Consider the following 288,358-nt stretch of genomic DNA (forward strand, 5'->3'; position numbering starts at 1 on the left):
CAACAAAATTGGGTTACACTTTATTTTAAAGTGTCCTTGTTCAGTGCTTCCCACAGGTTCGAAATATACTTGCGGTGGTAGCTGGGAGGAAAATCCTCCTATTACCCAAGGCACAAAAATGGTCTACTACATGTGACAAACAAACACTTAATTTCATTGACAAATAATTTGTGTCATAATTTTCATCAACGACATTTTTTCACGGACGAAAACGAGACGATGACTAAATAAAAATGCGTTTTGAATGACAAAAACTATGACTAAAATCCACTCTAATTTTTGTCAACGAATAAAAAAGAAGCGAAAATGACAGAGAGGGACGATTTGGGAAGATATCCAGTCAGGACTGCCGTCCTGTGTGGAAGATGCGCACATTTGAAGTGTAATGTGCTGATCTAACTGCGGGAAACGCGGCGCTGTTGCACACTCTACAGGCTCGAGCAGCAGCACTTCAGACTGCTTCGCAATTAATGAATAGCGCACATTTATGCCAAGCGATTGCTTATAAACTAATGTTGATAAATTATGTCAATGTTTACTACACAATGTTTATATGGTAGTATGTTTTAGATGGTTGTGAGAATGCATATTTTATCATACTCATGAGCAGCCTGCTACAGTGCAGACTGCAGACATTTCAGAATAAGAGTTCCCTTTCAAAAGGGAACTTCTACTCTGCGTTTGCAAATGCTATGGGGAATGTCATGTGACTCGGTGTCTGAAAGCCAACTATCCAATAACTCCAATGCCTATTGGCCGGCTACAGCCTATGTTGTCATATGGCGCGACCCGGAAGTATAAAAGGCGCGCCTGGGGAAGCAGTCATTATCTCATCGTCTTTCGGGACTGTCTGTGTCTTGCCACTGTCGTGTATAGCTACCGGTTACTTGTGAGTACATCTAAAATGTCTGAAGACAAAGAGAAACGTTTTAGGAAGTGTGCGGACCTATGCCCGTGATTTTTGACTCCGGAGGATCCACACACCCTATGCGTACATTGTCTGGGAGAAGAACACGCACGAACAGTGCTTGAGGGGGCTGTGTGTGAGAGTTGTGAGCGTTTTCCCATGAAAACGCTCCGTTCCCGCCTGGCCCTCTTCTCGAGGGAAGAGGCATCAATATCTGCGCCTGGTGGGTCCGGCCCTGCTCGTGCCGAGGCAGAGTGGCGGCTGCACTCATGGGGCTCGCAAGTGGAGCTCGCCGCCAAGTTTGAGAGGGGTGTTACAGTCTCTCAACCTCCGGCGGCGGCTGGCGGGAATGAGCTCCTGGATGACAATGATGTCTTATCACTGACAACATCGGATCCGGGAGCGAGTATTCTTCTGGCTGCTAGCCCCCGTGAGCAGGAGATGGCAGTGGAGGAAGAAGGAGTTGCGACTGCTTCTTTCTCCAAGCCTCCCTGCCCAGCATATGCTGAGTTACTGGAGGTTGTGGAACGCGCTGGCGGCAGGCTGCAGCTGCCGTGGAAGAACGTGAGGAAAGAGCCCTTTCTCGGCAGGTTAGACGAACAGTTTCTTTCTGACCACATCCCCATAACTCCAGTGAGCCTTCGATTCCTTCCAGATCTTCACGTAGAGATCAAGAAGGCATGGAAGAACCCATACTCGGCCAGAATTCATCCACATGAAGGCATCTGTGGCTGAACATGGCAGACATCGGGGAGAAAGAGAAGGGCTCTCTCCTCGATGCCCCGGTTTTGCCAACTGAACTTTTCGGCGGCTCCATTGAGATGGTTGTCGGAAAGTTTAGGGAAGCAAAGGCGTGCTCAGCAGCATACAAAAACTGCATACCGCTCAGGTCCGATCCTGGGCCCAGACAGCCGGGAGGCCCTGGCCCGTCTCGAGCCGAGGCTCAGAGGCAGAGCCAGAAATCTAGTGTCGCTGCTCGAGCGCCTCCTCCACCTCGGAGTAAGTCACAGAAGCGGTGGGATACGAGGAAGAGGAAGATGGACTTAAGGGAGGTGATCGATCAGCGGCGTTGCTGGCTCCCCTCTCTTGGCGAAGGTAATTCTACATCTGCCTTCGCCCCTCTTCCTCGGCCTCCCGGGCATTTTTAATCATTGTGCATGTTCAGGACGACACCTTTGAACAGTCAGACTGACTGCTGGGCCCATGATGAAATTTTTTCTGAAGGCCCGCCTTCTGGCTTGATAGTGAAAGGGTTCTTTGGGCTTCTAGAACCATGAATTTCATCCTTCCCATTTAAACAAGTGAAGGAGGAGTCTTTGGTCTTCAAGCCACGTGAAGGTAAGATAAGGTCTGATTTAATTATTAAATGTTTGACCTTGTTTTGTTCCTGTATAATTTTCCTAAACATGTAACAGTAAAATGTAAACTATTAAGGGGTTTTTGGGCAAAACTGGAGTGTTGAGACTGACTGAGCAGGCCACAAAATGGCTGCCGCTTAGTTTTTTCTATATATACGAGATAACAATAATCAATAACCTCTCGGCTATTTTTCAGTATAGTCTGAGTTGGCACTCATTACTTCAGTTTATGTGTCTATGGCAGCCCTAACCGGCCGCCTGACATTTTAGCCTTGAGCTTTGCTTTATTTCTCTCATCATGAGATTTGGAAGTGGAGATCAGGCTTTGTTATGGTGCCTGTTGTAGTAAATAGGCCTATAGCTTAGCGGCCAGGCTAGAGCTAGGTGATGTGTGATGTATTTACTATCCTTTCAGGATGTGTAGTTCCTAGTTCTGGCTTCCTCCCGAGGGAGTTGTTTAGGATGTATGCCCAATTATCCCTTTGCTTGTGTAGGTGCAATTGTGAGTTTAACTCCCTGAGGTCCGAAAACGTGCCGGCGCATTTTGCAGGATTTTTTTCACATTGCAGCAAAACAGACTTAAAATACTCCATCATTTCTTGTCATAGAGACATACGTAATATATCAATTGAAACTATAGAATGTCTTCTTTTATTTGTGTACACTTAGAGTAAAAACACAATGTTGTGCTTTTTGTAAAATAAAGAAAACTAACATGATGCATGATCTCTCGTCTCCCTCTGAACCAAATCCAATCTGATAGTTCTCAGAAAATGAACTGTAACTTATGAATACTAATGACAAAAAAAATGACACTTATGGTATCTATTCAGCTCCCTTTTTGGTGATCTTGTTAACAGCTATATTGCATATAACTCAGATTGTAGGCCTTATATACTCGGCCTCCTTCTAGTTAACAGTTGTTTGTAAACAATGCTGTTCACCTGATCATAGTTTGCTCACATATTTTTATAGATTTACACTGCCACAGGCCCTGCCACGTGTCTGTTTGAGGTAGTAGGCTTGTAATAGCCTCCCTTAGACCATGTTGGCTTTGTTTGGTTCCCTTTAGTCACATGTTTAGGGTACATTGCCTGTTGGAATGTGTAGCCTAGCAAAGGTCGCAGTTAGCTTCCCATAGCTATTTGGGTTAGAGCTGGTTCCCTGTAGCTTGGTTCCCTTAAATTCACGAGCTGAAGCCACGTGTCATTGAATCGGCAGGCAACTTCAGGCCTCCTTTTTAGTTCACATGTAGGCACAGTTTGTGTTTTTAATCTGTGAACGGGCTGATCGCCACTTGATGCTGGAATGAAGGCCCCTTAACACTCTGAGGTAGGGCTGCACGACAAGCTACGCAATATCGTGTTCATAATCGCAGATGAATCGCTTTCGATTACGAACACTATATTGCGTAGCTTGTCCGCGAACTATGGCTCTGTATATTAAGTGCCACTCCATTTGAAAGCAGGTGATGGACATTTACCGCTAATCACAGAACCGGCTTTACTGACGAGACACGCATGACAAAAGCATGCGATTAATCGTGCAGCCCTACTCTGAGGTATCGCCGGCGATACCACTGCAGTTTTTTTCTTACCGATGTGAAAGAGACTCAAAATACTCTGTCAATGTTGCACATACAATTAAAGAGTTATACACCATTTTAAACGGTTAAATATCTTCTTTTATTTGTGTACACTCAGAGTAAAAACAAAATGTTGTGCTTTTTGCAAAATAAAGAAAACTAACATGATGCATGATCCGTCATCTCCCTCTGAACGAACTCCAATCTGATAGTTCTCAGAAAATGAACTGTAACTTAGTGAATACTAATCACAAAAAAATTAGGCTTATGTCTAAAAAAACGTTGAAATGTCCTTTTCTAGTCGACTTGTTGGCAGGATGCCTGGGAAACCATGCCACCATTGGCCACGCCCCATCGCTGACGGATAGGCCCTAACAGGCCTGTTCACGATGTTTGGCAGCGTTTCATGTATTAACCATCTTGGAAACTTATAATACATGGCCTTTGGGTGGTATGGTTATGGTAGCCACTTGCTGATGCCATGTGTTTACTAAGGCAGGCCTACTTCGGCCTCCGGTGTAATATGTGGAGTTCAGTCATGTACTCCTCTCGCTATGAGAGTAACAAGGTGCTTTTTTACAGAGTTTTCCGAGTGGCTAGCCCCTCAGGTTGATTATAGTAGTGAAACCTTACTAAGGTTTGGTTTAACCTATATCTGCCTCCCTGAGTCTGATTCTACTCTAGTTGAGCTAAGAGTCACCTAGTGCCTAGGGTGGATCTTTTGTGCTCCTAGTAACGGCCACGAGACTTACGCTGTGTGTCTTAGAGGTTGCTAGGCCCTACGGGCCACCTTTTTGAACACACTGGAGTATGTTTGGGTGTATTTCTCTTTGGGAATTATCTGTATACACTTTCGTTGGCCAGAGGCCCAAGTGATAAATCCAACCTCCTTTTTGTCTGGTTGTTTATCGTCCTTGGGACCTAAACACTGCCATGAGCTAATTCCACATGTCTGTTGAGGTTACAGGCCCCTCCAGACCTTCCTCAATATGTGTTGGCTTACGCTGTACACGTCTTGCTTTAAAGAGTAAAAGGTGCTTTTACTGAGTACACTGCTCGTTGGATTGTGTTAGGTGGATTGTCATGCGGGTACTTTGCAGCCTCTTTTGCTGCCATTGAAGTTGTCTGTCTGCCCCAGCAAGACAAGTGTTTAAGGTGGCCCCTCCAGGCCACTTTCTGAATATACTTCTGTTTCACATATAGCTACTATCATGCTGTAGGCCCCTCTTCGGCCTTCATGAGTATGTGCCCATTGCATGGTCTACCTGTTAGGTGAGTTTTGTAATCCCCTTGTTTGGGTTATGTATGTAATGGTGCTTAGCTTCCTAAGCTGATCATGGTGGTAGGCCTTAATCAGGCCTCCTCCTAAGATTCAGCCCTAGGCTGGTTTAGCGCACAGCCTCCTCAGTGCGTTAAGCAAGTGCTGAGTAGATCCTAGGATGAGCGGATTATACTCCCCTCAATATGAGGGTTCATAGCACTCAGCTGAGTTCTGCTCTCCAGGATGCCCGTCTCTACGCGTGGGTTTGAGTTTGTTTCTGCCTCTTTGCAGTCACTCTTACTTACTATCTTCTATGAAGAATGCGTTTTAGAGGCTCTGTATTCAGACAGGACTGGCCAAGACTAAGTTTGTCTCGTGACAGACCAGGTCGGCCTCCCTGGTGGCATTGGGGGTGACTTGTTCCCCTCTAGTGACTAGGTTCCCTTCGGTTCCTTGGCCACATTCCCTTAAAGGGACCACTTTCTCTTTGGAAAAGTTGGTTCCAGATGCCTTAGCAGCTTCTGTAGGCCCTCTGAGGAAGGCCTTCTTGAAGTTCAGCTTGGGCTGTTGGCCAAAGGGAATGCTGTCACTGACAGCCTGGTGTGACCCGAGGGGGAGTTGCCAAGCAGTTTCTAACTGCTCGAGCCTTTGTCTCAGCCATATTTCTGGGCAGGCACTCTCCTCAAGCATGGCGGCGTGGGTATATCGTTCCCCATAGTGTTTGCAAACGCAGAGTAGAAGTTCCCTTTCGAAAGGGAACTTCTCAGGTTACGTATGTAACCATGGTTCCCAGAGAACAGGGAATGAGACTCTGCGTTTCCTTGCCATGCTTCGGGCTTCAGGGAACCATGGTTACATACGTAACCTGAGACATTATGGTGTATTACGGGATGGTTTATAATTACTATTTTTTTCCTGGTCATTATTGTTATTTTGTTTACACAAAAAAACTATTTAATTTAATTTCTATTTAATTCATAGTAAATTACTGTATCTTCTGTCACTGGAAGGAAAGACTAAGAACATTATTTGACTCATTATTTAATATATTTTACAAGTATAAGGATTATTATAGTTAACTAAACCTAAAACCAAAGAAATCTTCATTACTTGAAATAAATGTTAACTGAAAAAAATAAAAAAATAAATAAATAAAAAAATATATATATATATATATATATATATATATATATATATATATATATATATATATATATATATATATAAAGTAAACTTATTTTATTTCATCTAGTTTCTAAGCTTTAGCTTAACCTGAGGTATTAAAATAACAGATATAAAAACTTAGACATTTGAAAGCAAAAACTAAAAGACAAACACAAAAAATTACTCAAACTTTTACGATGAAAGCAGAAAATACTTTTTTTGTACTTTTGGCGAGCAAAGTACAGTTGGGTGAGCATGAACAGTTTGGGGAATATCAGATGTAACCTACCTATATCAGTGAAATGCTTAATGCATTACAATTTAACTAAATTAGATTTTAGTCAACTAAAATCTTATGAAATTTAGTTGACTAAAACTAGACTAAAACTAAAACAATTTCTGATGACTAAAATATGACAAACTAAATGGTCAAAAGACTATGACAAATAATGTGGGATTTTTAACAATATTTTAATTTTAATGAAATTCATTTTAATTATATAGGCTACTATTACATTTAGCAAAATGCAAAATTACAGCATTTAAATTATAGAATTTTCTTTTGCTTTGTCATATAGTGTCTCTCTCAGTGAATGAGACAGATTTTACTAATACTAGTAAAATCTATATATTGAACAATATGTGTCAAAAGTTCTTAGGCTTTTCTTCCTTTGGGCGAGCACCCCAGCAAGATACTACAATAGGTTACTATGGATTAATGGAAATTAATTTAAATACAATTTATTGTGTAACCAAAACACCAATAATGCCCAGAAAAAAAAAAAAAAAAAAAAAAAAAAAAAGCGTGTGACTGTAGCGTATGCAGACGTATCAGGATAATCAATAAACTTGGGAATGTTCAGAACGCTTTTAGCATGCTGGACTGGGTTGTAAAACCATCCCGGCTCCGAACAGTCTGCCATAAGATGAGCCCACTTGACACTTTTGTGGACCTGCGAGGGTAAACAGAAAACTCCAACTTCCTCACTTTGGTGACTTCAAAAGGAGCACCCCCCCCCCAGAGACTGACCAGATCCACATTGACACCCCACACACACAGGGACACACAAAAACACACACACAGACACATACAGAAACACACAATCATACATTTTTGACTGTATATGTAAAATACAACTATGCTGAAATATACCCATCATGTATTTTAGGGCCTATGCATGTTTCCTAGTGTTTAAATGAGTGTATTTGTGCTAGTGTGCATTTTAATGATAGAATTTTGTCTGTAAACCATAACTTCTTTTATATGCATTTCTGATGTATCGAGTTTGATCTCGTTTTAAAGCTCCGGACTCGAGCTATTCACTGAGAGGTGTCACATAGCTGACAAATGCATTTTTCCATGTGTTTAATGATCCTGTGAAGAACGGACTCCATCTCGAAATCCGATCTGATAGTCATTAAGTATGCAAATTCATCCAGGAGACCGAACAAAGAAAGAGCTTGCCCGCCAACTTTGCATCAATGTCATTGGCCATTCCACCTCAAGGAGGTGTGGCGGCCTATCTGTCATAAAAAGGAACACCAGGATTCTCTGGTGTGCTCCCGACGGCCCTGAATCATTCACGTGGGGTTCTCCCGATTGTCTCACTCGTCTCTCCCGGTACGCCTCCGGTGACCACGCGCTGCCATCGCGCTCAGCTTCGGGACCGCCATCTTCCAGCGAAACTCACTCTCAAGTCCTCAGTTCAAACCTTCCCGCGGAACGGAAGAAGCCAACGAACTGCACCAGCGCTAAACTGAAATTCGACACGCACAACCAATGCAAGTATACTGCCGTTTCTCAATCTTAGATGATGAAACTGATTTCCGCGCTGGCCTCAAGGACTATTTTGTAAGTTTGCTACTTGCCTTCTCTCTTTCCTTCTCTACTTACACTCTTGTACATATGCATGTATGTTCTTGTATATATATTTAGACGTATAACCTCTGTATTCATAGTTTGCATATATTAAACACTTAATTAATGCTCGATTGTTCGGTTTGTTCTTTCAACTGAAGACCAAGTCACTTTAACGTTTTTCGATCACTTTATGCTTTGATGCTATAATAGCAAGTTATTTTCATGGCCAGAGAATAACTCCATTCATATTGTATGAGAAGCTACGGTTTGCTGGACGGACTGGTAGTTTCTCTAAATAATTATTAAACCAGAACTAAGCATATATGTAATTGATTATAATTCATTGTAATTAATGCACAATATATGTTTAATTCCCCGTTGGGTCGATATATGAATCATAATTTATTCATAAGGCTTTACGAATTATTATATTCATATTTCATCCATAAATTGATTAATAACCGCTACATCGTTACATGACTTTTAATTATAAACAAGCCCGAAAATTCATAGGGACTCTTATTTGGAAATGTCTATACCAGGTTGATAGTTCAGATGAGAGAGATAAAATATGCATTCCTTCAACTGTCTCTAAAACATATTGTATAAAGGCCATAATTAGACATTGTCATAATTCATCAAGTCAAGTTAATTAGTAATCGCTTGGCATAAATGTGCACTATTCATTGATTGGGAATCACTTTCAAGCAATCTGAAGCACTGTTGCGCAAGCCTGTAAAACGCACAACAGCGCCGCTTTGTGACACATCCACCGCATCTCTGCAGTGCACATGGGAATGTCAACTGGAGTAACGTTAAACAGTTTTCGCGTACACAGAACGAGCAGGTATGAAACACATAGGGTGATGGGAGATTTTCCACTAGTTAATCGATGGCGGATGGTTTCATTATCTCGGGCGGATAAAGTATAAGATGATAAAAATAATAAAAGCAAATATGTGTCTCCAAATATACTTGGGCGGCCGGTAATATACCTGGGCGGCAGAACCAAGTAAAGTCTATGTGTGGGAAGCACTGCCTTGTTACAGTGTAATTATACATTTAAGTACTAAGTAATGTTAATAAACAACATTTACTTACCTAGAGTTATGGTTAGAATTAGGGTTTGATTCAGGATTAGTTGCATATAAGTTAGTTACAAAGACACTGTAAAATGGTGTTACCCAAAATGGTTTCCCTTCTAAATTTGGCTTTTGATTAATGTAATTCTCTAAAATCTGAGACATTTGCCACACATAACCAATCAAGTAGCCTACTACCCAGCAGTGACTGTGCTTTTCCAAAAAGAGTGTGAAAAATTTTATTGTGTGGATTTATGATACATAAAATTCTAGCTCTGAAATGATCTTTAACGAGACAAAAGGTTCAGATATTTTAATTTAAAAATGTTTAAAATATTTTTTTTATATCACTGTCATTTCTACCACATACTGCAATGCTTAGAACAATACATAATTTGGGATGTAGGCTAGTTGAAATGACATTGGCATGAAATGTTTGTGACTTTCAGAAATAATTATGACAAATGTGTATCCAAACATTGTTCGCAGACAAATAAAATAGTGAAAGTGTAAAAAGTGTTTTAATTAAGTTTATTTTATAAAAGTTTACAGGGCCAAAAGTGCCCTTATAGTTGCATAAACCTAGATGGAATAAAACCTTTAAAGGAACAGCACAGCAAGGTTATTATGAATAAGCTAAATCAGCACAAATGCTCTTATCAGATCATTTAAATGTATAGAATAGCCGGCACTGTGCTCTCGCACTTCATGAGGCCAAGCAATGACTCTGTATTCAATACAAATCCTATGCCCCTCGGGGCCTGTAAGATGCTCTCGCTCGCTGCGAGACACACATTGTTAGACTAATGAAAAGATAGGATTTGATTAAAACATTTCAAACATCATTTGGACCCTGATGCGAAGCAAAGACGCACCCCCGTCGTGGGCACTTAACTCCTGTGGTTCAGCAGCCGTGTAGACTCCCTGAGCTCAGTCCACAAATCACACTGATGGGTGTATCACGCTAGGAGGGCTCTCCGTTGCCCCTATAGCTCCGCTGGTCGTTAAAAATTCATTAGACAATGTTTTTGCTCCCTTTTGCAGGATGTTACCCTTGTAACTTACAACTCAACTGTGAGGCAAAGTTATGTTATTAGAATGGTTCATGGGGACACTCATACAGACAATACTGTGCCTCAATGAGACCAGAGTGTGTGTCAGAAAAAAATATCAACAGGATCCCAGAAAGCTGTAAGGTTTACTGATATGAATTATGAAGCATAATAATTAGTTAGACACTAACAAAAACATGGTTGTGAGGAACAGAAATATAGTATGTCATAATTGACTAATAATGTCTAATTTGCACAGCCCATGATTACTAGAAATGTTCTGTTTAAATTGTACTGTACTCGAGTAGTGATCGACCGATATTGATATTTTAGAACCGATAACGATAAATTGTTTATGTGCCCGATAACCGATATGCAGAACCGATATTTATTTACTGTTATACTTCTGTTTTTGACACGATTACAACACTACTCAACTGAACAAACCATTTTATTTATAACAACAACAACTCCCTCCTTGCATAGAAAACAAAACAAATCTTATTTATACACCAATAAATAGAGGGGTCTGAAAGTGCAAAAAATTAATAAAGTGCACTGTTACTAAACTTTTTTTTTTGTTTGTTAATTTTAATTCATGTTAATTTTAATCATCATATTACAAAAATAATTTTACTTATAAAAAGCATCAGCAGTAACACTAGTGTTAACAATAAGCAAAATAAATGTAGAATGTCTAATGTTTTCAAATGGAGAAAAATTAAAGACAGGAGTCATTTTAAACTACAGTTTTAGTAGATTTATAAGCTGTTTAATAGGCTAAAGAGTGAAGAATAATTCACTGGATAATGTTAACTGAATAATATTCTGTGGAATATTGGAACAAACAAAACATGATATTTTATAGCATTTCTCAATTGTACGGTGTACATATTCGGACATTATCACACCTCAGTCATACAACGAAAAGGCGTCATGCCTCCAACTAAAAGGATTCAGTCATCGGACAAAACAGCATCGTGTCTTAGACTGAATGTCAGGTGTCAGGTCTCGTATAATTAGGCATCGGATGAAACAGCCTCAGAACAAAAGGCATCGGGCGAAACAGACTCAGACAAAAAGGCATCAGACTAAAAGGCATCAGATGAAATGGACTCAAGACCCGATACATTCACTGCAAAGTTCTCTGAAACAAAGTTGGAAATAATTTTTTAGAGCAATAGGATACAACATCCCAATGCCGCCCACACTTCTGTGAGCAGAATTTCTATGAGCACAACAAAAATGATATGGATGTATGACCAGCTCTGCATTTCAGCCATCTGGTCTTTTCACATCACGTTTTCCTACTTAGTCCAATACGAATAGATTACTTTATTATGTTCTACTATAAACAAGGTTTTTTTTTTATTATTTTTTTTTTATAACTTTCTATTGGCTTTTATCCCATCATAATGCCATCCATCATTTGTATTTTTCTGTATTTTTGATGGTGTGTGTGCATGTAGACCTGTATGAATTATGTAGAATCTATCTATGGTATTCATTTTATGTAGGCTATTTATGTAATCCCTGCCAATGTTCTTTATGTTATTGTTATTCGAGCATTAAAAATGAATTTAAAAAAAGAGAGCGATAGAAGGGCTGAAAGTAAGCTGAAGGCTACCTGATATTTTATTCTTACAGCTTTAATTAAATATTACACTGGTTAGCTTATATACAGAAAAGAAGATTACTATTTAACACTCTGAGGTCTAAAAACGCGCCGGCGCGTTTTGCAGGTTTTTTTTCACATTGCAGCAAAACAGACTTAAAATACTCTGTCATTTTTTGTCATAGAGACATAAGTAATACATCAATTGAAACTATAGAATATCTCCTTTTATTTGTATACACTCAGAGTAAAAACAAAATGTTGTGCTTTTTGTAAAATAAAGAAAACTAACATGATGCGTGATCTCTCATCTCCCTCTGAACGAAGTCCAATCTGATAGTTCTCAGAAAATGAAGTGTAACTTAGTGAATACTAATCACAAAAAATTCATACTTATGTCTAACAAAACGTTGAAATGTCAGGTTTTAAATCGTGTAAGTCAAATCGAAAACAAACATTCTGTGTTTATGTAATCTGTATGAAAAGAGAGCCATGTCAGAAGTCCGTGATTCAGCTCATTACCCACTAATGCGGCCACACCCACGGAGCCAGCGCTATTCACAGGCAAATTCAGAGACAACACATGCATTCATCATCTCAATCGTGTATTTATTGCCTTGAAAATTGTTTATCTGGATGAAAAAGCCATGGTTAGCGATCTCTGGAAGACATTCAGTAAATTCCTGTTTGTTTTCTTCTATTGATAAGTTTTAAGTGAGTTTTTGTTTCTTTAGCGCCCTCCGGCTGTAGTATGAATTGGTAAACACCATTCATGGAATATCGTCTTCTTCTTAGGTGAATTTGTGGACTAAAATGCACAGAGCGCCCTCCGGCTGCAGTATGAATTGCAAACACCAGCGCTCATAGAGATAACAATGAATATTAAATAAAAAATAACTCCTCTGTATAGAAAATTGACATAAACATATGAGAATCCTATATTTCTCCAAATGTGCATGCTTTTAAACTAAAAGCCTATATTCAGACTCTTTGCATCACAGAAATACATTATATTTTAAAGTATAATATAAAACCATTATTTTATATTGTAATAAAATTTTTCTGTATGTTTCATATACCATGATGAGCTTGAGACATCACAGAAGTTTTTTTTCACAGCCTACCTGACTGAAATGCCTCATCAATATGCAAGTCTTTTCAGGTCATTACTATTCAATTCTTTTGTCTTCACAGGTGAGAATGAGCCATTATTCATGGAGATTCACGCCTCCTCGCATACCGTGTTTCTTGGCAAAAAGTGTCTTACAAAAACTAAATAAGTATATTGTTATAAATGAAAGAGTAGTCAGCATAATTTTTACATAATTTTGAAGCAAAAACTCTAGTCTACAACCTTCAATACCCAAAAGTCTTGTGAACACAGATTTAATATACTTTTATTGGCCTTATATCAGTGACTTAAGTTTTTTGCTTTTTCAGTAACCACGCATAAACGTTATTCCTTCAAAAACACAAACATGTACACACATGTTCCTCACATATTATGGTAGCCTAGTTTGTGCTGAATACAGTGTAATGACACTTGTGTCATTAATATGTTTATGAACAACTGAAAAAAGCACAAATGTCAGGGCATGTCAAAACTTCTCCAGGCCCCAAATCAGCCTCAGACTCCAGAGGGTTAACATTGGTCTACAGAAAAACGGGCTACGGGCTGAATGAAAATGTAAAATCGACTCCCTGACAGTAGGTGGCGCTGGAACAGCAGAAATAAAGCCGTTTCCCTGGTAACCTCTGTACACAAAGCAGTTGTGCTTATAACAACACAGCTCAAAAGATTTTTTACTTCCCTTATGAAAATGAGCCATGGTTTTACTACAAATAAAACCAAAAACATTATTGTAGTTAACTATGGTAACCACAAATTAACCATGGTTTTAACTATAGTTTATGGCATTTGTAGTAAAACTATTGTTATACAAATACAATAAACCCGTCAAAAAAAAAAAAAAAAAAAAAAAAAAAACAGTTACCACACTTTTACTATAATAAAACCATGGTTAATTTTCGTTAGGGTCAAAAAAGACACGATGCTACGCAATATCGCGTTCATTATCGAAGGTGATTCATCTGCGATAATGAACGCGATATTGCGTAGCTTGACAGTGAACTACAGCTCTGTCTATTAAATGCCGCTACATTTGAAAGCAGGTGATGGCGATTTAGCGGTAATCAGGGAACCGGCTTTGCTGACAAAATCCGTGTGACAATCTCATGCGATATATCGCCCAGCCCTATACAGTATATATTTACTAGAGCTGGGTATTGACAATTTTCACGATTCAAATACTATTCATTACATTTCGATTTGATTTCGATTATTTTGGATGTAGTATATCAGTTACAGTACATGGCAAATTTTCTAGGGGAAAAAAAATCTCTAATGCTGTAAACTACAAAGTCAGTTGGTACTACTATAATAATATTGAAGGTAAAATTAACTTGTATACACACACTTAAATTACACTCAATTATGTTTTTTTATAATAAATGAAGTTTAGAATTACATAATCATATTTCTACTCCAATTCGGGGTTTTTTAAATATAAACATTGAAATCGTGACTGTCATAACTGATTTATTCAGACATGCATTAAATATTGAAGAACATTATAATGAATATGTAATGGTGCATAGCTATATTTATCAGAATGCTTCGTTCTAGAGTTTTTATAGCTGACTAATGAGTTTATGGTCATATGGTGAATATGTTTTTCTGAGGTAAATGTGATGTTATGTGACATTGTGTCACAATTCCTGTTAGTTCCTGGACTTCAATTCCCATAATCCTCCCTGCCAGTCACATGCACACATTCCACACCAATTATCAATTGCCACTGAAGCACATTATCTGGACTATTTAAGACTCACTCACACACCACCTCTTTGTGAAGCTGTGTTAACCTGTGTTGCAATTCCGAGCGTTATTATCTTGTCTGCCTGTCTACCTGTTACCGATCCCATCTGTTACCCATTTACTATTCTCTGCTGCCTCTACCTTTGGACTGTTTGTTGTTACCTGGACTGTGACTGATATCTGCCTGCCTCGACTGCTGCCTGTACTGTGACCACGACTCTGCCTGTCCCTTGCTGTTCTTGTTTGCTCTTGTTTGACCCTGCCTGTCTGACCACGCTCTTTTATAATAAAAGCTTGCAATTGGATCCCTGCCTGAGTCCCGCTTCATTACACATTGATTACAAGCTTTTTTTTATTGACGTCTTTTCAAGGTTGAAACACTGATTGAGCTATTAAACAAGACATGATATGGATTTTGGTAAGTTGTACTGTATATTTTAACATACCTTCAGATGTTTAGTCATGTTTCTTTCATGCTGTAACTGGTATTAAAGTGGAGGAGAGGATGTTCACATGAGCTTGTGCTGCCGCTTCTCTTTAACTGAGGCACTAAAGCGATCTGTCACGTCACATTAAACAGCGCCAAAACTGTATTTATTTTTTGAATCTCATAATAAGATGGACGTCATTTGAAATCTGAGACTTTGCTTCATATCAAAAGTAACAAAGCACAAATATTATTACTATTTATTGGATGGGAGGCGCTACATGTTCTGTTTACTCATCAACTGAAAACAGACTAGACTAATCGATTCTTGGGATTTAAGAATCAATATCGGTTCGTAAAAATGAGAGTCGATTAAAATCGAGAAATCGCTATTGTTTACCCAGCCCTAATACAGTTATAATAAAAATGTATTACATTAATAAAAATGTAAATATATGTCTGTTCATACGGACATCTGACTGCTAAGTAGGGTTTGTGTTTTCAGCAAGTGCACCCTTAATTTACTGAGAAAAGAAGGTCAGGGGAAAATCTGTAAATGGAAAATCTCCATAGTGCCTTTTGTGCATTTGCAGTTTTTTTTTTTTTTTTTACACTTGTTACTTTGCAGTTTTTTTTAGAAGGTATTTACCATTTATTCAAGTTTTTTTTATTTAGGATATTACATTTTTTGATCCTTCATTCCATGATCTAAAGAATTAAATGGTTGTTGTCATTTGAAAGTGTGTAGGCCTACTTGCATTTTTATGCTGTTATATTATGATTATATATTCAGTGGCATAAAATGTTTTTTAAATTACCATAATATCAAATATCGCAATTAATTCTGGGACAATATATATCGCCCAGCAAAAAGTAGTTATCATGACAGGCCTACCCAGTAATGAAAATTTAGATGGAAATGTGGGGAAATAATATTACAAAGCAAATAATCTTAAATTGTCCTAACAGGCTTAATTTTCTTTAATGTAAAATATGACTGAGGCATGTTCTTGGAAAACTCCTACCCTTTCTCTCTCTTTGCAATGCAAAGGAGAATGCAAAACCCCTCTAGATTTATTCAAATCTCATCATTTAACACTTTTAATCATGTGGTTTTAAGAGCACATAAATGTGGGCTTAAGGGCACTTTTGATTAAAATCCAGTGTTGGGAGAGAGAGTCTGGTGAGCGTTGATTCAGGTCAGTGTGGGTATGCTTGAGCACTGTCTCGCGTGCATTCAGACCTGATTCAGTCCACTCTCATCATGCCCTGCAGTAATGCAAGCTGACATGATGTAAATGAGTTTTAAAGGTACTCGAACTGGGTGGTCATTGCTCTCGTTTAGCGGTCAGATTGACCAGCTCTCCAGCTGCTGGTGTGTCTGTGAATTAGTACAGCCTAAACCACAACATCAAGACTGTATTACAAATGACCGCCTCTCCTAGGAGAGAATGGGAAAGAGGGAGTTGAAATAGAACAGAGAGAAAGCGAGCAAGAGAGACTTTTGACTTTAGAATGTCCTTTATTTATGCATTACTAAAAAATATTTTTAGTAATTTTACTAAGCTAAAAGCTTAATGCTCCATCACATTTAATAATGTACACCTACACTAAACCCTAAACCTACCCGATAGTGTTAACAAAAGAAATGTGACAAAAACGCAATCATAACAGTGGCATTTTAGCTTGTTTTTGAACTCTTTTCTTTGAGCTCTTTTACCGTGACTCGTCTTTCACGGGATTCTTACCCGAGCTCTTCGCATTGCAGCTACCGAGCAAGCTTGTTACATCAGTAAAACTGAACATCTAGAGTAAGTGATGCAAACTCCAAAATATATTCATTTACAAATCATGCACTATGGTAAAAAGTGTTTTGAGGTCATAACAGAATATTTGGGATCATAAATGAACAAATTGAGACCAAAGTATCCATCCACATCCTCTTCTGAGATCACATAGCTTAGATATTCCAGCAGAAGTCAGTGCAACTCTGATAGCATCAGGGGACAAAAAAAAAAAAAAAAACAGTAGATAAAAGATCATTAAAAAAAAATAGTGTTCTTCAAAAGATCCATACATCAGGAATCTCCCATTCTCTAGAGAAAGTAAAAGTCTGCCATAGTTCTAAACTACCAATATAAGATGGTATAAGGCCTCCATGCAAAGTTCCTTCTAATTTCTTTGCAAATAATTGTTTATCCAGGCCCATTCTTCCAGTCTTATGTAAAAGGGCACATGCAACATCCATCCAAACATGAGAATGATGATAAAGAAGATGCTGAACAGCCATTAAGCGAAAGTTTGCCAGTCTGGCCTTTATATCAATGAGTCCCTGTCCACCATCATGCACTGGCAAATAAAGGATAGCTGGTTTTAGCCAATGCTGTCCTGACCAAAAAAAGTCCACCAGAATTTTCTGTATTTCTCAGATCAAATTGAATGGTGAATCAAGGACCCTAAACTTATTCCCTAAACACTTTTATTCAAGGCAATAATAATAATAATAATAATAATAATAATAATAATAATTTCTCCAAAACCATAACACTTAAGAATATGGAACAAGTATTGGTGATCTACACGATCAAAAGCCTTATCCTGATCTAGAGAAACAATATCAAAATCAATATTGTACACCTCAGTATATTTTAAAATATCACTCATTAAAAACAAAATGATCATAAAGAGATCTCCTAGGTATACAATAAGATTGATTCTCAAATATTGACTTCAACACATTTTAAGTCGATTAACAATACACTTAGAGAGTATCTTATAATCAGTGGTCAGAACAGATACAGTGCTCAGCGTAAATGAGTTCACCCCCTTTGAAAAGTAACATTTTAAACAATATCTCAATGAACACAAAAACAATTTTCAAAATGTTTCAAAATGTTTTTGTGTTCATTGTGTTCACTAATGTTTTATATAACATCTGTGTTTGATGTTTTATATAACATCTGTTTAACTTATAACATGAAAGTAAGGTTAATAAGATAACTTGGAGAACAACATTTTCAGCTTTACTCAAATTAGGGTGATGCAAAAATGAGTTTAAAAAAAAAAAAAAAAAAAAAAAAAAAAGATGCACTGCAGAGGAATAGCATTCATGGGTTCCGTCCACGAAAGAAGCCTCGCCTAAAGCCCAGGCACAAAAAAGCCAGCCTAGAGTTTGCCAGGGTCCGTGTTGACAAAGATGAAGACTACTGGGACTCACTCTGTGCCCTTGAATCACTCTGTGCCCTTGGTCATTGTGCACTTTTCCAACATGACAATGATCCTAAACACACAAGGATACTTTTGGATTTCTGAAGAAGAAGAGTGTGAAAGTGGCTCATTGGCTCCTGATCTGAACTCAATCGAAGAGACAAGTTTAAACATCACTCTCCATCTAGCATCCAGTCTCTAAAAGAGGTCATTCTTGAAGAATGGAAAAAAATAGATGTTGCAAAATGTCACCAACTTGTTCATTCCATGCCTAGAAGACTTGGTGCTGTCATTAAAAATCATGGAAGCCATACAAAGTACTAGATGTAGTAGTTTTTGTTGTGGGGTGTACTCATTTTTGCATCACCCTAATTTGAGTAAAACTGAAAAATGTGTAATCTAAGTTATATTATTAACCTTATTATCATGTTATAAGTTAAACAGATGTTATATTAAACTTAGTCTTGTCAACATTTTGGAAATTGTTTTTGTGTCATTGAGATATTGTTTAAAATGTTACTTTTTAAAGGGGGTGTACTCATTTATGCTGAGCACTATATATGCCTCCATTTTTTAGCATACACAGATCTCCCTCTTTCTTTTTTTTTTTTTTTTTTGTAATTAGAGAGAGAACAGCCTCCTGACAACTTTTAGGGAGCATCTTCATATTAAAATTTCCTTTAACACACTAAAAAAAATCTCATCCAATTTCCTTCCAAAGAAATGTATAAAACTCTGCTGGTAGACATCAATGCCTGGTGCTTTTCCTGTAGCAAGCTGATTAACTGCTTCAGTCACTTCTCCAAAGGAAAAATCGCATTCTAAGCTTTGTGCATCTTGTTTGTCCAATACTGGCAGATCAGTAAAAAGTTCACTTGAATGACAAAGAACAGTCTCTTATTTTGCATATAAATTAGTATAAAATACCACTGCAAGTCTTCTCTTCTCTTGAGGATCTTAAGTATTTGTCCCTTTTGACTTACGGAGGCAATGCATAAAGTTAGGACGAATATGTTTTTTTCTCCAAATTAAAGAAAAAAAGTTGTAGGAGCATCCATGTCTTGCACAGATACAAAACATGATCTAACTAAGGCTGATTTAACACTCTCTTGTAACCTTTCCCTTAATTCTTGTTTTTTAGCATTTAATCGTTCTTGCAAACAAGAAGCATTTTGATTTTGATTCATCAGGCTATTTTGAATTCCACAAATTTCTCGTTCTGTATAAACCATGCTTGAATACATTTTGTGTTTGCAACAAAAATTGCTGACAGAAAAGTTTAATCTGAACTTTCTCCACTTCCCACCACTGAAGCAAATTTTTATAATCACATTTCTGAGCAGCCCAATAGTTCCAAAACATTTAAATTTTCACAAAAATCATCTAATTGGTCTAACTGGTCTCCATCCCTGTAACTAATAAAATCTGTAGTGCAATTCCAATCTTCTCCCACAATTAAAAATCATCTTGATCACAGTCACACGCAAAAAAAAACAAACAAAAAAAAAAAAACATTTTTAAGCTTCTGTAAAAAAAGTAATTGATTACTTCCTACAATAGAAGCATAAATATTAATAAAAAACAAATACTATATTCTTTCTCTCTACTTTTAAAACAAGGAGACATCCTTTTCTACTTCATGTTTAGATAAAATATTGATCTTTATCTTTGATGAGAAAAGTATTGCCACCCCTGCACTTATATTGGCGCCATGGCTTAAAGGTGCCCTCGAATGAAAAATTGAATTTATCTTGGCATAGTTAAATAACAAGAGTTCAGTACATGGAAATTACATACAGTGAGTCTCAAACTCAATTGTTTCCTCCTTCTTATATAAATCTCATTTGTTTAAAAGACCTCCGGAAAACAGGCGAATCTCAACATAACACCGACTGTTACGTAACAGTCGGGGTGTACGCCCCCAATATTTGCATATGCCAGCCCACATTCCCAACATTATCATTATGAAAGGCATTAGACAAGGGCAGAACATCTGGATGTGCATAGCTGAATCAACAAACTAGGTAAGCAAGCAAGAAAAACAGCGAAAAATGGCAGATGGAGCAATAATAACTGACATGATCCATGATATCATGATATTTTTAGTGATATTTGTAAATTGTCTTTCTAAATGTTTCGTTAGCATGTTGCTAATGTACTGTTAAATGTGGTTAAAGTTACCATCGTTTCTTACTGTATTCATGGAGACGAGCACCGTCGCTATTTTCATTATTAAACACTTGCAGTCTGTATAATTCATAAACACAACTTCATTCTTTATAAATCTCTCCAACAGTGTGTAATGTTAGCTTTAGCCACGCAGCATAGCCTCAAACTCATTCAGAATCAATGTAAACAAGATAACAGTATACAATACTCACATAATCCGACACATGCATGCCGCATGCATGACGAACACTTTGTAAAGATCCATTTTGAGGGTTATATTATCTGTGTAAACTTTGTTAAGGCACTGTTTAAGGCAAGCGCGAGCTCTGTGGGCGGAGAGCACGGGATTTAAAGGGCCACAGTATAAATCGACGCGTTTATAATGATGCCCCAAAATAGTAGGGCTGTAACGATATGCGATATGAAACCGAAATGCCTTCATGTGAGAAGGCAGAATCGCGACACACCCCTTCCAACTCCCAGAGTTATCCTTCCTGTCCAGATCCAATGCTACCACATTTTTAAATTACTATAAGTATTAGGGGTGTAACGATTTATCGTAGATGGTGTGTCTCAATCAGCTCTCTAGTTCAGTAAGTGTTTCGGGCACACGTTGAATCTTGCAAGCAGGTTTAAACGTTTCTCATGTCAGTCTCTTGCATGGTCGCGTGAGAAAAGTCGTGGCTTTCTTTCACCGCAGTGCACAGCAACAGCTGTGCTCACAGAAAAGCAAAAGACGCTTGCGATGCTTTGCTTTAAGTTAGGGGCAGTTCACATATTGCGTCTTTTCCGCGTGCAAGTCAGTTATTATTTTCAAATGTAGCCGGGCGGTAGGCGCGCTCATAATGGGATCAACGCGGTCGCGACGCGCATGCAATTCTCAACTTCTCAGAATGCCGCAAGCGCACCGCAGGTCGTGTGACAAGAATCAACCGATCAGCTATGGCCTTTCCGTAACAAAACATCAAAAGCTCAGCCGAACAGCTGATCATAGCTGATCATAGCTGTTCATGGTGGTTTTTATATCTTATCTCCATCAATATATCTCGTAGTAAAACTAATGCAAGGGCTAGAAATCATTTATCCTTTGCAGAAACATCCTGATCCTCTTGGAGAGCTCAGTTCATGGCTGCATAGCGACGACCGACACCACAGGAGCGCAAGCGCTTTGGAAAGAAGGAGAAGCAGTGCGGCCGCGCCTTCCACGCGTTTTTAGACGCGATATGTGAACGGCCCCTATTCATAATTCTAAGTTCATGTTAAATTTAACATTTTTTTTCAGTGACAGACAGCCCTATTCAACTGTTAATTTGAATACAGAAGGTTTTTATTAAAATTGTATATTTATTTATTTTATTGAAATGTGATCTTGTATGTACAACAAGGAAAATTATTGAAATTTGTTCATGTTTTTTTAATAAATCTTGTTTGAATTTCAGTTTCATTTTGTTCAAAATATCGTGATACGTATCGTATCGTGAACTCTGTATCGAGATACGTACCGTATCGTGACCTGAGCGTATCGTTACACCCCTACAAAATAGGCAGTTAAAAAAATTAATAAAAAAAAAATCTATGGGGTATTTTGAGCTGAAACTTCACAGACACATTCAGGGGACACCTTAGACTTATATTACATCTTTTAAAAACATAATCTAGGGCACCTTTAAAATCCCCATGTAGTCAATTATTTTATCACCAAAACGACATATTTTTTAAAAAAAATTCAAGTGAAAAAAATTCCTTCATGCCTTAAAATAACTTGAATGTAATTCTACACCCTTGCCTCATTTAATATACATGGATCAATGCATATGCAAATTAGCCCCGCCTACACTCACTCACACCAGCTCGGAGAGTATACTGTTGCTGTAGTGACGAGCAATTTGTAGTTTGTGTAGTGGATATTTAAGAAAAAAGCTTGCTTCGCTTCACTTCGTATATTCAGTTTAACAGCTGTGCAACTGAACTGCTCATATTTTCTGATGCTTAAATAGTGTTTTAAATTATGAATTGGTAAAACGCCTTTGCAAAACGGTCTGAATCCACTCACATTTGTTTGGACTGCTCTCTCACTGAATCACCTGAAGCGATTTTTCAATAAAACAGACAGTATCGAGAGAACAAGCAGTTGTTTTCCTCTGTGAACATGCGCTAAATAGATGTTTGACAATTTTGTTGCTTTTTGGAGTTTTCGGATGTAAAAAAACATTCAGATGAAATCCTGTAGGCGCCCGTGCCTTCTCCGTACATGAAATAAAGCCACATCCTTGAATGAGCGCGGATTTCCAGCGTATTTACTTGAAGTTATCAGGTAGGCTAATATCTATGGTTTGATCCATTCCAGAGGCGGCCAAAATCAGAATTTATAATGGACTGAATAGCTCTCTCAGAACTTGGCGTGCGATTCCACACTGACTAACATATGCACATGAGTCACGGTCACACGCTCAGAGCAATATTGTTTTACCTATGTTTTATAGTATTAAAATATTTTGAAGGACAAAAACATGAACTTTATTGGCTTTACTTCAAGTCAGCTGTCACTTTACTTTGGCGCAAGCCCCTATGCGCTCGCACACTTGGCACAGCCCTTGCGAAGGTTCTGTCATTAATTAATATGAATTAATATGATTAGCCTTTTGCTTGACTACGTTATCAAACAGCTAATAATGTGTTGCTAATGTTACACACACCGTTCCCATTCTTCATCTCAGACAGAGTCAGACAGCTGCCTTCTAACAATCAGTATCCTTACAAATGCTTTGAACAACTCAGAATGTCAGTGAAGAAAGGCATATAGTTCATCATAACATCGTAATAGACTTTCTATATTGCCAAATCTACACAATTTTTCATATCAACAGAAACTATACCAGGATAACCTGGCTTCTCTTGAGACTTTCCTGCTTCAGAGCAGTCATAGTTAATGATATATTAAAGCCTGCCGGCACGTTGTTGTGATTGGTTACATGGTAGTCTGTGATGTCACAAACACCAACGATTTCAAACCGTGGGTTTTAGTCTTTGGTTTACTGCAGTTTCAAACATAAAATACTCAGCAATGGTGCTGACTTATGAATTTGCACATGGTTTGTCTTAAAGCATATTAAAAACTCTACATAGACACAGGGGTTAAATTGGTAGGTTTACCAGGGCTCGACATACGCTTGTCCGGGACTGCGGGACAAGTGGATTTTTTGATGTGAAAGAGAATTTTACTTGCCTGACCAGATAAGCAGCTTGATTAAAATGACAATAACAACCAAAACGCGAGAATGATTAATTTAGCTTAAGTGGCGATAGTGGTAGGCTAGTGGATAGTAGGCTAATATATGTAATGTATATTGGCGGTGATAGCCAATGTTCCCTCTAAGCTGCGCGCGTGCAGAAGAAATAACTGCCGCGCAGAGAACAGACATGAAAATGATTGTAGTAGTTTAAATGAGAAATAATTGCAGTGCTCTGGACAACCGCTATAGAGTTATTGTCGCTATAGAGTTGGAACCGGTGAATGCGGTTTACAGGTTTCATAGAAAGAGAACGATTGAGCGTGTGTGAGCTGGCTGACCCTGAGCCAAATCAGTTGCGAATACTGTCATGTTTGCGGACTAAATACCTCAATACGAGAGGCAATGCGAAACGAAAATAAATAAAACGTCATGTTTTAATGAAAAGTGGCGGAAGTAACAGATGATGGGCACAGAATGCTAACAAAACTCTGAGACATTTACAATCACACACCCACCACAGGTGTAGCTTGCAAACTCAAAATACATCAGTGATATACCTCAGTTTAAATAGATTTTTGTGTGTGGTGGTGGTGTGGGTTTCAGGGATGTTTAGATAACTATAAACAAGTTAACGTTCACTTTTCTTAAAAATATTTAGCTATCAGTTTAAATGCTTCAGTTTGTTTTCATTAGCCTACAGTATATAACATATTAAAACAAATGGAAGCATTTAAACTGATATAATACTGTATATCAGTTTAAATACTTAAATATTATATTATATTTTATTATATTATAGTGTAAGCCTAATAAAAAATTTATCTCACAAGGGGATTGTTTAGGGCTCCTTGCCACGAAAAATCTTAACCTCCTGGTATATAAAATCTGTGAAATTCATAAGCAATAAACATGTAATTTTGATGGTTTAACACTGTCTGTTGCTAATAATTAACTGTACAAAAACACATTATGGTTGTTCCAAACCATCATTGTAACTGCTCATATTATATTATTATAAAGAATTGAACTGTCCTGCAGGAGGACAGAAATTATTTTTTTAATAGAATTTCTCGGTAAAGACTGGTACAGTTAATACAGCAATGTGAAAAAATCTCAAGTAACCTAAAATGTGCTTAATTTAGTGACTGAACTGCTTGTTTTCAAACATATTATTTGATAAATCACTAAGTTACATCAAGGGTCAAATAAAATAGAAACGGCACATTAAAGTTAAATGTTACAGTAGCATGATAAAACCATTTTTGTGTGTGTGTGTGTGTGTGTGTGTGTGTGTGTGTGTGTGTGTGTGTGTGTGTGTGTGTGTGTGTGTGTGTGTGTGTGTGTGAGAAAAGTTTTGCTCAGCGAGAAAAAAAAATTAGAGGGAACATTGGTGATAGCCTATAATTGCACTGTTGAGGCGCACGTAACCACTGGAGGAGAATTCAAAACAAATGAGCTCTGCTCACACAAAGAAACTCAGTTATGATGTTGAAATAAAAATTCAATATGTGGGTTTTTTATAGCTTGCTATTTACGACATATGATAAAGTTAAGCATCACACGACCGAAAGTGTTGAATTCCTGAATATCACCTTGATTGAAATTGACACTAATTTCATACAACAGTTCAATAAACAAGTAATTAATATTAATCAGTTACATTTTAGGTGCAATATTGCCTGTTTTCTGTTCTATTGTAGCAGCTAAAATAGTTCCAAACAACGCAGAACCAGCGCATCTCACAGCAACGCTCAGCCGTTTCGAATGATTCAGCGTTTTGAACGAATTGGTTGAGTGAAGATTCAATGGCCCAATCATAAACAACTGCTTCATTCTTGATTCAGCCTTTTGAATGAATGAATCGTTTGAATAAATGACTCACTCATTAAGACGGTCACTTGCCGCCATTTACTGGTGGCTTAATTTCATGTTTAAAAGTATAAATTTCCCACCAACATTTCTTATTTGTATATTCAAAAATATTGAAAGATTCTCATAACATTATTGAATGCAGTTGTACTTTTTCAGCGTAAATTATTTAATTTGGTAATTTTAACTTTTTCAGTGTAAATTATTTAATTTGGTAACAGCCCTATAGTGTCTTACTATTTTAATTCATCAAATGTAAGAATTTGAAATAAAAGATTAAACATAAATTTAATTAGATTGGGGGGAAATGCCCTTTATGAAGGTTAATAAAATACCCCCAGGGTAAATAACATAAATATGCATATTTAAATATATCACTGCTGATAAAACACTGATGAGAATGTTACCTGTTTCAGAATAATTTATATTTACAACAGACAAAAAAATCCTATTTTTTTCCAGACAAGCTACTTTTTTACTCTGACAAGTAAATGACAATTTTAGTTGTCCAAGGGACAAACACAAAACAAGGCTTAATGTCGAACTCTGCATTTTGTATTTATATTCTCTCCTTTAATGGTAGCATCACTCTTATATTTGATACTGACACAAAGGAGAAGGCACAGGCCTACAAAAATATTTTATTATCATCATTTGTAGCTTTGCACACTACCAGCATCTATAGAATGATTTTGATCAGCATTTTAGAGTTCATAGCAGAGGACTCTCTTAACTTATTATATTTTAGTTTGTCAATTGATACGATTTTGTAGTCTTCGCATACACATGCACCCCTGAAACCACAGAGCCCCCCCACATAACAAATCCCAATTTAACCCCTGCATAGACATATAAACAACATTAAAAACTTTATTTTCACCACAGAGGGTCTTTAAAATACATTCTCCATCCCATCACAAACCCCAATCTGTTTCATTTATTCTGTCTCTATGTGTTTCTTGTAGAAACATAACATTAATTTCTTTAGATTCAATACATTCCTTCAACAAAGCCAGCTTATTTCTATCTCTAGCCCCATTTATGTTGAAGGACACTACTCTTAAGATATCCATAAAAAGAAGAGATTAAGAGATTAAACAAAACCAGAGATGTAAAAAGAAACTCAAAAATAGATACAGACATCCATGTGGTTCCTATTTTGATTTGCCTCTTTTATTTAGACCTCTAGTCTGAACATTTCTTGAGCTTTGCCTTATTGCCATTAAGTATTTCTTTAACCTAAATCTCTTCTGCTGGTACAGTTTCAGTACTACACTCTCTACGTACGTATCACTGATTCTATAAATTTATTCAAATCAGGAAAAAACTCAGCAAGTTCAACACTTTTTTCCTTTTGTTTCATACCAGGAATATATTAATCTGTTCAACAGTAGCCTATACAAGTTTCCTTCATAGGCCTTATCCATAATGCCCGATTCATCATTCTACCCTCAGTGACTTCAGATATTCCATCTATTGCATCATCACTACTCCCAACATTCCTCTTAATCAAAAACGCTTAACAATCTGGAACATCAGTATTTTGCTGAGCACTTCCAGTACTGACACTTGTTTTTTCATCATCAATAACAACATGAACCGCTTGGCTTACCTCAGAGTTGATCTCTTTCTGAATGCTCATCACATCAGATTCCGCATTGACCGTCTCTGCCTGCAAACTGTCTTCCGTCGCTGTATTATTTTCCACAACTCTCTGTAGGCCTTGATTTTCATCGGCGCGTTGTTTATGCGAACAGGTGAAACTTTTGTGTCCGGTTTGTCAAAACAACGTTAATTGTCCGTGCTTGAATACACCATGTATGACCTCTCTCCATGAGTCACACGGAAAGATACATCAAGCGTTTTGTCACGAGATGTTAAAAACATGTAAACATGTTTTAACGATGCGTTCTTACATCCGTTTTCACCCCACCTGCAATTTTTCCGAATCTAGATAGCTCTTTTAGAGTTACATCATTGCCAATAAATGGAGGTAGCCTACATTTGAGACAGTAACTTTTGTAGCCGGAGCAGATAAGGGTGTTACAGGCACGTGACGTAAGTTTCCATTTTCGATCATCGTCTTCACTAAATTTTCATTTTTTAAGAACACTACAGGCGCCTTATTCATTCTCGAGGCAGAATTATGTTTTCGTGACCAGTTTTTTCAGCAACTGCTAAGAGCACATCTTCAATTGTTGCGCCTAATTCCGGCGGCACACACCTGATACCATTCCGGAGAGAGGCGACGCTGCCCTTTTCGTGGTAGACCTCAGATATTGTGGAGATATCGGATAAACCGAAAAAAAGAAAAGAATTTCAAATAGCTGCACTAAAAAAAAAAATTATTTCTGCACTTTTTTTTTTTTTTTTTTTTTTTTTGAGGTTGTAAATAAAATAAAGATTATTGGAATATACAAGAAAATACCATGTCAGTTTTTCTACTTCAAACTGTCATGTTTAATTTAATGTGTTGCTATTTCCTTGTAACTGTTTGTGAAATTTACTAGCAATTTCTGTTTATGGGTTTTTTTTTTTTTGTTTGTTTGTTTGTTTTTTTTTGGTCTATTAGTTTAAGGGATTAGTTTACCTAAGAAGAAAAAAAAGAAAATTCTGACATCACTAACTCGCCCTTGTGTCGTTTCAAACCTGCATCATTTTCTGTCTTCAATGGGACATAACTTTTCAGTAAACGACTGATCTTTTTCATGGAAGTAGTCTGAAATCAAATAAAAATAAAATCAATCAAAATCACAAAGTTCACTTACTTCATGATTTGTTCATGATTTTATAGTTACTTTATATATATAAAAAAAAAAATGAGATCACAATCACAAAGACTAGTTTCTAACAGATACTTTAAGGGTTAGTTCACCCAAAAATGAAAATAATGTCATTTATTACTCAACCTCATGTTGTTCTACACCTGTAAGACCTTCATTCATCTTCAGAACACAAATTAAGATATTTTGATTAAATCCGATGGCTCAGTAAGGCCTCTATAGACAGCAGTGCCATTGTAACTCTCAAGATCCATAAAGGTACTAAAAACATATTTAAAACAGTTAATTTGAGTTCAGTGGTTCTATGTTAAAGGTGCCCTAGATTCAAAAACTGAATTTACCTTGGCATAGTTAAATAACAAGAGTTCAGTACATGGAAAAGACATACAGTGAGACTCAAACCCCATTGTTTCCTCCTTCTTATATAAATCTCATTTGTTTAAAAGACCTCCGAAGAACAGGCGAATCTCAACATAACACAGACTGTTACGTAACAGTCGGGTTGTACGCCCCAATATTTGCATAATGCCAGCCCATGTTCCCAACATTATGAAAGGGGTTACACAAGGGTAGCCAGTATTAACGTCTGGAGCAGCACAGCTGAATCATCAGACTAGGTAAGCAAGAACAACAGCAAAAAATGGCAGGTGGAGCAATAATAGCTAACATAATCCATGATAGCATGATATTTTTACTGATATTTGTAAATTGTCTTTCTAAATGTTTCGTTAGCATGTTGCTAATGTACTGTTAAATGAGGTTAAAGTTACCATCGTTTCTTACTGTATTCACGGAGACAAGAGCCGTCGCTATTTTCATTTTTTAAACACTTGCAGTCTGTATAATGCATAAACACAACTTCATTCTTTATAAATCTCTCCAACAGTGTAACATTAGCCATTAGCCACGGAGGACAGCCTCAAATTCACTCAGAATAAAACTTTAACATCCAAATAAATACTTTACTCACATAATTCGAAGCATGCATACAGCATGCATGACGAACATCTTGTAAAGATCCATTTGAGGGTTATATTAGCTGTGTGAACTTTGTAAATGCGCTGTAATATAGTCGACAGCTGGTGTGGCAGGGAGCACGCGATTTAAGGGGGCGGCGCCGAGTGTAAATCAGTGCATTGTTAATGATGCCCCAAAATAGGCAGTTAAAAAAATTAATTAAAAAAAATCTATGGGGTATTTTGAGCTGAAACTTCACAGACACATTCAGGAGACACCTTAGACTTATATTACATCTTGTGAAAAAGCATTCTTGGGCACCTTTAATATTATAAAGCGACGAGAATACTTTTTGTGCACCAAAAAAAAAAAAAGACTTTTCAACAATATAGTGATGGGCAATTTCAAAACACTGCTTCGGAGCTTTACGAATCAGTGACTCGGAGCACCAGAGTCACATGATTTCAGCAGTTTAGCCATTTAATAGGAGATCCGAATCACTGATTCGATTTATAAAGCTCCGAAGCAGTGTTTTGAAATCGCCTATCACTATATTGTTGAAAAGTCGTTATTTTGTTTTTTTGGCACACAAAAAATATTCTCATCGCTTTATAATATTAACATAGAACCACTGTACTCACATGAATTGTTTAAAATATGTTTTTAGTAGCTTTCTGGATCTTGAGAGAGGAAATGTCATTACTGGCTATGCAGGCCTCACTGAGCCATCGGATTTAATCAAAATATCTTAATTTGTGTTCCGAAGATGAATGAAGGTCTTACGGGTGTAGAACGACATGAGGGTGAGTAATAAATGACATTATTTTCTTTTTTGGGTGAACTAACCCTTTAATGGTGCTTTTTGAAGCATTTGAGTTCACTGTAATTTAATGGAAAAGAGCAAACATTCAGAATTTCTCCTTTTGTGTTTCATGGAAGAAAGAAAATGACAAGAATTTAGAATTAAATCAAAGTGAGTGAATGTTGATGGATTTTTCATCACAGACTCTGATACTATATATAATCTGATATAATCTTTTCTCAAATAAATCTTGTATATAGATGCTTTGTCTTTGACATGCATCATTTGATGTTGTTTTGTTTTCTAATAATAATCATTGTATATCTCATTACAGCTATTACTAATAATTCATATTTATAAAGCAATATAAAGTAGTAAAGTACCAATTTACTCTTTTGTTAAGCATGTTTTAGATTTCAGCTCAGCTTAGCTAATTTTCAGTATGGCAGTTCTGTATGGAGCCACTATTGTCTTCTACACATTTTGTTGCCAGTATATTCTGCAGTGAATAAAAGCTCCAGGCAGATACATGCCAAAGCCATCTACACCACTTTGTCCCTGCTGTCCTGGCTACATGTAGGCAGCCCGTCCCTACTTGCCAGAGCCGAACACAGCCATGAGCAGATGTGAAACCACAATCAGAGGAGAATTCATTTACTCGGAGCCCTAGATAAGGTCTCCTGGAGGCCTGGAAGCCATTTCCAAAATGTCCTAGCATTTACTGGGTCATTTAATACAGATACAATAAAGTTTCTGCTGTTTTGTCGTCATGAAATCAAAATTTACCCTGTTTACTCATTTAGTACATGTTCCTGACTTGATGTACTTGAATACAACAATGCATGGTATTCCAAGTTTAAAAATGTTTATTGTCAAACTTTTACTGAAATGTAATAACATCAATCTGAATTACTTTCCTTTTAAGCTGACGTCACCCATAGGCTACACAGGCTATCGCTTAATGTTAACCAATAACCAATTAGCCATTTAGCTATTGTGTTATGCTAATTTGTAGGCAATGTTTATTATCGAAAATCTTGCAGAAATTTAAAGCGAGTTGTGCATGCTGGTATGTCAATGCAATAATTAGCTGCAATGGCAGCAAATGAAGGTAGATTTAAAAAAGATAACATCATGGATAACATCAAGATGCTGTTGACCATGCTCCAGACTAAAAGCCCCCTCATGAGTGATTGCCAACTGTGCTTCAGGATGAGAGTAGTCCTTCACAATCCAATACAAATTCTAATTCTCCAATCTGTAACAGATTTTGTTTTTGTTGCTGAATATCCTTTTTGGAAATCTGACACATCGTGGAAATAAAATGGGTTGTTGTGTGTTCTAACAGTGTCTGAGACTATGAGTCTTATCATTGGTCGTTGATCTCACTGACCATTTGTTCTGAACAGTCTCATAGAAGTGCATAATATTTACATGAATGTTAGACATACTCAAGAAAATTAAAACCTGCAGCTGACGCTCAATATCACTCGCGTCACCGGCCTCGCGCTGTTCCCTCATGGCTCTCGTGCTCTACTCCCCCCGGGGGTCAGTCTCGGCAGCTGCAGCACCTGGGGGTAAGGACAGATGAGACGAGAGAAAAGGAGACGGAAGCACAGGGAGTGAAAGCCGAGAGAGGGAAGAGAGGAAAAAGGAAAAGAAAAAAATTGGTCCAGTCCGGTTCCCGGACACACTGCCGCTCGGTCCTCAGCCAGCTGAGAGGCTCTTCCTCACGGTGCCATGCGATGGTGCTGGACGCTCGATGGTCGGCTCGATCCTCCTCCACCCCCTGGCGGCCGGCGATGGCTACTCCGGCTGAGGGCAGCCGGCAGAGAGTCCCCCATTCCCTGCTCCTCCCCTCCAGCCCATGGCGAACGGTGGCGACTCCTCCGCTCCCTCTTGGATGGCAGCCACCCCACCTTGTCCCAGGAGCACGGCAGCGAGCTTTCCGTCCCAACCGATGTATACTCGCTCCAGCACCACCACCTCGGGCAGCCACTTGCGGTCTTCACACTCCCGCACTGCCCGACCTCCTCAGCACCACGATCCCCCTCAGCAATGAGGGCTCTCCGACAGCATGTCCCTCCTTCCTCCCGGGTTTCAGCACCAATGTAACACAGTTCGTATGTACAGGAAGAAGGAGTTGGGAACCGGCGTATGTTCAAACCATAACTTTAATATAAAATAAACAAAGAACAAAACGAAAGTAATGCCGGTAGTTCCTCACGGACGTCTGCCGGCCACACAAACATAATAAAACATAAAGTAAAGTCCAGGCCTGGTCCTCTCTTGTCCTTCACTGTCGTCGCTCCCCTTTTATGCTTCCGGAGCTCCTCCGTGAGAGACTCAAGACCGGTGCAATGTGCAGCTGACGCTCATTATAACTCGTGTCACCGGCCTCGCGCTGTTCCTTCATGGCTCTCCCTGGCCCTGCTCGTCACACTAATGATTCCAAAGACAAACAATTTTGTTTTATGTGGATTAATTTAGCTTAAATCTTGAAAAAAGTTAAATTACCTAAGATTAATAAATGCTGTTGTTTATTGTTAATTCATGTTAACTTTGTTTAACTGTACTGTTGCTGATATAATATTTTGCTAGAAATAATGTTAGGTGGGGTTGACTTTTTCAGAATTTGATTTCTTTTGTCTCCACATGTGGCTTGAGTCTACATCACACAATCTGTGGTATAATATATAATATAAACAATGAGCAACTATATAAACTATATAAACAATGAGCAATAATGACTAGTGTTGTGAAAATTCTAATTTTGAATGACCAAAAACTATATTATACATCGAAAGTTGGCAGTGATAAGAAAACACACTTTGCAATCAGGTGCATTATTTCTTTTCAGTTAATGATGGGATGGGAGCTAGACAGTTATATTGGTGATGGAAATGATGGAAATATTAGTGATGGAAGGCGTGCACTATAGGAAGCAGCTGTGACAGCCATATTACATATTGATCGCTCTTGTGCAGCGCAGTAGGAGTGCTTAATTAGATTTATATTGTAAACAGAGACTCACAATACATAATTTTACTCAGCAGATAATGTTATCAATCAAAGTAAATAATATTTGGTTGTGGGAGTGGCTGGTCTGTCACAGGAGAGATTTAGTTGTGCTGTTAAAAGGCGACTGGCCAAGAGATGTCTATTACTCAGTACAGTTTCCTACAGGATTTTACTTTCACAGTGACCAAGGTATACATGAAAACATGGTCCAGAAAGGTTAACTAGAAATATAATTTAGACCTAATTCATAGGAAGTTAATTAATCAGCATGCTATGACATCACAGTTGACTGAAATCCCTTTTTCAAAGTTGTTCTGATGCTGTTTGCTCCAAATTAGTGAGTCAAATTGATATCTTGTGAGAGACTTTTTTTTTATTTTTATTTTTTTTAATTTTTTTAATTTTGGATATTTTTATTAAAGTAATTGACTCATAAGTATGAGTGAATCAGACTACTATGCTTTTTGTTGCTGCATGCAACCAGCAAGGACAACAGCACAATACAATGATGTGTTGCTTCTGTAAAGCTGTTTTTTTATAGCTGAATCAAATTCCTTTTACAACTGAGCTTTGCAACATCTGCACTTCTTGAACTTAACTGAATCATCATTGAACTAACTTCAACTGAAAAATGACTCTATTTCCATCTGTAGAGATAAATAGCTAAAGTGAACTTATTTCATAATTCCTGTACTTTTTATACTGTTTAATTGGTTTATGTAGTTTAAACTATATTTAATAGTTTAATTGAGTTTATTTCATAACTGATGAACTTTGCAACACTGACACTGTTATTGAACTAAACTGAATCAACAGTGAACTAAACTGAGTTGAATAATGACACCATTGTCTTTTGTAGAGCTGCTTTACAGCTGCAGTTGAATTTGTTTCATAACTGGGCAATTTTGCAACATTAACAATATTATTTTCCTGTTTATTACCGTGAAGCTGCTTTAAAACGATCTTTATAAAGCGTTTAAAGAATAAATATGAATGTATGTATGCATGTGAAATTAAATTTATTGTCTATGCAATGTCTACTTATAAACTCACACCACAGCTGGAATATATGTATATATTTTTTGTTCTGCACTGTAGATTTAGTTGTTCCGCAGCATCACCACTGAAAAGAATGCAACAGTGACAGTCCTGTTGTTTCATTTGTTCTGGATAAAGGGGTTCCCTGCCCCCTATTTTCTACATAGGGATTTAAAAAAATGGCTTTTTAAAGACTTGCAGGCCAACCAGCTCAGATTATTCAACATTAAAAACTTTGATTTGATTAAAAAAAGAGAGATAAAAAAGATTTTCACATTAAAAATTCCACCTATTTGTGTGTGTGTGTGTGTTTTCTGACATATCAGGACATACATTTGTATAATGACATGGGTATGACATAGGTATTACAAGGAGAGGGTGACTTATGAGAACATTACCCCATGTCCCAATTTTTCCAAAAGGCTTATAAATCATACAGAATGAGTTTTTTTGAGAAAGTAAAAATGTGCACAGTTTCCTGTGATGGGTAGGTTTAGGTGTAGGGTGATAGAAAATACGGTTTGTACAGTATACCATTACGCCTATGGAAAGTCCCCACAATTCACAAAAACAAACCTGTGTGTGTGTGTGGGTGGGTGGGGGATTGTTTATAAAGAATGGATATATCTCTTTGTCTTCTTTGTCTTTGTCATTTGGCAAAATCAATGAAAAAAAAAACAACAACAATGTGCTTTAATCTATCTAATCTCACAACATATACTAAAAACACCATTAGAAGTGTGCAGAACACATACAGACAACATAATTAACATATGACCTACTTTGCCTCCCCATGGAGCATGTTGCCTTTTGGTGGTGATGTCTTTATTCTTAAATGTAGCTTTACTCTTAGGAAATGCTTTATTGATTTTTTTTTCTGATGTAAATAAATTCAGTGGTTTGATGTCTAGTATCCTCAAAGCTATAGAGTAAAATGACCAGAATTCAGTAAGCTTATAATTAAATTTTCTTGTTATCTACTGTAGATTATCAGACTAACACAAAGCAGCCCCTGCATTCCTCCAAGATCTCATTTGCATCTCCACAACTCCACAGTCAACATAATTTTTATTAATATCCAGTTTGGCAAGGAGCAGGAGAGTGCAAGGGGCATGTCTGAAGTGAATTGGATTGTGAAGGGGTATGTAGGACATCAGAGGGACAACAGTGAGGGTCAGGGTATTACTTTAAGTGAACATTTTGTTCAACATAAGTTTCACACAGTCATAAAAGAATCATAAATTTTGAAGCTACTGTTTTGTTTTCAAATGCAAGTTTATATGCTTGATTAATCATCCTTAAAAAGTTTAAAAATCATATTCCAGAAAAGCACAGAAGCTTCAATATTCATGCCATTAAATTCATTAAAGTGTTAGTTCACCCAAAAATTCTGTCATTAATTATTGCCCTCATGTGGTTCCAAACCTGTAAGACTTTCGTTCATCTTCGGAAAACAAATGAAGATATTTTTAATGAAATCTGAGAGCTTTCTGTCCCTCCATTGACAGCTACACAACTACCACTTTCAAGCCCCAGAAAGGTAATAAAGACATCATAAAAGTAATCCATGTGACTCCGATGGTGTAACCTCAATTTCATGTGCAAAAGCTCTATACTGATCTTTGTGCTGCTTCTCCTGGAGAATTATATAATTAAAGACCTGTTTTTTGTTACTTAAAGGGATTTTGCAAAAGACTAACATGAAAGTGAAATGAACCAGAGCACACATATACATATGTAATAATTGCCAATAAAACTATTTTTCCAGGAAAACATTTGTAGCTTGGATGAGAAAATGAAGAAATTTCAAAAAAGATTTCCTAATAAAATATCACTTGCATGCCAGCATGTTCACTGTCATGATCATGTCGTGTTTAGTTTCATTGTCATGTTCTGTTTAGTTTTGCACTCTTTGTCATGGTTTCTGTCTGCCTGAGTTTTAATTCATTGTTTGTTACCATAGTTTCTAATTAATTACGCACCTGTTCCTTGTTCTGTTGATTGTCATCTCAGTGTATATAAGCCCTCAGTTTTCTCAGTTCCATTTCAAAGGAACTCGCAATGCATCCCGGCTGACACATTGGGGAATGCCTTCAGTGTGACTGCTTCTGAAGCACGTGTGCAACTAGTCCAATTGTGATTGATGCTGCATCACCTTGTGATGTGTGCCAGCTTAATGTGGAAGCTACAAAGGGAAGACGGCAACACAACAACATCAGCTTTCTGTCTTCAGCAAGCGCTCTGTGTGAAAACTGTCAGTCTTATTTTATGTTGTCTGTCCCATTAAGAATGAATAAGCTGCTTAGATCTGTGTGTCTGTGTGCCCAACGCTACATTACGGGAGGTGGTACACACGATCTGTGTGTGGTTACTTAGGAGTGGAGCATACACATTCTGCTCTTGAGGGGGCTGGCTGTGTTCATTCATAAATTCCCGACGTGTACAGAGTGCACTATCGGAAATTTTAGCTCTGCTCCCGTTGGCTTTCTTCTTGAGGGAAGAAAGTCTTATGCAATACAGAGTTGAGTGGCTCAGATCTCACGTTTGCCGAGGCAATATATATATTTTTATATAATAACAGAGGAAACTTCCCTTTCTTTCTCGTTCCTCCGACTGTGTGCAAAGAATCTATGTGTGTTTGCAACAAATGATTCTTTATTTGTATATTGAAACTATTCTAATATAATATTCAGCCTATCATCCAGACCGTGTTTACTTATTTGGTTGGTCTTTAGCTGCATTTAATTTTGAGGAATTAAATGATAAATACTCATTTTACTTTTAGAAGTTAGATGCCTGTATTAATATACTATATTCAGCCTTTCATTCAGACAGTGTTTACCTGTTTGGTTGATCTTTGGCTGCATTTGATTCTGAGGAATTAAATAGTGTAATAGTCATCCAGCTTTGAGAAGTTAGATGTCTATATTAATGTAATATATTCAGCCTTTCATCCAGACCGTGTTCACTTGTCTGTTTGTTCTTTGGCTGCATTTAATTTCTGGCTTTGACAAGTCTAGATGTCTATATGAAAGGGAAACATTCTGCCAACCCCGCCACCTCTGGTGCTTCGGGGTGCAGTGGTTTCCAGTAAGTGTGGTCCAGTCTCTACCCAACAATGTGGTGGAACTGGGAGGCTCACTCCTTCCTAGGGGGTATTGGAGAAGTATTTTTTTTGGTGCTTCTGGGCGCACTGGTTTCCAGCGAGCTCAGGTCTTAGTGTACGCCTGGGGATGTTGCGGCACTGGGATGCTTGCATCCTCTGAGGAGGTTACTAGAGGAGCCAGTTTGGTTGTTCCCTGCCAGTCATCCACTTCATGGCACTGAGTTGACTCTTTGCAATACACCAGAGGCCTAGAAGAGAAAAATATCTGAGAAATGTTATTCTCTCGAGGAAGGCTTCGGGAAAGAGGTCCTGATGCTCTAAGCCACAAGTTTGCTCCTCCACAGAGCCCTCAGGAAATCGAATTGTTATTCCCGCCACCTTTGGTGCTTCAGGGTGCATCAGTTTCCAATGAAAGCATATCTCAGTGTCCGCCCAAGTTCATTGCAGCCCTGGAGAGTTTGTTTTGTTTCTGTTTGGTTGTTCCCTGCTAGCCATCTGCTTCAGGAGCTCATCTGCTACCGAGCTCATTATTCAGAGTATACCCGAGGTCAGCCTTCGAGAGGCTGGTCCCCCTAGTAGACTACATAGAGGCGTAGAGTCTCCTTCCAAATGTGTCTTAGTGGGTAGTGGGCCCCGATCAGGCTCGGGTGAGGGTACAGGAAGTTTAGTCTTTTTTGGAAAAACTAGGCCATAGAATGTATTCCTCCTTCAGAGAGAAATGCCGGGTTCTACAGCCGGTACTTCATAGTTTCAAAAAAGGATGGGGGGTTGTGTGCCATTATAGATCTGAACCACTTGAACCATTCTCTGAGGAGATTCAACTCATTGTCCACTCTGGTTCTCCCTCACGCATCCAGCTCTACTGGGGCTGGATGCCATGGTACAAATGGGGCCGAGGCTTCATCTGTACGCATTTCCCCCAATCGCTCTGCTCCCGAGAGTTCTAGAGGAGTTCACCAGGACGAGGTTCGTCGTCTTTTGGTAGCCCCATTCTGTCCAGCCCGAGTATGGTTCTTGAACCTGATAGCCCTCCTACACTGTAAAAAATTGCTGTAAATTTACAGCCAATTTCCAACAGTAAAATACCGTAATTTCAATAAACAGTTAAATCCTGTAAATTTACAGCTAATGGTCGGTAAATTAATTACTTGCAGTAAATTTACAGCACTTAACAGTAAAAAGGTTTGTTCCTGAGAAAAACGGCCTAATACTGTAAAAAAACTTCATCAACGAGCCTCATTCAAACTACTGCTGAAGTGCTGCGGTCAGCCAACGGAATCTCTTAAGAAGGAAACTGTTCAAGGTAAGATTATTTCTTTGTTGTACTTTTATTATGTTGCACTCAACATGTAAAATCGCCTTTTTCGTGGCTCTTGAGATATTTTTGGCTGTTGGCGCGAATCGCGTGTTAGGCTACTGAAAGACAGACGACTGTAAAAGAGACCGATAGACAGTTATCAACGGTGAGGCTTTTCAGTAGTTCGTGTTCTCCAAACTCCGATTTTAACGTTAGGTTTTGGAATAACTGACGACGGGCCGCTGAATTATTAGAAAAAACAATGCATGGGCCTATCCGAGATTGTAATGCAGCCACGACTCGAAGCGGCCCGTCGTCAGTAACGTTATTCCTCCTCGGTCACCACACCTCAAACTACTGGAACTACTGCCTTGAACAGCTGTAGTATAAACAGGTAATATTGCAAAAGTGGTTTGATTTTCTTTTATAGGAGCTTTTAAATTGATTTACATGTATTCCTGATTTAGTAAAATCAGAGTTATGTACTTTTGCAAACTTTATGCACACATGTAACACATGCAGTGTTATCTGTGCTTTTATGAAGCACATGCAAATTCACATGCATGTTTCCAGTAGCATGCAGAATACACCCATAGCTTACAGACACACAATCAATCAACCACATAATTATTCACTCTTCTGTGGCTACCTGGAAAACAGACATTCACACAATCTTTTGCACACCCCTGCTTTTGTTAAGATGATATTTTGTCTTTTTTTTTTCTAATGTAATAAACATACACCCTCTTTTATGTAGTTTACAAGTTTCTAATTATGTAAAAAAAAAACATTCAACTAAACAGTTCAGTGTCTGTTCAATTTAAAACTGTATGTAGTGTTAATAATAACTGTCTTTTCCATGTGCAGATGGTCTCCCATGGGAGGTTCCAGTCAGAAGGGACCATCTATCGCAGGCCAGGGGAACAATCTACCATCGCCATTCAGAGAGATGGAAAATGTGGGTGAGCTGGCCCCTGAGTGGATCAGCTCCAGAATACTGGTCTCTCAACCGAGGCTGTCGAGACCATCTTCATCTCTAGAGCTCCCTCCACAAGGAAACTATATACCTTAAAGTGGAGAGTCTTCACTTTTTAGTACAGAGAACATCAGTTGGACTCATTTATCTGTCCACTGGTTTCAGTGCTGGAGATCCTTCAAGACCACTTTCTGCGAGTCCTTCCCCATCCACACTTAAGGTTTACATAGAGGCCATAATTGCCTTCCATGCACCTTTAAGCAAGGGATCTTGGGGTGATGCCATCTGGATTTGTGTCCTTTGTGGCCTCTTTCATCCTCCTCGTGTGTTGGCGGACCAGGAAAAGCTACATTTACTTGCCATTTTAGGGCTTTTGAGATGAATGACTGTGGGACTGCTCAATGGTGGTAGCTATCTTCATTTTTTTCGAGGTGCATGGTATGCCTTCACCTCTGCTAGTGAGAGCTTATTCCACCAGAATTATGGCAATTTCAAAAGCCTTGTTGTCAGGAGTCTTCCTCCAAGACGTTTGTGATACAGCAGGTTGGTCGGCCCTGCACAAATTTATAAGGTGCCCCCTTGCCATACTAACTGTATGCCTTGGAGCAGCTTGATTCCGCCTATTAAAACCTTTATAGGTTGCCAGCTTACCTTTATAACTTCCGCATTACACACTTGTCACAAGGTTATGCAGCACCAATCAAGATTGGACTAGTCGTGCTGAAGGCATTTCCCAAAGTGTCAGTTGGGATGCAGCATCTCGTTCCCCTCTCAGGGAACCATGGTTACATGCGTAACCTGAGACTATATTTATTCATAGTTGTTAGTGGTAGTTGTGTACTTTGAATCTCTCTGTGTTCATTAAAATCTCCTTGTTTCTGTCTGCGTCACATGTCTTCTTTGGACACCCTGACATTGACTGCTATTTGGATTTAACTGCTATTTGGAAGACACATATGATGGGGACATTAAAATATATTGCATAATAGGAATGACTTAGCAAATATAATGTTGTAAATAGCATCAGTCAAATCATCCATACACTCTGAAGACTGATATTACCACAAATTATCTTTGAAATGAATTGTTGACATGAAAATCACCAGATTATTGAAAGAAAAGTTATCGGGTCGATCATCACTGCCAGCAGGAGGAACAAATCCGCTTGTATTTCATAATCAGAGATCTTTAACAGGATGTCTCTGTTGTATTAGCCAGCAAAAGTGCTAGAATGGTAAAAGCATGTTTATGGCTGTCTCAGATGTAATGGCATGTCCATTCATTTTGAAATCTCTCCTACAGTACTGTGGTGGTTCCATGACATACAGTACCAAAGTCATGGTATATGGTAATACCATAATATTTTGATATTACAGTATTTACATGTGCTACCTATTAAGGAATAGGAGTGCCACTGAAAGAAATAACATGAAAGAATCATTGATCAACTTATTAATTAGGAAAATGGTAACACTTTACAATAAGGTTCAATTGATTAACATTAGTTAATGCATTAGGTCTCGTGAACTAACAATGAACAATACCTTTACAGCATTTATTACTTTAAAAATATATTAGGATGTATAGAAATTAACTTAATGTTTCATGTTTTAGAAATTAACATTAGCTGAAAAAGAATATACAATGAATATGGTATATTTATATTATACTTTAAAACTTAAAAAAAAGCCAACATCAATTATTAACCTAGATTAATAAATGCTGTAAGATAAAAGTTGACTTGACTTAAAGATTAATAGATTTAATACAGTTAAATCATATTTGTCAATGTAGTTGAAAATATAACTATAAAATAATAAATCAATTGTTATGAACTTTAAATGTAAATTAAAAAAGCAGTTATAAATAACTACTTACAATTCATTACAAGTCATTTTGAAAATATAAATATGATTACTTGTTTAAAATGCATTTAAATGTCATTTAATTAGTTTAATTAATTTATATATTTTTGATTAATATTTTATTGATAATTGATTAATAGTTATTGATATTTATTAAGTGATACTCTTAGTCTTACATAGCTGCCATGGTATAAATTGAAGAAACATTGTAATACCATGGTACTTTTTGTTATTGCTGTACAGAGCAACATATGCACTGTAAATTATGTGTCACTTTCAGGGGTAAACAAAGTTTTTTTTCCCCTTTACAAGCTAAATATAAAATCAATATAAAATCGAATTAAAGTATTACTGAGTTAATGAAACATTCAAGGGGGAATGAATTGTGTCATCTAATAATGTTACTTATTTGCACACTCTTTCTGCGTTGTTTTAGCAAGGGAATTATGCAAAACATGTAATGCTGCAACGCCTCAAAAATGTATGCTGAATTCAGTTTGCATGCCAATTCCCATCTTGCAGGCCAGTTCTAGGTTGCAGATGACTTCCTCAATCTAGTATACAATTCTTGGCCTCTGCAGAATCACTCCACCACTGCAATCCAGGCACTTAACTCGTCTCTAATAAATGCATAAAGCGTGCTCGCCTACACAACGTTTCTTGATATATGCTTGGTTATAACACTCTTCTCCATAAATGACTGCTTCCATGATCAACAGAAATTTAAACAGACATCCAAAAAAAAAAAATAATTATACTGTAACTTCATGCTATTTATGCTTTAAAAATAATGCGGTCTTTTCTGAATGAGGTGGAATCTAAAAGAAAACTAATTTGCATAGAATAAAGTGTGTTTGTGCTGAAAAGAATGAGTGTGAAATTATTAATATCACATTGCATTTAGCTTCTGGTTAAATTGGATTGCAGGTGCTTAGTGAATAAAAAAAAAAAAATAAAGTAAAATAATGTGCTTAAATAAATAAAGATTATGCGTTTTTTTTTTTTTTTTTTTTTTTTGTGAATTCACCCCTCAGTCTCATTTCCTCCCAAATATAAATCAATTCATCAAATGTGCATGTGTATATAGTTCATTTCAAAAAGAGAAAGAGACAACCAAAAACATCATGATATTAAAATTTTGTTTTAGCAACTTGATATTTTCACTTATTTAATTTATTCTTAAAATAGTTCATAATAAAAAATTATTTAATGTAAATGAATCTAAGACTTTCTGAACTGTCTCTGGAGGTGTCAAGACTTGGAGGTGAGCACTGTGCAAACAAACACAAGCACAAAAATCAATCTCAGAAAAGCCAAATACAAGAGCTTTTCTCTGAACCTTTACGATACAAAAGCTAAAAGTAGTTTCAATGTTTCCTTTTCTGCATTTAATCATTTCTTTCCTTTGTGTTTTGTCCATTTTCTTCCTTTTACTTTAAGTTCGTGTAGTCCTGTTGTTGAGCCTGTAAAAGGAAAATTGCTACTTGAGTTTGAACTTAATAAGATTGGCCTGCGTTATGGAGCAGAGCATTATCCACATTCTACATGTGTTATTTCCACAACGTTATTCATGTTAAATAAGATTCTCTACAAAGGTACAACATATAAAACTGTTAAATATATAACTCGTAGGCCTTTCAAAATACATATAATGACATATCTCACTCCTGGTAATCAGAAATGACAGTTTTTATGTTCTTTTTTTAATATTTTCTGACGATAAGCAATGGGGTACTCTTCCATATAACTTTCTATGCTTAATGCAAACCGTCCAAAATGTTGCTACTGAAAAATGCTAATTAAATTTGTTGATGTGTTTATGTGTACAGTATCTATATCCTTGTTGTCCTTGGAATACAGTGCTTGGTTCAGTTCAAGGAAATGTCTGTAAAGTATTAAAGGTTCTCCTCAGATTGTGACAAATGGGAATGGTCGACCCAGTCGTTTCAATGTTCCATGTCAGTGTTTCCATTTGTAGACCACTGCTGTATAGCAAAGTCTTTCTATATCTATATCTATCTCTCTCTCTCTACATTTAGGTTTATATATATATTTTCTTTGCCAAAACTGTTCCTTTCAAGTCTTTCCCTCAGTCTGCGCTCACATAGTCAATGTTTTTTGTTTGTGTATTATTTTTCCTCTTTGGTCTGTAAAAAATGAGCGCCAAAAATGTACTCCAGCAGAAAGCCGTTTCACAGAACAGTCAGGTTCACAGTCTCGGATTGGGTCGGAACCGCTGGTGGAGTCCCATAAAGCCTGCGTCTGGTTCAGTCTCAGACAGAGTTGGTGCCTCATTGTCCTGTGCTGCGCTCCTAAAGTCCTCAAGGCTCCTATTGTACCACCATCTGTGAGGCGCTTTGTGAACGTACAGTATGTTCTCCGTGGCACAAAGGGGTGCTGCCCATTTACATAGCAGAGACGCAGACAGGTAGGCTGAGGCAGGTGTTAAGCCGATGAGACATAGCAAGTATCTACAGCAGGTGGGCGAAGCTGCAAGAGGCCTCGTCTCGTAGCACTCCAGGAACCCCTCCCACTGTTAGGACACCTAGATCAACCAGAAACACACAGGAAGTCAAGATTACAATTCCAGGAATGTAGGGATGCTATGAAAAGTGGCAAATCCAGACAAATCCAATAGTTTTGAGAACTGCAAAAGTAGGTGCTAGCCGTAGCAGGATTACCTTTAATGCACTGTCATGCTACCATTTGGCAGAGGCTTCTGTTTGTTCTTAAAATTGTTGGTTGCACTTTATTTTACAGTGCCATAGTTACATTGTAATTACTCAAATAAGTACTGAGTACTATTAATTAACTACATGTACTTACTATAGAGTTACAGTTAGGGTTAGGGATTGGTTTAGAGTTAGTTACTTGTAATTATGCATAATTTACTGTTATTACTATAATAAGTACATGTATATGTACTGTAAAATAAAGTGTTACCAAATTGTTTTATTCAGGCACATTTTTTTGTGCTTTTCAGATACTCCACACAAAAAATAAAAATATTATTTACTCATCTTCATCCTGTCTCAGTTGTATATGACTTTCTTTATTCTGTGGAACACAAACAGAGATTTTTAGAAAAAAATGAGTCCATATAATGTAAGTGGATGGAACCCACAAAGTTGATGCTTCATAACCACACAAAACAAGCATGATGGTAATCCATATGACCCCAGTGTATGAACCAATGTCTTCTGAAGCAAGTGTAATAAACCATAGCATCAGACAACTGTCATATGCATGTTAATAAGATCATGCTTGTTGAAAAAACAGTGAAGTGTAATGTAAGCATGTTGTGAAATGAGCTTCATTTATGTCATGCTTCACAATGTGCTGACATAGTGCTTCACGACACTCCCTTGAACGTGCATATGACAGTTGCCCGGAAATTATGCTTTATAGTTTTTTTGTTTTTTCTTACACACACCTATTGTTTTGCTACAAGACATTTATTCATCAACTAGAGTTGTATGGTTCACTGTGTGGTTTTTGAAGCATCAGCTTTGAATGTTTTATCCACTTGGATTATATAGACTCACAATGATTTTTTTTTTTTTTGTGTGTGTGTTTTCACAGAAGAAAGAAAGTCATATACACTTTGGATGGCATGAGATTGAGTAAATGATGAGAGAATTTTCATTTTTGTGTTGAGTATCCCTTTAAAATATAATTATTTTTCAATGCTGATTGAAAAGAAAGAAAGAATGAAAAAAAAATTATTCCAGGTGGTTTTTCTGGTTTCTCAGCCTGACCAAGCTAGTGTTTAGACAGTTTACTGGTCATCTGGTCTCTAGTCCAGTCTGATCAGATAACAAGTGCCCAACAGAGACACTTATACCAGAGAACCAGTTAAACTGAAACCAGGTAACCAGCTGGTGTTTCTACAAAGTTATTTCCAAAAAAGACGGAGGTTAATCTTAAACATTTTAGACAAGTGGCTATAGGCCTCTGGGTGCAAGTTCAATTAATTTTAAGTCAAAGATATTACAATTCTGTTGTAATCAAGCTAATATTTGAAAACTGTTGCTTTCCTCCGCACCTGCCATAGAAAATGCTCGGAAATCTCAGCGCCATCTGCTAAATGGTCTACTGCCAGGCTGAAAAAATGCACCAAATGCTGCCAACATGGGCTGCTGCTTAATTTATAATAATGAACTCTTGACACTTGCATGGGGAGCAGATATTCATGGATTTAGCAGGTGCTGGATGAAACATTCTGAATATGGAAAAACAGGGATGAAATAATCAAGATGAAAATAAACTCGGGAAAGTGATAATATGACCCAAGAGTGTGGAGGCTAAAGCATGCTATCGCTAATACACTGTAGCAATTAAGACAGACGTAAAATCAAACCGCTATAACTCCTGTTTCAAAAACCCATTGTTTTAGCATTTGGCTTACAAGTGAATGACCACAGAAGTTAACAAAGACTAACTAGTAACTATGCTTAGCAAGTCTTTAGAGCAGGGATGGGAAAACTCTGTGCTGGGGGACCACTGTCCTGCAGAGTTTACCTCCAACCCTTATAAAACTCTGGACCCTAAACTAAAGTGTGACCAAACTATTTACCACATATTTCCAAATATGTGATTTTTGGAAATCACATGTCTGAACGTCACATGAAAATTATTTAAATATTCAATGTTTTTACCCAGCCCTTTTTAGAAGCAGTGCTACCTTTATTTACAGCATCTATTGAGGATTCCACTTGGGTGTCCATGTGGTAAACAAGCTCTGAGCTGCACCTGGATCTTAAATGACATTTACCATCTCTGAATTTGCAAACCTCTCCATACTATTCAAGTTTTAGAAAGGTTAAAGTCAGAACACACAAAACTGCTAAATATTATTCAGACAGAAAGTTTAAATGATTGGAAAGTGATAAATATTTGCTGAACCCAGCGGTATCTATCAGAAGTAATAATGTTGGGGTAGTGTGAAGGGTTTGAGCATGCTAAACTCCCTCTGGCAGAATGTGCAGCTTTGCCCCTTGAGGGTAATTCATGCAGACGTTCAAAGCTATATCTGGATTTATCTTAATCATGCTCTTCATGTTGCATTTTCCCAATAAACATCTAGGGAATTGCAGTATCACAGCTCCATATGAAGAAATTAATCACGTAAAATAGCTGAGGGATTGTGTAATACATAGTTTCATTAATAATTATATACAGACTGGTTCCCTATTGAGGAACCTACTGTACATGCCAGTTTTTAAATAGCATGTCTCACAATCTGTTTTCAGAAGCTGCTGCATATGCTGCCTAATGAAACTCTGTAAAAAAATTGGCTGGTTTTACCAACATCATTACCAAACAAGGTTGTTTAATTACTATGTTACAAAAACCGGTGGAAACCAGTTGATAATAGCGCTATTTTGCAAATATATATATTTTTAATGTTCTTATGTTCTACCCACTGTGTGAACCTATAGGAAAGATAAGATCATCACACATATCTCATTGTTTGTTTTTGAAAGTAATTGTATCAAATTCAAATGGTCTTAATAGCAATATTATAATATAATAATATGATAATATAATATTTCACTTCATAAAAGCATCATATATTATTATATTACTATATAATAACATATTGTGTTTTAATAATATTATTAAATGGAAACAAGTTTTCTCTTTCTCAGATATTTCTCCTGAGGAAAAAAAAAACATTAATGCCACATGGTCTCTGCTTTTTGGTTTCAGAAGACACCTCAACAATGTCCAACAAATACTCTAAGTTAAAAGTCTCAAACATTTCTCAACAACATACGGTATCTGAGCCATTCCCACCATATAGCCTAAGTTTCAAATGACAGCAGTTGTTAACATGACACAATGTGTAAACAATTTGTGTATTTTTATTTTTCTAAATACATTTTACAGTTTTTCTCAGTAGGTGCATTTCTCAGATCACAACTGAAATTCTCAAAACTACTTGTTTAACCTCCACATCATCTAGTCACTTGTGCAGATCATAAAAGTATTTTCTCATTCTTTTGAACAATTAGCAAATGCTTTGGTACTTTCATGCAATTAATTATGTACAATTGTCTTGTGTGTTTTTTTTTATTATTATCAATTGCTTATTTCATGTTGGTCAAAATATATTATACGGTTCCCCATTGAATAGTCTTACCCTTCAAAACATCTAGGCATTAGCTCATCGCGTATGTCATTAAATGCAAAATGGTTGAACTAGTTTTCATAATGCATCGAGTATATTTTCTACACATTTCTATTAGACTTTTTTTTTTTTTTTTTTAAATGTATCCTGAGTCGATGAATTGCGGAGGTGAATTTTGAATTTCACTAATGAAATGCATTAGATCAAGCAATGATAAACCAGATCTCTAAAATGGGTGCATCAACACAGTGTTACAAATTCTGACAATGAAAGAACAATAAGGAAACAAACAGCTGGGAAGAAGAAGAAGAAGAAGAGTAAGGATGTATGGTGGAAGGGTACGGAAGCAAAACAGAGGAAGAGGTAGAAGAGGCCTAGATTGTGGTGATGTTTCTGATGAAATAACGGCCACTATTGTGGACCATGTTCTCAGTCATGACCTTTTGGCTGAGGCAGGTTGAAAGGTACAGCCGAATGTTGGGTGAACAACCATGTCCTCTTTTGACGATCTTGTTTGTGCGCAATTACACAAGGACTTGTTATTCTGATAGAACTGATGTGTTCATTGATGTAAAAACTTACTTTTGAGAGATGAACTAAGGATTTTGAGCAAGTTACAGGCTTTTGCAGGTAATCCATTGTGTGGTGCTGTTTGTACGAATTGTCTGGGAAATGCACTTACTGGTTTGAGAATCTTAAGGTTGATTCAAGAAATGTACCAAAGAGACTGAGAAATAAATAAATAAATAAAATAAAATTATATTTTTCTGGTCATGTTAACTCTACATGTCAGGACACATGAGGCGACTAACTCAATTGAAAATAATAGTAATAATAATGATAGTAATCATAATAATAACAAAGATAAACTTTAAATAAACTTTTTGGTTTAAAAATAAGAGATTACCTCAATTCTCTATAAATATGACTTTTTGTGTGGTGAAGGCTCAAAATAAGAGCCACTCAATTGTAGCATGTCTCTTAACAAATTTCAGGCTGGTACTTGGAAAAGACTCTTTTGGCAGCTGGAAATGGGAGGTTGGCAAAGTAACAAAGAAACCTTGTAATGGCTGCCTGGATTGTCTGGGTGAAATAGCCAGCTTGGGCAGAGACAGATACAGAAGAGTGGCACCAGCGCTACAGAAACCAACCATTCAATTAAGTCATTTGACAATTTTTTTATTTCCGTTTTTTTTTTTTTTTGGTGCTCATAAATACTGCACAGTGTTGAAACATGCCCCAGTCATAAATGGTGGTCAATGTTTCTCGCTCTGGGAAGGATTCAAAATGGAGGTTCTTGGTCTCCAGTGCTGACTTGGCTCCCTCAGACAGGAGCTGGCAGTGGGCGCTAATGGTTTTCAGAGGCCGAGCGCTTGCTTGGAGGAGCAGCTGTCATCTCCATGGTGATGTTGTCCAAGCCTAGGCAGGGATGTGTCCTGTGGTGCCACGCTGGCGCAGTGGGATCAATTACGCAGACCCCAACACCCACAGCAGCAATGCCTTGGCATGTGTCATCCGTGACCTCCCCGTGTGTTTTTTAGAACCCTTAGTCTATTCACTTTCCTTTTTCACTTCATAAAAAAAAGGTTGAAAATGTAGACATCTTCAAACACACTTCAATGTTATTGGTTAATGGAATAGTTCATCTAAAAATGAGAAGCTAACAAAAAGTCATTATGTACACTTCCACATTTTGTTCCTTACTTGTATGCTTTTGTTTTTCATGGAACACAAAAGTAGAAATTATGATGATGAAGTTCATGGTAACCAAGTCTGTAAAGCTCCAAAAAGGAAATAAAGAAGTATCATGAAAGTAGTCCAACAACATCATATTCTCCACCAAAGCTCTGAAATCAATTGCCATTGCTTCTTGTGTGTCCTATATGACAGCATACAGGGTTTTGAAAGTCATGATGGTGAGTTAATTGCAGAATTTCATTTTTGGTTGAATTATTCCTTTCACTCCCCGTTACCGACATATCTCACCAAACGGCAACATTTCAAACCAAGGGACGCCCCTACATTTTCAAAGCCAGGCATCACTGATGAGCAAACGTTTTCTCTGTTTGCATGTGAAAGATTACTGATTACTGCAATCAGTAGTTCTCTCTCGTCTCAAACTCCATTGATACTACAGATTCAAGGACCCTTTTCTATGGTTAAATACGACTCAATCAACCTAATAGCTAATACAACAGTTGATGAAGAGCCCTCTCATTCTGATGGTATAATCAGAGAATTAAGGAATAGTGTGGTGTAACCTTACAAAAGAGGAAACATAATGAGTTAAATTAACAAAATCCAGTAGACCACATTTTAGAGGATAAGGCTTTGTTATGCTGGAAATAGATAAAAAACAATTAGAATTTTTTTTTCATTACTTCATTTCAAGATACGTACATATCCACAAGACCAGAAATTCATGCTATTAAGTACAGAAATGCAAACACAACTGTTTAGAAATTGCATTAATAAATTGGGGGGTTCAATGGTGTGTATTTCAGTTTTTCCTCACTATTTTTAGTTTTGTTTAATTTTAGTTTTTGAGTTTTAGTTTACAAGCTGACAGCTAAATTCATCCCCTTTAGAATCTCACCAACCGTCTAGTCAGATGTTGTACAACTAGTCGACCATCCTGACCCATCTTATTCTTCTCACATATTTCCTTTCATTTCAAAGAGCATATGTTGCTCAGATTAAAAAATGACCGGAAATTACTTGCATGCTAATGTGGGATCATTGTCTCTCTGTCCTTTTAAACCCTTCATCATTATATAATACTTCTGTTCACTCGTCACCCTTCTTTGACTATTCAACTGTTCCTCTGACTAAACAGTGTGAGATGTCATCAGGTAAGGTAACGCTTCATCAGTGCTTGTCTAATGACATTGAGCCGCCCGCTGGAGATGACCGTCAATCCACAAGAGACTACTGCTCGTTTAATCTGATGTTGAAACGGAGGTGTTGACAATCATATGAATCACTCAGGAGGGAAAGAAAAGAATGAGCAAATCACAAACATGATAGTGATAATGACTGTTTATTCTAACAGGATGGGACTATAGAGACTCTTGGGTTGATTAGTGATCATTCTCTTATTGAATAGCAGAAACTCATTTTGGCCCAGCATACTGGAAATTATTTGATGAGTCCCTTTGTCTCTTGACAATGGCTGGTCAATTAAAATGATCAATCAATATCAAAAAAACAAAACGCACAACATGACTGCCACACCACAGTTAAAGCATGTGCCACTCGCCAGACAACATCTCTGACATGTTTCGTGATCTAAACATATCTGTCCTTTTACATAGAGGCCTTTCTTTTATTCTGTGTACACATGCAGAGAGGAGTCTTTGGCCACTGAGTCACATCTTTTTTCAGCATTTCACCCAATGAGCACCACATTTTCTGTCAAATTTAACAATAGTTCTCATTTTATGAGAAATGTGCCTCAAGAACCGTGTGTTCTGTTCCATTCTTGCTCTCCATTTTTGAATGCAAGAATGCCTAAGACCTTACCGAAATTCCTTACATTCCCTCCTGTTCCCTGGGGTCAGTGGATGAGTGATGCCTGGCGGTACCCTGACAGCATGGTACAAGGTTACTTTCAAAAACCTCCACACACTGTCTAATATCTACCCATCTGTCACAGGTGTTTTGGTTTTGTTCATGTTTTTGATTTCATGTCTTTTATTTTGTAGTTGATTTATTTTGCTTGTTTGTGTCATGCTTCCCTTGCTCCTCATGTTCTCCTTAAGTCCATGTGTCATATTCTCATTGGGTGTTTATGGTCATGTGGTTTTCAGTCATGCTCTGTCATTGGTTCTTATGTTCCTTGTGTCACTTCCCCATTGGTTGTCTCAGTCATGTGTTCCATCAGTTCTTGTATTTATAGCCATTGTCTTCCCCATGTTCCTTTGTCATGTATTGTAAATGTAATCTGCTGTTGGTGAGTGGTTTTTTTTGTCAAGTCAAGTCAAGTCAAGTCAAGTCAAGTCAAGAGTCTTTGTTCGGATTTTGGATTATCATTAAAACTGCACTTGGGTAGTGATGGGCAGATCGAGGCTTCATGAAACACTTGAATCAAATGTGCCGTTATGATTCGAGGCTTCGAAACAATCTGACACCCGTCTCCACGGTGACCCCTAGTGGTCAGAACAGTGCAAATGCAACAAAACGTCTCGGTTACGTATGTAACCCTCGTTCCCTGAAGGAGGGAACGGAGACGTACGTCAGTAGTGACCGACGAATTGGGATATCGCTTAGAGAGCCCTATCATCTTCGTGTAAACTAAAACAAGCCAATGGAATTGGCGTGCGATATTTGCATAATGCGCACCGCCCCCGACAGGTGTATATAAATAGGAAGCGGATGCAATCGCACTCTGTTTTTCGCTGAGGAGACAACTGGTGTCCGCGCTACAGCGAGGGTACAGAAACTGTGGCGACGGGACGTACGTCTCCGTTCCCTCCTTCAGGGAACGAGGGTTACATACGTAACCGAGACGTTCCCTTTCAGTCGGTCACGTTCGACGTACGTCAGTAGTGACCGACGAATTGGGATCCCAACTAAAGCGCCACAGTTACGAAACCCCTTCCAGTGCCCAGCGCAAGCTCCGCCGCCCATAGCACCGGCTGGCGGTGAAGGGGGCGAGCTTACACCGAGAGAGTCTACTGCTGTCTAACCAATACCCACTAAGTAAACTAGACTACACTGGGGAAGCGAACCCGTAAGGGACGCTGCGGAGACCACTACCTACCCAATGGGGGAGGAGTTTACGTGGGAATACACACATGGACTGGCCCGGGGGGCAGTACGCATATGGGGTCCCTGGGATGGCTCCACCTGGTAGGGGGAGACTCATCTGACAGGTGACAGCAGAGCTGGCTCTGCTAAGGGAAAGACACGGACTCGCCGTAGGGAGTTTTAAACCGTGGAAAATTACACATATGGGACCGCTCACGTAGAGGGGTCACGACATATGGGCCCCAGCCAACAGACAGCGTCAGCGACGGATGTAGGCCTGGCATCAGACACTCCGCAATGTCCGAGCCGAAGGGGGAGGCGGAGGAACTCGACAGGGTTCGCCAAGCGGGGAACTCGACTGGAGTGAAGTATGCACGTATCCGGCCAGTGGCGGGAATGGCATTGCAAGCCGACACTTAGAGCAGGTACAACACGTCTACCGACTAGTGGATGCGAGTACGCGTGAAGATACTGGCTCTACACGTAGGCTATAAAACCTAGCGAACGTGTTAGGTGTCGCCCAGCCCGCAGCTCTACAAATATCTGTCAGCGAGGCGCCATGAGCCAGCGCCCAGGAAGAGGCCACCCCTCTGGTGGAGTGGGCTCTCAACCCGAGCGGGCAAGGCACGCCCTGGGATTCATACGCCAAGGCGATGGCATCCACTATCCAGTGGGCCATCCTCTGCTTGGAGACAGCCTTTCCCTTCTGCTGGCCTCCGTAACAGATGAAGAGCTGATCTGAGGTCCTGAAGCTTCGCGTTCTATCCACGTAAACGCGCAGAGCGCGGACGGGACAGAGCAAAGCTAGGGCTGGGTCTGCCTCCTCCGAGGGCAGCGCTTGCAGGTTCACTACCTGAACTCTGAAGGGAGTGGTAGGAACCTTGGGCACGTATCCAGGCCGGGGTCTCAGGATGACGTGAGAATCACCGGGCCCGAATTCTAGGCACGTTTCGTCGACCGAAAATGCATGCAGATCCCCTACCCTCTTCAGGGAAGCCAATGCAACCAGAAGAACCGTCTTAAGAGACAATAGTTTGAGGTCGACTGATTGCAAAGGCTCAAAGGGATGACCCCGGAGAGCTGTGAGAACCAGGGTCAAATCCCAAGAGGGTACGGAGGAAGGGCGAGGAGGATTGAGTCTCCTGGCCCCCTCAGGAATCTGACGATCAGATCGTGTCTCCCCAGGGACTTACCCTCAACTGCATGGTGATGTGCGGCAATAGCGGCAACATACACCTTGAGGGTGGAGGGAGACAGCCTTCGCTCCAACCCATCTTGCAGAAAGGAAAGCACGGATCCGACCGAACATGATCGGGGGTCCTCTCGGCGAGAGGCGCACCATTCGACGAACAGGTTCCACTTCAACGCATAGAGATTCCTAGTGGAAGGAGCTCTAGCGGAAGTGATGGTGTCTACAACCGCTTGCGGGAGATCACTCAGAACCTCCGCATCCCGTCCAGGGACCACACGTGGAGGTTCCACAGATCGGGACGCGGGTGCCACAGGGTGCCCCGTCTCTGAGTCAGGGGGTCCTTCCTCAGAGGAATCGGCCAGGGAGATGCTGTCGCGAGGAGAATGAGGTCTGAGAACCAGGTCCGAGTGGGCCAGTACGGAGCCACTAACAGAACCTGCTCCCCGTCCTCCCTGACCTTGCACATGAGTTGTGCGAGAAGGCTCACTGGGGGAGACGCATGTTTGCGCAGACCCGGGGGCCAGCTGTGTGCCAGGGCATCCGTGCCGAGGGTGCCGCCGGACAGGGAATAAAACCACTGGCAGAGGGCAGTTTCCGGGGAGGCAAACAGGACTACCTGGGCCTCGCCGAAACGCTGCCAAATCAGCTGGACCGCCTGGGGGTGGAGCCGCCACTCGCCCGCAAGTAGATGCTGCCGTGACAGCTCGTCGGCTGCACGGTTGAGCACACCTGAGACACGAGTGGCCCGAAGGGACCTCAGAACCTTCTGACTCCACAACAAGAGATGGCGGGCGAGTTGCGACATGCGACGGAAGCGTAGACCACCTTGACGGTCGATGTACGCAACGGCCGCAGTGCTGTGTGAGCGGACTAGAACGTGCTTGCCTGACAACAGCTTCTTGAAGCGGGCCAGCGCAAGACGAACCGCTAGCAACTCGAGGCAATTGATATGCCAATGCAGCTGAGGCCCCGTCCAAAGACCTGTCACTGCCTGCCCGTTGTACGTGGCCCCCTATCCCGTGGCAGAGGCATCTGTGGAGACCACAGCGTGCCTGGACACTCGTTCGAGGGGTACTCTGGCCCGCAGGAACGAAGGGTCCGACCACCGGACAAGGGTGCGACGGCAGCTCGGTGTCACGAGGACACAGAGCGTGCCGCACTGCCACGCCCATCTCGGGACCCGGCCGCGGAGCCAGTGTTGAAGCGGTCTCATATGAAGCAATCCGAGCAGCATTACCGCGGCTGCAGATGCCATATGCCCCAGGAGCCTCTGAAAATCTTTCAGTGGAGCCGCTGTCCTGCGCTTGAGCGAGCTCAGGCAGTTCAACACCAACTGGACGCGCGCCTCGGTGAGACGCGCAGTCCGTGCGACCGAGTCTAGCTCGAGACCGAGACAAGAGATCCTCTGCCCGGGGGCGAGTTTGCTCTTGTCCCAGTTGACCTGAAGACCCAACCGGCTGGGAGCTACAACCATGTCGGGTAGGACTTTGTAAAGACGCGGGGAGACAGGGCCAGCCCGAAGGGCAGGACTGACATGCCCGACCCTCGAACGCAGACCGACCTAGGAAGGGTCTGTGTCGAGGCAGAATCGAGGCATGAAAGCACGCGTCCTTCAGGTCCATTGCTGCAAACCAATCCTGGGGACGGTCCAGGATTGGCCGTAGCCCACCGCCCTTTCTCGGTACAATGAAGCAGGGGCTGTAGAACCCCGACTTCATATCGGCTGGAGGGACCGGCTCGATTGTATCCTTCGCCAGGAGGACAGCAATCTCCGCCCGGAGAACAGGTGCATTGTCCAACGACACCTGAGTGAAGTGGACAGCCCTGAAGACCGGGGGACGCCGGGCGAACTGAATCGCATAGCCGAGTCTGATAGTACGAATGAGCCAACTGGACAGGCTGGGGAGCGTGATCCACGCTTCCAGACACTGAGCCAGCGGGACCAAAGGCACCACAGACGCACCGGGGGTGGGGCAGCAAGGCAGAGAGGGACCCGACCCGGACGGCTTGGGGGCGGCCCGGAGTGGGGTCGGACTCTGCGAGGCAGCAGTGTGCATGGGAGACAGCGCACGGGGCACGGTCTGCACCAACACACTGCCACCTGCTGGCGAATGGGGAGGGAGCTGTCAGCGGCGAGGCGGAGCCTGGCACACTGGCAGACACCCCTTGTTGTGACCTGGAGTTTGAGGAAACTGCTCTTTTTGTGAAAAAGTGGGTACCGCTGGACTCCGGAGAGCCAGCGGCGGTGGACAGACAAACACAAATTCCCCCGGCCCTCCTCCGGGGGTGGGAGAGATGGTGGAAAACTCTCCCGAAGAGCAAGATCCTTCCCCTCCAGGTTGCCCGTCTCAGTGCCGTGTCTTGCTCTTGCGTTTACCACCGGGCTTAGCGGAGACGGGCTGGGCACCACGCCCGCGACCGGCACCCTGCTGTCTGGCTGGTGCAGGCTGCTGCTTTGCCGTCTTAGCAGGGGCGGAGGACGATGCAGGCGGGCGCCCTCGGCGACGAGCGGGCTGAGGCTGAGCCACGGGCGGCTGGGTGGAGGCAGCAGCGGACCGCCGTGGCATGACGTGACTGATAGCCTCAGCCTGCTTCTGTGCAGCAGAGAACTGTTGGGCGAAGCTCTCCACCGCGTCGCCGAATAGGCCGACCGGGGACACGGGGGAATTTAGGAACCGCTGCTTGTCGGCATCCCGCATGTCCGCGAGGGTCAGCCAGAGGTGGCGCTGCTGGACTACCAAGGTAGACATCGCGTGACCAACAGCGCGTGCTGTCACCTTCGTTGCCCGGAGGGCAAGGTCAGTGGCAGCGCGCAGCTCCCCCAGCAGCTGTTGGTCAGGACCTTCCTGGGGCATCTCCGACAGCGCCTTTGCTTGGTGAACCTGCAAGAGGGCCATCGCGTGCAGGGCGGAGGCAGCCTGCCCACAGGAACTGTAAGCTTTCTCAGTCAGACCGGCTGAGAACTTACAGGCCCGGGACGGGAGACGTGGCTCACCACGCCAGCCGGTGGCTGTTGGACACAACTGCATCGCAACAGACCGCTCGACTGGCGGGATCCTCGCGTACCCCCTGGCTACCCCGCCGTCCAGGGAGGTGAAGGCGGACGGGGGGCCAGGCCTGGTACGGGCACAATACGGTGTCTGCCAAGACCTGGTCACCTCATCATGCACCTCCGGGAAGAAAGGCATTGGGGCGGGACGCTGGGGCTGCCCAGCGCGACCCCCCCAAGTACCAATCATCCAGCCGAGATGGGCCGGGACAGGGTGGAGGGTTCCACTCGAGCCCGATGCACAAGGCTGCCCGAGAGAGCACAGCCGAGAGTTCGGGATCCGACTCGGCCACCGCTACCGTCCCGGAGGGCGGCAGCGCGTCCGGATCTTCCTCCCCGAATTCTCAAACTCGCCTTCCGACGCAGCGACCGACATCTGATCCTCCGCCGGCGCACCGAAGGTAACGGCTGGACAGTCCGAAGAGGGCCCAGCGGAAACCAACGGGCGAAAGATGGGTTGCGGTGCTGGCGAGGGGCAGGGGCCCGAGGAGCGTTTCCGCTCGGCGGGGGAGCCCTGACCGTTATCCTCAGGCCGCCCTCCCTATACAGCGCCGTACCGTCCTTCCGGTTCCCAGGGCCGGAAAAAACGGTCGTACGCGCATAGGAGAGGGGACTCCCGCTTCCTGAGACTTCAGGAAGGAGGCCTCGACCTCAGCACCGCGAGGTCATGTTCCCGCAATGGGAACATGAACCATCCCAAAAGCTGCCTCAGCGTGCTGAACGCCCAAACACGAGATGAGCGATTGTGCCCATCAGCAGGGACCAGGGAACGACCGCCAGTCGCACAGACGAAATCAGCAGGGTTCGTCTGTAAAGCTTTTAGAAGGGGAAGTCAACTCATGGTGAAGCACCCAGGGAGCGACGCATGTGTGTACACCACTTGACACACCGAGGAACCGGCCCAAATCGCTCACACACACACTCTTTGTGTTGCTGTGAAAACAGCAGTTTTAGAGCTTATAGCTCAGCTCCTCGGACACTCGCGACCTCGCTGAACGTGCCCTCTTCACCAGCACTGAAGCTCGCTGTAACCCTCTTCTTGAGGCAATGTTTTAATTCAAAAAACAAACGAAGAAAGGAGTCTTCAAACAGGACACCAGTGAATGGCTCCGAAGCGAAAGACAGAGTGCGATTGCATCCGCTTCCTATTTATATACACCTGTCGGGGGCGGTGCGCATTATGCAAATATCGCACGCCAATTCCATTGGCTTGTTTTAGTTTACACGAAGATGATAGGGCTCTCTAAGCGATATCCCAATTCGTCGGTCACTACTGACGTACGTCGAACGTGACCGATTGAAAGGGAACTCAGGCCAAACATGCATTAAAAATACCCTTTAACAAATGTATTGCAAAAGTATTATTTAAAGTAAAATCAATTAAATGGAATTAACTCATCATCTAATAAGATTAAATATAGAGTGTATGTATAATATGTGTTCTTTTATCAATTTTCATTGCATGTTTCTCTGTTCCATGGCTCAAGCTAAACAGGCCAATAAGACATTAATAATTACCATTATTAATTTTAATTATGCTAATGTATAATTAAAACATCTACAAATGTATGAAACTGATCGGAGATCAGGTAAAACCATAGGGTAAAGCCCTAGACACTTGTTCAACAGTTCTCATTGAATCTGCATGATTCATGGATTCACTTTATCATTGCCCTCTACCGGTGAACCATTGAAATTTCAAAATGTTTAGAAACAGTAATGACATAATGAAGCCTCGTTTACTAAAATCACGTGGCTTTGGAGCTTCATGAAGCAGTGTTTCGAAATCGGCCATCACTACACTTGGGTTCTCACTATGCTCGCCTCCAGTGGACTCCCTTCCGTTACACCAACATAACTAATACAGCATATTATTATAATGCCCCAATCTGAGATGATTTGTGTCAATAATATCTTAAAAAGTCACTGATTCACAAAAAAAAAAAAAAAAAAAAAATGCATGCATTTTACATATACAGTATTTACAATTCATTTTACAAATCATTTTAAGCCTTTGTCCAAAAATAGCTCCACAATGTCCCGCCACACAACCTGAGCACTTCTCAATATTTGTCAAATGACTTTGATTCATATGATACATAACCTGCATGCCATGTTTTGCTTTACATTATTATTTTTGTTTTAAATTATCAATGTGGATTTTAAGAGCGTTTTTTATAACTTTAGTCCAAAAACTTTGTGAGATGCTTTAAAAATGGTTAAAAAAGAAGACCTTGATTTAATTGAAAATTTTGTTAAATAAAATTTTGGTTAGATCTAATAAAAAAAGCACACTTTTTATTATTTGGAATATAGTAATAATAATGTAGTGAAACCTAATACATTTAGTCAAAGAATACAATCAGAGGGGGAAAAAATATGAATAACATAACAAATCCACACAAATTGAAGACTTTAATAGCAAATGACAGCAGACAGGAGCTGAAGTGTTGTGCACCCACCTTTTCATTTCCACCTATTTCTTCTACGTCTCGTCTACATACCTGCAGTGATCACCCATCTGTTCACATAATTAGCCCAAAGCGTGATCTAATTACCATTGATAAACACATCCCAGAGTTCTTCTCTTCGAGAGCAGTCAGCTTAGAACTGCTCTATATGTCTTATGATAGAGTCTGAAGAGCTCTATAGGGACTTCACCAAGTGAAGCCCTGCTATGATACAGTTAAAGTCAACATGAACCAGCATTTGTTGCCCATTTTACTTCTGACTAGTGTTGGGGATTCATACCAGGAAATCTTTTAAAACTGTTCACTAAAAAAAAGAAAGAAAGAAAGAAACAAAAAAAAAAAGATTTGTTCAGATTCATTCATTTGTCAATGACCCTACCTGCAGGTTACATCACCAATACTTAGGGGCAAGTGAGAGTGTTAAAGGTGAGTCATTGAATAATTCACTCAAATGATTTGAAAAAAAAAAAAAAAAAAAAAGTCATGTGTTCATGACACAAAGTCTGATTATACCTTATTAAATGTTCAAGTCTACTAAGTGTCATGGTCATGTTTAGTTTCATGTTTAGGTCATGGTTTTCATCTAGGTGGTTTCATCTCATGGTTTTTTCTAGGTCATGGTTTATCACTGTCGTTAACTGAGTTCTCGTTCATTTGTTACCATGGTTTCTGATGAGCTGCACACCTGTTCCTTGTTTCTTTGATTGCTTGTCTCAGTGTTTTTAAGCCCTCTGTTTCCTCAGTTCAGTGTTCTGCTTTTAAAGTAGATGTGAATGTTTAGTATTCTCACCCTTTGTGTTTAAAGGGTTAGTTCACCCCAAAATGAAAATTACATCATTAAATACTCACCCTCTTATTGTTCCAAACCCGTAAGACTTTTGCTCATCTTCAAAACACAAATCAAGATCTTTTTGATTACAGAATGCTGTCAGAGTTCCTTCCACAGACTGCCTTTGCAACTACTACTTTGACGCTTCAAAAACTTCATATACAGAAATTAATTACAGATGTAATTACATTCAGGTGTTTTTAAAATATAAGTACAATGTACAGACATGTTTGTACACAATAAGTGCATTGTATCAAATGATTAATTTAAATGTAAGTACATAGTAGTTAAGGCCACTTAATATAAAGTGGGACCGAGATTGAAAAAAAATAATCCATATGAATCGAGTGGTTTAGTCCAAATTTTCTGAAGAGAATCAAACGGTTGTTATGATGAACATATTTAATTTATGCTTTTACTCGCATGTTAACATCAGCGAACATAAGCAGAAGATTCTTTTCAGAAAATATGGACTAAACTGTTCGATCCATATGGATTAGTTTTCTGATCTCTTTATGAAGTTTTTGAAGCATCAAAGTGGTAGTTGCAAAGGCAGTCTATGGAAGGAAATCTGACAGCATTTTTTGTCATCAAAAATATCTCAATTTGTCTTCCGAAGAAGAACAAAAGTCTTATGGGTATGGAACGACACAAGGGTGAGTAATTAATGACAGAATTTATATTTTGGGTGAACTAACCCTTTAAGTCTATTACATCTGTCATTCAGCGTCATGCATCTCTTTATATTAGATTTCACTACAAGCACCCATAACACTAAAGGCTGACTGATACTTGACACGTCGGCAAGTTTGCTTGGGTGCGCGTGACAAATGAAAAAAATCTGGCCGAGCAGGTACTATACGTCTGTACCCAGTTTGCGTGTGTCTAAATTAATTGTTTACATTTACAAAATGAGCCTACTATAGATCACGAAACATGTCAGAGATGTTGTCTGGCGAGTGGCACATGCTTTAACTGTGGTGTGGCAGTCATGTTGTGCATTTTGTTTTTTTGATATTGATTGATCATTTTAATTGACCAGCCATTGTCAAGAGACAAAGGAACTCATCAAATAATTTCCAGTATGCTGGGCCAAAATGAGTTTCTGCTATTCAATAAGAGAATGATCACTAATCAACCCAAGAGTCTCTATAGTCCCATCCTGTTAGAATAAACAGTCATTATCACTATCATGTTTGTGATTTGCTCATTTTAATGAAAATAAAGGTCCATGTTTAATAAAAATGTTCATGAAATTAAATGAATTTTTAGAGAAATTAGAAAATATTTAAAAGATCATTGTTTAATTTAGCTGTATACATGTTCTCATATACATACATTTTGTTCTGTCAGAAGTAATAAAAAAATAAAAAAAAACACAGGACAAAACATATTTTGACAAAGACATTATCAGTTATTAATGTTTCATTGGTTCTCTTTTGTTTTTGCACATGTTCATAATTCAGTCTGGCCAAAAAGTATCAAAAAGTTTCATTATTACCAATAAAAATGGACTCCATGCACAACTATGCACTATGCTTATAAAATATATTTGAATATATGAAAAAAAAAAAGCGTGAATATGTCAATACACCATAAATAAAAGGTTTCTTAGTGCACCATTAAAGTCAGCATGAAATGAAAATTAAATGCATGCTATATATCTTATTGTGAACAATTTATCAGCATAAAAGTTTATTTATTAATTTTTAAAGGTTCTGATCTCATAATATTTAATCAAATTATCATAACTGGACCTTCTGGTGAAAACGACAAGCTTCTCTCTTGTGACATACACAGGATTTCATTTAGCTTAAACCCTGCCTCTGCGAGCTTGCATTCATCTTCCTCCACTTTTGCATGCAACGTTTTAAGTGTCATTGTTTGTCTGGAGCTGGTGAGCTGCTGGTGACTAACAATGAACTCTTGCCTGTATAGGTGTACTGTATTTTCATTTTTTGCTCTTCCTCGTCATTCGTTCATCACTTTCGCTTTATTATCATGAAGCATTATTTTGCTTAATTTCAGCCATGATAAAGAGATATCCACTCTTGCACTGCGTGTTCATACATTTTCGGGGTGAAGCAATGAAGGGAGCGGTGTGTTTGTTTGGGTTGATTTCAACAGTGTGTCTGTGCTTACTGCACCTTTAATTACTATAGCAAATACTTATGTACATGCAGAACACAACTGTAAAATAATGTGCTACTTGATATGAATTTTAGGGCTTTTTTAATGAACAGCCAATATAATATGCAATTAGTTAATAGTGAGAGTTTGACCCTAAAGTGTTACCAATTACTACATATATATATATATATATATATATATATATATATATATATATATATATATATATATATATATATATATATATATATATATATACTGTATATATAATGGCTTTATAATCTTTCATTAAAATATAATATGCACCTCTCAAGCCACTATTCTTTTCTGCTGACTTCCACTCTGGAATGAAAGCTCATTCTTCACATCCTAATCAATTCCCAATGGATAACATCAAGCCTTGCTCTATTTTTTTTTCTCTCTCATTGAACATCCTGTTTCACTCTAAAATACTGTATGGGATATTATGGAATTGAGAGTTGTGAACAAAGTTTCATGTCACTTTAAAGGGTTAGTTCACCAAAAAATGATATTTCTGTCATTCACTGGTATTCGGACGTAAACATGGAAGCGCTGAACCGCATTCACTGCGGCAACTGCATACGAGACTGACAGGGTAGAGAAGAAATTGTTGAATAAAGTCATAATTGTTTTGTTTTTGTGCACAAAAAAGTATCCTCGTCACTTTATAACATTAAGGTTGAACCACTGTAGTCACACTGATTATTTTAAAAATGTCTTTACTTTGAATGATGGTAATTACGTTGCTTTCTATGGGGGATAAAAACAAAAAACTTTGGATTTCATCAAAAATATCTTAATTTGTGATCCGAAGATGAACAAAGTTCTTTCAGGTTTGGAACGACATGAGGGTGAGTAATTAATGACAGAAGTTTCATTTTTGGGTGAATTAACACTTTAAGAACAGTGATTATGAGAACACATCTCACCGTTGTAGTTTTCACTCTGCCGCTGGGCTGTGTACAAGTCCAGCCTGATTTATTTACTAACAGGTCACAGCCTTCATCCTCTAGACAGGGCACCATGTCACACCACTGCTTGGTCTTCACAATACGAGCTGTGGATCAAGACCAGAGAAAAGGTTAAGATGATATGATCAGGAAGCACAAAGCACAAATACAACAATAATATGCACATAACGTATGAATGTCTTTGCATTAGACAACAAAATATGAAACCCAGTGTAATTTATTTGAAATAAAGACAACACAGGTACATATTTCAAGACAACATACTTAACAAAACACTGTTAGGTTGGATCAGTATAATCAATAATATAGTGATCACAAATCAAAATAAATTTCAGTAGCCGCTAGACATCCCTAGAGATATAAATGCCCCCACTTTATGTGCCCTTTCGCCAACTCTGGGAACATATCAATAGTTAATGTCAAGTCAACTGACTTCATATATCCAATAAAAATCGCATTGACAGCAGTTGGTAATCATACAACACCAAATACTATAGTACAATATATGAACCTTTTCAGACTGAATGCATCACTTTTGATTCAATTTTTTGTTATTTAGCAACAAGCAAGTGTCAAAGGATTTAACTTTTCAACCCATCAGAGCTGTCCCTGCCTGCCAATTATAAAAGAGGTTACTGTAACACACTAAAATACTAAAATGTTGTGTATGACATAAAATGATAAATCACCCCATGGAAGCAACTTACTTGCTACAGGAACGTGAGAAAAGAAAAATTGTTTAATCCAAAAGGATGGTCATCAGTTTAAAGAAAGGTTTGTCACAGATTTCTCAAGTAGATGTATTGGAGGTTCATCATGGATGATCATTTTTATATAAAAGTAGGTCACTTTAACATACCAGCATTAGATTTAGCCCCTTTGGAGAGACAGTCACAGTTCCTGTTTCACAGGATAATACAATACAGGGCTGTCTCTTATTTTTATTTATTTATTTAGACATTACAATCATATAGCCATTACTTTAGAAAATTATATTTCAAACTTTTCATGCCCTTCAAAATGTATGTTATGTATGAAAATAGGTTTAAATAACTTTAACTGTATTTGGCTGTGTATAATAATTTAGAACCAAAATTAAGCAAACATACAAAGTTACAGTTTCAGGAAATAACCTAATAAAGAGTATGTTTATGCAAGACAAATATAATTAAAGTTGGATATGAATAGTCATGTCTGATATTTTTTAGATCCTGAAATGATTACAAATTTATTAACAATATATAATAATTTTATATGCTGTAACTTCAAAAATATGATTTTTCTTTTGAGAATTAGCATTTACATGCGGAAATCTTGACCTTCACTCAAAATACCTTGCTTAAACATATGCTCATTTCTTCCTGTGTGTAAAACTAAAAATTCTTTCTTCTTTTTTTCTTTCTGCAGTGTTAAAGATGGAAGATAATTAATTCAGTCAAGATGTTTTCCTTTTGCCCATTTGATTGACAGTACATAATAACATTACATCAAGACAAAATGTAATTGCCTTCCACTACACATATCAACATCAGTTAACTTCATACAAATCAAAATGTCTGATCTATTTTCTGAAAAAAAAAAAATCACATCTGTCAAGGCAGCATAAACTGCTATTTTTCTGCTGTTTTACTTTGTTTATTCTTATATGTCTCTTGCCATCTCTGAGAGCAATATTTAGAGGCAGGAAGAGAATTAGAGTAATCAGAGTGCAGGATAATTACTTGCCGATTTGCATTTTTGCCACTGAAGACTCTTTTGCAAATTTCAGATACCACAAGGAGACAAAAGGGGGCGCAATCAGGCCTAATTGTAGGTTCAATGGAGGAATTCAATGCGACAGTAATCAAGACAGCTGAGCAGCTTAAAACATTTGCTTCGGTGATGCTCAAATCTTGCTATGGATAGCAGAATTATCCTTTTACACATCTGCATTAGCATACATTAAACCAACTAGCAACCACACAGTACATTAGACTAACTAGAAACCAAAACAGTAAACAAAAGCAATTTACATGAGTCATGGCCAACGCACATACAATGATTCAGAAATGCAGCATTAAGCAAAGCATCCAAAAATGTACATTTTGTTATCATTTACTCACCCTCATGCCATTTGAAGCCTGACTTTCTTTTTCTGAATTTTCATAAATCATAAAAGAAGAAACTTTGAATAATGTACAGGTCCTTCTTTTACATACAATTACAATAAATGGAGACTGGAGTTTTTGCAATGTGCTCAAACCTCCATGTCCAGTGTGATGAATGAACTGAAACAATCAGCTCTGGGTTTTAATCTTTTTCCTCGAGGCATTATTTGATTTGATTGGACTATCAAAATTTGAAAGGTACTGTAATCTAGTCTATGGACTGACACACAGAAAATGTCCCAACTACAAGAGAGTTATCATTGGAAAAGATTTTCTGTGAAATCATACCTGTATCTGTGACAGCCCTGGGCTTGTTAAACAGAAAAGAACAATTGAGAGTTGGATGCTATTTTTCAGCCAAATCAGAAGAATTTGAAGTGCTCTTTGCCCTTTTGAGTATTCGGGTTTGCTGACATGGCTGAGATTTTAGGTAACACTTAGTTAGACTTTACACATACTGTACTTATAGAAAAACAGTAAATTATGCATAATTACAAGCAAACTGACCCTAAACCAGACCCTAACCCTAACCCTATAGTAAGTACATATAGTTAACTCATATCACTCAATACATTGTTGACAACGTGATTCTAAAATAAAGTGTATATGGATTTTGGAGGGGGTGGGGTTAAAAAACAGTTGCCAGAATAACTTTGTGATCCCTTTAAAAATATCTAGATTTGTGCACTGATTGCTCATAAAATGCAATTTCTTTCTCCAAACTCCCAACTCACAAATTATGGTTCTCCAAAAGCTAATCAAAGTCAGTTAAGAAGATGAGATTGGAAGTGTGGGCTGCACAGATGCCCTGCCCTTAAGATCAAGGCAGACAATGACAAATCTGCTCTTCTCAAGAAAGACTGGTTAGTGTGAACCATGCCTCAAACCCAAAAGCTTTCACATGACCTTAAAAGCTCATTTCAGAGATGCACAAAGCTGGAAAAGGCTATGAAAGAATTGCTAAAGACCTGTTCATCAATCCACTGTAAAATACCAATCTACAAATTTAATAATTCAGGACTTTTGCTACTCTCCTTAGGAGCAGACATCCTGCAAACATCACTCTTAGAACACAATGGACAATCTTGACTCTACCATGAAAGTCTTTATTGAACAAAAATGGCAGTAGGAAACCACGGCTGCCAAAAATACTGAAGCATGTCTCAATATGGATGTTCAACAACACTCCTGGAAATCTTGTTTGGACAGTTGAGACACAAGTTGAACTTTTTTGGCAAAAAATTCACAAATATTTGTTTAAAGGAAAAACGGCACTGCACAACAACAGCAAAACCTCTTCTCAACTGTGAAGCATGTAAGTAGCATCATGGTTTAGAGCTGCTTTGCTGCCTCAGGGTCTGGGAACATCACACTGAATTCAAACAAGTATCAAGACATTTTACAGGAGAATACTACAGAAGTTATTGGGTGATGCAACAAAACAATGGCCCAAAGCACAGACGTAAATCAACTAAAGAATGGCTAAAAAAGAAGAAAAATGTGTTTTCCTGAATTCTGACCTGAAGCCAATTGAGATGCTGTGGCATGACCCAAAGAGGGCTGTGCTAACAAGACAGCACAGAAATATTGATAAACTGTAACAGATTTGTGGGGAGGGATGGTTAAAAATTCGCTAAAGCAGCTACAGAAAACATTTGTTGGAATTTTCACTGCTAAAGGAGGATCTACAGGTTTCTACAGGTTTTTTCTTACTTTATCCAACCTGCACTGTAAATGATTACTTAATGCATTTAATGAAAATGTGAAAAGTGTACTGTTATGTGTTATGATAGTTATATCAGACTGTGTTTGTCTATAATCATGAGTAAATTGAGTAATACAGAAATTCTGATATTTTCAAAGGGTTCACAAACTACTGCATATGTTGCCGTACTGTGCGCTGGACTTCACCTTTTATTTTAATGTGACAAATTAACTACAACTGATGTTATGTATCATGTATATATCATGTAATACTGCTTATTGAAACTTTATTGCATAATGCCACATACTGCTATTTGAAACTTAATTGTTGCATAAATGCAAATCTTTCACTTACTATTATTTTAAATAGTAGTAATAGTATTTCTGTGCAGTATTTTTTAGCTAGTAGTCCACCTAGTAGAACTAATATAACATTGTATTAAATACAAAATAACTTCTTAGATGAAAACTGAACACCACTTGAAGAAATAAGCTTGCAATGTAACATACGACTACTTAAAATGTATATTGCCACATAATGTGTGCTATTTAAAACAAAAAAAAATGAGCAGGCGGAATATATTACACTCTGTACTCTGTAAGCAGTATAGTAGTTTTCCATTCCGAACATAATCTCTGTTCTTGGATGTCAATGCCTTAATTACAACATTGCTTGGGCGGAAACTCATGCAGAATTGGTAATGGAGAACAGTGTGATCAATTTAATACGGTAATATGCGCTCCTAGGCAGTTTGGTGCCTAGCAATTTGATTGAGATTGCCCGTTAGCACAAATTATTAATCCAACTGAACATAAAAGGAAAGATTGCCTGCTCAAACCCACCCTGACCACACGGCATTTAAGAGAAACCACATTACACGGTGCATGTAATCACAGTGCCCATAATCTGATGTCATACATCACTGACATGCTACTGTTGCCAGTTAATTTGAGCTATTGCAACATTTTAATCAATTTCCTCCAGGGTCACAACTTCCACAATGGGCCGTTCAAACTTCCAGACACTTTCCGTCGGTGTGTAACCACTCTCCAGGTGTGAGTAGAAGGATTCAAGGACAACGTGATGTTATAAAATAAAAACAACCTGGATGTAATCTGCCTCTGGGATGGGGCTAGACGCACAGTTCATCTGGAGGCGATAAGAGAAGGTATAACATCATTACACCCACACTGGGACACTCATCTTGTTGAAATGCTTTATCACACTCACGTCAACAGCCATGGAACCCTGGGTAATAAATCTTATCTAATGCTGTAGAGAAGCAAGGTCTGGCAGGAGAGAGTAGATATACAAGACGGCAAGAGCTCAGCCAGATCTTTGCATTTTAAAATGTGTGGAATCTAGGTATAGCCATCTGATCTAAAACAATAAAAATAAAAATAATTAGTATTAGTCAGTAATCAGTTTGGAATAGCGGCCATCTGAAAGGACTGTTGTTTAGGAATTTGATTCATGGCATGACGCTTCAATACATATGAAAGAACAATCACACGTGGCATTTCTTTAATAGCTCAATTGTTCTGATTAAGCAATGACAGCAATTAAAATAAATGAAGGCATTTACAGACTTCTGTTTAAGAACTGACTTTCTCTAGAGAGAGAGGGAAAAAAGACCTCAGATCACACATGTATCTCCTCTAGAGTTTCAAAGGAGATTGACAATTTCTCAAACTTTGCTCGTTTGGCAGAATAACAAAAATCTTACCGTAACAAGAGCCCACTGAGGCAAGCATAGTGAAAACCCAAGTGCAGTTTTTAAGTGCATTTTTTGTTTTTCAGTACGTTTTTTTTTCTTTTCAAAACTTGTACAAATAGAAAATAAACAAAGACTTGGCTTGACTAGGGTTGAGCATGAACATGGCCTTAAACTCACCAAACAGTACTGATGTTACGGTCTGTGCCGAGGCTTTGAAGCGTGTGTCGAGAAATCCCGGAAGCTTTCAGTGAAGCACGTATCGAAGCTTGTATCGCTTTCGATCAGTGACGTCATTGATGACGTTCGAAGCCTCGCTTCTGCCTGACTGGTTCGACTGGATGCAGTTCGAATCTTGGCGCGACATTTTGACAGATATATAAACCCATGGGATCCCCTCAGAATGTGTGGTTTTAGAATAATAATATCACCCCTCCTGCCTGTTATGACCAAAGAATTTGTTTACACACATTTGATAGCCCCATTCATTTAAAAACCAATACGTTTATTACACAGTTATGTTATACAATCATTATATACAACCAGAAAATACAAATTACATTCAAATAAATATATAAGTCTTTGTGGAAATTGATTTTTTCTTCACCGTTATTTCTAAGCCATAACTGCCGCAAAATAAAGTGTATCACAGATCACATCAGGTCATCTGTAATGTATCTACTTGTTTTACACTCTTTGACCACCAGGTGGTATTGTGAGCAAATGAAGCCTTGAGAAATGAACCCTTTTGTGAACCACTTGGCTGAAAAGCTTCAATGCTTCATGAGGCTTCATCTCGCCATCACTACCAAACAGTGGTACATAAATAAATATAGACAAAAAAAAAAGAGGGCTATTTATACACAGAGACTAATGACTAACAAGGAACAACCAAGAACAATCAGACAATGAACCAATGATAAACAGAGCAGAGTATCACATGACTAAAGCAACCAATGAAAACATGACACATGGACAAGGGAAGCACATGGCAGGATACATAAGGGCAAGAGAAGAGTCTTGTTCGACTTTATGCAGCGCCGCAAAGATAGGCTGCCGCCTGACAAAAGCAATGCATTCTGGTTAGAAAATGTGTCTGACTTTGATCGGTGCCATCAAAGTACTGCAAGAGCAAAAGGAGACCAGCTGCCTAGGTCAGGAGCTGCAGTTGCTCAAAATCAGCTGCAAAAGCCTTGATGACGACACACTTTATTCTCACTGGTCAGATTCTGTGATGACAAGGATGATGTGTTATGTGTTTTTTCATGTATTTAACTTGATATTGAATATCTGATATTCAAAACATGGGAATTTCAATCGCATCCACTTCTTTGTCTACAATCAACACAAAAATTGCGTGGTCTGCCATGAATGATGTTGGTTCTATACACTACAGAAAGCATGAAGCATCCGACCTGACGGCTGTCTCCGTTCTCCTCCCCCACCGCCAGATCTTGAAGGCCGGTGGCAGGCTAGTGTAGTTCATCTCGAACAAGCATTATCACTTGACAGACCAGGAAACGTGACTATGCCAAATTAAAAAATAAATGACATGAAACATGAACAAAACCCCACTCCAAACTTGACACTTACTATGAACTCTAACATCAGGAGAAATATTGGAGAAAATGTTGCAACTTAAATGAAACTGAGAACTCCAAGCTATAAACAAGCAATGTCTGAGCGATAAAATCTTCCTCTGGGAACTTTGCCAGGATATTTATGAATACTGTCACATCATATCCATCAGTACAGAGAGCAAATGCAGTGATAGATTTCTATAGACAATATAGGGCTTTTCAAATGTAATTTATGGTAAATTAATTCATAAAATTGTACTGTAATTATAACTTTTCTTTTAGTAATGACACTTCAGAGCTCTTTTCTAATTCATAACCTAATTTCTGGTTAATAATTAATAGCAGTGCATTAGACCCTGTATCAGTTTTGTAGTTTTATTCAAAGACACAGTGCCTCCATGCTCCAGTGGTCTGGTCCAGTCTTGTGTCCCTCAGCCTTGCTCTGGTGACAGGAATGCGCATGTTCTCCATTTCCCTGGCCAGATGCCCATCCTTTCTGCTTTCATGCATTAAGATTCGCAGCAGCACCGCTGCGCAGTAATGACAGCTCAAAGACCCTTTTAAGCAAATTTAGTGTGTCTTCATTTTTGCACAGGCGTTCCAACATGGCATGCCATTGTCAGTTCACTCTATCCTCTCCTTGTGGGTCATTGCTTTTTATTTCTTTTTCTCTTAATCTCTCTTTTCCTTGTCCAATCCTTGGTGTCAACTTTTTCTGGTTAGAATAGCACAGTTAGCCCCCTGCTAGTATATGTTGTACTACACTATCTGGTGGCAAAGAGCATCTTTCTCCATTTTCCCATGGCTCTAGAGTCATTAGTCATATGGCATTTAGGCTCAAGTGACTAGTTTAAAACAACTTGGCAGACACCCATGAGCCACCATAAGCGAAGAATGTAGATTTTCACAATCCAATCAGTTCCTCGTATATACAACTCATTCCCTACATTTTTCTCATTGAAAATTCTGTTCACTCACACAAAGAAAATGTGTTAGAAATACTGATTCATGTTTATTTTACAGCCCAGTCTCATTAGAAAAATATACCTGTGGGAACATTTTTGCAAAACGAATATACGTAGCGTCATGTATGTTTCTGTAACGAGGAGTCAGAAGCCATGGGATCCATGTGCATCTTTATTGTAGACAATCGTAGTACAACAGGCAAGGGTAAATCACCGGCAACAGCAGTATCACAGGCAAGGCAGAAATGTAACAAAGGGACAGGCACAGGGTCGGGGCAGGCAGCAAACAGAACAGACAATATCCAGATAAACAAGCAGAAGGTCAGATGGGCAGGCAGCAAGACATTGTAACAGTATAAATAATCCAAGGTTGTACATGAAGAAACAACACACACGAAAAAACGCTCAGAAATGTCAGCCATGGCAAAACAAGTCATCGCAGTAAGTGTATGTGAGAGTGTGTGTTTTATAGTCCACCGGATGGGGATCAGGTGAGCTCGTAATCAGCGGCAGGCAGGGTGATGGGAAATGAAGTCCAAAAGAGTTAGTACTCCAGTGATGGAGCCCTCAGGTGGTGATCGAATTCATGACAGTTTCAATGTGAAATATACAGAGCCCCGCACATGACATGCACGAAAAAAAATTAAATTGTGCGTACGATTTACTAATTCGTTCCCTCGATTTACTAATTTGTGCGCACGATTTACTAATTTGTTCCCTCAATTTACTAAATCGTGCGCACGAGTGTATTTACTATGTGCATGATTTATAAATCGAGGGAACGAAATAGTAAATCGTGCGCACGTTTTAGTAAATCGAGGGAACAAAATAGTAAATTGTGCGCACGTTTTAGTAAATTGAGGGAACAAATTAGTAAATCATGCGCACAATTTAGCCTACAATTTTTTTCCTGCATGTCGCTGCAAGCATGTTCAGCTTTTTTCCAAAACGGATGAACGTGAAAATTGTATGTTTTTATTACGTTGGTTTTATACGTATCGCCGCAGTTCTGATTTGAAATGTCCGGTAAGTGGTGCTAAAAGAGTAATGCTCCATTACGTTTTAAAATAGCGGACCACCAACACTACACCTAAACATACCCGATAGTGTAGCAAATGCGACATAAAAAGCATTCGTAATCAGGCCATTTTAGCTTGTTTTTGATCTCTCCTCTTTGAGTTCTTTTACCGTGACTTGTCTTTCATGGAATTCGTACCCAAGGCTTCCTCTTCCTAAGTACAATTCCGTACCAGCTGAGCTACCGAGCAAGCTTGTTATGTCAGAAAAGCGAAACATATTGAGCTGGTTAAGCGATGCAAAGTCCAAAATGTATTTGTTTACAACTCAATCACTTTGGTAAAAAGTGTTTTGAGATCATAACATAATACTATGCAACGAGACGTGAATACAAGTCTTTATTAATCCGTAATCTGACCCTGTAATCATAACTGCGTATGAAAACGATTAAAAGTGCTTGCTGTTTTACTGCCTCTAGTGTTCATTTCTGTTGGAAACTGCAGTGATATGTACGTATTGGTACGTATTTTGCGACTTGCAAAAACATTCCCACAGGTATGTCTTTCCATGAGACCAGGTTGTGATTTTAAGCCTGCCTAGACTGAACTTCACAGTTAGAGAAATCGGTAACACTTTACAATAAGGTCTCATTAGTTGGCATAATGTTAGTTAATGCATTAACTAACATTAATTAACAATGAGCAATACATTTGTTACAGTAATTATTAATATTTGTTAACATTAATTAATAAAAATACAACTGCTCATTGTTAGTTAATGTTAGCTGATGTCCACCAACTAATGTTAACAGATACAACTTTTGATTTTAGTAATTTTTAGTAAGTGTTGAAATGAACACAAACTAAGATTAATGAATGCTTTAGAAGTATATTTCATTGTTAGTTCATGTTAACTACTGGAACTTTATTGTAAAGTGTTACTGAGAAATCTAAGAAAATGCTAAGAAAAATTGTGAGTTGTCAAAAGTCGCCACTACACTGCTAGAGTGTTGAGGTTCCTTTCCATTTATTAAGGTGTTCTGATGGTTGTTTTTGGGTTGTAGGTGTTGTAGGTGGTTGCTTACTGACTCAAGTAAAAAAGGGCCCACCATCAAGTCTCTGATATTCTTTAGTTATGGCTTGGGTCCCTCCACTAGATTTCATCACTCATTTTTATTGTCTGGCAGGTTAACTATACCATCCTTCCTATCCAAAGCTAAATAATATTCTCTATAAAGTGCAAATAAAAACAATAAAATAAAAAAATGTTGAAATCTCAAATGGAGATGCAGCATCTCTTGTCTATTCATATCCACAGTTACTTTTTGTGGGATAAAATGAATTATTGTTTACAGACCTGTGTTCTGTACGGAGGGGACAGTGTATTTATCCTCACTGCTGTTTGGTAAATGCCAGGCTGAACCCTAATTGGCAGGCGCATTTGGCACGATGCTATTTGCCGAGACTGTCTGTCTGTTTGGTTCCGCCGTGGGCCCGTGCGGACCGGTGCATGCAGCCCGGCATCTGCAAACCTCACCCTGAGTGATATCATGGACTCACAGATGCGTGCTGACATTTCCCCCCTGCAGCAGGAGTAGCTCCGAGCCAACGGTGGAAATGTCAACCCCTACATGGGCCACACGGAATAAAATAATTTAAAAGTCTGTCAGTGCAAAGCATTGCAAGGAAAGCGACTGCAGTGTGAAGCCACACTGCGAAAAAGTTATGTCCTTAATTAGTATTTTTGGTTTGTTTTCCAAAAATATCAAGTCAAAGTCTAACTGAAGTCGAGGTATTCTTTTCTAGATAGTCTCAGAGTGAAACAGCTTCTCGGACAAGAACATTTTTGTCAATTGTTTGCTACTGCTGTGATCTCATGTAAGTCTCAGGTTGTCCCGCCCTTGCACCAGTAAACACATCATCAGAGAAGATGTGTGATGTGCACGGATAAATATTCAAATTTTATGGTTATTTCAAAACAAGATATATTTGTTAAAGAAATGTTTGTAAGATATTACGCCTTGTTTTCAGAGAATAAATATTTAACTCTGAAGTTATTTCATGAAGGTTGTATAATGTATCTTTTAGAAACAAACAAACAAAAAATTTAATATACTATTTCTGAAAACAAGTACTTACATAGTTCTTACGTTTTTAATTTCTCTTGTTTAAAGAATGTTTTCTTTTTTAAAAAAGTCATTAAATGGTTTCTTAGTGGTTCTTTTTTTCCTTCAGTGCAGTCTAATGCTTATCTGCCTTAAGATGCTGACTACTTTACAGTTATATCCTGGATCAATTTACATGTAGTAATTCAATAGCAGCACCCTGCGGTAATGTTAGTGGAGCTATATGATCCCTGTTATAGGCTTGGTAGCACCGAAATTGTTTTAAAGCAGTCTGTTATTATTAAAGGAAAGTAATAATGTCTAGTTCGCAGAAGTTCCCTGTGGCATACACATTTTTTGTTATTAAAGTGAAAAAAATTACATATGCACCCATTCATTCACATATAGACTGAAAACATTAATGCACATCCTATTCAAGAGGTTATGAAAAATTGTTTAACTTTAAATGTACTTTTTAACCCTGAAACCATTCATTTTCATCTTCTTTCATCTAAAAAAACAAACAAAAAACAGCATTCAAATCAAGAAATTATTTGAAAAAATGAATAAGGTTTGCACACTATATTATCCATCTGTCTTAAACTTTACGGAAAATGTAAACTTTTATTCATTTCCACACTGAAGTATCAAAATAAACAATATTAGTATATGATTTCACAAATAAATAATGCGACAATAAAACATTTTATGGAGTAAGAGTTTTTTTCTAGTGTACATTTAGACTCTATCCTGTGTTCTCTTTTCTTGCCCCATGGGCAGAGAATTTCTAAATCTACCCCATGACCCCATGTCCATGCACATTTCACAGCTCAATTCACACATTACTGAGGTGTAAACAGCACACATTCACACATTTCCTGTATTGCAGGCTGCAGACCTGAAGTACACATTTCCTTTGATTTATTACTTCCTGATATGTTTGGAATGAAAGATGAATTGTATTAAACTTACCTTCGCAAAAAACATTTAGATCAGTAATTCAACATTATCTATCCATGTTTATTAACACTTATCTGTGACAAACCCATTTTTTAGCAAACTCCCAATTACTGCAGCCAATTCTTAAAGAAAGTAACTAAATTCTTGTTGTCAAAATGATGATAGATGTTTTCCCTCGTAGGAATGTAAACCTCAAAATATGAGCAAACACCAAGCAAGATTTCCCCAACAAAAATATCTTTGTCATATCATAATAAATAAATATCATAAATGTCTTTCATTGTGAATAATGCAGTATTTATAATCTTTTTTGTTCATATTTCTATTAATAAATTACCAATGTAGCTAAAAATGATTGTAATAGTATGTCCACTGAAAAAAATGATACCAACTTAAAAAAACAAAACAAAAAAAACATTTCTTTCAGGACCACTATTGTCAAATATGATTAATAATGCATAGAGTTTGCACTGGCGGTATGGTTCTGTTCTGCACATCCATGCAGCCTAGCATGGATAATAGCAGGGAAAGCAGCAATAACCCCCTTATGTAAACAGAACAGAACCAACATATGCGGATATCATTAATGTCAATAATTGACATGAATTTGACGAATCAAATCCTGTACGTACCATTGTACCATTATATATATATATATGTATATATAATATTTTGATAGTCAATATTGAATTTAGTTCACTAAATTTCAACTTCAAATGACCTTTTTAAAAACATGCATCATATCTTTTATTATTATGTACTACAAAAAAAGAAATAAAAAAAGAATACAACCCACAATTAACTTTTGCAGTCAGTAAAGCTAGCCAGTGTGTGTTCTGCACATTAACAATCTGGTGTCTATTGTTAATAGTAAACTATATAACAACAAAGTTGTTTATTTTAATTGGTTCTATGTGGAATGTTACTTGCTTTTAGTCAAACTCAACAAGACAGTATTAAACAAAAAACAATGATTTTCAATTAGACCAATATAAAAAATGCACTTTAAACAAATGGCATGTCTTTTCACTTTTTTTTTTCCAGTGAAAACAATGCTTTAGGTGTCTTGGAATTTTACTTCTGTTGCTGTTCAACTTAATTTAAAGATACAACATTGCACAAATGTGCTGAGGCACACACATTCTTCTAAAGATCTCTATTAGGCATCAAGCTCTGCCCCTGTCCCACCTGCCCTTGATTTTCTGAAGATGGAGAATGGACCGAACCGGTCTCATAGGCCCCTGTGGTCTTGACCCAGTTAAGATGTTCTGTGACTGATGACCTGGGCTCAGACTCACAGACAAGCTTTATTGAGACAATAAATGAGCGTGGCATGCGACTGCAGGGGAAGGGAGAGCATTATTTATGTATTTAGAGTAATGCTTCGCTAAGCCTCTCTGTCGGATCTCGGTTCGGTGAGATGCCTGCATTTCTGCATCAGGCCACATTCCCACTTCATGAAAATGTGCTGAGCTTCCAGATCAGAATCTACTCCTTAACTCAGACCCTATTCCCCTGGCTTCCTTTTATCTCCCCATTGGGTTTGGAGGACATTTCCCTGCTGAAAAGATTAGAGCCACTTGTCTTGTTTAGCTGGTCTTCTTGCCAGGCCTGGCTGGCCTCTAGTTGGACTACTTGGTCTCCCAGTCTGACCAGTTTAAAAAATGCCCAGAATCACTCTAAAACCATCAAACATAAAATATCTACATATCTTTTAAAACAAAACAAGATAAACTTACTTGAGAAGCAAAATTTTGCACAATTTTTACACAATTTTGTTTATCTGTTTTTTTGTTTTATTCACAATAATTCAAAAATATTTTAATACATTTTGTTAGATTTGTGGCTAGATGTATTTTTTAAGCTATGGATGCTAATGCTAGCTGGAGGCAACCTCAAACACTACAACCAGTAAATTAATACATCACTTGACTTGTCAGGATCATAGCCCATCATCAAAAGTTAATCACCATAATTGGATATGCCCCACACACATAATGACATTTCATAATTATCTGTAATGGCAATGAATCCGGGCACTTAGTGTTAAGCAAGCTAGCTAATGTCAGGCGATAATGAAACGGTTAGGAATTTTAACTAAACTTTAACGGAATCAGTTTGAGTCGTAAAGGTTATTGTAGTTGTGCTGTAAGATTTGTCGAGGCATTAAGTTTCTTTGAGAATTACTTTTTAATGGGCCTTCTAGAAAAGGAAAGATCTCAAGACAAAAACTGACAAAACATTAACATGTAAAAGAAAGGGGGAAAAAAATCCTTGAAAGCTCAGGGTTATTTAGGCTTGATGTTGCTTGAATAAGTAGGTAGTTCAAAGAAAAATTCAAAGTTTAAACATTATAAGCCTTGTGTAGTTTAAAAACTTTTGAACAGTTCGAAGAGATTTGGCTGCTAGAGTGCTGCACAAGATAAGTGGGTTCGTAGAAATACAAATATTTTTAAATTATTTTAAAACAATTACATATCATTGCATAGTACAGTCTGTATCAAATGCTAATAAACACTACTCTCAAAGTGTATGATTACAGTAAAAATATATATGTTTTTATTGAACATTGATGGAGCGGCAGATTCTGTTTGAAAATAAATCATAAAAGTGGTTAATTTTGTTTAAAAATCTTATAAATGTATGAGGTGGTGAGCGGACCTTTTAGCCCACACATGGGGTAAAAGGCACAGTGCTGATACAAATACTTTAGCTAAAATAATATGTTTTTAATAACGTCTAGGTTAATACTTGTTCAAAAGAATCACTTTAGCAAAGTTTGTACTATTTTCTGTTTATTTTGATAAATAAAAGTATTCATTTTTGTTCAATAAATATACTGTCATTAAAATAAGCTTATATCTTAATATAAAAATATATTTTAAAAAATACAGAAACGAAATTACTTTAAAAAGTAAAGATTCTGAAAGCATTGAAGGAGATCCCATAGTATTTATTACAGATTTATAGTAGTAACAATAAATATGATATTTTATTATATGATTAATATAATATTTTTAAATATGATTGTTTCATTATAAATATGGGTATTTTCTCTAAGATGGATACCCAATTTGATATATGATATTTGCCATCTGAATCTAACCATGTCATGTCAACAAATGGAAAAGTCATCAAACTATGTATTATCATGTTAAATATGGTGTCTTTTGCCCTAACATCAGGGGCGCTTTTTACCCCAAATACAATACTTATACATATTCTTCCGTTATTGAAAATCTGTTGCTTGAATGACCTTGAAAATAATTAAGAAGACCTTTGTCTGAAAATATAAACATTTATCAACAACATTTAAAAAAAAACATCAAATATTAGATCAAACTATCTCAGAATCAACTTTGCGTTGCTGCCCGCGATCACGTCAAGGATCAGACAAATTTACACGTGCATCTTGAAAAGCGGATATTTAGGAAAGTGCTACGGCAAGTTTCTGTGTCATCTAGTGGTTTAGAGGAAAATAATACCAAAGGTGCCTTTTGCACCACGCTGCCTTTAGCCCCGTCCCCGTCCCCGTAATAATAAACAAAATCCAATTCTGTGTAGTACACAGTAACCAATATATAGCCAACCATTCTTTCTTCCTTTTTAACCACTCATAATGATTACAATATGCTGGATTCACAAACATCACCACTGTTTGCCTGACACAATTATCCTATTTATACTATTACAGGCCATGGAAAGCTGGAGTTAAACACACAATGTTTGTGTACAAGTGATCATTTGTTAATTAAAAAATCTGTTTGAAAAAATGCACCTTCTTTTTGACACTAATATGGCACATTTTTGTACATAGGGCACAACTGCTTCTCGTTCTGTGGCACTCTCAAAATGTTTGCTCTTTTTTTTTTTTTGGTTGGGCATCTTGACTAGACCAAAACAGCAGCATTGGCTCAACCACTGGTGTGAGTTTGAGGCATGGTTATCTGTTATTGGGTGGACCTGACATCATGAGCTCTGTCATGCACCATCTTGGCATTTGCTCTCTAAATTCTAAACAACTAATCAATAGCTTATTTGTCAATAGAGTCTTAGGGAAAAGTTTTTCAGAGATCTACTTTTTCCAACCAGATGAGACAATCAATTTGCCTTCCACTGAGACCCTGTTTGGAGAGATGGAAGTTAGATGTGTTTTTTTTTTTTCTGTGTTCTGTCTCTCTCTCATTCTGTCGTGCTCTCTCTCTCTCTCTAAGCATTTGTAATGCTCTCTCCATATGCCAGAGCTATCCTTTTCTCTCTGGAGAGGTCTTCTGAAATACTCGGAGGAGAATGGAAGCATTTTCCGGCTCTGTTCCACTCTGATGGCACTTTGTGTTTAAATGGAGAACAGAATGTTCCTGTCAGAGGCCCAACCCTTACCGGGACTGGCAGGTGTATTATACCTCTCGCTACAATGTCCCTGGACAAATTTAAAGGCAACTCAGCCACTTGCACAGCAGTAGCTCCCTAGGTCAACTACCTGCATGTTTATCTTTTTGATTTTCTACGTCGTCCATCCCCAGTCTCCTTACACACATGCACTAAAGCAAACTCAGAGATTCAGGACTGAAGCTGCTTTTTAAATCCACAAGCTTTCAATCTCACAAGTCAAGGTCATGGCGCTCTTCACTCAAAAGCCAAAGCTAAAATAACTGAATTTGCAGTGGTTGACATCTTAGTGACCAGTGTTCAGGTAGCTATTTTATTTCTGTAGCCTGCAAAACTACAAGCTACTCACAATTTAAAGTAGTTTGTAATCAGTTGATGCAGCATCCACATGTAAATTTTGCACTGCTTTATTATGGATTAAATTTGCAATACACACAAGCACCAATGGTGGCACTATAACCCAGTCAACATGTCTGCACTGCAGTGACACAAGCCTTATGGAGAAGCAGTTAGATACACTACAACTGACAAAAAACTGTTTATGGGGGAAATTTCTTTTTAAATATATAACTTATTATAAAAATTATATTAAATAGTATGACTGTTTGGCAAAGTTTTTTATGACTGTTTTTTCTCACTAACTCCACCCACCATTGCTTTTTATCTTTAGTACAAACAGCATTTTACTTATTTACATTCTGTGTGAATAGCATCTATCATTATTTGCACTTATTATAAATAATGCTAATTATACTTGGTGCAAATAAAATCTATCACTGTTTACACTGTACTGTAAATGATGGAAGCTTGTTTCCGCCACTGAATAAAAAATAAAAAAGGTAATTGCGAATTTTTATTTCGCAATTGTGAGAAATAACATAATTGTGAGTTATAAAGTCAGAATTGTAAGATATAATCTCTAAATTACAAGAAAAACGTCAGAATTGTGCAGTTGCGAAGAATACTCACAATTCTGACTTTATTTCTTGCAATTGCAAGTTTATATCCTGCAGTTCTGACTTTATAGCTCACAATTGTAAGAAAAAAGCTAGAATGGTGACAAAAAGTTGCAATTATCTTTTCTTTTTTTCTTCTTTTTTGTTATTCCTTGGCAGAAACAAGCTTTCATAGTAAATAGGTGTCACAGTGTGGTGTACTCAGGAACAGGCCGAAGACCCAAAAGATGAATCCAAACAAAACTTTAATAATAACACTCAAGAATTAGGTAACAGGCATGGAAACACACGTTAACATGACGGTGACCGAACAGAGACTGAAAGCAAGTGTGCATCTTAAATAGCAAACAGAAACAAGACAATTAATCAAACACAGCTGGGACAAATTAACTCATTGAGACAGACAAAGGAGTGGTGGGAAACTGAACAAAGGAACATAGGAATGTGTCAAAATACAAACTGAAAGTCCAAATAAAAACTGAAAACATGACAATAGCATGTACCTAACTAACTAACTAACTAACAAACTAAATAAGCGCACCTGGCACAACAAGTTTGAGCAGCTTCAAACTTGAAATAAACACAAGTAATAAAACAGTAATAAATAATAAACATAACTGCATAAAAAATTATAAACAGAATTTTTAAAATATATTTCGATACAAAAAATGTAATTCTCAGTGACATCTGAGAAAACTAATAAGTGATGACTTAAATAAATTGTTGAATCTTTTTTTTTAACATACTGACTTGCTGAAGCAAATCAAAAGCGCTGTAAATTTGATTTGATTATTGCTTTAACTGACTTGGTACAGCTGTGATTACAATACAATGAGACAAACATTATAACTTTGAGATGCAATATTATACAACATTTTGTCAAGCTACAGTTCTAAATGGCACATTACTGTAAAAACTACACTGTTCCTGAGCTTCCGAGCAATTGTAAAAATTGAAGAATGTTAAGCATCACTACCTTTAGTTAGTTACCTCCAAATGCTGATGCTGACACAAATATTGAGTGGTATTAGTGTATGGCATCTATTGTGCAAAAATAAGTGGTTTATTCAGAACTCCTGACCTTTTTATTGTTACTTGTACAATGTGAAGTGAAAAAGATCATTAGTGTGGAAATCACTACAAATGTCTTCACTAAAGCTACAGTGACAACTGGCTGCGCTCCCCAAAGTCCAATCACCAGACCTACTGTAGCTCAGGGTTGCCTCGGCAACAGAACTGTACTTTCTGCAGAGCTGACATGAGCTCTTCCACTAAAAGTACTGCAAACCAAACACATGCAACACTCACTGTTTCATGCTTCCCATACATTACGGAAGATTAGAAAATAACCCCCAGTGGGCCACAGAGACCGTGTTCACAATGTGTCCATGGAGGTGAGCTCCCTCAGGTCCTGCCTTTGTGCTTCTTCGCTCTGCCTTCTTATACACTCTTTTGTGTAATATTAAATAGTTTTAGTTTTCTCAGCAGTTTGGAATGATATTAAAGGGTTAGTTCACCCAAAAATGAAAATTCTGTCATTGATTACTCACCCTCATGCCGTTCCACACCCGTAAGACCTTCGTTAATCTTCAGAACACAAATTAAGATATTTTAGTTGAAATCCGATGGCTCAGTGAGGCCTCCATAGGGAGCAATGACACTTCCTCTCTCAAGATCCATAAAGGTACTAAAAACATATTTAAATCGGTTCATGTGAGTACAGTGGTTCAATATTAATATTATAAAGCAACGAGAATATTTTGGTGCGGCAAAAAAAACTAAAAAAACCCAACTTATTTAGTGATGGCCGATTTCAAAACAATGCTTCAGGAAGCTTTGGAGCGTTATGAATCAGTGTATCGAATCTGCTGTTCGGAACGCCAAAGTCACATGATTTCAGCCGTTGGCAGTTTGACACGCGATCTGAATCATGATTCAATACACTGATTCATTTGTGCTCCGAATTTTCCTGAAGCAGTGTTTTGAAATCACTGAGCAATCAGATTTAAACTAAAATATCTTCATTTGTGTTCCGAAGATTAACGAAGGTCTTACAGGTGTGGAACGGCATGAGAGTAAGTAATAAATGACAGAATTTTCATTTTTGGGTGAACTAACCCTTTAAGAGGCTGTGCATGTTTTTGCTTTGAAAAAAAGATGAGCAATTTACATTATATTCATAGACTCATTTAATCAAAAGCTCATTTGTGTAATAAACATATTACTAAACAATTTTTTTTTTCAGCAACCATATTTTACATTGGAATATATAAATATATATATGTATGTATGTATGTGTACAGGTGCTGGTCATATAATTAGAATATCATCAAAAAGTTGATTTATTTCACTATTTCCATTCAAAAAGTGAAACTTGTATATTATATTCATTCATTACACACAGACTGATATATTTCAAATGTTTATTTCTTTTAATTTTGATGATTATAACTGACAACTAAGGAAAATCCCAAATTCAGTATCTCAGAAAATTAGAATATTAGTTAAGACCAATACAAAGAAAGGATTTTTAGAAATCTTGGCCAACTGAAAAGTATGAACATGAAAAGTATGAGCATGTACAGCACTCAATACTTAGTTGGGGCTCCTTTTGTCTGAATTACTGCAGCAATGCGGCGTGGCATGGAGTCGATATATATATATATATATATATATATATATATATATATATATATATATATATATATATATATATATATATATATATATATATATATATACACACTATATTGCCATAAGTTTTGGGACGGCTGCCTTTACGTGCACATGAACTTTAATGACATCCCATTCTTAATCTGTAGGGTTTAATATGGAGTTGGCCAACCCTTTGCAGCTATAACAGCTTCAACTCTTCTGAGAAGGCTTTCAGTGTGTTTTAGGAGTGTGTTTATGGGAATTTTTGACCATTCTTCTAGAAGCGCATTTGTGAGGTCAGGCACTGATGTTGGACAAGAAGGCCTGGCTCGCAGTCTCCGCTCTAATTTATCCCAAAGGTGTTCAATCGGGTTTAGGTCAGGACTCTGTCAGGCACTCATGTTGGGATGAGAAAGACTGGCTTGCCGTTTCCGCTCTAATTCATTCCAAAGATGTTCTGACTATCAGTTTGATGTCAGGACTCTCTGCAGGCCAGTCAAGTTCCTCCACACCAAACTCACTCATCCATATCTTTATGGACCTTGTTTTGTGCACTGGTGCGCAGTCATGTTGGAACAGGAAGGGGCCATCCCCAAACTGTTCCCACAAAGTTGAGAGCGTGAAATTGTCCAAAATGTCTTGGTATGCTGAAGCATTAAGTGTTCCTTCCACTGGAACTAAGGGGTCAAGCCCAACCCCTGAAAAACAACCCCACACCATAATCCCCCTCCACCAAACATTACACTTGGCACAATGCAGTCAGGCAAGTACCGTTCCTCTGGCAACCGCCAAACCCAGACTCATCCATCGGATTGCCAGACAGAAAAGCGTTATTTGTCACTCCAGAGAACATGTCTCCACTGCTCTAGAGTCCAGTGGTGGCGTGCTTAACACCACTGCATCCAATGCTTTGCATTGCACTTGGTGATGTAAGGCTTGGATGCAGCTGCTCGGCCATGGAAACCCATTCCATGAAGCTCTCTAAGCACTGTTCTTGAGCTAATCTGAAGGCCACACGAAGTTTGGAGGTCTGTAGCTATTGACTCTGCAGAAAGTTGTCGACTTCTGCGGACTGTGCGCCTCAGCATGCACTGACCCCGCTCTGTGATTTTACATGGGCTACCACTTCATGGCTGAGTTGATGTTGTTCCCAATTGCTTCCACTTTGTTCTGATTCCACTAACAGTTGACCGTGGAATATTTAGTAGTGAGGAAATTTCATGAATGGACTTATTGCACAGGTGGCAACCTATCACGGTACCACGCTTGAATTCACTGAGCTCCTGAGAGTGACCCATTCTTTCACAAATGTTTGTAGAAGCAGTCTGCATGCCTAGGTGCTTGATTTTATACACCTGTGGCCATGGAAGTGATTGGAACACCAAATTCAATAATTTGGAGGGGTGTCCCAATACGTTTGGCAATATATTGTATATAATGCATATTTATATACATTAAATAAATGACCAGTAAAATGGGCCGCCTTGTACAAAAAATTGTGTAAAAAAGTGACTTTCACGGCTGTGACCATGTTGCATATTGTTATTATCCTAAGACCCTGAAAGCAAGCTCATTAATATTAATGATGGTTGTAATTGTTACAGACGACTGGGGATGTACACTGGCTCCAGACAGCTGGAGCCTTCGGCAGCACGTCACACCATGGCACAGGGGTTCTTGATCTCCGGCATAGGGACATCTCAACGTTTATTTTTAGGTACAGGGAATATCTTGGCTGGGTAGAGGCAGAGAGGTATTAAACTAGGGCTAATTACTTGATGTTCGGTCAGCGTGCGGTTTACCACGATGTGACATTGTGGTGTGACAGTGTGTGAGTCTCCGTCACTGAAGCAGAAAAAGCGGTCACTTTCTCTTTCACAAAGATTGCCACTATTAAAAACCTGCTAAGCTTTGACTGACTATGTGTCTATGGAACCTCGTTCTGCGAGTCAAATAAACCTTAGCTATGCTGTGGTTCATTTATTTAGAGAGAAACTTCCTGAGTGGATGTATTCAGGCTAAGTGCTCCATATATGGACTTTAGAGGTGGATTACAAGGGCGTTCATCGTCTCTTCCTCAACCCTGTCCTCCTCCTCAAGTTCACCTCAAACCTGACACTGACGGAGCACACTATTAAGTTAGCACACTAAGCACTGAGTTTGTTATTATAATGGTCCCCACTTTGAGCATCTAACTTAATGTAAAAAATGGGAGTCTGCCTTCAATATTAATCCAAACCTGATTTATACCCTCTGCTTGCAGCAAGAGATGTCATTTGTATTCATTTGTGTCTCCTTTTGGAGCATAGATTTGTTTCTTTTGCTCCTTTCATATGCTTGTCACCTTGTTGTTGATATCACCCAGCAATGATACATGGCAGAATGTGCTTTTAAAAACTGGCCGGTTAATTCAAACAATGTATGTGATTCTCAGGTATAGCAATATTTGTTTCTTTGGTGCATGGATGCATTTTAATAAACACATGATAACTAATTTTATGCCCTGGATGTTTTCTTTGCACTTACATTGCATGTACTTCCTACATTTAGAAAGCCGAGTTAACTGATATTTGTCCCCTTTCTCTAAATATCACTTTCAGATGGCACACCCAAAGTCCATGACCATGTAAAGCATACTTCATGCAAAAATTGTGTAATTCCAGGTCCATTAAGCAGATCAAAAGGGTCAACATTATTAAAGATTATAAAGAAAGAAAATGTCTTGACTTCATTGGTAGTAAACATTTATAGAAATGCTTTACTTCTCCAGTTAAAGCATTCACCATCAATGCTAGAACACTGCTTTTTTTTCTTTTCTTTTTTTAAATAACAGACATGTTATTGTGATATCCTCAGAAAACACATGAGGTTTGAATGACCTCAATTTTTACACAGCAAAGAACAATTAGATTTTTTTTTAAAGCTCTGTGTGTAATGTGTTTAGTAGCAAGCCTCTGCAACTTTTTTTCTTGTCACTTTCAAGCATACTTCTCAGGGCATAATGGTAAGGGCATTACAGTAATGAGCATCTCTGCCCATAACCTTATTTTTCCTTTCCACATCCCTGCCAGTTAAGCCTGCCCAGTGCTGGTGACATATGAGATATGAATTGTTTAATACCACCTTGCCAGTGCATCAAAGGGTAGCATTCTCAGGATAATGGCCTCTTCATCCACCACCCATCCGGCAAACATCCTGTGCAACTGTACTAACCCTCACCAATAATGCATGACTAGTCATAACAGAAGTCACAATGCAACTGCCAACAGCTAACACCCATCTCTTGTGAAAACTAAATGAAAATTTAAAAATAAATTCTTAATTGTATTGAATGTAGTGTACTTCAAATCTTAAAAGTACATTTTTAAATTACTTGCAGATAATATAATATTAAATAAAAGGCCACTTAAATGTACTTAAAGAGAGTACACTTTAATGAATGTTTCTTAACCCACTCAATGCACTTTGTTATAATGTCAATAATGAATAAACCAAACACTATCTATTCACTATAAACAAGCATTAGCAAAGCAAACCACGATATATACAAAAACGAGAACCAACAAACTGAACAGAAAACTCGGGGCTATATACAGTATACCAGGGACAAACAAAGTAAACTAAACAAAACACAGGTGAAAACAATGGGTAACTATGGTAACTAACAAGGGAGGGGACTGAGGGCACATTTACACGACAACACTAAACTTACAACAGAAAAGTTTTTCACGTACAGATGACAACATTGTGAAAATAAACACAAATTCGTCTTTTTGTAGTTTACATGGAGATGTTAGATGTTTATATTAGTGTTTAATGTTCAGTTATGTTGGACGTTTCGATGAGTTTCTGTAACGATTTTGAATTTTGTGGTTACCATTATGCAGAAGAGTGGTGCTTGTGCTTAGGCTGTGGGCACTCAGTCATCAATACTGATGTTGCTACTGATATCAGTCAACTTATGAAACAAAACTGCCTGTTTGAATGTAAGAAAATTAAGTTAATAAAAAAAAATCAGGTTACTAATGTTATAATGTTTAGTTAAACATAATAGAGTATATTAATTTGACCTAAATCAACTAAATTGTGTTGACCCAACTAAACTAATTTATTCTTAATAAACTAAATTAAATTGTCTTCAAACTTTCTTTAATTACATTAAGTAAGGGTAATGAATTCACCAGAAACACAAGAACAAAATGAAAACTAACAAATGACAAACCAGTTTGTTTCTCTACCTGGACTGTTTGCATACTCTAAATTTCAGCTAACTGCATCTATTATAAATTTAAACTAGCAGGCCTATATTTTTTATTTAATTGCAATTTGCATGCAATTAAATGTCCGAAAACATTACATTCAGTTCAAACTTAACTTTATATTATTTCTGTAATAAGTACTCTTTTAAAAAGTATGTTTTAGTGTACTTTTTTTCACAAGGGATCTTGTGGCACCAAATAGATATCCATTCCTCTTTAACGACAGGTGGAATGCAGATATGCAGATGGGAATGCATACTTCGTATATTTTAAAAGACATAATCTAAAATAAATATAATATAATATAAATATAATATAATTTAAAAGACATAATCTAAAAATATAGTCTTTTTTGGCCGAATGGGCTTCAGATGATTGCATCTTACACAAGCATAGCTTTCAAATCCACGCTCAGTAGTAAATAACACATGAGAAGCTAGAGGTACAGAAAATTGCAGATTACATCAAAGGAAAGTGCACAGGTAAAGCACAATCAGACGCTGTCAGCCAGAAGAAAAACACTGTTGCTGCTTTCACAGCACCAAGTGCAATGAGAAGTCCACTTTTGCCATAGCTCCACGAACTCCTGCTCTCTTCAGGACCAGAGTAATTCCAAACAACCCATAGCCTTTTACTGTAAAGGTCCAATTACTCTCCAGTCCAATTAGAGACTCACTCTTCACATGCACAAATAGCAACAGAAGTATGTTAGCAATACCATCAGCCAAGCGTTTAGGTGTACATTGGAGGTAGAACAAGCTGCTGTGGGCCAGTGGACTGTCGTCATCACTTAAGTACATATCAGAAAGGAGGAAAGTGCAGTGGAAGTACTCTAGAACCCTATGAGAAGATGAAGAACTCTGTAATTCAGTACTCAGAATAAATTTTAAAAAAGAGAGACAGATTTGATGCAATAGAGACTCTAAATGGAGTCTCTAGAGGGCAGAACTGCCAGAGTTAATGTAAATAATAAACTAAAGATTTTGAGGCAAACACTGGACACAACGTAAAAAAAAAAAAAAAAAAAAAAAAAGAGAGAGAGAGAGAGATGAAGTGGATTCCTAAGTGGATCTGATGGTGGCTCAGTATTCTTGTGGGCCAAATTGGAACAAGTTGCCATTTTAATCGCAATTGCCATTATCTCAATTGATTTGTTTGGACAAAAGTATTCCAAATTTCAACTTACCTCCATCAAATGGACTATATTTATTATGAAACTTTGTTGTAATATTTGGAGCTTGTCAGTGACTGGTCACTATATTCTTGTTTATGTGGAAAAGCAGCTTTGTCATTCAGCTCCCATTCTGTTCCACAGAAGAATGAATGTCAGGGGTTTTGGAACAATATGAGGGTAGACAAATGATGACAAAATTGAAGATTAAACAGATAAATAATGGATAAATCCTGAAACCATCCTATATTGTTTTATGTCTTTATAGATGTAAACATGGAGGAGTACACAAGCGAATCCAGACTTAAGATCGCCTTGATTCTTTTTCTCAGCGAATAGCAGAAGAACAAACACTTTCCTGCTTTGACTCTCCTCATCTATTTCTCTATTAGATTTATGACACATGCTCCCATTTTGAAAACACTCCATTTTTCAACTTCATCATTCAACAGTCCGTGTCTGACAAACTTCAATATTAATGATGCTTGTTTATATCCAGATCGCTGAGTAAAATCCTCCTTCTCAAAGTTTAATTTCCTCTCCTCTGCACTTTGCACTTACAATTAAATTTTGACCACTGCAAACTGACCCCCCCTATTTAAAAAATAAGTCCCTTAAATGTTATGTAAAAAAAGAAAGAAAAAAAGACCACTGCACTTTGTATGTACTTTGCAAGACTCCCAACATTTCATTTTGACATCCATAGGAAGTTTTATCAACTTTAAAATGAAAGGTCTTAAGAAGTGCGTACATAGCTGTGCTAGTTTTATCACTTAAGAAATATTTTAACTACTCAATGTTGCTTTAATTTTGACCAACCCTAAAACATAGTATTGGCATGCATGCAGAATGAAGGCACTGACAGAACTTAGGCAAGAAACCTTTGAAATCAAAAATTAAGAGTAATTGTATCTTATGAAAACATTTTCAGCACAGTTTCTTATGTAGTTTACACTTAGCATTGTTGAATTGAATGTGGAATAATTTACAATGGACCATTGAATTATTAAAAATGAAGACACACCCTGAGGTAGTAAAGCAACCCAATGCAAAGCAAATCAATTATTCTCTGTGTGCGTGCGTTTTTGTGATTTATGAAATACAAATTAGTATAATGACATGGGTATTACACTGGTATTACAACATAAACATGAAATATGAGGACATTTAATTTAAAATAGCTTTAAAAACATGCTAAACAATGTTTTATTAAAAATGTAAAAATGCAGAATGTTTTCTGTGATGGGTAGGTTTAGGAGTAGGGGTAGTGTAGGGGGATAGAATGTACAGTTTGTACAGTATAAAAACCATTACACCTATGGAATGTCCTCACTTTGATAGCAAAACAAAACTTTTTTGTATGCGTGTGTGTGTGTGTGTGTGAGAGAGAGAGAGACAGAGAGAGAGAAAGAAAGGAAAAGAGAATGAATATGATATAAATTGTCATTTTTGTAATATATATTTGTTCTTATTTTAACTGAAGTAATTAGTTGAGAAGCTAAACAGTAGAAATGTAATTACTTCATAGAAATGCCAGTCGACATCAAATTATTTAAGAACATAGGGCCAGATTTAACAAATTAGCATGAGAGCGTTATCCCAAAAAAGCGCCGATGGGAGTGAAAATTTCTGCAGGTGATTTACTGACAGTACGCAAATGAAACAACACAGATGCAGCCAGATCATTTCCATAATAACCAATGCAATCTACAAAGAGCAGCGCAAACTAGCATCTAATTTAAGACATGCTTTTTTTGGGTGGCGCAAATACCAGTGAATTGATGAGCGCAAAGCTTAGTAAATCACGTGATTCATTTAAAGGTGCCCTTGATTCAAAAATTGAATTTACCTTGGCATAGTTAAATAACAAGAGTTCAGTACATGGAAAAGACATACAGTGAGTCTCAAACTCCATTTTTTCCTCCTTCTTATATAAATCTCATTTGTTTAAAAGACCTCCGAAGAACAGGCGAATCTCAACATAATACCGACTGTTATGTAACAGTCGCGGTGTACGCCCCCAATATTTGCATATGCCAGCCCATGTTCCCAACATTGTGAAAGGCATTAGAAAAGGGCAGGCATTAACGTCTGGAGCAGCACAGCCGAATCATCAGACTAGGTAAGCAATCAATAACAACAGCGAAAAATGGCAGATGGAGCAATAATAACTGACATGATTCATGATAACATGATATTTTTAGTGATATTTGTAAATTGTCTTTCTAAATGTTTCGTTAGCATGTTGCTAATGTACTGTTAAATGTGGTTAAAGTTACCATCGTTTATTACTGTATTCACGGAGACAAGAGCCGTCGCTATTTTCATTTTTAAACACTTGCAGTCTGTATAATTCATAAACACAACTTCATTCTTTATAAATCTCTCCAACAGTGTAGCATTAGCCGTTAGCCACGGAGCACAGCCTCAAATTCATTCAGAATCAATGTAAACATCAAAATAAACACTGTACTTACGCGATTAGACATGCTGCATGATGAACACTTTGTAAAGATCCATTTTGAGGGTTATATTAGCTGTTTGAACTTTTTTTATGTTGTTTAAGGCAAGCGCGAGCTCCGTGGGCGGAGAGCACGAGCATTTAAAGGGCCAGCAGCCCTGAATCGGCTCATTTATAATGATGCCCTAAAATAGGCAGTTAAAAAAATGAATTAAAAAAAAAAAATCTATGAGGTATTTTGAGCTGAAACTTCACAGACACATTCAGGGGACACCTTAGACTTATATTACATCTTTTAAAAAAAAAGTTCTAGGGCACCTTTAAATACTCTCCACCCATAAATTTTGCTTCTGAAAGGGAAACACCTACAAATGGATATGAAATAAGATCAGCCTCAAAAATAACTGTTTCCACGCCCTTTCAGGGCTAATTTTTTTTACTGCATGTCCTTAGTAAATCCAGACAACATTTTTTTTAATACCTAAAGGGGGTTTGTGCTGGGATAAGCTGTAAGTAAATCTGGTCCCATAGTTTCTTATTAGAATCAAGCATTATACAGTTAATCTGATTGTCATCTGACAACTGGAGTTCTAGTCTGGAGATTTTCAACTCAGTGAAGAAAGTACACAAATGCTTTTTGAGGAGTTCTATGCATTGTATTTCATGCCACGTTTTAAATAATCTTGATTTCTCACAACATGTGTGGTTTTTCTGGGTGAGTCGAAGTGAACTGTGGTGCTAATAGAGTCTCAAATGTACACAGCCATGCACAGAAGACCAACGGCCAAGGTCAGGATTTTCTTTAAATAATTAAATTTTGGTTTGTTTTTCACCAAACCCTGTAAATATACAATACATATTGTTCATTAAAAAAAATAAAAAAATCTCTGCCTCTTTTTATCACATAACACACAGTTTCCTAAGAATTATTTCATTGCCTTTTGTTTTTGCTTCAGTCATCAAAGTACAGGTAAGGACTATAAGCACCATGCTGGCGGTACACTAAAACTACAAGTGGAAAAAAAAACAGCAGTTGATGATTAATTACAAGAAAAAAACAAATGACATGGTACTTAATGGAACATCAATAACAATTGATGTAATCAACAGCTTGGTACCCTCCGTACACCTGGTAGCACTTTATCATGAGAATGGCCTGGTTTGCTATAACGCAAAGACGAGGGGTTTAGACTATACCTACTGTGTGGGTAACGGCATTTATTAAAGAAGAAATCATTTGGCCAGTGCGGTCATACATCTGCAAGTACCTTCCTTTTCCACACTCATTTGCTAGGAACTGCACACAACACCATGGCTCCAGCACACCCTGCTAATTTATCTACAACAGGGTGGATTTATTTGCAAAAATCTGCAAAATACATAGACAGCTTTTATTGTGTTTTTGTAAAATATGCAATAAACCTTTAACATTAAACGATGGACAGGACTGGTATAAAGAGATAATAATGTACTTATAATATAGAAAGTAGTCTTGTATTAATTGTACCTAATTGTACTGAGTTCATTTCATTAAAAAATATTCTAATACATAAATGGGTACATTTTCTTGCCCTTGAAATAACTTGTGAGAAATTTGTGGCAATGCCCTGTCTTGATTTCATAGGGTGCAGAACAAAGTTTCTTTCCTCCACATTTCAACCACACCACATCTTTTAAGTGATATTATTTATCATACTTTAGAAAATTCCACACAGGACCATTACAATGTAAAACATTTACATTATTCAACTACTCACCTCAGTCACGTCTTAGTTCATAGCCCTGTTATCCTTTCATACATTCGTATCCATCACTCAACACAATCTGACTGCTGAAACTGCATATATTCATGCTAATAAAAATTACTTTTAACAGAAGTGTAGGTGAATGGTAGTAGGTGGCGGGAGTCTTTTAAAATGAATGCTTCAATGCAAATCTTGTAATTTCTATGCTAATGTCTGTACTGCATGTCTGTTTGGAGAGCTGTTCACTGTTCAGTGCATAATTTCTAAAAAGCCATCCAAAACCACATTACTTACTGATAAGCAATCCTTAAAAAAATAAATTAAAAAAATAATGACACTACAATTAACAACACTACATTAATATTCACTCTCCAGAAGAGCTTGTAGAATTTGGATGCTTAGTGACTAGCGAAGTTTGACAGTTCATTTCCATTTTTACTGTTATAGATTACTGTCAATGTGGTGCTTTCACAATGCAGTGAATTTCATAAATGTCCCAGGGCTCTATGATTTAAAGATTTCAGCATAATAGTCAAAGTTCAGTTTCTCTAACTTTCTGATCAACACACTCAAATGAGCATCAAAATTAATTTGAAAGCTATACAGTAGAAATGTAATTACTTCATAGCCATGCCAGTCAACATCAAATTATTTAAGATCATAAGGCCAGATATAGCAAATTAGAGTGAGAGCGCAATCTCAAAAAATGGGAGTGAAAATATCTGCGGGGATTTACTGACAGTGCACAATTTAAAGAACACAGATGCAGGCAGATCATTTGCATAATAACTAACGCAATCTACAAAGAGCAGTGCAAATTAGCGTCTGGTTTAAGACATGCTTTTTTTGGTGTTAAATAATGGTGCAAATACCAGTAAATTGACAAGTGCAAAGCTTATTAAATTGCATATCATGATTCATTTAAATACTCTCCTCCCATAAATTTTTGCGTCTGAAACTCCTACAAATGCATATGAAATAAGATCAGCCTAAAAAATAACTGTCTCCATGCCTTTTCAGGGCTAATTTTTCACTGTGTGTCCTTAGTAAATCCAGACAGTATTTTTTTTTTAATGCCAAAAGGGGGTTTGTGCTGGCATAAGCTGTTAGTAAATCTGGCTCCTAGTTTCTTAACTGATTAGAATCAAGCGTTCTACAATGTCAATACACTGTCAAGTTCTAGTCTGGATATATTTAACTCAGTGAAGAAAGTACACAAATGCTTTTTGGGCATTTGTATTTCATGTCGCGTTTTTAATAATCTTGATTTCTCACAACGTGTGTGGTTTTTCTGGGTGAGTCGGAGTGAACTGCGGCACTAATAGAGTCTCATGAGCGCACAGCCATGCACAGAAGACCAATGGCCAAGGTCAGGATTTTAATTAAATTTTGGTTTGTTTTTCACCAAACCCTATCGTATACCCCCAGAACATGCGGGCTATATGACATTGCATGGGATCATTCTGTGATACTTTTGAATCTTTTTTTCACAGCTTGATGCTGGTCACAATTCACTGCCATTATATGGACGAGCGCAAGGACAACTTTTTTTTTTTTTTTGATGACTTCATTTTCATTTTAAAGTGAGCTTAACCCTTAAACATTACTTACATTGTCAAGAAAAAAAAAAACATTAACAGTGTAATTATTGTTCTATTTATTAAAACAAAGTATATTTCTCATAAAGATTTCTCACAGTTTTACAGTTATTTCAAAATAACTAGCCTATAAGAACACAGTAACACATTTCATATTTTATTTGTTAACTATTGTTCAACTGTTCTTTTTAGTAGTCAACCTATTTTCATATCATTGGTCATCAAAGCTCAGTAAACACTGCAGGTGTCATTGATGGTCACAGACTCTGAGATGTAATTTCGTCAACTGATTGCTCTCTAAAAAACCTTCAAAGATCAAATCATTTCAAGCTTGAATGTGATCGATGATATCAAGTTGTTTACTTGCTTTTTAATTACTCTTCCCAATAACACCATTATTTATTCATTCATAGCAATTTGCGAATGCAAAACGCGCACGAAAATGAGAGCTGGGATTTATTGCGCAAACAAAGCAATAGCCAATAATAGTGTGATGTAGGCACTGCCTTCTCTCATGTGACTTTTCCCTCAATCATTCTCAATAAATACACACCAGCAAGCCCATGGCACCCTGTTAAAATGCAATGGGCTCAGGTGAGGCAAGAAAGTCTTGTGCTGTAACTTTAACCGCTGGTGTCACTGTTGGACAGTGTCACTTCAGAAAAAATGAGTTCTTTATATATTTCTAATGTTATATATTGTAATATTTGATTTATTTTATTTTTATTTTACTTTTGCATCCTCTGAGGGAACTGCCCTGATTATATATCATTATAGCATTATATTATATTTATAATAATAAAGTCATTGTTAAATATATCTTCATTAACTGTTTCCCTACCCTGGATCTGGAGTATAGCTCCATAACACATTTTGTATGTTTCCTTAATCAAAATACCTGATTCAACTCATCAGCTTGCGATTACAGACTTCAAGAACTGAAATGGGTGCATCAAATAAGAGAGACATCCAAAATGTGAACTGCTGGGGGTACTCTAGGACTAGAAAAAAGCTCAGATGGAATGGAACTTGTGCATTCTTTCTCAGACTGACAGAAACAGATGAAATGCATCCAATCACAACATGTAACTTGTGTTTAACATTAGATGCATTTGAGAGTTTTAAATGTGATGGTTATGAGTTATGAGATTTGATTGAAATTGCCCATACATTAATATTACACTTTCTTTATCACACTCATTTGCTAGAAACTGCATATAAAAATGCATAATTCCAGCACATTTTGCTAATTTCCCTACAACACATTTATTTGCACAAATGTAAAATATACATATATTTGTTATGCTGGGTTGCAAAAAAACAAAAATACAAAAAATTCATTACAAAAATAAATAAATAAATAAATCATTGCAAAACTCAGAGGAACCAAAATACTCAGGAATATCACCCTTGAAACGACAGGAACAGAAAAACCAAGCATACGTAGATGAGAATGAACAATGAATGCATCCAAATGAAGGCTTTAAATACAGAGGGATGATTAATGCAACTCAGAACAGGTGTGTAACTAAATCAGTAATTAAAGGTGCCCTAGAACTTCTTTTTAAAAGATGTAATATAAGTCTAAGGTGTCCCCTGAATGTGTCTGTGAAGTTTCAGCTCAAAATACCCCATAGATTGTTTTTTTATTCATTTTTTAAAAATTTATTTGAAAGTGAACTAATCCTTTAATTAATGTGAACAGTGATGTTGTGCCTTGTATTTCAGAACTGATGTCAAGTCAGGAGTAAGTCGTGTAGTAGAGATACGAAGCAGATCACAGAGATGGCTGTCAGTCAGACTGGCTCTCAGTGGACTCCTGTTCATCAGCGAAAATGTTTGCTCACATATGTATGTGGAGCCAAACAGGCTCATCATCCTTTGTGCATGACGTTTGATCAAGGGGAATCTTGATGTTTCCAAACTCTTGTAAAACTCAGGCAGGGGAAGAAGCTGGTGGTGGCTGCAAAGAGAATCATCACACTGCAGTTTTATGAGTTCTAGCTGCACATTCTCTTGCACTTCTTCTATGTTAACAGAGAAAGGGGTTGAGAACAATTTGATGTCATTATCAATAGCGGAAAAGTCTTGAAAACGCTGATTAAATTCTGTGATTAGGGATGTCAGCACTGTCGAATATTTATCCATTTTTCCAGGGATGTTGGAATCTGAAAAACTCCAGATAATTTCAGACAAACTAGGAAAGTGAACAGCATTGCGGTCACTGATTTGTCTCTCAAAAAGTTTTAGCTTCACAGCAAAGGATTTCAAGTGTGCATATATTTCTGATATCAGCTGTTCCTTGCCCTGCAGGCTTTTATTCAGTGCAATCAGGTGACTGGTCAAATCAACTAAAAAGCAAGGTCTGCCAGCCAGTCAGGGTCATTGAGTTGATCAAGTATCAGATTTTTTTCTTTCAAAAACTGGTCAACTTCAGACGTCAGCGAATAGAACCGCTGTAGAACAGAGCCGCGACTCTCCGCGATAGTACGTCACCGTATTCTGCATCAATATCAGACAAAAATGCCTGGAATTCTCTGTGGTTGAGCGCTCTTGAAAGAATCAAGTTTATAGTTTTCACCACAGTGGTCATCACATCGTCCATCTGGATGGCTTTGGCACAGAGCGCTTCCTGGTGTATGATACAGTGCATTTTTACAGCCTCACCTCCACTTTCGCAACTTCGTTGCATACCATAGCCATTCCTTTCCGCTCGGCGATCATGGATGGTGCTTCATCCGTTGTTTCATCAGACACTCCTTTATAAATTTGCCATCAGTGAAGGGTTTTCCGTGCCGCGCTATTAGGTGAGCTACCTCATAACTAGCTAATGTAGAATTTTCCTGTGCTTTATTAGCACGAAAAAAAAACAAAAAAAAAACGTTGTTGTTCTGACAAGGCAGCTGCCAGTTGTTTCACCTTTTGATCGTGCTCGGCACTAGTGTAAGATTTGAAAGACTGATGTTTTGATTCATAATGTCTTTTAACATTATATTCCTTCATCACCCCGACGGACTCCATGGCAAATTAAGCAGATGCATTTCCCGCTGACCTCAGTGAAGAATTATTAATTTCCCCAACGTGTCTGAAATCTCCAGCATTCCCTTTCGATTTTCGGTTTTCTTTGTTGCGCTATGACTTACCAAAATGTGATCAACAATAATTTGTTGGGGTTTTTTTTTAGCCCGATTACGTCTTACGTACTGCCTTGGCTGCATGTTATAGTGACACCCGATGGTTATTTAGTGAATTTCATCTATTTTTTCGTATAACGGGCCAGATTCGTATTATTTTTATAAATCCCTCGCGGGCCGCCACAGGACTGATAACGGGCCGCAGTTTGGACTCCCCTGCTGTAGAGCATTTGAGCTCATTAAACTCTATTTCTGTCCTTGCTTATGTATATACTGTTTTTATATGTTTGTTTGTTTGTTTTTTACTTAGGGGAAGGACTGTTGAATGAGAAGTCATCCTATCAGTTCTCTAGAGTGACAGTGACCCAAAACCATGTTATATTCTGCTTTCCCATCATCCCCTTCACCTACAGGCACTACAACCTGCAAGTGTGTAAGCAACAATTTCCTTTTACAGCCTTATCAATTCAACAACAAACCCTTATGAAATATAAGAGGTCAGACATGCATCAGTGTTGTACTTTCCATTTTATATTATTCTATTACTATTTAATTGTTAGCATGTTGTATGCAGCAGCAGCATCATCTTTGCAAGTTAGAGATACTGTGTTGTCTCCATTTCAAGGTCTTTAATGTTACTGTTAATAAGCAGTAATTTTATCTTTTTTTTTTTTTAATTATCTTTGCAGATGAAATCAGGCTGAGCTTTTACAAAGATGAAATTAAGCTTATTCAATAAACCTGCTAGCTTTTCAAGCATCACTTCGCCTCCTGTCTCTTGCAATTCTGCGACCTCTGCATTTTGGCTATTAGAGGGACAACATGACAAAGTTTTAATATCTGAAAAAACACCTGCTATTTCCTGATTGAAAGAGATACCTACCAATGAATAAACTGGATCTAAAAATTGGAGAAAACCACTGCTTAATTTGAACCGGGTCCTGCTGGAACCTGTTCTGGAAAATGGTGGGTTTATGCAAATCTATTTGAAGAGCTCTTTTCCAAAACACTATAAATCCATTTGAATAGTTTTCATGAAAATGACATTTTTTTTTTTACCTAGACCTATATTATTATAAATTCAAAGTTTTTTTTTTTGTTTCAAAACGCTACAAATCCATCCTTTTTTTAGCCTTTTTATATAAAAACATCTAGAATCTCAGTGTTGAAAGGGTGACTATATGTTTTAAACAGTTTACTGAACTGTTTGATTGCCTAATACAATGTCACACACTTGCACACACACACACACACACAAGGCGAGGTGAGCCTTTTATAAAGCAGCCGTGAGTTGAGCGCCTCTTCTTAGCCTTTTTATATAAAATCATCTAGAATCTCAGTATTGATCAGGTAACTATATGTTTTAAACAGTTTACTGAACAGGTTGATCGTCTGATATGATGTCACACACTTGCGCATACACACACACACATACGAAGCGAGGCGAGCCAAAGCACTGAGGCATCTCGGGAGCCGAGACGAATGGGCGCTCCGGACTCTGGCCCCCAGGTGTAGGTCTCACTGGCTCATCCAGGCCATCAAAAGTGTTAATAGAGTTTAAAGCACTCATTTTGAAAACTCCCTCGCTTCAAAGAACCGCCATGTTAGATTGCATCGAACGCTCGCTGAATTCTGATTGTTTGAGAGGACATATCGCATTTAGGCTAAAAACAGGTTCGGCGCTTATAGCGGTTTGGAAAGAAACTGCATCTTGCGGTACATTTTAAACAAGGAAATATAGCGATTTGGCATGAAACATTGATGGAGCAGAGAATAGGTTCAGTACACAGCAAAATGGCATGACGAACTCATTTTTTAAAAAATTTGCCGTTTATCGCGTTTTGGAAAAGAGCTCTTCATTTGGAGGTTATGTTTTGGTATTGGCCCTCAACAAATATATATTTTTGACCATTGAGCTTTCTTAAGTTCAAAATCACTTTCATTGGTTGGTGCTTACTGTTTATTGTTTTGCGGGCAGTGAGGAGCATAAAATTTGGTGAGCGTGTAGGCCTACCTACAAATTATTCTTTTAAAAATAAGTTAATATCGCCAAAATCTCAAAAAGTGAAGCATATTTTTATCTATTTTCATGAGTAAAGCTGATGGTGTTTCTGATTAAAAGAGATCCCGAGAAGATGCTAATACCTGCTAATACTAATCAGGATAGTGGGCAGCATGTGTTTGATCAGAAATCTATGTAATGGAAGAGGCAACGACATTATCGGTGTGAGAGAATATAACTGATCAACTGAATAATATTTGGTCTCAATATATAAACGTGACAGAATAATACACAAAACTGTAGTTAGGGCCGTGCAGAAACTTGTGAACGATGCTCTTATAGGTGTGCCATCACTGTGTAGTAAAGTCGTTGTATGTTCCGGGAAAATTGAAAATGTATTCAGTGTTGGCCACAGCTCCTTTTAACTGCTGTTTTTGATCTGGCAGTTATTCATTTACAAATTTAGCACAGGAGATAACTATATTAACTGTATAATATGTTAGAAAGTAGTATTACCTCAGAGAGATCTCATTAGTACTTGTAAGTATTTGTATGCTGTTCTACTTTTTCGATAAGCACAATATTAATGTAGCTTTGGGCAATTTCTGAAAAGTGAACCCTTGAGGTACAGTATGTACTTTGGAGGTACAGATATTTAGGAATCTGTCTTTTACGTTCAAAGATGTTGAATTGGACTTTAATTTATAATTTTTAATGGGGAATAAAGTTTACAACAATGTTTTTTGCTATGCTTTGTGCTTGCTGCTGTTCAGTAAGCTTTGTGTTATTTGCAGCATGTGACACCTTTTTCAACAGCAAGACAATCCCAGAATGCAGTTCTGTTCACCTTCATTCATCTAGAGTCTCTGGTTAATTGTGTCATCTGCTTTCTAATTGCATCTAATGCTTTCAGTGTTTCAGATTTTATGTGCTCAGTCTAATGAAAGCAACTATATGGGAATCATGTATAATGTAGAGCTAGCGTTCATTGGAGTTATTGTAATTCAGAATTACTTAATGTCTCCATTCCAACAAACCACAGCCAAACAACTCTCATTCCCAGGATCCTCCACACTATCACAATTCTTGTCACAACTTTTATCTGCACAAATATTTGACACTTCTTTGACCAGAGTTGAATGAGTGATGTTTGATGGAAATATTTCATTCTGCTCAGGGTGGCAAAAGCGTTTTTCTTTTTCCTTTTCTCCCCATATTTATACAGGTCAATATTTCCAGAATGACACATTGTTCCACATGACGACGAAGCAGAAGGCGTGAAATTACTGATAACAGTGTCCACATTAATGCAACATGAAAGTCAACAACGGTGACAATGTCCTCTGACTATATAACCACTGAATCGATTACAAAAAATTGACATGTAATTTGACATGTTATTTTTTTCGGACTGCTCACAATGCAGCACAAAACAAGGAACACAAGGAATCTCTGTAAGAAATATATTAATATTTTTAGGAGAGAAGGCTAGTAAAATCAATTAAATATAGAGACATATACAGGGCTTGACATTAACACCCGCCTACCCGCCAAATGCGGGATAGATTTCAGCTGTGGCGGGTAAGACAGCCACTCCCACTAGCCACTTTGGCGGGTTGAATATAATTTCAGCCTACAGCCAAATGAAAGGTAGCAAAGCTCTTCGTATCACAAAATTACAATTCAATCACAATTCTCTATCGATTAACATACAGTGAAGGCGGATAGGCGGAATTGCGCTGAATTGACGCAACAGAAGCGCTCTCTCGCGTGCGCACTCTCTCTGTCGCGTGCACTCAGTTTTCCTTGCGCCTGAATAGTCAAATATCCGCACACAGAGATGTCAAAATGCCCATCGTGTGGAGTATCTTGCGTGGATATAGTCGGTTATGACTTAAGTGGACGTAAACAGGTGGGTAAAAAACTGAATATGTGTCAGTATATTACGTACATGCATTCAGCAGCCCCCAAATAAATACCTGTCTGTCATTAATGTTATTTAACATCTTTTGTGATTAAATGTATACATGTTAAATAAACCTATGTATCTGAAAAAAGATTTTTTAAATTACTATTTGTAATTTGCTTTGTTCTTTTTATATAGCCAAACAAAAATAACTGTACATACCAGCTGATATACAATGTAGTCTTGATTTTGGTGGTCAATCTTTATTTGAAAGTTTAAAAGGGTTTTAAATCTTGTAAATCAAGTAAAATGACTCAAAATCAAGTAATTTAAGAATGCCAAAGTCAACTTTAATCATATAAAATGTAATTTTCCCAACAGCAAAATTGTGGCCAGTGAAAATGTTGAGTGGCTAGTAACTTTGGAAAACCACTAGCCACAGTGGCTGGTGAGCAAAAAAGTTAATGTCAAGCCCTGGACATATATATATATATATATATATATATATATATATATATATATATATATATATATACATATACATAACTGTTCCCTTGATTTTCGTCCTCAATTCTGAAACTCCCATTGTTGTTTTCAGCTGAATGTGTCTTAATCTGAGGAACATTTGATTTATTTTTTAAGATGAAAATACTATATTTCAAAACCAGGAATGGAAACATCTCAGGTTACAAATGTAACAATTGTTCCTTGAGAAGGGAACAAGATGCTGTAGCTTCCAAGATGGAAGCTACAAAGGTAAGCTGGCACACAACAGTATCAGCTTCTGATAGGCTGAAGCAAGTAACTCTCAGGCATTCAGGAGGTGTGGCAATGGGATGCAGCGTCTCATTTCCTTCTCAGAGAACAATGGTTACATTCGTAAACTGAGATATTCCCTTTTGAGGGAACTCACACTGCATTGAATGATGACACTTTGGGCAATGAAATGCCCACTGTGCCACAATGAATAATGCCTGCCCTGGTTTGAAACCTGTCTGGGCAAAGCTCAGGGTGAGAGTATTTGAGAACTCAGCGTGGAAGCAAGGTTCAGACTATAAAACCTCATGAACGTGTGTGGGGAGCCCCAACTCGCATCATAACAGAACTATTGAAAGAAAATCCCTGACAATAGAGCTTTTGAGGATACAACACTTCTTGTAGAGTGTACTCTGATTAGCAGAGGAGAATGCATACTGCGTGCCTCATATGCTGTAGAGATTGCCTCGACAATCCACTTGCTGATGGTCTGCTTTGATGCTAGGGACCCCTTCTTGCAAGACCCAAAGTACCCTAACAGCTGATCAGACTTCCTCCATGGGGAAGATCTATGCACCTATGCACCTAGCTTCTCTAGATCCGCCGACACTTGCGGTGGAGGATGAAGGACAATAGACTGTGCCACATTAGTCAGCACCATGGGCACATAACCTGGTCTAGGGTGCAAACTCCAAACAGGAAGATGGACAGGGCATGTAAGTCCCACAATCTCTTTATGTAATTGACGTAACAACAAAAAAGACACCTTTAAAGTAAGGAATTTCTCCAACACAGACTTCGAAGGGTGCCAGGGATAACACTTCCAGAACGACAGCCAGGTCCCATGTTGGAACCCTGGCATGAGCCACGGACCACATCCTCAGCATACCATGAAGGAAACAAATAACCAAGTGGTCCCTCGCTGAACAGTTCATGGAAGGCAGCTATGGCTGCCACGTAAAACTTAATTGTGTGCGGGGAAAGACCCCGAGAGAAATGGTCTTGAAGGACCTCCAGCACTGAAGCAACTGGGTCCAACTGACACTCTCTGTACCATGAAGTGAATACTCTCCACTTTAAAGTGTATAGTTTCCTGGCCGCACCCCAGCCTGTAAGGGATTCATGTCATGATTATCTGATGACATGGCGTTTCCAGCATGGGGCCTTGGGATAAGAACCAAGGTTTCTTTCATATAGTCAGGGAAAAAAGGCATCTGCATGTAACCCTAGTCATACGGAACAAGTTTCCCCTCAGGGAAAACCCCTTGATCCTGAGCCACCACTGCAGGGGTCTCATGTATACCAGGACAAAAGGAATTACATTGGATGCTGCTGCCATGAGCCCCAGTAATCTTTGAAAATGTTTTAAAGTGATGGCTTGGCCTAGCTTGATCCTGGTTATTGTCATCAGGATAGACTCAATATACGAGCTGGAGACACGTGTGCCCACATCGTAGCTGAATCCCAAACTACCTTGAGAAATGTAGTTTGTAGATAGCACACTCTTCTTGGCATTGAGCCTCAGCCCCAAGCACCTTATGTGAGCAAGAACGACATCTTTATGTCAAATACTTTATGTCAAATGACTGGACCAAGAGCAGCAAAGGATGAACCTCTTGAATGCTGCTCAGTGAAGTTTCACCTTTTGAAACCTCTCAACAATCAAGCGTACAGCATTGCCATAGAGGCCAGAAGGCAACAGCGGTTTAACCATGGTATGCTTTTGGGATCGACCATTCCTCCTTGATGCCCAAGAGGTTAAACCATAAATTCCCCACTGTTGCCACCAGTGCTGCCATGGAGTGGCCGATACAAGTCGGTGGCCCGACGAAACTCTTTAATATCATTGGGCCCAACCCTCTCGCCCTCATCAAGGTCCCTAAGCAAGTCTGCCTGATACATCTGCATGATGACCATAGTCTGCAAGGACACACCAGCACAATTTGCCACCATATATATATTGCCCACTAAACTGGAAATTGTTCTGAATGGCTTAGTGGGCAGTATCGGGACTTTCAGGAATGACAAAGTGTCGGGGGGAGAGATAAGATGCTAGCGTCTCTTCCACCCGGGGCATCATCCCATAGCCATTTTCTTTCGAGCCCATGATGTTAGCATACACATTAGCTGATGGGCTTGATAAACAAGATGAGAATGGCTTCTTCCACAATTTTGATAGCTCAGCATGGAGATCATAGAAGAATGGTAAGCCCAGACGCTGAGGTTGTGCTTGGGTCAGCAGAAAGCGCTCATCCAGTTTCCTTTTACGCTTTACTTCTTGTTATTTTTTGGGTCATTTGATGTTTAGTTTGGCCACTTCCCAAGATACAACATCAAACAGGTCCTCATATGCAGGGGAGGAGGGTTGCGAATCTTCAATCTCCCCCGCCTCAATGCTGAGAACTTCCAGTTCCTCAGAACTGGAGAGCTCAAGCATCGGGCTCTCGCTCGAGATGGAAGAAGACGCAGAGCAGGCTTCCATATCCCAAACGCAAGAGCTGGAACCTACAGATAAGACAGAGACCCCCATTTGCAAACCCCATGACTTGAGATGCCGAGCCGCCTGAGGTCCCGAACCGCAAGGAACACAAGCCTGGTCCACCTCCTCAAGCAAAGCAAGTCGGGAGCGGAGCATCCTGAGTGACAGATGCTCACAGTGATTACAGGCAGCCCAAGCATGCTCCGCATGTGCCCCAACCTATGATATATCTGGGGCAGGGAGGCACATAATGTTTGAAAGACATCTCACTCGCCATTATTTTCTTTCTTTATTTCACTTTTGTCAGGACAAACAGCACCAAATATGACAATGTCAAATGACAATTTCACACACACAGAGCACTGAAGAACAGAAGCTGACTCTGTTGTGTGCCAGCTTACCTTTGTAGCTTCTGCGGTGTGCCGTCACACACTACGATGCAATGGCAATCAGGATTGGACTAGTTTCACATGTGCTTCAGAGGCTGTCATGCTGGAGGCGTTCCCTAAGGTGTCTTAACTCGACACAGTGCAAGTTCCCTCGAAAGGGAACAGATCTGGTTCTGGGATCAGCGCAAATATTTTTGTGTGGAGACTGAATTCACCCTACACAATAGATGGTGCTGATCTACATACACACAAACACACACACTTACACATCTGTGGAGGTCAGCCTCACATTCTATATGAATAAACCTTAAGAAATGGTCCTCAATTTCCAACCCAAGGAGTAAAGCATTTTGGATCTGTGCTCTGTGGATTATCCTGTGGGTGGACTGACCTCTACAGACTGAAGGACACAGCATGTCTCATCACATATGACAATTGTGCTGAGACCTTGAGGTCTCCAGCAGATTAAACTGATTGAAATTTCATTTGTCTCTTTTCTATCTCTCTCTTTTCTCATCTCTCACTCTCTCTTTTCTCTTCCCCTCTGGTGAACTGTGTCCCGATTTTGTGCACTTATATCTGGAACAATATTGAACTTGTAAGGCACATTTGCTCCTCTACAGCTGCTTTGAAACAATATATATATTGTGTAAAGCACTACAACATTAAAACACACTTGACTTGGATGCTAGAATGTAACTATAGGGTCTTCTGGGTTGTATTCTATGCAATTTTCTGTTTGTTTTATCGAAAATCATATGTCTGATCGCTTTGAAAAAGTGATAGCATGTCTTCTCAACAAGCCACGGAGTACATATTAGGACTTCGGACATAAAGAAATCAGACGAAACAGCCTCAGACATAAAGACATAAGAAGAAATGGTAACAGATGAAATCTCAGAAATATGTCATTCATAACGAGCTTCATTTAAAAGGATGCTTTTACATAGTTTACATGTAAAAAGGTGCCACAAAATATACTGCTATAATCCAGGGCCTTTACCACCATATATAGTGAGGTGGAGAAATTATTAAATGTAGTACTGCCGTAATAAAGTGCAATTTAAAGTGTTTCACTAGTTTGCACTTACATGTAATCAGATAAGGTATGGAATATGCGTATTTGTTGTGCTGTCCGGGGAGAGGGATCAGAGCTCAGAATTTTTTGAAGCTGGGATAGAAATAATTGAGAGTGAGGAGTTGGGGTGGAGGAGGGATGCTGGAAAACTGTTGTGGTACAGAGGTGAGTCAGCTATATATATATATATATATATATATATGTGTGTATGTATGTATGCCTCCTCTTGCGCTGATTAGTTAGATTATCTGAACATGCTCCTCCCGAACTTTGTTAATAGAACATCATTAACTGTGGATCATTTATCATTGCTTTGGCACAAAATGCATTCATTTCAATTTACCCGGATTATTTTCTCACTTACACAAAAACACCACCAAAACTCCAATTTACATGTCTACATACTCTTTTCAAATAATGAATAAGAGAGCACATTTGCTACATTTCTACAGTAATGCCATATTGAAATATATTCAGAATCTAAAAAAAAAACTTTCAAAACAAATAGATGTAGCTGAACACCTATACAAGTGTTAGCCTTTCAATTTCATTACCATCTAAAAGGAGAAAACTTAGTCCATGTTGACATCACAGTAAAAAATTATACTGCAGTGATATATAAACAGTAGAGAGTGTCATTCTTGTTTTGTAAAGAAACTTTACAAAAGCAGACACTGTATAATGCTACATGTTTTTAGGTCATTGTTTTATAAGTGACAAAGTATGTTTGGTTGACAAACTTTGCTAGTGTTATGCAAGAATGACTTGATTTGAGACAAGTATGAAGTGTTTTGGCAGTTTAAGTGCATTTTGAATGTGAAATTAACTGCTGTGCCAAGCTAAAAGTTGGTTAGGAGAACTGTGTGAAGAGTGACTAAGTATTGAGAAATGTGTCCTAGCGATTGTAAAAAACTGTATTTAAAATATGATTTATATTTTGCATACCATGGCATAATACATTTAGGTAAGTTTTCTGAGTCTTAATACAGTTCTACATACATAAGCACATTGTGTATTCATTAAAAAGTTAATGATTACTGTAAGTTAACAATTAAGCAGCCTTCCCCAGTCTGTGGAAGAACCTAGAAGCAACACTTTCATCTATAACAGTACTGTTCTCACAGGATGCATTATCTCCCAAATGAACGATACACAGCTACAGTAGCTCTCCATTCCAGCAGAATACCGATATAAAATGCAAACAAATGAGCCTCAATTTCTGACATACATCCACAGATATTATAAAGTAGCATTTTTTCTTGGTTCAGTAAAAGTTACATGTGCAGTGCTTCTTGTGTCAACAGCATATGATGTTTTCCTTTATTAATTTAATTTTTGAATGCCTCTTCTTTTTCTTATATTACCGTAAATAATAATATCACAAAAAAGCACTCTCCCACCTCCAAAACACATCTATCCTTTGGTAATAATAATATACAGTGCTTCATGTGCCGCCTTTGCCAGTATTCTTTAAATTATAGTTAATTACAATTTTTTTTTTTTTTTAAGACACATTTTAGGCACTTTGGGTAATTATAGCAGTGTACCATATTTTCTTGTAAACTCAGTAAAAGCATAATTTTAAATGAAACTTCCTCCATCCATTCATTTTCCAAACCGTTTTTCCTATGTAGGGTCACAGGGATGCTGGAGCTTATCCCAGCATTTCAGGCTGCAGGCACGGAAACACCCTGGATGGATAATGAATGACACATTTCTTAAAGCTGCACTCCACAACTTTTTATGGTTAAAAATGATAGTAGTACGTAACAAGCCAGTGTTCAAAAATATCTCCTTATCTTAGCCCTATTCACAACGGTAAGCTTGAAATAATGATTTCTAATTCGGGTGGTACTCGTGTGTTTCCGCAAGAAATTCGAGCATGCAGCCATTCGTCTTTGTGTCATTACCTCACGTCTGTTTACTTAAAGAACAAGTCCCAGCTAGTAGGCTAAATCACATTTGAGGATGGCAGATCTTTTATAGCCTTTTCTCACAGTAGCTGCATGCAATAATAAAACTTATAATTTTGAAAGTACAGTATCCGCATCAGTGTGGTGACTGACAGAAAACATTAGATTCATCCGTGCTGAGAAATGCACAAATAGGTTTCAAACAGAGATAGCGACAAAAAGGCAAAACTTATGGACTGCAGCTTTAAGTTTTGTCTGATGCAGTTTCATCCTATCTGTTTATGTCTAAGGCAGTTTTATCCAATGCCTTTATAATATCTGAGGCTGTTTCATCTGCATTGGGATGGCTTTGCATTTATGCAAAGAAACTTTTGTCTTTTACAAGAAAGTTATTAGAAACATTTATTAAACAATCATCTGATATTATATTGTATATGATTATACCAAGGGTCTTCAACCCCTAGGGGGTCTGAAGCGGTACTGCAGGGGGTCCGTCAATTAACGTTTGATCACCATTTTTTTGTTAAAAAAATTAAAGCATGAGTAAAAAAAAAATTCCAAAGTCTAATTCCAATTATCTGCATTTTGAGTTTGCACTCTCGAGAACGTGAAATGGTCCGATTTACAGCATATTTTTGCAGCGGTGAGAAATAGTAGCCAATCACAGACAAGTTTGTTGACGTCTTGAACGCAATATTGGCCAATCAGGAGTGTTTAAGTCATAATGCACTCACCGGAAGCGGAACTTGGTAAGATTTGCGAAGCTCCCCCTACAGGTTCCTTCAGTGAATCACACTGTCGTAAATACTCCAAGCGCAGCTCTGGACTACAACGCTCACCAGCGCAGTAGTTTTGCAAATACAGTACAAGAAATCTCGATGGAGGTGGGTAATTTTCGAAATTGTCTTATAAAGTCATAATATATACATTGTTTTTGAATAACCGTAAAGCATTTTGTCACTCTCGCGTGATCGTGAACATGAGGCGAGATTGTGTCGGGTCGGCGAAGCTCAACTTGCAAGTGCTGTTTTTTGGCAAAGACATGCCAGAGGGGGTTAGTGCACGCCTCAAACACACCACTACAAGTCAATTAACCATCGTAAGGACTTAGAAAACTATTTATGAAGGTAAAAAAAGTTACTTAGTTCTGCTTTAAAATGCTGGAGTTTGCTGAGTTCTGCTCACTGAATCCTCTCATTAACAAACAAAGACACGATGTAAGTAAGATATTCATTGTGCAGTGTAGAGAACTTTATTGATTTTAAGGTAACGTTGTGAGATGGCAAACTGAAATGAGTGACTAGTAACTGTAAAGCCCCGGGTATACTTCACTTTCCGCATCTCGCGCGCAGTCGCGTCCGCGTGTCAATCAAAGTATATTAAGGGGGGAGCGGTCTTTGGCGCTTTCTGTGCTATATAGCTATAGTCCATTGAATAAAAGTATTATTTTTCATGCAACTTGAAGAGGACAGATGGCCAGTTAGACACTACAAAGTTTCAGAAGTGACATGTACATATAAATGCGTGATTCACTATCAAAATTGCACAGGCCTAGTTCAAACTAGCACAGGACAAAAATATGGCATGTCAAAATTGATGTGCGCAATTTAAATGCAGACTATTACTAAAAAAATATTCGTATCAATACAATATTTAAATTCCATTCCAGTTATTTGTTAAGGTAATGACTTGTAAATAATCTTAAATGTCCCACTGTACATTATTCTTATTATGGTGGAGTGGTGCTTACACATTACATCTGCACTTTACTAGAGAAACTGCACTAATTTCAGATACTCAGTGATCTGATTTTTAATTGTCCATCTAACAGAAAAATTAAAAAGTTAAAAAATGTAAAATTGTCCATCTGATTGTACAGCCTCGTTTACACTGCACGTGTGTGCGGCACGTTACGGCTCCGGCAAGGTTTTGTTCCGTCCTGAGCGGTGTCAACTCACACCAGAAGCGTTTCAGAAGCAAAGCGGCTGGATTCGCGAGACCACGAGATTTGCCTGTCCAACGTTGTTTTCGTTGCTTTTTTTCATGTTTTTAATGGCTAAATGATTATATTTTGCCTGGTTTAATTGTGTTTATTGCTATGCCATATTTTATTTTGCTGTAGCCCTACAGATTAAGTTAATACACTTAAAATTCCAGTTATGGACAACAAAAACAAAGAAATTTCAAGTTTTTCAACTTCGAATCTTTTGTCTTCAGTTTCTGGCCTCCTAGTAATGTGAAATATGAGCGAGAGTTTACTCAGGGTGATTATTTTGACTTTATTTTTGGATTTGAGCTGCGCGTATTGGACGCGGTGTCCGTCAAAAATAGGCGAGGCGCCTATCTTTAGCGAAGTGGCACGTCGAGCCGCTTCTGGGACACTTCTCAAACGCACCGCGGCGCGGCTGGTGTAAACACGAGCATTGACTAGAGTGGCCGCGTATCAGCTCCGGTAGCCGCGTCGCAGCCGTAACGCGCCGCACACGAGTACAGTGTAAATGAGGCTTAAGATTAAAATGTATGACTCTGCAAATCCATTAAAATAATTTACAACAATTACAAACAGCTAATGAATTGTGATTTTTATTGCAACGTTTGTTGCATTTTTATTGCAACGTGTTAATTTGATGCATAGGCTAAATGTCAATTTATGAAAGTGATATAGTGATGCCTGTGCAACAACAATAATGTGTATAGTTCTGATCTAACTTATTCTAATCATTATATGGTTAGTTTCTACTAATATCAGTGCTTAATATGTAGCTCTGTTTGACACATTTTATATCGGGAGTCCTCACTCCATGTCTCTGTCGCCTAAGGGGTCCGTGCCCTAAAAAGACCCCTGGATTATACTAAATAAGAGAATATCTGACAGCAATTATAGTCTACTATACACACCAATTTCCACACCAACTATTAGAGGTTTCATAAAAAAAAGACTGTTAAGGGTAGTTAAATGTTTTGATTGATAGTCCCCCAAATATGATCTTACCGTCCACGCAGGCCGGCCTGGCTCTCGTTGTCCCAGCAATCTGTCCTTTCTTACATGCACAGCGGGCCGTCTGTCTGGCAATCGTCCTGCGTGGCTGACTGCTGTCTCTGTCTAGAGTAACAATCTCACAGGTGCCTGCAGCCAGTTGACCTGCAAGACATAACCAAAGAGAGTAGAGGAGTTCAGAGGGGAACGCTGTGAAAAATTACCATAGAAGTCAGGTTTCTGGCTTATTCAGTTTGCTTTTTTATAGTTAGAATGGAGCTCGCAGTTATGCTTTGTTTAGGTATCAACTTTTATCTTAAAATGATCTTAAAATTCCTAAATAAAAAAATGAGTAGACATGCAGTAACAGTAATGTAATGTGGACAGCATAGCTTGAATAATTTGAATTTTATGAGAAATGTTTGATTTCATATTAAAATGTTAAAACAAGAAATTGTTGAGATTTCTTCAGTAACTCTAAAGAAGACAGTTCTCATTTTCTCAGTAAAAAGAGGAGACAACAATCTTGTTGTCTACGAAAAAATTGTTCATTTTTATTGACTTTCCTTTTCTCTGTCAGTGTGCTCTGGAGATGAAAATACAAGTACAGCACTTGTGTCATGAAGTTGGCGATTGGCTGGCTATATCAGGATATAGCATGGCATCTCTGACATTTTTGCTTAATTTAAGCAATTTCAACCAAGCCTGAACACTTTAAAAATGTAAACGCTTCATCAAAAACATTTATACATTTATTGCCTATAATTCAAGTAAAATAATCGAAATCAACACAACTTCAAGGAATTTAAAAGCTTCAGTTAGGGCCCTTTGTCACCTTCGCCCCTCTATGCAGCCCTCAGATTAACCTGTATGTGAAGCTGGTCTACAGGGAATCTGCTTCCTGCTCCAGACCTGAGCATTCTGATTGGCAGTGAGTCAGAACTGTGATTTAAACTGACCCAGAGTCAGCGTGCTGAGGTACAGCAGGGTTAATTAACTTAACGCACAGGTCACATTCAGGCTAATGGAGAATCTTAAGATACACAGCCGTACTAACGCACCAAATGTGTGTGTGTGGGCAAAGGTTAAACAACATCAAGCTTAACAAGATGTTTGTGTTTTCATGGAATTTATATAACCTTTAGCCTTAAGATTGCAAAGTGTGTAAGTTGGATTATGAAAAAATCCATTTGTTAATGTGTTTGCTGTCTAGATGAGACTTGTTAAGCTCTGCAGGTGATGAGAAAAACAACGTCCTGATATTTCACAATTTGGCTGCTGCTCTGTTCATAAAGCCCATACATTCTGATAGGTGGGTTTCACAACTTCTTTAAAAATAATTTCCCCCATGTTTTTCCTTTCAGATTGCTTTAAAATTAAAATAAACAGAGCCAATTAGAAGTCTGAAACTTGAACTTTGAACAAACATCAATGTTATTTATTTATTTCCTCGGTTAATTGCAGACCCTTCTGTGAGCAAGTGAGCTGTGTGAAACACAAATTTGCAATTGGGTACATTTCCTTCCTTCCCCTGATTTCCATTTCCCTCAAACCATTAAAAAAAGAAATCGAAACACTTTATAACAAAAATCTCTAGAATAAACGTGACCTATGATGAAAAATAAATAATAATAATAATAATAATAATAATAATAATAAAATATTTAAATGTTCTCTCCTTTCTAGATATCCTTTCTCTCCTTATATGATAAAAGCCATTTCTTTATTTCACTTTGCATCAAGTCTCTTTTCATTTATATTCCTCCCCTCCTCCATGCTTCTGGATGATGTGGGATAATGATATGTCATATGTGCGTAGCAGCGGGAAATCCATCTTTCTCTTTAACACTCATTTCTGCAGAGATTGCATTTGTCTGCTAGATCTGAAAATCCCCAACAGGAACTGCAAAAAACCTTCTTCTTACATTGCTATAAGCATAGTAAGACACTAAGAGATGAGATGAAGCCCTTTTGAAAATCTCCTTTTTGTCAGCAGTTCCTTTATCAGCATTCTTGCATTGAATAACACTCTTCTGCTTTTTGTCCTAGTTTAGACTGTTATCCTGTGCTCCACTGAATTAATATATTACTTGAACATTATCATATTTTTAGAGCCGCTCTAATATGTATCTTTAAAGGGCTCAGATTTTTATCGATTTTTTGTGAAAGAGCTTACAATGGAAACCTACTGCAGCTTTCATTCGCTGCAACTCCTATCATTGAAATGTAGTTATGATACTTCTTAGATATCCATTGTCTTTAGTTATCATATGCAAGGATCAACCAAGCAATAACTGTGGATAGATGCAATTATTAATGTGAAGGACCTTTTACTGGTGCGCTTGTCAGGTTTAGAAGGTATTCTTCCTGATTAATGCCAATGCTACACACCTTCACAGATCTAAGATACTTATTAGGTGTTCAGAACCATGGCTCGCCCAATTACAGGATAGATACTATTATTTCTAAGGACCAGGGGTCTCATTTATAAAATGTTGCATAGAAACCATCCTACATTCGGTCATTTCTCAAATACGTGTGATCCAGAGAACGAACGTATGCACAAAAAATGCAAATGATCTTGAAATTGTGAGCAGCTGAATGGTTTCAGATCTCCGTCTTGTAATTGCCCACTAATTAATGTCATTAACATATAAAAGAGCACCAGTCAATGTCCAAATCCTTTACTTAAAAATCAGGAGTGGCAAGAATTGCTTGCAGTACTCTGACTCTCTGGCACAATGAAAAGACTGTTTTTTATAATTATGAACGTTGCCATGGATTTTAGCGTGTATCAAATTTGTGCGTACGCACTTGAGTTCCTCCTAACAGGGTTTTCAGTTTTTTTTTCATCTGCTAACAAGCATCGTCCAATACAGGGGTGTCAGTAGCATTTTTATGAATGAGGCCCTAGAAGCAATAATAATAAGAATAAGATGTGGTCAAGTCTGTCAAACATTTTGAAGCTCCTCACTCTGCAGCACTCATTGCTCTGCATGTCCTTCTGAAGGAATGAGCCTGATGTCCCTTCAAGACTCCTCAGAAGCAGAGAGAAGGTAGAAATGAAAAACTAAATTATGACTGTTTTTGGTAAAAAAAAAAAAAAAAAATACTATTCAGTAAATCTCTGGGAAATATAGCGTATAAAGAGTTTCCTTGAACTATGACTCTGAGATCAGCATGAATATTTGTGTGGAGACCAAATTACAATAGATGAATACAATAGATGGTGCTGATCTACACACACAAGTCTGGTTCACTATCCTTGTAGGGATTCTCCTTAGACATTATGGTTTTTATACTGTAGAAACTGTATATTCTATCCCCTAAACACTAACCCTACCCCTAAACCAGGGGTGTCAAACTTAGTTCCTGGATGGCCAGAGCCCTGCAGAGTTTAGCTTCAACCATAATTAAATGCACTTGATTTAGCTAATCGAGTCCTTCAGGCCTATTTGAAAACTACAGGTATGTGTGTTTGGAGCAGAGTTGGAACTAAACTCTGCAGGACTGCGGCCCTCCAGGAACTGAGTTTGACACTCCTGCCCTAAACCTACCCATTACAGAAAACTTTTGGCATTTTTACATTTTCATTAATCCATTTCCCCCATGGGGACTGCTGGCTGGTCCCACAATGTAGGTGATTTCAGGTTTTACTATCTTTTTGGGGACCATTTCCTATCAAGGCTTGCCGTTTTTTCATTTGCTAACAAGCATCGGCCAATACAGGAGCGTCAGTAGCGTGGGAAAGGTGGGACTGAGTACAGGGGGCCCATAGCAATCCCCCCAATGCTAAAAACTGAACAAGGAGCCCAGAAAACCTAGTGACGACACTGGCCAGAAGCTAATTTTTCAAAACTCTTAATGCATTCTGCATTTCCAACATGAATCTTGACCAAACAGTAAATATTACCTCCAAAACTCGCTCAAACCGCCAAAACAAGACATTAAACGATTTGCCTCAAAAAAAGCTTGTTCAACAATAACACTGGCAACGATTCTCACTTAGCATACAGTCACCCATAACACACTGACCTAAACACTCTAAAAACAGAGAGCATTACATAATGATGAACTTTTGTCTTTGAAGTTTAAATGTTTTTTTTTCTTTCTTTTTTTTAGCATATCATCAGTATGTCATTAAAAAATGTGAATAACACCTTTTCACTTTATTGACTTATTGCAACCAACTTTACCTCAGTGTTGTTGAGGGCAGGGTTTTATTTTAGTGCACCTCCTTTCCATCCCTCGCTTATAGCAGACTGAGGGTGTACTCACACTAGGCACTCTGAACCGTTCCTATGGCGAGTTTGACCCCCAAAGCCCGGTTCGTTTCGACAGGTGTGATCGCTCCGTTCGGTGGCCGGGCACGGTTCATTTAGCCTGGCCCTGGCCCACTTGGAAGAGGTGGGCCAGAGCGCAGTTCGGTAGGGCTCGAGCACGGTTCGCATGCAGTGTGAGCACTACTCGTGCCAGAGCACGGAACAGCTACTACTCTTGTGTGCACTACTGTCATCATTATGACGCAATTGCGCTCAGCTCAGTTCAAGGCAAACGTGCCTAGTGTGAGTACACCCTAACAGTTGGAGGGGAGTGTTCAACCTAAGCCGTCAAACTGAGAAGGAACGCCGTTCCAGAGCGGAAGATTACCACCACAAACACTTTTTTTTCACTATGTATTAACTTGCATGGATTAATTGTTCACCACAAGACTAGTTATGTGAACTAACAAAGTAAAAAGAATCAATTTTGATTTCATGACCACTTTAATATTATTTAATTTTACTGTGAATGTTCTGCAAAGATTGTTTATATATTTCAGTATAATTAATGTAGAAATGCTCAACATTTGCAACTTTTCTATTTTGACATTTGAAAAATGGGCTGCAAATAGTGGACTATGAATGACAAAAGAGTTGTGGTCATTAAGATTTTTCTCAATTGACTTGACACATTTGTCCAAACTCTTCTTACTGCTCTCACAACAATTTCTGTAACACAGCCAACTAAACACAATCTTACATTAACCAAACAGTTCAACTTTACTGCATAATGAAGCAAATGTTCTTGAATGTCATTAGAGTATTTTGTCCCTGGTAAGGCATTTATTAAAAGTAAATGCTATCATTAAAACTATTGATTTTATAACATTCAGCTACAGACCCACAAATACACTAATGAAAATACGTTTAATCGCAAAGCTCTTCAGTGAGGAGTTTTGTATAAAAAGTTTTTTTCTCCCTACCCATAAAATATTACAAACACAAACATGCATTGAATGTTTACTGTTGTACAGTACTGCAATCAGTGAAATATATTCATAAAGCCTCTAATTTACATCTGACCAGAGAATTTCATCAAAGAATATAGAAAAAAAAAATCAATAAAAAGTGCTGCAAATGTTTTCCCCTGATATATAAAATTTGCAAGAAATGAAAGAAAACTTACAATCTGTTTAGACAGTTACAAAGTGTTCAGATCACCGTGTTAATTGTTCTCTGAGCACTGATCTGAGCTTTAAGAAATGTGTCAAATTGATTGAGAAAAACTGTAAATGCATTTTGTGTGAAAGCAATGAAAAATTATTCACAGTTTGGTGCATACAGACTTCGGTTTCACTGGCATTGTGACTTCAGTTTTGACATTGCATGTTAGCAATCAATCAATTCAATTCAATCAAAAAAAAAAAAAAAAAAAAAAAAGTCATACATACTATAGTTAGTCAAACATAGCATTTCTCTCACTTTTCTTTAAGCTTCATCTTTTTCCCTAGGCTTATTAGAATCAATTTCTTGTGCATTATCATTAGATAAATGTTCAACAGCTGAAGAGAAACTGTAATTAATTTGGTGTTTTTGCAAAGCCTGAAGGCTCTCGTAGTTAGTGACGGTACAGGTGTCAGTGTCAATGCATTTATGTAGTTCCTTCAGTCCTTGTGATACTAAAACATCTAAAAGCTCATGTTAATGGCAGACATTTGCTAAATCTGAGCTCTATTTATAACTTGAGTGCTTTAGTGTTTAAAAAAAAAAGTGAAATGTTGAATTGCTGGAAGTCAATTACGAGGATGCCTCTATAACTGCTGAGTCACTTAGGGGAAAAAAAATGTTATTCATCCATTTACTAAAAAAGGGAGCAGAGAGAAATGGATGAATTTGACATTTTAAAATCTCCCGGCTGGTAGGCATGTCTTTAAATTTCTACTGGGCCAAATCTAGGTATCAGCAGGGGAGGACTGGGCCCACCCAAATGTCTGTTTTGCACAAGCCAAATAGAACTTGCAACTGAAGTCAAGCCAGTATTATATTCACTTGTAACCATTGTGACAATGACTAAACTAAATATGACCAAGTCCATCAAATCGGACAGAAGCTTTTGTATCTGAGTGAAGAGTAGAGAATTTAAGTGACGCTCAGACCGCAAAACTGACAGGAGCAGCTCTGGTGGAAGACAGTGACTGGATCTAAAACCTTCATACCATACACATCTTCATATCTGTTTCTGTAAGTTACCAGAATCACACATGAAAACCCGGAAGACATGCTAGACATCCAAATGTGCAATTCAGAGTGGCTCTCTCACACTGTATTTTGTGACAAAAAACTAGTTGTCCAGTACAGTTCCATTCACACAGCAGAGATTCACTGAAAATAAGGTTGTTAGTCCCAGACTAACTATTAAATATTAAATATGATTAAATATTAAAAAGCTACACTAAACATGCATTTGGTCCGTATCATGATCAATCAACACTTTTTTGTTTTTTTATGGTATAAAATAAAAAACAGAAATATATATATATAATACACTCTAAAAAATGCTGGGTTAAAAACAACCCAAGTTGGGTTGAAAATTAGCGATTGGGTTGTTTTAACCCAGCGGTTGGGTTAAATGTTTGCCCAACCTGCTGGGTAGTTTTATTTAAACCAACTATTGTTTAAAAATTGCTATATGGCTAGCTTAAAATGAACCCAAAATAGTTGGGAAATTAAAAACCAGATGCAATTAGAGGCAACAATAATAGACAAAAGGCAAATGTTTATTAATAAGCTTTAATATTTTATTAATATAAATGTAATAGTTTAATAGTTTATTAATACAAATTTATTAATAAGCAATTTAATAAATGTTTATTGTTTAATAATTATTCACTGAACATTAATAAATGTTCATTTCCAACATACTTTGGGTTAATTTTAATTAAGCAATACAGTAATTTTTAAACAATAGTTGAGTTAAATAAAACTACCCAGCAGGTTGGGCAAACATTTAACCCTACCGCTGGGTTAAAACAACCCAATTGCTGGGTTTGTCCATTTTCAACCCAACTTGGGTTGTTTTTAACCCAGCATTTTTTAGAGTGTACCAACTGTCCAACCAGGATATCTGCCAGCCCTTCTTTCTTTAGCTAGGAAGAACCGGGCCAGAAGTGTCAGTACTTTTCTTCTAAAAAATACAAAAATTAAACTAGAATTTTACATTTTCGGTGTAAGGTAGAGAAAAAAAGGGCATTTGAAAACACTGCATTTGTAGTGGGAATGCTATAATGTCCTGAATAGGAGTGAATAAAAGCTCACTGCCAAATAAATAACCTGTAGCCTAATTGTTATGAGATGTGTAATGAGGAAGCACACCAAAACAAGGGATTCAAAGGGGATTCAAACTTGGTGTGTTGCATCCAAATACACATTAGTTACAATCAACATCATATTTTATGTTCTGAATTTTTAATGTTAATCAAAAATATTAATTTTTAATGTTAATGTTTTTTTTCTTCATCAAATGGCACTCTAAATGTGAGCAATAGTGTTGCTTGCCTTAGCTTTACAAATCACAGATCTCAGCACAGCCCTTTACAGCTGATGTTTCTAGAGACTTCTGTTCAATATGGATTTTTTTTTTCAAGATTCATTGGTTCAGAGGTCAGCTATATGACCTTCCCAACTCATCTGCCGAGTCAACACAACAGAATAACCAGAAAAGAATTCATTTCTATTTCTACTACACACTTCCTTTCAGTTTATAGTTTCGATCTGCACTGGTAAACAAATGTTTTTTCTTCCAAGTAAATGTTGTTGATGGCCTCTTATAACCTTGGTATTAAACAGAAACTGTTGTCCACAAGGAAAAGCTAGTATTGAGTATATATACAGGTTTCTGATCTGTTCTTCTCATGATTTCCCATTGTGTCTCTTGAAATCAAAGCTTATTATAGAGTCTTTAGTCATAGCATAAGTACATCACTAAAATGACAACATCTTAAACAACAATATTAATTGATTACAACACCTGTTGATTACGAAATCATCTCCAACTGCTTAGTTACACATTCATTTCCAACCTAATTATAATATCACCTCCAACAACACATACTGATTTGATTATGACATCACCTGTAATATCACTTACTTTGATTATGCCATCAATTTTAGAATGTAGTGTTGCACTTTATTTTGATGGTCTATTTTAGACATTTTACTAACTAGTAACTTGTCAACATGTCAACTAACTCTCATTAGAGTATTAGTAGACTGTAGTAGACTCTTAGTAGACTTGCAAAGTTACTTATAGTCAGTAGGAAGTCTGTTGGTGGAGCATGAAAATAAAGTGTTAGCAGATATTAGGCAGACAATCTACTAATACTCAAATGAGAGTTAGCTGACAAGTTGTGAAGTTACTTAGTTAGTAGAATGTCTAAATGGAGCATCAAAATAAAGTTAACACTGGTGCTTGAGTTCCAATTTCCCCTGTGTTTTAGTGACTGCGATCGTTTGGAACCTTCATGTGAACTAAAATCAATGTAAAGCCACTCAATTAAGCAAGCTGTGATTCCAAATAGCCTTCACAAACTCTACGTGTGACTCTTGGATGGTCTTGTCTTACTTCTAGCCAGCAGGGTAGTTTTAAACGATGCCCTTAACAAGCGTAATCAGTGGTGAACCCCAGCACAGCGTCCCAACACAGCACATCGCCTCATTTCAGCAACATCCGACTGCTGCCAATCCGTTTGTCGGCTTCAGTTTCACTGTTGGGGCTCATGCTGTAGGAAATGTCGCATCTGCTGCAGAAAGCAGGCAGAATATCAATAACAAATGCCACTCAAAAACAGTGTGTTTGGTATGTGAAATAAGTATTGTCTGCATTATTGATCAGTGATTCATTATTACTCATGCCTATGTCTGTACTATGTCTGAAACCTAGGAGATGATTACTAATACCAATATTATGACAATAAATAAATAATAAATAAAACAAACAAACATATAGAACTAAAAAATCCTATAGGCTATTAGATCCAACCCTGGACGCCGGATCCTGTCAAAAGATATCTGGTTTGTCTTGTGTCCAAAACTTGTAAAACCCATCAAGAGCAAGTCTTGTTTCTTGTATCAAGTTTATTGAATAATCTTAGTTAATAATAAGATTAAGATTAAGATCATAAGATTAAACAACAATAGAAAGGAAATAAGTATTCATGAATAAATGATTAAATTTTAAATGAAATTATTTAAATCTAATGATTATACAATTATATAATATATATTAAATAATATTTGAAAAAGCAAAGCAAATAAAACAACAGACGTATGGTTGCTCTCTTAAAGGTGCCATCAAATGAAAAATTAAATTTACCTTGGCATAGTTGAATAACAAGAGTTCAGTACATGGATTTGACATACAGTGAGTCTCAAAACACCATTGTTTTCCTCCTTCTTATGTAAATCTTATTTGTTTAAAAGACCTCAGAGGAACAGGCGAATCTCAACATAACACCACATATGCATATGCATATGCCAGCCCATGTTCAAGGCATTACACAAGGGCAGGACGTCTGGATGTGCACAGCTGAATCATCAGACTAGGTAAGAAAGCAAGGACAATAGCAAAAAATGGCAGCAATAATAACTGACATGATCCATGATATCATGATATTTTTAGTGATATTTGTAAATTGTCTTTCTAAATGTTTTGTTAGCATGTTGCTAATGTACTGTTAAATGTGGTTAAAGTTACCTTTGTTTATTACTGTATTCACGGAGACAAGAGCCATCGCTATTTTCATTTTTAAACACTTGCAGTCTGTATAATTCATAAACACAACTTCATTCTTTATAAATCTCTCCAACAGTGTAGCATTAGCCGTTAGCCACGGAGCATAGCCTCAAACTCATTCAGAATCAAATGTAAACATCCAAATAAATCAATACTCACATGATCCAATGCATGCATGCAGTATGCATGACGAACATTTGGTAAAGATCCATTTGAACGTTATATTAGCTGTGTGAACTTTGTAAATGCACTGTATTATAGTCGAGAGCTTGGGGGGCAGAGAGCGCGAGGATTTAAAGGGGCCGCACACGCTTAATCGGAGCATATTCAATGATGCTTCAAAATAGGCACTTAAAAAAAATAATTAAAAAAATCTATGGGGTATTTTGAGCTGAAACTTCACAGACACATTCAGGGGACACCTTAGACTTATATTACATCTTGTAAAAACTGGTTCTAGGGCACCTTTAAAGTAAAATGCACAGGTTGCTATTGAGAATCCTTAGATCATTCATTAGCAGCAGCATAGCACTTCCTTAGAATTTAGTTCAATGGAAAAATTCAAATACAAATGATTTTATGAACCATTTACTCAGAAATTTGGTCTTATTGTGTTTCATTAACAAGGCTCATCAATTTGGTGTGCTTTTACTGCACTGCAAACTTGTTACAACTCACAGTTATGATACTGGATGAGTTGTGTGCTTTGTGAGCAAGTGTATCATTCGCCTTTTAATTTAGATGTATTGCAGACCAACTTCAATCAAATCATAATCCCTGTCCTTGTGACGCATTTTCTTATATGATCATCTTCCCTGTTTAACAATTCCTGTTATTGAATTGAAAATGATCTAACTTTAGGTATTCACTTCTTTAATCACAAAAAAAGATTTATAAATGATATTGAATAATGATTTAATTCAATACTTATCTTGTTTATATGTGAAGGATTTTTTTTTACTGAAGAATATTGACCTTAAATAAATAATAAACTGACATAAATTGATCAAATCGTATAGAATGTTTTTATGGTGCTCTTTGTGGTGCTTTTATGCTCAAAGAACCATTACACGACCCGGTCTCAACCCTCAGGGACTTGTGGGGGGTTTGCATGAGTTTGTGTGGGATCAGAGGGGCTATAATCTGTGAGCAGGTTCGGGGTCCATGAGGCCATTCATTGTGCTTCATCAGCATGCAGTGAGGAGGACATTTCGCCTTCAGAGCGTGAATGCCGCCTTGAGATGGTCTGTCTTTAATCTCAGCTGGCGGGGTCTGATGCAGGATAAAGACACCATACATCCTCTCATCCGCCACTTCCTCTAGGTCCTCTCTAGACTTCCCTCTCACTACTTCTTCATTCTCATCGTTCAAATCCCTCGTGATCCTAATGTGACTGGTCTGTTTGACTAAGGAGTGTGTGAGAATTTTGGAGGGGTTTAGGTGAGAAACACTGTGCTAAAATGCTGTATAGTATATAGCAAGACAAAAGACAATGAAAGGGTCAATGATGCTTTTTTTAGGTTTTAAGACTACAGAATCTGGCAGTTCATTTTCATTGGCTGAAAAGGCCTGCGGCCTCGTGCCTACGGACGAATCACAGCCGTGCTGATATACAGCCATATCGCACGGCTACTCGTGTGATATTGCTTATATATATATATATATATATATATATATATACACACACACACATATATACATAGCCGACCCATGTTCCTCGACAGTTTTTCTGCATCCCTCTGCCACTCCGTCTCCTCACACTCATCTGGTTACTATCCTAACCAGAGATACAGGGGAGTATGGAGCCCTCTCCTTGGACAGCACGCCAAATATGCAAGTGTGAACTCAGTACGTAAGAACGAGCCTATGATTGAGTCTGGAAATAAAGCAAGCTGAGAAAAATTAGAATTAGTCCTGAGATGTCTTGTTCATAAGTTATAGCAAAAAATCTAGTATTTTGACCACCTGCCTTACATCATTAAACAATGTGTTGGTTGAACTGTTTGTGACAATATGGTTTCGGGAACAGTCGAGACTGTAAAACATTTTCAGCTGGTTAAACTTAGAAATGAAAGTTCATCTGCTGCCTTAAAAATGTGAGTTAACTCAACTAAACATAGGTTAACTAAACTTGAAGATAACCTTTGTTTCACAAATAGTCAAGACAATGCATTACTTTAAGTTTAAAATTTAACTTAAAGTAATGAGTTGTCTTGACTATTTTTGAGTTGAAACTAAGGTTATCTTCAAGTTGAGTTAACTCGCATTTTGATTTCTCTTTGATTTGATTTTACATTTTGATTTTTCACAGTTGATTTCTTCAGTGATGCATCACTGTGTCCCAATTCAGGGGATGTGTCCTCCGGAGGTTGCATTTGAAGACTTCATATGGCATTGAGTCGGTCTCGTTTAAGAAAAGTAACAATTAGATTGCAAAGTAATAAAGAAATTACAGTATTTTAGACCTCATGTGGAATAACAGTCACTTTTATTAAAGGTGCTCTAAGTGATCCTGTGTGGAGTAACTTCCTGTTGACGTTCGAAGTGTTGTCAAACAAAACAGAGGCTAGCTAGACCCTCCCTCCTCCTCCTCCTCCCCCTCCCCTCCGTGCTTCCTGAAACAGCCATGAACGCACATTTAAAATCATTCTTGTCGGTTATTGGCTGGAGCATGTTTATTATGATTCGTGGTCCAGGCTGCACCAGTTTGTTTTTATTGCCGTTTTCAGAGCTTGTGGCGACTACAGAGACCGCCTTTTTTTACAGTGTGTTCAGGGGACAGGCAGCTAGCGAATAGTGAGGAGATGTTTGCTGTATGTGACAAAAAATGTTTTGGCCTAAAAACGCATGAGATCACTTAGAGCACCTTTAAGGAAACGTTTCTTAAATGAGACCGACTCGATGACGTATGCAGTCTTCAAATGCGACCTCCGGAGGATGCAGCCCCTTAATTGGGACGCAGCTTGGTTGCAGCGAGTTACGTCGTTGTACGGGAAACGTACCTGAGATCAGCAGTAGGGGGCAGCGTTATCTCAAATGTTTTGTCCAATTGCACACATCAGAAAAATCTGAACTGTCATAGCAACTTTCATAACAACTTATGAAATCAATACTCATGGAATCTGACAGAAATTAAATATTTGTTTGTCATATAGTGCAAACTGCAATCCAGTACCATCATGAGAAAAAAAATCACAAATATACTCAAAGTGACAAAATTTGTGAAAAGAAAAAAGGATGAAAAAAATGCTGGGATCTCCTAATTTATTATAGGGCCACATACTGATTTATAATTAATCCTCATGTTAATAAGTGACTTGTAATTCAATAATTACAGGTGCAGTCCCCCATAAGTAGCCTGAGGTTAAGTGTCTTGCCCAAAGGCACAAAACAGTGATATTCCATGGATTAGTCCTTCTGGGTTTTGTAGTGGTTGTCCAAGTCTTTTAATTACTATGCTACAGTAGTTAAAATCCTTCACTTAAACATACACGTATGTGGGAGAAACAGTGCTTGGAGAAGGAGGAAAACACACACACACACAAACACACAGGTTTGTTTTTGTGAATTGTGGGGTCATTCCATAGGCATAATGGTTTTTATACTGTACAAACCGTATTTTCTATTGCCCTACACCAACCCTACACCTAAACCTACCCATCACAGAAAACTGTGCACATTTTTACTTTCTCACAAAAACTCATTCTGTATGATTTATAAGCCTTTTGAAAAATGGGGACATGGGGTAATGTCCTCATAAGTCACCCTCTCCTTGTAATACTATGTCATACCCATGTCATTATACAAATTTGTGTCCTGATATGTCACAAAAATGCTCACACACACACACACGGGCTACATTTATCTGACTTATATGGAGGAAAGCTCCATAAAGGTAAAAATAAAGGTAAAATAAAAGGTTTTATTTGTAAGCTCTGTATTTGGCACAAATCTAACATAGCAACAAACGGATAGATCTAAGAACAGAAAAATCCTGGAGGAAAATATGCTGGAATTCACAAGAGCACTGGGACTTGGAAGTCAACTGAATGACAATATATCTTCAACAGTGACCTGAAATATACCGCAAAACCCTCAATACAGTGGCTTATAAAACCAACAAAGTACATTTCCTGGAGTGGTCGAGTTACAGTCCAGACCTTAATTCAATTGAACATCTACAGAATGACTTAAAACGGCCATCCAAAAAAAATGGTTCCCATCCAACTTGATGCAGCTTGAGTGTTTTTGCCAGAAAGAATAGCTAAAGGTTTCAGATTTACATGAACATTTATACATTTGGCAGATACTAACAAATGTAACTCTTATCAAAGCTAATCCTGCCATGCATTAACTGTCCATGAAGGGATACTTATGATTAAAATAATTTCAAATCCAGTACAAAAGAAAATCTTCTTTTTTTGTGTGTGTGTTTCATGCAGAAAGAAAATAATAGGTTTGAGATGACATGAGGGTGTGTAAATGAATTTTAATTTCAGGGTGAACTTTTCCATTAATAAAAAGTGTGTGTCATATTTTATACAGTCACCATATTTCCTTAACTGACCCCAGTTCCTTTTGCCTACAGCAATCAGTTTCTCAAAGCAGCCCTCATCAACGATGCTGACTGAAATAACAATGAACCACACACTGAGCTGAAGACACAAGTCATCTCATACTGTCTGATTGTTCTTTAGCACTTCAACAATATCTGCAAACTCTTCCCATCTGTGCTGTCCCATTTTTTCCCCCCAGTCTGTTTATTCAGAGCTCAAACAAACAAAAATGGCCTCCCAGTAGTTATTCAAAACAGTGAGAAGGAAGCTATTTCAAAATTCTCTTTTATGGTGTAATTATGACATAAGCCAGCAACCGAAGACCTAATTCTCATATTTCAGCAGCTGCTGATTTTGAAAAGAAGATTAGCTTTATGTACATATATACACTTGTGAAAAAGAAGTGCACTTTAGCATACTTTTAAAACGGTTACTTATTACAGAAATAATATGCTTTAAAAGAATATACTTAAAGGTGCCGAAGAACATGTTTTTAAAAGATGTAATATAAGTCTAAGGTGTCCCCTGAATGTGTCTGTGAAGTTTCAGCTCAAAATATCCCATAGTTTTTATAAATTTTTTTAACTGCCTATTTTGGGGCATCATTATAAATGCGGCGATTCAGGGTGTGCGGCCCCTTTAATTCTCGTGCTCCACGCCCCAAGAGCTACATAAAAAAAAGTTCACACAGCTAATATAACCCTCAAAATGGATCTTTACAAAGTGTTCGTCATGCAACATGTCTAATCGCGTAAGTATAATATTTATTTGGATGTTTACATTTGATTCTGAATGAGTTTGAGGCTATCCTCCGTGGCTAACGGCTAATGCTACACTGTTGGAGAGATTTATAAAGAATGAAGTTGTGTTTATGAATTATACAGACTGCAAGTGTTTAAAAAATGAAAATAACGACAGTCTTGTCTCTGTGAAAACAGTAAGAAACAATGGTAACTTTAACCACATTTAACAGTACATTAGCAACATGCTAACGAAACATTTAGAAAGAATTTACAAATATCATTAAAAATATCATGATATCATGGATCATGTCAGTTATTATTGCTCCATCTGCTATTTTTCGCGATTGTCCTTGCTTGCTTACCTAGTCTGATGATTCAGCTGCGCACATCCAGACGTTAATACTGGCTGCCCTTGTGGAATGCCTCGATCATGGGCTGACATATGCAAATATTGGGGGCGTACACCCCGACTGTTACGTAACAGTCGGTGTTATGTTGAGATTCGCCTGTTCTTTGGAGGTCTTTTAAACAAATGAGATTTATATAAGAAGGAGGAAACAATGGAGTTTGAGACTCAATGTATGTCATTTCCATGTACTGAACTCTTGTTATTTAACTATGCCGAGGTCAATTCAATTTTTGAATCTAGGGCACCTTTAAGTGCAAACTGAATGCAATATTTAATTGCATGTTATTTAAATATATATATATATATATAATATATATATATTATATGCAATAAGTTAAACTTAAGAGTGCTTTTTTGATCCACTTTATGTTAAGTACATCATTATATGTAATTTCATAATTCTAATGACTTGGAAATATGGTTAAGTGGTACTGTCGAATGTAGGGACAAGCAGTAATGGTCAAATAATATGCATTCATATATTTTCTGTTGAAATGTGTATGTCAATTTGATAATGATGAAGCTTCAGTTTAGTACATTTAAAATATATATATATATATATATATATATATATATATATATATATATACTTTAAAGGCAGTAATACTAATACTGTGAAAATAGCAGTATTTTCTTTGCACTAAGTTTAAATAGTTACAGGGGTTGGACAAAATAATGTGAACATGTGAACTTTTATTTATCTTTCTGTTGTTTATATTCTTTAGTTTGTATATCAGTGCCGCATAAGTGGTATTGTTTTGGACAAGCCCTGTGTAAAATAGGCCCTTGTCACAGACCTCCAAAAAGGGCAAATCAAAACCTGGACAGTTGGAGCATCAAGATGAACTGACTTGAATATTATGGAACTACTTGGGCAGTTTTGGAGAGAAGAGTGAGAAGCAGATTCCCTCCTTCAACATCTTTGAAGTAACTGGCAGATGTTCTGATAGACAACATTCATCTGGACTATTCAAAACTTGTATTAATCTATTCTAATAAGGCTGGAAGCTGTATTAAAAGTTATCAAGAAATAAAACACATGAGACAGGAATAGCGAACTTCACCCATCTTCTTTCACTTCCATTCTCAACACACTTACAGTACGTCATTACACAACATTTTAAAATAGTAGTTAATAATACAATTCCCTAATGAACACAACATATTGCCCATTTCCTAAGGTGTTCACATTATTTTGACCAAACCCAGTAGATGCTATTATACTTAGTGCAAATACTAGCATATCCTATTTGCACCAGGTCAGTTGCATGAAAATTGCTAACACACCCACCTTACTCTCCACACCACTGTTCTTGTTGTCAGATGGGTTTCTTCTGTAATTTTGTCTGGCTCAACCAGACATTGGTAGGTGGAGTTAATGTAATGTAATGTAATGTAATGTTACGGAACGAACACGGCGCCAGTTTCGATTTTTATCCGTAAGTAGAATAGGGAAGGCGTAGGACATACAAGAGGACATACAATATTTTTGAAGAATACGGAAAGCGGAAGCACTTGCAAAGGCGATCATTTGTGTTTATAAAGCATATACATTTGTGGTTTTTTTTTTTTTTTTTCAAAAATGACCTTATTCCTCATCTGGTATCATTTAAAGCCCTTTGAAGCTGCACTGAAACTGTAATTTTGACCGTTTGGAGGCCATTGAAGTCCACTATAAGGAGAATGATCCTGGAATGTTTTCATCAAAAACCTTAATTTCTTTTCGACTGAAGAAAGAAAGACATGAACATCTTGAATGACATGGGGGTGAGTAAATTATCAGGAAAATTTTATTTGAAAGTGGACTAATCCTTTAAGTATAAGTATAGCAGTAGTAAACTTTAAGTGCATTTGGGTATTAATTTTTTTATACTTTAAATATACCTTTGACGGTTCTCTTTCCATTTTAAAAACCTTCTATTCTAGCTTCATGCATCTTTTTTTTATCAACACTTGAATGTGCAATTTAAGTGCAATTTAAAGTATATTTATGAGAAGTATATAAAGTATATTTCTGAGAAGTACATAAAAAGTATACTTTCTTATTTTTAGTTTAAAAGAAGTATACTAATAGTACATTTGAATAAACTTCTTTTTCGTAAGGGATGTCACCTCAAACAATTATATACAAAACAGTGGCAATAGGAAACCCACAAATATTCAGCCAATACTGCATGGATAAGTATACTAAATAGAAGCTATTATTATACATTTTTAAGTAGATTTGCATAAAAGCGCCTGCTGAATGAATAAATGTAAAAGCATACAACCATATTATTGAAAGACAGCTCATTCTTTAGTGACTGTATTTTTTGAGAAAAGTGAGACAGCTGTGGGGTGGAGTCATATAATTCATATCTATATTACTTTGGCATGTGATTGTATTTCATAATTATGCTTATGCACAGGTTCAGACAGCCATTTGCTCATGAATATTTAGCCCTCATCATGAATATGCATTGAGATGGTGAAGTGGCTCTGTTGATGTAGATTTATGGTTGTGCATGGGACATAATTAAAAGGTAGAATGCAAGCTGCCAGAACCATGAAAACAAGTTACACACAATGTTCCAGACCTCAGGTGGAGTGGGTTGTCTACTTTGAAACAAGTTCCTCAAAAGCATGCTAGCAAATGATGGATTATGGTGATTAACTGTGTCAGTTAATCTATTTATGTCTGAAATGAGTAATTGAACTAGACATGTACTCTTATATAATACCCCTATGAATGAAAACAACAGCATTTTAACATCTGACCCAGACTAATGCTGATAAAGCATACCATGGTATTTGTACTCCAAGGTACATGGAGTATTAATATTCTGCTGCAAAAATACCATGGACAAGGTACATGTCAAAAACTCATGCTACTGTAATGCAATGTGGGACTTGCTCCATAGTTATAATTTAACAAATTCCTGTTAAAAAACACTGTTAATGCTGTTAAAAACACAAGAACGCAGGTCAGTGGGATGAAAAAAAAAGCACAATGTCTAGAGACACGTTTTTTAAAAGTTGAAGAAATTTTAACTTGAGTGCCTTGCTTTTAGAATAGCATGTCATCCATGAGATGCTTCAAAAGACACAAGACATGAAGCAAAGGTTTAAGACATCCATCTAGTGTGTGTTTACATTGAAAAACAATGGAAAAGTAGCGCAGTGAAATGCAAAAATGTGTTCTGTGTGAAATGCCCTTTGGCTGCATCTGAAATCACATACTCTCTGAGTAGGCACTTCTTTTGAATAAGTAATGATTTTGTGACTGTTAAAAAAAGTACATTCTTTATAGTATGAATGCAATCCGGATGTACTACATTTGTCATGTTGTCATTGTCATGAGACCAGCGTCAGTTGCATCATTTCACTGCCATTCACAACTCCTCTGCCTCATGGCATAGTAAAGCTGGATCAGAATTTCGCTGGAAGCAGTAAGTCATCCGAGTACATTTTTTACCAACTGTTTTATGAATACTGTGATTCCTGACATACTCTTTTCCAGCCTACTATATTGTAGGAAATTATGAATTTTCGGATACAGTCTAAGAACGAATTGTGCCTGCTAATTGTGCCATTTTTGTTTGTTTGATTACAACCACGTAATTAATTAACAGCTGCAGTGCAGAATTTTTTTGTTTTCAAACTACGCTGCGTCTTCAATTTTAATTAAATGTCAATTTTTAGTTTTCAGTTCGTGTCACAGGTTGTGTAGCTAGATCACACACAAACATGAAGATGAAGATAAAGAGGAAGTCTTTTATAAATCCACACTGATAATCCACATAAAGAGAGCAGCGTAACACATCCATACACTGACCAGACCCAACAACAATAAACAGAACCAGGGAAACTTAATTATACATGCAAACAAGGATAATTAATTACACACACCTGAACTGAATGACGAACCAAATAAGTGACCATGACAACAAACAAGGCAAGGAGAAAAGAAGCAAATGAAAAGTCCAAACTGAATGAAACTGTGACATTACACTCCCTCCCGGAAAGGTGCGACCTTGTGCCGGCAGATCAAAGGAGGAGGTGGCTCAGGTGGAGGATGAGAAGCCCGGGAGAGGGATAGAATAGAAAGTCCAGGGTATTGCAGGTGTTGTGATCCAATGAATGGCCTTGAACAGGGATGGGCAGGTGATGACGCAGGACATAGCCAGGACTGCACTCCACGGTGGTGTTCGCTGGAGGGAGGAGCCATGAAGGATGGAGTCCAGATGGTACCCTGGGGATGACCAGAAGTAATGACAACGTAGGGGGTAGAGCCCAGTGAGCAGCCGATCTAGTGAAGGAACACCGAAGACCTTGGGGGCCATGACGGAGTGCAGCGACGACCACCTGAAATGGAAGAATGGATCTGAGGGAGCCCAACGAGGCTGAATGACCAGTGATCCTTGCTGGAGTCAAGAGAGGAAGGTGCAGGAGCCAGGATGAGGGGTCAAGGTGGACTAGAGTATTCTGAGGCCGAAAGCTGAGCCACAGAATCCCCATGCCCAGAAGAAGGTAGCTTACAGCATGCACAAGGTATAGCCTCAGTATAGAGGATAAACTGAGGGACTGATGGGGGACGGTGATGACAGGGTGGCAGGAGTGGCTGAGGACTGAGGAGGAGAATGAAAAAAAGCACAGAAACAAACGAAAACCAATGCGTCCATAATAGCAGTCTGGAGAGGTGGTGGGAGAGGGAGGCTGGGTGGGATCAGTGGGTCAGATGAAGATAAAATATATTCAGGCAGGTTTAAAGGGTTAATTACTTCTCCAAACAAACAGTCATAAATTGAGACAGCCAAACACTCACTCTCAGTGGCTGGTGGGCGGTCAGCACTCACTTCCATTCCCTCGTACTCCACGAGGGCTCCCACAGCTATGGATGGGGCAGCTGGCTCACACACCTGGTCAGACACGGCTAGCTCAGGCTCCGGGGTGATATCCTGCTCGATCGCTCCTCTTGGTGTGCACTCAAACATCGCAGCAGAGATGGGCTCTTGGTCTGCGGTGGGCTCTTGTTGTTGCCCTTTGCAGTGGGTTGTCTCTGGCTGGGCACTGGGCTAGGAGTGGCGCTGGTGTCATCATCATCTGATTAGCTGTTTCAACGGTCAGAGATGATCCACAGGATACCAGCATCCACTCCATGTAAGTGAAGCTCAATTGAGGTCCCTGCCCAGAAAATGGCTCCTTGGTGGTGGTGTTCAGTTCAGCATGAGCATAAGCAGTTGTCCGGATAGTTGGTAAGATGGGCTAAAAACAGGAAATCCTCCACATGTTCCATGAGGGAGTGATTTCCCTGCTCAAGGCACAGTATCAGAATGGAAGGATTGTCCATGGTGGGAAAAAAGGAAAAAAAAAGGGAAAAATGCACAGACAAAACACGAGAAATACTAAATATAACGCATGGCGTAATTACTTCTGGGTCGGATCTTCTGTCAAGGGTTGTGTAGCTAGATCACATACGAACACGAAGATGAAGGTAAATAGAAAGTCTTTAATAAATCCACACTGATAATCCACATAAAGAGAGAAGTGTAACACATCCATACACTGACGAGACCCAACAACAATGAATAGAACCAAGGGATCTTAAATACACATGCAAACAAGGATAATTCATAACACACACCTGAACTGAATGACGAACCAAATGAGTGACAATGACAACAAACAAGGCAGGGAGAAAAGGTGCAAATGAAAACAAAGTCCAAAATGAACTGTGACAGTTAGTGAGCTTGCTGTGTTGCTATTACATGGGGGTGACTTAGGTATAGTGTCTTTTGACTTGGGCCAGCAAGGAACCACTTAGAAAACACCCAGAACTCCATAGCTTCCATATAGAAATGCACTCAGAACACCTCATTCTAGAGGTCTGCAAGTCCATTCGGGCCAGTCTTTTTCTTTTTTTTTTTTACAGATTGGGCTTGGGTTGGACTCGGGCTCATTTAGCTTCTCTCCTTTCATTGTGCCCATATATACGCGCAGAGTGCACATAGGCTACTGTATGAGATAGCTGAGTATCTTTTAAGCAATCCAACGTGCAAACTACAGCAAGTAAAACTGAAAGTAAGTCGCAGAAGCTCAAAACACAATCATCTTCATTAAAAGTAATGAGACTTATCTTACCAGTGCTTATGCCGCGCTCTCTCCTATTGCGGTCTTTGATCTTGAAATTAGCTGATGACAAACAAAATGCAGCTCATATGTTGCTACACGCCATAAAGTGAGTATCATATGCACGCCAAAACGCATTTTGGCGTATATATTCCACGAGATTACACACACGAACTATTGATATGCATTCTCATGTGATCGAGTTGGAGCACCAGTGCCGTTGCGAGCAGCAGAGCAGCCTGCCTCAGCTTGTCAAAAATGCCTTTTTACTGAGGTGGTGATAATATGATAAATGTTTAAACTAACATTGTGATATGCTTAAAGTGTTTCATATCTATGGATTTTATTGTAGGCAAGTCAGGTGTTGATTTGAGAGGCTAAATTGATCAAACGTGAAAAAAAATTCTCCAAATTTTTTTCTAATTTTTTGCCATTAAAAAACAAAACAGAACTATTTTAATGGCAGCCTAGTGTGTCATGGGGAGGATAAAAACAACAACAACAACAACAAAAAACATGGGCTTGAGTTGGACTCGGGAATTCTGATAAGCTGTCGGACATGGGCCTGGCTAGGGCCTGAGCGTCTCAGGCCAGGGCCAGGCTAGGGCCTAAATTTGAGGCCCGTGCAGGGCTCGACCTCTGTCCACTGGCAACCACTCACAACAGCATTGTGCTAGTGACTTTTGCACAGGCAAGCAAAAAAAAAAATCAAGTTTGTTAGTAAAATAACCAAAGCATAAAATGGCTTTAAAATACAATGATCATTATTATGATTATTATGATGCAAAGCTCTTTACTCTTGTACAATGATCATTGATCTTATATTCACAACCTGCAAATAATAAAGTTGGATTTTTACAAGAAAGCCATTATGTAAATATAATCAAATAGAAAAATAAAAACATAAGATCAATAGTTCAATCCCATGAAGCTTAAAGCACATTACTTGTGATTTCAATGCAACTCTTTTGTACTCCAAGGTTATACAAGGCCTGTCATACTCCTCAAAAACGCATACCGCCTGACATTGTTTTTCTCCTTCAGTTGAGTACAACACTAGCACTTTAACTTTCTCTACTTCACTTTTGAGGCATTGTGGAGTTTGACGGCTTACGAGTTGCTGTGTCACCCCCCATCTATTCTCTCACCAAAATAGGCTTTCAAAACACTACATCAACACTTTATCACCTGTTTTCTTAAGTATGTGAAGACAAGAGTGACTGAAACGAACATTTAGAGACCGATTTTGTCTGTGCTGATACTGCAGGTGAGAAGAAAACAGATATAAAAATATATAGTGTGAAGTAAGTTAGTTCTCAAAACTGTTCTCAGCCACAGCTGAGTGTTCATTCACTTATGGGCTCTTTTGGGCCAGGGGACATGGGGAAATGTAGGTTCTCTTAAAATGACTTTTATCCATGAGTGGCCAGGAGTGGTTATACATCAAAATGAGAATTGTCATAATCAAATGACATTTCTCAAATCTCACTTTGTACTTTGTCTGATTTCTGTGGAAAGTATATTCTTAATAATGTTAAAAGAAAATGTATGCATGTATGTATGTATCAACTGAGCATTGTGTTGAATTTGTTCTAGGTGATGAGACATGATGTTATGGTGCCTTGTAAGTCCTTAGGACGTACCTGTATGCAAAAACAACTGTCTGTCACTGTGATGCGGCAAGGCAGCTGTCTTAGCTTTCAGGGACAGCTTGATTCAAGCATGCTCTTTATGGACGCTGCTGTCCCTTTGGTAAACTAGTACACTGTTAACACTTCATAAGGTTATGCTTTCTTTGCAATAATGAGTTAACATTAGTTTTTGAAGCATTTTTAATCTAAGTTAATGTTAATAAATAAATAATAAACTTGTTTATTTATAATACATTAACAAATGTTAATTTATTCAACCTAAAATGTTAAAACTGTATGTAGAAATTAATATTACCCTGGATTAATAAATGCTGCAACACAATATGAAGTTTAAATGACTCAATCAGCTAGATCAATTGGTGCCATATATAATATAATGCAGATGTTATTATAAGACAAACAGCGGGAACATGTCTGTATTTATAAAGTAATCGATGAAGAAGGTCAGACTATCAATCGTTCTCATCTATCTCTCTCTTCCTGTCTATATGGCATTTTTTTTTTTTTTTTTTGGCATTTTAACACTTTCTCTCCATGTTTCCCCTGACTCTATCACCACATTCTAATTGGATGCAAATATGCAAATTCCAATTGCAATACTCAAAAAAAATCCAAAAGAAAGTCAGTAACACAATGAGTTGCATGCATAAGTATAATAAACGGTTAGAGTTTTGTTAAATAAATACACATCTATGACCAATAGCTAGAGAAAACACCACCAATAATTATTAGTCCTTTATTTTCTTATTACTTTGGCCCATCATTATATATATTAGGGCTGTCGATTTAAAGGTGCCCTAGAATCAAAAATTGAATTTACCTCGGCATAGTTGAATAACAAGAGTTCAGTACATGGAAATGACATATAGTGAGTTTCAATCTCCATTGCTTCCTCCTTCTTGACAAATATAACAATATAAATCTCATTTGTTTAAAAGACCTCCGGAAAACAGGAAAATCTCAACATAACACCGACTGTTACATAGCAGTCGGGATCATTAATATGTATGACCCCAATATTTGCATATTCCAGCCCATGTTCAAGGCATTAGACAAGGGCAGCCAGTATAAACGTCTGGAGCAGCACAGCCGAATCATCAGACTAGGTAAGCAAGCAAGAACAATAGCGAAAAATGGCAGATGGAGCGATAATAACTGACATGATCCATGATTACATGATATTTTTAGTGATATTTGTAAATTGTCTTTCTAAATGTTTCGTTAGCATGTTGCTAATGTACTGTTAAATGCAGTTAAAATTTACCATAGTTTATTACTGTATTCGCGGTGACAAGAGCCGTCGCTATTTTTATTTTTAAACAATTTCAGTCTGTATAATTCATAAACACAACTTCATTCTTTGTAAGTCTCTCCAACAGTGTAGCCTCAAACTCATTCAGAATCAAATGTAAACATCCAAATAAATACTATACTCACAGGACACGATGCATGCATGCAGTATGAATGACGAACATCTTGTAAAGATCCATTTGAGGGTTATATTAGCTGTGTTCACTTTGTTTATGCACTGTATAACTGCACTTATAGTCGAGAGCTCGGGAGGGCAGAGAGCGAGAGATTTAAAGGGGCCACGCAGCCTGAATCGGCGCATAGTTAATGATGCCCCAAAATAGGCAGTTAAAAAAATGTATTTAAAAAAAATCTATGGGGTATTTTGAGCTGAAACTTCACAGACACAATCAGGGGACACCTTAGACTTATATTACATCTTTTGAAAAGACATTCTACGGCACCTTTAATGCATTAAATTGCTGTTTTTGTCCTGAATAGCGCGAGTGCAAATGTGATATTGATTTTATACAACAGTTCAATAAATGAAAAGTTAATACTGTGTTATACTTTAGACACATTATTGTCTGCTATATTAATATGAAAATATTACCTAAAAAGCCCAAGCAAACCTGTTGTGCGTCTCCAAGCAATATACAGCGGTGTTTAATTTCAAATAAATCCGTGTTTTGAGGGATTCACTTGGGTGAACCGATGATTTAATGGCCCATTCATAAAGAGAGCCATCCCTGCATCCCAGCATGCACACTATCCACCTATCTGCCCTAAATAGTATTGAATATTACTAATGTCACATAATATTTAGGATGGATAGTATGCACATTGAGACGCAGACACTTACTTCATTCCTGAATGAATCAACTGTTTGAATGAATGAATGAATGAATGAATGAATGAACGAATGAATGAATGAATGACTTAATGACTTATTTATACATTTACCGCCACCTACTGGCAGTTTTAGTTTCTTATTTAGAGTATCATTTCATTAAATCATTTCATTATTTTTCCATATAACTAAAAACCCAAAAGAGGTATAGTTGACCCAAAAATTAAAAGTCTGTCATCATTTAATCACCCTCATGGCTGTTGAAGCCTAAAAGTTTTTTTTTTTTTTTTCTAAATCTACTTTTTGTAATGTCTAATTGATGCTTTTCTCATTTAACACAATAATGACTTTAAATTATCTTTTGGGGACCATTTTTAGATTTTTAAGATTTTAGATTTTAGATTTTTTTTCAAGATTTTTAATGTTTTTAAAAGAAGTTTCGTCTGCTCACCAAGGGTGCATTTACTTAATTAAAAATACAGTAAAAACATTAATATTGTGAAATATTATTACAATTTAAAATGACTGTTTTCTATTTGAAAATATTTTAAAATGTAATTTATTCTTGTGTTGGCAAAGCTGAATTTTCAGCATCGTTAATCCAGTCTTCAGTGTCACATGCTCCTTCAGAAATCATTCTAATATGTCAATTTGCTGCTCAAGAAACATTTATTGTTTACAATTGTACAAAATATTTGTGTACAATATTTTTTTTCAGGATTCTTTGATGAATAGAAAGTTCAAAAGAACAGTGTTTATGTGAAATCTAATCTTTTGTAACATTATAAATGTCTTTACTGTCACTTTTGATTGATTTAATGCATCCTTGCTGAATAAAAGTATTAATTTCTTTAATTTCTTTTCAAAAAAATAAAATTAAAATTCTTACTGACCCCAAACTTTTGAACGGTAGTGTAAAATGTTACAAAAGCTTTGTATTTTAGATAAATGCTGTTCTTTTGAACTTTCTATTAATCAAAGAATCCTGAAAAAAAAGTACACAACTGTTTTCAACATTGATAATAATAACAAATATTTCTTGAGGAACTAATCATCATATTAGAATGATTTCTGAAGGATCATGTGACACTGAAGACTGGAGTAACGATGCTGAAAATTCAGCTTTGCCAACACGAGAATAAATTACTTTGTAAAATATATTCAAATAGAACATTTTATTTTAAATTGTAATAATTTTGCACAATATTACTGTTTTTACTGTATTTTTAATTAAATAAATTAAGCCTTGGTGAGCAGACAAAACTTCTTTTAAAAACATTAAAAATTTTACCGATCCCAAACTTTTGAGCGGTAGTGTATATAGCTCTGCCCTATATATATATAGGACATTCCACTAAAGACACTTTGTCAGGTTTTGCAGTACTCAAATTCACACTGTTCTGCTACACCCAGATCATGTCTGCTCCATAATTAACAGTCTCTCCATTGTGCCGTGCTCCCAGAAGCTTGTCTGTTTGACTAGCATTGCCCCTTAGTAAACAGGAAGACAGTTAATTATTTCGAAACTCGCATCCACAAATAACTGGATACTGGTCCCCCGCTGTTAGTAATGACACTGTGCGGTCAGTAATTAAAGACTGTTTTCACATGAAACTACCCAACATTCCCTCTGAGAGCGACGGAGAAACCTGTGAGAAAACCTCAACTTGTTTTTTTCATTTTCCTTTGTCTAAATCTTTTATCTCTGTCACTGTACCCCCCTCTCTCTCTCTTTCTGTTGCCCTTTTCACACAGGGTAGAGCACGACCCATGCTCTCCTTCAATTACCTTTTCATGGGTTACTGTCTCCATGGCAACTTCCCAAAAAGAAACAGCAAGCAATATTCGTCTTTAAAAAAAGACGAAAGGCACTTTTAATGTCCCAGGGGTTGATTAAAACCTAAAAAACCATACATTAATATTTATTATGTGAAAACTATTTATATACATATTTACAGAACAATTTTGCCTCAATCAAGTGCAAAAAAAGAAAAGAAAAAGAAAACAATGAAAATTCAAGGTTAATGTGTGAGAAATATTTTCAATTGTGTTTTTATGATACATAAAATGATAGTTATTACATTTGCCTTTAAAAAAGAAAAGGTTGCCATTTTATTGTAAACGTATTCCACCACCATGATTTCCACCACAGAATATATCAAGCAGAAATAACACATAATTTGAGATGTGGTGGAAATGATATTTGTTGATTCAGAAAAAAAGACAGGATTCTCCAATGATGCATGTGTATCCACTGAAGGAAGGGAGTTCATTTTCTATAAAATGCAACCGCTGAAGAAATATCCAAATGTTCTTTTCACGCTACTAGCACCAGAGCTCCATTGCACACAAACTTAGTGTCCATTTTTGCATCAGTTTGTCTGTTCAGCCAGCAGTTATAGTACTGATGAGAGAGTGAAGCTTCTCAGTGTATTCAAGCCATGTGTATCCAATGATGCCAATTATTTCATTACCGTCTGGACAGCTCGTCACCAGCCGCAGCCCTCACAGTTTTACACGCTGCAGCACACAGTGATAGGCTTTTGTTTCATCAATTAGTCTCCACAATTAATGTGCCCACTACAAGCTTGTGCTTTTTCCATCTTACAAAGAACATGTCCGGGTCGTATTTCACCCCTAAATCAAGTAAAAGTTTATTTATTTTAATTTTTTTTATATAGTGGCACATTTTCCCCCTAGATTTTCATTATCACAATGCAAAAAAACTCATATCCCCGCCTGCTGTGAAAACTCATATATCCAAAAGTCTTCATAACTACATTAAACTTCAAACATATTCTGGTTGATTGTGATCGTGTCATGCTTGCGCAAGTGTTTCACGTTCACTGTACATAGACGAATAACTTGTCACTTTACGACATGCAATGTAATGCAAAGCAAAAAAAATAAATAAAAAATAAAAATGCAAACATTGTCATTATTATCCCTATGTTTCTAGATAATGAGATTCTCATTATCCCCTATAATTATTCCAATAATGAGATTCTCATTCATGTATCATGTTACTGTCCGGACGCATAATTTAAATCTATAATTTAAACAAATGCAGCCATTATACTTCATTGTTTAAATAATACATCATTGTTTTTACATTACAGTAATGAGATTTTTGAAATACGATGATGAGGGTTTGGGGGGAATATTCATTCTCATGAAAATGTCACAATGTCCTTTTTTATTTTTTTGATTTGGAATGCAATCTGGAGTGAAACTCAACATCATAAGATTCATCAATCCATTGTCCTAGTATTGGTTCAGAAAAGAAAGATTCTTATCTATAGTAATAGTAATTGTATTACTCACCCCAACATTTATTATTATCATTATTATTATTAAATAGTATCAGTAACTCATGCCTTTACTAATGCAATCTTTAAATATGGGGCGATAGAGTATCTCAGTATCTCACCTAGCTTGACAGACCCCTGTGTCATAGTTTGTACAAATGTGCATGTGTTTGAGTGAAATAAATGTGTGTGTCAGCATAGTGCAGATGAATTTCTGGAATTTTCCTCTGGGCATCACTGCAGTATCTATCCCTCTGTGAATGTAAGATGTGGAAACTAACACTGATACATTGGAATGCTGAGATACAGGTGTGTGTCTGCTGTGGGTGTGTGTGGTGTAATGTATGTTTAAATCAAAGTTTTCTGACAGGACCTCCATGTATCTCTCCTCCCCAGCGCCCATTCTAATGCAAACATGAGCGATTCAGCAGGGTAACTCTAGCATTTTCTCACATCTCATTGGTTGTAATATTATCCTTGGGCTTATGAAGCCACCAAAGGTATAATTTATTGTCTGTTCAGCAGGCAAAATTTTTGCAAGCCTGGCAAATTCATTTGCTGAATAAATATCCTCTTTCTCTTTTCGCCTGTGATACAACATATTTCTGTGATTCATATCCCAATTGTGATAGTGTGCGAAAAAGAATTTAATTATCATTAAAAATATATGTACTGTGAATAAGTGGACTAAGGGACTGAATAAAATTTAAATATAATGTTATTTTAGGAACTTTCTAATGTGCGTCCATGCAAAATAAATGAACATTTAATATTTTACAAAAAAAAAAAAAAAAAAAAATCTGAAACAGCCATTAAAAGTCAAAATCCTGGCCAGCTACATTTTTCATTTCTTTCCAAGAACATTACAAGTTCATATGCTATTTTCAGAATCACACATCACCTTTCTACAATACTGTTTCTGCATCGACTTTATGTTTATTTATTATGTATATATATATATATATATATATATATATATATATATATATATATATATATATATAACATCCATGTTGATCCTGGAACAACATTACAATCAATGCATACTGCACAGAAGTATCCCACAATGCAACATGCTTCACAAAAAAGAAGGGAAAAAAAATCAAGTTTTATTAGCTTCCTCATGAATCTTTATATGATCATACTACCATAAAAACTGGATAAAAGCAAGTTAACTGGACGCAACTCAGTGAATTAACAAGTCAATGCTTGCAGATTACATGTAAAGGACCTATCAGCCTGTGCCCTCTAGAGTTTCATGACTGAACTAGACATATATATATATATTATTTTTTAAGTATACACTCTGTGCTTTATGCATTACACTAATATTCCATTCCAAACCATAAAATCTAAAATTAGCTAACATTGTAATAGCACTCCACCATTGTTTGACAGCTGTCCACTTTAAATAAGTGACCACTGACCTTTGAAAAATATTCTCAGATCTGTCGTAAATCCTATCTTACTTATATTATATCTGGAAAGAGTACCGTCAAAGGCATATTTAAAATATAAAAAACTTAATACCCAAATGCACTTAAAGTTTACTACTGCTATACTTAAAGGATTAGTTCACTTTCAAATAAAATTTTCCTGATAATTTACTCACCCCCATGTCATCCAAGATATCAATGTCCTTCTTTCTTCAGTCGAGCTTCAAAGTTTCAGTTTCAGTGCAGAGTTTACAGTTTCAGTGTTTACAGCTTCAGAGTTTACAGCTTCAAAGTTTACAGTTTCAGTGCAGCTTCTAAGGGCTTTAAACGATTCCATACAAGGAATAAGGGTCTTATCTAGTGAAACGATCTGTCATTTTCGAAAAAAAAAAATTAAATGTATATGCTTTATATAAACAAATGATCGCCTTCCAAGTGCTTCCACCAAAACCGCACTTTCGTATTCCAAAAAGTTTACGCTGTAGTACGCTATTCTACTTACAGAAAAAATGGAACTGGCGCTGAGTTTGTTCCATAAGTAGAATAGGGAAGGCGTAGGACATACAGCGTAAGCTTTTTGAAGAATACAGAAGTGCGGTTTTGGCGGAAGCACTTGAAAGGTGATCATTTGTTTATGTAATCCTGGAATGTTTTCATCTTTCTGAAGAAAGAAGGACATGGACATCTCGGATGACATGGGGGGTGAATAAATGATCAGGAAAATTTTATTTGAAAGTGAACTAATCCTTTAAGCATTCATGGATTTGTCTTCCATTGACAGTCATAATCAGTAACATAAAATTATATGTAACTGATTATAAAGGGAGTTATGAAGTGTTCCTATAAACGAAAGCTGTTTGCGAGAAAGTTTAATTGGCCTCGTGCCATTGGAAAATCTGTCTCTTCCCTCAGATCCAGCAATTCCAGTGAGGAAGTTTACTGCTATCAATTCACTGAATGCTTGCCAGCGGCAAGCTAGTTTTATGGAGGCTTCACCCACTTATTTTCTGAATGACATTTAGGTATGGGATAGTTTTATGTTTATCATCTCTTGATGAGCTTGACATATATTGAAGGATGAATTTGCAATAAAAAAGGCATTTACCTGTAAGATATAGTATTCTTTGTGGTAGCCTGTGTCTTGGCACTACTAAAGTAGCTTCAAAATTACTTAGCTATATATTATGCATGACAGAACTCTTAATTAAAGCTCAAATGTGTCCTTTTTACAACATGTTCTCCATCCAATACGACCATATAGGTCGTTTGTCACTTCCCTGAAATACGACCCATAGGAGCGTTTGCTAAAGTTGCGCCCCTATCGACAACAGGACTCTTTCATTTTAATGCATTGTTCCCTTTTATCTGCGTCATATTTCAGGTTTCGTGTAGCTCAATTGGCAGAGCATTGCAATAACAATATGCAATCATGTAATCGTGGGTTCGATCCCAGGGAACGCATGTACTCATAAAGTGTATATGCACTATAAATCACTAAGGTTAGGTTTAGGGATGGGGTGGGTGTAGTCGTTAATAAAAAAAAATGAGTTTTGCTAAATGGAAATAGGAGAAATGGTGTAAAAAGTCCACACATTGCATTTAAATGAACACACATTTTGATTGGTAACGACGGTCATGCGTCATTTCATGACGACAGACGTAACACGACACTGTCATTATTTTTATGCCAGCTAGAGGGCGCATGACTTTAAAGCGTAAATATAGGTCGTAATAAGGTGCTTTTTTTGGAGGACAATCTCCCTTTTTAGCATAACATAATGTGCAGAGACACTGCTTGACATAATAACCACCAGGTTGGCCCTGTCCATCCATCGGGGTAGGCTCCGCCCCTGTCTTAATTTTCAGGCAGAATCAGCCAATGCTGCATCCCTAGGATTTGCACTAGGGACGGGGCCTAAATGTTCACCTGCCTACTGAGTATTTATGGTAGGACTGTGCTTCATTGTCTACAAGTAAGACAGACTAAGAGTGAGGACCAAGATTCTCTAGTGAGCAAATTACAAGGAACATGATCTCATTTAAGTTTGCTTTTATTTGTTAGAAGGATACTGATTAGAGTCTCATTCGAGTGTTTGATCATGCAATGAAGGTTTACAGCCGTCCTCTATCATTAAAATTTGTAGGGACAACAGCATCCAAGACCATCATTACTTGCAATGAAATATAAGGGTAAATGAATACATTGTCCAGAGAAAGCCTTATTGCTTTTCCTGTTTTTTATTCATGGCTCACAAAAAATATTTTGCCATGGTGTTGTTAGTTGCATGCAATTTATTCAAGGATGCAAGGCTAAAGGAATGTGACATTCTGCATTATAAGGTATTCATTAAACCGCAATGCCTTTAATTCCATTTTCAATTGAAAATAAGAATACCAATCATGGTGCGATGGAAGACAAAGTGGATGTTGTTTTGGTACGAGTCGGCGATAGTAATAACTCCATGATTGCTTTTCGACACACAACGACAATGACTAAGACAGTCGACGTTACAATGAATAATGCCTCTATTATTATACTGAGAGGAAGAGAAAAACTGAGAAAAAAAAAAGCTTTATGGCACTTACTGTATATATGGCAACATTTGAGGAAACATCAGGAAGACATCTGACATTTTTTGTGAATAGTGCACACTTTGGCTTCCCTTTTTTCCCTGCTTTTTTAAGCATTAGAGGCACAAATTCTGTATTTCCATTGAGAAAACTAAACTATATAAACTGTTATAAAATTAACATAGCATGAATAAAAATGTGATATTTTCAATGTATGTCAATTAGCACATATATCAACATCTGAAACTTATCCATGCATTAATCAATGAATCAGCAGGAAGTGTCTCATCAGGTACTGCTTGCACAAACAACTTTATGTGTAACAAATATGTTTACTCGGCAGTTGGGGCATGAACTTATAGATTTTTGATTCTCAAGGGAAGTAATGGCTTCAACAAGCAAACCGGATAGACTAAAATGCACAATGAACCTCTTTGTACTCAAACCTTGTACCTTCTTGCTGTAAGGCAACAGTTCTACCCACTGAGCCACAGTGCCACCCAACTTGCTGTTATCCATCCACCCAATTTCCAAAACGTTTGTCCTAGGGACACAAGAAACTGTTGTTTGTAAGATATAGGTTGTGTAGAAGTATAGGTGTATTCAGTAATGTGTATCCACTAGCACAGGGCTGTCCAACCCTGCTCTTGAGGGTCAATGCCCTAGAAATTATAACCGTGATTAGCTGGTTTAATAAGGATTGGAGCAAAACCCTGTAAGAAAGTGGTGTCACTACATTAGTACAATTAGTATTTTCTGGTTCAGATTGGTAACGTCTTTATTTTGTTTCTGATTTGAATTCATGGCAGGTTGTAATAACAACTACAAACTGGGAAGTAGCAGTTTCCCAGGTGAACTTGAAGGCAATATAAGACACAAGTCGCCATGAAGCAGTCCCAGTTCCAGAACAACATTACTGAGTTTCTGAAATTACACAAAGTGCTCAAGGTAGGTAAAGTGCAGACATAATATGTAGGCAAATAGTATGTAGGCAACAACATGAAGGTAGATTTTTCCATATGAATTGAGTATTGTTGAGCATGTAAGGAAAATTGCAAATACTTCTAGTAGGAAGCATCAAACTTATACAGTATACTTCAAATCTAATATGGATGTAATTAAAAATTACAATATAAACTGTTTTTTAAATTATTTCGTGAATTGTAACTTTTAATGAAATGATGTTAGAAAAATATATAATATTTTCAATAAATTAAAGATTTGTCTGTGCATGCACATCAAGCATTGTATTGAAGAAGTTGTTCAGCTTCTTATCTAGAGTCAGCTTTTCACATACCAATAAGGTTTACATTTAACTATGGAAAACTGGCCAGCCTTATGCCAATGTCGGGAAGCAGTACCAGTAGTGGACTGAGTGATATAATTCCACCACAAATTCTCCATGAGCGAGAGGAGGTTATAAATCAAAAGCTAAGCGTATATTTGATGCATGAAAGGAGAATACTCATAATTCATGTAAATTAATAGACTGATTTGCAAGATCAGGCTCAATTACTAGTGTTGATTAGGGATTTTGTGCATGTGTTGCTGGGATACAGTTCTGCTCTGAAAATCTGCTCTGTAAATAATTGCTATTACAGTTTCAACTGAGGGCACTCTTACTTTGTTTGAGGGTGCTTAGTCTTGCGTGGCCAAACCTTTTCTTAGCTCCAGAAGGTCTGGGGTCTATAGCCACTGCATTTGGTCAAGGACTGCCCACTTAGTCAGGAAGATGAGGTCTGACTGACATGCAAAGTGACCAGTCACAGTTTTGTTCAACACCATGTTTAGGATGTCACTACAATAACCAACCCAGTCTCATTAGAAAAACATACCTGTGGGAACGTTTTCGCGAGTCGCAAAATACGTACCAATACATACATATCACTGCAGTTTCGATATGAAATGTCCACTGAGTGGCGCTTTTTTTTTTTTGCCAGAACAGATAAATGTGAATATGGTACGTTTTTATGACGATGGTTTTTATACGAATCACCGCAGTTCTGATTTGAAATTTGCACTCCATTGCGTTTTAAAATAACGTACCATCAACACTACACCTAAACCTACCCGACAGTGTTAACAAAAGCAAATGTGACATTAAAAAGCATCCGTAATTGTACCGTTTTAGCTTGTTTAGATCTCTCTTTGAGCTCTTTTACCATGACTCGCCTTTCACGGGATTCGTAACCTCGTCTTAAGTACAACTCCATATCAGCAAGCTTGTTATGTCAGAAAAGCGAAGCATGGAGCTGGTTAAGTGATGCAAAGTCCAAAATATATTTGTTTACAAATCGCGCACTCTGGTAAAAAAGCGTCTTTATTAATCCATAATCTGACCCTGTAATCGTAACTGTGTATGAAAACGATTAAGATCGCTTGCTGTTTTACTGCCTCTAGCGTTCATTTCTGTTGGAAACTGCAGTGATATGTATGCATTGGTATGTATTTTGGCGACTTGCGAAAACGTTCCAACAGGTACGTCTTTCCTATGAGACCAGCTTGACAATAACAGACCGGCATGCTATTATGGACTATTGAAACTTTCACGCAGGCTCTTCATGCTTGAAATGTAACTCATGTGAGTCTTATATTAAAATCTTTCGCTTATTTTTGGAACTTTGGAGTGCTGACTTTTTTTTCTGCTTTTTACAGATATTCCCTTCTCATTAAAGTACTTCACCTGCTCTTCCATTATAGATGTGAGAGGACATGGGACTCACTTGGGAAATTAAAGGGTTGGCCAAACTCAGAAAATAATACTTCTCCCATATCCTGTTGGTAAACATGTGAACACATCTCTTTTAAATTCAGCCAAGTGGCTGAAACAAAACGTTTGATATCTTTAAGTTTCTATGCCGTGAACTTCACAAACTTTTAAATCCAGTGTTTAGTTGCTCCTCTTTGTTTTGCTTTGTTTCCTGGTGGACCATTACATAGGCTTTTCGGAAAACCTGTAGAAGTCAGCCAATCAGATTTCAACACGATCAGACTTTTGCAACACATTCTCACTCTCAACTGGTCACATATGGACGCTTGGTCAGGACCCCTTGGCATCACTTTTATGCTCACAGGGTACCCCTTTAGCGTCAATTTTCTACATGCAGGGTACTCCATTGCTTTCAATGAGAAACATTTAGCATCAACACAATATGTTACACTATTTAGACACTTTTGAGCATGTATCCCAGCCCTTACCCTAAACCAACCATTTGTAGATTATACAATATAAAACACAGGATATAACAGGCAGATACAACTACAGTCACAATTTATTCAAAAACTACAAATATTCCAAGGAAAAATGATTGATTTGTGTGAGGAACAGGTCTAAAAGCAATCACCATCTTTATCTCCAAATCTCAGATCCTGTGCACACATTCAAAAATTGCCACCAGAAGAAGCGTAATGTCATCTTTGTGAAATGGCATTGGCTCTCGTGTGTCTCGTGACTGATTGCGTCATGCTAAAGTACGAGTGTATCTTTTGAATGAGAAACGACTGTGTGCATTCACGGATCGGGATAATTTCCAGCCATTAAAACATTGAGATCCACTTTGTTTTTCACATAAAGATATTGTATGGCTTCAGAAGACCTGGCAACACAAGATGTTTTTAAAACTTTTAAACATTTTTTGGGGGTCAGTTTGTGCAATAAATACCTGTGACTGTAATTTTATTTGCCTGTTATGTGTTTTATATTGTTGAGAAGTGGTTAGGTTTAGGTTAAGGGTGGGGTTAGGTGCTCCAAAATATGAAAGTATAAATATTTATAAATATTACTAAAAATCATTTCTACTTTTAAAAATTCATACAAAGAATTAAATGCGTCTTGATCTGACGATTAAGGCAAACAACTGAAAGCAATGAAGTACTTTGCACATTGAAAAATGACACTGAAGTAGTACCCTCTGCATTAAAAAGTGACACCAAGGGTTCCTGACCAAGGGTCCATATGTGATGAGTTAGGAGAACATGTTGGCTTTTGCCTTTGCAAAAGTGTTTTGTGTGCCATATGCAACAATCATTGAATTGAGTGAGGGCAGTCCGCAGGCATGACGTCTGAGGTTGAGACTAGAGGGTGCTTAGCACACTCAAGCACCCCTGTACAACCAGCCCTGCCGTGAAGTATAGGAGGTTATGCTGCCTATCGGTCCTCCTGGAAACTCCTATGAACAAGTTCAGGAGTCGTAATTACAATGTAATGCGTGTTCAAGTGATTTTGGTCAAGTGATGGAAGTTCTGGCACAAATGTAGTTTTATCGCATGCTTATTAATGTAGCAAAGTTTATTTCTAGTTTTCATCAACAGTACACAAAATGTACAAACTAAACTGTACAAACTACTGTAAACTGTAATTAATTAGTAGCGTTTAAGTGCACTAACTTCTTAACTATCATTCTAACATTGAAGATAGCACTTGCCGGCAAGCCTACTAATGCAGATTATGGAATGAAGTGCTTGAAAAGCACTTGTGAGAGCTGATTTTTTTAAGGTTACATTTTCATTATTTATGGCCAGACATTGGCCATTGAATCAACCAGGTTGTACCCTTAGTAAATTTGTAAAATCTTTCTTGTTTGGCACATTTCTATGGCACCACTTCTGAGCTATGTTCTGGCAGTCCTTGAGAAAGAGATCATGTCTCTCAGCTTGTTTTGGGGTTTGACAAAAGGGGGGATTTTCACACCACAATGATGATGACTCTATTCATAAGTTCTCACTTCAGGGTAATTCCAGCATGTTAAGTGTTGAGTAGTACTGAAGTGCCACTTCAGACTGACGTGCCACTCCAGGGCAAAATTGCCAAATCTTTCCACACTATCAGTTTAAGCACCTTCGGAAAAGGCAGCTAGATGAATAAGCCTGCCATCTGCCAGCCAGGAAACCGACACTTGCTAATTACACTACTGTTCACCAGTATGTTCACTACAATTATGCAATCAGTGCATCATCACAGCAAACAAACAGCACAGGGGATTCCAGATCACCAAATACTCCTAAACTGTTGCTTTTGGGGATCCTGGTGCTAGGCTTGGTTTGATGATCAGAATGTTATCCAGAATTTCAGTTTTGGATTTGAAATATTTAACTGTTAAATTTCTGAATTTACACACACACACACACACACACACACACACACACACACACACACACACACACACATATATATAGATATATATACCATGAATGAAGTGAAGCTCATGAGGATGTATTTTAAAAGATGGCTCAAAAGTATTGGAAGGCATTGGTATCTTTGTAGCTGAAATTTGTAATTAAATACATTGCAAGCAAACAACCATTTAGCAAAAATGTTGGTTGCACTTGTTTTTACATTACATGCACTTACGTGTACTTAAAGTGTACTTATCCTAAGAAAGTACTGGGTAATAAGGTTAAGGTTAGGTTTAGGGGTAGGTTCAGGGTTAGTACATAGTTATCACCCAGTTATTGTATTTACTATAATAAGTGCATAGTATGTACATGGGGAACCGGACTGTAAAATAAAGCGCAATTGACCCTTCGCCGGGAGTTTGATTGACAAGCGATCTAACCAATCATAACGCCGAATCCGCCATTTTGTCCGACAAAGCAGTCAGGAGTTAGAAGATAAACCTCGGTGGACTTGTACTTGAAAGATGGTGTGTACCGACGTCTTTCCGTGTTTGAAGCAACATTCCTTCTCATGTACATTCATGCTTATTTGATGCTATAAATTAACTAGTAAGAAGAGATGATCAGTTCACGAGCTGCTTGAGCTGAGGCACTACAGCGATCTGTCACGACACATTAAAGAGCCACAGAACAAATTTCTTAAACAATTACACAGTTTGAAAGCTGGGACTTAATATCATAAGTAACCTCTGTCTTGTCTGTCGACGTGTTGTCAGTGTCCTCTTTGCTCCGCTACGTATTTTTCACTCTGTGTGGTGTGACAGCGCACAGACAACAGTAACTAAGGGGGGGCGGGTCTTTGCGAAGGGTCAATTATATGCTGAAACAAATGTTTAGTCAGTATAACTTAGAAAATATATGTGGTAACATGTACAATTTTTTTTTCCTTTTTAAATGAAATAAATGATATAAGATTGCTGATTATAACTGAATTCAACCAACCTGAAAAAAAAAACAATGTTTTGCTGAAGTAGATATAACCTGATTTCTCCAGCTACGTAAAATTACTTACGTTTAATCTTTTTTTGTTTTATGAAGAACATCCTTTTCCACCTTGATATAAATACACTCAAAAAGTAATTCAAAATAAGGGTAATTTAACTGAAGACATTTTTACATACAACTTAATTGTGTTTATTCAAAATAAATCAGTTTAGTCGGGTCAACATTGCTGTTCATCATTATGCACAATGTATATAATGAACCACTAAGAAAAGACTGGCGTCAGTACTGACATTAGCTTAGAACACTGAGTGCCTAAGAACAAGCGGTACTCTTCAGCACAATGGTAACCGCAAAATTCAGTAATAGAAACTCCTTTAAATGTCCAACATAATTGAACATTAAACATTAACATGAACTACCAACATCTTTCCCTTTACTCAAAAACACATAATATAACACTTAAAGGTGCAATATGTAATATTTTTGCAGTAAAATATCCCCAAACCACTAGGCCAGTGTTATATATTTTGTTCACTTGAGTACTTACAATATCCCAAATGTTTCCAACTATTTGTAAATTGTGAGAAAATTGCATTTTTCTCCATCATACAATATGTTTTAAAATTAATTGCATACCATTTATCAACACAAGCCATGCAGCATTTAATATGATATTCTAAAATTGATCTAGCTTACTGCACTGAGCAAGAAGTGTCTCACAGCAGCCGCCGAGTGAACGCACAGAGTAATGTTATAACATTTTCAACACACTCAAATGTATCTAATATGATAAACAGAGCTGAGTTACCTCATACTCATGACTGGAAAAGCGGAAGCAGTGCCGGCCACTGTGGCATAATAAAAGTCCCGCTGCTCGTGAGGTGTGTGTCGCGCAATCGTTCCAGCGGCCTCGTTCAGCTCCCACAACACTCGGCCCTGCTCTGCTTAATACTACAGTAACGTTAATAATCGCATCCATGAACATGATTTCTATTCTGATTTTTTCACCGGCTGTGATGTGAAAACCACATGTCCCAAGATTCTGTGTTCAAACTTGCCGTCATCAAACTACGTCTTTGTTTTGAATAGGCCTCTAACGACCTCTAGCAGACAGAAATCTTACATATTGCACCTTTAATCCCTAAATTTACTCCCCTAATGCAGTCTCTTGCAAAGCATGCTGGGAACTACAGATCCACTGCATTTCCCAAAAGCATTGTAAGCCTAAGACCTTGGACACACTAGATGATTTTCAAATCTTAACCGATTTTAAAACTGTGGGAGACCACAAACATAAGAGCAGTGTTGCCAATTGCTTTCAGTTGAAAGTAGCTAAAACTGGTCGCTAAATGTTGCTAGATGACGTCATAATGGTGAGTCCACTGATCTATATTAATATAAATATAGATAATGGGCAAGTCACAGAATCTAGATAATGTTTTTCCAAGAAGTTGGTAGATTTGTCGCTAGGCTTTTGAAAAAAGTCTCAAAAGGGGTGCTAAAAGTCGCTAAATCTAGCGACAAAATCGCTAAATTGGCAGCACTGCATTAAATCAATAAGCCCCAAGAAGCAGTGGTTTACAGTGAATTTATAACAGCTAAGGGGAGTTGTTAGGCACGATGCAGATTGGAGTCATAATCGCAAGTGCGTTCCGGTTCCCCCCGCGGTAGTAATCGCGCTCGTGTTCCAGTACCCCCGCAGTAGTAATTGCAAGTGGGATAAATCGTGGAGGCTCACCAAGCCCGCAGGACCCCACGCAATTGCGTGCTTTGCATGGTGGGTAAACACGCTGCTGATTTTATATTGAAACTTGTGTGAACATGGAACAAGACTCAAATGGCAAATGCTTTGACTAGCACTGCCAGTGTCAGCAGGGCATGGGAAAACCCATTAACTCTTAAAAGGACAAGATCGCAGCAGACATTCAAACTGATTTTTTTATTATGAACATAGGATGGACCTGAAGGAAAATGCTAAATCTGAATGCAGGTAATACACTCGGTCACTTGATATCTCTCTCACAATACTCTTCTACATAATAAGCTTCAATGAACAATACCAATTGAGCACAAACATTTGTTTTATGTTGCTAAGAGTGGTTGCTAAGGGTGTTGTGAAGTGCTACACAGAACCGGGTGAAGCGGTCATAGCAGTGTTTTATTGTGAATAAAACACAGCTATTGACTAATCTGGAACTAATTGTTTTATAAATAATAAACAACAGTTACTTTTAGTGAGATAAACAATACATGGAATTGCAGCAACACACAGAAACAGTGGTGCAGTAACACTGATTTAATGAGGTCACGGGTGTATGTTTATAGAGTAATTTACAATGGCTTTGAACGTGGCTCAACCAATCAGAATCAAGGGCTGGAACTATCCGATTTTTAGCATAATAATCCTCCAAAGGCACACACTAAAATTCATCCAGACCGTGAGACCACACACCTGTCTATTGTAGTAACAACGATATCAAACATGACTTGAGAAGAAAAAAACAAATGGAGAATGACTGACGCCGTCAGCTGGTTCTCCTGGCGTGAGTTTTGTTTTATGTGAAGAAAAACAAAGGTAGAAAAAAAGAATATGGGTGATCTTACTCCACTTTCGTGGCATGTTTGTGGCTACCAAGTTTCAGTAGCACTGTCAATAGCGATTTTCACTTTGATGCAAGCATAATGTGTATAATAACACCAAATCACAATTTTTCATTGAAACAAATTCGCCGGTCAGCAAGGAGCAGGTGCGCATGTGTTGAATGTGTCCATCCTGAACTTTATTGGAAAAGGGTTTGTTCACCCAAAAATGAAAATTCTGACATTAATTACTCACCCTCATGTCATTCCACACCAGTAAGACCTTCATTTGTCTTCAGAACACAAATTAAGATATTTTTCATAAAATCCGATGGCTCAGTGAAGCCTGCATTGCCAGCAGGACAATTAACACTTTCAATGGCCCAAAAAACTACTAAAGACATATTTAAAACAGTTCGTGTGACTACAGTGGTTCAACCTTAATGTTATGAAGTGATGAGAATACTTTTTGTGCACCTAAAAAAACAAATAACAACTTTTTTCAACAATATCTACTAGTGATGGACGATTTCAAAACCATCATGAAGCTTTGAAGCTTTACAAATCTTTTGTTTCGAATCAGTGGTTCGGAGCGCGTATCAAACTGCCAAAGTTACGTGATTTCAGTAAACGAGGCTTTGTTGTGTGATAAGTGTTTTGAAATTTCAATGGTTCACCACTGGGGGGGGCGTGATTTTGGCAGTTTGATACGTGCTCCAAACCACTGATTCGAAACAAAAGATTTGTAAAGCTTCGAAGTTTCATGAAGCAGTGTTTTGAAATCGCTCATCACTAGATATTGTTAAATAAAGTCGTTATTTAGTGGGGGTTTTTTGGCGCACAAAAAGTATTATCGTCACTTTATAACATTAAGGTTGAACCACTGTAGTCACATGAAATGTATTAAATACATCTTACCTTTCTGGGCATGAAAGTGTTAATTGTCTTGCTGGCAATGCAGGCCTCACTTAGCCATTGGATTTTATGAAAAATATCTTAATTTGTGTTCCGAAGATGAATGAAGGTCTTACAGGTGTGGAACGACATGAGGGTGAGTAATTAATGACAGAATTTTCATTTTTGGGTGAACTAACCCTTTAAAACAGCATTCCCTTATTTTATGTTACATAAACCTGCTTGAAGTTACAACAATTAGAATTTATAGGTAGAATCAGACAGAAATACTTCCTTAAAGCAACAACTGCACATGTTCACTTTTTACAGTGTATAAAGGATTTATTTAAAGCAGCTCATTTTGAATAACTTGCAAAAGAAACAGTCATCCTAGAGCTAAGGGCTATGGACAATGGTTTACAGTTCCTTATGGGAGTTGAATCAGCAACATTCAGATCATCCTGTTTGGTTTTATGCCATAATGACAGGCTGACTGTGCATTATCCTACTTATTACCCAGCTACTTACTAAATAAATAAATATGTGGACATGAAATATTGATTTGAGTTGAAATTATGTTATAATTATATTCTTATATTATTACATATGTTATATAAATATTTTATAAATTATGTTGTAACTTTACCTGTATTATCTCAAAGCTTTAACAAAGAAACAAAAAAAATGTGTAATAGTCTAATAGTCTTACAAAACAAGGTGAAAACTCTAACAATACAACATAAATTCGATTCAAGAGAGAGGTCTGCAGTGTCAGACCAGAGAAATAAAAGTATATCATTTCAGTAACCCTCGATAAGTGGCCTCAAATACAATTTTTCCATGCATGAACATTATAGGTAACATCTGACTACTGAATGTTGTGATTGACCAAACAGAATCAAGTATTGCAGAGAGTACCATTATGATTACAAAAATAGTAATGTATAAAATTCATAATAGTGACTATAGAAAGTATAGTTGATTAACTAAATGTCTGAGTGAGATACCAATCCGAGAAGAGTTGTATATTATCATACTTCATATTTCACATAAGACATACCAAAAATTCCTGTCCACCACTGTGAAACACAATACAACATTGATACTAATGCTGCTGATGCTTTTTAAAGGGTTTTCTCTACAAATAAAAAAAAAGAAACGGAAGAAAAAGTAGTGCCTTTGAAGACCACTTCAACTTCATTTCAAAAGACTGTCCAATAAATGACTCCCTGAGTTCATCTGCATTATTTCTGTGGTCAGTGGAGTTTATTCAGTCCTCTTAGTATAAATTACCTCGCCTTCTGTTCTGAGCAACGACCTTGCAGCCAAAGCAAATGCACTCTTCACCTCTGTGCCTCATTTACTTCTACAGAGCTTTCAATAAGCACATCCTTTTGATTCCCCAGCTCAAAATATGCCATTGCAATGAATTGACAAGAATGCTCAAATGTAAAATACTAATCAGACACATACTGTCATATTATATATGTTAAAACATAATGCACAGGGCCCAGTCATGGGTCATGATTTCTGTACCACACGTATTTTTGTCTGTTGATTAAAGGGAAATGAACCAGATATGAAGATCTGAATGCTTGTCTTGAGTGGTAATTTTGGTTCACCCATTAATTAAGTAATGTTGTTCTAAATCTTAATTGATTGATTGATTAATTGGTTGATTGGTTGATTGATTGATTGATTGATTGATTGATTGATTGATTGATTGATTGATTGATTTGATTGATTGATTGATTGATTGCGGAACATAAAAGGAGACATTTTGAATAACTTTTATGAAGCTCCATAATATATAACAGTGGTTCTCAAACTTTTTTCCCAGTGGGCCGCACAATGGTCCAAGTGCAAGTCTCACGGTCCGCATATAATTTACATATGACGTCACCAATGCAAACCAATCAGATTTAATGTTATGGTATTAGCAGATAATACTATTATTATACTTAGATGTTGCACACAATAAATAACAAATAAAAACTAACTTACTGACATTAGCTTTACAATAATAATCAGTAATGCTCAATGAACACACAAACTGTATATACAATCACTTTAAGTTGCTATTTAATTCTGTATGACTTTATGACTCTCTTCAACATCATCGCAATAGTCACCAAACAATCATATAAACGCCTTAATAAGCAAATATTACTCAGCTCTTTGTACAAACAACAATGAGTACACTGTAGGCTAATTACAATCTCTGACGATATCAACACTTTCTGTCATGTCGCAATCCCTCGCGCAGCATCGGATCCGCTAGCGCGCGGCCGAGTTGGGCTCATCCAGCCGCGGGTGCGCTGATGCGGTTATTTTTACTGATTTAAAATACATCAATCAAACACATCGAATTTACAGTTCATTCTTTTGAAATTGTAGGTTTTGCTTATCAAGTAGGCTACTTTACTACAGAGCAAACAGGAAGGCTGCCCATCTCGCTCATTAACAGAAAACTGATTCTTCCATTCTTCTTACCTTTACTGCTGATGCTGCGACTCTTCTTGTTTGCTTGTGTTCCTTCATTTTATCTTCCACATTTAGTTTTTCTCCTTTAATAACAAATTTGACCATTTTGAGGCTTAAATTTACAAAATTAATGGCTACTGTTTGAACTCTTCCTAAGCGCGCACTTGTGTTTGTTTCGTTAACTGAGTGATTGCGTCATTAGCCTACATTGGCTGATGTCTGAAAATAATAAATGCTCACCAAAATTATTTTATATGACAAATAAAGAATTATAGCTCATTTATATTTTTTTAATTCACTTTAATTTAAATTTTAAAACAAAAATAAATTGTATGCTAATTTTTTTTTTTTATTATTATTATTATTGTGGTCGGCATATCGCGGGCCGCATTTACATTTGTGACGGGCCGCAGGTTGAGAACCACTGCTCCACACCCATTCAAACGCTTACTGCACGTGAAGTGTCGCGTCGCGCAACTCGCGCCCAATTACATCAAAAGTAGCCTATGCTCACTGGATGTCATGGCAACTGAATCACGGAGGAAAACTTTAAATATCTCGCCTTCGCTTTAATTTCGGACCATCTCCAAAAAGACATGAAACACTAAACAAATGATTTTGACATGCGTTTATCAAAGTAGGAAATCCAGACTTTTAATCCCTTACACACAATTACTGCTGTTGAAATACGAAATGGAGGCGGGTCCGGAATGAATCCCCTCCGGGTCCGGATCCGGACCGGAGTCCGGACTTTGAGAAGTGCTGATATATAATAACCACAGTTATACCAATCACTTCTGTTAAGCTCTAAAACTCAAATGCTAAATTCTAAACTTTTTGAGGAACACACCTAAATTTAAATCATTATTTACTTTTTTAATTTCATCTTGTGTGGTAAAATAATAGTTTACACACAAACAGAAATTCATTATTCACTCTCTCATGTTGTTCTAAGTTTTTATAATGCAATAATAACCTAAATTTAAATCATTATTCAATGATAATCTCTCCATGCAAACTCTAAAATCTTAAAAAAATAAATAAAATAACGTCAGTTTTGACATCATTTTCGCCAATTTGCCATTGGTTCCTGCATGCATCAGTCTGGAATGCAACAGAACTAAGAACACTCAAGTCCTTATTTCACAAAAGAGCAGCAATACCAAAAAATGGCAGTTTGTTTTCTTCAGATATGCCACTATCTCAGTGCATGTGTGTTTTCATGCACAATCGTACACCGTACAATGCAAGGTCATAACACACTGTTCTTGCATTGGGTTGAGCGCATAAGCGGTTTCAGCAAAATTTGACCAGCACGTAGATTACCCTTAATTTACTAAGTATATAATCATAACATTATGACAGCTTATTTGGTGTGTCTGTTCCTGCTTTGATGTCAAAACCAAAAAATAATGTGTTTCAAAATCTCATGTAAAGTTTTTATAATTCTTTTTTTTATTATTATTATTATTGATTAATTTTGTTTGTTTGTTTGTTTGTTTGTAAAGTAATTTCTTTGTCTCTATTATTATTATTATTATTATTATTAGAATGGTTAACTTTTGCTTCACCTGAATGTGTTTTTCCTCTCAGATTGATCTTTATATTTACATCAGGAATACAGGGGCAGGTTGAAAACACGCTCCAATCCCCACAGCTAAGCAGAGAAACCAGCTGACCTTCTGTCTCATCTATAAACAAACTGCTCTTGTCTTCCCTTAAGGCACATGCAGAAGCAAGGATAGATGTCTCTTGAAAAGGACATCCTATATCTATTGTGTCAGTGTGGAAAAAGGTGAAGCAGCAGTATCTAGCTGACTTGTCTATATGGCTCCCATTTCTCACCTTTCAGCATTCATGTTGACACGTTACCCCTTCAAATGCATGCAGTACAAAGCAGTCCATTACTGCTTTTATTTTAAAGTGGTCTGCTTTGAATCAGATTATTGCCATTAAAATTTCGGTAACACTTTACAATAAGGTTTACAATAATTTTAGTTAATAAATTAACAATAATGTGTTAACAATAGTTAATGTATTAACTAACATGAACTAACCATGAGCAATACATTTGTTACTGTATTTGTTAATCTTTGTTAACTTTAGTTAATATAAATACAGTTGTTCATTGTTTGTTCGTGTTAGTTCACAGTGCTTTAAAGGTCCCGTTTTTCGTGGTTTTTTGAAGCTTTGATTGTGTTTATAGTGTGCAATATAACATGTGTTCATGTTTCGCGTGTAAAAAAACACAGTATTTTTCACATAATTTACTTATCTGTATACCGCTGTTTCCACTGTCATAAAAACGGGCTGATTCCTTGTTCTATGAAGTCCCTCCTTCAGAAATACGTAACAAGTTCTGATTGTGCCAGCGGTTCCTGTGTTGTGATTCGACAGCAGCTGAGCGCTCCTTGCCCGGAAAGGTCACGCCTCTTTACCATAACGTGGAGATGCACGCGCTCAGTGTTATTGTAAACATGTCTTTAATTTTACCCTATCAATTTGAGCCGGAATCAGACCCGGTGAAAATAACAGCGTTTCGACGACATGGCGACAAACACACTCTACAAACGCAACTCTTGTGTATTCCTGTGGGCGGAGGTTAGTCAAAAAACTGTTTTAGTGACGTCATTAAAGAAGGAAGTAGAGGGATGTAGTCCAAACTGCCCGTTCGATGTAGACGACTTCTGTTAAATAAAATATCTCGCTTGAACTTTGAGCTTTAAAATTTTACAGATTTTATTTATACTCTAACAACAACATTACACACTAACTAAAGTTTGAAACATGGGATCACGAAGAACGGGACCTTTAAAGGATTAGTTACTTTTGAAAGGTCATCTAAGATGTTCATTCTTCAGTCGAAAAGAAATTAAGGTTTTTGAGGGAAACATTCCAGGATTTTTCTCCATATAGTGGACTTCAACGGGGACCAACGGGTTGAAGGTCCAACTGCAGTTTCAGTGCAGCTTCAAAGGGCTAGAGAAACTATCTAGAGAAACGATCTGTCATTTTCTAAAAAAAAATAAACATTTATATACTTTTTAACCACAAATGCTTGTCTTGCACTAGCTCTGCGATCCGCACGCATGACATAATCAGGTTACAAAAGTCATGCGTCACATAAGCGGAAGTACCGATCCAGTGCCTACAATATTGGATGATTTTGAAGTTGGAGGATAAAATTAGATCAAGTTTTTCACCCTATACTTCTGGCTATGTCACGCATGACCACATCACATTTGCGTGAGGCGCATCGCAGAGCAGTGCAAGATGAGCATTTGTGGTTAAAAAGTATATAAACTTTTATTTTTTGATAGAAAACGATTAATCGTTTCGCTAGATAAGACCCTTATTTCTCATCTGGGATCACGTACAGCCCTTTGAAGCTGCGCTGAAACTGCCTTCAACCCGGTGAACCCCACTGAAGTCCAGTATATGGAGAAAAATCCTGGAATGTTTTCCTCAAAAACCTTAATTTCTTTTCGGCTGAAGAAAGAAAGTCATCTTGGATGACATGGGGGTGAGTAAATTATCAGGAAATTTTCATTCAAAAGTGAACTAATCCTTTAACTAATGTTAACAAATACAACTATTGATTTTTAGTAATGTATTAGTAAATGCTGAATTTAACATTAACAAAGATTAATAAATGCTGTATGAAAGAAGTGTAGTTCATTATTAGTTCATGTTAACTAATGTAGTAAACCAATGAGCCTTTATTGTAAAGTGTTACCAAAAATTCAAATAATGCAAGAAAATACTTCAGTTTAACACTTTACTTTAAACCTCTATAGTGTAAGTACTCTTAAATGATTATGATGCCTTCGTAATGCCTTGTATTACATATTATAATCAGTTCTGGTGAGTAATTGTAACCGCAGTTATACTTTAATATTTTATAAAATGTATGATTTTATTTACTTTATAATGTATTTATAATATTATTTACATATTCATACATATTCAAAAGCACACTATAAAAAGGGAAAATGTGCAGCTGTTACATTAATAAGCTATCTCAGTCTGTTTGAATGTTAAAAATTACTTTTGTTGGTGCAATTCTAATATAAACCAGTCAATTAAATCATGTTACATAATATTTTTGATGTGAATTGAAATGTTACTGTGTGGAATATAATTTTAGATTCCTTGAGAACTTTTTTTTTTTTATTTACTCTGTAGTTATCTTATAGGTACCTTTACATTGTTTAAAATGCAATACAACATATATGGTTAACTCCCAATTTCATGTGCTATTGTGTGTTTAAATGTACTACACGCTTTAGAGGTAACCACAAATACATAATGCATTATAACTTTGGTTATAATTATTTATGACGTATAATGCATTACTTTGGTTATAATTATTAATGACGTATAATGCATTACTTTGTGGCATTATGAATACTTTATAATGAACTTTTAAAAAAAGTTGAATTTAGATGCGTAGAAGATAAATCTCAGATAACCAGTGGGAGACAATAATTACTTTTTGACCTCAGCTTTACCCTTAAGATAGACTGTAGTGCCATCTATTGAAAAACATTACTATAAATCACTTAACTCATAAAAACCAGCACTATCTGATGCGATCCTTATCACATTTTACCTCTTTTGAAGATGAGTTCATAAAAAATCCATCAATCAAATAAAGCAAGGTCAGTTTTGCATTAATATTATCTGGAAAATAATAGCCTGTATGGGTCCAAAACAAAACATTTTTTTTTTTTTTTTTTTTTTTCCTCAGTAAACGCACCCTCTATATTCACATGCGCACCGAAACAACAATAAATACAGAAATTAAATCTGCAATATTCCTCTATGAAATCATCAGGCAACAGACTAAAGTGACCCCACAGGTGCGGTTTACGAGTATAGGTAAATAAAACATTCGGCATATTATTAATTAACACACATTTACCGTCTCGTAGGAATCGAGAGTGGATGAGAATGATGAGAAAACAGCAGATCGCCGCTCCCGCTAGAGCCCACGCAACTCTCAGCATCAGCATCCTGACTGCCTTCAGCATCCACACCACATCTCCATTCTATTCCCATGCAACAACCAACACCTTTTCTTGCGCTTTTCTTTCACAGATTCAGAAGAAAAGAATCCGTTCTTTTTCAAGAGATGGCAACTTTAGGAAAATAATATGTTTGATATTTTGGAGTTTTCACCGCCCATTGCAAAAAATGTAGAATTTTCCAGTTTGTCTGTGGCTGTTGCGTGGATCTAAGTCGAGTGATGCGCGACCATCCTCTCCAACATCTCTGTTTTACGCACTTGGAGAACTGCGCTAGAACTGTCACTCTTCTCTGTGTTGGTCCTTGCTGTGCATCAGGAGAAATAAGTCAGTCGTAATTCCCGCATTAATTCGAGTGATCATTTAAACATGTCCCAAACGCGACGCATGTGCACGGTGGTGATATGTCGAGTCTGTATCTCCTCTTCCTTCTGTGCAGTTACCAGGGTTTGATTCTTCTCTTAACGAGCGCACTTTCTCTCCCTCTGACGCATACATCGCCTCCTCACACTCGCGTTTGAGAAGCGCTCGCCGGTGGATGCGTCACAGCGCATGTTCCTGTAGTCTGACGTCAGAGTTTAAGTCTTAAGTTCAATCATTGTGATTGTGTCCTTTGTGTAAAGTATGCTTTCTGCGCCGCAGGATTTAAAGACATCATGAAATCAAACTTGTAGTTTCGTGGCTTATAGAGTCTTTTGAGGGCATCGGTATCGGTTAGTGGTCACATTCTCAAGAAAATGCGCCGTTCCTGTACTGCGTGTCCCCATGACTTAGCCTACTATTAACATTTAACAGGATACACCTTTATCGCATTATTGCATTATGCATTATGAATATGAACTAAAATGTGCTTTTAACATACTATCTCTGTATTAAAAAAATTAGTTACCACTTGTAGTACACTATTGGGTTCAAGTGTACTACAAGTGGTAACTAAATACATTTTTTAATACAGAGATAGTATGTTAAAAGCACATTTTAGTTCATATTCATGTTCTTTAGATTATCTTAAGAAGTACTAAAGAAGAATTTTTAGTAGGCTATATTAAGAACAAAATTAGTGTGTGAAAATAGAGCACTAAGTGTACTTTCTCCTGGGCATATATTTGGCTCTGTTTATTGTGTAATGCAAATTATATTTTAAGACAATAACGTTTTAAATTATTATTTTTTTTAAAAAAAAAAAATATGTTATAAATTTTCCCCATTCCCCCGTTTTAAATCATTGTTATGATAAATATTTATTATATTTATTTTTCATTTTTACTATCATTTTCAATCATATTATATATAGTATCATATTATATATATATATATATTGTAAAAAGGAATTGTTGGTTTAAATTAAAAAATGTAAGTTACCTGGTTGCCTTAAAATGTTGAGTTGATTTAAATGAAAAAAAAAAAAAATAGTGTTTATACAATGAAGGCAATTGGTTTAATCAACAGAAACTCTAAATATTAATTATTGACCACATTAATTATTGAAATAAATTTGACAAAAGAAAAAATGTTGTGATAACAAATCATGAAATATTTTTTTACAGTGTGTAATGTATATATAAAACACTCACAGCAAGAAAGTTCCTCATTCGATTTCTAGCTGACCTGGGAGGCCTTTCTAAGTGCCGTTTGAATGTTCTCCCCATGTTGGTGGGGGTTTCCTCCAGCCTACTTTGGTTTCACCGACAGCCCAGACATGCCGGTTATGTGAATTAGAGACTTTTAAAATTGCCCATAAATGTGTAAATGTGTGTCTGTCTGTTTCTGTTATCCCTGTGATAGACTGGCCACCTGTTACTTGCTACATTTCCCAAATAATCACTATTAAGCACTACATAAAAAACATTCATAAATTCATAACAAGAGCCTTGGACCACTCACAAGTCCATTGCTTGCAGTCTAAACAGATCTTTCCCCTTGCTTTCACAATTTCTCAAAGACAAAGGAGCACTTAATGATATTAATGCATTTTGATTTCTGCAGATGTAAAAAAAAAATCTGTATCTGTACATGCATGAATTTACTCAACAATAAGATAAAATGTAGGCCTAACTAATTGCAGTACATTCGTATTTTACTGCAATTACAGCAATAATAATTTCACATAAATATGTGACAACAGTTTCCAAAAGTAAATAAATAAATCTGCAAGTTTGGTTCTGACAGCATGATGCAACAATGCATTTAAACAATGAACATCTACATCCAAGCTTTGGAAACAGGTCACAATCCCAATTCGCACACTATCCATCCTAAATAGAACTTAAAACTAGAATTAGTGTTTTCCAAATATTGGAACTCAGCATGTAACTTTATGATGATCTCAAGGCTGTGATTTACAACATTAATGGGAATCCTAAACTAGAAATATACAGTGAGAAGGAAGACTCTAGGAAGTTGGTAGAGTTGCATTATGTGTCTTTTCACAACAGTGATGCATCAGAATCTCAGTGTTGTCAATACTGCTGTCTGAGCAGCTAATTTGAAGCCAATTATCAGCATTTGCCAGTGTTTACAATGGGGGCGTCCATTTTTAATTTCTCTGCAGTGCCTGTAACACACTCTCCCATTGTGATCCATCAATCAGCTGGATGGCAATTAAAGGAGATCTGTCCATGAGTGACTGCATGAAGCAAGCAGAACAGGTGCATCACCTTAAGGATGATGATGACATACACATTGCCAATGAACAGTCCTTGGTCGCTTTACTCAAAGAGCACCTGTCACTTATATTGACACGCTTCTGCTGTTTCAGCACAAGCGTGCCTTTGGGAGTGGTCAAAGGGTCCGAGATGGCCACAAAGATGAGAGCTGAATTTAAGAGGTTGTTTGTTCACAAAGCTGGCACTTTTAAAAATCTCTTTCTGGCATGGTGCACTGTGTGCTGGATGCACATTTTTGCTCTGGAGAACTGCCCTTAGAAAGTTTTATTGATTTTTCACCCATTAAAATTATGATTCACATTTGTTAGTGAGGAAACTTCTGCAACATAGATTTCATAGCATTTAGAGTCTATAAGAGTAAATATAATTTATTTCTACAATATGTTATACACTGTAAAAAAAAAAATTTAGTTTTTACAAAATAATTTTGACAGCTGTGGTTGCCAGAATAATTCTGTAAAAAACTGTAAACAAATTTACAGAACAAACTGTAAATTTTACAGTATAAAACTGGAATTTATAAAAAAGAAATTCAACAATGCACACTACTACTAAAATCTGTTTTGTACCTTTAACATATACTGACAACCACCATAATAATGCAGGTGGTACAGTGGCATGAAAAAGTATGTGAACCCCTTGCAGAATCTGTGAAAATGAGAATTATTTTAATAAAATAAGAGGGATAATAAAAAATGAATGTTATTTTTTGTTTAGTACTGTCCTGAGTAAGATATTTTACATAAAAGATGTTTGCATTTAGTTCACAAGACAAAACAATAGCTGAATTTATTAAAATAACCCCATTCATAAGTATGTGAATTTTGTTTTGTGATGGTTGTTCATGAGTCTCTTGTTTGTCCTGAGCAGTTAAACTGAGCTCTGTTCTTCAGAAAAATCCTCCAGCTCCTGCAGATTCATCAGTTTTCAAGCATTTTTGCATATTTGAACCCTTTCCAGCAGTGACTGTAGGATTTTGAGATTCATCTTTTCACACTGAGGACAACTGAGGGACTCAAACTCAACTATTAAAAAAGGTTCAAACATTCACTGATGCTCCAGAAGGAAACACGATGCATTAAGAGTTGGGGGTGAAAACTTTTGAACAGGATGAAGATCTCACAATTTTTCTTATTTTGTTTAAAATATCATTGTTTTTCATTTAGTACTGCTCTTCGGAACCAACAGAAGATACTTGCATGTTTCTCGGCAGAAAAATTAAGTACAATTTACCTTGATATTTGAATTCAAAAGTTTTCACCCCTCAGCTCTTACTGCATCATGTTTCTTTTTCTTTTTTATTATCCCTCTTATTTTATTAAAATAATTCTCATTTTCACAGATTCTGCAAGGGGTTCACATACTTTTTCATGCCACTGTAAAAGAGAAAGCCACATGAAGAATCAGGGTTCATCACAAGTAGCTTTTCCACAAGCTAAAGTATATACTAATATAAAGAAGGTGCACAGAGGCATTCACGCAAATGCAAAACACCATCATCGTAACACACAACACTTACATAATGCAATAAACATTCATTAAACAACAGAAAATGTAACACTCCACAAAAACATGGATATATGTGTCTAATAATAGAGCACATTTATCTAGGGTAATGTTAGAGCGAGCGGCCATGTAAAGTTGCTACTACTTACATGTTTCAAAAGATAAGACATATTTCAGGTCAATGGATTTGGATTTTCTGCCTGACATATTATAATTACCACATAGACCCACCATTATCGATGTGTACTTCACAGACACAGACATTGTTTTTCTTTTCTTTTCTTTTTTCAGCAACTAACCAACTAATACAATTTCTTGTCAACTAAGTCTCTTCTAGTCGACTAAAGTTCAGTCAACTATTAGGCCTAATAAAATGTATTTCCGATTTCACTCTCACACAGTGTTGCTTGTAGGCTATTGAAGCTGAAGTATAGCATGCTTACTGCATGACATGGTCATTTTTGGTCATACAGAAATGAGTAATACATCATTGTAAACTGTAAAGTGTCTACTTTGTGTTAACTCACAATAATAAGAAAACATTGTGCCTTTGTAAAATAAAGAAACAGGATGCAGGATTTGGAGGGCAGTATATATATATATATACTGCCCTCCAAAAGTTTGGAAACACCCCTGGCAAAATGTGGTTTTGGACGATATCAGCATAAATCATTTTTTTGGTGCAAATACATTAAAGTAATTTGACATTATCATTGAAGACCAGCAATAATAATTTTCATTTTGATTACATAATAATGGCAATACATACATGTCAAAGTCAGACACGCCCCTTTGCCAGCTGTGATGCCTGGTTACTGGTTTAAACTTGGCCCAGGTTTGTAAAAGATTTTGGGTCAGCACACCTTAATAGCTTCAACAATTGACTGCCAATTAAGTTTAGAACACAATGAACCAATTAGAACCCAGTTTAGGTCAGATAGCTGCTAATGGTTGATATTTTGAGGAATCAAAAATTTACGTTTTTTCTATGTATAAACTGTTTATGTAGTAAAATATATTTGCGTAGTTTGTGTTGTCCCTTATCAGTGCAAAATTATAAGAAATTAAAAAGGATTCATGCCAATATTGTCCAAAACCCCACTTTTCTAGGGTGTTTCCAAACTTTTGGAGGGCAGTGTATATATTAAACACTCATTATGGTTTAGTATTCTCCTCAGTATATATTTAAGTAGTTAAAATGAATATAAACGTGCGATTAGTCAAATAATGGCATGAACGACTAATAGTTGACTAGAAAAATCTTTAGTTGGGGGCAGCCCTAAATTTTATTATTTATTTATTTTTGTACTACTCCAGTTCTACTCGCACCGCTCCGAGCGGGATTCGAACCACCGTTCCAGGCAATAGAGGCAGGCGTGCTAACATAGATGCTAAAGACTGCATAACGTCAGTCACTGGTGTGCCTCTTGAGTCCAGAAGAATGAGGTTTACCTGCACAGCTCTTAGTATCTTGCCTCCGTTACACTTACCCCCCTAAACCTCACTTCTATCCGGGTCATGGCACCAATGTAATTGGTCCTACTCGCACCGCTCTGAGCGGGATTCAAACCAGCACCACTGGCATGCATGGGAGTCAGGCACGCTAACAAGGATGCAAGCCTCTAACACCAGTTGCGCCTCTTGACCCCAGGGGTGAACGCGATTTCACCAAGTACAACATGTTCCTGGATCAACGTCTTTGTTGATCCTGGAACAACATTACAACCAACCAATCAGATTTGAGGGACAAGTTAACAGTTTATGTCAAATTTAGGCTTACAACAAGGGTTAGGTGTTTTTACATCAGTGTTATTCATCTATCATTTCCCTCTAATTTTAGGGATAAGTTATGGGTTAGGGTATAGGGTTAAGACTAAATTTTCAGACAGAAATGTTGTTCATATTTAGTATTTACTGAATATTTTAGTAAAATCAAAGTAAATAAAAAAGAAAGGTAGGGGCCAGTTCTATTAGTTCTATTAGGCCAGGGTATTTACAGCTGATGTATTTCATCCACGGTGAACACTTCTTTAAAATCTAAAAAATAAATTATAAGTATATCATGCACGTAAATAAAAATGTCTTGTTTCAAACAATATATCATACTCGAAATGTGACAACAACTGCAAAAACAATTTACTTTTCGTTAAACAAGAAAAATGTTCCACAATAAACCTTTTTTTCTTGGTATCTTCTCTAACTGCTGATTCAGATTTGTTTGGCCGATGTTCCCCCATGCTGTTTTTATTTTGGAGCACACATTTTTCATTTTGTTCTTGACACATTTGAAATGATCTCAGCAATGATGACATACTGTAAGAGTGATGCTGAAGTCTTGAAAAAGGCTTATGTGATCAGCTAAGCTGAAAAATTACAGAGTCTAGGAGATGATTATCAGTCAATCCTGATCAATGACCAACCAATCAGAGTAACCTAACAACTATTTTTTTAACAATCGAGTGTGCTTGTGACATATACAAGGGAAGGTAATCACTGTGAGCCAGCAGACCCCCAAGAAAACAGAATAGTCTATAAACCACTCAATTCCCAAACTAAGCTCAACCATGGAAACAGGGGAACAGCACTGATTTGAAAGAAAACAGCTTGCTGCTTTACAAGCAGTTTTGTGGATGTTTTCTTATAAGCCAGAAACACAAACATGTTCAGTCAGTATCATATTATTCTTCCTGAATAATAGTACCACTCCCTGCAGATTTATTTCCATACATTTATCAAGCTCAGTTATGTTTTCAACTCAGTTTTTAGCTTTTTAATCAGATTTAAGCAGCTCCGGTTCTAATGGGGTATATAGATGCCATACCAGTGCTTTTTACTCTATGATAATAAAAATTAAGCATATATCTGCTTTTATATATCCTAAATACACACTGTAAATTGAATTGAATTGTTGGTTTAACTTAAAAAAGTAAGTTACCTGGTTGCCTTAAAATTTTGAGTTTGATGAAATTAAAAATTTGCTCCGGTTCTAATGGGGTATATAGATGCCATACCAGTGCTTTTTACACTATGATAATAAAAAATAAGCATATATCTGCTTTTATATATCCTAAATACACACTGTAAATTGAATTGAATTGTTGGTTTAACTTAAAAAAGTAAGTTACCTGGTTGCCTTAAAATTTTGAGTTTGATGAAATAAAAAATTTGCATTAATACAATGAAGGCAATTGGTTTAATCAGCAGAAATTCTAAATATTATGTTATCTGAACCACATTAATTATTGAAGTTGATTTGACAAAAGAAAAAATGTTGTGATAACAAATCATGACATTTTTTTTTTGCACAAATACCACTATTCTAAATAAGAAAACAACATAATGCATTTTAAAATATTAATCAAGATCAAACTTTAATAGCCAAGGACTCAATACTGTACATGTAATTGGCTGCTTCTTAATTACAAGGAAAAAGGGAAAAGGCAGCAATGAAAAAAAAAAAAAAAAAAAGATTTCTTCTTAATTTTCACTGAAATACTTAAAGTGTGCTGAACTGTTTAGCAGGTTAAGAGTTGTGCGAGGCACATAACTCCCAACAGAACAAACCCCCCAAGTACTTTACCGCACACCTCTCTGGTCGCATCCATCATTTCCATTTCACTGGCGAGACAAAGATCTCACCTGTTCTCATCCCATTTGTCACCAGTTTTCATGCTGTCATACATGAGTGAATCAGTGTTTGTGTTCCACGCTTCTGCACACTGCCTGATGAATATTCATTAGCCTCTTAAACGCTCAGTCTGTCGACAGCTCATTAACTGCTCAAATAACTTCTGTGTAAAGACCGAATTGCCTGGCTTAAAAATAGACAAAGAAGACTGACGTTGTTCAATCAGCACTGATGAAAAACAATCTCTTCAAATCTGCATCAAACATGAAGATGATTTACTGTAAATCACAAATCCAAAACACTCAGGTTGTAGAAAACATATGTTAAGTATCAGAGAAAATATTATTGAATTATTTTAATAAGTGTCATTTGACTACTTCTTGTAAATGAACTGAAATTCAGTTCTGCTACAATGTTATAAAAACTCTTTTTTTTTTAAATGTCTACTGAGATTATTTCAAATTGCTTTGTGCTTTCAGCAATAAAAAGTTAGTTAGAGAAGGGCTGTTTATCTTTTAAATTAGAGAGAAAAGCAAAGCATGACAGATGGCCGTGAACAAAAAACTTTAAATGCTTGTTTTCTGCAATAGTTATCTGAGAAAAGAAATAATAAGATATTTTGTGGAGAGAAAGAACTTTTGAAAATATGTTAGTGCCTAATAGACCAACACAGACAAAATGAGATCTAAAAAATTCATTATAAGACATAATGATTAAAAAAAAAAGGAGTTGTCATTTGTCAGTTCCTGCTCATCTGTAAATCAGTTCAAATTATCTCAGTATCTAAATTTATTATCCAAGGTTAGCAGTTAGCAGCTGCAGAAATTAGCTTTTTTTTCCTTTTCTTTTCTTTTCTTTGTGTGGCCTTGTTGTTGCATCATTCTTCAACTTTGAAGCTGTTAATTTAATGCATCTCATAATGTAAGTGTAAATACTCATAGATTTCTACAATCTGGGAATTAGCCCATAACTTAACTTACTGCTTGTCCTTATTTCACCCAAACCAAAGCAACATTCATTAGCAATGCAGTGAGCTCTGTGTGTCTAATTAAAGAAAAAAAAAAAAATGCTGCTTGATCTGTTCTCTCACTAGCAGAGTCCCAGAATATTTATTGGTTTTAATATTTTAACCCACAGTATGGATTCAGATTACAATTAATTGCTAATAGCACACCTGTAAATGTGTCATATGTTTCAAAATTTTCATTTCAAAGTTTAATTGCCCATTATAAATTCACTGTAAAAAATGACCGTGATTTTAACAGTAAAAGACTGTAAAAATGCTGCGGTGAAAAACTGTTGATTGGTTTACAGAAAGTTTCCGTACTATATACGGTGAATAACTGTAATAGATCTAATGGTACATTTAATGTAATTTTACGGTAAAATACCGTTAAATTCACAGTTTTTGGAAGTGAAAAATAACAATTCATTGTAAAATTTACAGTGAAAAACCGTATATTGACATTCCCACAATTCCCTGCGTGATACTTCACATTTGATATATTTTCGTTGAAATAACTCTGTTTCTTTTAGTTTTTCTCATTTTTTTCTAATCAGTTATGTACATTAGGGTTTTATGTTACATCTAATGTTGTTAAATTAATGTTTATTGCATTTTTAAAATTTCATGCATGTTACCATGATGGTGTTTAGTGTGTGTGTGAATGACACTGTGTGCACCTTCTATATATTAGTATTGTCCTCCTCAGCTTGTGATGAACTTTGATTCATCATGTGACTCTTATCACCACTGTGTTTGGTGACTGTCAGTGTATTATAAAGGTACAAAACAGATATTAGTACTTCATTAGGTTAGTAAATTAACATTATATCAGTTAATGAAATACATTATTTTACCGTAAATTTAACAGATTTAAAATGTAAAATTCACATGTAACTCCGTAAGTATGTTTACGGTTTGATGTCATTTTTACAGTATTGTTCTGGTAACCACAGCTGCCGGTATTTTTCCGTAGAAACAAGGGGATTTTTTTTTACAGTGTTGACTTTTAGACACACACACACACACACACACACACACACACACACACACACACACACACACACACACACACACGTTTGTTTTTGTGAATTGCGGGGACATTCCATAGGTGTAATGGTTTTTATACTGTATTTTCTATTGCCCTACACCTAAACCTACCCATCACAGGAAACTGTGCACATTTTTACTTTCTCAAAAAAAACTCATTCTGTATGATTTATAAGCCTTTTGAAAAATGGGGACATGGGGTAATGTCCTCATAAGTCACCCTCTCCTCGTAATACTTATGTCATACCCATGTCATTATACAAATTTGTGTCCTGATATGTCACAAAAACGCTCTCTCTCTCTCTCTCTCTCTCTCACACACACACACACACACACACACATCTAATTAATATATGTGCAATTAATTATACAACAGTTAGTTCCATTCGTGGTTCAAAAGACACATATAGTATAACAAGACCTGAAATGTTCACTGTACTCCACTTGTGAGCACTGGAGAGCTGAAGTGGAGTGGAGCTGTGCAATTTTGCCAGCATTTTGCCTAAAAAGTCTATATCCCTTAATATGGAAACCGCATGTGTGTGTGTGTGTGTGAAATGTGTTTTTGATTTTTTGGTTGTGTGAAATGTGTGTTAAAAGTCACTCTTACATACAAAGTTGCTCCAAATTTTGGGGTTTGATTTAATTATTATTTTTTTGTATGCTTGTAAATTATCCCACGAGTGTTTAAAGGGCATGTTGTTTGAATAGTTGTTGCATCTATGTCCCATATCTCTCAGGTTGTGTTATCATGCATTCATAGGCCAATCCAGGACTCTCAGAACTGAATTTCAGTGCATGTCAACAACCCTGGACAAAAACACTGAGGCAGGCAAAGAAGAGGAAATCTATACTCTATACTGTTAACACTGCACATAATAAAGGGACAGAGCAATGAGGGTGCATTTATCGAGGACAAAGAGCTACAATATCATCATGCAAACTAAATTAGAATATCTGAAAACGAAAATGCATTGATATGCATGATAACATGCCCTTATCTCCTCTGCAGATGGTAGAGATTGTTTACCTCAAGAGGATAAAGATGAAACTGAAAACATAAAAATAAATGTTTAATTAATGGTGGCGTGAGATGAATCCAAAGAGCATAATGCCAGGAGGGAGATGTGCATTACAATTCATCTCATTGTCAGTTTCTTGACTGACAATCTGCCAGTATATGATTTAAAATCTGTCATCTTTGTTCATGGGCCCTCAGTTCCACCTACAGGGTTTTTTGAGACAGTTATCTGCACTATAAAGGTCTTGTGAATAATCACTCCAGAGCTGCAGAAAGTTGAAGTCATGTCCATTTCAAGGTCACACTTTTGAAAGCCTGCCAAATACAAATCACACACAGCTAAAGCATCTGCTATACTGTAATTAAATATTTACAATTTACATGTTAACTTGCAAAAAAATATATAATTATCAAAATAATAGTCAATTCAATTTTAAATGTAAAGCACTTTTTTTCAATATCCATTTTTTACTGTAATAATATAATATAATATAATATAATATAATATAATATAATATAATATAATATAATATAATATAATATAATATAATATAATATCCATTAACCATCAATGAAGACAATGTGGCCTAATGGTTAGAGACTTGAAGCAAGGGACCTAACCCTTGGGCACCGCAGCAGAAATGCTCCGGATGAGTCCACGGTCTGCAGTGTATGTGTTCACTACTCATGCATCCTCATGAGTGTGCACTAACTTGGATGGGTTAAATGCAGAGGACAAATTCCAAGTATGGGTTACCATACTTGGCCTTCATGTCACTTTCACTTTCATCTACCAGCAGGGGCTAACTGGACCATGACAACAAGCTATTGTTGATTTTGAATTTCAGAATGGATTTAAAAGGTGACAATTTCGGTAAGCAGTGCTGAGATTAAAAACACTCTTAAAGGATTAGTTCACTTTCAAATAAAATTTTCCTGATAATTTACTCACCCCCATGTCATCCAAGATGTTCATGTCTTTCTTTCATCAGTCGAAAAGAAATTAAGGTTTTTGATGAAAACATTCCAGGATTATTCGCCTTATAATGGACTTCAATGGCCTCCGACATACGGAACGAACGCGGCGCCAGTTTCGTTTTTTTTTTTCCGTAAGTAGAATAGGGAAGGCATAGGACATACAGCGGGAGTTTTGTTGAAGAATGCAGAAAGTGGAAGCACGTACAAGGTGATCATTTGTGTTTATAAAGCATATACTGTAATCGACCAATCGTTTAGCTAGATAAGACCCTTATTCGTTGTCTGGTTTTGTTTAAAGCCCTTTGAAGCTGCACTAAAACTGTCATTTTGACCTTCAACCATTTGGAAGCCAATGAAGTCCACTATAAGGAGAATAATCCTGGAATGTTTTCATCAAAAACCTTAATTTTGTTTTTGACTGAAAAAAGAAAGAAATGAACATGTTGGATGACATGGTGAGTAAATTATCAGGAAAAATTTTATTTGAAAGTGAACTAATCCTTTAAGGCCCTGATACACTTACTGCAAAGTTCTTTCTCCTTCTTCACTTAGGGATAAAAGAAATTCAAATTTCGATGAGTGGTATACTGTTAGCGAACATCCCAACGTGACCCACACTGATGAGAGAGAATATGTAAATTATGTGCTGCGCACTTTCCTCTCAATAACAAAATAAACAAACAAAAATGACAGCGGTGAGGAAATGGCAGTTAAAGGTGGGGTATGTATTTTTTCAACAACACTGTTGGACATTGTTGATATTTGAAGTCAACCCAAAACTCCGCCTCCAAAACTCACCCTTCAGTCCTAACCACCCTGCTCCAAATCAGTCTCGAACCCAGCCTGATCGCTGCTGGCAGGCGAGGCGAGTGCACTGATGCTAAACACCTGCATTCTCTAGCACTGCATTCTGCACAGTGGTTTACCTGTACAACTCTCACTATCTGGCCACTGTTACACACGCAATGCGAGTGGATGTCTGTTTATCACAGCTGACGCACAACAAAATAATGCTTCACAGAAAATAAAGAGCAGATGATGAACGAGTGACAAGGAAGCACAAAAAATTAACGTACAGTACACAAGAGTAAGTACAAACAATTGTTCGTTGTTAGTCGCCAACAGCACAGCAGCTCCAGAAAATCAATGACACTCAAACCCAGTGTTACAAATGTGTGAAGCGGAATCAAAGCAGTCTCCGTGTCTGTTTTCAGGCCTTCCCGCTTAGCTCTCTCCAGCACCGGAAAGCTTTTCTAATATTAACGCTGGTCCTAAAGCGCTTGCCCAGTCGTAAACCTTCATTCCAGTGATATTCTTTTTAGCTGTTTTGTATTGTCTCATCATCTCTCTTTCTGTTTTTTTTTCTTTTCTCAAATCTCCCACTTGTTTGTTCTCTCTCCTCGACCGTCATACGCCCCCTAATGCTGATTGGATAGACGTTTGTTTTTGGTGTCGGCCCGAGTAACTTCCAAACAATGTTGTTGAAAAAATACATATCCCACCTTTAAGAAAGCATCTGTGGATATGTTTGCACCAGCTCTGCAATTCAATGCTCCAGTCAACACACTTCATGTTTATTTATATGACACTTTATACAATAGTTACTTTGAAGCAGCAGCATTACAGTATTAAGCATGAAAAACAAGTGACAATGTCACTTTGGATTAGAATTACAACTTTATGTTCTACTATAAAGCACTGGAGAGTGTGTTCATGTTTTAACTCATGGATGTTTAACCTCGACAGACTGAACAGAAGGAATGAACCAGAGAAGATTTTCACATCAAAGAAGGCGGAGCCTCAGTGCACACCTACCTATTACGTAATCACCACAAACCAATGGTAGTTTGAAGGTTTTAAAGGGTTAGTTCACCCTAAAATTAAATTTCTGTCATTAATTACTCGCCCTCATGTCGTTCCAAACCTGTAAGACCTTCGTTCATCTTCGGAACACAAATTAAAATATTTTTGATGAAATCCAAGTGGCCTTGAATGATGGTAATTGTGTTGCTTTCTATGGGGATAAAAAATCTCTTGGATTTCATCAAAAGGTCTTATGGGTTTGGAACGACAAGAGGGTGAGTACTTAATGACAGAAATTTCTTTTTGAACTAACTCTTTAAACAGCTGGAACAAATTTTTCAAGAAAGTTCAATTTGACAAGCTGTCCTCAAACTCCTGAAATGAACTCCACATGAACTTCATTATGACTTGATTATGTTTGAAATTACATCACACCAATTTGTTCTTTGATTTCCCTTGAAGTATATTGGGGCCTTTATTGGTAGCTGAACTACCTGAAACAATGGCCTCTCTTTTGTTAACACTTTTGGGATAGGCTTAGGGTAGGGTTTGGCAATAGAGCATTAGCGCACACTAGCCCTAACTCCCCAGACATTTCCAAACTGCCACAATATATACACCAACCAATGTAACAAAGCATTGCCAAATTTATGCCATCTGTTTTGGATAAAACTGAATGTGCTTTTAACGTCACTCACAAGATATTTCACTTTGAAAGAGTCAGGAAACCCGCAAGAAGCTACATTGGATTATGATACAGGAATAAAAGGTCAGGGCGGCACGGTGCTCCGATTTCTCGTCTTGAGACACTGTAAGTGAGCTATTTGTATGTTGATATGTCTGTACATTAATTTGACTATGTCTATAAATAAACACTTAAAGGAACACTCCACTTTTTTTCCGTTTTCAAATCCATTCTGTCTGGCAGTAGCACTTTTAGCATAGCTTAGCATAGTTCATTGAATCTGATTAGACCGTTAGCATCTCGATCAAAAATGACCAAAGAGTTTCAATATTTTTCCTATTTAAAACTTGACTCTTCTGTAGTTACATTGTGTACTAAGACCGACGGGAAATGAAAAATTGCGATTTTCTAGGCCGATATGGCTAGGAACTATACTCTCATTCCGGCGTAATAATCAAGGAATTTTGCTGCCGTACCATGGGTGCAGCAGGCGCAATGATATTACGTAGCGTCTCTCACAAATGTCTCCATGGTTGCAAGGCACGCTCCCTGTGCAAACAGGGGGTCACAGGCGCTGCATAATATCCTTGATTATTATGCAGGAATGAGAGTATAGTTCCTAGCCATATCAGCCTAGAAAAGTGCAACTTTTCATTTTACATCAGTCTTAGTACACGATGTAACTACAGAAGAGTCAAGTTTGGTCATTTTTGAGCGAGATGCTAATGGTCTAATCAGATTCAATAAACTATGCTAAACCAAGCTAAAAGTGGTACTGCCAGACCAGGAGATCGGCTGAATGGATTTGAAAATGGTAAAACTCAATTGTTTAACTCTAGGGGAGATGGAAAATGAGCCTATTTTCAAAAAAAGTGGAGTGTTCCTTTAAGGGACAAGGGTGTGCAAAGTTGTGAATGACTGCCATTCCATTTTGTGGAAATCTACATAACTTTCAGAGAACGGTACAGATTCTAAATTGGACTGAAATTACCTAGGAATGTGTGCTAAAGTGTAAAATTAAATCTTCAAGCTACAAGACTAAAAAGGGAAAATTAGGTAAAACTGCCCTTGAACATTTGCAGAATGTTGGTAGGATGATAATGGAGTCAAACCAAAGAAGAAAAGAATACTGGCTGCTTTATTGCAAAGAAGTGTACGGCATGCTGTTTATATGCGGTGGATAACATGCTGTTGATTTTGTAATTTCGGTATGACATTAGTCAGGCCACGGGCTGTCAGCGACTCCATCCCCTGAGCCGACTGATTGACAGGCACGCTGAATTCATACCCGCATTGCTCAGTTTCAATTACTCAATAAACATGTGGCCCTCAGTTTAAGTTGTCAGGCCCTCGCTGGAGTGCCTCTGATAAGACATCCTCTCGTAGACGTGAGGCCCAATGGGCCCCGGTGAACAAAATTCATTCACACACACAAATACATTCCAAGAGGGAATTTTGCATATATGCGGCCCACAGCTGAGCTTGTTTGCGGATCCTAATTCGTGGACAAGGGAAAATAATGAGACCAAACTGCCATTACTCATGGCCAAATGCATCAGGACATTTGCTGTATTTTTCTTTAAAGTGTGCAGGAGACAATGTATCAGATCTTATTTGTTGCTTTGGAGAATCTGAAGCTCTCCAAGTGCCTCTGGCAAATAGATTACCACTGGATTTACAACACAAGTTTACAGTTTGAAGCTTACCCATTTTAAGAATAGGAAATGGTCCAAAATTGTCCTTCAATTGCAACCGTTTTCTTGCAGCAGCAGTGAAAGTCTAAACACATATGTCATATTTACTCATCGATGCCTGGAATGCTTTTTTCTGATAATCATTTCTTAGTGGGTCAAGGACATGATGGGTGTTCCTGTTGTCTGGGAAACACTGCACAGGCAAAGTGTGTACTCTATCTGCAGTCTACACCTTCCTAATATTGTGAAGTGCATTTTATGCCTGGCAATGGGACGCCCAGCATGGTATAAAATAATGATCTCTAGCTACATTTTCCCAGGGCGAAATAGTAGATGATTCATGATCTTAGTAAAACCAACTGAGAATCAAATCAGGACAAGTGCACACGTTTTCATAGAATGGATGTTCTATGTTGTAAGAACTGATTGAGTGACTAGCTTTTTTTTTTTTTGCACTAAATTTGCAGTATTGTTATGCATTTTAGAGAAGTTTTATTTTCAAGACATATTTGATAGGAGTGCTGCATATAGCTGTGTCTTACTGGAAGTCTATGAGAGTTATTTACATTGGGGGAAAAAAAGACTGTTCACTTTCAATCACTGCCTTTTTATTCCGAGTTGAAGACCAACTTCTTTATACGATGACTTGCAAACTTCTCACTTGCTGGGAAACAAACAGCTAATTGAAATAGTAATACATGACTGATCATGTTTATAATTTCAAAACCCTGCTGTACACAGAGTGCTTGGGGATGCATACAATTAAATTAAATTGTGGTCTGTTTAAATGCATTTAGTTTAACATGAATAATCTTGTTTGATGGGCATTACCATTTATAAATATTGTAAAAATGCATTTGGCTAATTATTTTTTTGTAATATTACAATTTGTGGCAATTTAAGGGGCATCTTTTAGATGCAACAATGCATTGAGTATGGAGTCAAATTAATGCCTTAAAGTTTTGCACAAAAATAAAGTTTTGCAAAACACAAAAAAGAATTGAGCAATAAAAAAATGTTTTGCAAACAAAAATAAAGAATTGCAAAGGAAAAATAAAGTATTGAGCAGAAAAAAATAAGTTTTGCAAACAAAAATAATAAATTGCAAAATAAAATAAAGTAGTGCAAAAATAAAATATAATCAATTACAAAAATCAATGACAGCTGTAATCCTATTTTATCTTTGCCACATATTTTTCATGCTCAAACCTACTAAATCATTTGCAACACTCATTTTATTCTGCGTTTCAGTCAAGCGTGCGCTCACGATACTGGTTTTCTTTTGCGCTGCACTTTTCTGTGCGGATCTCTTTATGGCACTGGTTTGACGTGGGGGTGGAGTCAAGAAATGGGGGCACGCCCCCGCGAAATGCATTGGAGGGGAACGTAATCAGCGACAGGTGAAATAATTCTTTGACATGGTTAAAAATAATGAATGGTTTGTTTTTGTTGGTTTGTTTAGCATATGTTGTCGCCAATTACGACCCCCTCCAATGCATTTCTTATAGTAATATGACCCGTTGTGCTCTGTCTCACTGCCTGTATCCACTTTTGTGTCCTTAAACATTCGTTTTTTGGGGTCGACAGCTTATAAAAACTTATTTCTGGGTTTTTTAGCTTGTTAGCTGTACACCTTGTCACACAGCAGCTTTTAGGCATTGTTCTGTTTTTTGTAATGAGTCAGAAAAGACAAGGAGGCAGCCTCATGCATTACAAAGTCAATGGAGACGGTTGGATTGATTTTTCCCCCGGTTGGATTGTTTTTCCCCCGGTGGGCATGGTTTTCAGATTATAATAAATGCGCTCTGTCTCTATGCTTGATCTGTTCTGTTGCGATCTGCGTCTCCTGTCGATGACGTGTTTCGCGGGGGCGTGCCCCCGTTTCTTGACTCCACCCACACGTCAAACCAGTGCCATAAAGAGAACCGCACAGAACAGTGCAGCGCAAACGAAAGCCGGTATCGTGAGCGCACGCTTGACTGAAACGCAGAATAAAATGAGCGTTGCAAATGATTTAGTAGGTTTGAGCATGAAAAATATGTGGCAAAGATAAAATAGGATTACAGCTGTCATTGATTTTTGTAATTGATTATATTTTAATTTTTGCACTACGTTATTTTATTTTGCAATTTATTAATTTTGCTTGCAAAACTTATTTTTTTCTGCTCAATACTTTATTTTTCCTTTGCAATTCTTTATTTTTGTTTGCAAAACATTTTTTTATTGCTCAATTATTTTTTTTGTTTTGCAAAACTTTATTTTTGTGCAAAACTTTAAGGCATTAATTTGACTCCATAATTGAGTGTCTACATTTTGTCATTAGCTATGTTTACATGGACACCTTTTGTTTCATTCAGAATGAAATCATTACGATTGATGAATCCAAATTGTTTACATGTACGTATTTTGAAGTGATCGATTTGCGCGTTTACTTGTTTTCACAAGCCTCAAATCGGAATGACATGCGCACATTGCATGGATATACAGAGTTTCCCACTGTTTGCACATACTCACCATACTATTATTCTTTTCTTTGTTTTAAAAAGCAGACTTAATATAGCATAGACATTTTTAAAAAGAACTTGAAGACTTTTTTATTTCATCAAGCTTTTGGAGTTTGATTAGGCCAACTGTGAGTAATTGATTGCATGTTTTTCTTGGTTCTTTTTATGCTTGTATTAATTTTATAAATTATCCACTATTTATGGACAGCACTTTGGCCCATTTTTATGGTTTTGTAAGTGCTTTACAAATAAAAATTGAGTTGAGTTGAGTTGAGTTGAGTAATATTTATCTATTTCGGGTCCTAATTAGGAGAAAGTGAGCAAATTAAGCTTTGTGCCATGCTGCTTATATTTATCAAAAAAAGGAAAATTCTATAATTTATTTCTCACCCTCGTGTCGTTCCACAACCATAAGACCTTTGTTCATCTTCGGGACACAAATTAAGACCTTTTTGATAAAGTCTGAGAGGTTTCTGTCTCTCCATAGAGATCCAATGCAACTACCACTCCAAAGGTAATAAAAAGACATAATTAAAGTACTCCATGTGACTCCAGTGATTTAACTTCAATTTTATGAAGCAACGCAAGTGCTTTGTTTGCACAAAAAAACAATTTACCACTTTACTTACAAAAATAAAGTGGTAAATTATGTTTTTTTTTTTTTTTTTGCACTAACAAAGCACTCATGTTCGCTTCAAATTGAGTTTAAGCCACTGGAGTCACATGGAGTACTTTAAATGATGTCTTTTTCCTACCATTCTGGACCTTGAAGTGGTAGTTGCATTAGATCTCTATGGAGAGACAGAAACCTCTTAGACTTCATCAAAAAGATCTTAATTTGTGTTCTGAAGATGAACGAAGGTCTTACAGATGTGGAACGACATGACGTGAGTAGCCTAATAAACGACAGAATTTTCATTTTTGGGTGTACTAACACTGTACTTTACTACACCATTTTTATTTTGAGAAATTTTTACTTTTTCTTTACTACATTCTAAAGCATAATATTGTACTTTTTACTCCACTACATTTCATAAAAACATGTCCTATTTGTTATTTTGAACTGAAACAATCATCACGTGCTCAGAGCATCAATAGCACAGTGTCCGATTCTTTTGAATGAACCTGTTAAACCGGTTTGCAAATCGCACCGAATGATTCATTTGTGATCCTACTGATCCGATTGCAGCCGATCCATTCAGAGCGAGTCCCTTAACTGAATTTACTAGTCTGACTCAAAATGAGCCAAGAACCGGGATATCCTCGAAATGTATCCTAGATTTGATATATAGTATCCATCATTATCTGTATAGAATGTACCAAAAGGGATTGACTGTCTGCTTTGTTTGGATTCCTGCTCATGTAGGGGTAGTAGGAAATGAAAATGTGGATATTGGCAAAACAAGCGCTCAAAGTAAAGTCAGTTGACATGCAAATCCCATTAAGTAAAGCTGAAGGTAAATCATTCAAGAACAAATGCAAAAAATAAAAATAAATGGCAAGAATACTGGGAATTAAATGAAACTGGAAGACATCTCTATAATATACAGAAAAATGTTGGTTTGGGAAAAAAGCTGGCCAGGAGCTGAAAGACAGAGAAAGTCATTTCCCGTCTAAGAATAGGGCATAATTATTCACTTCAAAAAATAGGTAAACACCCAAATGGACAATGTACAAGATGTAATGGTGCAGAGACAGTCCAACATGTGCTGATTGAATGTAGGGGATACGTGGTGGAGAGGAAGAAATTAGCAGAAGATGTAGATAAAGCTAAGCGCAAGTTCACAGTAGAGAACCTCCTTGGGGATAAAGCATCGGAAATATCCCAACATTAAATATCTGAAAGAGACAGGACTTTTTTTTCTTTCAAATTTAACAATCTGCCAATCATCTGATCCACACTCCAGTCTAGTAGGTGGTGGTAATGCACCTAAAACGTTGGTTGCCAATCAAATCAAAAGAAGAAGAAATCGAAGAGATTATTATTATATAGATTATTATTGATTATTGTAAATGAAACTCATCTTTATGTCACAACTGTGAGTTTTTTGTGAATTAAATCTGCTGTTAAAGGGTGAGCTTTAATGCTTGAATGCAGGCATGTCCATATCACCATCTCAACGGTGTAGTTTCTAAGTTAAAAAACACAACATAACATTAAAATAACGCAAATTATTGCACTTGCATTCTTCCCCGTAGTGGTTTCAAATGATATAAAACTAGTATGTTTGCATACGTTTGCATGTGACGTATGCTTTTATTGATTGTCAACACATATTACATGTATCAGCATCCACTAATTTTCCTTACTGACTTGTGCTGGCTACTTAATTATTCATATGTTAGATCCAGCAATTCCCCCTCCCCTAGGTATTTTGAGCAGTAGAATTAGATAAAATATATAATATAAAATTTATTTAAAAGTAGGCTATATAAAATTACAAAACAAACATTCATTGATAAGTACTTTTAATACTTAAGTACATTAAAAATCAAGTACTTCTGTACTTTTACTCAAGTAAAATAAAGAGTACTTAAAACTTGAGTAATATTTTATTAGGGTATCAATACTTTTACTCAAGTACTTGAGTTTTGTATTTCGTCCTCCACTAGACTTTATTATGACTTTGCTATTAGTCCAATTACAAACTGATTATTGCTAACGCAACTATTGATGAGTGACATCTGTGCTTCCCACCCTTAAAAAGCAGTGTGCTGTGTGTGATAGTTTATTGCTTACATCCCAAAGAAAATTCACATGTAAAAATTTCTGTTTTTAAACATAGTAAACATGATAAACGTTGGTTAGAGTGAAAGAAGCACTCTCGCTGCCAGATCTACATGAGGTCTTTAAAGCTACAGCGCAACTGGAGGATAAAAATGGGTGGAGGAGATTGAAAGGGAATCGATGAGAGGTAACTCCTGCAATATCGTTTCTACAGCGGCATTGGAGAGCTAAGTTGATGAAACAAATCAAGAGGCTTGGCGAATGACTTTGATGAAACATCCGTGACAGTTCGAAGCATGGGCTTGAAGGATTCGATAAGTCTTGCCCCTCTCCTCCTGGTTGGACTCAAAAGAGCGTGTAATCAATCATCCCGATCTAATTTTGGAGCCACACACAGGGGGTTAGCCGAGACCCATCCTTTAAAGAAGGGGACAGAGTTGATGGGACACATCAAGGCTGCGTCCTGGCCAGACAGACCAGATGTGTTTACTCAGCTCTGCCCGCCCCCTTTTCCGGCTGTGATCATGCTGCACACTGGGAAATCCTGCTTGGGCCATTATCAACACAAGGCCAGGTGCATCCTGGGAGATTCAAGCCAAGCCTTTATCACAGCCAGGGAGGTGGCAACCAAAGCTGGAGGATCAGAGGTGCCCTGGTGAAGGGACCTAGGCAGAGGCATCTGTAGGGACGCTGCAGTCTGCCACATCAAAGGTCTGTGGAGCCAAAGGTGCTGGGCTGGAAATATCAAATCTTGTCAAGAGAAAAACTCTAATGTCCCAAGTCCATTCCTGCATGGCTTGTGGTCAGAGCGCAGACATTTGCTGATCATGTAGCATGACTATAATGATATTGTTGTCAGTGGTAAAAGGTTTTCATTAGTGTCCTTTCTAGCAGGAACCTAGCAGTAATGGAACCAATAAACAAAGCAAAGTCAAAAACAGGGATAGGTCATATGAAGCCCTAATGATCTCCATCAAAGGAAAAAAAGAAAGAAAGAATTGAAATGACAGAAACAACAACATATTATTTTACATTATGATTTTTTGTCATTGTGACATTACTTTTATAAGTACATTTAATACAGTAGAAAAAAACAATTGGAAAAAATGAAAAAAAAAAGAAAAAAAAAATTACAAGTGTTTTCAGACTTTGGGACCACATTTTATTTTCTTTAAATTGTAAAATATTTACAGTATATCATGTGATATTTATACTACCTTTAATTTATGCTAATTTAATAATAAAATGACTAATATCACTAATGATACTAACATCAGCTGTATTTTTACTATATATATATATATATATATATATATATATATATTATATAATTACAAAATCTTATAATCTTTTCATTTTTGGTGTGAAATATGACCTGGAAATGTTTTTGACAAATTTTAAGACTCACTTGTCTAAGGAATATCTATCAAACCCACTCAAAGAAAATGCAGAAGAGCAACAGTTTCTGGAACAATCAACAGTGTAAAGTGCAACATGAAGTCGGAGGAACTGCACAAAAAAGTACTTTATCGCCTGAAGGATCAAATGTGCACATTCTCTCCTCTGACTCAACCAAACCTGTCTCGTTTTCATCAATATGCAAAGCACACAAGTCTGTTCTCAAGGCAAGCCATAAAATAGAGGCACAAGTGACACCGCCAGAGTAGGAAACCATCTCAGTGGAGACAGAAGTCTGCCGCTGGGTCTGTAAATGAAAGGGAAGATAATAATTGGGCCTTGGCGGCCATTTTCCTTTCTACTGCACTCAGTATTCCAGTCTTATGACAGCAGGTGATTTCTGTGATGGCAATTATCGTGACCGTTTAAGCTACTGAACTAAGCATATTAGACCTGGGCTTGTTTGCTACATTCAAATGCGGAAGGTTTGTGGAGGCTGATAAATCATTATGAAAAGATTGAAACGGTGAGGAGTGGATTGTATGTGGTGCCAAACAGAGCCGGCTGCCTGACACTGCCACTTTCTTAATAGAATCCCTTTGTTAATGCCATTGACTAAAGGCTTCTGCAGTAGAAATTAGGCCATGCTGTGGATTCTCACACTGTTAAAATTAAAGCAGTGGCTGTGATCAGTATCTTGCTTTTAGTTATTTCATTTTTTTTTATTTTAAGAGGAAGATGGTGCTTAATATTGAGAGGAAATTAACCTTTAGTTTTGGATAATCCAATGAATTAAATACTCTTCAAATGACAAGCATTTCATTTTATTTGATTAGTATTATTATTATTTGCAACTTAATAAACACACAAAAAAAAAAAAAAAAAAAAAAAGATTATTCACAATATTCACAAGTGATAAGTCTAAAAATATGTACAAAAGCAAAAGAATCATAGCATTAAAACTGAGCGCAACAGTCGGGTTCCGGAAGCAAAAACTCCATTCATTTTCTCCTCAGGGAAATTGATTTTTACTTCTCTGAGCTATGAGGTTGTTAATTGACACTGCTTCTGTTGAAGCCGTTAGCCCGCATTATTACAACTTAGTTTTAAAATAATCATGTTTAACAGCGAATTCGTTTTTGTCCAATTTTTGCTCCAAATCAAAGTTTGGAATAGGGCTATGCAATGCATCGCACAGTACAAAAAACAACATTGAAATCACGCTTAAACGCGATTCTTAGTGCAATTATGAAATAGCAAAGGCTGTGATTATTTTTTATGCGCAGCTTATCAATAAAGTAAGGCAGAAGTGTGTTTATTAGTCATGTTTAATCAATCAAAGCGTTTCAATCTTCTGTTTATTCAGCTATATGATGCCCAGAGGGATTTCCTGGAATGACGCATGTTATCTACTTCTGCGGCAGGGCGTATTTGGAGTTTCTGCGCAAGAGCACCCTCTGGCTTTCAGATAGAGAAGCATTTACTACTGATCACAAGAGCCGTACAGCTCTGACAAGCTGCGCAAGAAAATAATTGCAGCCTTTGCCAAATCGTGTGCAATAAAATTGGCGATAAATCGCGATATATCATGCAGCCCTAGTTTGTAATGTTATGATTCACCTTGTAGCTGAAAAAACAAAACAAAACAAAAAAAAACACTTTCAGACGCTGCAGAAAAAGTGGACGTTCACTGTTGCACTCTAATATACACTGCCCTCCAAAAGTTTGGAACCACCCCTGGCAAAGTGTGGTTTTGGACGATATCAGCATAAATCCTTATCATTTTTTTTGTGCAAATACATAATACAGTAATTTGACATTATCATTGAAGACCAGCAATAATAATTTTCATTTTGATTACATAATAATGGCAATATATACATGTCAAAGTCAGACATGCCCCTTTGCCAGCTGTGATGCCTGGTTACTGGTTTAAACTTGGCCCAGGTTTGTAAAAGATTTTTGGGTCAGCACACCTTAATAGCTTCAACAATTGATTGCCATTTAAGTTTAGAATACAATGAACCAATTAGAACCCAGTTTAGGTCAGATAGCTGCTAATGGTGGATATTTTGATGAATTGAAAATTTAAGTTTTTTCTATGTATAAAATTATTAGAGTGCAACCTTTTTCTGCAGCGAAGCTGAATTCGACCTATTTAAACACAGTTGCGACCACTCAACAGTTGAACACTATATTCATGTGGCAACCATACCTAAATCATTTTGCTAAATAATACGTTTTTTGTTTTGTTTTGCTTTTTTTAAGCTTTGGGTCTCATTATCCTCTATATTTACGCACTCGCATGTGTTTCTATGCTGCTGTCATTTGTAAATAACATACAGCAACCCTAACCAACATTAGTCATGCAGCTATATCTACAGCAATATAAATGGCATAGAAAAATCTTTATCATCTAACTCCACTATTACATGTGTATGGAATACCATCTTACCACCCAGCCCTGATCCACCATGACCCATTTCTATGAATAATGACTTTCCAAGCTTTCCCTTCTATCACCCCACCCCCTATCTTCCATTGGTCTTCCATTGGGCTCACTTATACAGTAAGTTGTCTCAGCACATTAGTCTGGAATACCACACATTTTCTGATTCAGGACTGTTCCCTTTATGTTGGGAGGCCAAGAAATGGCACTGCATTATACATTCTAGAATAAAATCCTGACATATCTGCATTAAAAGACTCATATTGATTTAAATATAAATCCCATGCTACCAAAGTGCATTCACACAGCCTGAAGTTTGCAGTCTTTGTTCTGCCTAAATTGGGTCTGAGGCTGCCAGTGAAGATCAGGCAGCCAGGTAATCCCAGAATGCAAATTGCCTGGAAAAACCTATCTATTGCATCCTTGAATGGAAGTTTTCGAAAGGGTCAGGTCTCCTGCGCTCTCAAGTTTACTGTGAGTTTAATGGGATTAGAAAAGCATGCAAACTCTCACCATCTTTACTCATTTGAGATTACATAAGAAGTAAGGGGGGTGGGGGTGCAGTTTTTGTATTTGTTCAAGCACTGCCAGATTTCTGCTACATGCCAAAGGAGCAGTTTTGTTACATTATTCAGAGGCTGCAAGACTTCACTTTGGCATGCCTCAAAATTTAACTCAATTATGCCAGGCTAAGAGAGAGTGGGACACAATAGACTAGCGGCACTGTGTGCTTCTATGACTGCAGGCTGAAATGAAGTGACTAGCAGAGATACTGGCAGTACAAATCCACAACAGATTGAATGCACGCAGGCCTTTGCCTCTTCTGTCAAACACAGGCTTGAGTTTATTCAAAATTGAAAAGAGAAATAAATAAGTAAACAAACAAATACCCTAAAATACAATATATAGAGGCACAGATGGACAAATAAAATTTTCAGTTTCTGAGGCTGGTGCATTCTTAAACTGTTATCACAATGCCTAACCAGTGTGGCTGTATTACTGAAACTTCCCATCTTAGCTTTTGACTTAAAGGGTTAGTTCACCCAAATTTTTGAATAAGGTTGTTATTTTTGTTTTGTTTTTGTGCACAAAAAAATGTTCTCGTCACTTCATCACATTAAGGTTGAACCACTGTAGTCACTTTGACTATTTTAACCATGATTTAAACTACCTTTCTGGACATCAAAAGGTGCAATGACATTGCTGCCTATGTGTGGATCAGATACCCTCGGATTTCATCAAAAATAACACTTAATTTGTGTTCAGAAGATGAACAAAGGTCTTACAGGTGTGGAACGACATGAGTAATTAATGACAGAAATTTCATTTTTGTATTATTCATGCCAGGCCTTTAATTTGTAAAGAAACACTACCCACCTATAGACTGAACATGTAATAAACATGCGCATGACGTCACTGTTTTCACAAATTCACATTTTCGTAGTTTAAACAGAGACGGTAATGGTATTATTTTCAAAAACTTGAACTTTGAAACCTGTTTTCAAAAGTTGTGTCTGTTTCCAGGCCCCCAAAATGCCACGGATGTGTGAATGAATGACCAAAAGTTTTTAGTTAAAAACTGTGTTCTGTAAATGGCCCCTTGATTTCATATATCAGTTTCAGTTTAATGACACAGATGAGTGACTTATCATTGTGCAAAACAATCTAAGACTTAGAATTAGTATGGTAATCAGTGAGTGGTATAAATTAAATTTTGGTCTATCCCTCATACAAAGCTACTGTAAGGCTTAAGAAGACAAAGCTACTTTTATGGATTACTTTTAGTGGTAAAAGTATGGATTACTTTTCCCCCGGTAACACTTTATTTTAGGGTCTTTTAAGAAGTTGCTTATTAGCAACATATTACTAGAATATTGGCTGTTTATTAGTACTTATTAAGCACATATTAATGCATTAGGGCTCGTTCACACAGAACGTGGTTTTGCGTCTAAAATGTGAGAAGCAATGCTCAGGAATGGTTTTAAAAAAAGCGCAGCACAGAACGTGAGGGTCTTGAGACACGCTTTTGAGAAGTGTTGCAACAATGGCAATAGAGTGCCCCAGGGATGACGCGTTTTTGTAGGCAAAACCCGGAAGCGAGTTAGCATTTTAGGACTTCCGGTTCCAACGCCATAAAGTCTATGGGTTTTTTGAATGGGTTTTTGCTAAATCGCCTGAAATAAGGTCTGTGGTAAACAAAGCCTCTAAATACTTTCACGTTTTGATCTATGACATAAAACACACCAGTTATAACCCACTTGTGATTTTTTAAACTTTTACTGCGTCTTCAAATCGGCGGTTGCTAACAAATTGCTAAAAGGGACTACTTCCTTTGGCGGGGACTTTAGACGTCATCATTAAAAACGGGACATTTGGACAGCATTTCTCATGAAAAAGTGGATAAGTATTCATACACAGCGCAGATCATAATCAGCGAGCATGTTTTTAAATAGAGTTGTTTTCTAAATAAAGTTTGAGGACGCTTGGTGGTGACGACGTTGATCCGCGACCATGGTGTGCTGTAGTCCGTTTATAGCCTACTGTTAGCCTTTTATATCTGACGACTTTATTTAGGCTTCAAAATCTATAAATGTTGTGTTAACTTGTAAAGATTATCTTGATAGACAAAACGTGTAAGTGTCATAACCCTTTGTTAAACACAGAGCTTATTTTCTGCGATTTTCCAAAAGTCTATGGGAAAAATGAATAGGCTTTCAGTCGAGGGAACCCGCGCGCCGCTAACTTCCGGGTTGGCCTACAAAAACGCGTCATCCCTGGGGCACTCTATAACAAACAAATAAAACAGTTGCCATGCCAACTTGCTACTGTAAACAGAAGCTAGCAATGTTTGCCCCGCCTCCGAGTTCTTATGATTGGTCCACTGTTTTGGAACTGACATTGATGATCAGCGCTGCGTGTAAAAGTTGAGATTCTTTTAACTTGACACGTGTCTTAAAAACGCGGTGCTCATGTGCGAGGTGCTGCAAAAGATGTGAGATGCGAGTGTAAAGGTCATGCACGTCCTGTCTGTTTTACATAGAAAAACAATGGAAAAGTAGTGCACTGGAATAGAAAATCGCATTCTGTGTGAACGGCCCCTTAATCCTACCCAGTACCTAAACTTAACAACTACCTTCACTAACTATTAAAGGTGCCATAGAACATCTTTTCAAAATATGTAATATAAGTCTAAGGTGTCCCCTGAATGTGTCTGTGAAGTTTCAGCTCAAAATACCCCATAGATTTTTTTTAATTAAATTTTTTATCTGCGAATTTTGGGGCATCATTAACTATGCGCCGATTCAGGCTGTGCGGCCTCCTTTAAATCTCTCGCTCCCTGCCCTCCCGAGCTCTCGACTATAAGTGCAGTTATACAGTGCATAAACAAAGTTCACACAGCTAATATCAACCCTCAAATGGATCTTTACAAGATGTTCGTCATGCTTGCTGCATGCATGGATCGGATCATGTGAGTATGGTATTTATTTGGATGTTTACATTTGATTCTGAATGAGTTTGATAGTATGCTCCGTGGCTAAAGCTAACATTACACACTGTTGGAGAGATTTATAAAGAATGAAGTTGTGTTTATGAATTATACAGACTGCAATTGTTTAAAAATGAAAATAGCGATGGCTCTTGTCTCCATGAATACAGTAATAAACTATGGTAACTTTAACCACATTTAACAGTACATTAGCAACATGCTAACGAAACATTTAGAAAGACAATTTACAAATATCACTAAAAATATCATGTTATCATGGATCATGTTAGTTATTATTGCTCCATCTGCCATTTTTTGCTCTTGTTCTTGCTTTGCTTTCCTAGTCTGATGATTCAGCTGTGCACAGATCCAGACATTAATACTGGCTGCCCTTGTCTAATGCCTTGAAAACGGGCTGGCATATGCAAATATTGGGTCATACATATTAATGATCCCGACAGTTACGTAACAGTCGGTGTTATGTTGAGATTCGCCTGTTGTTTCGGAGGTCTTTTAAACAAATAAGATTTATATAAGAAGGAGGAAGCAATGGAGTTTGAAACTCAATGTATGTCTTTTCCATGTACTGAACTCTTGTTATTCAACTATGCCAAGATAAATTCAATTTTTGATTCTAGGGCACCTTTAATAAGCAGTAAATTAGGAGTTTATTGAGGGAAAAGTCGTAGTTAATAGTGAATATGTGTTCCTCATACTAAAGTGTTACATTTCTCCCCATAACATTTGTTTTTATTGGAAAGTGCAGCCTGGATCTTCTGCCTTGTGAATGTTTTCTTATTTGCTGAGGTGAAAAAGTCATACAGGTTTGGAATAACATGAGTAAATTATGACAAACATTTTCATGTGTTGGATGAACAATTTCTTCAGACCTTAAGAAAATAAACATAGCTTTTTAACTGTCAAGCCACTTACTAAATTTGTTCCATTTTTGAGTAAAACGCAAAAGGACGTATTTTCCCAAGGTGACGCAATTACAATTCCCATTTGTCCGTTTAGACAGATTGACAGATCTGCAAAACTTAGACTTATACTGACTGAAATATAATTGCCTTGCTTGGCGTGCGTGTGAGCAGTAGAGCAGAAAATGGAAGCTAAATTTTGGCCCACCACACCCCCTGTCCTCCACCCCCTTTACAAAACAGAAGGGTATGTAGAACAGGCAAAGTGGAAAAGCTTCATCTCAGCTCTTTGCTTTTAAAAATAACAGCCATTTTGGTTAAAAGGGCTGAGCAGAGAGCCAGTGATGTATAACCGAGACCTTGCATTTAATTAAGCTGGCCTCTTCCACTTTTCTGCAAGCATGCATAATCATTTCATACACCGTGATATCATCTGCCTAATGCGCTATTTTACCATACAGTTAAACCTGGGCGATAAATCTCGTGCAGCTTTCTTTTAATAGATGCAGGCTGAATAATGTGTGCATTAGATTACCGGCCCAGCGTTGTGTGTGAGAGGAAATGCTTTACAATGATTAGGGCCACCTCTCCCAGCGGACACCATCTTCATGCCCCCGCTGAGCTCCTGGCCAATTGTTTATTTCATTTCTTCTGCATCAGATAATGCATTCGATTCACAACACACATGAATATCTGCATGTAAAATGCACCCTGGTACCTTCTGGTTTAAGTCTGAATAAGGTTTTCTAATAACGCATGACACTGCATGACGAACGATATTGTCTTGTAGGTCAAGAGTGGACAACACTCTTATCTCTGCTTCCTTCAAGCATAGCTGCCTTTTTATGTATTTATTTATTTTTAGCATTCGCACTCCTGCAAAGGGCTTTGTTTGCAAATGTGCGGTTGGCATGCTTCATCTTATTATGGTAATCACAAACAAAGACAAAGTCATTCAGAGACAGTTATCAACCCCTGAAATTCTTTGTCATTTTCTTTCCACACTCATTATTTTTCTAGATTCTTGCCGACATGACTTAACAAATCACGCTGGGCCACGATCACATCGCTCTACCGTTCTGCTCATAAGATTTCAAGAACAATACCGATGGGTTTGTTAATTGCCACTTTGACATCTGTCTTCTGTGTGGGAGGGATTAGCAAGTAATAACAGCCATATTCTGATGTCTGCCTGACTTGTGACAATTATGATAGACATCAAAACAGCCCCATTAATATTAATGAATGCTAGGTCAAACTGAACAATGTAGTTGATGGTTTAACATGTCCATAGACTTTAGTCAACAACAAGAAGTTAAAATTTATATGAATATATTTATCTTAAATCCTTTACTTTTTTGCCTTTACTAATTCATTTTAAATGGTCCTATACAATATTTAAAAATAAATAAATAAATAAATACTGTATTCTATATCTATATCAATTTATGTGTTCATACAATTGCTCATAAAAGCTACATGCTTAATAAATATGGGTCAATTATGTTTTTTTTGTTTTTTTTTTGTCCAAAGTCCTTAATAATAACAAAAAAACAAACAAAGATATGACATCCAAAGTATGTAATGTAGTACAACTAAATCTCTTTTGTTAAGGTTTTAATTATATTTTGCTACATATAAAGGTATTTTAAAGATTTTCAAGTGTCAAAAGGTCATTCGGTTTAACCGTCCAAAGGCCAATACCGCCTTATTGGCCTTTGGATGGTTAAACCGAATGACCTTTTGACAGATTTTATTCTGATATGATTTTATAACATCATATATCAACACAGTGCAAAATGGTATTAAAATTATATGTAGAAGTCGTTGCTTTGTTATGAGAAAGAATGTCCGGAAAAATGAATTTCACTGATGTCATTCGGAGTAACCAATATAAAGGGACCATTTTGGATCAAGTCATAAGGTCAATATCATGTGACAGGATGTGACATCATTCAGATTCAGACACCGGCAAAGGACCACATGGCTATGAAGCAAAGTAACTAACTCCCTCTTAACTATTTGAACAATTCATATTTTCACTTTCTCATATGCATGTCCAGAAACATCAGGTCATTCGGTACAACCGCTATAAACCATGGAAAATGTTGTAATATTTTAAAAACTTGTACTAAATATAACATGTTTGGTTGTCCTTTTGCTAGCTAGCTAGCAAGCTAACTAGCTAGATATCAGCCTGTTAGCATTGTTTGAAAATAACGTCAATTCTGTATAACCAAAAGTGTCTTTCGGTAAAACTGACATTTTGGTTAAACCGAATGACTATTTTGGTGACAAATTTTGTCCATCTGGTAAAAAAATGACAAAAGCAGTTTTAAAAAAACTATATAATCTCATTGTTAACACTTAATAAAACTTCAAAATGAATTATAGCTCCATTATGTTTTTGTTTTTTTTTACACTTTTAAAAACCTTATTCGTCAATGACCCGTATGCAAGAATTAACAAAAAGCTTTAAAATTGGACCATGTCACAACACAAATTAACTTCTGAAAAGTATGGTCAAAAAATAGCGTTTTTGGAGATATTTTTGTACTTTTTTATTGGATATCTTTTTGTATTATTTGTTGGATTATCATGTGGATATCATTTCCCTTTATTCATAAACTATCTCTCTTAAACATGTTATGATATACGGTAATATAACCCACATACTCTTTCACTACTGAAGGAATTTGTGTGAGTTCTTATATGGAACAAAGCGGTGTGTGGTATCCAGATGGAATTTTATAACATACACTCTAAAAAATGCTGGGTTAAAAACAACCCAAGTTGGGTTGAAAATGAAAAAACCCAGTGATTGGGTTGTTTTAACACAGAAGTTGGGTTAAATGTTTGACCCAACTTGCTGGGTAGTTTTATTTAACTCAACTATTGTTTAAAAATTACTGTATTGCTTGCTTAAAATGAACCCGAAATTAACATTTATTACTATGTTTAATAAATGAACATTTATTAATGAATAATAATTAAACAATAAACATTTATTAAGTTGCTTATTAATAAATGTTCACCTTTTGGTTATTATTGTTGCCTCTAGTAATTATGTGTCTGATTTTTAATTTCCAACATTCACAACATTGGGTTCATTTTAAGCCAGCCATACAATAATTTTTAAACAACAAGTTGAGTTAAATAAAACTACCCAGCAAGTTGGGCAAACAGTTAACTCAACTGCTGGGTTAAAACAACCCAAGCGCTGGGTTTGTCCATTTTTAACCCAACTTGGGTTGTTTTTAACCCAGCATTTTTTAGAGTGTAATATGTCCAAAACAAGCTAATTTACTTACAATACACAAGTTCCCAGTTCCTTAATAGTAGAGCTGTTCAAAGTATACAAATCTATTACGGTTTGTTGTAATATGATTTTTTGTTGTTGTTGTTGTAATTGTCTCTAATTATTATTTGAGAACAATTTAAATTAGAATATATATTTATATATACAGTATATATATATATATATATATATATATATATATATATATATATACCCAAATAGTGCTACAATGTTAAGTTACTGAGCTGAAATTTTCAAAGGCTGAAGAGAATTTAAATAAGCAGTCACGTGTAAAGCATGGCCCCCCCAGTCCCGTGCTAGAGCTCTATGAAATCCAACCAGTGTCTGACTACTGACATTGACAAATTAAGTAATTAAATTTATGCAATCTTTGTGCTCGGTTAGCCTTTGAATGCTGCCAGTGAATGCACAAACTCTGGAGCAGGCTAGTTGAGATATTAGATTGCTTCAGAACTGACAAATAATGGTCACACCATATGCATATTTAAATAAATATAACAGTAGATGTCAATGTGCACTTGGGTGTCAAGCAATTGGAATCAATTCTATAAAGGATAATACGCACACTGTTTATAGTGGCAAGAAGATTATTTTCATAAACCATAACCAAGAGTTATATAAAAAGTGTATGAGATAAATCAATATGAGGTAGTTTATTGCAATGTAAAATTCAGCTTGTCTTGCAGACATGAATTATAGCTTAAATTGTATAAATTGTTGAGACTGAGGGTTTTCACTTGTTGAAAGGATATTTATGAATATTTAAATATACACTTTTTACAACCATTTGAAGTTTTGAGACTTTTGAAAGTTGTAGCACAATGGTGAGGCAGAGTCTTGAAACAGAATGTATTATAGAACGCATTAATTTTCCTGCCAGTGTCGTATAACGTGTTTTAACAAGATCACAGTTGTTATAATGTAATGAATATCGCAACCCCCAAGTGCCCCTCGTATAATTCACATGCACGTCAGTGATACAATAGAATCTTTTACGCGTCAGCGCTCGGAGGAGGGTGGAAAGAGACAATCTTAGCCTCGGGAAACTAGAAATGAGGCTTAACAAAGTCATGTTTCGTGAGCATGAATGTATGCTGGAATTACACAGCTTCAGTTGAACAAATATCTCTAGGGTTCATTTCCACTGCTGCCAGGGGTTGCCAGCCCTCGTATAAAACAGAGTCATCCCATATTTAAGAAAACAGAATTGGATTCTGTATTAAATCTAGCTTGTCCATATTTTCATGTCTTACACACTGAGAAAGCTTCAGTATTTGCATTTAAATTAGATTCGCAAAATGTAAAAATAAAAAATTACACATTATAATGGAAAAAGCATCAGATGGAAACTGAAATCTAGACACTTAACACTGACTGTTGCTACAATAAATGGATACTACTCTGGTCAAGTAAGAAAAAGACAAGGGCAGCTACTACTATTCAATACTACTATTTTGTTTCCCAAAAGCATTGTTAGCCAACTATGGTCACAAGTTCCGTCGTTACCAACACAGTTAAACGATTTGGCATCCCAGGTGAAATTATTTTTTTTTTTTTTCATATTTCCACGCACTAATTTTGTACTTAAAGGATCACCCAAAAATGAAAATTACCCCATGATTTACCCCATGCATCCATCCATTAAAAAAATATGTTATCCATTAATCTATATGACTCCAGTGGTTTAAGGCCTTCTGAAGCGAAGCAATGCATTTTTGTACGAAAAATATCCATATTTAAAACTTTATCCCCCGGTTTCACAGACAAGGCTTAAGCTAGTCCTAGACTAAAATGAGGATTTGAGCTATTTTAACTGAAAGCAACTTGTACTGACATATCTTAAAATATGTCAGTACCATTGTTTTGTCTCAAGATGCACACCAGTAATGTTTTTTTTTTTTTCTTGTGAACGTTTATAAAAAGGATTTAAATGCCTTCATTTGAACTAAGGCCTAATCCTGGCTTAGACTAAGCCCTGTCTGTGAAACCGGAGCCAATATATTCAAATAACTTTGTCTGGCTATCACCAGACCAAGCTCAATTTAAAACTGAACATTGGTCTGGGGAGTCTGTATGTATTTTCTACTGCACAAGAGGCATGATCAACGAGCATTATTCACGCAATTGGATAGTCCTTCAACCAATCAGATCAACGTTCCGGGTGATGTACTTTGCAGAGCGTCGCTTCTCTATCGTCATCGTGTTATACCCGCCAATAGCAAGCAAGGTGGATAAAGCCAGTCTGTGATTGGTTCCTGCAAAAGTGTAACAGAAGCAGTAGAAATGAATGTACGGGTTTCCAGACTGAGCTGCCAGGCGAAATCAAATCGCCGGCAGATCAGGCTGGGTTTATCCAGTCTACAAATAACTAGGACGACTGTATGCAGAATGCACAAGTCAACTTGCGCCAAATGAGTAATCATCGATGCGATGTATGACACAGGATGTAGGAGTACTGTAAGCTTAGACTCCTCTCGTGGTTCAAACAAATAGGGGTGTGCAACAAATTTAAGCTTCACTTATTTCAAAATCCTCTGAAATTTCTCTTTAAAAATGATCATTTTAGACTCATAATCCATGACCGGTGATTTGTTTTGCTCCGCATTCATCATTACGTTGTGCGTCAGGTCAAATGATACTCTTCCACCGCAAATTGAATTAAATTGAATTTATAAAGTTTTAAATACAGATATTTTTCTCACAAAAACACATCACTTTGCTTCAGAAGGCCTTTATTAACCCACTGGAGTCGTAAGGATTCCTTTTTTTATGGATGGATGCATTATTTTTTAATTAAAAAAGCCCCCCCCCCCCCACCACCATTCACAACCATTATAAACCTTTGAGGATTGAGGATATTTTTAAATATATCTCTGATTGTGTTTGTCTGAAAGAAAATAGTCATACACACCTAGGATGGCTTAAGGGTGAGTAAATAATGGGATAATTTTCATTTTTAGGTGAACTATCCCTTTAATATACTAAAAATTCTTCTTTAGTACTTCTTAAGATAATATTAAGAACATCTAAGTGTACTCAGCTGTGCTCAGCTGTACTATCTTTTTATTAAAAAAACTTACTTACTTATTTACCACTTGTATTACACTTGAATCTGTGTATGAAAAGAAAGATGAAAGATGGATTCAAGTGTATTACAAGTGGTAACTATATATATATATTTTTTTTTAAATACAGAGGTAGTATGTTAAAAACACATTTTAGTTTATATTCATGGTGTCTCAAAATAGCACAGTTGAGTACACTTAGATGTTCTTAAGATTATCTTAAGAAGTACTAAAGAAGAAAGAATTTTTAGTATATTAAGTACAAAATTAGCATGTGAAAATAGAGCACTTTAAGTATATTATGGAAGTGTACTTTTTTTTTTTTACCTGGGATTTCTCAAAACCAGTTCCAACGAACATTCGCAAACTTATGTGGTTGGAACTACAGCTCTCAAGCTGTGGTTAGAAGCATAGTTTCTTGTTAAATGACATGTGGATTTAAATAGATTAAGCTCTTGGGCACATTAGCAAGCTAAAATTCAGTACATTCTACATCTTTCATCCCATTTAAAAACAAGCACATTTTAATCTATATATTTTAGCTTGTCAACAATCAGCAGTGTTTTTGAGGAATCTACATAAATGCATGAGGGAACCCCCAGAGTATGATGTAGAGCAGCGATAGGCAACCTTATGAAATGCTGAAGGATAGTCAATGAAGCGCGCACCTCCGTCATGCAAATGGTTTGTCGGATCTTACACTAGTGCAAGATAAAAATCTCACACTTTATTAGTATTTAAAGAAGGAAGGAATGATTACATCAAAATATACTGTGCATCTGTATGCAAGTTTGAGAGACTTTATTTAAATTAAATACATGCACCTCTTTAGCTATTGTCATGTGCCAGTGATTATCCCTCTGCATGCCATAGGTTGCCGATCCCTGGCAATGAATCAAACATCAAACAGGCAAAACGGTATACACCAAATAATGCATGTTAACGTGATTTAAAATTAGCTACTTTCTGTTGTTTATGTAAATAAACTCTAACAATTTTAAATAAATGTATTGCAATCTCATATCGATTGTGATGTCATTAATGACATTGTTGAACTAACTGGTTCAAATGGCATAGGTGCGACCTGTTACTGACTAGCTAGTTAGTTTCTATAACAATGCATCATACTCTGGTAGTTAAGCAGTTACGTTGTTGTACAGGAAACGCTCCTCAGGCCTCTGGTGTGAAAATTTGATGCAAAAATAATTTAATTTTGATTGCATCATCAGTGCATTGTGCAAATTGTAACAAATTGTGACTTTATGGCACTTACAAATAGAGTGTTTTGCTAAACAACTAACAGAGGAAATATCTGGAACCAGCTGTCTTGTCTCTGTTCTCTTGAATTTGGTGTTGTTTGATGAACACCATCATGAATACAAAACTGTGAAAAGCTGCTTGAAAACATTTAAATGCTGTTGACTTCCTTTCTTCTTTGTAGTAAGAGTATTACAGCTTACAAGCTTAGGGGCTGAGTTAGGGATGGACTTTCATCGTGCGAATTGTGTGAATTCATATAAAAATGGCACCTTGTTAAATACCTAAGCTTTTTTAGAAGATCGGGTTGGAAAGGAAAAGTTGAGCAGCGCTTTGTGTACCAGGGTAACTGGGGTATTTTTGCTTTTCTATAAGTGCCACCGACTATTAAAGAGGGAATTGTTCTTTTCATTCAGCTAAATCTGGCATTCAGACCTTTGACTGACCGCATAAGGTCTGGACTGTTTAGCCGCTATAATTGGCAAAGGACCACCCACTTAGTCAAGAAAAAAGATACACACACTAGGCTACCTGGAAAACCTGTAGAAGTCAGCCAATCAGATTTATACTTTTGCATTCACAAAAGTGTTTCCAGTTTGGTGTGCCTTATGCATCAGACATTCAGCAAATGGAGTGTGGGCAGTCTGTAGGCGTGACGTCTGAGACTGAGACTATATTCAGCTTGTCTGCTGTTTTTTATGCATTGGTCTGAACAGACAAATCGCATGGAACATTCATGCCAGCATATAATCAGTCCACTTCCAGTCAGTTTCAATGCACATTTTCACTGGATTGGTTGCTAATTCAATTAAAACGACAACAATCCAAAGAACTATTGTATTTTTGTAGAGTCACAATTCTCTGTGTGTGATACTTTAGTTGACATTAAAATTCCCTTCTTTTTTCTTTTTTTTTTTTTTTTTTTTTTTTTTTTTTTTTTTTTTACCACAGATAGAGATAGCAATATGCCAGTGAGAAAAAGTTTGCAGCTCTGGCAGCTGGTCTAACAATGAGCTCTTCAAATAGCATCTGCACGCTCTATCGCAGGGATGGGCAACTCCAGTCCTGGAGGGCCAGTGTCCTGCAGAGTTTAGCTCTATCCCTGATAAAAACTTACTTGCCTATAGCTTTCTACTAATCCTAAAGACCTTGATTAGCTGGTTCAGATGTGTTTGATTAAGGTTGGAGCTAAACTCTGCTGGGCAGTGGCCCTCCAGGACTGAAGTTCCCCATCCCTGCTCTATCGTCAATACATCTGACACATCTCTGCCCATGATCTGATCGGGTCTATGTCTATGTTGGTGATTGTAGTCTGAAGTGGTCTGGCTGATGGCATCACAGTCTAGTGTGGTGTGTGAGCGTTACACACACTTTCATCACTCTCCTTGGGACGCTGACCATGTGCCTGATCTGTACCAAGATATGCAGATCTGTTACAAAAAGGGCTTGACATTAACTTTTTTGCTCACCAGCCACTGTGGCTAGTGGTTTTTCAAAGTAACTAGCCACTTAGCATTTTCACTGGCCACAATTTTGACGGATACCATGGGAAAAAACTGCCATATAGATTTTTTTCCTCATAATTTGGCAGCAGATATATTAGGCTGCTGTCACTTTAAGACCTGATGCACGGATCCATTACAATGTTACACATGTGTTTATGTGAATACTCATCAAGACCAGCGTTTTGTATGTTTTTGACTGTTAAAGCACTACACCGCATTCCAAATTATTATGCAAGTGACATACTGTATCAGTAAGATTTCAGTACAATGAACATTCAGATTTCAGTTTTTCTAAGAAAATGTTTCTTTGTTTATTTATCTATATCTTTTTAGATAACTGGTATCAATCTCAGACAAAATAATTTGCCAGGTCTATGGAAACCATACTTAGAGGTTGTTCCACATTATTAAGCAAGTCACAGTTCTCATGCAGTATGGGGAGCATGAAATGGTGCAATGTTGTGCAAAAGGCATGAAAACAACTAATATTGTGTAAAAACTGAATGGAGATTATTGAATTATCATAAGATTTGTGAGTGATTTAGAGTGCAGCATAACTCGGTTAGATAAAGGCTTATTAAAAAAAGTTCCTGTCAAAAAAATTAATTGTATTAAAAGGGCAGCAATAAAAAAAAAGCCAGTGTTGAGCAGCAAATGGGTATTTGAAGCTGCTGGTGTCTCTGGAGTCTCAAGAACCTCTCCATGCAGGCTGGCAGTTGTGCGTAAAGATGCATTTCAGCCACTCCAAACCAAAGCTCACAAAGAGAAACATTTGTTTTCATGCCTTTTGCACAACATTCGGACCATTTCATGCTTTTCATCTTCAGAAAGATCTTTCTTCCTCTCCATATTGCATGAGAACTGTGACTTGCTTAATAATGTGGAACAACCTTCTAAGTAGGGTTTCCATAGACCTGGCAAATTATTTTGTCTGACATTGATACCAGTTATCTAAAAAGACATGGATAAATATACAAAGAAACATTTTCTTAGAAAAACTAAAATCTGAATGTTTATTGTACTGAAATCTGACTGATATGTCACTTGCATAATAATTTGGAACGCGGTGTATAAGCAGTGGAAAAGAACTCAATTTTCCACTGAGGGCTTTATGCGTGTGCACTTTGGGTGTGAGCACAAAATCTGCGTAATCAGTAAAATTATGCCATTCTGAAATTCAAGCCATATATCACCAACAATATTCATCTGGCAGCAAATGAAACTAGTGAGTGAGGGGAGATGAGAGAGCGAACAAGCGCAGCTGTTATTGTGTATCTATTCTGTGGAAAATGAGTATTGGAAGCATTTCAGATATTTCAGTGTTGATATGTACCATATCAGAAAATCTGTTTTTGACAACATTGCTCTTAGTTTATTATTTCAGATGCCTTTTTAAAAGACTACAATTGAAAAAAATATATATATTAGCCAATAAATAAAATTCAACCTGCCAAAATGGCTAGTAGGAGTAACTAATACACACCACTGCTGAAATCCACCTGCATTTGGTGGGTTGGCAAGTGTTAATGTCAAGCCTTGGTTACAAAACATAGTAAGCTTTATACTTAGGCTGTATTTTAAGCCATTGTATGCTTACTCCTGTTGTAAAAGCTGTTAAAAAAAAAAGTCATATAATTGTAGCTGTAAATTATCAATTAAAAAGAAGTCAAATCTAATTTAAAATATTGTGCCAAATAATTGCATGTACCATGTGTTTAAAGTATCATGTTATTAGCTTAGAAACATGTTACTGTCAAACTCTATTGGAAACAACTGTGAGTATCAGACCCTGTCACATATGCAGCTGCAGTTCTCCCAGTCCTTCTCTAAGTCTACACTTTTCCCACATCGACTGCTAGACTGGTTATTAGACTGCTGTGAAGTCTTCAGTGAAAGCGTTGAAAAAAGGATTCATCAAGGGTGCATGGAAGCCACAATGGAGGCACTCTTGGGTGCACTACTGAAGCCTGAAATGACAAATTGGACACCATATGATTCTCGTGGACTTCACGGATATGCACAAATGAAGCCACAAGACCACAAATTCATAACAAGTTTGTCATTTGAGACAGGGCCTCAGTGGATTCATTTTTATTCATTTTTAACACAAGATAAAACAGCTAATTAGTACCATATTATGACTACAGTACAAATGGCCTAGGAAGGCTGACATATTATGATGATCCAATTAAAGTCGAGCAATGAACAATATATTAATAAATATACTAATACATTTATTAGCAATATATTAAAAAAAAATGTGTTATAAATGGTTAGTTCATAAACTGAATCTTATTGCAAATTGTTATTAATATTGGGTAATGCTTTATTTTACAGTGTCCTTACATCTTTCATGTACTTAATAGTAATTACAGTAAATTATGCACAATTATGAGCAGCTAACCCTAAACCAATACTGGTAGCACTTTGTTTTAGGGCCTGTTTACACCTGGTCACTTCATGCATTTTCTCTGATCGGATAGCTATCTGATTTATAAAAACAATTGCATTTACACCTTGGCCACATAAATGTGGTCTCCGAAAAACGTTTATAAATCCGATCTTCAATTCCCAGGCTATATGCAGATTTCATGGAGTTCAAGTCACCAAAAGCAACAAATATGAGCTGCATTTTATTGATCATCAGCTAATTTAAAAACCAAAGACCGCAATAGGAGAGAGCACGGCAACAGCACTGGTAAGATCATTTAGTCTCATTACTTTTAATGAAGATGATTGTGTTTTGAGCGCCTCCTTTTGATTTGCGGCAGTTTGCGCGCTGTCTTGCTAAACAGATACTCAGCTACTCTAATGCGGCAATGTGTGCTGCCAGTAGCACTGTCATATCTGGCTATAACATGTTATTTAGCCTATAACGTGCTCTCACACGTTTATTTTTAAGTATTTTTGGGAGGAGTTAAATTTACATATGTGGTTTCAACAACCAGATGCATTTAGACCTGTTCAGTTTTGACTGGAATGCGTCCTCAGACCACCTCCTGAAGTGGTTTGAGCGATCGGATTTAAATCCGTCTCAAATGGGCATTTAGACCTGGTCTTTTCACGAAATCGGATAGCTATCCGATCAGAGAAAACGCATGAAGTGACCAGGTGTAAACAAGCCCTTACATTCCTGTTCCCAATGCACATACTATGTACTTATGTTAGTAATTACAATAACTAGGTAATAACTAGGTACTAACCCTGAACCTACCCTTAAACCTAACCTTAACCCATGTAGTTACCATATATTACCAAGTACTTTCTAAGGTAAGTACACTGTACATGTAAGTGCACATACTGTAAAATAAAGTGCAACCCCAATACCCAACCCTATAGTAAGTGCATGTTACACTCTAAAAAATGCTCGGTTAAAAACAACCCAAGTTGGGTTGAAAATGGACAAACCCAGCAATTGGGTTGTTTTAACCCAGCGGTAGGGTTAAATGTTTGCCCAACCTGCTGGGTAGATTTATTTAACTCAAATATTGTTTAAATTAAAATTAACCCAAAGTATGTTGGAAATGAACATTTATTAATGTTCAATGAATAATTATTAAACAATAAACATTTATTAAATTGCTTATTAATAAATTTATATTAATAAAATATTAAAGCTTATTAATAAACATTCACCTTTTGTCTATTATTGTTGCCGCTAATTGCATCTGGTTTTTAATTTCCCAACTATTTTGGGTTCATTTTAAGCTAGCCATATAGCAATTTTTAAACAAGAGTTGGTTTAAATAAAACTACCCAGCAGGTTGGGCAAACATTTAACCCAACCGCTGGGTTAAAACAACCCAATCGCTGGGTTTGTCCATTTTCAACCCAACTTGGGTTGTTTTTAACCCAGCATTTTTTAGAGTGTATTAATTAATATAACTCAGTACTTATTTGTGTAATTACACTGTAACAACAACACTTTAAAATAAAGTGTAGCCTAATATTGTTAACATTGTTATACATATTAATGTTATGGTCACACTTTAGTTTAGGGTCCAATTCTCACTATTAACTATGACTTTTACCTCAATAACTCCTAATTACTGCTTATTAATAGTTAGTAAGGTAGTTGTTAAGTTTAAGTATTGGGTAGTGTGAAGGGATGCAGAATATGGTCATGCAGAATAAGGCATTAATATGTGCTTTATAAGTAATAATAAACAGCCAATATCATAGTAATGTGCATGCTAATAAGCAACTAGTTAATAGTGAGAATTGGATCCTAAACTAAACTGTTACCAATATGATTGCTAGACCATAATCATTACAATATGTCATTTTTTGTTTTGTTTTGTTGTTTTTTTTTTTTTAATTGGTGGGACAATGTATAGTCAGGCAGCATCTGTGTGTGTTTGTGTACATAAAGAAACAAAGTCTTTGGAGTATGAAAGTAGACACATTACTTAAGTCAGTGCCTGCTAGATGGGCTGTTGAACAGATGCAGTTGGTTCTCAGACAGTATATTGTACATCAGCCTGTTGTTTTTTGTGAAGTTAATGTGATATGGGATTTTAAAAAGAGTAACATGAAAGTAACAAACCCTAGCTGAAACTCTGATGAAGATGGGCTTTGAATGTGTAATCATGTTGTTTGTAGTATGTAAACAGATGTTGCCAATTAGTAATCACTGAATACATCAAGTAATGATCAATGAACACAATTCTCCACTGAGACGAAATCCACACAAACTTTGGATTCATCAGATTAATTCATCAGATTAAATTTAAAAATGAGAATAATAGAAAAAGATTATTGTTAAAAAAATGGTTTGAGCTCATTTTTTTGTAATAACGCTGCTATACAAGCACTATACAAATAAAATTTACTTGATCTGTTAACGACTGTGGTAATAACAATGATTGAGAACAGATTGTTCAGGGGAAATATGACGTAAACATCAATATTTCATGGATTTAAAGGATTAGTTCACTTTAAAATGAAAATTACCCCAAGCTTTACTCACCCTCAAGCTATCCTAGGTGTATATTACTTTTTTCTTTTTGATGAACACAATCAGAGTTATATTTATAAATATGCTGATGCATTCAAGCTTTATAATGGCAAGTGAATGGGACCAACGAGTATGAAGCTCAAAAAAATTGCATCCATCCATCATAAACGTACTCCACATGGCTCCGGGGGGTTAATAAAGGCCTCTTCACAGTTCAAAAGCGCTTACACTACGTTCTTACGCCTTCTGTATCCAACTTACGAAAATAACGTAACTGACCTGATGTACTGACTTTTTCGTAAGTTGAATATGGAAGATGGTCTGTTGAATATGGAAGTGCTGTTTCATAGACATTTTAACCAAGTGTGACAGATTGGATTCATTTAGTAATCACTATTTCATAACAAAGGTATGATGTTTTGATTTTTGCGTGTTGTCATTTGCACTCCCAACACAAATCACAATATTGCTGATGCTGGAGCATCTATATCGTAGAACAGACAGCATAGATTGACAATAAACCCTTAGAACTTTATATAGTAACTCTATACCATGGTAAACAAAGTGGCGTCAAGCCCGAAGTCGGGACAGTGTGCCTCAAGAGGTTAAACATTAGTGTCTTTTATCATTGTCTAGTATCATCATCATCATATCTTTCTGCCAAATAGTCCTTCATTAGCATAAACTGTAGGCCATTTATGGTTGGCAAGAAATGCCACAACTTTGCACAATAATGTGGAATTGTAATATGAGGTCACAGGTGTCTGTATATTATTAGACAAGTATGCAATATTAATGCCATCTGTCATTTGTGTTAAATCTCCCAGTGCTGTGAAGTACATGTGCTTGCATTTGATTTTAAAAGATTTTCTTTTACTGAACATCAGAAATGTTGAAATACTAGCTACGATGTTACTACTCCCATTTATATACAGTTGCACTCTGTGATCCATCAAACCAGGAAAGCTTTTGAATCATGTTTCAGAGATGTCTTGTCAGGCTCAACCATGCATCACAGTCTGGCACCCTGTTAAGGTTTTGGCAAAAGACACATCTGCATGATTGAATGCAGCCGACTTCCACACAATTACCTCTTCTCTAACATGCATTTGAGCGACCCGCTCTTTTCTTCAGACAAGTAACTACCTCTATGACTTCATGAAAAATGCAGCTGTCTTCTGACTGTGTAAAGGCCTGTTCACACCAAGAACGATAACTATATTAGCGTTCACAGCAGCACACAACATCGTTCTGTTTATTCTAAGCACACACTGCAGTTCATGTTGTCTGTTGCTTTAAATGCTCAAGCTCGTTAAAGCAGGATGGATTCTGATTGGCTGTCAGTGTTTTTATTGTTCATCAGCTGGGAAAAATATCGCTCTGTAAGTGATTCCAGTGAATGTTCCTCTCTGCCGTTATTGTTATACTTGTGGTGTGGACTCAGTTATTCTTTTATATTTGCAACGATTTTTAGAACTATATCTTTATTGTTATCTTTATAGTTATCGTCCTTGGTATGAACTGACCTTCTAGTAGACCTTCTGTTTGTGTGCCTCAGGACATCAAGCTAAACATTATATGAGCAGTTTTATTTATTTATTTATTTTGTTAGTAATTATAAATAAACAACAAAAAACAGTTAATTATAAAAAATTAATTAAATCAATTTAAATTAAATACAAAATAATGAAACAACATTAAAGGGTTAGTTCACCCAAAAATGAAAATAATGTCATTTATTACTCGCCTCATGCCGTTCCACACCCGTAAGACCTTTGTTAATCTTCGGAACACAAACTAAGATATTTTTGTTGAAATCCGAAGCCTCAGTGTGGCCTGCATAGCCAGCAATGACACTTCCTCTCTCAAGTACCATAAATGTACTAAAAACATATTTAAATCAGTTCATGTGAGTACAGTGGTTCAATATTAATATTATAAAGCGACAAGAATACTTTTTGTGCACCAAAAAAAGCTAAAACAAAATAACGACTTATATAGTGATGGCCGATTTCAAAACACTGCTTCATGAAGCTTCGGAGCGTTATGAATCTTTTGTGTCGAATCAGCGGTTCGGAGCGCCAAAATCGCGTGATTTCAGCAGTTTTGCGGTTTGTCACGTGATCCGAATCATGATTCGACACAAAAGATTCATAACGCTCCGAAGCTTAATGAAGCAGTGTTTTGAAATCGGCCATCACTATATAAGTCGTTATTTTGTTTTTTTTGGCGCACCAAAAATATTCTCGTCGCTTTGTAATATTAATATTGAACCACTGTACTCACATGAGCTGATTTAAATATGTTTTTAGTACATTTATGGATCTTGAGAGAGGAAATGTCATTGCTGGCTATGCAGGCCTCGCTGAGCCATTGGATTTCAACAAAAATATTCTGAAGATGAATGAAGGGTGTGGAACGACATGAGGTTGAGTAATTAATGACATTATTTTCATTTTTGCGTGAACTAACCCTTTAATAAGAAAAACTGGGTTGAATTTATTATAAATATGAATATTTAGTCAAAGTTAAGTTATTAGGGATCTAATTCTTAACCAAACTTACAAAAAAAAATCTTGGTACAAGACAAAATGGTAATAGCGGTTGTGTTACTAATTGAAACACGGTTGACTCAATATCTCAATATCTAATAATAATTTTACTGTAATTGAAATTAAAATGATGACATTGTACAATTAAAATTTTTGGATACAGTCAGGAAGTTCAACAGGATGCCTCTAAAGCTTCAAAAAAGCAATGGGACACCAGAGAATACTACGCTATTTGTGGAAATTTCCATTACCGTTCCATGTTATTCCCATGTCTGCTTATACCGGAGCGGCATATTTTTATCCATCTTTTTTAGTCTGCTTCTCTCTCTTCCTTCATTTTTATCTTTCGTTCACTTCTCAACAGTGTTTCCACCCCAGACATTTTCTGTCACAGCCCGTGAGCGACCACACGTTGATGGAGCCCTCCAGGAATTCAAAACGCCAGGGTGGCATTTTCTTTCAAGCGATTGGTTTCCTCAGTAATAAAGAAGTGGAGTCATTTTAACAGCCTGCCGCAAGTATGTTAGTAGTCTTTCTCCACCCTTCAAGCAGTGTGTGTGTGTGTGTGTGTGTGTGTTTGAGGTTACAACTGATCATTAAAATTCACACCCTCATCGTTACATCAACCAAGAATGGAGCCAGATTGTTAGCAGCGTGCACATCCCCTTAAATGAAGAAGACCCTTGTGTGAAATGTCAAAAGTTATGTTTTATGCATGCTACTGTGCCTATTAAAACTAATACCAATTTTCAATTAATTTATGGTCTATCACGCACATTTAAACAGTAATTAGTGATCAAATTTATGAGAGCCTGGAGGAGACATCTGCCGATCGGGTTCACATTAATAAACACTAAGCATATTTTTTAGATTTCTCATGACTCAACACTGAGCAAAAAATATTCGAACACAAGGGCAGTTAGTCAGACTATACTAAACTGCTCTTTTCTTGATAAATAATCTCAATTTAATGCCATTTTTCTCACATTAGAAAGCAAATCAAGTCACTTTAAGACTCCAAAACTGATGAACTAATGAAAACTGAATTCTCCAAAAATTACAAAGCACAAATTTTCATTTGCTTCAAAACAAGAACATGCAATGCGCAAGTGCAGTCCTAAGCACAAATTTCAGGTTTCTATGGGAACTGGCAGCTGCAGTGACGCAATGACTTTATCAATCAGCGATTGGCTCTTTTACTTAGAAGGCGGGACGTATTCCGCCATATTGTGCGTTGCAGTTTCTCCCATTCATAAATATTAGGAGTGAACCGTCTTTCTCTATCTATAGTCTTTGGTCCACAACACAAGTATAACAATATCGGCAGAAGGAACATTCACTGGAATCACTTACAGAGTGATTTTTTCCCAGCTGATGAATGATAAAAACATTGACACCCAATCAGAATCCATCCTGCTTTAACGAGCTTGAGCATTTAAAGTGTGCACACATTTAAACAGCAGTTAGTGATCAAATTTATGAGAGCCTGGAGGAGATATCTGCCGATCGGGATCACATTAATAAACGCTAAGCATTTTTTTTTTTTTTTTTGTAATATGTATTTTTTTTTTTTTAGATATCTCATGAATTAACACTAAGCAAAAAATGGCAGTTCTAAACTAAACTAAACTGCTTTTTTCTTGACACATCAGCTCAATTTAATGGCATTTATCTCACATTAGAAAGCAAATCAAGTCACTTTCAGACCAGTCTCCAAAAATTACAAAGCACAAATTTTCGTGCAGTTAATGTGATGAACGCATTGCACTAAAATTACTGTTCAATTGTATGGGGACTCCCTTTAAAAAATCATGGCTCATAAATGTAAAGTTACCATTTGTTTGCAGATGCCATTTTGATATTTTTGTATGCAATGCAAAGGCCATTTGTTGAAGAGCTAAGAATTCAAAATAACGGCCTACATCTACTTATATATATATATATATATATAGATAGATAGATAGATAGATAGATGGATAATTAAACATTTAATTGCAATTGTAGAGAAAGTAATGTTAAGTACCATAAATTGGAAGTTGACACTGATACTGACATTGAAACATTCCAGTGCTGTTATCCAATCAAATTAGCTGACCGGAACTGTTGTATAATATCTCTTTACACAGTACATGTAAAAACAAATCCATTCATTTTATAAATAATGGAAACCATATTGAGTAGTATGATAGAGCTCTAGTGTGATATACAGTAGCTCCAGTCTTTCAACAATGTGTTACACACATTTCAACATAGCAAAGATTTTTTTCCTGTACAAAAGCGACAAATACGGTCAAAGCTCAGAGCTGATAAAATATTCATCCATAAAGATGCCTCCGTTTTCATAAGAGTTTCATGATGTGCTCGCTAGGCCAGACAGAAAACTCGACAAGTTCCACAAGCCCACATCTTTACCCTTTGATGCGGACAGTGGTTAAATTGCTTGTGCAGTGGAAAGGGCCTTTGGCTTGCTTTAAAATAGACAAGGATTATTGGACTATGCTTATTGTACCATATAAATACACTTTTGTTCTCTCTCTCTTTGGTTATTTTTGCGGTCTTTAATTACCAAAAACGGCTTCAGTTTATGCCCTTAAATGGGGTTGGTATTGACCACACACTCAGAAAAGTGTGCATGTGTGCATTTGCGTATATTTGAGCAATGTGTCAGACTACATGGGCTGTTTTCGAGGGGGATGTGTGAATGTGCTGCAGTGCATTGTGGGATGCTTTCAGTGGGTGGGGCTATGGCAATGCGGGTCGGGCCTGTAGCAGGTATGATTCATCAGGGCACATAATTGACCCTGTGGGATGTGTGATGGAGGAGGAGACCATAGTATGCTCATCTCTTTTTTTTTTTTCTCATGTGTGTGTGTGTGTTTACCGTTTCCGTTTTAGCTTGCTTTCTATTAGTATTTTTGCCTCTCTCTCTATCTCTCTCTGTCTGTTTACAGTAACATAGCCAGTGAATTTCAGCGCACACACACGTGCATGCGCACACACACTCTCTCATAGAGCACCATATGCTCTCTGCACCATCTGACTTTAATGATGGTCAGGCTGTCTGAACATTTGCAGAAGTATAAATCATTAAAACACACTACATCCTACATAATTATCACCATATATAGTACCGGTCAAAAGTTTAGACACATTAATATCTTTAATGTTTTTGAAAGAAGTCTCTTATGCTCATCAAGCCTGCATTTATTTGATCAAAAATACAAAAAACAGTAATATTGTGAAATTTTATTACAATTTAAAATGGTTTTCTATTTCAATATACTTTAAAATATAATTTATTTCTGTGATGCAAAGCTGATATTCCAGTCTTCAGTGTCACAATCCTTCAGAAATGATTCTAATATTCTGATTTTTATAGTTATTATCAAGGTTTTTTTTTTTTTTTACCTGTGATACTTTTTTCAGGATACTTTGATGAATAAAAAGTTTTAAAAAATAACATAATTTATTCAAAATAGAAATCTTTTCTAACAATATAAGTCTTTTAAAAATCACTTTTTATCAATTTAACACATCCATGCTGAATAAAAGTATTAATTACTTTCAAAAAAATGAAGAAAAGAAAGGAAAATAAATACTGACCACAAACTTTTAAACGGTAGAGTATATAGTTACAAAAGATTTCTATTTTAAATCAATGCTGTTCTTTTTTTAACTTTTCATTTATCAAAGAATCCTGACAAAAGTATCACAGGTTATTAAAAATATATATATATTAAGCAGCACAGCTGTTTTCAGCATTGATAATAAATCAGCATATTAGAATGATTTCTGAAGGATCATGTGACACTGAAGACTGGAGTAATGATGCTGAAAATTCAGCTTTGCATCACAGAAATAAATTATATTTTAAAGTATATTAAAATAGAAAACCATTATTTTAAATTGTAATAATATTTCAGAATATTACTGTTTTTCTGTATTTTTGATCAAATAAAGAATTGATGAGCATAAGAGACTTCTTTCAAAAACATTAAAAATAGTAATGTGTCCAATGTTACAACAATGTTTCAATATATTACTAATTACATTTTTATATGTACAGAAAAATGAATGAAGTTTGCCCATGCAGAACTCATTGCTGATGCTGGGTTGCTATGCGGTTGCTAGAGTGTTTTGGGAGGTTTCTAGGGTTCTGCAAGGTGGCTGCTTACTAGACCAAGTCATAAGAGCCGACCCACCACAAAATCTTGATCTCTAGTTATGGCTCAGGTCCCTACTTCAGTATAAGCATATAAGATGTATCATTCACAAGGTGAAAATCATAAGTCTGACTGCATGCTTAGTAAATTAATAGCACACCTCTTCTCAACAACTCGCAACAATTTGTATCATTCATCTTCACGGTATAAATAGTACGGAAAGAGTTACGCGCTGAAGGTTAATACTTAATACTCTGTTTTAGCAATATTAGTATGCTAGTAAGTAGTATTTGCACTAGCAAGTACCACTGGTTAATAAATAAAGTATTTAATAACATTAAATACTTGTTAATGTAAAGGTATTAAATATATAATTCTGTGTATCCACAAGTTTGAAAAATGCATCAGTGGATCTAACAAAGAATGTCGAGTAGCATCCAGAGGAGGGAGCCAGCGGACAGAACAAAGCCCTCCCCACGTCATTCATTAAACAGTCATTACAAACAGTCCTTGTCATCATATCATGTCGCTTGATAGTCATTTGTACAGCGGCAGTACAGCACGACTACAATTCTGCTGTTTCCTATCTCTGCTGCTCTCTGAAACAAACACAATCTCCTGTACAACGTTGACATTTGTAGCGGATACTTTGATTTTGTTGGGAGATGCTAATATAAAGAGGCAGTGACTGCATGACTCACTAGTGGGAATGCAGACCTAATTTCTGTTGTGTTTGTGCATGCATCACACAAGACTATCTTTACATAAACAAATCAACCATCAGAAGTTGGTTTGTGTTCCTGCGTTTATGTTTTCAATCTCCTCTGCGAGTAATACCAGCTCGAGCTGCGAGGTGCCAGTCTGGGGTCTTGACAGCAACTCAGACATAGATGTCGTGCGGTGGGCAGCCCATCTAGATGAAGATTAATATCACAGACAACAAGCAGGTCGGGGCAGAGCTGCAGGAGCTGATTTGCTCAGAGAGATACAGAGAAACAGACACCTAAATAAAAAAGAATCGACTGCTAACCACAACAAACATCCAGAACATTGATTGTAGCCGAGCAGAGAATAAATCATGCCATCGCAGGAGATCAATTGAGTGAATGCAGAAACATCTATGCACATATTTGCATTCATATTTCAATATTTCACTCGAAGAGGAACTGCAGGTAAAGTGGGACAGGTTAAACATCCACTCAGATATACTGACACCCAGCCAGGCCTGGGACAGAAAAAAAATATTAACTGATTCAGATGTGTGATTGTATATTTGTGCATTTAATTAATTTTACCTGTGTGTGTTCTAATGCAGTCGTGTGGACTGTCTTAACCCTTGTGCGATCTTCATTTGGGAAGTACACTCAGGGTCTTTGGGGTCTTCAGAGACCCCGGGCAACAAAATGTAATTTTGTAACAAAATAATTGTGTTTTTTTAAAACAAATGTCATTTTACTCTGTTTATTAATGTTTTTACTCCACATTTGTGCAGTTTTTGGAGGATTTATCATATATTTTTTAAAATGTATGTAAATAAATTAAAAATATATTTTTTATATAGGTTTTCATACAAAAACATCTTTTGGAAAATGTAGTTTTAATAGTAAAAAAAAATCACTTTTACCAGTAAATGGCTGCAGAGCTCCACTATTTGCTATGTGCTATTTGACTAACTAAAATACATCTTTTCACAAGTATTTTTCAGTTGGATTCATATCTAAATATTATGAAATCACAATTATAACAATAAAAGCTACTTTTTTTGTCAAAGTATAGTATTTTTTGTAATGAAAACGTTTTTCAATATTTTACATTATGATGAGACCCCACTTAGAAAATGGACAAAACTCATCCTCAAAATCAACATTATTGAAAAAAAATTTCAGTACAAAAAAAAGCTAAACTTTGACAAAAAGTAATTTTTATATTGTGATTTCATAATATATATATATATATATATATATATATATATATATATATATATATATATATATATATATATATCCAACTGAAAAATACTTGTGAAAAGATGTCTTTCAGTTAGTCAAATAGCACATAGAAAATAGTGGAGCTCTGCAGTCATCTACTGGTAAAAGTGATATTTTTTTTACTTTTAAAACTGCATTTTCCAAAAGATGGACAAAAATCTTACACTAAACCATGTCAAATTATCCATGTTTCCCCATGAATGAAAGTTACTACTCAAAACCTACTCAAAAAAATATTTATTTATTTATATAAATTTAAAAGATCCTCCAAAAACTGCACAAATATGAAATAAAAACATTAATAAACAGAGTAAAATTACATTTGTTTTTAAAAAACAATTATTTTGTTACAAAATTACATTTTGTTGCCTGGGGTCTCTGGAGACCCCAAAGACCCTGAGTATGACTTTTTTTTCTACACTAGCATAAAAACAAGATATCGCTCCATTTTTTTTAATTATTTGTAGATCTAGAAAGTGTTTACAACTGTACAAAGTTTCATGTCATTTGGACAAAGAGAACATTTTTTTTTTATTTTAGCAAATGTCATTTGGGGTCTAAAAAGACCCCAAATACCCTATAAAGGTTAAGAGAGTCAGTGAAAGTTTTATTCAAACTATTATCACCATCTCAGCTAAAGTAATGAATCAGCTGAGCTTTTAATTGGATATATAAGGTTAGTGGTTTCTTGTAAATGTCAGTGAGGTCAGTTACATTTGTGATAATCTTATACAATCTACTAGCTTATAATTGTTTTACACAACTTTCCTTCCCTTTAAGTTTCAGGTTGAAATTATTGAAATATTTTCGTGTATAAACACCATTGCTATAGCTGATTTCTCTCTGAGGTTTCAAGATATCAGTCGTGTTTAAGTATTAAAGAGAGGGATTGTATGAGTTGCATTTGCCTATCTGTGTGTTTGAGTAATGCAGTTTTGACTGCTTGTGCTTTAATTTTCTTGTATCTTTGAATTAGGTGTATATACTGTCCAATCCTATCATAAGATCCAGGAGATATCTTTCTAGATGATGATACACATCTTCCCTGCCCTTGAAACGCAAGTTAAAAATATATATGTGTATTTATGGTCATGTCTAAGACATGCTTTGACATTTCCGAGAGCCTGGAGAATCCATGACTTTGTTTGTACGTGTGTATTTGTGAGTGAAACGACAGGCACTACACATTATCCTTAAGGTCACATCAATGAAGTGTTACACATCCTTACACACGTAGAAGACGCATCGCACACACCGCAAACTCACCGCAGTACACGATCAGAAGCGCCGTCAACAGCAACACAGCCCAGAAAGTTGTCGACATCCTCGGCCAGTTAATCGCATCCTTACGCTTAATCGATCTGACCGCAGGAGCCATGGAAACGCGTGTCGTGAAATCGGTGATAAATTCAGCGTTACAAACCCTCCCGTCCTCTGAGGAAACGTCTCTCTCCACGAGTGATTCTTAAAAAAGACATTTTGAAAACGGACCGCTCATTTCCAAAGCCCTTCAGCAGTCTTTAAGTCCAGTATAAATCGAAAATAAAGTCTCTAGTTGACGCGTGATCGATTCAGTATCGGTATCCTGGGAAACGGATAATCCAAAACAGGCGCGTGAATTCAGGTTTTGACATAAATATTAAACTGTCGACGGCACGTCGAATGTCCGTGTAGAAAAAACGAAAAGGTAAAGATTAAATCATTTATGTCGCAACGCCGTGAAAACTAGCGAAAGAACTGCTCAGTTGGTCTGCGAGGACGTGTTTTGATTCCTCTCAGACTCCCAGAGAAAAGATCCCATCGCAAACCGCCAAATATTCGCTAAGAGGGAATCGAAGTCTCGATCAAAAGACGATGAGGAACATAAAGAGCTGTGAGCAGATGAAATGGAAAGATCTAGAGAGCTCTGAAGCTGCGCAGACCGATACATGAACTGAAACTTCGTGCCGCCTCAACTTTTACTTGCACTGCATGCGAGCGACGACGCCAAAAAACTAGCACTCTCCAGTTATAATTAAGGAACCTGTTTAAGCGTGCAGTGCAGACATATTCCTTCATTACATCTTGACGCGACTTTGAAGCGTCTCGTCGAGTTGAAGTGTAGACGTATAGGTGCTGGTATACTTATTATTTTACCCTTTTCTTTTCTTTATCCTTTATTTCTTATATCCTTCAGTCTCATATGCTGCATTTATTATGTGAACGTGTGTGTGTGTGTGTGTGTGTTACAACATTTTCAAAAATGTCTTAAGAAACAGCAAAGCTTAGAGCAGAAACTCAGAGCAGAGGACATGTCAAAGCGTTTCAGCACCACGTGATGTGGACAGCTCCTACTGTCATTAGAAAGTGACTAATTAGGAATCCAAGTCACTTGCAATGCTGTTATAATGAAAATGTTACAAGATGAAGCTGTGTTTACCTCATCTAACATCTTTTCCTAATTGTTATGACACCAACCTTATATTTCCTTCTGGGGATTTATAAATTACCATCTTATCCAATGCTATCTTATTCTATATCGGGTGGATTCAGTCATATCAAATGCTATATTTGACTTAAAACCTGTTAATTTGGATATTATGACATGAAGCACATTTTTGAGCATTATAGAGTGCTTAGTTACAGTCAAAGTGAAAATAACAAGCTTGCAATGCATTGACAGTATCTTAAATTACATATAAATTAATTATTACATTGACAATATCTTAAATTACAGATAAATTAATATACACTATAAAAGTAGTAACGTTAAAGAGGTATTTCATGCTGATTTAACACATACAAATTAGTTTTGTTAATATAACTTAAAATAATTTCGGCTGAAATAGGTTGGGAACTATTGTCCTAGAATAGGATAGGATGGCACTTTATTAATCCTTTTTGGGAAACTGAAGAAAACATTAAATTGGGGTCTTTTAATGGCGTCACACCAATTAAAATATTTTACAGGTGTCAGATAAGGCAGACATATTCTTAATATGACCATGTTCTAATAAGAATTACAATAGTGGGAGCTGTCCACTTTGTGTGGTGCTGAAACTCTCTAAAAGCTTTAAACTTTTTCTAGTTCCTCTAGAACCATTAAAACCCGATAAGTTCAGAATACTCAAAATTTTTGAAGACACCTGATTACCTCAAAAAAATTAAGTAAAGCGACTCAAATCTTTTAAGTAAAGAATAATTATAAATAACAATTAAGTCAAACTGATATTTATTTTAATTATAATTAATGTTTAAGTCCACTACTGTTTAGCATACATAATGTCTCTCATTTTTCAATTATTTTGATTCAGTGGTTGTAAAACCAAGTTCAGAATACTCAAAACATTTAAGTAAACAACTCAAAGATTATTTAGTAGAACCTAAGAAATGTATTTTGTACTACACAAACTTGCTAATTACAATTTAATTGAAATTTATGGATAAACTAGCACCAAATCTTTATGGTTAAGTGTTAGTTAGCAACAGCACTACATGCTTACAGCATGTGCTAATGTAACCATCAAAGAAACTATCACTATTTAATTGCATGAACTGTTAATCGTCATGCAATATATATAGCCTTGAAGTTATGCAGCCCATTCTCAACCTAACCACAGGCACTATTCTTCACCACGATGGTAACCCTACAAAACTTCAACATAAGAAACACCTTTAAATACCAAAATAACAGAATATTAAACAATCTTGTGCAAAAACACACAAAATAACACTCAATTTTAAATTTATTTTCCTTAGTGTGACGCGAAGCATGCTGTAAACTTGAAATCTGCTGCATCTCAGTTTAATGTTGAATGGATTCTTCTGATAACATCGGTTAGAGCAACGACATGATGTGGATGACTTAAAAATAAAAATTTAAGTATAAGGGTTTACTCAAAAAAAAAAAAAAAATACATAAATAAATAAATAAACTCCTTGTTCAGAAAATTTAATTGTTTTAAGTTGCATCAATGATTTAACAGATTTTAATTGTAGCATACTCAGTCTTTTAAGTTATTAGTACTGTTTGGGTTTACAGTGCATCATAGTGTTCTATTACAGTATGAACATTCCACAGAATGATGAAATGAACAAACTTTATACAATTTACATATATTGGGAAAATCTGATCCTCACTGGTGCAGCTGTTCAAAGAATTTTAGAGGGAAGTAAGATATCCATTTCGAAATGAGTATTAATTCTATACATACAGCATTGGTGTCTCTAGGACCCTAAACATAACATAAAGTCAATATCCACATATTATGAAGGTTAAATGAAACAATTGCTTTTATTTATATTTATTACTTTCTTTATATTTATATTTATATATTTAGCTCATAAATAATGGTAAGAATACCCACTGAAACTCTCTCAAAGAGATGCACTGCATAAGAATAATTTCCTAGTGGAAGCATGAGCCGAATTTACAATTATATTGTCGTAGATCCATTGTGTATTTCCCATTAGGCAATGGCACACTATGCAGGTGCTTTGAGGTGTTTCACCCTTCCCCTGTCTTTTCAAAGTGTGAGTTTCCATTCCACTATGTCCCTTTCAGAAGTCTGCACTGCTCTGGCTCTCTGTGGTTGTGCAGTGCACTACTTAGCAGGAACGCCTCTTTATGTAGTCGCTTGTGATCGACTGAGCGTTGACCTTTCACATCACTCTTCTTTTGATCTTTCCACACTCTGCTTCCCCTGTATCAGAATAGAGATTTGTCTTTGAACTCCAGCATGGAGCCTTTCCTCCTATGTCTTTTCTCTTTTATTTGCTGTAATTTTCCAAATCACAAAAACACAAAGCCAGATTACTGTGAGCAAAGATGAGACCGCTGTAAGGAATGTTGGATATCTTATTACCAGTGTACTTCTTCTTTCATAGTTCACCACAAAAATAGGAATTCTTTTATTATTTATTCACATTCATATTATTCCAAACCTACATGATTTTCTTTGTTACCCAGCACATAAAATGAGATGTGTAGCAAAAAAAAAAAAAAAAAAAAAAATACCACTGAATGAAAGTAAAAAATTATAAAGGCTCCACAGAGACAGTCATACTTTTATGACTAATATCTCTTTTTGTGTTATGGAGAAGAAAAAAATCATACAGGTTCACAATGGATGAATTTTAAGTGAAGTTCCTAAACGTAATTTAGGGAGGAGCGAGCCCATCTGATCTTCCAATCAACAGCCAGAGTATATAAGCAGCTGCTTATCTCTCTTCAGTCTCAGCTGTTTCAGCATCCCTCCACCTCCCCAAACTCCACCTTCATTTCAGGTACCTATGTAAATATATCCTATATTTATTCACTGGGGGGTGTATCAGAGCTTGAGTTGAAGATGCTTCATCGAGCCCCTCCTCAGTGGACAGCAAGCCAAATTAGCTAACCTAATACCCTAAAGATTATATGGGCAAACGAACTCGTTAATTTCCAGATAAACCCTTTCATCAAAATGTAAGAACCTTCTCTGCCTCTTAAAAATAACTTTCCTTTTCATTTGGCAGCATGGGTGGGGGAAATAATCAAATATAATTCAAACACTTCCTTATAGTCTCATAATTCTGCCAACTTAAACTAATGTAACACAATAGATGACAAGGAGGTGTGTTTTTGGCTCGGTACACATCCCTAAACTAACTCGACTATGTGCCACTGGCTTGTATTTTCACACTCTGAAGAAGAAGGAATTTCATAGATGTCACAGTTGAGTTCAAAGAATTTCACTCCTGAATGGTTGCCAAGCTTGGGGATAAAATGGTGTTGACTGGCATTTTTTCCATGTCAAAATGCTTTGTTTAAGAAAGAATGTTGTTTATGTAATATCATACTGGGGGAAAAAAAAGAGAAAAACTCACTTAATCTCCTAAAGTAATTAGTGGCTTCTGTTTTTGTCACATTTCGCTTACTTTTAAACCCTTCTATTTTATTCTTGATATATATCATTAAGCTGACTTTTTTTTTGCTTTATAGAAATAGAATAGGAGTAGATGCTTTCATGAAGTGTAAAATAAGGGTTAATCCCTCTACATGAAGAGGTAATCCTAACCTAACAGTTTTGACCTGGAAGATTGACCCCCAATTACCCTAGTCTGATCATGTCAGGTCCAAGAGGAATCAACAGTCGGTCCACGTTTTATTTGCTCTCATTTACAGAATAAGAAAACATCCAGACTGCCATTTGCTTTACATTGTTTGATAGTGGTTGTGGTAGTTTCCCTGTGAAGCAATTTCTTCTCCGAAACATGTGACTTGTTCCAAGGGTTTTGGAAATATGAGATCTCTGGCTGTGGTCTGAAATAGCATTGTTATTTCCAGATCTAATGGAAGCACGTTATCAACATGAGAGCGTGTTCTCTGAGATTTGCGCTGAAATGATTCTTGAGTACCTAAGAGAAATAGGCTGTGGTAGTGTGCCGTCTTGCAACGACACAGAATCTAACAAACATGATTTAGGGTACTTGTTTCTTAGTGCATTAGCACCTCTTCAGCCTACATTAACAGAAAAAGAGTGGGAAAATAATAATAATTGGTACTACAATTGAAACAATACACTGGACTAACAAGCAAGTTGATCATTAGTTTTGTGGATTCACTATTAGCATCCATTTATTATTGAATTCTGCCTGCAGCCTTTATATGACTCGGAAATGCAATGATTATTGACTTGTTTACTTGGGTGGAATTCAGACAGTAATTTCAGCAACAGCTCCATTCCGAAAGCCTAAATTATTGCTAGAAACATCCTGCCAAAAGCAAAACAAAATGAGATTTGTCATAACCAGCAAAGGTTTGGATGTTGCAAGCAAGCCAGTGTGTGCAAGGGTGCAATCAAGCATCACTTTCTGATAGCAATCAAAAATCAACACAATTCTTTCTCATATTGTGTTTCATTTCACAAGCTGCTAGGTATACGTGCGTGCAAATGTCTTCAGTAGCATTTGTTTCAGATGTTTGCATTGATTGTACAGCGGCCAGAAAATGAACAGGCTTCTCCGAAATCATTTCTGCGAACACTGTTGTTAATATTGCATTATTCACTCCACATGAAAAGCGGATTATTATCGTATAATGAAGTCTGTGTCAACAATGACGTGACGGAGTGGCTTCCTTCGCAAAAATGTTTTCTTTAGGAATTAAGAAGGAAAAAAAAACTTTTAATGGGATCCAGACAATAACAATTATCTGCAGGCAAATTCGCTTTCTTCTGAATATGGCCCCATTAATTGCATTTACGTACTTTCAAATGAAGTATGTCGAATGCTTTTAGTCAACGATTCCCAAACCAATTTGCATGGTAATGAATATATTTCATTGGGATCTGAAATGGTCCCTGGATGTGTTTCTGCTCTGGCTAGGAAATTACGAGCAGGACATTCATGGGTTTGCAGTGATTACAACCTCCTTCATGTATAAGTGGAGATGTGTAAAACGTTAATTGTATTGCCCTACAAGCAGACTCAAAGTATAACCCCAGCTGCAAGAGATTTAACAATCTCATTGTTATACTTAGGCATTTGTATAAGACTATACATGTACATATTTGTGTATTTTGATAGATTCTGAAATCTACAGTTTGAATTTATTGACAGCTGTAGAAATCTATGTTTACTCATTACTATATCATTTACTCATTTTACTCATTCTTATTCTTATAAGTATACCTTTATATTGTCTCACATACTAAGTTTTGTTAGTTCTTAGTTTCTGTTTTCATTGACTTTCAGTTTGTTTTCATCAGTCACATGTTTCTTTGTCTAAGTTTCCCACTAGTCATCAGTTGTCATGGACACTCATCAAATCATCACACCTGTTCGTTATCATCTCATTATCACTTTGTATTTAAGTTGCTATGTTTCACGCTTCAGTGTTGGTCGATGTTTGCATGTTGTGTGTGTTTCACACATGCACTGTTAAACCTTCTGCCTGTTCCTGTTTATACTTAAAATGACTTTGTATTGGATCTTGTGTACCTTCGTTAGGGCTGGACGATTATGACCTAAAATCAAAACCTCGATTAACTGAACATTTTTCCTCGATTTCGATTAATGAGCGATTATTTTGTTTGTTTGTTTTTGTTTTTTGCCCTCATAGTTCACTTACAAGGTTTGTACTGTAAATTTGCTTGACTATTAAAGGTGGGATATTTTTCCTTTTGAAAGAATGATCTGACATAACAGCTCACTTTCAGCAGTTATTTTATCTATGGTTCGTAACATTTCTTACAGATTTCTGCTCGTTGTAAATCAGATAAAGATAAACTATTTCTTTTATCTTTATCTGATTTACAACAAACAGAAATCTGTAGCACAGTACCAGTACGTAATGAGAGTGATGCGTTTGTGAATTAGTCAGACCATCTCTCTATTAATTTTGAAGCTGTGTGTTGTAAATAGTTACTTCAAAAGTAGAAGAATATATGCTATAATAACTTTTTAGATTCTAAGCTACTTTAGTGATAAATCACAGGATAGCGCAGACACCGAGTTTCTGTGTTCCTCTCTGCTCGTGATCGTCACGTTTTGTACAGCTACTGTTTTTATGAGCGTTCATGTGTTACAGTGCAGCTGCGCGAGCATGGTAGCTCGATATAATAATACACATCCGATCGTCTAATTGCTTGAATGTCCAAACTGGCAAACTGAAAAACACATACAACTGACAAAGTTTAGCGAAGTCGCAAGGCTCACCGCTCGCACGTGACGCTGCGTTCACCTGCGTGTTGACTGGATGGGAAAATTACGTCGGTTATAGATTCTGAATTTCGGTTTCGAATACTTTTCGATTAATCATCCAGCCCTAATCTTCATCTTCATCTTCTTCATGTTGTGACAGATCGACCGACCAAATGAATTATGCAGCATGATTTTCTGTTATTGCTCGTGAGAGCCTGGACTGAATAATTCTGCCTTCTTGCTGGTGAAGCCCCTTTGACAACGAAACCCTGAAGTCACTGTTCTGGATCGGGGGGGAATTAACACTGCCCCATAGACCTCCCAGACACCTTTGGACTGAACTGGAGGGATGCTGCCATCTGGTGTCTGGAGAGTGTTTACCCCCAGCCTAGAACGCTGCCGGACCCAGAGCCCATTCCACAACCATCGACCATGGAAGAAATGTGAGCCCCCTGCAGACGGAGAGCTACCACCCACCAAAACACATCAGCCATTGCCCGAAGATAAGAGGTCAGTGCAGACCCTTGCCTCGGAAGAGGAGCCACCCAGTGAGTCTGACCACGACATCAGTGTCTGAGGGTGTGTTGGAAATTGAGACTGAGGACGGGCTGATGGACTTCAGCGTGGAGGTATTGTCTCCCACCCTATTTCAGATTTTTCATCACTGTACTTAGACAGCACCATAGACTGTTTGAACTTTTTATCTGTTAGTTTTGAACCTTCATCGCTGTTTTAAGACAGCACAAACACCTGCATGGACAATCTGTCTAGCCTTCATCTGCGTCCGTCTCTGCCCCCTTCAGCCAGTCCTCCAAGCCCGCCTCTGCTGGAGGTTGTCAGCCCTTCGCTATGTCCTACAATGCCAATCAGTCACATTGAGCCTCAGGTCCTACAACCACCATCAGCGCCTGAGCAGATAGATCCAGTGGCTCCACCTCCAGCCTCAGATCATCTTGCTCTGTCTCGGCCCATCGACCTGTTGGCTCTACCTTGGCTCCTCCCATCTTTGGCTTCACTAGACACCCTCAGCCTTATGGCTCCACCGGGTTCCCTCTTCCCCCGGCTCCCCCTTAGTCAGTCATCACTCTGCCTTCATCATGGAATTGCGAACCTTCCACTATGCTCCGTTCCTCCACCCCAGCGGCTGCAGTGGGGTCCTCTTTCCCTTCGGGTTCTCCTCGGTCCTCCATCAGTCCTCGGGCAGTCTGGCTCCACCTCAGACGATCGTCGCCGCTGCATCGCCCAGGCCTCCTGTGCCAGTGATGTTGCTTTTCTCCATCAGCTCTCCAGTCTGCACCCTGGGATCCATCGGATATGCCTCCGTCGCTGGTCCCCCAGTTGATGTCAGTCTCCATGCCACCTTGGCTCCTCTGGCTCCTCATTGGATGTCCACTGTCATCGCCCCCGGGGTCTCGTCATCTGGATGGCCATCATTCCTCTGTCACCGCCCATCATCCCTTTGCCATCTCCTGTCGCAATCCATGCACCATCTCCACACCCTCCTCCTTAAGCCTCCTCCTTCTCCTCACCAAGCCACGAGGTCACGCCTTCACACGCACTCAGTTTTGTTTGTTCTTAGTTTCTGTTTTCATCACTCACATGTGTTTCTTTGTCTTAGTTTCCCACCAGTCATCAGTTGTTATGGACACTCATCAAATCATCACACCTGTTCGTTATCATCTCATTATCACTGTGTATTTAAGTTGCTATGTTTCACGCTTCTGTGTTGGTTGATGTTTGCATGTTGTGTGTGTTTACCCCAGTTTCACACATGCACTGTTAAACCTTTTGCCTGTTCCTGTTTATACTTAAAATGACTTTGTATTGGATCTTGTGTACCTTCGTTAGGGCTGGACGATTATGACCTAAAATCAAAACCTCGATTAACTGAACATTTTTCCTCGATTTCGATTAATGAGCGATTATTTTTTTTGTTTGTTTGTTTTTGTTTTTTGCCCTCATAGTTCACTTACAAGGTTTGTACTGTAAATTTGCTTGACTATTAAAGGTGGGATATTTTTCCTTTCGAAAGAGTGATCTGACATAACAGCTCACTTTCAGCAGTTATTTTTTCTATGGTTCGTAACATTTCTTACAGATTTCTGTCATCAGTTGTCATGGACACTCATCAAATCATCACACCTGTTTGTTATCATCTCATTATCACTGTGTATTTAAGTTGCTTTGTTTCACCCTTCATTGTCAGTCAATGTTTGCGTGTTGTGTGTGTTTACCCTGATTCACACATGCACTGTTAAACCTTCTGTCTGTTCCTGTGTTTATAGTATTTAAATCACTTCATATTGGATCCCGTGTACCTTTGTCTTCATTTTCTTTGTCTTGTGACATATATAAGTATTTTTCACCAAATTAATTTCACCATAATCCATCTATTTATTGTACATCATTCAAAAACGCTGTGGCATATTGTGTCATGTTACATACAGTATGATTAAATATGATTCTTCATCATCAGTATTTCCCTGAACACTTCCAGGTTGATATAAGACTTCTGCAAAATTTAAACCCAAAGTTGCAGTTCAGTTGCTTTGTTGCCCAATCCAGTGCTCAATCCAAGTCTGAGCAATTGTTTTTGATTTTGATTTGTTTAAATTGGGAATGAACAAAACAAACACTTTTCCCATTTTTTTGTGGGTCCCTCAAAAGTATTGATTCTACTGTATACCACCAACCACCACTGCTGAGTTGACGTTGACGAAGAGAATGTGATACATTACTTCAGCCGCCTGCCACCTTCTGTTCAGAAATTAGCTGGTCAGAAGGGCCATGTTCTTGGACCGCCACAAAAGTCTAATGTCATGACTCCTGCCTGAGACCCCAGTCCATCAAAGCAAAAATCTTCTAGATGACCTTAATTTCACCAGTGATCTATGACTATGGAGTGGTTGTCTAATGACATCTGGGGCAAAGGACTTCCTCCCAACTGTTATTAGAATGCTCATGGCCTCCTCTTGAATTGATTTTGGGAAGGCTGGTGCATAAATTACCAAAATATCATTGCAAACCTTGGATGACTAGGGTCTTCTTTTCTGTGACACCTTCAGGTATGGTGAGTGATTTGCTGAAGCTGTATTTGTAGTACAACTTTTTCAGGTTCAGTACACATTACGCTGTGGCATGTGGTTTATTACTTAAAAAATAATTCTGTCTTGTCCCCCAAATTGTAAAAACAAGCAAAAATATTGTATAGAGTGGTTAACCAAGAACTTAAGTATTGGGCCAAGACACTGCAGTGAAATAAACTTTAAAATACACAATAGCTATGTTTACATGCACCCAAATAATTAGTTTATAATTGGAATTGATGGTTCAATTGAACTGAAAAAAAAAAAAAAAAAAAAAAAAAAAACACCTCAATCTATCTGACTGAGCACATACTGAATGAAATTTGGTTGAAAGGAGTGATTGGATTTAAAAGGGGTGATGTAGAAATAAAATAATCTGACCAACAGTGGAAAAAAATATATATATATATGATGTTATAATTGTTACTTGTATAATGATGTTGTACAAGTAATACTTGTATAATGACTTGTATAATGTACTTGTATAATGTACTTTTACTTGTATAATGATGTAATTACTATATAACTACGTACTTATAAATATATTATTATATTATACACAAGACTAATGTGATAACGTTGCCTACTAACCTGGGCCGTATGTATAAAACTTCTCAGAAATGCTCTTATGAATAAGTTTTGACTTAAGTGTAAAAAAAATTCTTTGTAAAGAGTAGGATTTTTCTAAGAGTAGGAGACTTTTATAAAGAAGCCTAAGTCTAAGACTGATTCTTAAGTGCTGACTTAAGTATTGTGAACTAAGGACTACAATGATGTCAACTCAAAATGGCCGTCCTCAACCTCTGAATCAGCCAATAGCGATTCTGCAAGGGTGAAGTCACAGCAGCACAACACCAATAATTTAATATTATATATAAAAAAATATATTGAAAAAGACACTGAAATGTTTTAATATTTAAACTTATTTTTAAAAATAGCTTTGCATTGTGCAAAATTATCACAAATTAGTTAGTGATGGTGTGGAATCTTTTTTTCAATTGATTTATGTCTCCTTATTTACAATTGGAGTGATTGAACATGAGTTCCATCAACAGCTCCAACAACTCCAGAGAAGCCCACTATCAACATAAAAGTGGCTTGCTTTTGCTGCATGGTTTAATGGTCAGATGGAAAGTCAATGAACTGCCATAGAGTAGTGGCCAAATGTGATGTTCAGCCTAGGAAAATTGAAATCTTCAACCTTAATTCAAATATTTTTAAAAATGTGTTAAAAGATGTAATCTTGTCACGTAGCTTTGCTTGGAGTCAATTGTTTCATGTGTGATAATGAAATGAAATTTCAAATTATTTTTAATTATTATTGGCCAAGATGTCATACAAAAAGAAATTATGAACACATGCAAAAATCAAGAGGACCAATGAATTATTAAAAACTGATTATGTTGTAGTCAGTGTGTGCTTTTTCCTGTGAGCTTTTTTGTTTTTCTGAAATCTGTAGCTTTCTTTTTTCTTTTTTCAAACGCAAGAGTTGCGTTTGTAGAGTGTGTTTGTCGCCATGTCGTCGAAACGCTGTTATTTGTCATCCCGCAGTCCAATCACCTTTAGTTTGGTTTAGTGTTTTATTCAATGGTCCCTACATATTTATGTTTAACATCGGTTCCCGAAAATATATAATCCACATGTAAAACTATGTGCAGCACATGTTTACAATAACACTGAGCGCGTGCATCTCCACGTTATGGTAAGAGGCGTGACCTTTCCGGGCAAGGAGCGCTAAGCTGCTGTCGAATCACAACACAGGAACCGCTGGCACAATCAGAACTCGTTACGTATTTCTGAAGGAGGGACATCATAGAGCAAGGAAGTCATCAGCCCGTTTTTATGACAGTGGAAACAGCGGTACACAGATAAGTAAATTATGTGAAAAATACTGTGTTATATGTTTACACGCGAAACATGAACACGTTATATTGCACACTATAAACACAATCAAAGCTTCAAAAAACCACGAAAAACGGGACCTTTAAGAGTCTACATTTAATGCACTGCTGCATTTTTACAGTTACCAAAACATGTAATCACTATTTCATTTCTACAGTCAGAGCATTGATTTGTAGAGTTGGAGAAGTTGTTACATTTAAAGTTATAAAAAGTTTATTCAAAGTCATTACATGTATTAAAATGCATTAAACGTATTAATTATTAAGTAATATTTATTAAATTTATTTAAAGTTATTAAATGTTTTAAAGGAATTGTCAATCAAGTTTATATCGTTTTATCAACTCCATGTCGTTATATAACTCCAATACATCATATCTTCATTGGAAAGCATATATCTCCTCTTCTTTGCTGCCATCTTGTTACTCCTAATTAGGTTAGGAGACCACTCCAGCTCTCCTAAATAATTTAGGAGCTAAGACGTAGTCTTGACACTTACTGTAGGAACCTTCATGAATCACACTTATTCTTAAGTCTAGGAATAAGAGTAAAATTACGTCATTCTTAGAATTTTGACACACTTAAGGACTAAAATTTTGACTCTGAGCAGCTTTATACATACGGGCCCAGGTCTATGCAAAGTTATAAAATAATGTAAAACTGTTGACTTGACAGTGTAAATATGATAATTATTGAATGATACCCACACAAGGATACAAGAAAGGTATGTGATGTTTACTGTTGTACATACGGTGTGCAAACTCTATTCCATTGGTGATGCAAAATCATTCGTTCCACCTAGAAAAGTAATCCCATGTCAAGGACTATTTAGACAACTTTATGGCTCCAATTACACGTTTCATGGAGGATTTAACAAACTCTTCAACAAAAATGTGGCAAATATCTTCCTTGTAAGTGCATTACTATAAACATATTTTTTGTTTGTTTTCAAAAACTGAGATGTGAGATTAAATATTTTTCAGTAATAAACAACATCGCACAGATGCTGCCAGTAGAGTTTAAAGTAATAATTAACCCAAAAAAGTGTCTAGGTCTGCAAATCAATCAATCAATCAATCAATCAATCAATCAATCGAAATTTAAGTAATAACAAAACAAGCAACATAAAACTAGTCCATAAGTCATTGAGCTATATGTCTTCTGGTGCTATAAAACCTGTATATATTTGCATAATGAACAGACTCTGATCAATTAAAATCATTATTCCACTGAAAACCTTCTCTTAAAACTCTGAAATGGATTACAAAAATTGTGTTGACTAAGAAAAATTTAATTTTAATTTGAAAGCATTGACATTTCTATAAATGACAGTGTTTCACCTGTGGGTTTTATTTCACGTGTTGAGCTTAGATAATGTTTAAATGCCATCATACAAAAAAAAAAAAAAGCAAATTACTTAAGTTTTGATAAATGTCTCTTTTGATTCTGTCTCTTCTCCTCATTAAATTAAAGAGGGCATTTCAATAATTTACTGAAAAGTGTTTGTTCCGCTATCCACTAAGTAAACGCATTTGTTTTAAAAAAAAAATGGTGCAGTTTGAAATTATGAAATACTGTAGTTTGTGGAAGACTTCCTTTGATTGCCATCAAGCAACATGCAAAATATGACTGAGCAAACACCTCCAGATTTGAACCTGCCACTGGAGAAATGAAGATGAATGAATGATGAATGATGACGAGGAGGAGAAAGAGAGAGTGGGAGTTGCTCATTTAGCACATTCCCACTGTAAACTTAATTGTCAAAAAGTTATTTATTAAAAAACTTTTGCAATCACCTTTTCTTATGAAATCAGTATTTTTACTAAGAATTACTTATATCGCTACTGGAGCTAGGCCTAAATGTAACTAGAATATTGAAGTTATACCTCATCATCTGTCATGTAAATTCAGACCTCATCATGTGCTTTTGCTTTAAAGACATGAGAATGCATTAATACTATTTACAAAATACCAAGTTGCCCTTAATAAACTATTAAAGACCCCAGAAAATATCAATTTAAGTTGCATGTAATGGGCTTTGAAATGCTCAGAGGACTCTCGTTAATTTAGAAAGTCTTTTACATGCTATTTAGATAACAATGATTTTGGGAAACGTGCCATAGAGATTAAGTATTACTTATATCCGACTAATGTTCTGCTTGCTTCGGAAAAGCCAACACAGATCAGTTTCAATCAGCTCTGTTCCTTTATGGAATTCACACAGAGCAGAATTAATCAGTTATCATGTCAAATTAGAGAAATGTGTTAACAGCTTTACAAAAAAGAACTGCGATTAAAAAAGAAAATTAATTAAACACAAGCGTTAACGTTCATTTTGACAGCCCTGATTTTTTTTAGGTGTTTATAAAGTTTAATACAAAATCATTACTTATTCCAACTACTGTTGTACAGTATCAGTACAGTTTTTTTTCTTGTTTTTTTTTTTCTGCTATCCAAAATGTTTCTGGCTCTACGCTGCCCTGCCTGTTAGTGATCCAGCCATTGAAGCTTATACAGTCTTGTCAGCAGTACAAAGTAAAATCTATCATTCCTGTGAAACTCCAGAGCTCTTCTTCACTCACTTTTCTTCTCTCTCATCCCTCACTAACACCCATCCCTGCCTCTCCCTTCCATCACTGTCAATCAGAGAGACAGTGGAGTGTGCCGCTCTTCTAACACCCATAGACAGACAGACAGAAATTTATACTGGACAGGACTTTATGCCTCTCTGTTGGAAATATTTGTCAGCTGTAAACAGTAACGGACAACACAGTAATGAGATGTTGTATCCAGAGCTGATTTCTTTGATTTGTACTGATATAAAAAATGGCTAAATAGCGAAGTCAAAATTTACAAACATTCCTCTTGTTTCTTTAGAATGCATAGCTCTTCATTCAATATTTAGTGATTGCATGACAGATAAGGACATTCTGTCCTTTATGTTCAGCAGCTTTATTAAGTGTTCATTACATCTTGCCCTCCTGCTGACTCAATTAATTGCTGAAATAAATTCTTTCAAACTATGTATTATGTACACTTAATATGTTAATCCAACCACTCAAATATTAGCATGAGGAAATTTTTTAAGACAAAACACCCTTGGAGTTTTGGAACATATTAAAATGTTCAACTTTTGGGGGACTTTTTTTGTTAATTAGTTGAGCTTGCAAAGGAAAGCATCATTCGTAAGTACTGTTAGCTATTGTAAGCATCACCAATACTATTGCTTGTACTTAGGATTCGTTTTGAATAAAACACCTTAGTATCGGCATAGCAACCCTGTAAAAAAGTTATTTACTTTGACATTTGTTAAACGAATTTAAACGTTTTTAAACATTATTACACCGTGTCTACACCAGACCCGACCAAAGACTATAGAATAACACAAGACACGTCACTCGTATTGTTTTGAATGGGAGAAAGTGCAACGCGCAATATGGCGGAATAAGTCCCGCCTTCTAAATAAGAGCCTATCCGGTTGTTAAGTCTGACGTCACGCGGCAGCGCTTCCGGGTCCAAACGCTCTATCTCATACCACAAGAAAACAACAAATGGTGCTAATATACACACACGATGTGGTGTAATAGTACAGAAAATATATAATTATAACCTTTATCTCCATACCAAAATCCCAGATGGCCAGACAATGATTCATCTTTTATAAATCGTTAAAATATTAATGTCTGTGACGCTGTGAGCACGGAGACTGTTGTGTAGACTGTAAGTATTTAAAATGTTTAACTTTTTAAAATGATTGATGTTTAATATGAATAAATAGCGCTCATAAACGGCCGTCGATGGCAATCTCAAGTTGGACCCGGAAACGGCGTTCCTTACGTCATGACTTAACAAGCGGATAGGTTGTTTGCACATGACGTCACAGCAGCAGCGTGAATGAGTCTGGAGGGCAGGGACTGGTTTTTCTATATAGGAATCCTATCAGAAACTCAAAATTCTTTTTTTTTTTTGCGTCATTTATGGTTGCTCAAATCGATAAAATCGAGAACCCAGAAGTTGTTTATATCGTTTACATAACTTATACCGTTTTTTTTAATAACTTATATCGTTTTTTAACTTTAAAAGTTGTCGCCTATAATAGCGTTTTGCGTCTGCTGATACTGAAATGAATATGGATAGCCTACCTGCTTACCTTATTTGTTTTTGACTTGGTTAAATATCCACATTTTTTATGGCATCGTTTGCAGGGAAGAGAAGCTATTTTATCCCATTGAATGATAATTTTGGTGTTTTCACTTCAGTTTTGTAGTATTCCATTCACAATGTTGATCTGGTTACCATGAGAACAGTGTCACGCGCTGCTGCTTCAGACATCATATGGTAGAAAATGTCCAAATAAATAAATGTTTAACAAGCTGACAGAAGTCGATTCAACAACAAAGACAAAACTTTCAAAAACACTCAGCTATATGATTATTTTATTGAGTGATAGGGAGTGGGTTCAATCAGTTGACATTATTAGATTTTGATATACGGCGTCTTCCCGTTACCTCCTCAACTTTCCCTTAGTGTGTTTTTACCATAGGTTTTTACATGTATAAAAGGCAACAATTGTATTACACCGTCCAGTTTTTTATTTGAACGATGATGTGAGCTCCTGTTGTAATTCTCGATTCAGCATAAATGACCTACAATTGCGACATTTTTCACAATCGCGGCAGAAAATCAAAAATACTGCCCTTAAATTCACTAGCAGAAAGGCAGCGCGATATAAACAAACCCAACACTAGAACTGAACGCGGTGTGAACGGCAGCTTCACATTCTCTATATCTACCTCCTCGATGGCAGGAAAGTCTTTCAATTCAGTGGAAAAGTCGCTCATCTTCATAACATAAAGATCACGTCCAGCATATGTTCTAATTTTCTGTTTAGGACTATACCTTTCTAAACCAGCACAGAAAGGACTTTTCTCCATCTCTTCCATTCTAATTTTCACTGCTTGCCCTCCACCGGTATTTCGCGCGTCACCAGAACCACGTGATTGCAAACAACCTATTGCCGATTGGAAAAGTCCCCGCGTCACTGCAGCGGCCGTTAGAAGCTCCGGTTCCTATAGATACCAGTGCCCAAGGAAGTCGACCGGAAGTTGAAGTCGGCCGCGTGCCGCCATCTTGTAGCAGAACTTCACTTGCGTTAGCCATCCCATTGACTCCCATTCATTTTGGCGTCACTTTGACAGCAAATAACTTTACATCTGAGGCGTTTAAAGACTCAATTTGTCCATTATTTATTTCTAAAGATACACAACAATGTATAAAGGGCTCCATTACCTTCTATGTTACATTATGGCCCCGTAGAAGCAGTTTTTGTAAAAATAGGCTAACGATTGCGTCATAACCACTCGACTCTCTGTCGCACAGTAGAGAAATTACCGTACAGACAGGAGGAGAAGCTCGCAGGCAATAGTATGCATTAACTTAATATGGCGTACTGGCGTTACATTTTAAAATAATATACAAAATAATTAATCAGAATAATTACTCCTGCTCACTCACGCCAAAGAACTCCCCGCTCAAGCTCGCCGTCTCTGCAAGATTAACGATGGCAGTTTGCACGCACAGCTACTAGAAGATTTACATCTGTCAGACAGGTTGCTGACGTCATCAAGCTTAGTTTGAGTCTGCGCATCAGAAACGGAAGTGCTAAAAATCGCTAAAAATGGGCTTCACTTGTCTCAATTGAGTTCCAATGGGGTCGCTGTGTCCATTTCTTTTACTGTCTATGATAGATACAGTCAGACGCTTGCCTCCGAAATGAGGCACAAGAGACGCACTTTTGGGACTGCACATTAGCTTGAACTAGCCTAAAAAATACCTGTTTTTTTTTTTTTTTTTTTTTGTCATGATTCGAGTGTTTAGAAAAACATTTATGAGACAGTTGTTGTCAGATTTCATTGGCGATTTCACAGACGTTTCAAAGATGGCCGCCGAGTGAAATGACTTGTCTTAAAGGGATAGTTCACCCAAAAATGAAAATTTGATGTTTATCTGCTTACCCCAGCGCATCCAAGATGTAGGTGACTTTGTTTCTTCAGTAGAACACAAATGATGATTTTTAACTCCAACCGCTGCCGTCTGTCAGTGGTATAATGCAAGTCAGCAGGAACTTGGACTATAAGAGTAAATAAAACACGACAGACAAATCCAAATGAAACCCTGCGGCTCGTGACGACACATTGATGTCCTAAGACACGAAACGATCAGTTTGTGCGAGAAACCGAACAGTATTTATATCATTTTTTACCTCTAATACACCACTATGTCCAACTGCATTCATCACTCGATTCGTTTGGTCTGATCGCGCTCTGACAGCGGCAGTGATGTCTCGCGCATATACTTCAATGAGTGCTAGACATCACTGCCGCTGTCAGAGCGCGATCAGACCAGTGTCTTAGGACATCAATGTGTCGTCACGAGCCGCAGGGTTTCATTTGGATTTGTCTGTCGTGTTTTATTTACTCTTATAGTACAAGTTCCCGCTGACTTGCATTATACCAATGACAGACGGCAGCGGTTGGAGTTAAAAATCATAATTTGTGTTCTACTAAAGAAACAAAGTCACCTACATCTTGGATGCGCTGGGGGTAAGCAGATAAACATCAAATTTTCATTTTTGGGGGAACTATCCCTTTAAAGGGACTTTGGACACGACCATTATCACGTCGCACCACACCCGGGTGTGCCTCATACGTCCTGAAAAGTGAAGCTGCGGGCTCTTTGATCACCCCCTGGAGGCTGGATGCAGTACAGGTCATAAACTCCGCCCTCTCAATGCAGACGAATGAGACTTAAGTTAAAACATAAAAATAAATTATGCTTCAAATAAAATTTTCTCGAAAGATGGTTTTGGTCATTTAAGGTAGTTGTTATCACACTGATTTATATTCAATTGTTCGTTTTTGTAATAAGTTTGATTTTAGCTAGCAATTTGGTGCTATAGAAACGGGGCGTGTCGTCGTGATTCACAGTTGATTGACAGCTTCTCTGAGGACTGTTGGGGTTTCGAGGGGAGATTCAAGATATATAACTAACTATTCATTTTCAATTTCTGTGTTATTTCACACCGACAAAATGAGCTGTTCAGCAGTAAACTGTACTAACTGACCTACAGGAAAAGCAGGTGATCGTTATCTGGCAGTTACTAATTATTTTTATGGGTATAAAACAATAATTAGCAGGATAAAACTAATGATAGTCTACTCTAATTAATTATAGAGCACTGTCTACAGCAATTGATCTCCTGTAACGTTAGTTTAACCCTTTATTTAAAATGGCAGGACCGTTTCTGACATTTTAGAGTTGTTTCTAGTGGCATATTATATTGAGTTTATCTACTGAATTTGCTGTTTAAAAAATATTATTGCTCTAGAAACAGAATAGCCTATTATTTTATAGGTAGAATTTTAAATTATGTATAATTTATATAGCCTATTTAAAATACATCAATGATGACGCAGTTGTCTGGGCGGAAGTTTGATAACCGCGACTCCACCTCCGGGCTCCACTGACGATTCTTACCTGCGCATGCCCAGGCTCCAAACTTTTTTTTTTTTTAATGTTTTTGCGTAACGTGTCAGCTTCGTTTTGGCTTCAGTTCAATACAATGGAAGGAAGCGGCGTCACGTCGTCCATCTTTTTTTACAGTCTATGACCACACCCAAACAGCTAAAAGCTGTCTACACTGAATGTGACAAACTGACCGTTGCAAAACACTTGGACTACGTCAGAAATAGAACAGGGAATCTGTTTACTGTTTGGAATTGATCTTGTGTCGTGTCACATCATACCGTGCCACATCCAGTGTAGACAATATCACTGATTATAATGGGTTCCATTGTCTTTTGACGCATTGAGTCATGCTGCTCATGTCCGGTGTAGACACAGTGTTACTACTACTGCTCTTTTTTCAGAATGTTCAGTGAACATTCAAAAGTAACATCCCCATAATATTTGTAAAAAATAAAATTAAATTAAACATCCCCTTAACACTGTGTCTACACCATGTGCGACAGCTTGAAGCTGTCTACACGCATCAATCATAGACTGTAAAAAAAATATGGACGTAGTGTCCGTGATGTCACCCGTAGATTTATGAAGAGCTTTTTTGAAGCGAAAATCAGGCAGCTGCCGTCTTAGCAGTGCGTCACCGCACATCATTCCTGGAATAACTGAAAATGGGCAAAGAAGCGGGACAAAAAAAAAGTACTTTTTGTCCACAAAAGCGTTAAATCCATGAAATATTGATATATGTCCATTGTTTGCATTTCTCATTTCTTCTGAATGATCTGCTCTCCATCATCGTTCTTCAAGAAATTATGTAACCTGAGCAGCGTTTATGTTGTAAAGCTTCATGTGATCGAATACATTAGACTCTCACAAACAAATGAGCCCGTGTCCAAAGTATAATTTTTCAAAATGCTGCAGTTTTAGTTATAACATCCAAGCAGTGCTGTCGGAGTTTTATATCCTCCTGCCATTGTCATTGTAGTAAATCTCACAAATAAAACTTTTTGCCAATGCCACGACCCAACAATGTGTGTTCTGTTTATCTTCCATATGCGTGCATATGTACACAGATGCACATCTGTCTCGAGTCTCAACCATTAACGCAGCAAGCCATATTATTTTATAATTTTATAAAATAATCCCAAAAAAAGCACAAACACAGCAAAGGTACCAAGTTCAGTGGCTGGAATTAGCTGAGGTAAAGTGACGGCTCGCAGATAGCAGTGTAATCCACCTGTCACTCAAGTGGCCACGCCCTTAATTATGCAGACCTTTAAGGCTTAATATAATTTAAACGGATGAGTTATAAAAAAAAAATTCGCCCCCCTCAGAGTTGTCATGAAGGGGCAAAATTAGCAGTATAGACCAAAACCACTATTTGTCCCAGCTGTAAACATGTTTTTTCTGCTGTAAAGTTGGACATTTTAACATGGGGGTCAATGAGATTCTACTCTCTTTTGGAGCCTGTACCTACTGGCCAGTCGATGAATTGCAGTTTAAGTTACTTCCGTATTGGTTTCAAGAGAAACTGGGGGAGGTTGCCGTTTGGCATCAAGGCAAAAGTTTTGAATCCATTTTTCCTGTTGTCAGACATAGCACAATCGCGTGGAGTATGTCAAAAATAGGAGCGTCAGTTTACTATCGGTGTCGGATTGTGCCACTCGCATCCAGTATAGACATGGTATAATGTTTTCTCTAACATTTGCATAACCAACAAAAAATGTTTTTAAAACATTAAAAAAACTAAATGTTTTGAACGTTCATAAAGCATTAAGAAATAACATTTTCATAAACATTCTTAGAACATATTTTGTTAGCTGGGTGGTGGCAGGTTTTACTCAGTCAAGCACCATTAAAGATCTTGCTTACTTAAATAAAGTTGCGTTATTTCTTTTGGTCTCTGACTGCATTTATTCAGAAGGGAATTTGTCAACACAAACTGGAGTCATTAAAGCAAAGATGAGTGAGGCAATGGGCCAGAAATGGTGTCTCTATGTTCAGAAAAACAGGTCAACCTGTTTAGAGTTTCTGGTAGAGATGATGTGAGCCTGTCCCGCCACATACTCTTGGTGGGTCTCCAGAGTGATTTGGGGCATTCAAGGCTTTCCTCTGTCTCTTCAGAGCATTCTTAGCTGCCAATCAGGTGCTCAATCCGCATCTGTGCCACATCAAATCAGGAGAGCAGGCAGAAGTGTCGCAGCCAAGCACCCGCCAATGACATCTGCGAAAGACATCTGCTCCCATCCACCAAAGGCCTGCTAATCCCACCATTTATTTGTATATCATCTAGCTTGTGATATCCCTTCTGGCGGAGAAGAGCAAGGAAGAAAGACAGAAGGAGAGAGCTTGAAAGGTCGGCTGTCAGGAAAATTAAGAGAGGCTGGATTTTGTTTTATATATTATATATTTTAAATATTAACCCTCTGGAGTCTGAGGCTGATTTGGGGCTTGGAGAAGTTTTGACATGCCCTGACATTTGTGCTTTTTTCATTTGTTCATAAACATATAAATGACAAAAGTGTCATTACACTGTATTCAACACAAACTAGGCTACAATAATATGTGAGGAACATGTATGTACATGTTTGTATTTTTGAAGGAATAATGTTTATGCGTGGTTATTGAAAAAACAAAAAACTTAAATCACTGAAATAAGGCCAAAAAAAGTATATTAAATCTGTGTTCATAAGACTTCTGGGTATTGGAGGTTGTAGACTAGAGTTTTTGCTTCAGAATTATGTAAAAATTATGCTGCCTACTCCTTCATATAAAACAATAGAGAGATTTAAATTTTCGAAGACACTTTTGGTCAAGAAACACAGTATGCATGGGGGCGTGAATCCTCATGTATTATGGGTGATTCTCACCTGAGAAGACAAAAGAATTGAATAATAATGACCTGAAATGACTTGCATATTAATGAGGCCTTTCAGTCAGGTAGGCTGTGAAAAAACCCTCTGTGATCATGCTGATAACAGGATTAACGGTGCTGTAGGTGATCTGGAAAATGCTAACATTAGCCTGCTAGCATTAAAAGCATACGATATCACCCCCTTCCTGCAAACCTGTCCAAAGCCACGCCTCCTCCAAAACACATGAACGCACACACACACAGCTGCTCTTGAATCTCCTGATCAAAACACAGGTGAAGTAAAAGCAGAAACAAGCGAGAGCAATAAAATTAGTGCACCGTGCACATTTCGCGACAGTTTCAAAGTAAAATGTCCAGTGAGTGGCATTAAAAGCGTGTTTAGTTTTTTCCGGATCGTGAATATGGCAACGTTTTATTACGTAGGAGTTTGTACGCATCACCGCAGTTCTGAATGGAAATGTCTGGTGAGTGGTGCTGAAAGCTTAAAGGATTAGTTCACTTTCAAATAAAATTTTCCTGATAATTTACTCACCCCCATGTTATCCAAGATGTCCATGTCTTTCTTTCTTCAGTCGAAAGGAAATTAAGGTTTTTGATGAAAACATTCCAGGATTATTCTCCTTCAAGTGGACTTCAATGGTCTCCAAACGGTTGAAGGTCAAAATTACAGTTTCAGTGCAGCTTCAAAGGGCTTTAAATGATACCAGACGAGGAATAAGGGTCTTATCTAGCGAAACGATTGTTAATTTTAAAAAAAAAATGTAAATGTATATGCTTTATATAAACAAATGATCGCCTTCCAAGTTGCCAAAACCGCACTTTCGTATTCTTCAAAAAGCTTACGCTGTATGTCCTAGGCCTTCCCTATTCTACTTACAGAACGAACACAGCACCAGTTCCATTTTTTCCGTTTTTTCTGTTTATATAAAGAATATTGCGTTTTTGTGTCATATTTACTTTTGTTATCACTATCGGGTAGGTTTAGGTTTTAGTGTAGGTGTACGTTATTAAACGTGATGGAGCATTAAAGGATTAGTTCACTTTCAAATAAAATTTTACTGATAATTTACTCACCCCCATGTCATCCAAGATGTCCATCTTGGATGATAAATTATCAGGAAAAATGACTCATCTTTCACTGGATTCATACCTGAGCTCTTCATATAGCAAGTACAATTCTGTACCAGTGAGCTACCAAGCCAGCTTGATATGTCAGTAAAACTGAACCTCTGGAGCTGGGTAAGTGATGCAAACTTCAAAATATATTTGTTTACAAATCATGCACTATGGTAAAAAGTGTTTTGAGGTCATAACAAGTCTTTATTAATCCATAATCTGGCCCTGTAATCATAATTGTGTGTGAAAACGATTAAAAGTGCTTGCCTGTTTTACTGCCTCTAGTGTTCATTTCTGTTAGGAACTGCAGTGATATGTACGTATTGGTAGGTATTTTGCATTTTGAAAAAATGTTGACACAGGTATGTTTTTCCAGTGAGCCTGTATTGAATAAAATAGTGCAATCAGCAACATTAAGCAGCATATAAATCTATATTTGCTATAGGACTATAGCTATATGAGCTATAGGACTATACAAGCTTTGGGGGTGTTGATGGACTCAATCTACTCCATCTATGTTTTGATCATGGTTCTGATCATTGTTCTGAATCTGATCTGTAGTCTTTGACAAAAATGCGATTTTCTTAGCATTTTGCTTAATTTTTTTTTTTTTATAAAACTCACCCACATTCAAATGTTGATAAAAATTAATGCATGAAGCTAGAATAAAACTGTTTTTAAAAAAACATAGGGTCTGTTCTTTCTTTTGATATATTGCTTTTCAGATATTCATACAACAAAATTTTCTGAGGGCCATGAAACTTTTGTGAAAATGATCAAAAATGCTGGCGCTGACTGGCAACTTTTTTCAAAAATGCTGGCAGGGAAAGATTTAATTGCAAGTCTATAACCCCTCACATAGCCAGTCGTTTGACTTTTGGCATAAAGTCTTGTCCTTATTGCAGCTTATCCTGCTACAAACTGCCCACGTAATAAGGAAGTGACAGTCTGACATGTAAAGCCACAAACAATTTGTGTGTAGCAAAGTTCCAAAACTTAGTGAGCAAAGACAGCATGTGCTAGAAATAACAGGAATAAATTACATTTTAAAATATAATAAAATATTATAAAGCACTATAACAAAAAAGGTGACTTGACCTTGGTGAGCATAAGAGACTTTCCAAACTACCATAAATGGTAGTGTATCATTATAGTAGACATCAAGTATGTTTTGGTTGGCTTATCATGTGATGCAGCAGTTTCTTGTTCAGTGCAGACAAATTGCTTGTCACAGATTTTTTTTTTTTGCATGTGGTTAGGACAAGGTGTTATGAGGTTTTGTTTCAGTTAAGACACTGCCTCAAAAGGCTGCTGCCTATGCCAGCAGTAGACAGCTCACTGGGTTTTGGAACAGAGCTATGATGACCTGTCTCTCTCTCTCCGCTTTAAGGATGGGTGCGCCATGCCTGGTGACTGTGTTTGATGGATGGGGCCATTATTGTCCTTTCTACAGTGAGCTGTAATACCACGTCTTAAGTGCATGGCCTGCCTGGACGTCTCACTGTGAACGTGTGCATCTGTATACATACAGCAAATGGCAGTGATTCTGATCTCTCTTTAGACCACCATATTATACCACAATGATTCAGGGGGTTAGAGGAAGGTTGGGCTTATATAGACTTGATCCCTTTTGACAAATGCACACTTCTGTAAATCCTAAGAAATGCTGCCAAGAACTTACAGGCTATCTATATCCATAATGCTTTCCACTTTATGCAATTGCCAACGGTGTCTCTAGGGCTTTGTCCGTATTCTCTTGGCCAAATGTTTTATTTAATGGTGCACGGTCAAGGGCATCTGGGATATATTTACTGTATGTATTTGTTATTTCATGCATTCATTTGGATGCAATCATATTCCCAACATATTATTCTCTTGGTCAAGTGGTAAAGCTTTGCACTATCAAGGTGAAGGTCAAGGGTTTGGATCTCAAGCACACATCTTTCTAAAAAAAAAAAGTATGCTTTGAGTGCATTGTAAATCACTTAAAGAACCTTCCGAGCAAAAACATGTAAATATATTCAGATGTAGCCTGTTTCTACATGTGCAGTGGGTCTCATTCGTGAAAAAGGAACAGAATGAATTTCTGAATAAATCTCTTTGTAAAACCAAGTAAATTCGTAGTTATTCATTTTTAAGTAAACTTTAAGTAAAATCAATTAAAAAGTAAATTGTTTCATGGCATTTTACACAATGATTTTGCTACTTATCGAAATTAGTTTTGATAAAACTATCCATAAATATCCATATTTAACAAGTTATGAAGTAAAATATCTAGCTTCCACCTAGACCTGCCTTCCCTATTCAAGTTACGAAGAAACCGGCGTCGCGTCAGTTACACTATTTCCGTTAGTTGTATAGGGAAGGGATAGGACGTAGCGTAAGCTTTTTGGACTGCAAGAGTTTTACACTTTCTTTGTACGTTAAATATGGAAGGTGGTCTGGCGGAGGCTAGATAATTTTACTTCATAACTTGTTATATATAGATATATTTTTTTACACAAACACATCACTTCACTTCAGAAAGCCCATTTATTTAACCCCCCGGAGCCATGTGTGTTGTACACTTTTATGATGGATGTATGTGGATGGAAGCACTTTCTTCAGCTCGTACTCGTGACCCCTGTTCAGTGCCATTATAAAGCTCGGATGCATCAGGATATTTATTAATATAACTCCGATTGTGTTCATCAGAAAGAAGAAAGTTCATATACATCTAGGATGGCTTGAGGGTGAGTAAAGCTTGGGCTAATTTTCATTTGAAAGTGAACTAATCCTTTAAACACTAACATAAACTAACAACATCTTTCCTTTTACTGAAAAACACATAAAATAATGCTTTAATCCCTAAATCTACTCTCCTAATGCAGTCCTTTGCAAAGCATGCTTCCATGCCAAGTTAGGTTATGTCAACATTAATTTGTGCGTTTCACTCAGCAATGTTAAGTTGACTGAACAAACACTTATTAAGTAAAGCTGATAATACTCATTTTTAGTAGAAACAACAGATAAATTAAGTTCATGTAGTTACATGAGTTTTTTTAAGTAATATGAATAAGGATGCTTTAAGTGAAACTAACAATAGTGGAAGTTCTTTTTTTGAGTGATGTCTGTTGGGGGACCATCAAAATAAAGTGTTTGCAGATATTAAAGGGATAGTTCACCCAAAAATGAAAATTTGATGTTTATCTGCTTACCCCCAGCGCTTCCAAGATATAGGTGATTTTGTTTCTTCAGTAGAACACAAATGATGATTTTTAACTCCAACCGTTGCCGTCTGTCAGTCAAATAATGCTAGTGGATGGGAACTTCTACTATAAGAGTAAATAAAACTTGCATAGACAAATCCAAATTAAACAATCGGTTTGTGCGAGAAACCGAACAGTATTTATATCACTTTTTACCTCTAATACACCACTATGTCCAACTGCGTTCAGCACTCGCTTAGTGAGGTCTGATCACGCTCTGACAACGGCAGTGATATCTTGCGCATATACTTCAATGAGTGCTAGACATCACCGCTGTTGTCAGAGTGCGATCAGACCTCACTAAGCGAGTGCTGAACACAGTTGGACATAGTGGTGTATTGGAGGTAAAAAATGATATAAATACTGTTCGGTTTCTCGCACAAACCGATCGTTTCATGTCTTAGGACATCAATGTGTCGTCACGAGCCGCAGGGTTTAATTTGGACTTGTCTATGCAAGTTTTATTTAATCTTATAGTAGAAGTTTCCATCCACTAGCATTATTTGACTGACAGACGGCAACTGTTGGAGTTAAAAATCATCATTTGTGTTCTACTGAAGAAACAAAGTCACCTACATCTTGGATGCGCTGGGGTTAATTTTAATCAAATTTTCATTTTTGAATGAACTATCCCTTTAAAGGTGCTTTATGTAAGAATGACAGCTAGTGGTTGAAATTGGTACTGCAGTCCAAATTCAAAATATTGTTTGCCCCGACCCCTCCTCCTCAGACTTGATGCTGTCGCGGGTTGCCAGTTTGAAGACACGCAACAGGAGCGAGCTCAATTGACATTGGAAGCCGAGGAGACTTCCACACTGTAAGATAATTAGTTGATTTATTGATTTATGATGAGTTGATATTGCGTTTTAATATGCTTTCATTCATAGAGATTTTTAAATGGATGCTGAGGCTTTTTAGGTCATGTAGAATCTGCGATCTCTGACCCAGTTTGTTTGCTGGACATCCATGGCTGCAATTCGCTGCATGTGTTTTCCACCGAATGGCAACCTGGGGTGGCAAAATACTATTGGGTAAATTGGCAATGTGCCGTCTTGCACAGACCAAAACAAAAACAGAAATTCCGACACGTAACACAAATTCCAAAGTGAAATAATTGGCGTTAGCAATGGTTTTCAGAGAAACAAGTATGTGAACTCAGCATGTTTAATAAATATCTGCAAACATATTATGGTATTTTTATGCTTTAGTACAGTCAAAAACTTACATAGAGCACCTTTAAGCGGACAGTCTACTAATACTCTAATGAGAGTTAGTTGACATGTAGTTGCAAAATTACTTATAGTTAGTAGAATGTCTAAAAGTGGACCATCAAAATAAAGTGTTACCACAAATAAATAAATAAATAAAGAGATAAAGGTTTTTATGTAAAATTTGTTTGTAAAATAAGATAAGATGTACAAAAAAAATAAAAAAAATGCTCCTTGTTGAGGATTTGGTGAGGCGAGAGAAAAGAAAGAAAATAGAACGCGTAGTTGCAAGCATGTGATTGCGTTCTGCCTAATAAATGAAATTAGAGTAACTTTAATAAACGAGGATGAGGCAATAAGGAAACCCGCTGAGAAATTAGCCTTTCATCTACCGAGCAGAATGAAGATCCTTGGCTGAGCGTAGCCCTCAGCCACAATTTAACTGGAGAAATGGCTTGAAATTCAGTACGACTGTAAAGTGCCCCTGAAAATGTGAAGCTAGTCCTCTTTTAGACTTCTCATACAACTGCACTGTGTCAGATATGATTCTACACAATATTCCCTCTTACACACACAGCTTACACAGCGTTAATAGAGCTCTAGTTCAGCGCTGACAGTCTGAGCTTTATGTAATGTAAGTCAGTGTGATATTCCCCAGAAGAGTGTTAAATCCCAGACACATTCATTATGTCTAATAGTGTCAGAGTTAGCATTCTGGTTGGTGTTTCAAACAACTGCATCACACCAATGGCATGAAAATATGATTAGATCTAAAATTCTAAACCTTTTAAGAATCTGAAATCAGATTGTGAACATACTTATTGAAGCTTATATTTACCAAGAAACAATACCCATTTAGAAATAAACCATCTAACAGACATCTGAACAAGCACAATTCATTTAATCCACAATTTGCCAACTTGATCTCAGGAGAAAACACAACAATTTTATGAGGTGTCGATTTTGTATCAACTATATTTAACAAGCTTCATGTATATCTATATTTCAGTCAGTTTATTAAATGTATGGAACCACCTCAGAACTCCACAAGGAAATCACAAGAGTGTGTCGACCATCTGACAAGTGCTTTACTGCACAAGCTTTTATTCTTCATCTCTAGCAGTGGGAGAGATGATGCTGACATCTCACCAGGGATGCAGCTCTCCTATGAGACTTCCTGTCTTTAGAAGACCCACTTCCTTTGACTCACTGACACGTTGTCAAGCGTTTGATACTCTGAATAGCATTTATTTCTTGCATTAAGTGTTCTTAGCCTTTTTGTGGACTCCCTACTAACTGATCAGGATTATCAATGTCCAGGTAACGTACAGCATCACTGCCATTCATACACCTGGAAATATTGAACCACACAAATGTTCCATTACTTATGTTTGACGGGAAATAACAAAAGCCAAGACAATTTTGTGAAAAAGAGGCAGACTGTAGCTATTTATATTTGGTGCAGCCTTATCTACCGCTATTTACAATCAATATAGCACCAACTTTTTTCAAATGAATACAAACCCGATTCCAAAAAAGTTGGGACACTGTACAAATTGTGAATAAAAACAGAATGCAATGATGTGGAAGTTTCAAATTTCAATATTTTATTCAGAATACAACATAGATGACATATCAAATGTTTAAACTGAGAAAATGTATCATTTTAAGGGAAAAATAAGTTGATTTTAAATTTCATGGCATCAACACACCTCAAAAAAGTTGGGACAAGGCCATGTTTACCACTGTGTGGCATCCCCTCTTCTTTTTATAACAGTCTGCAAATGTCTGGGGACTGAGGAGACAAGTTGCTCAAGTTTAGGAATAGGAATGTTATCCCATTCTTGTCTAATACAGGCTTCTAGTTGCTCAACTGTCTTAGGTCTTCTTTGTCGCATCTTCCTCTTTATGATGCGCCAAATGTTTTCTATGGGTGAAAGATATGGACTGCAGGCTGGCCATTTCAGTACCCGGATCCTTCTTCTACGCAGCCATGATGGACAACATCAACATCAATTACAACACATGTTGTAATTGATGCAGTATGTGGTCTGGCATTGTCATGTTGGAAAATGCAAGGTCTTCCCTGAAAGAGACGCAACAATAAAATAAAATAAGTCTGGATGAAATTATGGAAATTAGTTAACATTACTCTTAATTGAGATATAATAAGAAAGTATATGTTGTTCTAGAACTTGGATATACCTTTCAGCATTGATGGTGCCTTTCCAGATGTGTAAGCTGCCCATGCCACACGATTTGTCTGACCACAGAACAGTTTTCCACTTTGCCACAGTCCATTTTAAATGAGCCTTGGCCCAGAGAAAACGCCTGCGCTTCTGGATCATGTTTAGATATGGCTTCTTTTTTCTGACCTATAGAGTTTTAGCCGGCAACGGCGAATGGCACGGTGGATTGTGTTCACCGATAATGTTTTCTGGGAGTATTCTTGAGTTGTGATTTTCATTACAGTAGCATTCCTGTATGTGATGCAGTGCCGTCTAAGGGCCCGAAGATCACAGGCATCCAGTATGGTTTTCCGGCCTTGACCCTTACACGCACAGAGATTTTTCTTTCCTATGGGTTGTTCCAGATTCTCTGAATCTTTGGATGATATTATGCACTGTAGATGATGATAACTTCAAACTCTTTGCAATTTTTCTCTGAGAAACTCCTTTCTGATATTGCTCCACTATTTTTCGCCGCAGCATTGGGGGAATTGGTGATCCTCTACCCATCTTGACTTCTGAGAGACACTGCCACTCTGAGAGGCTCTTTTTATACCCAATCATGTTGCCAATTGACCTAATAAGTTGCAAATTGGTCCTCCAGCTGTTACTTATATGTACATTTAACTTTTCTGGCCTCTTATTGCTACCTGTCCCAACTTTATTGGAATGTGTAGCTCTCATGAAATCCAAAATGAGCCAATATTTGGCACGACATTTCAAATGTCTCACTTTCAACATTTGATATGTTACCAATATTCTATTGTGAATAAAATATACTGTTATGAGATTTGTAAATTATTGCATTCCTTTTTTATTCACAATTTGTACAGTGTCCCAACATTTTTGGAATCGGGTTTGTAAATAGCCACCTGTTGTGATTTTTCTTGGTGCTCTGTGGCGTGACTGACACATCACTGTAGCGCTTCAGTTCACACAGAGCGCACGTGAACCGAACATCTCTTCCGCTTTACAGCACGAAATAAACATGAATAAATATCTAAAGGTATGTTGAAAGATACAGTACAACTTACAATCAATATCATGTCACATTAATCAATCAATCAGTGTTTCAACGCGGAAAGGCGTCAATAAAACAGCTTGAAAAAATGTCACATTTACTGTCATATTTACCTCAGAAAAGCCGTTCAATGTCCAAAAACTTATTTGTCAGCTACAAAAATTAACTTAGAGAGGAGCATTTTGATATCCACTGTGATTAGGCTATTGCACATTTATTGTACTTAACATGTTCTTCAATATTGAATGTATAACTGTGGTTCCCTGTATAGTTTACAGCAAGATATTTTTTATTTGAGGAAATTTGCCATGTACTGCACCTGATCGCAAGCTTCTGAATCAAAATGAAATCCAATTGTGAAATTTGTGTCAATGCCCAGCCCTAGTGTCAATAAAGTATTTATTTATTTTATTTGAAGCAAATGTTGTTTTTTCCACTTATTTTCTTGTCAAAGTGCAGCAGAATGCTTAGTTTACATGTTAAAATCATAAATATTTTCTCCTGCGGAGGATGCTCCCAGACCCCCCTACTACTATTTTCCTTTTTCATCACTTTGGAGTTTGCAGGTATGAGTTAAACTGCCCAGTGTTCTTCAGAAAAATCCTCCAGGTCCTGCAAATTATTCAGTTTTTCCAGCATCGTTTGCATATTTGAACCTTCTACTGCAGTGACTATGATCCATCTTTTCACACTGAGGACAACTGAGGGTGTCAAACACAACTATTAAAAAAGGTTTGAACTATTACTGATATATGGAATTATGGGTAACCTTGATAAATTCTACAGAATATGGCAACCATTTCTGGATCATCTTAACCAGTTAAATGCTAGCTCTGATCAGTAATGTAGGGCATAATATGCTGTCTGCTCTGCCTTCTACTGAATGCTTGTTTGTTTGTGCTTTACCACTGGAACTGCATATATGCCCTGGTTCTTAGTCTTTTTATTTATTTATTTATTTTAATTCTTTTTTTTTTCTTTTTTCTTTTTTTAAATATTATTATTAGGTTGATGATATTAATAATTATTAATAATCATTTATATTTTTATTTTTATTGTCAATATTATCACTCATCACTTCGTATATATTTTCTAAATGTAAAAAAAAAAAAAAAAAGTACTATTACTGATAGTCCAGAAGGAAACACGATGCATTAAGAACTGGGGGGTGAAAACTTTTGAACAGGATGAAGATTTCTTTTTTTTTCTTTTTTCCTTTTTTTCAGAAGCTACAGAAGATACTTACATGTTTCCTGGAAGATAAATTAAGTACAATTTACCTTGATCTTCAAATTCAAAACATTTTGGCAGCGGCTATTTACACTAAGTGAAAATAGCATATTTTCTTAGCGATATATTCTATTTACACCATGTAAAAATATCAGTTCTTTGCAATAAGAGTAAAGATGCTATCTATAGTACTTTATATTGGCAAATACTATTTGCAACTCAGTATTTTTGTACATTAACAGGATGCAATAATTTCATAGAGTATAAATGATTATATTTATTAAAATTATTATTAAACACTCGTTCGCAGTTTATTTCCACTTCTAGAACATTATTTTCAGTTTTATTTGAAAATAAATGCAAGCTTGGCAAAAGGTGGATTCGAACCCATGTCAATCTCGTTAAAAGGTCTACATGCCTTACTCGCTACTGCTGCACCACTGAAGAAGATAACCTTCTTTTCTTTTTTAAAACTGAGTGGCCCAACCAGACATTGGTGGGCGGAGCTAGTGTAAATAGCGTTTGCCAACAACAAGGAACACTATTTGCAGGATCATCCAGGTAACAACACACAGTATTAAGAATCAAGCGTATGTACACTTTTGAACGGGGTCATTTTTATAAATTCAGCTTTTCTTTTCTTTTTCTTTTTTTTTCTGTCTTTTGGACTATATGTAAACATGTATTTTATGTAAAATATCGTATTCAGGTCAGTACAAATAAAAAATAACATGCATTTTGTACGATCCCTCTTATGATCCCTCCTATCTTTTGCTAACATAATTAACATTTTGCAGATTCTGCGCGGTTCGAGTTCGTTCAGGCCATGTGCTTTTCTATCCAGCATGAGTTTTTTTTTTTTGTGTGTGTACGGAGTGTGGTGTTCAGATCCCTGCAATTCAGTCTAGTTTCTAATTTCGGTCCTGTGTCAGTGTTCGGACATTCATGCTCTGTGTGTTCATCTTCTGTTGTGAGTGCACGTGGTGAGCATTCGTTGATTCTTGTGTGCTCTGGTTTTGTTGTGTGAGAGTACGGTTCCGAGTTTGCTCTTCTGTCCGCATGTGTTGTGTTCTGTATAGCACCCGGTTTGTGTTTACAGTATATCGGCCAAGTGCTTTCCTGTTGTCATGTTTGGTTTTATTGTTAATAAAAGCCCATCTGTATTTCTGAGTCCTTGCCTCAACCCTTTACCTGAAACCTGACCATGTTGTTTCACTGTTTTGATTTCCTGATGCCTTGATACAGTCTTCACCCAAGACGACAATATTTAGCTCATTCATTTTAACAAGCGGAAGCCAAAAACGCACTACACACACATCGTCACAGGCGAGGGGACGTGAATTCGTATCCCTGCGGATTCCTATCGCAATTGGTTTACAGCATTGGTTCCGGCCCACTGCTGTCTGTATCCATTAAGATAATAAAATGCCCTGCAGTGAGCGCTTGGGGAGGAGGTGAACTGTCAAGATAGGGTAAGGCCATAATATGTTTGCAATATTTTCACAACTGGAGCTGGAATACATTGAATGTGTAACAAGAAGGAGAGAGAAATTGACTGTACTATATTCAATTATTATTTGGCTGGTGCTTTCTCCACAAATGCGTGGTGAAGCGTTCATGCAAGCACTGCCTCAACGGGAGAGAACTGGTAGCAGTTAGGTCACCAGATGGCACACACTTAGTTCCACATGTAAAACAGAAGAGTTTTTAAGAATCCAAGAGGTGTTGGAGTGTTTTGCAGAGCCTTCTGAAAAAATTGTGGCCCATGCCAAATTAATAGAAAAGACCCATGTTGAGATTGCTTCAGAGATTCATATAGAAAACTAAGGAATAATTGATGGTAGATGGATAAATTAGAAAAAAATTAAAGCACACCCACTATGCCATTTTTTCTTCTTGACAGATTTCAATAATTTAGTGGTCTTGTGTCAATTATTGCATTTATTAACAGCTGACAATTAACTTTTCACCACATCTGCCAACGGCAGAGTCTTGAAATACATGAAAAACTGCCACACCAACCATGACTCTGAATAATAATTTAGTAAATAAATAAATAAATAATATGGGCACACTATTTTGCACTATTTGACAAAATTAGGCTACAACTATTGAAATTCACACACAATATGAAATTATACCCTCCCTGGCCAGAAAAAAAAGTCACTGTTTGGATTTTAATAGGCAAATACTTAAGAATCTATTAATGGATCACTATTACTGTTATTATTATGTTTCTAGCACATTTTATGTTTGGCAACGGTTCTTTTAACCCTTAAAGATGGAGTGTGTTTTAATTTCTTAAACAACCATGTAGGAAGACACGCTTTAATCATGGCCATATTCCAGGATGACAATGTCAAGATTCACCAGGGTTAAAATTGTGAAAGAATGGTTCAGAGAACACAAAGAATAATTTTCACACATGAATTGACACCCTCACAGTCCTGACCTTAATTTCATTGAAAGTCTTTGGGATGTGTTGGAGGAGACTTTACAGAGTGCTTGCATTGTCTATACAAGATCTTGTGAGATTATGAGAACAAATTCGTTAAATTATGAGGAAAAAAACTCGTTAAATTTCGAGAAAAAGTCGAGATAAAATGTTGAGAATAAACTCATTAAATTATGAGAAAAAAGTCGTTAAATTACGAGAAAAAAGTCGTTAAATTACTAGAAAAAAGTTGTTAAATTATGAGAACAAATTTGTAATTTAACGAATTTGTTCTCGTAATTTAACGACTTTTTTCTCATAATTTAATGAGTTTATTCTCAACATTTTATCTCGACTTTTTTCTCGAAATTTAACAAATTTAATCTCGAGATGGTTTTATTTTTTTATTATTGCTTGGCCCTATTCCTCTTCCGTATTATTGCATGTTTGCAACATGCATCCATTTGTCAAGCATTTCAATATTAGGGTATGTTTACGCAACAACGATATTGTTAAAATGGAGAAGTTTTTCCTTTGAGTTTTCTGTGTACAGACAACACCATTGTCAAAACGATCCCCATTTATACGAATCCTTGAAAATGGCTAAAAATGCTGTATTCTGCTAGCAGGCCATTAGATGGCGATGAAACACTATAGACTGAACATGTAATGCGCATGTGCATGACGTCATCATTTTCACAGATTTGCGTTTTTGTTGTTTACATGGAGACCATTTTAAAAAACTTGCATTGAAACCTGTTTTCAAAAGTCTGAGTTTTCAGGCCATGGCGACGGTCGGCCGTCAGGCAGTTTTTGTTCACGTTCAAGTTTTCTCAGTGTGTTCTGTACTGTCAGCTGAAGTTGGTCCTCGTTGGATTTTTTTTGGCCGATTCGACATGCTGAATCGGCGTTGGAGCCCGTCGGGCCATCTGATCATTCTGATTGGCTGTTCAGCTACTGCCACCTGCTGGTACGGAAAGGAATTTCATATTACGCAGGCGCAGAACGGATGTGCTACTTGGCCGTCGGCTGTCGAGCATCGGTTTGGTGTGTCAGGGCAACTTTGGACCCAGACGCTGCCGACGTGAGCCAACCCCGCAGTTGGCTTAGTGTGTTCCTGCCTTTAGTCAACTGGCCAGTAATTTATTTACTCACCAAAAACAATTTTGACTTGCATTCAGTGGCACTTAATGATTTGGTCCCTTTGTCTCCAGACATTTTCTTCTCTAAAACGCTTTCATGTGTAGAGCAGCATTTACTAGTTTGAAACTTTGCAAAAATTCTGAAAAGTAACAAAGTGATTCTGCACTGTATTGTATCATGCAGTTACAGGAAATTAATCATTGTCAGCCATTCAGAATGGAGAATTCAACAGCGCCATGATATAAAGCTGGCATGACAGTATATACGGTTCTTGGGAGAATTTGAAATATGGTTTGCTGTTTGCGGGGCTGTCAGTGGATTGGACTGTTTTACATTATTTACCTGTCAGAGGGTCGAAGAAACATGGAGTAATGAAAATACAACACAGAATGTGATGCGTTCCAATCAACTGAAGAAAACAAAGAACTTATTATTGAGGGGTGTTGCTAAACTCTGTTTTGAGATGCTTGCAATTGATGTGCCTTCACAGATGTGCATATATTGGCTATGGCATTAAATAAGCCTCATTCAATCATAATTTAGTAAGTAAACACTTTCTAATCTTAGATGTTTCTAGTATTTTGTTTTAAACTCAAGTTTTACATCATGTAAAGTTATGTTTTTCAATAATGCCAGGTAATCAGTCAGTTTCCAAATAAAAAGAGGAGTATATTAAGGTTATTTCATATACAGCATAGACAGTATGTACCTTACCGTAATATAAAATGACTCATACTCTGACAACATTTTTGTTACACCGCCCTCCCCTAATGTGCTAAAAAAAAGAGATTACAGAGTCAAAAGCTACTTTTCTCAGACGAGAAAATACACACATACATATCAGTTCACATTTATAGAGCAGGAACTAGCTGCGTTCTTTGAGAATTAAGTCATCATTGTGTATAATGAACTGTTCCCAGCGCTCAGGGTAAGCTGATTATGCTGGTTTTACTCACCTTGTGTCAGTTATCCCTCTATGACGATAGACCAAAAGAAACATACACTGAGGAAAAGATCCAATTACAACCCATGCTGAAAGTCCTAGCTCTGCAGGCGGAGTGGAAAGGCCACAGGAAGACTCCAGAATGCACACCAATGCGCTTGTGAGGTCAGGGGGTGGCAAGAGTCAAAGGCAAGCCTGAAACGGTGCTTCTTTAGAGGATGAAAAGAGCCACAGTGTCTGGCTGTACATTTTTAATCTTGTTAGCACCTGTATGCGATGACCTTTATTGTGACAGATGCTTTTAAGCTCAAGTCTTTTTGTGCTTTCACTGTGCTAAGAGCGGAGCAACTTGAAAAGATCCAGGGCACAAGGTGCAGATGCTAAATTTAACACCCTAAGATTGTCTCTCCTTCAAGGTGGAGGGATGTTGACAGATGAACTGTTTTTTCTTCTTTTCTAAAATGGAAGATCTTCTGAACTTTCCCAACAATGCACAACAGTGCTTATACAACACATAAAACATGGTGCTGTTTAAAAACGGTAGTTACGCAGACGCATAATCTTTCTTTTGACGTCGCCAACTACTTGTTTGGCATGCGTAATACAGATCCATATGAACAGGGATAGTTTTAATAACATCATATAAAGAAAAAAAACTTTTCCGTTTTTAGTACATTGTTGTCATGTAAACAAGCCCTTAGTAAAAACAAAATTAACAAATCTACTTCACAGGTAAAATCAAATGAATAGCTAATTACAACACTGAAATAAAAATGTGAAGCTTGTACAAATACTAGAAATTGTGAAATAATTGGGAAACAGTACACATTTCATTTATCTATTATAACTTTTGTGTTGTTTTGGTTGTTTGGCCATTTCCTTATAAAGGTCCAGATATTTCTCAAGTTTTCCATCAGATGTCTGATGTTCTTTTTTTTAATATGATGTCATTACGTTGCTTTCTTGCCACCAGCCAATTGGTGCATTGCTGATCATAGTTGCGAGCATCGATAGATCTGCCCTTTCCAAAGAACTATAGACTGTAAATAAAGAAGGATGATGCACCTTCACTCTCTTCCATTGTAGTAAGTGAAGCCGCCAGTGTGCCAATATGGTGCTGACATCTTGAGTCTCGAGTCTGCTCAGTAGTAGCGCGAAGCGGAGCCACGATATCAAGGTCCCGCCCACACTCAAGCAGAATCGGTTAATAAAGCAGAACAACTTATTATGTCATTGTGAAATAAACAGTTCTGGAAATGTAGAAGTTAAAGGGGCTCTCTGTAGGAATGACACCCAGTGTTCAAAATAGGTACTGCAGTCCAAATTCAAAATATTGTTTGGCCCGCCCCCTCGTTCAAAGACGCGGGTTGCCAGCTTTTACAGCATATGGTTGCCACTGCCAGCAACAATAGGGAGCGTAATTGACAATGAAAGCTGAGGAGACTTAAACACTGTAAGTTGATGAGTTGATTTATCTGTTTTGATATGCTGTTGTTCATAGAGATATTTATATGGATTCAGAGGCTTTTTAGTAGAGATGCACCGATTTTCTTGGCCGATTCGATTTCTGATTTTTTGTTAGTGTGATCGGCCGATACATATTTTTGCCGATTCCGATTTTCTTTCTAAGAACTATAAATGACAACATATACAAACAAAAATCTACTTTTCTTCAATGCAGAGTTTTATTTTCATTAAAAAAAAACAAGTAGAATATCTGGCTGTAGCATTGTTTTTCTGAGAAACAAATAGGTGAACTTAGAATATTTCCTAAATATCTGCAAACATATTAGGGTATTTTTATGCTTTATTAAAGTAAAAATCTTACATAGAGCCCCTTTAAAGTTAAAGCTCCAATCTCCTTCTGAAGATCCAGAAAAAAGTCTCTTGGTCCTTCAGCGACTACTTCGCTCAGAGAAGCTGTTAATCTCAGCTGCCAATCATAACGTCAAACCCGCATTTTTAATTGCACCAAATAACTAACTAAAAACAAACTTATTTAAAGTACGAACTGTAACATCATTGTAATAAAAACTGCCTAAAATGACAGAAACCATCTATGGAAAAAAATATTTTGACGTGAAATTTAGTTTGTCTCACGTTCCATTATATTACATAGAGAGAGTGGGGTTTATGACCTATACTGCATCCAGCCACCTGGGGGCGATCAAGATGCTTTGTCTTCAGTAGGACTCATGTGGTGCTCTTGCAATGAACACAAGAACGTGCAGTAATCTCAGACAACTTAATTCAGATATTTTAATCAAATTCGTTTGAAGAACCAAATTAGCCAGAAATCAGTTATCACGATTAGAAGATCTGGCATCTGTCAAATCATCGCCGATGTATTAAGCGAGGTATGAAGAATGAACCTCAGGACACCAGGTGGGAAAGTTCGAAGACATAAGACCTCCATGTAAGCTGTGTCCCAACTCAGGGGCTGCAGCCTTCGAAGTGCATGAAAGGGGTGGGGCTTTGGAGTGGAGGAAGGTCTAACTGAGGTTCAGGGTTGGCAGGTCTGCACAACAAAACCAACAAAAGTTGCATAATCACGGCTACTTTTACACTGTTGCCATGATTACGCCACTTTTGGTATGGTTTTGTTGCACAGACCTGGCAACCCTGAACCTCAGTTAGACCTTCCTCCACTCCAAAGCCCGATCCCTTTCATGCACTTCGAAGGCTGCAGCCCCTGAGTTGGGACACCGCTATAGTCTTCTAGAGGGTGGCCATCTTGTGAGAAGGAGAGGAACAGGTCAGCTGGATGGACGGGTGAATACACTGTTGGATTCATGATGTTGTGGTCTAGTCTTCTGTCAGGGAACACCAAACTCTGAGACAGAGATTGGATTAAACCTAGACAGAGTATTTATTGACAGTGATGAGTAAAACAGAAAACAGGTGAGTAATGGCATAATCAGAATGATGAGCAGATGAATATGAACTAAAGGAGTCTCTTTTCCTTTACCACTGTGACAGCGGAGCAATGATGACTGGAGCGTAATAGTAGAGAAGAGCACACACCTCTTCACAGGATTACGGTGAGACAGATACGTTTAATATTCCAAAGAGTAGCTTACAGGAGATTGCTAGAATATCAAAGGAAGATCACTGGAGAATCACTAGGAGATCCAATGGGTAAGTCATCTGTTATCCATAGTTGAGACCAGACGAAGAGTAACTGTGAGGTGTGTGCACTTATCCTGGTGCAGATTGAGTGCTGATGGGAAACAGGTATGGGTGATGGCTGAGTGAGTGCAGGTGATGAACAGGAGGGATGCTGGGAAATTTAGTCTTTGACTAGATGACTGGACTGAAGATGGGCAGATGGAGAGAATATGTGACAGCAACTTCCTAAGTGACTGATTTGGAATTCATCTCATATGAAGTGCACAGAAGGCTTGGCACACAATTGATTTAAAAAAAAAAAAAACAGAGGAACAACACAATAACATCACACATGAGATAGTATCTCAATTGTTTGAGATATCAAGACAAGCAATGAGACGTGTGCTGAACAGATATTCGAAGAGTCTCTTTTCCCCCCAAAGGTCTTCCCAGATGTTTTTCCCTCTGAAAAGTCAGAGATCTCAGTACGTCCTCAAACATTTCTCATCAAATTCTTCAAAGAACAAATGATCTGAACTGTATGTTACCAACTGGCTCATTAATGTTTTTCTTTACTATCATAGTTAAAGGAAAATCATAGTTCACCCAAAAATGAAAATAATGTCATTTATTACTCACCCTCATGTCGTTCTACACCCATAAGACCTTCATTCAACTTCAGACCACAAATTAAGATATTTTGATTGAATCCGATGGCTCAGTGAGGTCTGCATTCACAGCAATGACACTTCCTCTTTCAAGATCCATCTTAATATTATAAAGCGACAAGAATAATTTTTGTGTGCCAAAAAAACAAAATAACGACTTTTCAACAATATAGTGATGGGCCGATTTCAAAACACTGCTTCTGAGCTTTACGAATCAAATCAGTGCCTCGGATTTCCTATCAAACAGCTAAACTGCTGAAATCATGTGACTTTGGCGCTCCGAGTCACTGATTCGATTCGCAAAGCTCAGAAGCAGTGTTTTGAAATCGGCCCATCACTATATTGTTGAAAAGTCGTTATTTTGTTTTTTTGGCGTACAAAAAATTAATGACAGAATTTTCATTGTTGGGTGAACTAACCCTTTAGTTTTAAGACAAACAACTGAGACAATGTTGGCCGTCAAAAACAAAATGAAGAATATTCCTTTAAATCTTTTATGAATAATCTGAGAAAAAAAAGATAGACAACACAAAGTATGTTTACATGCACAATTATAATCAATCTCTGCGTCCACATATACGTGACACAATGCATAATTGAATAGTTGAAGGATTAATCACCCATTCCACATCATTTTTTTTTCTTTTGGAGCAGGTGCAAAACAGCAGGCCCAACTGTAGTCTAAGTTATGTGCAAACATGCTAGATGAAGCTGAGCTTCAATCATATTACATTGGGCAGACATTTGCATTCAAGTCATACAATTTATCATGCATTTCCTGGGTATCAAACCTCTAATCCTAACATTGTTAGCACCATGCTCTACCATTTAAGCTACAATAACACACATTACAATAGACATGATCTATGTCTGTTTTAATGTGCATGTAGCACACTAACTGATGGATAAAGCCTCACATATATACCATGCTTGACAGTTAGCACCTACTTATATTAACTTACCTGATGACTGGTTGCCATAGTGGTGCTACCGTTCACACACAAACTCCCAAGTGTGCTGTGGAGAGCAATTTTTAGATCTCAGGGGAACTCTTGGCCACTTCCATGAACACTGATATATCCCTAGAGTGGAGCTATACTATATCACATCAGACTTGTATTGAATTTGTGACTGCTTACAAATGTACTCGCTCACAGTAGATTAAACACTGAACATCAATAATGTGAGCCCATATGAAATATCATGTAGCACTTCTCTGACATCTTGTAGAACTTCGATACTGTATTTTGTTTGGAGCTGATGTTACTTGTAACATCATAGATAAACGTGAAAGTTTTGAAATGAAGTTGTCCAAGATTGTTAATAGTACTGTAGGAAATTGCATTGTTACTCAGCCAGCATATCAAAATGAAGGTTTTGTGGAACATATGAAGTTTTCAGGAAGATTTTTATTCTCTGAACATCTGAAACACAAGTCAGAAACATGCCTCATTGGAAGCATGTATTTTCAACTCTGGAAACTTGCAAAAAAAAATATCAGAAAATTATTATCAATGCAGTAATGTATTATTCATGATGGTAGATTTCTCCAAAAAGTGAATATGTGAAGAAGCCAAGATCCTGGGAAGTATAAAGAGATTTTTTTCTCCTTTTAATATCAGGTTTCATCTCATTTCCATGCTTCTATTGTTTATATATATACACTTTCTACCGCTCCTAGTGCCCGTATGTGATGGAAACACCACAAAATTGTGCAAGCAGTTGTTGCCATGTTTTTCTTCATGTCATGACAATAACGTTAATTGGCCAAGATGTTTTGATTTGAATATATTTGCACTTCTTAATGTTTTGTTTACATAGTGCTGTCCAATATAACAATGATCAGTCGTCTAGCCATCACAATTTGGCTCTTGTCAAACTTGTTCAAATCCTTGCCAATTTTTCCTGCTTCTAACACATCAACTTTAAGAACAAAATGTTCACTTGCTGCCTAATATATCCCACCCTCTAACAGGTGCCGTGATGAAGAGATAATCAGTGTTGTTCACTTCACCTGTCAGTGGTCATAATGTTATGCCTGATCAGTGTATATATAATATTCATTGTTCATGTGCCCTTATAATGAAAATAATTTCCCCTTCACCTTGTAACGATTTCTTTTCTCTGATGACCTCTCCCCTCCATCAACCTGTCACTCACATGACATTGCAGCAATATCAAACAACAACAATCCAATGACCCAATCAATTCCCGATGGACAAAAAAAAACAAAAAAAAACTCCTGCCCTACATCTTTTCCTGTTTGAGAAGTCATTTCACTCTGATATATGTCACAATGGGGGGAAAAGACAATTGCGACTTCCATTTCATGCTTTCTTTAAACTCAACAAACTTACTCATTAAACCTCAGGCAGTATCTGTTTTGAACAGAAGGGCTTATTGGGTTGGGTTGAGGGTATTCTTTATCTGTTTGTTTTTCTGTTCCTCTCCCTTTTTGTTTTCAACATGAAAATTGTGTGTATGTGTCTCATTGTCTTTGTTCATGGTTATTTGGGCTGGCTTGATGTTTTCTCTCTCCCATCAGCCCCTCCGCACATAATTAAAAGCCAGAAGCGTCTTCATTTCCTGTGCCATCAACAGCCACTAACCAGTAGCTCTACAGTCAGCAGAAAGCATTAGTGTGTGCACAGATGAAAACAAAGATGACCATCTAAAGATATTTGCCTTAAACTCTTGCAAGATGACAGTACTTTGAGTTCCCGAGTCCAGTTTTTTCAATGTTTCTGAAATTGTTGAAATGAGTTACTGTCTAATATATTCCTGTTCCCATGTTGCTGTATTTAATCAGCACTGATCTGCATCATAATGTCCTCAAACTACATGACTTCACAGTTCAGTTCATTTATTCAAGAGGAATAAATGATGGGAAGAATCAAGCCACAGCAGAGGAAACATCTCTGGATGACACATTTTAAAAATACTATCCATTTATATAATTATGATATATTATAATTATAAGCATTATAATCATTAAACTATATAACATTTAAATTTATACATTCAGCAGATGCTTTAATTCAAATCAACTTACAAATGAGGAACATATAAGTACTAATTAAATACTAATTAAAACAGTACATAATTTCTACTGTATAAACTTAGTATATTTATATATATATATATATATTAAAATATATTAAAAAATCTAAAATGTAAAAATAATTTACATTAAAAATAAGAGGGTAGAACTTCAGTTTACAGTCCTGTTACATGTACATACTATGTACTTATTATAGTAATTATAATAATAACTACCCCTAAACCTAACCTTAACCCATGTAGTTACCTTATATCACCCAGTACTTTCTTTGGTAAGTACACTGTAAGTACACGTAAGTGCATGTACTGTAAAATAAAGTGCAACCAATAAGAATGTAGATTTAATTTAGGACCTAAAACTAGGTGTCTTTAATCTTTTATTACATACTAAATGTTTACTGAGAAGACACTCAAAATGTTGTATTATGAATACAGTGAATATAATTCACTGTGTTATACCTAACAAAGACCCTAAGCAGTGACTAGCCAATCCTGTTTTAGCAGCATAAATAAACTTCAGAGCACAAGAAAAATGATAGACAGAAGAAAGGTGACCATTCCTTCTCTATTAAACTCCAGCTGACAAAGTAATGCAAAGACTGTAAATCTGAGGCAACAAAAGAACCATCTCTCCCTTATTTAATCAGAGTCTGTGAAACAATAAAGAGCTTTGAATCAATGCAAACGTGCTGGTATTAGAGAGTTTGTTTTTTGGATGTGTATGATTGATGATTGCAGTTTACAGGGGATGTTGATTAATAGGCTGATTAGAATGGACTGATGCCAAAAGCTCCTCTCTGAAGGTAATGAATCTCATGTTGAGTTTCTCAAAAATAGTCTGCTCTTTGATAAACACTTGCTGCTGTTGGTATTCTCATCTGCTGCCATAAAAGCATGTTCAGCCTCCAGAGTGATAACCAATATTAAGTGCATTAGAAAAATGGGAATGATTGCACTGATTGACTGATAGACAATGATTGACTGCTGCACATTTTTGGATCATGGATGTTTCTGTCAAAGAGTGATTTTGTATTCTGATAAAATCAGGTTTTGACTTTTGATTCCACTTCATAACTGATGACTTATAACACACTAGAGAAGTCTCTGACTGAGCATTTGTCAGAATCGTGGGTGTGGAGAAAGCTGGGTTAGTTTGAAATCAATCAGTAATGCAGTGAAAATGATTTCTCGAAGCATAAATGGACTTGCATGTCTGAAATTCTCATTGATCACCTGATGCCTAAAATGTGAGTATGTTGCTGCTAAAAAGTTTTTAAAAAATTTCTCAACTTTTGGTTACAAGAACCTTTTTGCACCATCCCTGATTTGCAGCGTTCTCTGACAAAACAAAAAGTTGTCAAACCAAGTCAAGTTACCTTTATTTATCTAGTGCTTTATACAATATAGATCATTTCAAAGCAGCTTTACGTGATAACAGGTAAATAAAATGATGCATTTTGGCTGTTGTTTGGCTGAAGTCAGTTCAGTGTTGATTCAGTTCATCAAAAATCTATCTATAAAGCAATTCTGCAAAAAATAATGTCATCGTCCAGCTCAGTTCAGTTCTCATACAACAGGGTCAGTACAGTCAGATCAATAATGTTGTTGAATATTAAATGTCCCCAACTAAGCAAGCCAGAGGCGACAGTGGCAAAGAACCCAAACTCCATCAGGTGACAGAATGGAGAAAAAAACCTTGGGAGAAGCAAGGCTCAGTTCTCCTCTGGCCAACAACGAACACCGTGTCATTATGATTTAGGATTCATCATGCCGGTATGGAACTGAAGCTGGGAATAGGATCTGTGCAGCGGACCTGTCTGGATCTTGTGGTCTCTGCTGAGGATCTGTGCTGATGGCTGTCATGTTGACGAGGCCTTCACAGGGGATTGTCTAGTAGACGGGGTCTCTTCTGACATTCAGGGCTGCGTTGTGTTTGTGAATTTTGTGCAGGTCCACCATCTGATCTGGATATGGACCGAATCCGGCTGACTATGGTAACCTCAGGAAAAGGATGAGACCGACAAGACTAATATTAGCATAGATGCCATTCTTCTTATGTAACAAGTATATCAGATAGGGATGTCCAGATCCGATCACATGAACGGAAATCGGGCCCGATCACGTGATTTCAGACTCGATCGGAATCGGACGTTACCTCCCGATCAGGACTCGGATATATATGTATTAGGGGTGCAACGGTTCTCAGTAAAAAATCAAACCGTACGGTTCTCCACTTACGGTTCGGTACGCACTTGCACCGCGGTCCATCTCGAATGACGACGCATCTATTGGTTAATATGGTTTGTTTAAAATAGCAACGTGGAAAACAGACAGACAGAGTTCAAATAATGTATGTTTCAGTCGATGGATGCGCAAAACGTTACAACAACGATAATCAGAAAGCGTGGACAAAACAGTCACTCTTTGTAAACTGTTAACTGCGAGTGCCGTCTGCTCTAATGTCCAGTCATTTACGCCGTCATCACCCGGGTGTTGATACAGGTGAGACCTGAACAGCACACGTTGCTGTCTGTGTTTAAACTAACTCATTTAAGCCTTGCTGATTTAAACCTTCAAGACGCGAAAGAGAACTCGCACGCGCTGTGAGAAGATTTGTGTGCGCTCATCCGAAGCGCGCACACGCTTATTTCAGTCAGCGCGCAAATACTGAGTTCTCTTTCAAGTCTTGCACTTCAGCGGACAAATTCATACAAAAAATATGTCAACATGCCCGTCTTAGCGAGTATCCTAGCAAACATAGTCGGTTATGTCTTAAGTGAACGTAACGTTATATTAGTCAAGAAAGACAGCGCATGTGTAACAGTATATGTACTGGATCGTGCATGTCTTATAGGGAAAAAAACTATTCCTGCTGCCTGTTTTTAATGTTAAATCAAACAACAAATAACAAAGAAATCACTCACTGCTCTTGACTGAATAGTTTTTGTAACTTCAATAATGATTAATCTTTATTTATTTTATACAGTAAAGGTAAAACTACTTGTACTTGAAAACTACTGTTAGATACCTGAAAAACCTGAAAAGCACTGTTCCTGGATCCTGGATCTGTTTTTTCGCTCTTCTTTATTCTTTTTCATGTATTATAGAAGTATCGGATCGGGACTCGGTATCGGTAGATACTCAAAATCAAATGACTCAGACTCGAGGGCAAAAAAACGTGATCGGGACATCCCTAATATCAGATGTTAAAGGACGGTTCAAGCTGACCTAATTTATGCACTCTAACAATCATTTAACTGATTTGAATGATAGAAATTGATCATGTGTTGTGTTGAAATTGATGTGTGATTTTGATATTCTAGGTATTAACTGGCCAGAATTTTGAGATCGCAATAGACGTGAAGGACTATAATGCGTTAAGAGCTCGCTCTAGTACTAGGGAGCTAAACCATTAAGTGCTTTGTAAGTAATTAGCAAGATTTTACAATGTATGCGATGTTATTTTACAATGTATGCGGGCTAATATTGTCATACTTCCTGGTTCTACTAAGAACTCTAGATGCTGAGTTTTGGACCAGAGTTTGGAGTTTGTAAGTGTTTATTAAGCATTTTATTAAACGTTAATAAAGCGTTAAACTGAAATTCCAAACATACACCAGTGAAAAAAAAAAAAAAAAAAAAAAAAAAAAAAAAAATATATATATATATATATATATATATATATATATACCAAAATATATTTAAAATACATTTCATACTAAGTATATGTCAGGGTTGGTGGCTGTAATAAAGGGCACAATGAAGGAGATATCTTCTGGAGACTTTTTAATAAAGTAATTCAGACAATAAACAGGAGAATGATCCTGGAGAAACATACCACATAACACTTGACAAACAAAGCTAGACAAAGAACAGACAGAAACTGAGGGCTTATATACAAAGGGAACAGAGGAGCTAATGAGGCTAAATAATAAGACACACCTGAACTGAGGACACTAATCAAATCAGTAACCTAGGATACAAACAAGTGGAGAACGGAGGAGAACTGAACTAATTAACATACTCAAAGAATAACATAAACTCAAACATGAACAGGGAGGAGAAACAGATCAAAAGACAAACTCAAAACGCAAATCCATTAACATATTTACTGACAGATCACTTGAGACTTAAAATTGAAAATTTATATCGCACTTTTCAGAAATTCAAAATAAAACAAAGATTATTGTAATATGTTTTCAAACATTCAAAATTTCATGTTCAATTTAATGTATTACTTTCAATTTCTTTGTAATTATTTGTGAAATTTACTAGCAATTTTTAAGAGAAAATTCCATTTTTTTTTCAGTGTATCAGCTCATACCATGAAGTACACAAGACAACTTGCTGACCGATAACATACAAGATAAAGAACCTATCAGCTTGCACCATATAGTTTCATGACTGAAGTTATTTGTGGTCAGCATGTTGGTGATTTTGCTGAACACAGTCTAGCACCCAGAGCAGGTGTTCACCTAGAGTAGGTGCAGTGCAATTCGTTTATGTAATACATCTGTCTGGAATGTCAGCTTTGGGCTCTTCCTTGTCTGTTTCAGAAAACAATGACATCCAGACTCACTATGAAGAGCTGAGCACAATTAATTTGTTGCTGAAATTATATTTTGTGATATTTCTTTCAGGTCTACCCTACGGCAACAGCTGAGAAACTTGACAAAAAGTGTGGGGGTGTTCAACAAGCTATAATGAACTGATGTGTTTCCCTTTCTTTTATCACACACACCACATACAGACAAACTACACAGATAATACACTTAAATATTTTAAGTTTAATATTTTAAGTTTAATATTTGTTGTACACAAGAGCTTTCGGTAATAGTAAGATTACCAAGTAAAAAGTTGAAAACTGAAGAAATGTTTTTTTTCCCTAGCGGTGAATTTATATGTTGGTTTGAAACAACTTCTTCAATATGTCTTGAATTGTAATGTTTTGTGAAATAAATATTAATAACTACTTTCAATTAAATCATATTTTGTGCGTGTGTGGGTGTGAGCACAAAAATTGCAGGATTCAGTAAAATGATAAAAGTTGTTGCTGTCTGACTGCATTTATTGTTCATTTACATAGCTACATTTTTGGCTACATTCATAGCTATATGTAAGGGGTAATGTACATCCAGCTGGTTGTTTTTGCAGAATAATCCTCAACAGGGTTCTTGCATCAGCCTGAAGGGGTTTAGGTAATTGTCATGGATTGGCATGGAGACAAGAAGGTTAGATCCAAATGCAGCTTTAATTGAGAAATCCACAAACATAATCCAGGCAGGCGAGGGTCAAAGTACACAGAGCAGTCCACATAAAGCAAAGAAAACAAAAACAAAAGCCAGTGACAATAAACGAAACCTCGATAACAAAAGCAGAAACAAACCAGGTATAAATAGACAGAACTAATGATCAAACACAAAACAGCTGGGTGCAATGAATGGGATAATGAGTCCGGGAAGTGGGTTATGGGAAATGCAGTTCAAGAGTGTGGTGAGAAACAGTCCGGGTTGGAGTGCCCTCTAGTGGCAATTTTGGGCACTCCAACTGGTGCTCATGACAGTAATCCTTTATTTTACAGTGCCATAGTTACATGTTACTACATGTACTTACTATAGTAATAACAGTAAATTATGCATAATTACAAGTAACTAACCCTAAACCAAACCCTAACCCTAACTGTAACTTTAGAGTAAGTACAAGTAGTTAATTAATAGTACTTATTTGAGTAATTACAATGTAACTACGGTACTGTAAAATAAAGTGTAACCGGGGTTTATTCTATGATAACAACCTGCTGGATGTACATTATTCCGATTATTACACGGCTACTTGCCACATAAGTAATAAATAATTAGACATGAAATATTGATCTGAGTCAAAATATATTGTTAGCTCTTAAACGCAAAGCTTCCGCGGAGAGAGCAGTTGTTAGCAAGCGGCAAGTTCAAACTAGTCAGACATTTAAGAGATATGATACAGTCATACAACATATTACATGGCATTTCACCACCTAAAAAAATTATAGAGTTAATTTTGATCTGGGATGAAATTGATTTAAAATCATAAAATCGTACCTGTTTGTTATCTTATAATCCATTACAGTGAACAAAACAATAGTCACAAAATGGCAGCAGATATGTTTATATGAAAAGAGAGTGACTCCGCGATACTGGATGACATAATTAACTGTACACAAAATATTGATTTGACTGTGTTTTAATATTTTATTAGCTCACCAAACGCAAAACTTCCAGGAGGAAAAAAAATATTCCTAGCAAGCATATAGAGCTGCAGACTTCAGTTACCCATATGAGCCTGTGTTATCTGTTTTTAGCAGTTGTTATCGGGGAATAACATACCGCTGGATGGTGCGATTGACCAACCAGAATAAAGTATTCCACAGATATTGTTTGGCACATTTAACAATATGACAACTAGACCGATGTGTCACAAGGACTACTTTTATGATACTTTTAAAGTGTTTTTTTGTCATTTTGGAACTTCACAACCCTAGTCCTCATTGACTTAAAAGAGTGGTTGACCACAATTCACATTTTATGTTAAACAAAAGAAGGAAAGTCATATGTGTTTAACATAACATGGGGTTGAGTATACAGTATAATGACAAAATTTTGCACTATTGCACATCATTAATGACACTTGTTTGAACTACACAACTTTCACTTAATATAATTAGCAATTATGACAGTGATTTTAAATGTAAAAGAAATTTAATGTGAGTTAGAATTGCAGCAGTATTTTAAGTGTCGAACCCTTCAGATAATTTAGTGCTTTTCTTGATTTCTGCAGAACAACTTTCCATTCATTACCACAATTAACATCTATTCAACGAATGTGTAAAAAGCTCTTGAAGAATCATAATGAAGAAGCACTGGTGCTATGTAACTCAGAACTTCAGTCAGCAATAGGATTTAGAAGAGAATTTCACAGTGACTGAGTTACACAGAATCACATGAATTATAAAATAACTACAGCAAATGCATCTTATGACCGTTTTATCTAGATTCTGACAGACTAACCTGAAAGTAGTCAAAGCAGGAGGAATAGAGCACTGCCATATTCTGTATTCACTTTGCCTTCAAACTCTTTATGGATCTGATCTTGATACATGATATTTTATCAGAGCTACACATTCCAAAAAAGTTGGGACAGGTAGCAATAAGAGGCCGGAAAAGTTAAATGTACATATAAGGAACAGCTGGAAGACCAATTGGCAACATGATTGGGTATAAAAAGAGCCTCTCAGAGTGGCAGTGTCTCTCAGAAGTCAAGATGGGCAGAGGATCACCAATTCCCCCAATGCTGCGGTGAAAAATAGTGGAGCAATATCAGAAAGGAGTTTCTCAGAGAAAAATTGCAAAGAGTTTGAAGTTATCATCATCTACAGTGCATAATATCATCCAAAGATTCAGAGAATCTGGAACAATCTCTGTGCGTAAGGGTCAAGGCCGGAAAACCATACTGGATGCCCGTGATCTTCGGGCCCTTAGATGGCACTGCATCACATACAGGAATGCTACTGTAATGGAAATCACAACATGGGCTCAGGAATACTTCCAGAAAACGTCGGTGAACACAATCCACCGTGCCATTCGCCGTTGCCGGCTAAAACTCTATAGGTCAAAAAAGAAGCCATCTCTAAACATGATCCAGAACTGCAGGCGGTTTCTCTGGGCCAAGGCTCATTTAAAATGGACTGTGGCAAAGTGGAAAACTGTTCTGTGGTCGGACTAATCAAAATTTGAAGTTCTTTTTGGAAAACTGGAACGCCATGTCATCCGGACTAAAGAGGACAAGGACAACCCAAGTTGTTATCAGCGCTCAGTTCAGAAGCCTGCATCTCTGATGGTATGGGGTTGCATGAGTGCGTGTGGCATGGGCAGCTTACACATCTGGAAAGGCACCATCAATGCTGAAAGGTATATCCAAGTTCTAGAACAACATATGCTCCCATCCAGACGTCGTCTCTTTCAGGGAAGACCTTGCATTTTCCAACATGACAATGCCAGACCACATACTGCATCAATTACAACATCATGGTTGCGTAGAAGAAGGATCCGGGTGCTGAAATGACCAGACTGCAGTTCAGATCATTCACCCATAGAAAACATTTGGCGTATCATAAAGAGGAAGATGTGACAAAGAAGACCTAAGACAGTTGAGCAACTAGAAGCCTGTATTAGACAAGAATGGGACAACATTCCTATTCCTAAACTTGAGCAACTTGTCTCCTCAGTCCCCAGACGTTTGAAGACTGTTATAAAAAGAAGGGATGCCACACATTGGTAAACATGGCCTTGTCCCAACTTTTTTGAGATGTGTTGATGCCATGAAATTTAAAATCAACTTATTTTTCCCTTAAAATGATACATTTTCTCAGTTTAAACATTTGATATGTCATCTATGTTGTATTCTGAATAAAATATTGAAATTTGAAACTTCCACATCATTGCATTCTGTTTTTATTCACAATTTGTACAGTGTCCCAACTTTTTTGGACTCGGGTTTGTATAATGATGTGTTATGCATAATTTTATACTTTTACACACCGTTTAAAAAAGTGACAAAAAGACATTTCAATATTGTTTGAAAATGATTGATATAAACAAAAAATTACAAAAAAAAACTAAATATTAAATTTTTTGCAAACTGACTGTCAAGTCAAGTCAAGTCAAATTTATTTATATAGCGCTTTTTACAATTTGTAATTGTTTCAAAGCAGCTTTACATATTAGGAGCACAGAAAAAAGAGAAATGGTTAAAAATAAGCTGTACAAGCAAGCGTGGTAATATGTAACATATACAAGATGGTGCTACATTAAGCCAATGTCGGCTGACTCCCAGGGGTGGAAAAAAACCCCTAGGAGAAAAACCCAGCGTGCTAGCACTGGGAAAAAAGTCCTGTCTATCTATCCATCCATCCATCCATCCATCCATCCATCCAAATACTCTACAACCTGTGATATGATCAAGATAACTATCAAGTGTTATGTCCACTCAAGCTGTTATTTTGTCCAATTTTGCAAAAAAAAAAAAAAAAAAAAAATGTAAGTATGATTCGACTTAGTATACTGTACATACAATGTTTGCTATGAAATTAAATGTAGCAGACGAAAAACACTACCATTTATCTCCACCATTGTTATTTCCATTTTTCTTAAAGGATTGTAATCTGTGATATACTTGAAGATTCATTAGCTCATGGTGTTCAGAAAACGGACAAAAACAATCAAATTCTATACACTGTATATACAGTACACTGACATTGTTACTAGCCTGATTAAATAAACAAGCGAGATAGTGAAAAGAGTTTTAAGTGAATATATTTCCTACAGTCCACAGAGCCGAAAGTGCCCATACTTGAAAAAACACCCACCTACGAATATTAATGAGATCACGTTGGCTCTTGAAATGTGTGGGCTCGTTTGCCATTATGTCACTTTCAGAGACTGGTGTCAGGTCGTAAAAGTAGCTTTTTTTTTTTTAGAAACTTCAGTGCATTTACAAGCATTTTTTGATATTAGCTGGGGAGGATAGTGTGACATTGTACAAAAGGGAATAGTCTTCATCTTCCTCTCGCTATGCGTTCAGTGAAACAGTGCTGGATTGGCAGAGGGAGTGAGAAATGAAAGAGTATGAAAGAGAAGTCGAGAAAGAGCTGTCTCCCTCAACACGCTGTTGCCGCTGTGAGGATCAGAGGAGACAAAGTGACATGGGAATGAATCCGCAGCAGACGAGACGGTTCCCTGAGGTCTTGTCAACAGCAGGATTGGACCCTCACTCCGCCTGCCGTTTCATGAAGCTTCTGAGGGAAAAAGAGGTAAATCGAGTGAGGGATGCCTTTCCAGTTCTGTCTGATTCCAAATAGGGCCCTTGACTCAACTGTGGCCCTGTACAGGGGCCACACGCAGTCTCATCCTGTCATCGTTAATTGGCTGTCATACCTTTTTCCCAATGGCCCAATTGCTACCACATTTTTTTGCCTTGAATATACTGTACATGTTTTTTTCCCTTGTCTGTTTTATTTTGGTCCTTTTTTCATTATATCAGATGACACACATTTTTACGTTGTTTGAGTAGAACTTGTCAGGATGAGCTATTTGGTGTCAACTTTCGTGGGGAAATCAAACCCACTTGCCACTTGAAAGACAAGGTGAGGGCATGACAGACAGGAACATGCCACAAAAATTACAGGGAGAATTTGAAGGAATTGTTCTATTCTTTTCCAATTTATTTTCTCTTTCGCCTTATTTCTATAATGAAAGGCAAACCTCCACTGACTGCATGGATCTCTGTGGCTAAAATCTTTTTCTGTGATACTGTCAAGAAGAAACAATTATTACATTTGTGTATTGTATAATGTGTAAATATTACATTTCAGTGTTATTACATTTTTACCCAGATGTGGCAACTTTAATATCCTTACATAATGAGTCTATCTGTTGAAATACAAACCCAAAGCTAAGAGAGAGAGTGGAGTAATATTAAGATAAGAATTGCATAACCACTGATGACAGACAGGTTGGCCACAAGACACATGAAAAAAACAGACAGCATTTTTTTTTTCTTTCTTTTTTTTTTATGTGTCTCATTGTCACTTGAGATGTGTCAAGTTTGAATATTTAGAACTTCAAATGAGATTCAAATGCTGTGGTTGTGGGAATAACATTTGCAGTGAATAACAATTTAAAATAGCTTAACTCACTCAAAAAATAAAAATTCATTATTTACTCACGATCATGTCGTTCCAAATCTGAATTCTGTTATTGTTTCTATGGATCACAGAATGATATTTTCAGTATCTTTATCCTGCTGTTTTACAATTTATAGTAACATTGACAGACCAAGCATCTGTTCAGTTCCCAGAAAGGATTAAAACCACCATAAATGTTGTCTATATGATGCATTTGTTATATTTCAAGTATTCCGAGGAAATTTAGTTTGTCATTCACTGAAAATATGTAATTATTCCCTTGAGCTTTAGAAGACATACAAAACAAGTAGCGTGGACTCATTTTATGGGGCTCATTTTATGGTGCTTTTTGTGGTGCCTGACAGCCACTGGCAATCAAATGCTTTAATGCAAAATAACATTATAAACATGGTTCAAAAGGCTTTTCTTTTAGAGTTTGGAACAAGAGTAAGTGAGTGTGAGATTTTGGGTGAAAAATTCAAGTAAAACACATCTGGAAGTGGGCTCCCCCAAAGTCCACGGCATAGTTCAAACACTGTGTGTATATATACATATATATATATATATATATATAGGTTGGGGATAGGAAGCACTATATAGGATATGCAAGCACTATATAGGATAAATCACTATACAGGATTTAACCCTATTATACATTATCGACACAAATTGATTGGTGAAACAACAAAAAGCCACCCACAAATAGGCTATAAACAAAGCTGTCTTTGAGTTCACATGAACAACGGTTAAAGTTACTCATCAGTTACTCGACCTGTGTCAAAATTCCTCCATTAAATTAAGTCTAGTACATTGAGAGTCACGCAGAGCTATACAATAACCCAGCCACAACATAATTGCGAATAACATGCCTCACTTTAACACAGGTCTGGGGTCAGCTTCCTTTGCTGTTCAAGTTAACATGTACTAAACATGAGTGGAATTTGCACCGCAGCACCCCACACAACTTGATGCTCATGACAAGAATAGCATGTATAGTTATCTTTATTGAAGTGAATTAGGTTTAAATCGCCGTCATGCATGAATGTGTTATATTTTTGCAATTTTACACATAATAATCCATGATGATCACACTACACAAAACTGAAATTGCATGTCAAAAATAACACATTGTCAATATTTTTGAGACCCCCCAAAATTTCACAAATCACGTTTTCAGGGGAGCCCATGTCTTATCAAGGGGAGCTGTAGTTCACACCCTGTGCACCCTGTATATATATATATATATATATATATATATATAATTATAGCGTCTTGTAGTCAATCTTCACAACATGCAGACCCCAATGCGCAACTTTCCTTTTGTTCATTTGAACACTAAATCGTGATTTAGTATTAAGTTTGAACTCCTTTGTTAACAAAGGTGCTTTATAAAGAGAAACTGATGGTTCTTCCAGCTCGTTAAATGACTCTTTTCATAGCTCCATTCCCCTGTTATGCTATGGTTCAAATTCATTTTCACTCTCATTTCCTATATATGTGTGGTTTGTATGTCTGTATGTTTAGTCTAGCTATGTGTTCTTGATTTAGTTAAATAAAACTTATGTGCACATTCTTTGCGAGTTGATTCAGATCCGCTTATAAACCAGTGTCAATGATAATGATTACGGTCACAGCTACATGCTAAGAAAATGGCCACAGAAAATATCCTTTCTGAAGAGTTGATGAATACTGGGTGTTCGCTGACCGAACAGATTAATTAATACAGCACTGCCATATTCTACAACAAGTTCATTTGATTAACTGATTCAAATATTTATAATTAATTATAACGAGTTATGCTTATTCATATTTCCCTTTTGAGCTAAATTATTACTATATCTAAACCTATTTTTTCATATGTGATTCTTGGATTTATTTTCTGTAATATTTGATATGCTGGAAATGTGGAGAACACACACACCATATTTTCATATATAATTCATATTTTGCATTGTGAAGTTGGCTATAGTGCGGTAACCCCAGCTTTCTTTCCGCAGGGGCCCACATGTGATCTCGCAGTGGCATACGGCTCTGATCAAACTAGTTAGAAAACATCTGCACACTCTCACCCATAAGGCACAACATACTAATTGCAATTTCAGGCCGTATGTTCATTTTCCTAATACCACTAATCAATAGTTGTTTTTCTTAAAGCAACAGATGTTGCTGGTAATCTTTAAGCTGTTCTGTTTGGGTTGATGCAGTGAGAGTAATATCACAAGAAACGAGGAAAAAAAATCCACTTGCAAGCAAATTCCAGGACCTTTTTTCTCATTTATTATCTAGAGAGATAGATCTGTGTGTCATATGTAACCTTCGTATAAATTGTTAAAAAACATGATATATTAGCTCTTATTGAAAGAGAATGATTTTTTCTCATTCCATTAGAAAATTATATATACAACAGTAATTCACCAAAAGATGATTCTGAGGTGTATTTAAAAAGATGATCCATTCATAGTGAACTGGATGCTAGAACAACACAGAATGTGATGCTGTCAGTGGGCACGGTTTATTATTAGTGATTTCCCCCCCTGAGTATTTTCTAGTTGATAAAAGGTGATAATTGCACACATAAAATTATTCAATAATTAAAATGATAATTTTACATTAATACAAAACTCAAACTTTCTAATTTGAATCAGGCAGTGCGTACTGGGTAATGGACTTATAAATGTCTTTTGTTTTTTGTGACTAGCAACTGAAATATCATAAAATGTAGTGCTATAAAGAAATGGCATAAACAGTCAAATGTGTGCTAGTAAATTCTGTAAATGTGCATGTATCTTCTCTAGCTTTTGTTAAATGCCGCTGTGGGTTATTCTGACAACAGCAACAGAAGCCTAGCAGATATGTCAAGTCAAACTGGGAAAAGCCCACAACTCAGATGAGAGATTCTTGATGTGGCGCCGCTTATCATTGGGGTTTTGCAAGACCGCTGACTGCATCATGACACACAGCATAATCCAATACTTTCAGACTTTGTCATTTCAATTGCCCTTCTCTGATAACAGCATCCATGCGTGGGCATCTCTCCCAAGCTCTCAGTGTATGACATTAATGCAGTGAGATGTGTCATACCTGCATGTTCAAGAAATATTGTGGGTGCATTACATCCTAAGCTCTAACGCAAGTTCACAACATAAACATTAAAATAGTGTATAATAACACTTAAAGACACTCTGTGGTGAAAAGCATATAGTTCATTATAACATTGTAATATACATCATACACCCACCATATTGCTAAATCTACAGTATTTTTCATATCAACAGAAAAATATACCTGGGTAACCTGGCTTCTCTTGAGACTCCGCTGCTGGTTCACTGTTAATGATATGCTAAAGCCCGTCGGCATGTTGACGTGATTGGTTATAAGGTAATTTGTGATGTCAGAAACACCAACGATTTCAAACCACGGGTTTAGGACTGTCTTTTTTTCACTGAAATTTTAAGGAGAAAATACTCAGCAGTGGTGTTGACATCTGAATTTGCACATGGTTTGTCTTAAAGGGTTAGTTCACCCAAAAATGAAAATAATGTCATTTATTACTCACCCTCATGCCGTTCCACACCCGTAAGACCTTCGTTAATCTTCGGAACACAAATTAAGATATTTTAGTTGAAATCCGATGGCTCTGTGAGGCCTCCATAGGGAGCAATGACACTTCCTCTCTCAAGATCCATAAAGGTACTAAAAACATATTTAAATCAGTTCATGTGACTACAGTGGTTCAATATTAATATTATAAAGCGCGAGAATATTTTTGGTGCGGCAAAAAAAACAAAATAACGACTTATAAAGTGATGGCTGATTTCAAAACAATGCTTCAGGAAGATTCGGAGCACAAAAAATCAGTGTGTCGAATCTGCTGTTCGGAGCGCCAAAGTCACGTGATTTCAGCCGTTGGCAGTTTGACACGCGATCTGAATCATGATTCAACACACTGATTCATTTGTGCTCCGAATCTTCCTGAAGCAATGTTTTGAAATCGGCCATCACTAAATAAGTTGTTATTTTGTTTTTTTGGCGCACCAAAAATATTCTCGTCGCTTTATAATATTAATATTGAACCACTGTACTCACATGAACTGATTTAAATATGTTTTTAGTACCTTTATGGATCTTGAGAGAGGAAGTGTCCATTGCTCCCTATGGAGGCCTCACGGAGCCATCGGATTTCAACTAAAATATCTTAATTTGTGTTCCGAAGATTAACGAAGGTCTTACGGGTGTGAAACGGCATGAGGGTGAGTAATAAATGACAGAATTTTCATTTTTGGATGAACTAACCCTTTAAAGCATATTAAAAACACCACATAGACATATAAACAACATAAAAAACTTGACTTTCTCCACTGACGTAAATATTTGTAAGGATACTGATTGTTAGAAGGCAGCTATCTGACTCTGACATGGCAAACAGGAACATGGTTTGTGTAACATTAGCAACACATTATTAGCTGTTTGATAACATAGTCAAGCAAAAGGCTATTAATAACCTGTTATTTGTCCGATGTTATAAAGAGCGATAACATTGTGATGCCTTTACCTCAGTAAGTTAAGCGAGTTCATTGCTGAGCTGCGTGAACGAGTGGAGGCGGGGCTAATTTGCATATTCATTGATCCACGGATATAAATGAGGCAAGGGTGTACAATTTCGATTCAAGCTATTTTAAGACAAATAAATATGTCATTTTTTGTGATCAAAGATGAGTTTTAAAGGATAAAATTATTGACTTACAGGGGGACTTTAAATGTTGTAACAATTACAAAGTTTTATCATACTAGTCTTTGTATATGTTGTTACAACTGTGGTTGCAGACAAGCATGATGATGAAGATGAAGGGAATATTCCAGAATCTATATAGTCTTTATTTACAAAATCAAACAATTGGATATCACAGGAGAATTGCTAACCATACATAAACACAAACAAGAACCGACAAGGAGTAACTCTAGCACATGATTATATATACACAATCAAGCCAGATAAGGAACAGGTGAACATAATGAACTAATCAATGAGCAACCATAGCAACTAATTAACAACAGGAACAAAGGCAACAGGAACTAAAGACAGAAGGAAGCACAGGAACTAAAGAAAATACAAACGTAACATAACATAACATAACATAACATAACATAACATAACATAACATAACATAACATAACATAACATAACACGTCTTGGGTTCTTGCCAATTCTTATGTTGACATTTTCAAAAGATATATTTATGAAATCTCTAGTTTTGAGTGTGAAACACGATTCATCAAGTGAAACAGAAATAAAAGTGCACAAGAGGGATTGAGAGATTGCTTTCTCAGATCGGCTAAGTTGCCTGAAAATCAATATAAGAGGAGAAAGCGATCAGTGCATGTTGGCAAACAGGCTGATGGCTTGCCAAAGCGGGAGGAATTTACTTGTAAGACTCATTGGCAGGATTAACTATATAAACATGCTCTTACAGTTTGTTTGTTAGAAACTCAGCAGAAATTAATGCAGCACAGTTGACTACTGCAGCCTGTATTATGGCATAATTTTCAATTAACTTTCTACTTAAATGGATAGTTCACCCAAAAATGAAGTCTGTCATCATTTACTCACCCTCAAGCTGTTCCAAACCTGTATACATTTCTTTGTTCTGCTGTACACAAAGGAAAATATTTGGAAGAATGTTTGTAACCAAGCAGATCTTGCACCCCATTGACTACCGTAGTAGGAAAAAAATACTATGGTAGTCAATGGGGGGAGATCTGCTTGGAATTTTCATTTTTGGGTGAACTATCCCTTTAAACTGTTTAGGGATGTACAATATAAACAAAATCTTCAACACCACAGTTTATACATGTTTTTACTCATAGCAGTGATACACGTCACCAAATAGTAAATAGGCTTGGCGCTAGACCAAATTGTTATTGATTAAACAAAACCTGTTTTATTGATCAGAGGTGCTCTGAATGATATTTTTATGTTTGTATGTTTAATTGAAAAATCAACATAATTTCTCAAAGAAATATAATAGACAATAAGACATTTTTTGACACAGTAAGTGTATACGAATAGCAATTGAGATATTTCGGTCCATGTTGAGATATCAGATTTTTTTCATTTCAGTACCTTGGCGATTCTGAGTGCAGTTTGCGACCTGCGTTTCCTCACTCAAAGCAAACCATTTACCTCATTAACCTGTCTGAATAATGAATATAAATGATGAATAATGGATTATTTTTCACTTGTGTCTTCAGATATGATTTGTGTGTGAGTGTGTGTGTGTGTATTGTGCAATGTTTTGAATGTTTCAGAGAGGATAATCAACTGGTGCAGTGTAATAACTATAAGGATCGAAATATACTCCATACAAACTGCAAGTGCTTATACTAAAGTCAAGTGTACATCTTTTTCACAAGGAAATTATTTGGATTGGAGGCAAACAAATAATGGCATTATTTTTTTTTGATGACATTTAAAATATATTTTATATTTTTTAGCAACTTTAAATGGGAAATATGTTTCATATCTCTTCAGTACACACAGTCTCACCCCCTGTTACTCGAGCAAACATCTGTCTGGGTTGGTGTTTTCCGAGGTGTGCAGTGACTATACTGAGCATTCGGCGCTCGTGACGGGATGACATTGGGCCACCATTTGGCTGCGGGTGGATATCACGGCACAGATTGGGGGTTGTGTTGTACGCTGACGTTGGGGTTCTTTTGATCAACCGTGAGGGAAACAGGATGTGACAGGGTGAGGGGGAATGGGAGGCGAGGAATAGGGCCAACAGATCGTCCCTTCTGACAGCGGCTGGCCTTGCCGGAGCAGATGGAGAGAGAGAGAGAGGCACACAGGTGTGACATTGATCCGATGGGACTGGTCCTGCCGGTTTTGATCTGCGAAAGGAAGATGAGCATGTTTGAACTACTGATGAAAGCACCAAGCTGTCCGAGGCTGCTGGGTCACTATCAGAAAAAAAGTGAATTCTTGGTCCCGTTATACATTAATGTACGTTCTTGTGTTACTCTTCCTGTAATCTCAACCTCAGACAGCCCACTGTCCATTTGCTGATGCTTATACAGTAGACACACAAAACACGACATCACTTTCTCCATCTGGCAAGCCCTAATCTGATTGGCTGACTGTACACAACCTCTGGTAGTAAGGGCACACATGTTAATGCCACTGTGGTAATGTTGATAATGTAATGCATATTTGTGATATAAATTATTTCCAGACATTTTTAACAGCATTAAAACAAGCTTGTGTCCAAAAAAAAATAAAAAAATAAAAAAATAAAAAAATTCTTTGGCTAGACATGATTCACTCATGGACAGTGGTTCCACGTGATTGAAACAAGTAAAACCAAATAGAATCAACCATGTACAACTAAAGCCGCGCACACACTTAACGATTGTAAGGCCGATTATGAATGTAAATTGATACTTATGACTGATCATGCTCAAACGCGTCCAGTCAGAGCCAGTTGCGTTCAGTCTGCGATTATAGTCGGTGTTCAAATTCCATGTGTAAGGATTTAAATCAGCTTCAGTCGCAGGAAACAATCGCTTGTATGTTGAGCACAGTCTTAGAATGTTTTAGCTAGTCATTAAATGGTGTTCATTTAACTTGAATGAATGGTTTTAGTATAACTTAAATAAATCGTTTTCATTTAAATTGCCTTATTCAAATAATCAATTAATGCTTCTTGTTTAGTCCTGTGATTTACATAACAAACTAAACATAACGACATAAACATAACTAAACATGTTCTGTGTTGGCACCGTAATTTCACTGCACTCAATCAATCAATCAATCAATCAATCAATCAATCAATCAATCAATCAATATTTTTTGATGCTGTTCACTTTATTTAAACTGTTCATTTTGATTTAACACCATTCTATCAGGTTTCTGGTTCAAATGTGATTGCTTCATGTTGAAACGGTTACTCTTTGACTTAACTTGATGTTTTCATTTTCAAAATAACGTTTCAATCAAGTAATCCAATCAAACAAGACTTCCACTTCCCATAATGCTTTGCAGATGGCTGAATTAGGAGAGCAAATGTTGAAATAAAGTGTTATTTTATGCTTTCCCTAGTGAAAAAAAGTATACTAAGTATACTTGCAGCAAGACTAATTATTAGTATATTTCAAGTGTGTTAATGATTAGTTCATTTAAAGTGTGCTATTTTGAAACAACTAATTTTGTACTAAGTATATTTAAGTTGAAATTAAGTAGTATTAAAATACAACTTTATGTATATTTAGTATACTTATGTGTGCTAAATTGGAACAACTTCAAGTATACTTAGTACACTTTAAGTATATGTCTGTGTAGGGACTAATTACATGCTTGATTAGTGATATTAAAGTGTACTTAATTTGTGTTATAAGTATACTTTATTTGTGTTAAAAGTATATTTTTGTTATGTTGTATTATAAGTATACTTTATTTCTGTTATAAGTACACTTTGTGTTATAAGTACACTTTATTTGTGATTTAAGTACATTACAAAATAATTACGAGTGTCTTCAGAAAACACAAGCAATATACACTGAATATATTATTTTACAGGTAATAGTATATACTGTATGCTCAGTACCTTTGGCTTATTCCAAATATTAAACATTACACACTTTGCAGTCAATAACAATACACTTTGTTATTACTTATACTTTGTATAATATAGTCAACATTTGAAGCGGATCAAAACCTTTAATCAAAGTTGTCCTAACTTTTTTGATCCACTTCAAATGTTGACTACTGTACTTTGAATTACATAATCTCACACAATACAGCTGTGCTACTATTTAAATACAGTTTAACACATTTTCCCAAAGTTGAATGCATTTGTTTTCAAGGCTATTAAAATAAATAAAATGTAACAACATCACTAATGAAGAGACATATTTCATTGACAAATCCAATAGTTTTTATTTAAACTTAGATTCAGCAAAACTTACCATGTTTTTCATTAAAGAAAAAAAAAATATTGGACCATGGTGACCCTCTATACACAAATACAAATTACACATTATATTCCATTTTCTGATGAGCTTCTCATTGTGTCTGATGGCACAATGATGACCGCAGAGACTCGTGAAGAACAGCATCTGTTGACAATACCAAAGATATAAGACAGCATGTTCAACTCTTTATTCACGTTTACAATAGTCTGTCTAAATCCTGCATTGAACCAATACTATTTCTGAGCAGTAAATGAGGATTAGCAGCAGGGAACTGTATCAGAATGGCATGTCGATATTGTTTTCGGTACATAGTCAAGCATAAAACACTTTATGAATTAATATCGTACAGAATACGGGCCGATTTGACCAATCATATGAATGTTTTGGTGCTGCACACAAACATGTGCTATAAACCACCACACAAAAACTCAAAAAGGAGATGTCAAGCCGAAATATCGCTTTGTTAAAGAAAAGAAAATAAAGTTTGTTAACTGGTAGACTACAACTCACCTCCCAATAGCAGCACTTTTCTCCGGTTCTTTCAGGATTGCGCAGGCCATTAGATTAGCCGGTTGTCGTCGCCATCACGGTCAGGCTGCGATGTCACTTGATTGAACTGGTCAGAATCCCCAAGATTGAGCGATGTATTGCGCTTTCAGTGTTTTATTAAATAAATTATACATTGCGACATTATACTTCACCTGAGTGACTGAGCGAGGGGATTGGCTGAAGGCAGTGAGCAACAAAATCTGATTGGTCACAGACAAAGTTGAAGAGACATTTGAATTCCGATAAGTTTAACCACTCGACATATTTTTTCGCATTACTTGTGCTGCTGGTGTGTTGTTTAATATAGATTTGTGTGTACGATTGTAAAATGATTCTGCCAGTGTATATTTAATAAACATTTACACATATTTGGAAATTGTAGGCTATAGGCTACACTGCATATACTAAATGGGCTTTTAATGCATTCATACTAAAATAAATAGCACAAGTAATATAATGAATTCCAAGGATGAAGAAGTAAACTAAAAAAATATACTCAAATGTAACATTAGATACACTACAACTTCAGGATATTAAATAATGTATTTTTTAAATAGCCTATACTTTCAGTGCATTGCTACAATGATCATTTTCAGCACACTGTTAAAATATACCTCAAATATATTTTTATAAAGTGCAAATAAATACACTTTTAAAAAATAAACAACTTACACTTCAAGTATATTTTTCTATATTTTTAGAAAATATACTAAAGTACAATTATTTTAAAGTGTGTTAAAAGTTGCATTGTGAAAATATGATACTAATATACTTTTTATATATTTAATGATAGTACATTTTTGTTAGTATATTTGCAGTGTACTATAGAAAAAGGAAATATATTTAAAATACAATAAAGTATACTTTTTTCACTAGGGTTTTATTTTAGTAAGATGAGAAATTGGAGAGTGTTGTTATTGTTTAATGTATTATGTTGGTATTTAAAAGTTTTTGTTATGTTTGTGGTTTTGGGGGTTACCATTGTGGTGAAGTGTTGAGCTTTAGTTATGGACCTTCTAACAAGAATTCAAATTGCTTTAATAATAAAGCAACCAGTGGTAGTGCTCTGGATACTTTTAAAGAGTACTTATTATGGAAATAATATACTTCAAAAGAATATACTTACATGTTTTTAGCCACTTAAGTAGGACATCTTTGTATGTAATTTTGTATTTACTTGTTGTTTTTAAATATGTACTGCCAAACTATCAAGCATTTACAGTAAAGTAAAATATATAATGTACTTTCTATTGAAACTTTTTGACATGTATTTAAATACATTAGCAATTAGACATTTGTTATGATGAACTTGCAGTTTAGTATGTTTAAAATATATTAATTTTAAATATAATATTGAATAAAATGCTATACAGTTAAAATTATACTCAGTACTTTAGCTTTAGTAAGTAAACATGAAAATAAATATACTTCTTTAAAGCACATCAAAAGATGATTAAAACAATGATTTAAAATATACTTTAAATGAAAGCTTTTAATTTGACTTGATTGCAAAGTGCACTGTTTGAAACTGTACCTAAGTTTGTTAAAAAGTGAGTGTCATGAATGTGTAGCCTACTGTCTAAAGTACACCTAAGTGGCCTTTTATTTCATTAATATTATATTATCTGCAAGTACAGATTTTATTATTTGAAATACACTACAAGTGCACTATACAAATTCAATTAAGTGCAATTCTTTTTCACAAGGGGTATGACTTTCTTTCTGATGTGGAACACAAAAGGTGAATTCTCAAAGAATATCCTTGCTGCTATTGTCAATATAATGAAAGTGACCAGGGTTTTTTGAGCTCTAAAATTACAAGCAATATGATAGCTTAGTGTTTAAGGATTAACATTTAAGTTGTTCACTGATGATAAGTGGATACAGCAGAAACGTACATTTTTGTCTGTTCCTCACATACAGCTATTGTCTAACTTCAATTTGACACTTTGAATACAAGTTTGAAACTTTGAATCAATTCAAATAAAGTCAAATTAACTTTTTATCAGTCCCCTTTCACTTTAATTTTATGACAAAAGTGACAGTTATTTTTATTTTTATTTATTTATTTATTTTTTTAAGTCACATTCTGTGTACTATGGAATAAAGTCATACAGATATGAAACAACATAGTGTGAGTAAATGATGACATAAGATCATCATCATTTTTTTTTTTTTTTTTTTTTTTTTTTCATCAAAGTGTAATTTTACTACTGACTGGAGATATTTTGTAAGGAAACCTAGTTCATATCTCTTAAACATAGACTAGGGTATAATTAGTTGGCTTGTGTTTAGTCTGGCCACTGTACTTATGGCAGCAATGTGCTTTCTTGCTGTTGCCAGCATGGGTTGTATGAATAGCAGAAGATGTTTGTCCAGGTTTTTGGCCTTGAGCTCAAACAAAAAGCCAACTGCCCTTGGTAGTGTGGATCAGGGCTCAGAATGGCTCCTATCTCTCCTGCACACAAGCTGTCCAGTTTGGCTGTTCTCGTTCCCAGTACCAGTTTATGTCCCAGTTTGGCACAAGAAACTGAATTATTTCTGTATTCATTCTTTTAAAGCCTGCAGTTTCGCTGCCCAGTGTTTCCCCTTTCAACCCTTGTTGGCAGGTGCTAATGAAAAACATACTTTTTCATAGCTGTGTGCAGTATTGAAGAATTAGTACACTAAAACTAGTCATTATTTACTCACCCTCGTGTTGTTGCATATTTGTATCATTTTCTTTGTTAGCTTTATGTGAGGAACAGAATGAAATGTAAGCCATTACTCACTGCAAATGGAGTGAATTTATTAGAAAAGCATCTACAATAGATGTCAATATCTGATTGTGTTCCACTGATAAATGTTACAGTAATGTTGAATATAATAGTCAATGTTTATTTTCTGCTCTGAACTGTTTGTGTAGAGCTGTATAGGCATTAGACCTTCCTGTGGGATTCTGGTTTGATTATGTTCTATATCTCAGTTCTCCATCAGAGCATTTGGGATTATTATTGATAGAGCTGTCAGAGTATGCTCACAGTATCTCTCACATTGGTAAGCTAGCATTTCTAAAACTCAACGTAATTCATAAACCTTACTTGTTTCATTCTTACTCACTAATTAAGCTAAAGATTTAAAACAATGAAATGAAACAATAGGTCAGCATTTTAAATAATTGTTTTAGGCTATTTTCATGTCAAGATATTTGCAAATCTGAAAATCTTTGTGTTCTGGAACTTATTACATCACACATTATGGATGTAGATTTTCATGCAATGGCCTACACAAACCTTTGCCGTGATTATATCATTGGGTTATGCAAATGAAATTATCCAAATGAAATCGAACAGATTCATAGAAATGTGTTTTCTATATTGCTATATTCCTTGCAAACTAATCATAACAGACCTGTTTATTAAAAAAAAAAACACATTTTGTATCTGGTTGTGGATCCACTTTATGTTAAGTGTTTTTTACTACTATGTACTTATTGTGTACTTGTTTTACTTTGTACTTATCTAAAAAAATACCTGCATGTAATTACATCTGTAATTAATTTCTGTAATGAGAGGCCAAGCACCTATTGTATTTGTTAGTGTTTCTCTTTTTCTTCTTTTTATTCCGCTAATAAGTCTATGGCAGCCCATAGCAGAGTTTGTGGGAAAATGATTAAATTTGGCACACAGATAGATAGTCTGAATATTAACCACAGCAGTTTTGGAGTCTCTAATTAAATCCCTCTAGTGCCAAATGTCCAAGTTTGCGTTCATGTTTATGCTAATAACATTTGAACTGTAAGAGCTTGAACAAAATTCTTTTTTCCTCTGATTCCTTGGCTCAAGATGATTCGATTAACATTATTTTCCATCATTAAATATTTTTCCGCCTTTCTGAATGTTCCACCTACTTCCAGCATCATCTACTGGTAAGGAGAAATTTATACATATAACTTCTGAACGCATCACAAGCATGACCTGAGGCTACTTGCAGCATCTTGGCACAGCGCCACCTACTGGTAAGGAGAAATTTATGCATATAACTTCTGAACACCCCTCCCAGGTTCTTTTGATTCAGTATCGAATGATACTCAAATTTCCAATATTGGCCATTTTGGGTGTCAGCCATTTTGAATTTTGTCATAACATTCTGTCATACATTCTGTCATAAGTCTGAATAAGTCTGAATTCGCTAGTTCAGACTAATGCGCCCTCCAGAAGCTTGCATTCTGCAAGTAAAAAACGCCTCCTGGTACCATCCCAAAGAGGAATGAAATCACTCTAATGGACCTTTACCTGGACTGTTCCAAGCTGGTGGATTCTCAATTCGAGCAGCTGAGTCTTTGGCCATTTTCAAAAACGTCTATTATTACTAGCACTTTCTTATTCTATTTGTCTTTTGGTATTTGTACTGTGCTAGACTAACTGAGACTTGTTACAGCCCTTGTATACTGTTGGCCTCTTGTTGGTCTGAGTGCTTCTATTGTTCTTCTTATTTTTAAGTCACTTTGGATAAAAGCGTCTGCTAAATGATTAAATGCAAATGTAAATGTATTTTATGAACACATTATTAATTGAACAATGATACTAAGTAAACAATGACACTTTTGTGCCACATTTAGTCAAAACTGCAGTCTGCCATTTTTAATTAATTTGAAAACCTACTTTATCTAACTCCTCCTAGATTGATTTTCATCAAAATTGGCTCAGATCATTTTCAGACCATGCTGGCAAAAAGTTATTAAAATCTTTTTGATAGACCAAACCGTTTTGGAATAATGCATCAATGCAATCGATGGCATGCTGCCAAGCTGATTCTGAGGATATAACTCTGCAACGCTTTGGCATATTGCCACCAAACTTTGGATGTGTAATCGTCACCTCACACTGATCACACAACATTTTGGTAAAAATTTGGTAGCAGTATCACCTATTGGTCAGAAGTGATTATATTATTATATTCACATATTTTTTTTTCAGCTGCTCTGACTAAAATAATCTAAAATTGTCTTTTATTCCTGCAGTTGCTCAGATGCTCCCAACCATGCATGCATATAACTCATCATGCCTTTTTTGTGCTTGGCCCCTTAATTGCTGCTTGCAGCTATATTTATATGTAAAACAATTACACTATTGACCCTACCCTTTAAATCTAACCGTACCACAAAATATGTCCTCAACCTTATGTATAGTCCACTTCAATAGTAGCAAAAATGTTTTGCAATACAACATGAACACAAGTGCGTTGTGCCAAACAATTATTTATTATGGATGGATGGATGAATTTATTGATTGATTGATTGATTGACCATCAAAAGTACATATTTTAAAGGTGCCGTAGAACGTCTTTATAAAAGATGTAATATAAGTCTAAGGTGTCCCCTCAATGTGTCTGTGAAGTTTCAGCTCAAAATACCCCATACATTTTTTTAATTCATTTTTTTAACTGCCTATTTTGGGGCATCATTAAATATGCGCCGATTCAGGCTGCGGCCCCTTTAAATTCTCATGCTCCCCGCCCCCGGAGCTCGCGCTTGCCTTAAACAGCATAAACAAAGTTCACACAGCTAATATAACCCTCAAAATGGATCTTTACAAAGTGTTCGTCATGCAGCATGTCTAATCGCGTAAGTATGGTATTTATTTGGATGTTTACATTTGATTCTGAATGAGTTTGATAGTGCTCCGTGGCTAAAGCTAACATTACACACTGTTAGAGAGATTTATAAAGAATGAAGTTGTGTTTATGAATTATACAGACTGCAAGTGTTTAAAAACTTAAAATAACAACAGTCTTGTCTCCGTAAGAAACAATGGTAACTTTAACCACATTTAACAGTGCATTAGCACCATGCTAACAAAAGGCAATTTACAAATATCACTAAAAATATCATGATATCATGGATCATGTCAGTTATTATTGCTCCATCTGCCATTTTTCGCTATTGTCCTTGCTTGCTTACCTAGTCTGATGATTCAGCTGTGCACATCCAGACGTTCTGCCCTTGTGTAAAGCCTTGAACATGGACTGACATATGCAAATATTGGGGGCGTACATATTAATGATCCCGACTGTTACGTAACAGTCGGTGTTATGTTGAGATTCGCCTGTTCTTCGGAGGTCTTTTAAACAAATGAGATTTAAATAAGAAGGAGGAAACAATGGCGTTTGAGACTCACTGTATGTCATTTCCATGTACTCTTGTTATTTAACTATGCCAAGGTAAATTCAATTTTTAATTCTAGGGCACCTTTAAAGACACCTAATATTAAGTGGGACCTTGGTACTGTGTTGCTTGAAAGTGCAGCATTATGTATCTCGTGAATACACCCATTGTGCGTTAATGATCAACAGGTTAACCACAGGGCAACTTCATTAAAATGTAAATATAATTGTCAGTGTAGATGCTCAAGATGTCAAACAATAACTTCAACACTGCAAAAATTGTGAAGCAGAAAATGTCTCTGGAAGAAATAAAGTTCTTTTAGGACAGTATGGAATTATTCAAATGAGAAGTAGGCAAACGACACTGTAACACTGCTAACACATGCATTCGCAACATACAAGAAAAATGATTAGAGACTTATAGAAGAGAGTGTGTGTATGAGAGAGGGAGACGTGTTTTACAGCTCTGAGCCTCATTAATCATATTTAAGTGAATGAAATGATATTTTCATGGTGGTGATTATGTCTACTTTCTGGTTTAACTGATTAATGTGATCATGTCAGAGCAATTCTTTAGATGTCAAATACTAAAATCCTTCTTAGCATTGTTGATGAATGTCTTCATTGTAAAACTGTAAACACCTTTTTTATTCTTTGTTAAACAAGACCCTAAATAAATTAAAATCACTTTTAAAGGGCTGCACAATTAATTATTTAAAAAAAAACACAAGAAAACAATTACAACTGTCACAATCATGAAATGAATTAGAGAATTACATATTATATTTACAATGTGTTTTTGTTGTTGCTGTTGTTGTTGTTTGTTTGTTTTTAGCTGTTCAGAGAGATGTTGTCTGCATGCATTATCAGAGGCATTACAATCAGTAATGGCCAGCAGTCCTAATGAGTTTGAAGCAGTCTGATGCTCCAAAAAAAAAAAAACTATATTTACGCTTTAAGGTCATGCGCCCTCTAGCTGGCGTAAAAATAATGACAGTGTCGTGTTACGTCTGTCGTCATGAAATGACGTATAAATGTCTTTGCCAATCAAAATGCGTGTTCATTTTAGTGCAATGTGTGGACTTTTTTTACACAATTTCTCCTATTTCCATGTAGCAAAACAAATTTTTTTATTAACGACTACACCCACCCCTAAACCTACCCTTAGTGATTTATAGTGCATATATGCTTTATGAGCACATGCGTTCCCTGAGATCGAACCCACGTTCGCATGATCACATGATTGCATATTTGTTATTGCAATGCTCTGCCAATTGAGCTACGCGAAACCCAAAATACGACACAGATAAAAGGGAAAAATGCATTAAAATGAAAGTGTCCTTTTGTCGATAGGGGCGAAACTTTAGCAAATGCTCCTATTGGTCGTATTTCATGAATTAAAATGAAAGTGTCCTGTTATCGATAGGGACATTACTTTTCCCTATGGGTCGTATTTCAGGGAAGTGACAAATGACCTATATGGTCGTATTGGTTGGGGAACATGTTGTCAGAACATCATATTTCTATATAAGTTATGTTATAAGGTATGAATTCTTCACTTGTGTATGCCTGGGGTTTAATGCATGGGAATCATCTCTAAATATGAAACATACAGAGATCTATATGTGTGATTCAATTTTACATATCTGTCTTAAAAAACCTTTCATTATTTTGTCTTGCAAAATAAATAAAAGATTTTTATCATAAATTAGTATAATTAAAAGCGAAGCAGAGTATCTGAGGAAGTACCACATACAGAGTATGCTTGTATTATAAATTGCTTGTGATGTTCTTCATTTGTTAGTTGTTTTGAAAAAAGAATCTGCTAAATGACTAATTATTAGGGCTGGGTATTGCCACAATTTTCACAATTCGATTCGATTACTATTCACATGCTTTCGATTCGATTCGATATCGATTATTTTGAATGTAGTATTTCAGTTACAGTACATGGCAAATTTTCTAGAGGAAAAAAATCTCTCAACTAATGCTGTAAACTACACATATAGCCTAAGTCAGTTGGTACTACTATGATAATATTGAAGGTTAAATTAACGTATTTATAACGTATTTACTTAAATTACACTCGATGTTTTATTATAAAGTTTAGAATTACATAATCATTTTTCTACTCCAAATAGGTTGGTTTCACGTGACGTCACAGCAGCAGCGCGAATGAGTCTGGAGGGCAGGGAGTGATGTTTCTATATAGGAATCCTATCAAAAACTCAATATTTGTATGTTTTGCGTTGTTTATGGTTGCTCAAATCGTTAAAATCGAGAACCCAGAAGATGTTTTTATCGTTTACATATCTTATACCGTTTTTTATAACTTATTTAGTTTTTTTAACTTTAAAAGTTGTCGCCTTTTATAGCGTTTTGCGTCTGCTGATACTGAAATGAATATGGATACCTGCTTACCTTTTGTTTTTGAATTGGTTAAATATTCACATTCTTCATGCTATCGTTTGCAGGGAGGAGAAGATATTTTATCCTATTGAATGATAATTTGGTGTTTTAACTTCATTTTTGTAGAATTCCGTTCATGTTGATCTGGTTACCATGAAAACAGTCACGCGCTGCTGCTTCAGCCGTCGTATTGTAGAAATGTCCAAATAAAATAAATGTTTAACAAGCTGACAGAAGTCGATGCATTTCTTTGTTGGAAGCGTGTAAATGTAACTAGTTTTAATGTTGTTTTTGTAAATATTCACTTTCCCATATGACCACGAAGGAGAATCGGAGGGTCACATTCAGGGACAGACACCGACACGCTGTATTTTTGTATTTATTTCAACAAATGACAACCGAAATCAAACCTATAGAAGCTCATCAACAGTTTTGAAGTGGCTGTGTGCAAGTTATAATCATTCACAAGCGAGTGAGTCATACTCACAAACAATGTTAATTAAATATTACACAAAAACCAAATACAAAACTCAGCTAAGTACAGTATGTGTTTATTTTGAGTGAAAGATAGTGGGTTTATTTAGTGACATTATT

At 36.9% G+C, this 288,358-nt stretch overlaps 1 protein-coding gene across 2 annotated transcripts; it reads right to left on the minus strand.

The window, feature by feature from the left end:
- Nucleotides 1-42,638: 42,638 nt before the first annotated feature.
- tafa5a (TAFA chemokine like family member 5a) lies at nt 42,639-215,699 on the minus strand. Of its 2 annotated transcripts, none has more exons than XM_048155009.1 (4): nt 214,792-215,699; nt 111,134-111,283; nt 63,017-63,144; nt 42,639-44,058 (listed from the first exon to the last, which is right to left on the minus strand). In XM_048155009.1, exons 1-4 carry the CDS (start codon nt 214,901-214,903, stop codon nt 44,050-44,052), a joined length of 399 nt encoding a protein of 132 aa, XP_048010966.1. In that variant the 5' UTR covers nt 214,904-215,699; the 3' UTR covers nt 42,639-44,049. The 2 variants fall into 2 exon arrangements, with proteins under 2 accessions (XP_048010966.1, XP_048010967.1); XM_048155010.1 differs by lacking the exon at nt 214,792-215,699 and adding an exon at nt 161,097-161,811.
- Nucleotides 215,700-288,358: the final 72,659 nt, after the last annotated feature.

Source organism: Megalobrama amblycephala, linkage group LG14 (genome assembly GCF_018812025.1).
Source record: "Megalobrama amblycephala isolate DHTTF-2021 linkage group LG14, ASM1881202v1, whole genome shotgun sequence".
Classification (NCBI taxonomy): domain Eukaryota; kingdom Metazoa; phylum Chordata; class Actinopteri; order Cypriniformes; family Xenocyprididae; genus Megalobrama; species Megalobrama amblycephala.

Bases quoted from the DNA above. Each gene is read 5' to 3' on its own strand.
- tafa5a (XM_048155009.1), bottom strand. From the start codon at position 214,903: ATGGCTCCTGCGGTCAGATCGATTAAGCGTAAGGATGCGATTAACTGG. The intron at 111,284-214,791 runs GTGAGTTTGCGG...TATGTCTTGCAG, and splicing joins GCTTCTGATCGTGTACTGCG to GTCAACTGGCTGCAGGCACC. The intron at 63,145-111,133 runs GTAAGATCATAT...CTTGATCCACAG, and splicing joins CAGGCCGGCCTGCGTGGACG to CTCGTATTGTGAAGACCAAG.